The following is a 288,358-nucleotide window of genomic DNA, read 5'->3' as shown; positions in this document are numbered from 1 at the left end:
CCTGGGAACTTCCATATGTTGCAGGTGTGGCCATAAAAAAAGAAAAGAAAAAAGTAAGAGGAGAAAAATAAGGGAGGGGAATGAAAGGAGAAGTAAGGGCTTCTCTAAAATATGTTTATTGGTCTCAAAGTCCCCCTACCCAGGAAGTTAGAGGATGAGTTAAAAGGAGCCCCAGATCCTCATCAAAATGCCAGCAAGTTATTTAACATGTATCAACAAACTGATTCTAAAGTTTATATGGAGAGGGAAAGACGAAGAATCCAACCCAATGTTGAAGCTGAAAAACAACTATCTGACTTCAAGATTTACTCTAAAGTTACAGTAATCATGACAGTGTGGTACTGGCAAAAGACTAGACAAACAGAACAGGGGAGCAGGATAAAGAGCCCAGGAATAGACCCTCACAAATGCAGTTAACCAATCTTTGACAAAGAATATAAGGCAGTATAATGGCAATACATTATAAGAACATATAATAGAGCTGTGATAGTCTTTTCAGCAAGTGGAGCTGGAACAACTGGTCATCCACATGCAAAAAAATTAATCTAGACACAGACTTTACACACTCCATAAAAATTAACTCAAAATAGATCATTGACCTAAATATAAAATACAAAGCTATTAAACTCCTAGAAGATAACATAGGAAAAAACCTAGATGACATTGGGTTTGACAGTGAATTTTCAGATAAAATGCCAAAGACAAGATTCATAAATAACTGATAAGCTGGGCTTCATTAAAATTAAAAACTTCTGCTCTGCAAAGGATACCATTAAGATAATGGAAAGAAAAGCCACAGACTAGGAGGAAATATTTGCAAAAGAACCATCTGATAAAGAACTGTTATCTAAAATATACAAAGAACGCAAAACTCAAAAATAAGAAAACAACTCAATTTTAAAATAAGCCAAAAACTCCTCACCAAAGAAGTGGCATAGGAGTGCCCTTGTGGTACAACGGCCTAAGGAACCATATTGTCACTGCAGTGGCTCAGGTTGCTGCTATGACCCCTGGCCCAGGAACTTTCACATGCTGTGGGCTCAGCCAAAAAAAAAAAGTGTACAGATGGCAAATAAGGATATGAGAAGATACTCCACATAATATGCCAACAGGGAAATGCAAATTAAAACAATGAGATACCACTAAATACTTATTAGAATAGTCAAAATGCTGGTGAGAAACAGAAACTCTCATCTCTTGCTGGTGGGAATGCAAAATGCCACTTTGGAAGACAGTTTAGTGGTTTCTTACAAAATTAAACATAGTCATACCATATGACTAGCAATCACACTCTTTGGTATTTACCCAAAGGAGATGAAAATTTATGGCCGCACAAAAACTTGCACAAGGATGTTTTTAAGGAAGCTTTATTCACAATTGCCAAATCTTGGAAGCAACCAAGCTGTCCTTCAGCAAGTGAACAGATCAACAAACTGTGGTCCATCTATACAATGGAATATTTTTCAGCACTAAAAAGAAATGATCTATTAAGCTACAAAAAGACATGGAAAAACCCTAAATGCATATTATTAATTGAAAAAAAGCCCATCTGAAAAGGCTGCATACTTTTGGATTCCAACTATATGATATTCTGGAAAAGGCAAAGTTTTAGAGACAATAAAATCAGTGGTTGGCAGGGAGGAGGTGGGGTGTTGTTGGAAGAAATGCTGGGGAGAGATATAGGCAGGGCACAGAGGATTTTTAGGGCCGTGAAAATACTCTGTACAATATTCTAATGATGAATATATGTCGTTCTACAGTTGTCCAAAACCAAAGACATGCAATACCAAGAGTGAATCCCCATGTAAACAAGGGACTCTGAGTGCTTAAAATGTGTCAGGGTACATTCATCCTTGGTTAAAAATAATAATAATAATAATAATAATAATAAAAAGGACCACTCCGGGGTGTGATAGGGTACATTCTGATAATGCGGTATTATACCTCTGTGGGAACAGGGAGTATGTGGGAAATCTCTGTACCTCCTTCTCAATTTGGTTGTAAACTTAAAAATGTCCTAAAAAAATAAAGCCTTAAAAAAAAAAAAAAAAAAAAAAAAAAAAGGAGCCTCAGGCAGGATGGAAGGGAGGGGAGGCAGTTGTGATGGAATTCTATGAGAAACTCAAATCTGCCACTAATCCCTGAACTATACAAGGGGTGCTGTTCTAGGCACTAGAGAGGTTCAAATGGTTGTCTTCAGGGGGTTAAACTCTTGGTACTGAGGCAGGACAAAAATGTGAAAGTTGGGGTTCCCGTCATGGTGCAGTGGTTAATGAATCCGAATAGGAAGCATGAGGTTATGGGTTCGATCCCTGGCCTTGCTCAGTGGGTTAAGGATCCAGCGTTGCTGTGAGCTGTGGTGTAGGTTGCCGATGCGGCTCGGATCCTGCGTTGCTGTGGCTGTGGCGTAGGCCTGTGGCTACAGCTCCAATTCGACCCCTAGCCTGGGAACCTCCATATGCCGCGGGAGCGGCCCTAGAAAAGGCAAAAAGACCAAAAAAAAAAGTGAAAGTTTAAGTTAAAAAAAGAGTCTAAGTAAAAAAAAAAAAAAAAAAAAAGACATAACTTAGGCCAAAACTCTGAGATAAATAAATGGAATTAAATAAAACTACAAAGGAGTTTGAACACTGCCTCTTCTCAAGCCCAATAACTTTTTGAGCCTAATAATACTACACCAAAATATAAAAAGCATGTTCCCTGTCTCCCACCCAATTCCTAAGGAGGCGGTGAGTGCAGAGTGACAGTCAAAAACATGCGCTTATGGAGCAAGGCTGCTCAACGAAGTCCTGTCACACTCTTCTGCTGTCTGGCTGATCTTGAGCAAGTTTCTAAACTTCTCCTGGATAACTTCAGCTCTTAAATCGGTAATAATATACCGATCCATATAGCTGTGGTGAGGATTAAACAAAAGGCATTTTAACTGTGCCTGACGCATGGTCTGGTTGCAGTAAGTTTTAGTAATTATGTTTTCTCCACTTTTTTTTTTTTTTTTTTTTTCTGTCATAAGAATTCAGAACCAAAGAAGTACTTAAAGGGTTCTGGCATTCCTTCTGTGCTGCTCCCGCTGGCTGTCATTTTACTTTTAGTACAGCTAATGTTCTGACTTTTAGTCAGTGTTGCAGACCAAAGAGAAGGACAAATATCTCCCAAACGGGTAAAAACACTTCTAAGAAATCAACTGAGGACATAAATAAATTTGATCTTTGAAGACAATAGTCTGTGATTTTAGGGGAAAAAGGTAAGGTGGAGAGACTGCTACAGTCTTGGGGTGAGGTAAGAAACCCAAAGGCAGCCATTGAAAACACCAGACTGTGGGAATGTGTCTTGAAGGAAGTCAGGTCTGTCTGCAGACCCTGAGAGAAAGGTTAAATTTTTGTCTTCCCTCATGGACTTGGGCTGACAGAGCAGTCGCCATCTTGAACATACCAGACCTCTGTGCCAGAGAGAACAGAGTGCTCTGAGGACTCTCAAAACAGCAATTAAACGCTCTGATTTATTTCATTATGTTCAACTTGTTTGTCAGAACTAGTCATATGACCTGAGCCAACCAAAAAGGGCCAAGAAAATGCAATGTAACCACATGTCAGATTATAGAGAGTTGGAAATATCTGGTGAATAGTTCCTCTAGTAAAAGCTCATGAAAATATAAATATTTGTAGACTGGGGTAGATTAGAGAAAAAAACAAAAAAACAAAGAACAACTTCTAGACTTTCCAACAATCAGAGCTCTTTGCTACATCTTTAGAATACTGTCTTAGTGCCATTGACAATGGAAAATTACTTTATTTGGTCCAGTCTAATGAGTGCAGTTGATGGGCATTGAGTTTGAATTAGGCTGGAAGTGACAAGGTATTGATTCATAATTTACTGTTTATCACATTAATCTTTAGACCAAAGGACTTCCTTGTCTATGAGGGATGATTTTTTTCCTCTCAGGAAGCCCATAGAACTTTGCTGGCCCATTCTAGCCTATACCCTGGATTTTCTGTGACAATCTTGATTTTTAAATCTTCAACCCATTTTCCTCATAAATATATTTATATTTGCTAGACCATGGATCCTAAATTTTGGTCAGAAATAATGTCTCTCTTGCAGAGGTCCAGAAGATAGCCTGTTGTTTGGCGCTAGAAGCCAGGGAAGAGCCCACAGCCTCTGTGAATGAATAAACGAACTTCTGACCCCATTCTCCCACTTTACGCACTCTGGCACTTCACAAAAATTTATTTAAAATATCCAAATATCCGATTTTTGGTAACTTTGAGTCACCTAACAGCTGTTCTGAGGATGTTCTAACCACTCTTCTTGTCTTTCATCAATACTTAAATCTATGGATCCCCTTCAGTCAATGGGGCTCCATCTTCTATATGTTGATGAACTCTTGTCTATAGGGCAATTGTAATTTTCACATATCACACTGCAGTTCTTCTTTATGTAACTGTCTTTCTAGGCTATGAATGCCTTCAATGTAGAGGCTGAATAAACACATAAATAAATGAGAAAAGTCCAAAGACCAAGGCCCTTTTAAAAATATTTAAGGAGTTCCCATTGTAGCTCAGTGGGTTATGAACTTAACTATTATCCTTGAGGATGTGGGTCCTATCCCTGGCCTTGCTCAGTGGGTTAAGGATCTGGCACTGTTGTGAGTTGTGGTGGAGGCTGGCAGCTGCAGCTCCGATTCGACCCCTACTCTGGAAACTTCCATATGCTGTAGGTGTACCCTCCCCCCGAAAAAACTTAAAGAATAATTAAAATATCATTTAAAAATCTACATGGCAGAGTTCCCTGGTGGACTTGTCTTGCATTGTCACCACTGTGGCTTGGGTCACTGCTGTGGCACAGGTTTGATCCCTGGCCCAGGAACTTCCACATGCCGCCCCCCCTCCAAAAGTCTACATGGCAAATAACAGAAACTCAATAAATGCTTGAATGAATGAACATGTGTTTTACATATTCTTTCCTGAAGATGTCCTATTTTCTACCCTCATGTCAAAGCGATTGTTGAAAAGAATACAAACTGATAAAAAATGAATAACTCAGAAAGCAAAGCTGTCATTTATAGGAAGATTCAGCCCACATCCCACAACACTAAGTAAGCTGCTCGCTGGTAGTTCTTCCTAAGAGTGACAAGAGATTTGCCCAAATCCAGCCATCTCTAACCTACTCCCCCTGGTGGTCAGTGTGAGACATTTTTAAAGTCTGGGTTTCCTCTTCGTGGCTTTCATTCCTTTAGCCCCATATTCTGACTTAGAGAAACGATCATTCACAGACAAAAATCAAACTTAAACTCCAATTTTTTTTTTGGTCTTTTTATGGCCAAACGTGCAGCATATGGAGGGTCCCAGGCTAGGGGTCAAATTGGAACTGTAGCTGCCCGCCTACGCCACAGCCACAAGAATATGGGATCCGAGCCACGTCTGAGACCTACACCACAGCTCAGGACAAACACCAGATTCTTAACCCACTGATCAAGGCCAGGGATTGAACCTGTGTCCTCATGGATGCTAGTCAGGTTCATTAACTGCTGAGCCACTATGGGAACTCTCTTAAACGCCAAATATTTTAGTAGTAGATGTAGTCTAATATGAATGCAGAAAGACTCAGGAAGCCAGTCTCTCCTCTCAAGATCTCTCCCTTTCCTGATCAGCTCCCTGCTTCTTTAAGAAGCAGCCCAAGGTCCACCCCAACCAGAATGTTTTACCTGAATTTTTGCTTTCTCTGTCTTGGGGTTTTCGCCTTGTGGCTTACCTTGTGATCCCTGATGGACTGTGAACCACTTGGGCCAAGCGGGGAAGGTGGGGGCAGAAACTATGTCTTGCATCTTGTTATTCTAAAACATCTTCAGTGTCAGCTATAGAACAGATATTCAAAATGTTTGTTGACATAAACAAGTGGCTTTTGCCATTAAAACTTTAGGCAAATAGCATGATGCCTCAGTTCTCAACTTTTTCATTTATAAACTTAGGACTTTATAAACTATATAAACTTTGGAATTTAAGTCCCTGAAGAATCTACAAGTCTGGCATTATTTTTATCAATAGAATATTGTACAAGGATTGTTCCTGTTTTGACTTTGAGGTCCTTTTCTGTGGGAGGTTTTTGAATACCATTTTGGTTTTATAATGTTGAATGCTGCATGTCATGATATGTTAATATTGGAAGTAGGAATGGAAAATAGTCCTGTAATTGCTAGCAAAGATGGAATTAAAGAGATATCTTTATGGTATAAGTAACCGTATGAATAACTCTTTTTCAAAGATAAGCATCTATTTCACGAAGAGGTCAAAGGAGTTTGTATTTACATAATTTTCAATTCTACAAGTATTTCTTGGAGTTCTCATCGTGGCTCAGTGGAAACGAATCTGACTAGTATCCGTAAGGATGCAGGTTCAATCTCTGGTCTCGCTCAGTGGATCAGGGATCTGGCATTGCTGTAAGCTGTACTGTAGGTTGTAGATGAGGCTGGGATCCTGAGTTGCCATGGCTGTGGTGTGGACAGCGGCAGCTCTGATTCGACCCCCAGCCTGGGTACTTACATATGCCCTGGGTGTGGCCCTAAAAAAAAAAAACAAAAAACAGAAGTATTTCTTTCCTTTAGTTTGGAGCTTTCTTTAGTCAATTTTCTCAACATATCAAGTTTTAGCAACACTGACTCAAGGACTACAAAGCATTATTTAATAAACATTCAGTTTGTGTTCAAAACATTTGAGGGTAACAAAAATGTAAAATAAATAATAAATAATAACTGAGCTTCCCCCAACAAATTTTAAATTTCTAGATGAAATGAATGAAGATTAAAAAATTAGGTGATTGTGAATCTAAGAATTTTAGCAGTTGATACGGATTCTGCTGTAAAAGAAAACGGTGTCCAAACTGTCCAAGATCTAGAAGACATCAAAAATGTCTACTATGAGTTTGTCAGTGATACCTAATGAGAATTCATTGTCTCATCCTGTTTCTGCTTTGGTTTTGTGAGAGTCTAGGTCTGTCTGAGGCAGAGCATGAATCATGTGTTCTAGGAGTATCTGAAAGCTGAAACTGGGTTATCTCTGAGGTAGCAGGGCACATTCGGAGAAAGTGGGAGCATTTGGAGGAGACGGTTCTCTCAAAACTGCTGTAGGTAAAACTTTTCTCAAGCTAAAGTACATTTGCAAGCCAATGAATAAAAATGAATATTTTTTTACTGAACCAATTTAGGCCATGAGAAATCTTCAACTCCTCAGAAAGAAGAATATTGAGTAAAGGAAAGGAAAGAAGTAAATTTTATAGATAAGAGGATCTTTGTTAAGCAAGTTTGTTTGTTTGTTTTGAGTAAACCTCAATACTAGCTTGTAAATATAAACTGTTAGATTATAAAGAACCACAGCTTGAAATGTAAAGTGATCCCATTATGAGGCCTTTCTGCCATCTTTACCTTTCACTGCAGTCTTTCCAGGAATGTAGGTGTGTGTAAATCTGTATGGGCAAGATTGCATTTGTTTCTGGCAGGCTAGCTGGGGAAAGGTAGTCCCATTAGTTTCAGGAGGGCCTTGTCTTCTGATGTATTTGTTTTTGCGAGACCAAAAATCCACCAAAAACCTTACCAGATAGCTAAGGAGGACACAAGGAATATCCCATATCTTCTATTTCTTATCCTTGAGAATGTCTAACAAATTAAGTTCATGTTGGTTTTGAGTTCTAATAAATGATAAAAGCTTGTTGACTTTGTGGCCACAAAGATCTGTTTTCTTTAATGCTGTGCATCTATTTCCAATTGGTTTTTTTTGGAAAAGTATCCCTATGAAGATGACTGCATATTCATATACCAGAGCCATTGTTCTTTTTTTTTTTTTTTTTTTTTTTTTTTTTTTTTTTTTAAGGCTTTGTGATTTGACAGAACCAGGAACATAAGAGACATTCAATAAATATTTGCCCACTGACTACTGGTTAACAGATAGCCATTTCAGGGATGTAATGAAAATCCCATTTGGGTTAGAACAAGTTTATATAATTTATTTTAATCACAATAATTTTACCTAAAGTTTTCATTTTTCTGCCTTCATTTGGATTTCCAGACTTCCAAAAAATGAAGGAATGAAGTCATCAAGGAAAGTCATCTCTAAAAACCTGTGAAATAATGTGATATGTGAGATTTGCTTCAAAGCATCTGAGAAGGGGCAGGGAGTGGGAAGAATGGAGATGAACGAGAGCCGGCGGGAGCTGACAATTGTTGGAGATGAGTGATGGGTCCATGGGGGTGCTTTATACTATGCTTTCTACTTTTGTATGTATCTGAGATTTTTCAATTTATAAACTTAAAAAAAAAAAAGGCGGTGAGATGGAGATAGGGGCCTGCATAATTGTGTAATATAGTTTCTATGTCTTTCCCAATTTTTTTTTTTTTGCTTCTGGGTTGCTTTACTTCAAAGACAGATAAGGGTGGGAGAAGCAGCTCTAGGATCGGCAATGTGATAGTGCTGTTTACCTAACTCCCTAGCCTTAGGCCTCTTCTTGAGGTGTTTCTAGGTTGCAGTGAAGGCTTCTGGAAGCTTCCCAATACCTACGTTGGCGCACTCCCTACCTTAGTTCCCTTAGCCTTGTTTTCTAGATTGGAGGGAAATGACCTTTACTTTCAGCAATCGTGGGAATGTGGTGGGGGAGCTGGTTCTCCATCATGAGATAAGGCAACATTCCTGCCTGAGGAAAGGGCTGCAAGGATCTGTTTTTCTGTTGCCTCCAGGCATAGTCTGAACAACCCAAATCAGCTATTGCTGACTGATTTGGGTTTTCATTAATTATTTTGGTAATGATTTTGGCAACTTTTCCCTTTTTTGAGTCTTTGAAAAAAAGCAAACACATCAAATTGTTTACATAGCTACTAGAAGAAAGATAAGATTCTTAACTACTGAACCAGTGTACCTTGACCAAATTGTATTGTGCCCTGTGGGTGGGGACTGCCACTGTCCTGACCATCTAATTTGTGAGTCTTTTCTGGTCCTGCACGTTTTGCTGGCACTATGTCTCAACAAAAGAGAGAAGAAATTCAAAGCTTGTCTTCTTTGCGGCCTTGTGAGATTTTCTCACATTCCTCCAGTGTCTTGTTTTTGCTTATTTTCATAATTGAGCCAATGTTAGCTTTTGTCTTTTTCTCCCATAACAAATGCTCATACATGTAATGCAATGAAATCCAGTCTACTTGGTAACAAACAAGTATGGTATCTACTGTTACTCTATCCAGTAACACTACGGTAATAAAAAATTGGTTTGTCAACTAGATGATGAAATATGGATTAAGAGAATCAGAGCATTTTTAGAGCTAAAGGGATTTTTTTTTTTTAAAGTCCCTGGAAATTATTCTAGCTAACCTTCTTACTTTATACAGTGGAGGTTACCGAGGCCCCCAAAAGCAAAATGTCTTGTCTACCATCATGGGGTCCTTCACAGAAAACTTGAGTTGTTTTTGCTGTATCTGAAAAGCAGTTTCATGGGCCTGACAAGAAGATAAACTGAGCACATCCATAGTTCAAAAGGTAGTGGTGACCTCTAGTACTATAGCAGAGTAGAAAAATGAAGTTGATATCCTCAGCTTTAGTTCATGCAAGACACATATCAAAGAGTCTTAAGGTTTAGAATTCTCTGGGAGACCATGTCACGTTTCTATTACAGAAAAAATAGAGAGAAGTCAGCTGCAAAAGGATTCAGTTCAAGAATTCAGTTAACATGCATTTGAGAAATCAAAATATCCTTCTCATATTCAAAGAAAATAATTACTGTTAAAGTCCATTTTGCAGAAATCTGCTTTTAATAATACTTTCTTTAGAGAATAGACACTCTGGAAAAAAATTGGGAAAATAGGTTCAGCCTCAAGTCAAATATTCTCTATGCACCATACTTACAAGGTGGAAATGGGGTGGGGGGGTGGGAAGCTGTTTTGAAAAGGATTAGTAAATGGGGAATAGATTACCGAGTCAAGTGCATTCAACTTTTTAGTTCTGTTGAAAGAATAAAATATTTATAAGAATCAACTTCTTCTTATGAACTGTGTATTAGTCAAGCTACTGAAAAAAAATAGAAAAAGGCAATTTAAAACTGTCTACATTCACTTATCTTTTCAAAAACTTTGACTTCTTCCAACTACTGCTACCACACAGAGGATCTTTTCTATTCTAGAGAAGACAGAGACCACGTTAAACAACAGGAGTGGACTTAAACACTTCTCTGGGGCTTTTTGGAGACTAGGGGACGAGGAGGAGGGGAAAAAAAAAAGTCAGGAGGGTAGATGAAAGAGCTTCTTTTTAACAACCTTTTAAAAGTAAGGTTCTTAGAAATATTTAACTCTCGTAAACTTTGCCTCCCATATTTGCCAAGTGCCATAGAAAAAGAATAAGGGAGACTGTAATAGTGGGCTGTTAAGGAAAGAAGAAAGACAACAATGATAAATCCAGGAAAGGAAGGATGCCTGTGCATAGACACCAGAGAAGGAAGCAGGTCATAAATGTCGGGACCCTGGGAACCATGGAGCACTTGACCTTTAGTTCATCTGTGAATGGTGTAAAATAAATAACATGCTACACTTGTTTTAATTCCAGTTGGCTCAAGTGCATGAACTTTAAGAACCTGGGTCATCTGTTCTTCCTACCACTGATGAAAAATTTTGAACTGAGTGATTTTACCATATATAAGACTCCTGATAGTCTATCGAAAGAATCTTCTGGGAAAATTGGATAGTAAGTAGACCTTTTAAACCAGAGACACACTGCTGACATTATTTTAAGTACCCTGAGACAGCCTGTAAACCAATGATTTTCAAAACTATCTCTGTTCATGATCCACTAAAAAAAAATATTTTTTATATCACATACAAATCTAAATTACTAAAAGTTTCATGAAAAAAATGTTTTTCCTTATTAGGTATGATGAATTCTGATATTTGCCATTTCACTCTAATCTTTCTTTCTCCCCCAAAAAATGTCTGGTTCGTAACCCATTAAACTGATTTTACCACCAACTAAAGAAATGGGACTCAAAGTATGAAACACAGACATGAATAAATCAGTATCCCGAATGGACTCAAGATAATATGAGATTCCAGTATATTTTATGTGAAGCAAATAGACTTTGTAGAATTCAGAAGTCACCAAATTTGTGATTTATTTGCTACAATGTAAAATTTCAAGTTTTTGGAATCAAGCATTTTTTTTGCAACCAGTATGTGTTTCCCACTGGTCAAAGATAATTTGGCCATATTATACATTGTACGATGAGAAGAATGATTTCTTAGTTCCAAAAGGTCTAAGTATGAAGTTGGGGCCTGAAATAGTAAAGTAAGTAGTCTGAGTGAACAACAGCAAGAAAAAATGGACAACAGTCTCTGGGTAGCAGAGTTGTGAAAAGTTTCATAATACTCACTATGACATTGCACTTTTACTACTGAATTTAGTTTTCCAAGGGACAATGAACCCTTGCAAGAATTTCACAATTAAGGGATCTTAAACTTTCTCTATGTCCCTCTCAATAAATGCAATGTTCTTCTCTGTGTTATTTCTTCATTCATTAAAAATATATTTATTGAATATTGACAATGTGCCCAGAAATCCAGAAATAAACCAAAGGGGGACAGTTCATTAGAGGAGTTACAAGATTAGGGTAAGTACCCGACATGAAGTAGACCATCTTTCCCAACCAGCAGTGAGCTCCCCCTCCTGACTGTTTCTGCTCCCAGGGAACTAAGCTCAGTTCCTCCAGTGGTAGGCTATGTCTATGTTGGACAGTTCATGTTGTTCAGAAGTTCTTTAGTTAAATTGTTTTCTCAGTGACATCCATCACCAACCCTATTTCTGTCCTCACACTGTTTAATACGAAACAATTTTGGAATAAACTCAGCTTTACTGGAGTGACATCAAGAAAGAATACACATTCCTAAGATGCTATGAAAATTTGAGTGGGTCCCATTCAGTGGCCTCTCAGTTTGAGGGAGGGTACCTCCTGGACTGAATCCTAAAAGAGAATCAGAACCAGAAATTACTTTAGTTGACAGAGACCCTACAGAGATTGAGCAGGGTCTAGAATTCTCCAAGTAGGAAAATAAGTTTGTGACCTAGTCCACTGAAATATTTTCTAGGAGACAGGATTCTGATTTCATTAAGAACATCACTGGGAAAAAGGGAGTCACCTTTCAGAAATTAATTGTCAGCTCTGCTGCAATGGATTTTTCTCCCTGAGCTGATATTTGATATGGTTCAGCCCCTGAAATAATCTTTAACCTAAAGCTCTTTGCTTTATGGTGAAGACTATGTGTAGGTGATATCCTCAACTGAGCTGAATTTAGGAAGAACTGGTACAAACAACTAATTAATTTTAGTGCAGCCTTTTTAAAGCTATGTATTATCACTGTTACAATAAAAATATAATATAATGGGAGTTCCCGTCGTGGTGCAGTGGAAACGAATTCGACTAAGAACTATGAGGTTGCAGGTTTGATCCCTGGCCTCACTCAGTGGGTTAAGGATCTAGCGCTGCCATGAGCTGAGGTGTAGGTTGCAGACAAGGCTTGGATCTGGCGTTGCTGTGCTTTGGCTGTGGCGTAGGCTGGCAGCTGTAGCTCTGATTAGACCCCCTAGCCTGGGAACCTCCATTTGCTGCAGGTGCAGCCCTCAAAAGCAAAAATAAATATGTATATATATAAAATGAAGTTTGCCAAGTACATTTGCAATTCTGCTTGTTTAAAGCCTCACAATAATCTTTGAGGAAGATATTTTTAATCTCCTATTTTGCAAAAGGAAACTAAGGAAGAATACTCATCCTCACAGCAGACTAGAACTGGAAATAGGTATAACGATTTTCTAAACTAACTTCTTGATTGTGCAGAACCTGAGGCATGAAAGGGGAACCAGAACTAAAATTTAGGAATCAGACTCCTAGGAGGTTTTATTGCCTAGAGATTTGCATATGTTTTTTTGTTTTATTTTATTTTATTTTTTGCTTTTGGCCACACCTGTGGTGTGAGGAATTTCCCAGGCCAGGAATCCAGCCTGTACCACAGCAGTGACCGAGGCCACAGCATTGACAATGCTGGGTCAGTAACCTCTAGGTCACCAGGGAACTTGCCTGCACATGTTTGTCAGAATCCTATGGGTATATTTTTGTCAGTCTCTTTAGATTCATCTAAAAATTTATAAATGGAATCATGCTATACATAGTGTCAGGCAGCTTTTTTTTTTTTTTTTTCTCATTTGGATATAACTTAGACATCTTTCCATGTTGATACCTATGTTTCCATCTCATTGTTATTTACTATTATTGGCTGCACCTGTGGCATATCGAAGTTCTCAGGCCAGGGATCAAACCCAAACCTCAGCAGCCACCTGAGCCACTGCAGAGACAAAGATGGATCCTTAACCCAGTTTGCCACAGCAGGAACTCATCATTGTTATTTTTGAGGGGTGAAATAATTGGTATTCAGTATATATAGTCCAATGCTTATTTGTGGCCAGTGTAAGTCTGTAAGTCCTCACTTGTCCTTGCCTATGCCATACTGACTCTTAAAGCATTTTGAAGACTATTCCTAATCCTTTTGCTGAATTCAAGAAGTAGGGCAACTGAATCTTTCTTTTTTATTTTTTGCTTTTTAGGGCCACACCCATGGCATATGAAAATTTCTAGGCTAGGGGTAAAATTGGAACTGCAGCTGCTGACCTGTACCACAGCCACAGCAATGTGGGATCCGAGACGGGTCTGTGACCTACACCACAACTCATGGCAATGCCAGATCCTTAACCCACTGAGTAAGGCCAGGGATCAATCCCACGTCCCTATGGATAGTAGTTGGGTTCATTTCTGCTGTGCCACAACAGGAACTATGAATCTTTTATTTCTTAAATATAGCCAATCATATTCCTCAAAAAATGTAGTACCCAGCAAAGGCTAGAACTATGTGATAAACATGCAGATCTTCACAATGCAAGGTAGAAAATCTAGTGCTTTGAGAGCAAAATTAAGGTCTTTTTTTTTTAACTCAATGAATTTTATTACATTTATAGTTGTACAATGATCATCATAACACAATTTTATAGAATTTCCAGCTCAAACCCCAGCCCATCCCCCCCCAGTCTTCCAGCTGTCTCCTTTGATAACCAAAGTTTTCCAAAGTATGTGAGTCAATATCTGTTCTGCAAAGAAGTTCATTGTATCCTTTTTTAAGATTCCACATATAGTAATAGCATATGATGTTGGTGTCCTGCTGTCTGACTAACTTCACTTAGCATGATAATTTCTAGGTCCATCCATGTTGCTAAAAATGCTGTGATTTTGTTACTTTTTATGGCTGAGTAATATTCCATTGTGTATATGTACCCCTCTTCTTGATCCACTCCTCTGTCGATAGACATTTAGGTTGTTTCCATGTCTTGGCTATTGTATAGAGTGCTGCAATGAACATTGGAGTACATTGGTCTTTTTGAGTAATGGTTTTCTCTGGATAGATGCCCAGGAGTGGGATTTCTGGATCAAATGGTAATTCTATTTTTACTTTTTTGAGGAATCTCCATACTGTTTTCCACAGTGGCTGCACCAATTTACATTCCCACCTAGAGTGTAATAGGGTTCCCTTTTCTCTACACCCTCTCCAGCATTTATTGTTTGTAGACTTTTTGATGATAGCTATTCTGGCCAGTGTAAGGTGGTACTTCATAGTGGTTTGATTTGCATTTCTCTAAAGATGAGTGATGTTGAACACCTCTCATATGTTTTTTGGCCATCTGTATGTCTTCTTTGGAGAATTGTCTGTTTAGATCTTCTGTCCATTATTTGATTGGGTTGTTGGTTTTTTTTGGTATTGAGCTGTAGGAGGTGTTTATAAATTTTGGAGATTAATCCCTTGTCAGTTTCTTCATTTGCAAATATTTTCTCCCTTCTGTGGGTTGTCCTTTGTTTTGAGGTTTTCTTTGCTGTGCAGAAAATTTTGATTTTAATTAAGTCCCATTTATTTATTTTTGTTTTTATTGTCATTACCCTAGGAGGTGGATCTAAGAAGATATTACTGTGGTTTATGTCAGAGAGTGTTCAGCCTATGTTTTCCCCCAAGAATTTTGTAGTATCTGGTCTTATATTTAGGTCTTTGATCCATTTTGAGTCTATTTTTGTGTATGGTATTAGGAAGGGTTCTAATTTCATCCTTTTCCATGTAGCTGTCCAGTTTTCCCAGAACCACGTATTGAAAGTACTGTCTTTTCTCCATTGTATATTCTTGCCTCCTGTATCATAGATTAGTTGACTGTAGGTGCATGAATTTAATTCTGGGCCTTTATTCTGTTACACTGATCTATATTTCTTTGTGTGAGTACCATGTGATTTTGATGACTGTAGCTTTGTAGTATGGTCTGAAGCCAGGGAGCCTGATTCCTCCAGTTCCATTTTTCTTTCTCAGGATGGCTTTGGCTATTCTGGGTCTTTTGTGCTTCCAAACAAACTTTAAACTATGTTGTTCTAGTGATGTGAAAAATGTCCTTGGTAATTTGATAGGGATTGCATTGAATCTGTAAATTGCCTTGTGTAGTATATTCATTTTGGTGATGTTGATTCTTCCAATCCATGATCATGGTATGTCTTTCCATCTTTTTGTGTGCCATTTTTTATTTCTTTCATCAGCATCTTATAGTTTTCAGAGTACAGGTCTTTTGTCACTTGAGGTAGGTTTATTTCTAAGTATTTTATTCTTTTTGATGCAGTGGTAAATGGAATTGTTTCCCTAAATTCTCTTTCTGATCTTATGTTGTTAGTATATAGAAATGCAGCCAATTTCTGTGTATTAATTTTGTATCCTGAGACTTTGCCAAATTCATTGATGAGCTCTAACAGTTTTCTGGTAGTGTCTTTAGGATTTTCTATGTATAGTATCTCGCCATCTGCAAATAGTAATAGTTTTACTTCTTTCTTTCCAATTTGGATTCCTTTTATTTCTTTTTCTTCTCTGATTGCTGTGACTAGGACTTCCAAAACTTTGCTGAATAGTAGTGGCGAGAGGGGACATCCTTGCCTTGTTCCTGATCTAAGTGGGAATTCTTTCAGCTTTTCACCATTGAGAATGATGTTAGCTCTGGTTTTGTCATATATGGCCTTTATTATGTTCAGGTAGATTCTCTCTATGCCCACTTTCTGAAGGGTTTTTATCAGAAATGGTTGTTGGATTTTGTCAAAGGTTTTTTCCACATCTATTTAGAGGATCATACGGTTTTCATTCTTCAGTTTGTTAATGTGATGTATCATACTGATTGATTTGCAGATATTGAAAAATCCCTGCATCCCTGGGATAAATCCCACTTGAACATGGTGTACAATCTTTTTAATGTATTGCTGGATTTGGTTTGCTAGTACTTTGTTGAGGATTTTTGCATTGCTGTTCATCAGTGAAATTGGCCTCTAGTTTTCTTTTTTTGTGGTATCTTTGTCTGGTTTTGTTATCAGGGTGATGGTGGCCTCATAACATGAGTTTGGGAGTGTTCCTTCCTCTGCCAGTTTTTGGAATAGTTTCAGAAGGATAGATGTTAGCTCTTCTCTAAATATTTAGTAGAAATCCCCTGTGAAGCCATCTGGTCTTAGACTTTTGTTTGTTAGAAGTTTTTTAATCATAGGTTCAATTTCAGTACTTGTGATTGGTCCATTCATCTTTTCTATGTTATTTTGGTTTAGTCTTGGAAGATGGTACTTATCTAGGAATTTGTTCATTTCTTCTAGGTCGTCCATTTTATTGGCATATAGTTCCAAGTAGTAGTCTCTTAGGATCATTTGTATTTCTGTGATGTCCGTTGTAACTTCTCCTTTTCCATTTCTAATTTTATTGATTTGAGTACTCTCTCTTTTTTTCTTGATGAGTCTGCCTATGGGTTTATCAACTTTGCTGATCTTTTCAAAGAACGAGCTTTTCGTTTCACTGATCTTTTCTATGGTTTTCTTCGTTTCGATTTCATTGATTTCTGCTTTGATCTTTTTGATTTCTTTCTTTCTGCTAACTTTAGGTCTTGTCTATTCTTCTCTCTCTAGTTGCTTTAGGTGTAAAGTTAGGTTGTTTATTTGAGCTTTTTCTTATTTCCTGAGGTAGGCTTGTATTGCTATAAACTTTCCTCTTAGAATGGCTTTTGCTGCATCCCATAGCTTTTGAAGTGTTGTATCTTTGTTATCATTTGCTTCTAGGTATTTTTTAATTTCCTTGATTTCTTCAGTGATCCATTGTTTGTTTAGTAGCATGTTGTTTAGTCTCCACGTGTTTGTGTTTTTTTTGCAGTTTTTTCTCGTTGTTGATTTTCAGTCATATAGTGTTGTGGTCAGAAAAGATGCTTGATATGATTTCAATTTTCTTAAATTTACCGAGGCCTGATTTGTGGCCCAGAATGTGATCAATCCTAGAGAATGTTCCATGTGCACTTGAGAAGAATGTGTATTCTGCTGCTTTTGGATGGAATTTCTATAAATACCTATCAAATCCATCTGGTCTAATGCATCATTTAGGGCCTGTGTTTCCTTGTTGATTTTCTGTCCATTGCTGTAAGGGGGGTGGTGTTAAAGTCCCCTGTTATTATTGTGTTATTGTCAATTTCTCCTTGTAAGGTTGTTAGCAGTTGCTTTATATATATATTGAAGTGATCCTATGTTGGGTACATATATATTTACAACTGGTATATCTTCTTGGATTGATCCTTTGATCATTATGTAATGACCTTATTTGTCTCTTATAATATTCTTTAAGGTCTATTTTGTCTGATATGTATATTGCTATGCCAGCTTTCTTTTGATTTCCATTTGCATGGAATATTTCCTTCCTCCTCTCACTTTCAATTTGTGTGTTCCCTAGAACTGAGGTGGGTCTCTTGAAGACAGCATATATATGGGTCTTGTTTTTGTATCCATCTGCCAGCCCATGTGTTTTGGTTGGGGCATTTAGTCCATTTACATTTAAGGTAATTGTTGATGTGTATGTTTTTATTGCCATTTGATTAACTGTTTTGAATTTGTTTCTGTTGGTCTTTTTTCTTCCCTTTTTCTCTTGTTCTCTTTTCTTCTGGTTTGATGACTATCTTTAGTGTTGTAATTGGGTTGCTTTTTCTTATTTCTGTGTGTATCCATTGTATATTTTTGGTTTGCAGTTACTCTGAAGTTTATATAAGAATATGTATATATATGATTGTTGGTGTTTTAATTGCAAGTGTGTCCTGTGAGGACATTTGTACACTCCTCTTCTCACAGTTTCTGATTTTGGTAGCATATTTGTGTGTGGATGATTTTCTATCTTTACTATATGTCTGCCTCTACTGGTGACCCTTGCCATTTGTAATATTTTGTTTTGTTTTGTTTTAGTCTTTTTGCCTTTTCTAGGGCTGCTCCCGCAGCATATTGATGTTCCCAGGCTAGGGGTCAAATCGGAGCTGTAGCCGCCAGCCTATGCCAGAGCCATAGCAATGTGGGATCCGAGCCGTGTCTGCAACCTACACCACAGCTCATGGCAATGCTGGATCCTTAATCCACTGAGAAGGCCAGGGATTGAACTTGCAACCTCGTGGTTCCTAGTCGGATTCTTTAACCACTGAGCCACAATGGGAACTCCTCATTTGTAATATTTTTGTTTCTAGTAGTGGCCTTTTCTTTTCCACCTAGAGAGGTTCCTTTAGTATTTGTTGTAAAGCTCGTTTAGTGGTGCTGAATTCTCTTAGCTTTTGCTTGTCTGTAGAGATTTTGATTTCTCCTTCCAGTCTGAAAGAGAGCATTGCTTGATAGAGTAATCTTGGCTGGAGGTTTCTTCCTTTCATCACTTTAAGTATATCAGGCCACTCCTTCCTGCCCTGCAGAGTTTCTGCTGAAAAATCTTCCGATAACCTTATCGGGGTTCCCCTTTATGTTATTCATTTGTTTTCCTTAGCTGCTTTCAGTATTTTCTCTTTGACTTTAATTTTGGTCAGTTTGATTAAAATGTATCTTGGGAAGTTCTTGTCATTGAGCAGTGAAAACAAATCCTACTAGGAACCATGACGTTGTGGGTTTGATCCCTGGCCACACTCAATTGATTAAGGATCTGGCATTGCTAGTGAGCTGTGGTGCAGGTTGCAGATGCTGCTCAGATCTAATGTTGCTGTGGCTGTGGTGTAGGCCAGCACCTGTAGTTCAAATTCGACCCCTAGCCTGGGAACCTCCATATGCCACAGGTGTGGCCCTAAAAAGCAAAATATATATGTGTGTGTGTGGGTGGGTGTGTGTTTGTGTGTTGGGGTGTTCCTCCTTGGGTTTATTTTGTATGGTACTCATTGTACTTCCTGGATTTGAGTGACTGATTCCTTCCCCATGTTAGGGAAGTTTTTGGCTATTATCTCTTCAAATATTTTCTCTGGCTCTTTCTCTCTCTCTCTTCTCCTTCTGGGACTTCTATAATATGGATATTGGTGTGTTTTATGTTGTCCCAGAGTTCTCTTAGATGGTCTCCACCTTGCTTATTCGTTCTTCTGCCTCCAATATTCTTCTGGTGGCGCTTCTAATCAATTTTTTATTTCAGTTATTATATTTTTCATCTCTGCTTGCTTAATCTTTAAATCTTGCATTTCTTTGCTCAGTGTTTCTTGTAATTTATCAATCTTCTCCTCCAGTTTATTTCCAAGATTTTGAATCATCTTAAGCATCATCAGTCTAAAGTCTTTTTCATGGAGGTTGATAATCTCCAGATCACTTAGCTGTCTTTCTGTTTGTTCGTTTGTTTGTTTTTCTTGCTCCCTTATCTGGGTCATAATTCTCTGCCTTTTAATTTTGTATATATTTTTGGTGTGGTCTCCTTTTTTGCAGAAAATAGAGTTGTAGCCTATCTTGCTTCTGATGTCCACCCCCTCCTTGTGGCTGAAGTTGGTACGGGGGCTTACTGTAAGCTTTCTGATGGGAGGGACTAACCCTGAGGTCTTGATGTAGATGTCTTGGCCAAATCTGGAAGCTGATATTTGGCACCAAAAGATAACTTTTGTTCATTGATTTTCAACAAGAATTCTGATGGTTGGAGCAACTTCCATGGACATTAGAATCATTGTAAGAACAAGCTTTAATGATAGTCTCCAGTGGTTAACAAAATCCAACTGACCCTTGAACAAGGTGGGGGTTAGGGCAGCCATTGAAAAACCAGTATAATGTCACAGTTGGCCCTCTGTAGCCCCATATTTAACCAACCATGGATTGTGTTGTACTGTAGTATTTACTGTTGAAAAATCTGGTATCAGTGAACCCATGCACTTCAAGCCCATGTTGTTTAAGAATCCACTGTTTCCTACTATATATCACAGGGAACTATATCCAATCTCTTGCAATAGAACATGAAGGAAGATAGTATGAGAAAAAGAATGTATATAGATATGACTGGGTCACTATGCTGTACAGCAGAAATTGACACAATATTGTAAATCAACTATATTTTAATTTAAATATTTTAAAAAGTATCCACTATAGAATTTTTCCCTCCTTACCACTTTTAGTCACATGAATAAGCAGTTGAACAGAATATCCTTTTTATGGAGCCATCAAAATGGCTGAAAAGGACAATGATTTGATTAATAGCAAAAACTGACATTTGTCATTTGATGGTAGAATTGGATGAGGAAATATTTTGGCATTTCTTCTTAATTTTCTCCACAACTACAGTTTTGGCAGAACACAGAATATGAAGTGGATTTTTTTTTAATGTCTTAACTTCAAGATAGAAAACTTTCACCACCTTTGTGAATTCCTTATTCAGTTTCATGTGTTGCCGACACCTGTGCCTTGAAGAAAAATAAACAACTTTGAAGCATTTTAAATTAAATTTGCATGATTTTGACTCAAGTGTCTATCAAGATGATAGTCACACAGTGCTGGTGTTGAGTGTTGGGATTTACAACACATTGGAAAGTTGAATCTCTCTCTCTCTCTCTCTTTTTTTTTTTTTTTGCAATAAATGAGAAACCGTAATTGATGTGTGTCTTTTTTTCCCCTGTTATAATAAACAACCTTCCAAATAATAACAATGTAAAAATGAAGCACTTTAGAGAAAGTGTCTAGTCAGCCCGATTGAGTAATGAATGAGGCTGCTGGTGGTGATGGGTGGTGTATTTATTTTTTTCCAAAGACTCAATTTTCATAGATCTTCAAGAAATTGATTTTTTTTTTTTTTTACTTTCTATTGATGCATTTTCTCTCAGGATAATGCCTGTCATCATTTACTTTGATAGTCCCTACTTATTTCTTGCAACTCTCTCAATTTATGGACAGGAGGAAATAGAATAAGAGACAGAAATACATTTTTGAGGGTCTGAAAGCCTTATTTTTTACTAAATTACTGTGATATCATAGAGAAGTGTATATTGCACCACAGGGGTCATGGCATCACAAGTAGCTAACAAACGTGTCTTACCCTGAATTAATTTTAGGAACAACTCAGAATAATTTCCTCATCCTAAATTCAGCACATCAGACCAGTCAATATGATTTGGTTTAGGTTTTCTTATTTTATGTTCTTTTAAAAAAATAACTACTGCTTTTGATTTTCCCTCCTCCCCTGCCCCTGACCCAACACACACACATTTATATTATAAAATTTTACATGATTTTCAAATGATAACATAGCCCTCCTAGGTTGTGTTAGTCAACACTCAGTTTTCTCCTGTACCCACAAGCATATTGTGACATCTACATGTTTTCTCCTAGATATTCCTTTCTTTGATCTAAGGAACAGAATCCTGTTTAAATGAAAGTAAACACTGCTAAGAGGAGTAGTATGTAAAGACAGTGCCAGTCATGAACACCATAGTATAAATTGTTGAATTCAGATAATGAACCATTTATTGCAGGGTATTGAGGGCCTGTGTCAGGCTCAGTGGTAGTAAGAACATGCTCTGAGGAGCATTTGACTTTTGTCATTGTTTCATTGGGCAATGTTGGACAAGTTGGTTCCATTTGAGGCTCAAGATTGTCATCTGTGAAATGGAGGGACTGGATTCAATTGGTTGTTGTCTAAGTCTGGGGACTTTCGGTTTCACCCTGGGAAGGGAAATGGCTCTAACCAGAGCAGCTCTTGATTGTCTTATTTTTTTATTTTTTGCTTTTTAGGCCCCACCTGCAGAATATGGAAGTTCCCAGGTTAGAGGTCTAATCAGAGCTACAGCTGCTGGCATACGCCACAGCCACAGCAATACTAGATCCAAGCCATGTCTGTGAAATACATCACAGCTCATGGTGATGCTGGATCCTTAACTCACTGAATGAGACCAGAGACTGAACCCTTGTCCTCATGGATACTGTTGGATTCATTTATGCTGTGCCACAACTGGAACTCCTTGACTGTCTTATTTATATATTTATTTTCCTCTATATACGGCTTTTCTATAAATATATATATTTATAATCTATATTATATATTGCTTTTTCCTTTTCAAGGTTTCTTTGGAGAAAGAGTTTTGCAGCTAAAATATTAAAAATGAACAATTCTAAAAATAATTCTACTAGATGACTTTTAGCGTTTTTAAAACTATAATCTCCAATGACTTCCAATATTCTATAATTTGATCCTATTTTCTCTGTTTACAGTAGTTAAGCCTCCTGAGAGAGTGTTTTCACAGAAGCGAGAGAAGGGATGTGGAGGCTATCTGGACATTGGCCAGACTAGGGTTCATGGTGTTTGGTGTATACCGGGGCCAGTGTGGGTGTATAGAAGATTTTGACAAAGTCTAACTTTGCCAGTTATTCAGTTTTGCCAAAGGCTGTATATAGCCCTGGAGCTTGCCAGAGCATGGATCACCTACTCTGTGGTTAATCCTGAGTGAAAGAAAAATTCCTTCTGAGAGGCTAAGAAATTTCCACAAATAGCTCCATTTCAAAATGTCATCTTTCTCTAGGAAGTGCATTTTCTATCCCTTTAAAGAAAGAAGTTTGGGGCTCAATATTTCCATTGGGCTACTCAGCAAGCAAAATGTAGTTTGAAAAATAACTGTAAGAAGAAGGAATTTTCTATAAAATAATTTTATCTCATATGAAGAAACTCTAAATACAGAACATATTATGCCTATACCTCTTTTCTCCCACCCCTAACTTGGAATCTTTTCTAAAGTTGTTCCAAAACAACTCTTTTAAGAGGTCAAAAGAAATTTTAGGACTCTCTTTCAAAAGTCCCTTGAAATATCAGAAAAGACAAAATTACTAAATAACTGACTTGAACCTACTGAAACAGAGAAGGGCTATTGATACTACTCTGTGGTGCTCAGATAAAATCTCCTTGGAAAACAAACAAACAAACGAACAAGGAGTTCCCGTTGTGATGCAGTGGATCAAGAATCTGACTGCAGTGGCTTAGGTCACTGCGGAGGTGTGGTGTGTGTGTGTGTGTGTGTGTGTGTGTGTGTGTGTGTGTTAGAAGTATCAGATAGATTTTTTTTTTTAATGGGCAAATCTATAAGGGCCTTAGAGAAGCTATTATAAAGGAGGAGGAGATGAAGGTTGGTAGGCCTGGTATCCTCGCATCCTGGTGTTGGTCCTCACTGTGACAGTATATGTGGTTAGAGGTCTAAGACATGACATTCACCTTCTAGAGAACAGAGGGAAATCGGTAAAGTAGGAAGAGTTTCCCAGAGATTAGAAGGAAGTTGGAATATAAAGGTAAAGAAAACAGTGATGACTGGCTTAAGGACCAAGGTACAGGCAAAATGAAATTGTCCATAGATGTTCCTCAGTGATCTTAAAACTGCTCAGCCTTGGGAGTGACTTCTGGCCAGGAACAAGCCTGGATTTTAGGGGTGTGGTAAGTGTAACTTTCTTTTTTAATTTCTGTTGAGATTTCTTCTTTGACCCATGTGTTACTTAGAAGTGTGTTGTTTAATTTCCATGTATTTTGGGATTTTCCAGTTATCTTTCTGTTAATAGATTTCTTATTTAATTCTATTGTGGTCCAAGAACAGACACAGAATGATTCCTATTCTTTTAAATTTGTTAAGGTGTATTGGCCCAGAATGTGGTCTGTCTTGGTGAATGTTTCATGTGAACCTGAGAAGTGTGTATTTTGCTGTCATTGGATGAAGCCATCAATTATATCTAGTTGGTTGATGGTGGTGTTGAGTTCAGCTATAACCTTAATAATTTTCTCTCTGCTAGATCTGTCCATTTCTTCTGAAAGGGCATTGAATCTCTGACTCTGATAGTGGATTCATCTTTTTCTTCTTGTGGTTCTATCAGTTTTTGCCTCCTGAAGTTTGACTCTTTAGGTGCACACACATTAAGAATTGTTATGTCTTTTTGGAATCTCAGTTATCCCTGATAGCTTTCCTTACTTTGATGTCCGTTCTCTCTAAAGTTAATACAGCTACTCCTGCTTTCTATTGATTAATGTTAGCATGGTATATTTTTCTCTATCCCTTTACTTTTAAACTATATGTAGCTTTACATCTAAAGTGAGTTTCTTGTAGACAACATATAGCTGGGTCTTGTTTGGGGATCTACTCTAACTACCTCTTTCTTTTAATTGGCACATTTATGCCATTGACATTCAAAATGATTATTAGGACAGTTGGATCAATTACAATATTAGTTACTGTTTGTTTTTCTGCTGCAGCGTCCCACTATGCTGGGCCAAGGGATTGAACCTGTGTCACAGTGCTCCCAAAATGCTACCACTCCTGTTGTACCATAGCAGGAACTCCTTTTTTTTAATTTTTAAAAAAATTTTATTGAATTATAGTTGACTAACAATGTTGTGATAACTTCTGCTGTATAACAAAGTGATTCTGTTATACAGGTAGACATATCCACTCTCTTTCAGATTCTTTTCCCACACAGATTTCACAGAACATTGAGTAGAGTTCTTTGTGCTATGCAGCAGATTGTTTCTATAGTTGCCTTCCAGTTTTTTCCTGGCTTTTGTGGTTTTATTGAGAATTTAACACTATTCCATTTTCCCTCCTTTTTTAGCAAATAAGTAAAACTTCTTCTTTTCCCTTTTCTTAATGATTGTCTTAGAGTTGCAATATATATTTACAACTAATCCAAGTCTACTTTCAAATAAGTAGATTACTTCGTGGGTACTCTACTACTACCACTTCATGGGTAGTGAGAGTACTTTCTAATAACAAAATAATACTAATTACTCCCTCCCATCCCTTGTATTGTTGCTGTCATTCATTTCATTTGTATATAAGCATACATAATCAAATACATTGTTGCAATTATTGTGAACAAATTTTTAGCTGTTAGATCAATTACAAATAAGAAAAATAGAAGTTCCTTTGTGGCTCAGTGGGCTATGATCCAGCGTTGTCACTGCTGTGGCACAAGTCACTGGGGTTGCTGCTATGGCATGGGTTTGATCCCTGGCCCCCAAATTTCCACATGCTGTAGGTGCAGCCAAAAAAAAAGTTTTATTTTTACCTTCACTTATCCCTTTTTTGATGTTCTTCCTTTCTTTATGTAGATAGATGTAAGTTTCTGACCTATATTATTTTCCTTCTCTCTAAAAAATTCTTCCAGCATTTCTTGTAAGGTGGAACTACTAATAAATTTTCTCATTTTTGTTTGAGAAAGTCCTTATTGCTCCTTCACTTTTGAAGGATAATTTCATAGGGTACAGAATTCTAGGTTGATATCTACTGTCTTTTTGCTTACATGATTTCTGAGGGGGTTAGATGTAGTTCTTATCTTTGTTCCTCTGTAGCAAGGTTTCTTCCCTCTGGATTCTTTCAAGATATTTATCTTTTGTTTTCTGTAGTTTGAAAATGATATGCTTAGGTGTAGTTTTTTTTTTTTTATTGTTTTCGGTTTTTTGGGTGGCTTTTTTTTTTTTTTTTTTTTTTTTTTGGTCCTTCTTGGTGTTCTCTGAGCTTCTGGGATCTTGGTTTGCATGGACGTTAATTTGGGGAAATTATCAGTTTTTGAATTCTCAGTTTTGAATATTATTCATGATTTCAGTAATTTGAAATTTTTATTTCAAATATTTTATCTGTTCCTTTCTTTCTTCTCCTTCTTGGCATTCCTAAAATGCATGTGTTATATCCTTTTTAGTTATCCTGCAATCTTTGGATATTCTGTAACGTTTCTTCTCAGTTGTTTTTCTCTTTGCTTCTCAGTTTTGGAGATTTCTACTGAGATATCCTCAAGTTCAAAGAGTCTTTGCTCGGCTGTGACCAGTCTATCAAAGGCATTCTTCATTTCTGTCCTAATGTTCTTGATCTCCAGCATTTTTAAATTTAATTTATTTTATTTATTTTTATTTATTTATTTTGCAGTGCCTACTGCATGTGAAATTTCCGAGTCAGAGATTGAACACTTGCCATAGCAGCAATTCAGGCTGCTGCAGTAACAATGCTGGATTTTAACCCACTGTGTGACAAAGGAGTTTCTCTAGCATTTCTTTTTATGGGTTTTTGTTTGTTTGTTTGTTTGTTTAGGATTCACATCTCTCTGCTTACATTGTCCATCTGTTCTACTTTATCTATTAGATCTCTTAGCATATTAATCACTGTTGTTTTAAATTCTTGGGTTGATGATTCCAACATTCTTGTCACTTATGGTTCTGATGCTTGGTCTACCTTTTCAAATTGTGCTTTTTGCGTTTTAATATGCTTGGTATGTTTTTGTTGACAGCTAGGCATGATGTACTTGGATAAAGGAGACTGCTATAAATAGGACTTGAGTAGTGTGGGGAGGGGAAGTGTCCTATGCTCCTGTGACTAGGTCTCAGTCTTCTAGTGAGCCTTGTCTCTGGGCTGTAAACTTCACAAGTGTTTCATTGTATTTTTCTCCCCTCTTAGGTAGAGAAGTTGGCTTGAGTGGGGTGGAGTTGGGTATTTCCCTTCCCCATTTCAGTCAGGATCTGATAATACTGTAGCAGAGAGGATCTGGTTAAATAGTTCCACCTGAGGGCAGGCCTTGTTAAGAACAGAATGCTCTGGCATATTTCAAAATGGTTTCTTTTCCTTTCTCCTCCAAGGAAGCACAAGGGGATTTTTCTCCGATATTTACTATGGGAACCTGGTCAAGCTCCTGGAGGTAAATTTCACAATATTGTGGACGTCTCCATATGACTGGGTCCCACTGGGGTTTTTAACTCTCAGATGTGTTCTCACTCAGCCTCTGGCAACTCATCAGTTACAAATCCGGTTTTCCTACCCAGACGTTTGTGCTCCAGGGTGGTTTCCACTCCCATCTCTGCTCTGGAAAGTAGCAACTCCTTGTGTTTGCTTGTCTGTCTCTTCCATCTTGGGGACAGTAGTTTTCCCTGTGTGCTCCCATCTATTATGGATCCAAGAAGAGTTCTTGATTTTTCAGTCTTTCTGACTTTTTACTTGTTAGGACAGAGTGGCGATTTTCAAGCTCCTTATATGCAGAACTGGCTGTAGATCTTATTAAATGGCAGTGTCACTGAGAGAACTTTCTGTTCAAGAGGGAAGATTTAAATTATATGGAGAATATATACATATGTATATATATATATATATATATATATATACACATACATATACACACACACACACACACACACCCAGTGTATTCTAAGAATAGAATGGAATAGCTGAAGAAATAACACATTATTTTGTGTTGTGGATGATATCAGTTTTTTTGTTTTTTTTTTTTTTAATTTCTACTAAGGTCTGGTAAAGGATCTTCAAACCTGTGTCACAAGAACTGTCTTCTCATGGAGAACGGAAGAGATAGAGCCTGATAACATGGGCCTGTGCTTCTAAGTATAAATAGCGGTACCTTCTGATTCTGCAGTATCTCTAGTCAATGAAACCACAAGGTGAGATCATTCGGAATATTTTATATTAATTTAGGAGAGGCCAGATAAGGGAGAAAAGCAAAACTTTAAAATACAATCTGGTTTAATCAAAACCAGGGAACCAAGAACTGCTTGGGCCTCAGATAGGAAAGGGAGGACCTGAAAGCAACTATAATATACAGGCCCTAATGCTGATGCTCTGGGAGAGCTCCTACTTAATGGGAAAGCTGTGGTTTTCCAAGGTAAAGAGAGTAAGTCTGATTAGGGCTCTGCCTAGAACAAGAGTGTACTTTGACCTCTGCAAGAGGGTTTTGCCCTCTCAGGAAGCCTCACCATATCCTATGTGTACACTGGATGACTAATATTTATTATAGAACCATGTGATGAAACAGTGAACAAAGGTTGCTCCTGGTCACCTTGGGTCCATCGCCACAATCGCTTCTCTTGTGGAATGTGACATATTGCCGGCCTCCCTCCACAGTTTTTGTGACGCCAACAAATGCTATTTTATAAATACATCTCAGAACCCCCAGGAATGTGTTAGGACAGCTTATCAAACATGCTGCACACTCACCCTGACTCTCAGTTGCAAAAGGATTCTCCCAACACTTCCTTTGTCATTGTGACTGTGCTTTGATTGGCTGTGAATGATGTCATGACACTGTTTACTTTTCTTAGTTGAAGGCAAGGGTTGGAGTGTGATAAGTGTGTCCACATTGCATTAGGTAATAGGAGAAGCTATACACATAGGTCTCAAGCCATGTTGTACTCATTTACTACGAGCTTGTGATGTGGCAACTCAGTGAAACACACATCATCCATGTGTCTTTTGTTATTCACAACTTTTGGAAGCTTCTGTTTACCTTGGGTTCTTCCTCTGAGACTATCTTTCTAAATTTAGTATTTGAACCCTACTCTTAATAAGCTGTGTCTTTCCACAAACATAAAGCAATTTACTAGGCACAATTCGAAAAGAGATTTGTGGGTAGAGTTCTGCCTTGACAAAGTTTTAAGACAGGTAGGCTTTGTTTATCACTGAGAGTTGAATTGCCAGGTCTTTGCAGCTCATTTCCACAAAGCGGAAAATGCCTGGAAAGGGGCATTTGAGTAGGTGATTTTAGAAAAATTTTAATGTATCTAATGAGTTTAGAAGTATTTCTTGCATTTCTGTAGAGGTAGGAAAGTGCTCATTGTAGGGTCTACAAATAACTCTCTAAGTAATAGATAAAGTAGGATCTATGTAACACTGTTGAGGCTAGATGTCATGGATTAGACCAAAAGCTTTTCAACAGAGATAAATTCCATCAGAATGTCTTCAAAAATTTTTTTTGAAGATGATTTCATCATTTTCCATACAAAATATATTTCAGAAATTTTGGCTTCACAGTCAAAATAAGAACAATAATTTTCACAATTACTTTTATTATAATTTGAAGGTAGAATATCCAGTGAAAAGTTATGAAATCCAGTTAAATAAAAATTGCACTTAAGAATCCAAGGGGCATTGGAGGCAATGTTCAGCCTTTGGACATTTAATGCTTTCATATCCTTAGTATTCCATCTACATGATAAGCCTCACAAATTGTTGATGATGATGAGAGATATTTCACATGCTTTTAGCATACTCATTAGCAGCATCCGTATATTAAAACATTACTCAAGGTTAATTTTGTTTCATTAACAACTTTGGGTGGCTCCATGGGATTTCCAAAAGTTGCATTATTCTTTAAAGACATTCAGCACGACTCACTTGAAACTGCTTTCCTGGACAAAATTCAAAAGGTGTTGATAAACATAATTTTGGATTCTCATTAGAGCGTGTATTTGCCTGGAGATCATTAAACTTCCTTAAATAAATATTATTTATAGGTATTAACCAAAATAAAATATCTAAAATCTTGAACTTCAGAGATAGAATCACTATAAAATGTACTTCAAGCTAGGACGTTCTGTATGGGATTTTAAATCACTAACCTGTCTTTTGCTTTGCAGAATCCCAGCTTGGACAAGACCATGAGAATGTAAGAATAACCAATGACCCATGACATCCAACCTGTCTTCAGACACTTCTGTGACTGGGAACTCATCTTTTGTGATAAATCTTCCAACTTTCAGAGGAATAGTTTTCAGAGAAAATTTAGCTGGTTGACCTCAATCAACAGGCTTCAGCTTTCCGGGTCTCAGTTTTTTCACTCATTAAGGGTGTTCAGTACTTTCTGCATTCCTACTGTGGACAGGGATTTTTTTTTTTTTTTTTGGTGGGGGGAACCAAGGCAAGGCATAACAGGGTAAACAGATGGATAAAATTAAAAAATAAGGCACACAGAAATTTGAGGCTTTGGGAATATGAAGTTGAACAAGACAATAGTCTAAAGGGAAAGACAGGGACACTACAATTTAATAAGGTTCAGGAAGTTCTGGGAACATTGGGAGCACTGCCATTTGCTTTTTTCACAGCTCCCTCCCACCCAAGTTCAAAGTGCTGATTTCCTATAAAAACTGGCTAATGTGTCTATGTTCTGTGGGTCAAGACTTCCCTCCAGGCACCTCTAGGCCATGATCTCCAAAATCCCCTAGACTGTAAACTCCAGCAAAAGCAGAAACCCTATCTATTTTGTTTATCCTTTATTCATATCATTGGGCCCAGATTCTGACATATGGAGACTCCAAATAAGTATATGCTGAATAAATGAATCATATCCAGAAGATAATGGGGAGCCAATAAAGGAAGTTATTTAAAGTAGTGACATGATCTTATTACTCAATTTGGAAATGTATTTTTGGTAACAGTGGGGACATGGATCAAAGGAGGCCGTGTAGGAAGGTATTACAATAATTCAAGTAAGGAGTAATAAGGGGATGGAATAGGGTGATGCCAAGGACTTGATGAGTGACTGGATAATTGGGTGAAGAGGGAAGAGGAGTTGAAGAAGACTATTTTCTGAGTTCTGGTTTTGTATTTTTCCAAATAAGTCCCATGGGAGGAAGAGCAGTTTCTAGAGACAGACCAGAGCTCAACTTTGGGCATGTTGTACCAAATAAGATTGAAGACAGAAAGATGGGGAGAAGCTTACTGGGCACTTATCAGGCCTGGCCTGGAGCTGATAATGTGGGCATTACTGTTGACTCCCCAACACCTATTCCATTCCTCTCTCAAAGTGCTTTAGGAAATTGACCTCATCTCTCAAATGTAGCCCTGACTGATGTAAAAGTATTGATCCAAAAATAATCCTGCTCTCCAGAAATTAGTTCTGGAATAAGCGTGTGATCTAATTCCCATCAATGAGAGGCAAGATGACCTTTGCAAGAGACTTCTGGGAAAGACATGGAAAGCCAGGCTTTCTCTCCCAATGGACTTGGATGAGAAAGCCTATAGCCCTGGTGCTTCTGATAAGTTTCCTGAAGCCACAGTATGAGGCAGACACTGAAGACTACAGAGTGGAGAGAGAGAGAGAGCCAATTTCTTTGATAACATTGTTGAATCTGTATATCAGTCATCCTGGAATATTATTCTATCTCTGGATGACCTCTCATATGAGCATTTTCATATCTTTTATGATCATTGGGTAAGGATCTCGTAATGCCAGTTGAAAGTATCCTAACTGAAACACCTGAAGCTATATATTTGGTGATCACCAGCCACCAGGTAATAGCTAAAGCCAGACATGTTAAAAGATGTTACCTGGAAAATAGTCTGAGAATACAGTTCTGGGCATCTTACACTTAAGATTTTATCCAACTCTGATTCTAACATCTGACTCAAGATTTAGTTTGAGGAGTTCCCATCATGGCTCAGTGGTAACGAACCTGATTATTATCCATGGGACCCTGGTTCAATCCCTGGCCTCACTCAGTGGGTTAAGGATCCAGCATTGCAGTGAGCTGTGGTGTAGGTCACAGATGCAGCTCAGGTCAGGCATTGCTGTGGCTGTGGCATAGGCTGGCAGCTGTAGCTCCGATTCAACCCCTAGCCTGGGAACTTCCATATGCCAAGAATGTGGCCCTAAAAAAGACCAAAACCAAAACAAAAAATTTAGTTTGAGTCAAACTCAATCTCCCTAAGTCCATCCTTTAACAAGTAGTCCTGTGACTCTGAACAGTCTACAAATCACTTAGTCTCTCTGTGTTGCAGTGACCTGAACAGTGGATTGGGGGAATACAGTTGGTCAAAACACCTATATGACCAGGTTCAGATTTTCTAGGCTTGAAGAAATCTTGAGAAGCTCTCTTGAAAACTGAGTACAGGCCTTGGAAGGAAGCAGAGCAATCTTCAAGACACATCTTAACTGTAAGACATGTGAAATGAGTGAGATAAAGCATATGATGGGCCCAGCACATAACTTTCAATAAAGGTTAGTTGGTGTGATTGGGAATAATTTGACATGTAATTTAGATCTAGACTATGGTGAGGCACCAATATCTGTATTTATTTATTATATTTAATTATTTTTCCTTTTTAGGGCCACACCTGGAGCATATGGAAGTTTCAGGTCTAGGGGTCGAATCACAGCTGCAGCTGCCAGCTTACACCCCAGCCACAGCCATGCTGGATCCGAGCTAGATCTGTGATCTACACTGTAACTTCCAGCAACGTCTGATCCTTAACCCACTGGGCAAGGCCAGGGTTTGAACTCACACACTCATAAACATTACGTTGGGTTATTAACCCGATGAGCCACAATGAGAACTGTTGTATTTATTTACTTATCTTTATTTAGGCCACACTGATGGCATGCAGAAATTCTGGGCCAGGGACTGAACCCAAGCCACAGGAGTGACAACACCAAACCCTTAACAACTGGGCCACCAGGGGACTCCTCTGTGTTTATTTAATTTTTACGTTGCAAGTTTAAACCCTTCCCCTCACTTCTGAGCAGAGTTCTTGCTAACTCTTCTCCCCCACTTCATCTGTAGGGCCCCTCTCCATCAGGCAAAGAGGGAAGTTACCTTGGGCCCACAATAATTTAGAGGCACACAAAAATGTTTTTATCTCTTTTAAAATCAGAAGAAAAAAATCTTTCAGGTTAAAAACATTTAATACATAATATAAGTATATTCACCTTTATTCCAAGGCTGTAGTAAAATCAAATATTTAATGTTTTCTTTTTTTTTTTTTTTTTTTTTTTTTTTTGGTCTTTTTAGGGCTGTACCCGTGACTTACGGAGGTTCCCAGACCAGGGGTCGAATCAGAGCTGCAGCTGCCAGCCGTGCCACAACAACTCGGTATCCGAACTGCATCTGCGACCTACACCACAGCTCATGGCAACACCGTATCCTTATCCCACTGAGTGAGACTAGGGATCGAACTCAGGTCCTCGTGGTTGCTAGGTCCTTGTGGTTGCTAGTTGGGTTTGTGGAACTCCAAATATTTTCTTATGGAGAAAGACGCCCACAAGGCACTAGTTCCCAGGGCCCACAAAAGTCAGAATGCAGTCCTGCTATCAGCTGCTCCCCTTTGGTCAATTTTTTTCTCTTTTCCATTATTTTCTATACCTTCACATCTTCCTTGCCTCTCCCCACTTTTTACCATTTTAATTTGTATTATTCTCCTACCTTTAGCATTTTCTGGACTATATCCTTAGGGCCCGCTCATGTAAAATGAAAAAATAAAAATAAGCATTTTCCTGGCGTTAGCTTTCCTTTCCTGTCTCAGCCTTTTAATTCTTTAGGTTAGCAGCTTTCAGAGTGAAGATACATAATCCTTTTTAGAATGGAAGGCTCAGAATAGAGAGTTTGAGACACACCTTCTGAAACTGCAGCCCCTTAAGAGCCTAATTCCCAGCAAAGAGTGTTGCCATTCTGCTATGTCACCCTGGAACACAGCATAGACGATGAACATTAATTAGGATTACAGAGCCCAGGAGGCTCACCTCCCTATGACAGCTCACAAGAGAGAGAATGCCGCTTCTTTTTTTGGATGCAGTTCTGAGTGTCATGTATGTATTATTTCTTGGGCTCAAGCCAAGTTACTTTGGGGGTGAGATGCAATCTATTATTTTTAGATCCTATTGAGTAAGGGTAGAGGCTATTATTTTAGGTTAGTAAGAGGTAGGTTGGGTTAATTTTAAATGATCAAGTTTCCTATGACCCTTTCTTCAAAAACTAATTTGGGAATGTTATCATTTATAGTTCATGCTTATGGAGAATTTAATGTTGGAAGCATTCCTTAGTTCAGGGGATTTCACGCCTGGGTAATTTTTCAAGTTTTATTGTTTTCCAGCTTACTGGCCTAACCTAGAATCCTGACTGCTTCTTAAATTTCACAAATAAATGAGTTAAAAAAAGAGCATACACACCAAAAAGAAACTAGTACTTAACTCCCTCTTCCAACAACCCCACTGTCCCAAGAGAGATATACATAAAGTAAGAAATAAAGTGGCAAATTTCCTGTTTCACGAATGCCTTGAATTCTAATTATTTCTTAAAGACTTACTTAAAACAAAGGCTTTTATGAATAATGTACAGATCATTAAGATTGTAATCTCTAAACTCTGGCATGTAAGTCTCTGATTTACCGTACAAATTCACACTGATTATCCAGGATGATTTCCAGATGTTTACTCTCTGCATGTAATTAAATTTTGGTAAAAATTATAACTGACTCAGTTGCTTTAAAACAAGTATTCTCAACAGGAACATGAAAGAAGTTTTCACTGAGCAATTTTTCTCCTCACAGTAGTCACTCCACTCATGACAGAAATCTCCCTCAAAAATCTCTGGCTCACTTAAACCCACCCCTAATTTTAACTAGAGAAGAGAAGTTTGCTCTAAGGTATGTGATGGACTGATCACTTCAAATCCATCATTTGGGAGGAAACTGCCACAGAATTTTCATGACAGAATAGAAAATTGGCGCAAGTAAATTGCGTCTGTATTTATGGACATGAAAAGGAATAGAAAAAATATTACAATGGGCAGTAAAATTAAATCTTCAGAGAGAATCAAAGTATCATGTAAAAAACAGGATATGACCATTGTCTTTTTATGTGTTGGGAATTGAAATGATAAGTTTGGGGAAATCTGTGCATTGTATCAGTTAGAATGTGAGTCTAATGCACAACAGCAAATGAAGAGGACAGATGCCACATGATGGAAAAGGAACAAAAGTCAGGCAAGAAGATAGTTCAAAGATACATATCATGTAGAAATCATTTAAATATGTTAGGAAGAAGGAGATGGTGAAATAATCAAATATAAAGCAGAGAAGAAACACTGAGGAGGCAAAATAATTTGACAAGAGAGGAAGGATGAAGAGGAAGAATGAGAGCAAGCACCAGGCAATGGTTCTTAATGACCTATTTCTCATGAAAAATGCATTATCCTAGAAGGCAATGATTTTTCTCCTCCCTCACACTACTTTGATTTGTGTGTCTACAACACACTGAGCCCACTGGGAGGCAGCCGATGGATCCAGCGCCTCCAGAATGATCAACCAGAGACTGCCACTCCAGACACCAAATGCAGTGTAAATAATTAAATATCAGTGCAAGTCAACTAACACTGATGGAGTGTGTGCTCTCAGGATGAAGCAGGCATCGGCATTGTGACAGAAGTTTAGGGTCTTGACAGAAATACAAAAGCCCAAATGAACCCCAGCAGTGATTCAGGGCGAGGAAGGTTCAAAAGAGTAAATGTAACTTAACCCAGAAGTTCTTAGTCTTATTTGGAATAACATAATTTGCATGTTGGATGAAAGCCTTAGGCTTCTACCCAGGAAAATACTCATATGTGTGTACAAACAAAACTGTGTTTGTGTCAGGAGGTTTATAGATCGCCTGAAATTTGTGTTACTCTTGCTTTAGGTTCTTAGAGCTCTAAATTTAATATGAAATACAATTTTTAATAGGGCGCTATTTAAACTACTTACTTCAGTTTGCACTAAATGTTATACCTTAGGAATTACTGTAATTACTGAATATAACTAAAGAGTGAGGCACAAACGTTGTCCCTCTGTGAGATCTTTATTCACACAATGGCATCCTCAGTCTTCCTCAGTCTTCTAGCACAGTTAGGAGTTTTGGTTTATTTATGTATTATTTATACCTTGCTGTGTCCTAGAGAAAAAAAAAACTGACTTGTAAAATGCATATAATAAAAAATAGCAAAATAAGTACTTGAAGGAATCAAGGTAAAATAAAAACATTGGTTTAAAAAAAAGCCCACAAAATCCAGAGACAAAAATTAACAGAGCATATGATAGACATTATTTACAATTTTGTAGCTTTCTGGTGGCCCAAAGCTAAGACAGAGACGGACTTAATTACAAGACATAACAATCTATAAAACAAAAACACACCATGTATTAGGCTACAAGTAGCAAAGAACACAACTAATAATGCTTTACATGAATCAGTGGCTATTTTTCTCACTTAATAGGAAGTTCAGAGGTGGACAGTTGTTGTCATGTTATCAGAGACCCAGGCTTTTTCTGCCTTCTCTACTATCATTAGAGTGTTGATTTTTACTACTCTTATAGCCTCAGATCTTCAAGTGGGCTGCTGCTGCTCCAGACATCACATTCATGACTAAGGTACAGAGAAGAGGGAAAAACAGGCTAGAGAGCTCTCCTTCCACATGTATTTTTCATCAGGAAGTTAATGGATATCCAAGAGGCTTCCTCGCAGGCTTCCCTGTATAGTGCATGGCCACACTGGATCATACAAGCGAGGTTGGAAAAGTGAGTATCTGTCCGTTTGGCCTTTACAGAGAAAGGAGGGAAAGTGAGAACTTTGGGAATGGCTTTTTGTTCATGTTTTCTACATGGAATATACAGTTTTTCCTCATGTAGAAGCCACCTCACCTCTGGGTATCCTCAAAAAGGAGGATACAGTGTGAGTCTTCAGATGCCCTAAATACCAAGGCCTGCAGTAAATGCAGCAACAAGTACCGTCATGTTCCTTGGGACTTCACATTTCTCCCTACAGGCTGAGGGCTTAGGCTAAAGCATGAATTTGGAAAAGGGGGGTTTACAAGGAATCAAAACTCAAGTTCACAGCCCTGTTATGATCTCTTTTAACCCAGGGGTAACGTTTAGCCTATTTTGGGTAATGTATAGACAGCAATGTCCTTGAACCACTTCTTCATAAAGATTATTTCTCACAACTGGACTTTGAATAAGAATGAGACTGCAGGGAGTAAAAGGCTGTAATCACCAACACAAACCTACCTGGAACATAAAATCTTGCATTAATGATAAGAGCAGATATAGATGCTTTAACAACCTACGAGTGAAAGAGGAGGGTTAAGTGCTCCTTATACAAATTCAGAAGGATAACCAGGATGTATACCTGATGGATAAATGTGCTCTGACTGGTGGAGATGAGCCCCAAGAAGAGGTAATCATTCTTTCCACTATATTCCCCTAGCACTTCGTCTCCACCTCAACGATGGTATATATAGCTTGAATTTATGTAGCTCTATTGCTAGTTATAAGCCTCTCATTTTGCAGCCCCAGACCACATTATTTTTCATGTAATAGACTAAGGTATGTTCTTAGAAATATCTAGGAAAAGTCTGCATATGTTGAACAGTGGGAGGCAGTTGCTTAGGTAATATTTGGAGAGACAACTTTACACAAAGAAATCAATGACAACTTACTTCATGCTATTTTTAGTAGTAATGACTTAAAATAAGCATTATTTGAATTCTTACTGTTTAAAGACTGGAATATTAGGTACAATGGGTTAGACTCTAGAGGACAAAGTTCAAGGGAAGGAAGAAGTACTTTCTTTTGAAGAACCTGTGAACTAGTTGAGGGGAGGGACATATAAAACACCCATCTGAGAAAGGAAATCAGAGCATTTACAAACGCTATTGTTTTATTAAAAGAAAATTCTACACTGGGCAGAAAAAGGTACAATTAAATTATAATGCTTTTGTGTCTAATTCCATGTTAAAGGTTTTTTGCTTGAGAAAAAAAAGAGTAGGGTCTATGAATTGTTTTATAACTGGAGGTGTTCCATAAATAAAAAGAGTTGGTGAAGAGAGCTACCTGATAATCGAGTTTTCAAATATACCTGTGAAACATATTCTTCATCATATATATTCAAGCTACATCTTTTGCATTAATTGTGGGTTTAGATGAGAAGCAGAAAGACCATCTGCTAATTTTTTTCTGAATCGCTATAGACATTAGGGAGGTATTCCCTTCTTATTTGGGGTTTAGGAGCAAATGGAAAATGACATCATATAAGTTACATGGGAAGCTGCAAGAATAGCAGGAAAGGAAAGACAAGCAGGACATGTGGGGAGAATAACAAAACTTATTTATTGTCACTGAAAGTTAAAGAATCAAGAAATGGGATGCCAGGGATGTCAGTTAACTGAGGAGCATGTAATTCTGGGTAAAGAATTTCAGATATCATAGGCTAAAAAACAGAGTGAAGGTACTTCAAAAAAAAATTCTTAGTGTTGGATTACAAAATCTTTGAGAGTGATAGCTGTCTTCCAGGTTTACATTTATTCACTCAACAAATACTATGGCACTATGGGGGAATCAAAAATAAATAAGAAATAATCCCTGCTCCTCTATGGTCCATGATCTACTAGAGAAGAAATAATGTTTATACAAAAAGCTGTTAATACAGCTTTTTAAATTTCATGGCAGGAATATGGCTCAAGTCCCAGGGATTCTGATACGTGAAGGAGTGTCCCCAGCTGTACCACATCAAGAAAGTCTTCATAGAGGAGGTGACATCTGAGCTGGACACTAAGGGATCAGCCGTGCTTTGAGACAGGGAGACGGGAAGAAGAACTTTCTGGGGAGGAGAAACAGTGTAGCTAAAGCGTAGGTGGCGGAAAAGAGAGGCCTATGTATGGAGGGTAGAAAACAATCCAGTTTTTCTGGTTCTTAAGAGCTCATTAAGTGGAAAAATGAGAGATAAGGTTGAAACCAAGAGTTGAAGTCAGATTCTAGAGTCTGCTAGGTTTAAATGAAGACATTTGGACTTTGGTAGATAATGAGGAGCTATTGATGCTTCTTGAGTACCTGACAGACATTGAACATATGTTTTCTGAGTGGAAGAGGCATTAGATGATAAGAACCAAGTTACCACCCGTACACTTTGAGGTGTCTGACACAGCCTTAGTCTGTAATAAATCTATGACAATATTTTCTGTTTTTTAAAAAAAAACTTTTTCTTGGAGTTCCCTTTGTGGCTCAGTGGTTAAAGAATCTGACTAGGAACCATGAAGTTTCGAGTTCGATCCCTGGCCTCGCAAAGTATTCTCATGAATACTTTATTTCCACTGTGCCAGGAAGGGGAACACCCACTAGTCAGGTTTTTAACACGCTGAGCCACAATGGGAATTCCTAGGACAATGTTTTCCAGTGGGCTATTAGAGAAATATATGAACACGGAAGCCATCTAAGAAAGTCACTGACATTGTCTGAGGTCTCTAGGGGAACAAACAAGGGATGCAGCAGGTATGCTCTGTTGGCACCCAGTATTCCTAACCATCCCTTGCTACTACACACTTCTCGTATCACAGGGACTGGAAGGCTAACAACTACATTTCTCAGGCTCCCTTGATGCCAGAGTTTGAGATGCCTTCCACGTAATTTGGAAGGCAAAATGCAGATGGAGACCATTTTTATTCCTGTGGCAGTGGCAGGTTCTGGCAGAAAGGAGTTTTTGCCAAAGATAGACCCCACATCACACTGTCCTGTGACCAGTTTCACGGATGTGGGGCAACTGTGAAACTGGCAGCGATTTCTTGACCTCTGGTTGTTGACAGTGATTTCCTGACCTCTTGTTCAGAGCTACAGGGTTATGACCTCAAAACCTAGCCGCGGCCTGAGCTTTCCCACCTAAGAGGTCCTCCTCACTTAACATTTAGCTTTTCCCATGATTTTAGCACTCAATTCCCTGTATTAAATTCCTTTCTACTTGAGGTACTAAAATGGTTTGTTTCCTGGACTGAACCCTAACAGGAACAGGAGATGAAGAAATCTACGTAAAAGAAGGAAACAGTCACTCAAGGACAAGTCATTGTGGGAAAGAAGAAAAGAAATTGAAGTCGGAGGTCCTTTGGCACCACCAAGGGTACCAATGTTTTTATATTTTTTTATTTTATTTATTTATTTATTTATTGCTTTTTAGGGCAGCATATGGAGGTTCCCAGGCTAGGGGTCTAATCGGAGCTACAGCTGCCGACCCACACCACAGGCACAGCAACACCAGATCCGAGCCACATCTGCGACCTACACCACAGCTCAGGGCAATGCCGGATCCTTAACCCACTGAGTGAGGCCAGGGATTGAACCTGCAACCTCATGTTTCCTAGTCGGATTCATTTCCACTGCACCACGACAGGAACTCTGCCAGTTTTCTTTTGTTCCCAATGGTCACATCTATTTAAAGAGGAAAGTGAGCAAAGTCTTTTTCACTCTGCACAGCTAAAATTGGGGAGTCCCATCAAGGAGGGGTCAAGGAAGGATATGGGAGGACAGTTAGCTGTCACATCTCTGCAACCATCCAGTCTCCCCACATAGGGAGGCTGGCAGTTTCCCTTTTCTTGGCCTCTCAGATCCCACTACCACCCCATCCCAGGTGATAATCTCAATGCTACAGCTCATGTTATTTTTGTCACTTGACTCTCTGTTTCTACATGGAACATTTTGCTTGGAATACTTCTCCCAGCGTTTGTTATTTCACTTTTAAAATTCTTTCTCTGTCAGCCTACCTCTGATCACCTGAATTTCCTCTCTTATGTGTCTACCTGAAAATGGCACACTCCACTGGACCCCTCAGGCCACACTTCTCTAATGCCTTCTTGTAAAGTCACCTCAACCTAGCTTCTAGGCCCTTTTCCAAGAAGGGCTTCAGGTTGTACTGGCCTTCTTCTGACCCACCATTCTACATTTCCTTCTTAAAGTCCAGTAGTTCTTGAAAGCATCTTCTATGAAGCCTTTTTGGAATAAATACAGCCCTTTGTCCACCTCCTATGAAGCTCTAACCAGCATCCCTTTTTCTGTGCTTTACCAGGGCTGAAAACTATTTTCTGTAATGTAAACTGCCTCTCTTCCAATTTTCAGCCAGTATTCTTTAAGGGTTCTTTTCAGTCTTTGAGTCTTCTCCAACCGTATTTTCCCTTTTCCACTCTTACATTAAAAGCTGCTCAGGGATTGAAGCCCTCTGACTACAGAAATATATGAAAAGAGACACTTAATTCTATTGATAAAGTTTCTCTCTTGGTAATCTTTGGGCTAAGTGAGACTCAATGCACATCTTCCTATGTCTTCTGGGACCTATAATGACTCTTATCTACAACACTTGGGCTTCCCAGGCTTAAGGTCTAGAGATGCAACCACAGACCATGGATTTGCAATGTCACTTCCTAGAGATAATCCCTGGCTGTGAAAGTTCCTATTGCCTAAATAAAATGAGGATGCTTTCCCATGGAAATCTCCATGCAATAGGACAAGGAAAGGAGCGTCTTCTGTGCCTGCAGCAATCACAACAGTTCAGGTTATGTTGCTATAACAAACAACCCTCAAATATTAGTGGCTTTAAACCAAAAGGGTTGATTTCTTCCTCATGCTACTTGCCCCTTGTAGGTTGGCAGGAGGACTCCAACATTATAGTAATTTAAAGACTCAGGCTGGGAGTTCCCGTCATGGCTCTGTGGTTAACGAATCCAACTAGGAACCATGAGGTTGCGGGTTCCATCCCTGGCCTTGCTCGGTGGGTTAAGGATCCAGTGTTGCTGTGAGCTGTGGTGTAGGTCAAAGACAAGGCTCGGATCCCGTGTTGCTGTGGCTCTGGTGTAGGCCAGCATTTACAGCTCCGATTCGACCCCTAGCCTGGGAACCTCCATATGCCGCGGAAGCGGCCCTGGAAATGGCAAACTGACAAAAAAATAAAATAAAAAGTAAAAAAGACTCAGGCTGATGGAGATACTACCATCTCAAATACTGGTGGTCCTCATTCCAGCGAGGAAGGAGTGCTCCAGAGAGTCTTACATCAGTAATTCAATATTCCAGCCAGGAAGAGACCCATATCACTTTTACTCATTGGCTAGAACTAGTCACATGGTCCTATTCAATCACAAGGAGACCAGGAAGTACAATCCATTTTGTGCTTGAAAGGGCAGAGAACTGGATGTATTTAGAGAATAGCACTAATAGTATTCACAAAACCTAAGTCTAGCCAATTGGGAGTATTAAAATTTACAAGCCACTATTTGACCTAGAATAACTCCGGGCAATTGCAATCCGCATTTCTAAACCTCGTTGTGTTTCAAAGGAAACCACTTTCAACATTTTGCTCCTAATTACTCTATATTCCTCTCAAATTGTTCCTACTTCAAGGTAAAATATTTTGAGAGCTCCGGTACAAACTCCCAGTCCTGTCTCAGCTTCCTTGCTAACATCTTTGGCACTTGGGCTCTCCTGGAGCACTCTCCCCACACCTCCCGCCAGCACCAGCCTCCCCCCTGCACTTGCCCATCACCCTGGGAACTGCTTCCATGCATTGCTCTTTCAGTGGATGGCAGCAATACACAAGGGCACCTCATTGTTGGAAAGGAACTGCCTTCTGCCTGCCAAGGACAAATGCAGACACACAAAGCAATATCAAGCAAGACTTCACATCAAAGGGAACCCTGCCTGGGCTTGCCAAGAGCAGGGCTGCCTCTGAGCCTCTCCCTTCAGCCTTGTTAGTATCCTTCGGGCCCACGGGGCCCAGGTTGTTCTTACCAGGCTTCCTCATTCACCTAGCACTCCTGTTTCCTCTGACACCAGATTCTGACTCTCTGAATCTGGCCCTGACCACCCCCAGCCACTTGAATGGAGTAGAATGCCAAGTGTTTAAAAATGTTGGGTGATTAGGAAGGAAACACCATGAGAAATATTTACTCTGTGAACTCTGCTTGAGTAGGAGAGCAGAATACTTTACTCAACTTGTTCAGTGCAGCAACACAGAGAGAGTTAAGTACCTGCCTAGGACTTCAGGGGAAAAAGCCCAGCAGGGAAAACATACCTATTGAGGAAGGAAGACTGCTGTATGAGCAGAGGTTGGGGACAATTAGAACCAACACTGAAATGGAGACTGGCTGTCCTAAGCATTCAGATCTAGTGGGGAGAAGTGGTTTCTAGAGAAACTTCTAGTTCTGCTTTATTTAGTCTTTATTTATTTATTTATTTATTTATATCTTTTCTAGGGCTGCTCCTGAGGCATATGGAGGTTCCCAGGCTAGAGGTTGAATCGGAGCTGTAGCCACTGGCCAACGCCAGAGCCACAGCAACGTGAGATCCGAGCCGCATCTGCAACCTACACCACAGCTCACGGCAACATCAGATCCTTAACCCGCTGAGTGAGGCCAGGGATTGAACCTGCAACCTCATGGTTCCTAGTTGGATTCGTTAACCACTGCGCCACCAAGGGAACGCCTATTTATTTATTTACTTACTTAGTTATTTGCTTTTTTAGGGCCACACTCAGGCTAGGGGTCCAATTGGAGCTACAGCTGCCGGCCTCCAACACAACCACAGCAACGCAGGATCCGAGGGGCGTCTGCGACTCACACTACAGCTCAGTGGATCCTTAATCCACTGAGCAAGTCGAGGGATAGAACCTGCATCCTCATGGATACTAGACCATGTTTCCACTGAACCATGATGGGAACCCCTAGTTCTGCTTTAGAATCAACACAAGAATTCAGGTTCCATTGCTTTAAGGAAAAAGAAAAGTCTCTGTTTTAGAGGGAGGATGAGAAAAAAAATGGAAAAAGGGACTGACGGTGACAGATAAACAGGTAAGGCTTTCTGTTCTGGAAGCTAAAGGACTCTTTGGAAAGCTATATGAATCATCAAAATACAATGGAAGTTTTTGAAATTTTTAAAATCAAATATGATCAGAACTGGAAGGAGAACTTAGAGATTGTTTTTTCCAAATTATTTTTTTGGGGGGAGGTTAAGAAAATCTGAGGCTCCAGGATGTCATGGAGCTTCTTCACAGTCACACACTAGTTAGTGGTGGAGCTGTGGCTAGAACCCTAAGCTCCTAGCCCCCAGGCTTGGTGGAGCAGTCCTAGACATGGCATGTGATCAGAGTGCAGGACTGCAACTTCGTCAAGTACAGTATTTTTAACACATGGCTTCAACCCTTTGACTAAGATCTTCCATTGTGGCCAACCCTACTGCCCTGTTCCAACGGCTTCCCAGAACGGTAGTAATTAGAGCAAAAAAAATAATGGACAGGGCCCAGAGAAAATGTCACAGTTCTAGAAGTGGGAGGAGGTAGAGATAATGCCTTAACATAATTTCCTACTTTGAGAACACTTCATGTGACTGTGGGTGCATGGAGAGAACACAGGCATTCCACAATGGGAAAAAAATTACACCTTTTACTAGCCTCTCATTGAAGAGCAGCGTTTTCTTCATTATAAAAGTAGGCAACAGGGAGTTTCTGCCTTGGCTCAGCAGTAACAAACTCGAATAGTATTCATCAGGATGAGGGCTCCACCGCTGGCCTCACTCAGTAGTTTGAGGATCTGGTGTTGCTGTGAGCTGTGGTGTAGGTCACAGATGTGGCTCGGATCCAGAGTTGTTGTGGCTGTGGTGTAGGCTGGCAGCTGCAGCTCCAATTTGACCCCTAGCCTGGGAACTTCCAAATGCTACAGATGTGGCCCTAAAAAGACCAAAAAAAAAAAAAAAAAAAAAAGAGAGAGAGAGAGAGAAAGAAAAAAGTAGGCAACAAACCATGACAGTATTACAGTATTTACAGAACTTGGACTTTGTCACTAATAGAAATAATAAATATTCTTATATTAGCTTGGCAGATACCTTAGAATATCTTTACTCTCATTGCCACTTTGCAATTATGGTAGTTGTTAGATCTGCCACTTAATCTTGTCATTTAGTGACTAATAAATAAGCACATCTATGGCTATGTTACATATTTTTATAAATACTTTAAGATTTCAATATAATTAGATTCCTCCATAATTCTCTGTATTTTATTTTATGCAGTTAAAGGCACTGTTATGAGATGGGATCTGTAGGTTTCATCTGACTGTCAAAGGGTTCTTGGCATGAAGATTGGGAATCCCTGACATATGAGGGGTGAGTGTCAGGTTGCTGATGGACACTCATGTCACTCGATCCCATGTCCCTGTTCCATCACCCTGAGGGCTCAGAGTGACAGAGTTGCTCACTTGTCATTCTGGATTGGACAACTGCCAGTGTCTCTTGCTCTCGATGCCAGGATGTGCCAGCCTTTGAAAGCCGGTATGACTATATTACAAATGTGACGGGAAGGAATCCATTGTTTGGCATTATTATTAAAATGAAGGCTGAAGGGGATTTTATGACATTTATATTAAGAGGATTGTATTCACATGTCCCAAAGAAGTTTTTTTCCCAGGGAGTTGGCATCCCGAAGTCCACTCGAAAAGAAATCAGATATTTCAAAGACGGCAAAAGTTGGTTTGCCATGGCAGATAAACATTTAGAAAGAAAGTGAAAACTGAAAATACCAAGGCTCCATTTCCCACTTCTCAAACAGGCAAAGAGTTGTAAAGATGATAGTTCTTGAGAATGGTGGGGTGTAATGAAATGGATGTTTTCATAAGCTGCTCACAAGTCCAACAGATGTCATAACTTTTCTAGATGGCAATTTGGAAGTTTGGACTCTATGTTTTAAGGGCTTTTCACCCAGTAATTTCACTTCTAGGAATTTATCCCTACAGACAGCATTATAAGATATTCTTTCAAGGATAGTCATCAAAATATTATTTGTAACAGTAAAAACTAGAAACAACATACGTGCCAACAATATGAGGTTAGTTAAGTAAATTACGCTACCCTTGTAGGACAAACTACGATGTAGCTAATTTTAAAATGATATGGGAAAATGCATAAATATAATGTTAGATTTAAAATGAAAGACATAAAACTGCATGTGTAAAAGTATCTTGTTTTTTAGTTTCAAAAATATTTGTTGTATTTCTTTGCAAGCTTACTTATTTGCATATGCATGCAGAATATGTATGTGTTAAAAGAAAAAAACACACCTAGGAAGAAATATATCAAAGTGTTAGTATCGGCGGTCTTTGGGTAGCTGTGTTTTTAACACTTTTATTGACTTCTCTATACTTGGGTACATTTTGGCATTAGATAAAGCAGTAAGACACTTCAAATGATGAGTTAGTGCCACAGGGGCTGATCTCTGTCTGCAGTGCCTTCTTGTTGGTCCAGATAAAAGTTTGTTTTGCCGGTTGCTACCGAGTGTTATTTTTCTCCTAACCTTTGCTCTCTTTCCCCACCATGGGCTTCCAGATGTCCAATTTAACCAAGTTCAGGGCCTTCTCTTCATGTACATCTTCCCCCTCCAGCTTGGACAGAAAATTCAGAAACTACATCAAGGCTGCCAATCTGATAGAGTCAGCACCAGCATGAATGTCAACCAGAATCCTCTAGGCATAATGAGACATAGTTCAATGGGGGAATTTGAAGCTTTTGTAAACAAAACTGAGGGTTGAGCTTAAAATAGAGTGAGAATTTGAGGCAGCATCTGCCCCCTCTTCTCTTTTTGCCTCTGACTGTTTCTGCCTAGTTGTGTTTTGCGCAAGTTGAGGGCCAGGAAGGGCGATGAAAAAGAATTCTTCTAGAACCACTTAACCTTTTGCTGATATTTGCTTGAAAGTGATACATTTTCAACTTCAGTGATTATTTAGCAGGTAGTGTATAAATTGGCTGGAAAAAAAATGTTTGGTTGGATGAAGACATTATCTATTGATTTTACCTTGAAAGTGAGAATTATGAAAGCAGTTTTCTGTCTATGAATATTTGTTTTAAGCGTCTATTATTTTCAATGCCATTTAGAATTTTGAAAACTCTAGAGCCTATATTCCCTTCCTCCTCTCTTTCTTAAACTTGGATCGATTTTCTCCTGGGTGAAGTTTAAAATAATAAAAACTGAGAAACCATTTACTCAATGCCTCTTGTTGCATAGCAATCTAAACAAACAAACCCCTTTCCTCCATTAAGAACTTCCAATAAAACAAATCACAAAGGTTGTGTTTAAAAAAGATGATTTCCAAGTCTCCTTCCCCCCACCCCCGAAAAAAAGCTTCCTTTAAAAAAGGAGGCCAAAGATTGCAGGGAAAAAAAAAAAAAAAACTCAATTGACTTTTCAGTGAGTCACTCCTCATGCTACTGCAGAGACTTGAAAATTTTTTCGTTCGTGGTGAGGCCAGAGGGGCTGAGCTGGACACATGAATACTGAGCCAATCGAAGCAGGAAAAACAGTAAGAAATAATAACAACCATCAAGGGTTCAGTCTCCTCTGTGTGTCCAGCGCCGTGCCTGTAAATTACCTAAGCCCATAACAAACCGAACCTCTTTTGCTGGGTATTTTCTATCTGGATGTCCAGGTCTGCTGTCTACTCTTCTCCATCCTGTTCTCTGCTCAGAGCTCTTAGCTTTGGTCACCTGGTTTTATACCCCATCCCTCGAAAGATGGTGCAATTTTCTTCTTCCCTATGAGGGAGTAAAACGGGCCTTTGCTACCGACTTCCAAAGTTACATTCATCCTTCAATTTTCCTCCAGTCCCACCTTTTCCAGTTAGTCTTTCCTCCCTGATGTTCTCGTTGGAACATTTCTGTGCAAGTTACTGGGAAATCAATGAGCTATCACCTTGTCATACATCCTCTAGTATTTTGGGAACATTATTTACATTCAAAATCATGGGCTTTGGCACCAAGTCGTTTTGGCCTTGACTGTAAGCTCTGCCAACACTGGAAACTTGCAGAACCTCCCTTGACTCAAAAATGAAAGGGTAATAGTAATGCCCACCTTACATGGTACTGTGAGGATTAAGTTAACATATATAAAAATCTTATTATAGGGAAGATAAATATTATTTTACTTCTCAGGTTTTCTCTTTCCTCCAACTGGGGCTCAAAACTAGCTAATGTTTATTAAGTAGTGTACTATTCTAAGCATTTTGCACACATCAATTTAATTATAGCAATTCTATGTACTATTATTCTCCTTATTTTACGGATGAAGAAACTGAGTCACAGAGAGGTTAAGAAACTTGCTCAAGGTTTCTCAGGACTAAGATGGGAGCGGTAATTCACAAGTAGAGTGGAGACTTTTTGAGACAAAGACCCATTTTATTCCAGATTTCTTTCTATCTTTCAGGGGGCCAAGCATGATGTCTTACATCTAGTCGGTGTTCAATAAACGTTGACTTCATTCCAAGAGGGAACGGCAATTAAGCGAGTGTCGCAATAGGCAGGGGGCTAGAAAGGCGCACGGTCAAAGCAGCAGCTGCTTCCTGGAAGCAGGCAGTAAGTAACGTGTGCAGCTGAGAAAGAGCTAGAATTCGAGGCCCTGGCAACTGAGGAATGCGGCTGCTGCAGGAAGTCAGAGGGAAGCCAGCTGGAGGGAGGCAAGAAAGAAGAGAACCTGAGCTCAGCGATGGTGGAAAGCTGCACCAACGAAGCCGGAACTCCCCTCCCCGCAACCCTCCCGCCCCGGCCCAGAGGAGACAGTAAATCTCACTGCATCCTGTGGATATACCTCTGGAGCATCTTTAAAAACACTTAGCCCCAAACTGATGGGCCCTTTCCTGCTGCCTTTCTTACCTGAGCCAGCAACCTCAGCGCTTTTTGGGATTTCTGTTAAAAACACCCAGATCCCAGGAATCATTCTCCACCAACACAACTGTCGCTCTCGCCAAGCCTGGGACATATGGCCGAGCATCTGGGAGGGGGGCAGATCGGCCAGGAGTGCTGGCGGGCGGCACAGGCTTTCATTAGAATGGATGTGTCACAGTAAATCATTCTGTAAACGTCCCCTCCCCTTCTCCATGCATAGCGAAACATAAAGGAAGAGGAATTACCCGAAGCTTCATAATGCTGTTTGAATATGCCAAAGCTTGTGCCTGAGACACTTACTGACATTTCCTTAAATATCTTTTTAATATCTTGGCCAGGTCAGGCATACCAATGGCATTACAGAGCTTGCAAATCAATGCCCCAGCTGTTTTGGTTTTTTAATAAAACTGAATGTGATCTCTTTTAAATGATTGCCTTCCCCCCTAGTTTTCTGCAGGGCTTTCAGAGAGCAGGACTGTGGGCAGCCCTGAAGTCAGGATTTGGCTCTGAAAGGATAGTTGTTCCTTTGGGGTGGGGGTGGGGGTGAGGGTGGAAATCAAACATTTGCGGGATTACTGTCGTCATCTTTTCCTAGTCCCCGGCCTCGTAAATCTGGTGATGGGCATAATTCACAAAACCAATTTGTGGTCTGCTGCTGTTTTCCAAAAAATGAATTTACCAAAATGCTGCCAAAGAATCTAAAGAGTCGACTTCTCAAAATCACACTGGTTTCTCCATCTGGGATCTGTCCAAGTGATTTATTCATAATTTTATTACAGTACTTTTCCCAGGAAAATTCTTTGTATCAGATTATCAACATAATGTAAATTGAAAGAGCCCCTACCAAGAATTCAACCATATGCATGTGACTTTTGCCCCTTGAAAAAAATGGAATATGTAAAACTGTCATCAACAGGATCCATCTTGGCTGCTGGACATCCACGGTCCCCAATTACAACAGGAATTCCTCATGCAAATAGGGAGATGGTCCCATCAAATCTGAGGTCCCAGTAGGAGGAAAAATCCCATGTAAGTGCCTATAAATCAGAGTTTTATAATGATATTAGTTGACTGCTACTTATGTGGATCGTAAATGTGACATCACGATAAACAGTCTAGTTGCTTTGAGGATATTTGAAAGATTCTTTTACTGGCCCTGAGATATTACAGTACCTTCATCAGAAAGGTCTCAAATGCTTTGGCAGCTTGTTGCTTTTATTTGCTATATAGTTTGTACAAAATATCTAAGCTCCATTTCTGCCAATATTTTGCCTGGGCTACGTTAGTGGAAGTCTGTGTTTTCTTTGGGTCTTCAAGAACCACAAGCCAAATTAAGACAAACGGGGAGTTGGAGCCTCAGCTGGGCCCCGGGAGAGGCCTCGTCCCACTGCCTTCCCGCCCCTGTCTTTTCACAAACCAGCTTCGAAGCAACTGAACAGTCCCTTTTTTTTCTTTCTGACCACAGGCAAAGTCCTGTCTCCTCGGTTCTCTGAAAGTTACCCATTCCTGAATTTTACTCTTAACCACAGAGGAGCAAAGGGAATAACTGAGGTCAGGAAATATGGAAAGAATGTTAACAATTTACCACTAAAATATACATTAAGAATATTTTCAGCAAGTATAATCTCCACGTTGAACTTCTAAATCTAGAATTCTCCCGTCATGTGACCATCTTCAAATTTACGTGTGTTCTTTCCAACCTCAAGTTGGTCCTTCCTGAATGAACTCTCTGTAAAAGGTAGGGCCGATTTTTCTTTTTCTGTCTTTCTTTTTTTTTAGAGTATGGTTGCCTTATAATGTGTTTCATGCATACAGCAAAGTGATTCACTTATACATATATATGTATATATCCATTCTTTTTCAGATCCTTTTTCCTTATAGATTATTACAGAATATTGAGTAGAGTTTCCCGTGCTATCCAGTAGGTCCTTGTTATTTATCTATTTTTAGGTTATCTATTTTATATATGAGTATGTATATGTTAATCCCAAACTCCTGATTTATTCCTCCTCCCCGCTTTTCCCCTTTGGTAGCCATAAGTTTGTTTTCAAAACCTGTGAGTCTGTTTCTGTTTTGTAAATGAATTCATTGGTATCATTTTTTAAATTAGATTGGGTAGGGCTGATTACATATGGACAAAGAAGGTCCCCAACCTCCCTGTTCAACATTTGGCTGTACCAATTATAAATATTAAAGTGGTTAGGTTAAAATACTTGTCTATTGCATGAGCCACGGCTTGAATATCATTGGAGATTTGAATAGCCATAAAAATAGAATCAAAAACACACTCACAGGTGATGCCTTCAACTGAACAATTAATTCTGTTACTTAGAAATCCAAAGTCATAATACTTTTGCCTTAAGATTATCACGGAATGTTAGCATTAAAAAGGGACTTAGAGATCATTTTACTCAATCTCTCATTTTATACAGGATACCAGTGACAATAATTACCATCACCAGTATATATGTATTATTTCACTTAATCCTAACAACCCTAGGATGTGTCACACCCATTTGGCAAACGGGTCACCAAGGCAGAGAGAAGTAAAGTAACTTGCTCAAGTTGAAGTGGCAGCGGTAGGATTCAAACTTGGGCACTCGGGTTCCTAATTCAAACTTCGTTAGAGAACCTTCAAGGACTTGTACCCTCATCTCCAACAACTGGCTTCTTTGCCCTGCCCTGGGAGAGTGGATGTCTGCCACTCGCCTGGCTTTATCTGCTCCTTCCCAGTGACATGTCTCCCCCGCATGCTGGTCTCAGGTTGGTCTGGAGTGGCTGTCATGATCCAAGATGAATCTGCCTTGGTCCCAAGGGCTATAGCCAGGGCCTCCCCAGACACGCATGCTGGGCTGCATCTGTCGCTAATGGGATTTCCAGATTTCTGTGTCTTGATGAGCCCCCACTTGGCATCCTTGCATCTCCACGAATCTAATGTGTGTAGTCATGCTCCTCAGCTGTTCCAGTCTGGCAAAAAAGCGATGATGTCTGTGCTCAGGTTAACTCTGAGGGCAGACTCACTGTGGAAGAAATGGCCCTTTTAGCAGGCTTTAAGTTTCTGAGTCCATCTTAGCAGGGCTGATACTACCTTGAGAATGCAACATATAATATGATAATAATGCCTCTGGCCATAGCCGACACTCATCTTCCTTAGTTCCTGAGCACTTCCTGTATTTGTTCCGTGTATGTGAACTTTCCTTAGAGGTATTTTTTTCCCTTTCCTCTTTTTTTTCTTAAGTGACATATAGTAACTTTAAGGCCATCCTCTTGTTCAGCTTTGTTTTCTCTGGATATTATCTAGCATAGGACATTAAACTTTTAAAACCAACCAATGATTAGTAAATGCAAAAAAATAATAGTCTGTACCGAATCCCTCTTTTTTTTTTTTGGTCTTTTTTTAGGACCATATCTGTGGCATATGGAGGTTCCAAGGCTGGGGCTGAATCAGAGCTGTAGCTACTGGCCTACACCACAGCCACAGTAATGTGGGATCCAAGCCATGTCTGCGACCTACACACAGCTTATAGCAACGCTGGATCCTTAACCCACTGAGCGGGGCCAGGGATCGAACCTGTGTCCTCCTGGATACTAGTCAGATTCGTTTCTGCTGAGCCACGACAGGAATTCCCGAATCCCTCTTTTCTTATTGGCCTGTGTAGTAGGCTTTGGCATTTCTTGGCTACCCACACCCATTCTAAATCCTGACATACCCATTTTCCTTTTTTAGAATTTCCTCTCTCATGAGGTGAGAGCTTAGTGATCTTAGTCTAAGCATCCACTTCTCACTGTCAAAGCTGAAGGAGGAATTCCTTATCCCATAGGGTTGAGATGTGTATTTCATGAGTTAATTCAGAATAGTGTCTAAAACATGTAGTAACTGCTTAGTAAGTATTAGCTCTCCTACTTGCTGTTATTGTACTTCTTCATCTTGTTTTTGTCTGCTTCCTCATTTTTGTTATTATTATTAGATGACTATCCTCCTATGGCAGCCAGATCAAGGGCATTTAACCTGAACTTGGCCATTCAGACTCTTCCTCCATGTTGAATATTATATGGTTGCTATGGGACAGAAAACAAGGTTAAAAAATTGTGAAATATAATGACACTTAGGGAAGAGTGCATAAAACTAGGTGCAAGATTTACAAACAATTAGAAGTGTGCCCACATAGCACCACTGGCAAGATTATCAGCCTCCTAAAGCCTCCTGTGTGCCCCTCACCAATCAGGGCCCCCTCTCTCACTCAGGGACAGCTTCTTGGGTATGTGACCTGTGCAGTGGCACAGGACTCCAGGCTCAGAGGTGTCCCAGGCTTAGTTTAATGCTTTGCAGTTGCCCTCTTGAAATTCCTAATTCTCTTTGATCAAGTAGTCGTGCATTTTCATTTTGTACCAGGCCCCTCGAATTCTGTGGCTGATCCTCTCTTTACACCTTTTTTTTTTTTTTTTTTTTTTTTTTTTAGGGTTGCCCCTGCAGCATGTGGAAGTTCCCAGGCTATGGGTTGAATTGGAGCTGCAGCTGCTGCCCTACACCACAGTCACAGCAAGGACACAACTGCAACTTACCCGCAGCTCACAGCAATGCTGGAACCTTAACCTCCTCAGCAAGGCCAGGGATAGAATCCACATCCTCATGGATACTACTCAGTTTCTTAACTCACTGAGCCATAATGGGAACTCCCCATCTTTACTTCTTGGGTAACCATTATCCTAACTTTTATGAAGATGATTTTTCTGTTTTTCTTTATAACTTCACCACCTATGGGTGCCTCTTGAGCTTTTCATCCCAGTGATATTCTCTGACATACTGTTCCTGCTAGAAAGCCTATGTTTCCTGTTTCATAGCCTTCAGAGATGCCCTGTCTGTTTCCTTTCAATAGTTTGCCAGTGCATTTTATTTTGCTTAGGTTTGCCAGTGTCAGTTTCTGTTGCTTGCAATCAGAGAAACACAACTGGTACAGTCTGTTACTAAGAGACTCTTGATAGAGAAAAAGACAGTGCATAATAGTTTTGTCTCTGTTTTCTTTCTGCCTATACTTCAGAGTCTGATGGGAATTCTCTAGATTTGCAGTTTATTTAAAAAACCAAAAACAGATGCAAGAGGACAGACTTGTTGACCAGGGGGAGGTGGGGTGGGGAAAGAAAGAATGGGGGTTTGGGATTAGCAGAGGCAAACTGTTACATATAGGATGGATAAACAATAAGGTCCTACTGTATAGCACAGGGAACTATAGTCACTATCCTGTGACAAACCATAATGGAAAAGAATATGAATAAGAATATATATGTATACTTGAATCACTTCGCTGTACAGAAAAAATTAACACATTGTAAATCAACTGCACTTCAATAATTAAAAAAAAAAAACCCAGTTAACATCTAACCTGACAACTTCTTGTCCTCTAGCAGAATAAATGGAAACCTAAACTTGTGAAAGCTGTTACCTATATTTAGAAAAATACCTTCAGGTCAGGCGACCAAGTCCAAAGTACCTGCTAAATGATGCTTTTTCTTTTCAGAAGAGTTCCTTCAGGTTGCTAATGGATTAGAATTTTTTGGAGAACTCCCCATGACACATGGTTGTGGTAGGGCCCCCAATCCCCCACTGCACACGTATTCCCGTCCCCCTAACCTCAGTGATTGGTACAGGGATAGGCATGTGACCCCAAAAGAACCAATAATAATCCTCCTTATGAGTTTTATGCTCGAAGCATAAAGGAGGATGATCTCTGGTCTTTGGGGATCTTGGAATTATACTGGCTAGGGCTGCCGAGGTGTGGGGAAAACTTTCTTACAGCAGTGGAGACAGGCCAACACATGAAAGTCAGTAAGCAGAAGCCATGAAGCCCCTAGGAATTTGGATGTTGAGGGTGCCATGAAAGCAGAGGCAGAGAAATGCTGGCTCCCAAACCACTGTGAGGACTTGGAGGACCGTGGTGTGTTAAGGGACATTTTAGTGCTCCATGAGCTTGGGTTTACCACTGTCAGGATGGTTCCTTCTGGTTCCCCTGTGTGCCCCCAAACAAACTTCCAACGCCCGTCTACGCCTCTCTTATCAGAATTGGTGCCTGAAATGAAACATATTTACAAACCTTGCACTTGGTGATTTGAATTGAGACCCTAAAAAAAAAAAAAATATATATATATATATATCATCTACATCTGCTTAGTGGACCATGGCTCTTCCTAACTGTGATGTTTCCCTCGGCACTCAGTGCCTGTGCCTCCTGGGTGAGTGAAAACAGCTCAAAACCCAAATCTAAATGGTAACTCAGTGGGAAGGTAGGGTGGAACCACCAAGAACTGCCTGCAACCTTGGAATCCTGACCGGGTGAGTCTTTCAATTCTTTTTTCTTCATCTCCAAGAGCTCTAATCAGGCTACTAGAATCCTGAGCCTGAATTGAGGCTGGCCCCCCTGCTTGCAATTTTGTTTCCCTCAACTCCATTCTCCCCAAAGAAGCCAAAGCAAACACTATAAAATTAATATTAAAGTGGCTATCCATTGCTCTCAGATATGACTCCAAATTCTTAGGATGCACTTGAGATTGTTCCTGACCTTGGTCCTTGCTTACTTCTCCAGTTCGTTCTCACTACCTTTCCCCCACCTCCAGCCCATCGCTTACACACTCGGCTCCAGAGCCACCTCCTGTCCCCTGAACTCATTCTTTGCCTTCTCACCTTTTACATGAGTTTTCCTCACCTCCTCCTCATGCTGGTTCTTACTCTTCCATAAGGGTTTAGTTTAAATCTCTTCCCCTGAGAGATTTTTTTCTCCCCGAGCCCTAAAGACAGGTTCATAATCATACACTGTAGAGCTCTTTATTTTATTTTGCGTTATTTTAAAAAAATTTTGTAGGAGTTGCCTTTGGGGCTCAGTGGTTAATGAACCCGACTAGGATCCATGAGGATTTGGGTTCGATCCCTGGCCTCGCTCAGTGGGTTAAGGATCCGGTGTTGCCATGAGCTGCGGTGTAGGTCGCAGACGCTGCTCGGATCCTGTGTTGCTGTGGCAGTAGTGTAGGCCGGCAGCTCTAGCTCTGATTCAGCCCCTAGCCTCAGAACTTCCATATGCCAGGGGAGTGGCCCTAAAAAAAAAATCTGTAGGAAGATTTTTTAAAAATCTTTTTTTTTAAAAAATCTTTTCTATTTAAAAAAATGTAAACAATTTTATTAAAATATAGTTGATTTACAATGTTGTGCCAATTTCTGCTATACAGCAAAATGACTCAGTTGTACATATATACATTCTTTTTTTAATACTATTTTTCATCATGGTCTATCCCAGGAGATTGGATACAGTTCCCTGTGCTATACAGTAGGACCTTGTTGTTTATCCATTCTAAATGTAGTAGTTTGCATCTACCAACCCCAAACTCTCAGTCCATCCCACTCCCTCTCCCTTGGCAACCACAGTCTGTTCTCTATGTCTGTGAGTCTATTTCTATTTTATAGATAGGTTCATTTGTGCCATGTTTGATTCCAGATATAAGTGATATCATGTGGTATTTGTCTTTCTCCTTCTGACTTACTTCATTTAGCATGAGACTCTCTAATTGCATCCATGTTGCTGCAAATGGCATTATTTTTTTCTTTGTTATGGCCAAGTAGTATTCCATCGTATATGTGTACCACATCTTCTTAATCCATTTATCTGTCAGTGGGTACTTAGGTTGTTTCCATGCCTTGGCTATTGTGAATAGTGCTTCTATAAACATACGGGTGCATGTGTCTTTTTGGATTGTAGTTTTGTCCGGATATATGTCCTGGAGTGGGATTGATGGATCTTATGGTAGTTCTATATTCAGTTTTCTGAGGAACCTCCATACTATTCCTTAGTGGTTGTACCAATTTCATTCCCACCAACAGTGGAGGGTTCCCTTTTCTCCACACCCTTTCCAGCATTTGTTATTTGTAGACTTATTAATGATGGCCATTCTGACTGGAGTGAGGTGGTACCTCACTGTGGTTTTGACCTGCCTTTCTCTAATAATTAGTGATGTTGAGCATTTTTTCATGTGCCTCCTGGCCATTCATATGTCTTCTTTAGGGAATGTGTATTTAGGTCTTCTGCCCCATCTTTTGATTAGGTTTCTTTATGGTTTCCCTTGCTGTGCAAAAGGTTTCATGTTTGATTAGGTCCCATTGGTTTGTTTTTGTTTTTATTTCTATTGTCTTAGGAGACTGACCTAAGAAAACATTTGTACAGTTGATGTCAGAGAATGTTTTGCCTACATTCTCTTCTAGGAGTTTTATGGCGTCATGTCTTATGTTTAGCCTTTAAGCCATTTTGAGTTTATTTTTGTGTGTGTTGTGAGGGTATTTTATTTTTAATTTATTTTATTGATGTATAGTTGATTTACAATGTTGTGTTAATTTCTTCTGTATAGCAAAGTGATTCATATATATATATATATATATGTATGTATATACTCCTTTGCATATTCTTTTCTGTTATAGTTTATTACAGGATATTGAACATAGTTCCTTATTTTTTTTTTTTTTTTTTTGTCTTTTTGCCATTTCTTGGGCCGCTCCTGTGGCATATGGAGGTTCCCGGGCTAGGGGTCGAATCGGAGCTGTAGCTGCCAGCCTACGCCAGAGCCACAGCAACTCAGGATCCGAGCCGCGTCTGCGACCTACACCACAGCTCACGGCAACGCTGGAACCCCGACCCACCGAGCAAGGGCAGGGACCGAACCCGCAACCTCATGGTTCCCAGTCGGACTCGTTAACCACTGCACCACGACGGGAACTCCATAGTTCCTTATATTGTGCTATACAATAGGACCTTGTTGTTTATCCATTCTGTAGGTAATAGTTCACATCTGCTAGTCCCAAGTTCCCAATCCATCCCCCTTGTCAACCAGAAGTCTATTCTCTATGTCTGTGAATCTGTTTCACTGATAAGCTCATTTTTGTCATATTTTAGATTCTACATGCAATGATATCATATGGTATTTTCTCTCTTACTTACTTCACTTAGTATGATAATCTCTACTTCCATCCATGTTACTGTGAATGGTATTATTTCATTCTTTTTTATGGCTAAGTCTAAATATTCATTGTACAATATTCCATTGTGTATATGCATTACATCTTCTTTATCCATTTATCTGTCCATGGACTATTGATGGACATTTAAGTTGTTTCATGTCTTGGCTATTGAAAATAGTGCTGCTATGAATATAGTGATACATGTATCTTTTTTTTTTTTTTAGCTTTTTAGGGCTGCACCTGAGGTATATAGAGGTTCCCAGACTAGGGGTCCAATTGGAGCTACAGCTGCAGGCCTACACCACAGCCACAGCAATGAGGGATCTGAGGCGTTTCTGCGACCTACACTACAGCTCAAGGCAACATCGGATCCGGATCCTTAACCCACTGAGAGAGGCCAGGGATCAAACCCGTATCCTTATGGATCCTAGTCAGGTTGGTTAACCACTTGAGTCATGACGGGAACTCCAGGGGTACATGTGTCTTTTTGAATTATAGTTTTGTCTAGATATATACCCAGGCGTGGGATTGCTGGATCATATGATGACTTTATTTTTAGTCTTTTGAGGAACCTCCTTATTGTTCTCCATAGTAGTTCTACCAATTTACATTCCCACCAACAGTGTAGGAGGGCTCCCTTTATAGAGCTCTTTATTTTAACTGCAGAGTTTAAAGAACTGTAGAGTTCTTTAATTTAAATTGAATAGCTCTTTAATTTGTCTATTTCTAACTTTGCTGTAAGTTCCTTGAGGGTGACTGGCACAAGGTTGATGCACAAATTAAAGCATGAGATGAGAACAAACAATAGAACACTCCTATTTCTGTAGCCAGAGCCCAGGGTCGAGGTATGGGTAAAGGAGATTGGAAAATTGGACCCGAATCTGGGACAAAATGTGGGCCAGGGCTCCAACCACTAGTCTAACAAGACCACTAGGAGTCATGAACTGCTTAGTAAACTACCATCTTCATCAGGTTTGTTTAAAGTAATCTGGCAAATTCATCCATTTTCTTTTCTTGCCTTTTTTAACTAGAAGACATCAATAGGCCTTCCCAGCCTTCCATGTCAGACAAATTACCTATTTCATCATCATTTCTTAAACAAACAAAAACTAATCAAAATCACAGTCAAGCTAGGATGCCTAGCTTCACTTATTAATTGAGAGTTGTATTAGAATCTTCACTTATTAATTGAGAGTGGATTGATGGAAGGATAAAGTGCAAACAGCTAAGCAGGTTCCTTAAGTTTTGTTAAAAGAGAAGTAAAAATAAGAAAACCAAAGATGTCACCTCCATCCTGGCCAGTGTGGGAAGCGTGGATAGGTAGATGATAATATATTTTTGAATCTGTAAATGAATGCTGGTTTGTTGCCTTTTTCCTTTTGAAAAGGTTTTCATTATTTAGGAAACCCTCACCCTAACCATAATCAGAACCCTAACCCTATCAGGAGACTCTGATATAATCAAGCAGAATGCTTCAAGGCAACATCTGTGATTGAAAGAGCACTGAACTGACAATAAGATTCTGGGTAGGCCACCTGACTTCTTGAAGCCTGAGCTTCTTTGTCTGTGAAATGGGAATAATGGTAACAACTGAGTCGTGAGAGATGTCACAGGAGAGGGGGTTTTAGAAACAGCTTTGCAAAATCCAAAGCCCTCTGTAAATGCAAGGCAGCACTAACCCTGCCTAGCATGGCCTGTAGGAAACAAAGCTGGGGAAATCAAGTCCGTGAGCATCAGATTTGGGGGAAGTGTTTCTGAACAGAAGTCATGAGATCAAACTTTATGATACTAATAAGCAGTAGGGAAGCACAGGAACCACATTTTCCTCAATCGAATTAATTATTTTGAATAAATCCACCTCATCAATTGTGCTCTAATGTTTTGGGGTATCTTAGGCAGTTTTATACAATGTCATGTTGTGTTTAATGCCTATCATTACATCATTGATCAATTTCAATCAACAAGTTGGCAAAATAGGTGCAGGAACTAAGGTTTCCTTTTCTCTTCAGCACAGAGAGGGGACATGGGAGCAATATCCAGGAATGTATTTCTATCTGGGTCTCAGGTAAACGTGGCCATTGGTACCAGTAAGGACTGGACTCAGCATAATCCTGGGGCATGCGCATAGCTACATTCCTTTACCAGAGCGGGTATCAGCGATCAATCACAGCACCTTTCCCCTCAAGCCTGGAGGTGGCCTCAGAAACCTTCCCAATACAGTGGTAACGTGATCAGATCAGGGTGAAATCCATTTCATGCCTGGTCTAGGCACTGATCGGAGGCATGACTCTTCAAAATTAAGCTCTTTGGCAACTATTAGGTGATGCCCTGATGTGCTACTGAGAAAATAAACCAGCAACTTAAAGTTTGGGGACTTATTCTTTCATTTTCAGAACACTTCTTGGTTGCCCTTAACTCAAAACAAAAGCAAACAGGGTAGCGGAGTTAAATAAAAAAACCTGGGTTGTAATCCCCTAGAAGTTCCTCCCTCTTGTTCCAGCCACACAGGATATTTGATCCTTCTAATACCATTAGCTGTCGGCTTCAAACAACTGTGAAGAAGAGGAGGAAACCTGACACTTTAGTTGGATGGTGTTTATACAGATGTAGCTTCTTCCTTAGCATATTTGGTTAGGAGGCGCTCAATGAGCTGGGGGTTGAATCTCAGGAATGTGTAAATAAAGTGACATTGACACAGACCTTTAGGAACATTTGCGAGCCCCATTCTAACCCCATTTAGAGCAGAGGTTCTTAATCTTTATGGGACACGAACTCCTTTGGCAGTCTGCTGAAGTTTATGAACCCACTCAGAACATTGTCTCTAAAGAAGAAGTAAAAGCAAACGTATTGGGTTATAAAGGAAACTGTATTAAAATACAGTTCTCAGAATATTTTTTAAAAATCTGTAATATAGTAATATATGGGCTTCTTGATTAAGCATTAAATGACAAGATATAGCTGCAGGTCAAATACCTACCATAATTTTGAAGTTCCCACTGTGGCTCAGCAGGTTAAGAACCCAATTAGCATCCACGAGGATTCAGGTTCAATCCCTGGCCTCCCTCAGTGAGTTAAGGATCTGGCCTTGACGCAAGCTGTGGTGTAGTTCGAAGGTGTGGCTTGCATCCTGCAGTTGCTTCGGTGTAGGCTGGCAGCTGCAGCTCCAGTTTAACCCCTACCCTGGCCCGAAAAAAGAAAAGAAAAGAAAAGAAAAAAAAAAAAAACAAAAAACACCTACCATGATTTTGGAGTAAAGGCAAGCTCAAAGATCTAAGACAACTCTAATGTTCTGTAAAATTATCTGATTCCTAGTGGTGACTAAGCCCCCAGTACTGATCAAATAATACCACTGTGGTTGGTAAGCACATTTAAAATAGGAAAGTTGCTAAATTTCAAAAAGGGATGAGTAAAAATAAAGACGGAGTTTTTTCCTGCATCCAGGTAGTTCATGAACCCTCTGAATTATGTCCTGGCAACCCTGTTAGAAACCTTGGACTTGGGCAAACTTGGACATAGGGATCACTGACTCTCAGGGCAACACTCCTACCTCCAGTTCCTCATTCCAAGAATACCTTAGGCAGAAAACAAAACAAAACAAAATAAAACCAAAACCCACACACCATCCTCTATAGATCGCTTTGCTTTGGTGTGAGACGACCGTGAGCTTCTCTACTTTCAGAGTTTTTCCCTCGAGGGTGGCACACAGCTGAAACACATTCTCTGGCATAGAAACCACACTCATTGTAGACATGAGAAAACAGGAGCCCAAATAGGTTAAGGGACCTGATCTCTAGAAACAAACAGTGGGAAAGGCCATCCAACACTGCAGCCTCTGACTTCTAGAGCCAGGAGAAAGTTCTGTTACTTAGGGTCATTTTTCATCTCTGGCAAGTTGAATGGTTAGGACAGTTAGGATGGCTGGAAGCTCTCTCTAGATCTGACTTGAACCAAAGATCCAGAAAAGGAGTTTCAAGTATAATCAGGAACTCTTCATCGTTGGGGGGGTGGGGGGGTGATTTGACACAGCACCTAACCTAGAACTTTTCTGCATGGGAGACGCTAAAGAACTAGAAGACCCCCGAGCCCATCTAGTATTGGTAGGAGGTCTCTAACATGTTATCTGTGAAGCATTGTGAGTGCTAGATACTTCTGTTTTGTGGTTGGTTTTCACTGGATCGAATGAAATCATTGACGTTTTGGTGGAGGTGGGAGCTGAGTAAGAGAAACTATTATAGAAAATACTGCCTTTGGGTGTGATAGCCTCTGACACAACATTATAAGTTTTTTAAATTGAAGTGTAATTGATTTACATGTCTTCTTAATTTCAGGTGGACAGCACAGTGATTCAGTTATACATACACACACATACACACACCACATATATATTCTTTTTCAGATTTTTTTCCCTTACAGATTATCAAAATATTGACTATAGTTCTTCATGCTTTATAGTAGGTCCTTGTTGATTATCTATTTTATATGTGGTAATGTGTATCTTTTTTTTTTTTTTTTTTTGTCTTTTGTCTTTTTAGGGCCATACCCTCAGCATGTGGAGGTTCCCAGGCTAGGGGTTGAATCAGAGCTACAGTTGCCGACCTACACCACAGTCACAGCAAAGATGGATCTGAGCCGTGTCACAGCTCATGGCAATGCTGGATGCTTAACCCACTGAACAAGGCCAGGGATTGAACCTGCATCCTCATGGATACTAGTTGGGTTCGTTAACCACTGAGCCACAACAGGAACTCCAGTAATGTGTATCTGTTAATGCAGCATTATAATTTATTTTTTTCTATTTTTTTAAAATTTTTAAATTTATTTATTAATTTATTTTTTTTATTTTCCCACTGTACAGCAAGGGGGTCAGGTTATCCTTACATGTATATATTGCAATTACAGTTTTGCCCCCACCCTTTCTTCTGTTGCAACATGAGTATCTAGACATAGTTCTCAATGCTATTCAGCAGGATCTCCTTGTAAATCTATTCTAAGTTGTGTCTGATAAGCCCAAGCTCCCGATCCCTCCCACTCCCTCCCCCTCCCATCAGGCAGCCACAAGTCTCTTCTCCAAGTCCATGATTTTATTTTCTAAGGAGATGTTCATTTGTGCTGGATATTAGATTCCAGTTATAAGTGATATCATATGGTATTTGTCTTTGTCTTTCTGGCTCATTTCACTCAGTATGAGATTCTCTAGTTCCATCCATGTTGCTGCAAATGGCATTATGTCATTCTTTTTTATGGCTGAGTAGTATTCCATTGTGTATATATACCACATCTTCTGAATCCAATCATCTGTCGATGGACATTTGGGTTGTTTCCATGTCCTGGCTATTGTGAATAGTGCTGCAATGAACATGCGGGTGCAGCAGCATTATAATTTAAATTCACATTAGAATTTAGATTATACTCTATGATGACATTGAAGTCAATTAATGATTTATTTTCATGGCAGTTTTACTTCTGTATTTATTTGCAGGTGATCACAAAAGGGCTCCCCCGAATTACCCAATACTAGAAAAGTAACCCTGAGAGAAAATCAGATCAACCACCTTCTTCTAACAGTGTGGAAGCCTGCAAACAAATCCATGACCCCTAGTTTACTAACTCACTTTGCTTTTCTCATTTGGGCATCATTCTTGCTGACATTCACAGAGTTGAGTTTCTGGAGCATTTCGGTTTCCCCTGGATTTAGGTGAGTGTCTGGAATGCAGGGATGTAGGAACAAAAGGTAAGAACAAAGAAGACTTTATAGCACTCCTCTGAAGAACCTTGTCTTTCTGTTTCCATGTTGATCTCTGCACTTTGCTATGCCCTGCATTTTGGAGTAGGTACAAAGATATCCGCCACAGGTATCTGGGATGTTCTGTGTCTAGGGAAGGGATGGATGTGCTATGGCTGAGATGCCTCCCCCACTTGACTTGCCAATTCCCCATGTATGTCAGTTTTACTCTTTGACTTCATTTTTGGTTCTTCTATAAATGCAAATATCCTTGGAGAGGAAACATGATCTCAGTGGGAGCAACTTTATTAAATCTTTTCTGAAAAGCAGATTGAGCAAAGTTGTGGGCTAATAAGGGCTCAAGGAAGAGAGAGAGAGAGAGAGAGTGTGTGTTAAGGTTTCTAATCCTCAGGAGGGAATATGATGCCAAAAGGGAAGAGATGCCTCTAAGTTTACTTTTTGCCCAGAGACTGGGCTGACATCAGACTTTTCCCTTATGCATGTTCCTGGTCACTCCAGCCACAAAGTGAACTATGGAGTCACCATACTTCACATCCTGGGCTAGCTGGTCCTACAACCGTCAGCTCCCATTGACCCAGATTCTTCTTGGTAGCCCACAGGAAGATGAGTCCATGCTGATCAGCAGATTAGTTCTTTAAACTGGAAGACTGCCAGTAAGATGTGTCAGCAGTTCTCTTTGGTGGCAAGGTGTATCCTGGGTTGGTAAATTATTTCTGGGCTCTTCAAGTCACCTGTTTGTTGCCATGCATTACACAAGTAGCCTCTTTCCTCCCTCACAGGTGCATTGCCATGGTCATTGCCTAGCTCTGAAAGCGGGAGTGCCTCTAAGGCCTGACAACGGCCCCCCTTTCTGGTGGCTCTACTTTTGGTAGCTATTTTAGGTTCCTTCCAAACCTTGTCAAGGCTTCACATTACTTCTCAGTTGGAGGAGCCCAGGCTGAAAATTAAGGAACATGGTCCTGCAGCAGCTGAGCATGGATGGTTCAGAGCACTCTGGCCCCTTCTCTCTCTTCATGTCCCTTGTGAGGGTGAATAAAAGAAAGCAGCATCTCCAAAGCTCTCTGAGCTCCTTGGGGAGAGGGCTTATGAATGCCCAGATTCTGTGGTTTATACAGGGCATTTAATAATATTCCACGAACAGTTAGACTTTCCCCTCCCTGACAGAATTTGATTACATGAATCTCCCAAAGGTTTTCTCTGAAATAGAATTTTCTAAAAGTCAACAAAAGTGGAAAACGTTGCAGCCTTCCAATAATGACTGACCCCAGGCAAGGTTCTGCTAAACCTGGGGGAGGGGCTGCATTTCCTAGGGGACAAGCAGCATTCTTCATCTCTGGAAAGTCTCAAAGACAGAGGAGTAATGGGAAACACAAGAGCGAGTTTGACTATTGAGATTTAATAAGGCCTGACATTTCTGTGCTTAATCCTCATATATATTCCATTATGGTGATTTTTCAAGACAGACCAAGAAAACAAGCCCCTCTTCGGTACGTGAGAGGGGGGCAGAAAGCAAAGGGAGAGACCACAATCACTTTAAAAATAAGAGCAATCACAGATAATCCCAACAAAACTTCTGGAAAAACCAGCCCTGATTTCTATTTCTCAAGAAATCCTCCCTTTGAATTATCTGCCAGGCTCCAGTGAAATCCTAACCTAAGTTTTTTATTATGCTTAAAATACAAAGTCTGATGTAAAAGTAAACATTTTAGAAATAGATACATGAAATGACAGCGTGGAAAGCTGGAAGAAAGAAGGTTTGGTAAGTCAACTCTTTCTAAACTCTTTCAGCCTGCCTGGATCTAGACAAGGGAGGAATTTAAAACCCAGCTGCCCAGCTTCTCTCTGTGGCCGCTCAGATATTCTTCAGGGACTCTGATGGGTAAAAAAAAAAAAAAAAAAAAAAAAAACAAAACCTTACAACTTGCTTCAAAAACCAAGCAGCTCCCATTCATGACGATTAGAACTCACAGAAAATCAAGACTGATTTGACACCGATCCAATGAGTGCAAGATTGCACGTCTCATGCAGAGGCTGCAATACCATCCACCCTCCAATAGAATGAGTAATTTTGTGCTATTTTTGGATGGCATGGTTCTTTAAAACAAAGTGATAAATTAAAGTGGCCCCGGTAACGCAGCAAAAATGTTAAGCTGTTTAAAGGCAACGGAAAATGTGGTCTCGGTGTACAAAGAAGGAGTCGGCAGATAGAAAGGCTTGGAGTCGGCTCTCAACTGAGTTCAAAAGAATTTCAGCCAATCAGTCTGTCTGCTATTGAACTTTGGAAGCTACACTGTGCCCAGTCTTGTGCCTGGGCATGAAGAATTATTACAGAGAAGTGATTTTTTTTTTCTGAATCCCCAGTTAATGGAGAATTTCTTGAGGGCAGGCACATAGTTTATTATTCCATAATATGACCGCACCAGCCAAGTTCACATCCCACCTTCTCTGGTTCTCCCAGACTACTTAAAACAGCCTGCTTTGGGTCATTGGAGCCATCCATCACCTCTCTCCAATGCTCTCTGCATCCAGGCCCTATTTCTTCACATTTCACTTAATTAAATCCTACATCCCACACATCCTTCGAGGTCCAGCATAAACCTCCTGTTGTTCCTTAATAACTTCAGCCTGTGCTGATGATTCCTTTTTCTCCTCTCCTGTGCACTTAGGGTGGACCACACAGAGATGTTTAGGAGAGCAGCAGGGAGAAGAGGGACATCCCAGGAACACACAGGCAAAGGCAGATTGAGTGAGTGCACCCCAGGGATGCTTGGAGAGGGGAGGAGAGTGGAGGAAGCAGGGAGGAGGAAGAAGGTGGGTCCAGGTTCAAGTCCAGGCCCCTGTACTCCTGGGCTCAGTGATACTGGGCAAAGCATATTCTGTCTGGGAGCCTCCGTTCCTCCAGTCTCAAAGACCCCCGTGGAAAGATGTGGTGAGAGATTGCCCATAGTATCTGTAAAACAAATGATTGAATTTGTACTGAAGCCATCCAACCTACATCAAAGTGGTTGGCTGGTATGAGGATGGGAGGCCTTCTGAATGAGGTCTCCCAGCCAGCCCCCCCACAATTGCATTCTTGTTTCTTATTGTTGCCCTGGATCAGCTTAGACTTGGGGAGGTGTATGTATGGGAGGGTGCCTGGTTCCCTCACATACTGAATGCTCCTTTGACAGGGACATGGTATTTTCGGGTACTGGTGGGTCCCTGGTAGCTGAGCCCAGCACCTCAGTAAATATGTGTGGGATAAATGAATGAGTTCACCCTCAATGTGCTGGTAGCATTTTAAAAGGTGCTTTAGACAGGGTGTTCTGGCAAGAATGCACTTCATAGATTAGAGAGGGTGAGGCTCAGAGCCAGAGCGTCAAGAGCCTCTGAACTTGGGAAATTTCAGGAATTTGTTGCGGGCACATTTTATGGTCTGTCGGTGAGGACACCCTTCTTCTCAATCCTAGCAAATTTTCTGCACAAAGCATCACCGCCAAAGCCCTTCTAGGAGCCCTCCATGCAGCAGGGAGGAACTTAGTCATGTTCGATTCCACATGATGTATCTTAACACCAAGATTTATCGAGTGCTAAGTACGTGCTAGACACTGTCCTAAGAACTTGACATGTTGTATTAGTCAGGGCTGTCTGGAGAAACAGAAACAGTAGGAGATAGACATACATTTGTGTAAAGAGATTTATTATAAAGGGTTGGATCCTGTGATAACAGGAGGGTCAGAAATTCCAAGATCTGCAGTCAGCAAGCTGGAGAGCCAGTGGTGCCAAGGGTCTAGTTCTAGTTCACGTCCAAGTCTGAAAGCAGGAAATTACTGGATGTCCTCCTTTGACAACAGGCAGAGAGAGGAAGAGAGAGGATGCTCCCTTACTCAGCGTTTTTATTCTATTCAGGCCTGTCAGAGGATTGTATGAGGCCCACTCAGGCTGGGGAAGGCAATCTGCTATACTCAGATGACTGATTCAGATGCTAATCTCACCCAGAGACACCCTCACAGACACACCCAGAAGGAGGCTTAACCAAGTGTCTGGGCACCCCCTGGCTCTGTCAAGTTGACACATAAAATTAAACACCACACATTGGTTAATTCGGTTAATCCTCACAACAATTCTGTAGGTGGGTAGCACTATTATCCTCATTATTTGGGTGAGCCAGGATTTTGGCCAGTCTGACTTCAGTGCCCATAAGTCTAGCCAGTATCGTGCAATGTTCCACCCCACCTTGGAAAACCATCAGAGGGCTTCCCTTCACATTTGCAAGTGATTTTTTATTTTATTTTATTGAATGCACTTATACACATCAAGTAAAAATTTTAAAAATGTATTATTTTTATGACTTATTTTATTATTTTTACGTGTTACCTTCTGGTCCTTTTTCACTTTTACATATAACTTCACAAAGGGTCCTGGTTTCCATCAATTTTATATGCAAACTTAGAAGTGATGTTGGCATAAAGAGTGTCACCCTCACTTGGCCCTGCTTAGTTGTTCAGTAACCATAACAAAAGTAATTATCTTAACATGAAACTATAATTACCAATTAATTTTATTAATTTTTAATGAATTTTTAATGTATCCCATTGTCCTGGGATGTGGTTTACTTTCCTGAGCATTACCAAAAGAAGGTAAACCTAGGAGAGTTCCCATTGTGGTTCAGCAGAAACAATCTGACTAGCATCTATGAGGATGCAGATTCCATCCCTGGCCTTGCTCAGTGGGTTAAGAATCCAGCATTGCCCTGAGCTGTGGTGTAGTCACAGATGTGGCTTGGGTCTGGCATTGCTGTGGCTGTGGCATAGTCTGAAGCCTCAACTCCTATTTGACCCCTTGCCTGGGAACCTCCATATATCATGGGAGTGGTCCTAAAAAGACTAAAAAAAAAAAAAAAAAAAAAAAGGTTAATCTACTATTTATTAAAGAAGGCATTTACCTCAAATTCTCTTCATAACAAAGAAATACAACAAGATGTCAAATGTTGGATCCAAATGATAAAAAAAATACAGAAAATTTTCTTTTGGTCTGTCATTTCTTCCCTTTTAAATATATCACAATGGAAATATAGATAAATCACCTTATTAAAAAAAAAAAACCTGTACAACATTAATTAAAACAAGACAAACTAGGTCAAACTGCCCATAGGAAATATTTTTGTGGCTGCAGGACCATGAGAGATGATGCATAAGCCATGCTGACTTCCAAAGACCTTTCAATTAGCTTTGATGCTAGAACACAGTGTTACCAAGCTGATCATGGGTGCACTTGCCTGACTGGTAGCAAGGTTGTGGTGAAGGAAAGCTCAGAGTTTATTGCAGGGTGCCAAGCAAGGAGAGCAGGCAGATCAGCTTATGCTCAAAAAACCCAAACTCAGGGGAGTTCCCGTTGTGGCACGTCGGAAATGAATCTGACCAGGAACCATGAGTTTGAGGGTTCAATCCCCGGCCTTGCTCAGTGGGTTAAGGATCCAGCATTGCCATGAGCTGTGGTGTAAGTCGTAGACGGGACTCGGATCCTGTGTTGCTGTGGCTGTGGTGTGGGCTGGCAGCTGTAGCTCTGATTCAACCCCTAGCCTGGGAACCTTCATATGCCGGGGTGCGGCCCTAAAAAGCAAAAAACAAAGAACAACAACAACAAAAAAGACCCTAACTTCCCCCATGGCTTTCAGGGAAGGTTTTTTTAAGGCAACATTAGGAGTGGAGGTCACAGGGTGATCAGCTCATGGACATTTTTCTGATTGGTTGGTGGTGAGGTAACAGAGTGCTGTTTCCAGAATCTTAATCCTCCACCTTCTGGTTCTAACTAGGCTGGGGGACTATGTGCTTGTGGTCAGCACGGAGTCACCATGGGGGTCTTAGTTTCCGTGGAAGAACTCAAAGATATGCTTCAGCTTGTTAAGTATATACCTTCTGGAAGAAAGGGGTTCTGTAACTCCGTCGTTTTAATCATTAACTGCTTAGGTCTGCTCTTTGGAACTCAGGGAAGGTCAAACAATATGCGGAGGGAATCAGAGGGGATTGTACCTGGGAGGGCCCTGCAGGATCCTGTTTGGCTTCCATATCCCCTTTTCTTTGATACTCCTCAATCCTGAGGGAAATAGGGGTAGAACAAGAAAGGGAAAAAAGTTTTGGAAGGAGAGGTTAATCATAAACTTGGAGGGGAACTCAGTTTTAGGGGGACTCGGTTTCAATAGGGATCTCAACCTGTTAATGATTTCTGCCAAGATTATTAATTATTTAATGACAGACCAAAGAACAGAACCCAGCCTTCCTTATTCCTTGCTCTGTTATCCCAAATGAGCCAGCTTCCTGAAATTTTCTAAGATTTCATCCCATGCATTTTCCTGCTTTGCACTGGGTTTATGGGCTCACGGTTATAGGAACATCAATGTAGTAACTGGGTGCAGGAATAACAAAAACATGATGGGCCCTATCCCGTTCTATCCCCTCCTCACCTGTGGCAGACGTCATTAATGGATGAGAGAATATTCTTCTCTGAGCGCCACCTTAATTCTCATCCTTCCCAACACATTGCTCCAGGCAGCCACTACAAAGAGTTGGCTCTGGAGTTCTCTGGTGGAGCAGTGGGTTAAGGATTTGGTATTGTCACATCTGCGGTACAGGTTCAATTCCTGACCCAGGATTTCTGCATGCCATGGGCACAGCCAAAACAAACAAACAAACAAACAAAAAACAAAGAGTTGGCTCTGAGAATGAACTGACTTGCTCTCCCTGGACACAGATGGAATAATGATGGCTACTTTGTCCTTCCTGTCCTTTCCTTTGTGTCTGGCCTTGGTTCTATACAACTATGGCCCAACATTGTGTTTCTTTTTTCACTCTGTTTGAGAGGACCTATTCTGAAAGTGGGTCCTCAGGCTGGAAGCTACTTTCATTCCCAAACAGGTTCCCAAAACACAAGACCTGTTGATTTTGCATGCTTAGAGACTTCCAAGTGATTGGCTCAAGCTTATACAACTGCGTTCATGGTGTAACAGAATCCAGTTCCGAGCTGGCTGACTCTTCGTCCAGTGCTCTTTTCACCACTCTGCCCATCTGACTCTGGGCTTTATCAGGCAGAACAGGGAAAATGTTCCTGGGACCTGACACGTGTAAACACTCCTCCATCACCCTGGCCACGGCAGCTTGCCAAGACAGGAATGAGGCCAAATTTAGTGGGTCCTTCAGCCCAGTGACCCCGGTGGAAACAATCTCCTGATATAGAACAGAGAGAGCCAGAGAAAAATGTGCTGTCCTACAAAGAACAAAGCCTGGGATGATTCATTCTCCTGATCCTGGTGATTTATCGCTGGATGTGGTCACTCATATGTGGCTGTCAGCAACTTTGCAGGAATTCTAATCTGGATGCTCGTCCTGAACACATAATTCCCCAGTTACTTCCTCATGGTTCCCAAACGTTCAGAAGTTTCCTGGGCATGCTTTCCCGGCTGTGCTCTTGGTATGTAGCCAAACAGTCTGGGGGCTTTTGGGTTACTCTTTGAGATTCTCTGGACCCTAGCTTTCTCATCCTTAAAAATCAGGACTGAATGAGCTGGTCTCAAAGATCCCTCCTGGCCCTAAAATCCTATGACAAGACACATTTAGGAAATCTTTTTAAATAGGAAAAATGTGTGTGTTTGAGTTTCTGCATCTTACAGCTTGGCTGGTTCCCTTTGCACTGATGGGACCTGGAGGGGAGCGTGGGGCAGCGCCTGGCGTGAGGCATAACCTCTGAGGAGGACCTACCAGGCTCCCAGTCCATGATGGTCCATCTCCCATTGCACCATGGAAACTGCGCCTGCTCAGATCATTCACGCTGTATTTGTTGCCAAATTCAATGTTCAAATACCTTATAAAGTGAAAGAAAATTACACAAGCACTGTGGATGTACTCTTACAAAAAATCAACGAAGCAGAATATGTGTGTGTGTGTGTGTATATCTATATCTATATCTCTATATATAGATATATAGAGATATAGATATATATATACCAAGTCATACATACATGTGTGAATGTTTACAAATATACCATTTTTAGGGGGACTTGTTCTAGGTATTTTAGTTTTATTTTTACAGAAGTGAGATCAAATGGAACACAGTCCTTTGTAAGATGATTTTTTCACTTAACAATATGTCCTAGAGCTCTTAACCACATCAGCCCACAGGGTCTTTCTTTTTAACTGCTGTGGGAGGGCCCCTATATCATGTTTTAACTACTTTTTGTTAACCACTTCTCCATTGATGGATATTTGTTTTGCTTCTAGGGTGCTGCCATTTCAAAAAAAATACTTCAATAGACTGATATTCTTGTCCACCCATTTGACCATTTCTCTAAGATAGGTATACCTCAAGCGAAACTGTTGAGTTTACAGAAATGCACATTTCAAATTTTGAAGAATTCTACCAAATGATCCTTCAATATGGTCATACCGGTGGGAATACCTCTTTCCCCCTATTCTTATTGATCTTTCATTGCTTTTTCATATTTGCCACTTCTTCGTTACTGGCAAGGTTAAGCACTTTGCATATGTTTTTTGGCCATGTATATTTCTTTCATGAATTGCCCATTTACACCCTTTGTTTATTTTTCATTTAGGTTGCCTTTTTTCCCTATCAATTTGTAGGAGTGTTAAAAATTTTTTCCAAAGCCAACTCAGGTACTCATCACCTAGTTTCAATATTATCAACCCATGGACAATATATTCTTCCATCCCCCAAGCAAGGATTATTTTGAGGCAAATCCCCAACATCATACCATTTCATTTGTTAATATTTTAGTTAGTAAATCTAAAATTATCAAAGCTCTTAAAAATATCCACGTTATCATTATATCTAAAAAGAAAAATAATTGTCTAGTACCATCATATACCCATATATACTGCATTAGCTCTTATGTTTAAAAAAAATAATAATTAGCTCAATGTCATTGAACATCCAGTAAATTTCCTCCATTGTCTCATATTTTTTTAAAAATAATTTGTTTGTATCCAGATCTAAAGAATGCCTATGAATTTTAGTTGGTGAATAACCTTTTTAAGTCTCTTTTAACTTGTAGGTTCTTTCTCTCATTTGTGGAAGAATTCCGATTATTTTTCCTGTGGGGTTTGCCACAGCCTGGATTTTGCTGATGGCCTCTGATAGTATCCTTTTACATGTTCTTGTGTCCTGTATATTTCTTGAGTGCTTGTAGTTAAATCTAAGGCTTGATCAGAGTGAGGTTTTAACAACAAAACTTTATAGGTGTGTTGTACATTTCCAACAAGACCACATAATCCTGGCTGTCTCTTGGGATGTTAGCAGCCATTCAAGATTGTGCTGGTCTGAGTACACTCAGGAAACAGCAACCACACAGTCATTCAAATAGGAGACATTTAATATAAAGAATTATTCATTTTGATAGGAAAGTAATGACAATGTAAAGAGACCTATGGGGACTCCGTATCTAAGGGAGGGTTCTCAAGATTAATAAATAAATAAGATTATTGGGGCTTCGACTCAGTTGGAGAAGGCATGGCTGAGTACGCCAGTGATGGCGGTTTCTTCACTGGACTGCTGGGTCAGAGTCACAGTCACCAAGTAAGCAAGAAAGAATCCATGGGTGCGGGCGACCTGAGGCTGGTGGGTACCACTAAGGGTGGAAGGCCTGGTGTGTGGCATTCACGTTGGGAGGGTGAGGGGAACAGCATCTTGGGTGGCAGGCCAGCTGACACTGGAGAACAGTGCCAGGAGGTGTTGGGGCTCCACGGAAGGTGTGAGGCCTGGAGTGCACAGTGTCCACGTCACCAGGGCTGAGGCAAGGTGTCCCTGAGCCCAGCTAGGACTCCGAGGTCTCTGACAGACTGAACATTCTGAGCACGTGGCCCGGGCGGGGTACGCACTGCTGGAAGGCAGTGCAGCCGATCCGAGAGGGGAAAACCAGACTACAAAAAAGAGCTTGCTATACTGAGAGCAAGAAAAGCCCTCTTTGTCCTGCAATGTCCCGCTCGCGCCCTCTACTGATAAATCTTAACATTGCACCCACCGTAAAAGAATCTAATCTATTATCACAGAGCAGGTACTGAAGGGTGGATTCAGGGCTGAGAAGCAGTAAATTGATAAGGACGCAATATTAGCTCCAAACGTCATTAGAGGTTGTGATTCTACTACCTCTATATAGTAGCTGGAATGATCTCAGAGGAAAAATATTCCCACATCTCTCTGGCTACCCTGAGACACAGGGTGTACCAGTTGGCTCTTTCCCCACCATTTTTCCTCTTTCACACTGTCTAGGTCCTTAAGGTCACAGCACTTTTTTGTTCATTCACCAGGTCTAACCTGAATTCTCTCTACTTTTGGCCTCCTGGCCTCTCCTTTTCCTTCTGATCCAATGCCTGATTTCAGGTTAAAGCTACTTTCTAATCACTTCCTGAATCTTTTTTTTTTTTTTTTAAAGGGCTGTGCCTGAGGCACATAGAAGCTCCTGGGCTTGGGGTTAAATCAGATCCACAGCTGGGGTCTACATCAGAGCCACAGCAACCCTGGATCTGAGCCGCATCTGTGAACTACGAGGCAGCTTGCAGCAACGACAGATCCCCAACCCACTGAGTGAGGTCAGGGATCGAACCCACATCCTCATGGACAATATGCTGGGTTCTTAACCTGCTGGGCCACAATGGGAATTCCACCTCCTGAATCTTGAATTTGCCCATAAATCCCTTGAACAGAATGTTTGGGAAGTAGAACTTTTCATTCACACCTTGTGTAATCTTCACCTTATGAAATGCATGTCATCATCCTGGTTTTGCAAATGAGGAACTCCAGGCTTAGGTCAAGCAAGGACTTCCAGGTACTCCCAGGAGCAAGTACCAGCTGGTAATGGGCAAGCTGAGAATAGAACCTGAGTCTGTCTAGCTCTGACTCATGAGCTCTTGCCAGCCCAGGAGCCTCTGCTTAGTTCACTTTGGATAATTTCGGACTCATTTGTCTCCTGGCTTCTTACAAGTTTTGTTTTTTCTTCGGAATTTCTAGATCATTAAAAATGTTCTTCCAGGGAATTCTTGTATGGTTCTGGGGGTTAAGGATCCAGCATTGTTACTCCAGAGGCTCAGGTTGCTAGTGTGGTACAGGTTTGATCCCTGGCCCAGGAACAGCAGGTATATGGCAGATACAGAAAAAAAAAAAAAAAAAAAAAAAAGAGTCCTCCTGGAATCATCATGGAAAAACTCTCCTCCAGGATCACCTCCTCCAATATCCAATCCAGGTCTTTATTATTTTTTTTAATTTTTTAAAATTTATTTATTTATTTTTCTGCTGTACAGCATGGGGGCCAAGATATACTTACACGTATACATTTTTTTTCCCACACTTCGTTCTGTTACAATATAAATATCTAGACATAGTTCTCAATGCTACTCAGCAGGATCTCATTGTAAATTGATTCCAAGTTGTTTTTTTTTTTTTTCCATTATAGCTGCTTTACAGTGTTCTGTCAATTTTCTACTGTACAGCAAGGTGACCCAGTCACACATACACATATACATTCTTTTTCCTTACATTATCATGCTCCATAATAAGTGACTAGATAAAGTTCCCAGCACTATACAGCAGGATCTCATTGCTTATCCATTCCAAAGGAGGTCTTTATTTTTTAACCGGGGTTTCTGGGGTTTCTTCTCTAACAGTTGCCTGATACCATCGCATTGCATTTAGCTCCATGCAATTTAATTGCAGTTTATTTTCTCTGGTCTCAGGTTGATGAGATGGACAGCTAAATCCTCTCTAGTTGTGAAGATGCTGGGTTTTGTTTTTGTTTTTGTTTTTTGGCTGCACTTGCCTCTTAGGAAATTTCCTGGGTTAGGGATCAAATCCGAGTCATGGCTGCAACCTACGCCACAGCTGCGGCAGTGCAGGATCCTTACTTGACCCCCTGTGCCACAGCAGGAACTCCATGAAGATGCTGTTTTTACCCCTTCTATTAATCCCCACCTAACACACACAGACAGAAGGGAATGAAGACAGAGGTGAGAATTTCTCTTCCCAGAGGCAGTTATGCTACTCAGGGGATTGTAAAGCAGGAAATAAACAATCCCAAGCCTGGCACAGACATGAAATCTGGCCCCCTTCATCCTCTGCTCTCAGGAAACCAGGAGCCAGCTGTGAAGTCCTGACCGTTCCAGCTGTGTAGAGACTGCTGCAAAGCATATTGAAATCTTTCTGTTCCTCTCTTCCTCCTCCAGTTCATCCCTCCTCCTGCAGCAAGTCACCTGCCACTTTTCCTTTTCCCTTGAGTCATCTCCTCCATCCCATGGTTGTCACCCCCACCTCCTGGTCTTCCTTAAACCCCCTCCCTTCTGTTCCTTCCTTTTGGTCCATGGACCCCTCTCTTCCTCTCTTTCCTTCCTCCTGCCCAAACTTTACTAGCAAAATCAAACAAAATAACAAAAGAATGGAGGATAAGTAAACAGCTGCCTGCCCTCACATAGAAATCTCTGGAAGCGGCTTCCTTCGCCTCCATTGATAGAGTGTCTCTGCCTTTCAAAGCATTTGGCCCTTGTTCAAGGCCAGTCCCAGTGGCCATGGAGTCATTGTGTCGAGATGAAGGTGAATCTAGGCAGTTTCTATATTTGGATGCAATTGTGTTTCTGGAAAAGGCTGCACCTCACATAATAGGAAATCCTGAGAGTGTGAAGAGTGTTTCCTGCCAGTTGAAGCATTGTTGTCTTTGGCTGTTCTGACAATAGCAGAAACCTTCGAGGAAGTGGGCAAAAGTGGAGGGGGGTGGGGAGAAGGAACCAGGCTGCCCTGGGTGGGTGAGAAGCAGTGAAGTGTGGATTTGGGGAAAGTGGGGATTTCTGGGGAAGGTGATTTAAAGCTATAAGTGAAAGCAATAAGTTACAGAACCCTGTCAGAGGATGGAAAAAACACCCTGATTACTTTGTAAAATTATCTGTGGAAAGGAAGTCAGCTAGGGCAAGGCATTGACTGCTCAGTATGTGTGTCTATAAAAATGGTCCGTGATTAAGTGGACATGTAAGGGACACACAGCTCGATGATGATGATGATGATGATGATGATGATGACAGGTGATGGTGATGACATCCACCGGGACAGTGATGATGGTGTTGGAGAAAGACAGCTATTTTATTCAGGCTTAAAGAACTAAAGGCTCTGCTGGGAGTCTGGATAGTTCAGCAGCAGCATCTCTCATCCTTCAATGTGCATGTGAATCACCTGGAGGATCCCATCAGATTCTGATTCAATAAAGTCGAGAAGGAGCCTGAGATTCTGTATTTCTAACTCCCAGATGAGTTCTGCCAGCCCATTAATATATCCATCCTGTTTACACATGCATATGGGAATGGACTGTGAGAGTGTTGAGTGTTGGATCAGAGGAGAGAAAAGAAGGCAGAGGTTTGGGGTTTTTTTGCAGGAGAGGTTAATTGAAGTATAGTTAGTTTACAATGTAGTGTTATATTCCAATGTACAACAAAGCAATTCAGTTATATATATATACATATATATTCTTTTTCAGATTCTTTTCCATAAGAGGTTATTATAAGATTTTGAATACAGTTCCCTGTGCTATACAGTAGGTCCTTGTTGTTGATCTATTTTACATATAGTAGTGTGTATCTGTTAATCCCAAACTCCTAATTTATCCCTCTTCCCCAGAGTTTATTGATATGGGGCGCTCTCTCATGGTTCAGGATCCATATCCTGGCGAGGGCACAGAAGACACTCTCATTACTAAAGTAACAGAGAACCCATTAGTTAGGGATGGGGGGAGGGGCATCAGTGTCCCGGAGAAGCACAGCAGTGGCTGTCTTCTGCAGGCTGAGAGTGACTATAGAAGGTGCTGCATTACTCTTGGGCTCCATGGTCAATTGGGTTGGTACTTTTCTGGAATACCAAAGGCCACTTTAGCATCAGAGGCAAGCTGGAAGTAATTGCCTTAATGAGAAACAAGGCAGAAGTACAACCCTGGGGCCTTGACCTGCAAGAGCCTCTGGTGATGACTGACAGACCACAGTGTGCCTAGAGATGAGGTCACAGGCAGCCCATGTGGGTGCTGCTTGACCTATGTAACCAAAACAGTCAAGATCAAATGAGCAGAGGGAGGCTGTCAGAAGCCACAGTAAAAATTCACCATCCCTCTTCCAGTCTTTAGATGTGAGTCACTTCTCAGACTCAGAGCATATTAATGAAGGGGAGGCCAGGTCCTTTTGAGGAAGGCCCCTCAATGCACCACATCAAATATATTTGGTAGCTCTTCCCCTAATCCTTCAGATCCCAGAGTCATTTACCCCAGTCATTCTATGTTGGAAAAAGGAGAATGCCTAGATCTTTCAAGGATCTGAGCTGGTACTGATAATAGGGGACCCAAAACAGCAGTCCAACCTTTTTCAGAGTGAAGCACATGGAAGTGTGTGATAAATGGCCCAAGTCTGTCTCAAAATGGGTCCAAAATGGTTCCATGAACCACACTGTGTCTTCTTTTTTTGGTCTCTTTTAGAGCCGACATGTGGAAGCTCCCAGGCTAAGGGTCAAATCAGAGCTATAGCTGCAGGCCTACACCACAGCCACAGTAACATGGGATCCAAGCCCCATCTCAAGCTACATCACAGGTTTCAGCAACACTGGGTTCCTTAACTCACTAAGCCCGGCCAGGGATCAAACCCATGTCCTCATAAATGCTAGTCGGGTTCACTACCAGAGCCACAATACAAACTCTGACAGACCATGGTCTTTTTCCCATTCCAATGGAAATGTGGAAAACTGGCTTCCACAAAGAAGAAGGAAGGGTGAGGGAGGAGCAGGAGGAGGAGAAAAGAAGCCCTCATCTGGACCTGTGGCACTTGCTGATTTTTATGTTGTACGTGCTCCCACCACGCCAGTTTCCAGCCACCAACATGAAGTCATTGAACAGGAACTGGGGAAACGATGCCTGGGTCCCTCCGTGTAGAAAGAAGATGGGTGGAAGCAGCAGCTGGCAAGAACTCAGTGGAATCTGTTGAATACTTGGGCTGGGACCTGAGGCTGTTTGGGTGAGCGATCCCTTTTCCTCCCACAGGAGGGACACTGCCTGCCACCCAGGCCTTACTGACACTTTACTGTAATTGTTGATCTAGCGGCAATGAGGAAACATGGGAGCAAGCTCTTCAGGACAGTGAACACAGTCTAGCAAGGCGTCTGGCTGGGGGAGACCTTGGTCCAGTCTCCAGGTGTGGGGAGGCTGCTCTCCTCTAGCAGGTGGGCAGAGCGGGTCCTGCCAGCTGGAGCATCTAGGGAATCGGAGGGTTCAAAGGTCTCAGGTGGCCCTGCCCCCACTCTGGGTCTCCCACCTCAGGTTCCGGTCCCGCTCCTTTCTTCTCAGGGTCCTCACTTCCTCAGGCTATGATCCAACCTCCTCTGTTACTGTAGCACTCTGACAATCAGGAATCAGGCCCTAGACCTGGTTTTCTTCCTGAGCAACCCTCCAGCTGTAGGAGATGAAGGTTATAAAAATGCTGCCATAGGAGCCTCCTGGCTTCCACACTGTGTTCTAAGTTCATGGTTGCCTGAACTGGGCCTGTTGTTTTCTTCTTCCAGGGTTTCACTTGTATTTACCAACAATTCCAGTCTTCACTGACGTTGCTCTGCAGGGTGGGAGCTATTGCCTGATGGGATGCAGTCCCTTCCAGCAGGTTCCATCTCTGTTCACTGCGGCTGAGAATCTTGGAGAACTCAGCCACAGCTGAGTGAGATGGGAGTTTTACAGAACCTTTCAGAACTCCACTTAGCACTGACAATGGGGCCTCATGGCCCTTGGGCTGGCAAGTGATTTGATTCCAGGATTCCATCCTGAGGCTCTGAGTCCAGGACAACTCCCAGCACCAACTGTCTTAGGCTGAGTTCTCCCAGATCAGATCCTGACACAAGGATTTGAGTGTCAGTAATTTGTTTTTTTCTGGAGGCTCCCAGGAAGCCCTGGTAGATACAGAGAAGGGCAGGTAGCTAATAAAGAGTACGATATCCAGCATCTGCCCTCTGGGGAACACTGGGGCTTAATGGCACTGGGAAATACTCTGAAACATTCATCCGAGTTACTGACTGCCCTGAGGGATGAGGAAGTTGATGTGTTGGTCTACCTGCTGTCATTGCTTGAGGGCTGTGTTTGGGGCATTAATTCCCTGGAAGCACCAAAACAGCCTTCAGCAGAGAAAACTCGGGTGTTCTACAAAAAAATGGCGATTGGTAATTAGAGGTGAAGACCCAGGAGATGTGGGCTGGGCATGTCAGCCTCTGCCCGTAACCTTGTATGTTTGAACAGAGTTAAGCATCACCTCCTCCCCAGCTCACACCACTACCTTGGCAGCATGGGCGGCAGCAGCAGCAATGCCAAAACAAAATCCGGAGTGGACTAACCCAAATGGGGGTAGTGCTGGGAAAATCTTGGGGAAAGGGAGACAGAATGATATTGATGCTGGAGCCACTGTCAATACGATGTTCCGAATCACAGTTCCAGCTGAAAACCAGAATGCTGCCCTGCTGCGGGGGTGAGTCCCCAGGCCATTTCCCAAGAGACTCTCCACTCCCCATGGGAAGCCAGGAGGTGTGGTCCACCGATGGGTGAACCTGACGAATTAACCTCGTGCCCTCAGGTAACAACACATGATCCCAGTGAAAAAGACCCCTGGAAGAGTGACTCCTTGGATAACAATTTCAGGCACAGCTTTATAGGGAAGTGATGCTGAGATACAGTTTTTTGTTTGTTTGTTTTTTTAGCAGGGCTCCTCACTTTATATTGAAAATACTAATGACATCTACTTGCATTGGTAAAGGGTTCTCAGAGCACTTTCACCTATTAATTAGTTCAGCTGACCCTCCTAAGAACCCAAGGAAGACAAATGAGGGAGATACTTGTCCTCATTTTTGAGACAAGAACATTGAGAGGAAGTGAGGTTGTGACTCCTTGGAAGATCCTCATGTAATGGAGAAGAGGCTCAACCTCAGATCTTGATTCCCCGTCATTCAGCACTTGTTCCTAGACCAGCATTTCCTGTAAGCTGTCTCTCCCATTACCTGAAAAGAGGACTTTGGTAGCAGGTATTCGTTTTGGCATCCTCAGTGCTGGCATTTTCTGAGTGCTTAATATCTGTATGTTCAGCAAATGAATTTTAAAATCCTGCCAGAAGACTTGTAAAGTGATGCAGCAGCTTTTGTCAACCTCCTTTCTACGTCTTTCCTCCCAGCTACACCTACACTTACACAAACACACACACACACTTTAACCCTGCAGGCTATAGTTTTCCTTCAATCTTTCTTTTTTCCTTTGTCTTTTTTAGGGCTACACCCTCAGCATGTGGAAGTTGCCAGGCTAGGGGGTCAAATCCAAGCTGTAGCCGCCAACCTACGCCACAGCCACAGCAATGCCAGATCCAAGTCGTGCCTGTGACCCACAGCGCAGCTCACGGCCACACTGGACCCTTAACCCACTGAGCAAGGCCAGGGATTGAACCCGCGTCTTCATGGATCCTAGTCAGATGCATTACCTTTGAGCCAAACGGGGAACTCCCCAAGCTATGCTTTTTTTGATACTTCTTGGAAAACCTCGGAGAACCAGAGAAATCTAAGGATCAAGAGGGAATCAGAGGTGACCTCACATGTATTGGGAGGCCCCAAATGGTCTCTGGACATGTCTTTAGATTTAGAAGGTAGAATCTTAGCTGAATCCTGACAGTGCTTAGAATTGTTCAGCTTGCGCTCCGGGATCTGCTCTCCCAAGGTCAGGCCTGCCTTCAGTGGTATGCAGTGCCCTGCAGGAGCCACAAGAGGGAGCCAGTGGCGTGGAGAGCCGGCCTTAAAGGATCCTCTTGCAGCAGAATTGATCCCCCAGAGGCTGGACTGAACCCACAAAAGGAATCTGGATGGAGCGCCAAAGTTGGAGAAGGAGGAGGCTTTGGGGTTGGGGAAAGTAATAGAGCGAACTCTAGAAAAACTAGAACTGTAGAGGAAAGCAGAGAAGGAGGGTGTCAAAATTGTAATTAATCATATTTTATATAAAAAATAAATCGAAGGGGACTTTGTACTATTCTGATTTTTTTGGCACAAGTGCATATTATTTTCATAATTACCAAAGAATAAATAAACATATATTTAAAACAAATGGGAAAAAATAGAACAAACAGTGAGCACAATGATGGAAAAATCCCATAGCTGCTCTGGAGTTCTGGAAAAAATCAATGTCATTCCTAGTTTTTTTTTTTTCTTTTGGCTTTGCTGCCAGGCTTTGCCCCCACGCCTCCACATCTGCACTCGCATCCACTGTCTCCTTTTCCTCCACTCTTTCTCTTAATGATCTCTCTGTAATTGTCTTCTGAACAAACTGCCTTTAGTATGAAATTAATATAAATAAATTAAAAGCAGGTAGAATCAATGTTTTGCAATAATTCTTAATTGAAGCTGTTATCATTTCTACTTCTTTATGAAAATAAACTCCCACATGACTGGTGCCATTAATGTGCTATAAATACAATTGTCAAAACTTCATTAGAAACTATAGTGAAACTATTTTTATTGCCTCTTGGAAGTCTCTATTTAGAGGATATGTTTTATGTATCCTGATAGGCAGGGCTATCAAGCAATGAGAATGATTTTAATTAAACATCTTAGACTTCATGTATCTAATTGACACCTTCCCTGCAAACCACGGGAACCAATATGATTATTAAGGGCATCAAAGCATTTGGCTTAAGAAATTGCCCTCTGAGTCCATTTAAAACATACAAAGAAAAAAATCAATTTATGTCTTGCCTCTTTGGGACTCCCAATGTTATTAGCCATTTTAAAATGTGTTTTATGCATTCAAATTTAGCCACTGGTGACTCAAAGCTTTTCTGGAAATTAATCCACCCTCAGAGGATGAAGACACACCACATCCATTAGGGGCTTTAGTATCAGGAGCAGGAGGGAAGGATGAGAGGAATCTGGTCTTGCCATTGAGGCTGGAGCTCTCTGATGGATGGGAGAGGAATATGAAGGTTCTAGTCGTTTGCAGATGCCCTCTAAGTTTCTCCCTGGTACCCACACAGTGGAGAGGAGCCTCGGGTGGAGCCTCTGCTCACTGCCCCACCTCCAAAAGTGGTTTTAACTGGTGTGGGCCCTGGGGCAGTGGTGCTTATATTGTTCCAGAACTTCCCAATCATTTGCCTGTCACAGATACATAAAAAGGGCTGATGCCAGAACTAAAAGCTAGAACTGGAAAGGGTATCTGGAGGCATCTATATGGGAGTTGGTGAAAAAATTTATGACATTTTTCTCATATTATGCAAGTATTGAATTTATGTGAAACATCCAGATAAAGTCCTCTAGCATTTTTAATAAGAAGATTGAGTTTGCTTCCACTAACAGTTTTCTAAAATGAGGTTTATTCTTAAAAATGGCTCCTTGCGACAATTTCTCAAAACTTTTAAAATAATAACCTCTTCAGGAGATCCCATCATGGCTCAGCAGTAACAAACCCAACTAGTATCCATGAGGACAAGAGTTCAATCCCTGGCCTTGCTCAGTGGGTTAAGGATTTGCTGTTGCCAGCTCCAATTCGACCCCTAGCCTGGGAACTTCCACATGCCACGGGTGAGGCTCTTAAAAGCAAAATAATAATAATAATAACCTCTTCAGAATTTTGACAGTCACCATCAATGACTTTGCTTGCAAGAGAAAGTGATAAAAATTTTAAGGCCGATTTTATAGCCATTCAAACGTTTACAACATTTGAAATGATACCAAAAGAGAACCCAATTGTTCTTCCTCTCCTTTCAAGACAGAGGGCATGTTGGCATTTCCTGTGGTAAGGGGAATAGATTTTGCTTCAATGAAATGTTTTCCGATCATATGCTTCAAAATAAGGGGCTCCAATGCACAGAGGGCAGGTGCACACATGGTTACAGTGTTTACGTTGCAGCAAGGAGACAGAAGAGTCCCATGGATACAAAGACAGAGATTAGGGAGCTGTGAAGGCCTTTTGCTTCTTGGGTCCCTGGAACCAGACTCTTCTGGCAATTGTGCAGGCCCCTCATCCAGAAGCACTACCACCCTCTACTGGGGGTGGAGCTGCCCAAGTGAGAGGTTGCCTCCTTCACTGCCCTCAACCGGCCCCAAGACAACAGCCAATAAGATAGCCAGATCATGCCCTGAGCTGTCCAACCTGGAGGTCTCTGGGAAACCAGGGTAACCCCATTGGAGCACCTCACTACAACCATGCTGGGAAAGCTCCTTTCTACTTTGGACCAGGGGAATCTCCTCCACTCATGTCCTGCTCAGCCACCTCCTCAGAGAGAGAAACGGAAGGGGATCGCGGACAAAGCTCCACAGGTGTCTGAAAGCCCTCAGCTGACTTTGCACCTGGAGCCAAGCTGTCCTGGAGTTCACCAGGGTTAGCACAGCCATGGGAAGGTATTTTAGGGTTCCCGTCTGAGAGTACCTGTTACTATTGAGATGTGACCAACAACCTCTGCTGTTCACCATGGAATATCTAAGAGCTGTTCTAGATGTGGTTGGAACAATGGTGTTACTGGAGTAAGAGTACACTCACCTCAGGTGACTGCTTTCAAAGAAACAGCACTCATTTGGATATTAAGTTTCTGCTGTTGTAATAATCTGCCTCTTCCTATCCTCACACAGTCTTCTTTCATCTATAGATGAAGAATTCTGCTGCATGTCAGAAGCACTAGTTTGATGCTCAGTTGAGTCGGCCTGTAATTAGCATCTAATTTTAATCAGTTGCGACTTCGTACCTCTCATGTGTTTGTAGCCTCTAAGTAACAAATTACCCCCTCCCCCCCAAAACTTAGTGGCTTCAAATAACACACACTTATTATCTCATAGTTTCTGTGGTCCAGGAATCAAGTGGGGCTCACCTGGTGCCTCTGGCTGAAGCACCCTCATGAGGTTGCAGTCAAGCTGTCAGCTGGGGGCTGTGGTCTCATTTGAAGACTTTTGGGGGAGAATAACTTTCTAAATTCACATGTCACTTGGAAGGATTTAGTTCTTTGTGGGCTGTTGGACTGAGGAGCTCAGGTCTTGGCTGGCTTTTGACTGGGGCTGCCTCTCACAGTTCCTTGCCCTGTGAGTCTTTCCAGAGGGCAGCTTATCCAACACAGCAGCTGGCTTCCATCAGGGTGAGCAAGCAAGAGAGATAAAGGCCCCCGAGATAGAAGCCACTACAGTTGAAACTGAGCAGGACCCTGTGGGGCCTTTCTGATGACAGACTCCTCTGTATTCCCATTTACTGTTGATGGGGAAAAGCAGCTATGGAAATATACGGTGACCTACCTAGGCCCTCCATGTAGAACAAAAACAGGCCCTAGCAGTTCGTGTTTGGGGAAATAAAGAATGCAGAAACAAAGATAGGATAGTCAGACAGGAGAGAACCCATGACTTCTTAACAAATCGGTCACAAGGACTCCCAGTTCTCTTTCAAAGGTAAAGTCTTATGCACATGCTTACGTTGTTTTGCAGATATTAAAACCCCCATGAGGTGGAAGAAGTTAACTGAATGCTGACCAGCAGCATGTAGCCACTGGACTGGTTAAAGCCAGAAGACTAATCATTGCGTTTCCCCCAAACATCACCTTGTTACCTCATTAACCAGTCAGAGAATTGAGCACAAGCTGATCACGCACCCCGGTGATGCTCTCCCCCTCACTCTGTCTTTAAACACCCTTCCCTGAAAGCCATCCGTCTAGTCTTTTAAACAGAAGCCTATACTTGCTGGTGCCTGCAATAAACATTATACTTTCCTTTATCGCAACTCTGTGTCAGTTAGTTGGCATTGCTGCACATTGGGTAAGCAGACCCAAGTTCTATTCAGCAACAGATTTATAACCTAATCTTGGGAGAGCTATCCCATGACTTCAACCATAAACTGTTTCTTAGAAACAGATCAATAAACCCAGCCCTCTCTCAAGGGGAGAAGATTACACAAGCTTGAATAGCAGGGAGCAGAGGTCAGTGCTGGTCATCACAGAAGCCACCTGCCACCCTCTGCCAAACATCCACGCTGATTGCATTTCTTTGAAGCTGTCTCTGAAAGATGTGCTGGTATCCCCACGCTTTGAGAATAGAAGCATGGCTTGATTCTTTTTAACGCCCCCTTCATACCCACTCACTTACCCCTTCATTCAGCAAGCACATATCGAGGCTTGCTGTATGCCAGATTCCATGCTATGCACTTGGAGGATGGTAGGAAAAAGGCACCATCTGTATGCACAGAGTCTTTTTCCTTCTGACTTCCTACCTGTGGCATGCTGCAGTCCTCTCAGAAACCAACTAGTGTCCTGATAACCCACGTGGGTGGCTTGGGTCAGAGTCACTATGCCACCAACCACCTCCCTCTGGAGCACCATACTCCACCTCCAGCCTGGTCAGCAGCCAGATTTTGTTTCTCCATCCTGAGACTTCCCAGGTCAGCCCACCCTGCTGCTTTCTGAATGATGGAACCTCTCCAAGCCTCAAGTTCCTCTTGGGGTAATGACATTGAATAGTAAACTCAGATAACATAGGAAAGAACCTAGAACAGTGACTGACTGGCAACAGTAAATATTTAAACTTAGCCTTCCCAGTGTTGTTGTTATTCCTCACACCTGTTCAGGCAGCCACAAAATTAGTCACATTGCCACAGAGTCATACCCACACCAGTGTGTGAGTGGGAAAGTGGATGAAAAGGTTATACTCATTTTCTCCAATTCATTTATCACTTTGAAACTCTTTTTTTGTTTGTTTGTTTTTGTTTTTGGTCTTTTTTCTTTTAGTGTAGCACCTGTGGCATATGGAGGTTCCTAGGCTAGGGATCCAACCTGAACTGTAGCTGCTGGCCTACACCTCAGCCACAGCAACGCTGGATTTGAATCGTGTCTGTGGCCTACACCACAGCTCACAGCAACACCGGATTCTTAACCCACTGAGGGAGCCCAGGGATCCATGCTAACCACTGAGCCACAAAGGGAACTTCTGAAACTCTTTTCTTAAAGGCACATCTACTCTCATCATGGAAACCTGAACTCTTTCTCACCAGCACTGCTTCTTTTTTCAGAGGTTCCTGCTTGCCTCCATCCTCCCCCACCTACACCCCTCACCCCCCATCCCCAGTGCAAAGGCTTGTTAGACCAGCTCTCACATTGCAGGCAGGAGGATGTGGGCCAAGATTCCAGTTGCCAGCTCACCAGGGCAGCCTGTCTATGTGCTGCCACATGGTAAGCTGTACACCAGCTGTTTGGAAAACATCACCCAGGAGCCAGCAACTGTGTTGGAGTTGTGGGGTCTCCTCCTGAAGGAAGAGTTGAGCACTGCCACACCCCACCTCCCCCCGCCCCAACTCCACCACTGGGTTCCTGGAGTCCCAGCATAGATCATCCATGCAGCTAAACTTAGATCCTTCCTAGCTCCCTGACACAAGGTGGGTGTAGCTGGGATATGGCAAAACTTGTCCTCATTCTGCTCTGCAGTCCCAGCCGTATGCTTGGCTGCCCAGAACCAGGGGCTGGTAGCCTGGCTCACTTCTTGTGGTGGAAGTACGTGTTAGCATTGGCATCTTAGCCCCGCCGGCCCCAGCCCCACTCCCACCCCCATCTGTGGCTTGAGGAGCAATTAAGGAAGTTGGAATGCTTATGGCTCACCACAAACTAAGATTACCATGAGCCAGAGAGCAGGGGAGTATGAGATGGCCTAGGGTTCATTTAGGAGTGTTGTCCTTAAAACAGAGTTATGCAGCCCTCCCATGCCAGTGGGCTTTGGCAGCGAGGGTTGGGTGGGGTCCTTCCTCTCCTGATCTGGCTACAACCTCCTGCTCCTTTCTGAAATCTGCCCCTCTTCCCTTCATGAGTTCCCTTCCTATCCCTTTACCCCCTCATCCCCACCCCCCACCCCCTGCTGTCATTTCTCTCATAAATTCATCTCCCCCTCCCAGGTTTCACTTCCTCAGCCTTGGATCTTTCCTCTGAGGTGGGGTACCTACCACATGGCAGGTGCTCTGGTCTTCCATCTCACACCCACACACCTCTCCTACCTCCAGTCCCTCCCCCTCTGCTGGAGCTGTGGTTGTTGGGGATGGAGGCAGTGAAAGCGGGATTAGAGGGTCCCCTACCCTTGAGCCAAGCAGGTTGACAGGCCTTCTGTGGATGAGAGGAACAAGCATTATGAAGAATGCATGGATTTTTCCTAATGGTAGTGGGTGGCTGGCTTTTGAGCCAGGTAGGTGGTTATGGAGCAGTAGATGACGTTTCAGGTCCCTCCTCATCGCCCACATTCTTCTGCATCCAGCTTCATGACTCCTATTAAAGGTATATGTGTCTCCACCCAGACCCCTAAGACTTTCTGACGGGTTGAGGATTAGCAATTATCAGTCAAGCAGCAGCCAGAATATGTAAAATACTACATCTCGGCAGCACAAAGGCAAACAACCTAAATGAAAGATGGGAAAAGAACTTGAATAGACATTTCCTTCAAAAATACATACAAATGACCAATAAGTATGGAAAAGACGCTTAACATCCTTAGTCATTAAAGAAATGCAAACCCAAAGTACAGTGAGATACCACTTCATGTACACTAAGATGGCTTTAAGTTTTTAAAAAGGAAAAATAACAAGTGTCAGCAAGGATATGGAGAAATCAGAGCCCTGGTGCATCACTAGTGGGGAAATAAAATTGTACAGATGTTGTAGAAAACTGGCCACTTACCAAATCTAAGCAGACAATTACCATATGGTCTAGCAATTCCACTCCTAAGTGTATATACCCCAAGGAATTGAAAACAGGCACTCAGATCCTTGGATGCCATGTTCATAGCAGCATTACTAGACAAAAGATGGTAACAGTTCAAGTGTCCATCAACAAATGAATGGATAAAAAAAAAACCTGGCATACCCATACAATGGAATACTATAGAACCATATAAAGGAATGAAGTTCTTTTTTTTGGTTTTTTTTTTTTTTTTTTTTTCGCTTTTTAGGGCTATACCAGAGGCATATGGAGGTTCCCAGGCTAGGGTTCTAATCAGAGCTGTTGCTGCCAGCATACACCACAGCCACAGCGACACCAGATCTGAGCCACGTCTGCGACCTACACCACAGCTCACGGCAATGCCAGAGCCTTAATAACCCACTGAGCAAGGCCAGGGATGGAATCCGAAACCCCATGGTTCCTAGTCGGATTCATTTCCGCTGCGCCACAATGGGAACTCCAAAGAATAAAGTTCTGGTATATGTTACAACGTGGATGAGCCTTGAAAACAAGCTATGTGAAACATATGTCACAAAAGGATACATTTTATATTTTGTATTTGTATTATATCTATCATACTTCTTTGATTCCATTTATGTGAAATATCTAGAATAGGCAAATTCATAGAGACAGAAAGTAGATTAGAATTGACCAGGGGCTGAGGGAGGTAAGGAGTCATTGCTTAACGTGTACAAAGTTTCTGCTTGGACTGGTGGGAAAAAAAAGTTTTGGAAATGGACAGTGGTAACAGTTGCACAACATTTTGAATGTGATTAATGTCACTAAATTATATACTTAAAAATGGTTAGGGAGTTCCCACTGTGACTTGGCAGGTTAAGAACCCGACTAGTATCCATGAGGATGCAGGTTTAATCCCTGGCCTCTTTTAGTGGGTTAAGGATTTGGCGTTGCCTTGAGCTGTGGTGTAAGTCGCAGACACGACTGGGATCTGCTGTTGCTGCGGCTGTGGCGTAGGCCAGCGACTATGGCTCCAATTCGACCCTCAGCCTGGGAACTTCCATATGCCACAGGTGTGGCCCTAAAAAGACAAAAAAAAAAAAAAAGTTTAAAATGGCATACTTTATATTGCATATATTTTACAATAAAAAATTCAAAACAAAAAGGAAAGAAAGAGAGCTCCAAAGGGCAGGGATGTGAACACAGGCTCTGGAGGTGGAAGGGCTGGAGGTTGAAGTTTATGGGCCATGTACTGAGAATGACTGTGGACAACATGACATCTTGAACAAATCCTCCTGGCATCTTGGTTTTCTCACCAGAAGGCTGCAGAGTGAAGCACAGAAGAGCACAGGTTTTGACCACAACTGCTTGGGTCCAACTCCCATTTAAAAAAATTGGAGTAGGGGAGTACCTGCTGTGGCTCAGCAGTAATGAATCTGACTAGTACCCATGAGGATATGGGTTCCATTCCTGGCTTCACTCAGTGGGTTAAGGATCCTGCATTGAGGTGAGCTGCAGCTTTCAATTTGACTCCTAGCCTGGGAACTTCCAAAGGCCTTGGGTTTGGCCCTAAAAAAGACAATTTTTTTTTGCCTGCATCCATAGCATGTAAAAGTCTTTGGGCCAGGAACTGAGCCCGCACTGCAGCAGTGACAAAGCCGGATCCTTAACCCATGGAGCCACCAGGGAACTCCCCAACTGTGGACGTTGAATGAATTACTGAGCCCTCTTGCTCTCTTTTCCCCACCTGTAAAATGGAGACAACTAACCTCACTGGGTTTTTGTTAGGATTGGATATGTTAATTCATGCAAAGTCTTTGAAAAATAGTATCTGATACATATTAAGTGCTTACTAAAGATTAGCAGTAAGATGGAAGGAGGGCCTTGAAATTATTTAGAGTTTGTAAGCAACAAGCTGCATTGTTAAAATGTAAAAATGTTTAAATTGTAAAATACTAAAACAAAAACTTTCATGCATGCTCTCGTTATGATAGCTTTATTCCCTCCAAATGTTCAGATTTTGCAAATTCCAGATAAGTTTATTGAAGCTTAAATATTTCTTCTCTTTCTTTTTTGATCCTGCTCTGCTGGAGTCCTAAGCATTTTTTAGGCAAACTGAGTGGTATTTCACACTGGTTGTGGGAAGAGCCACCAGAAAAATAATATCTACCTCAAGAGGTAATTTTGAGGCTAAGATAAATGCATGTGGAAAAAATTGCCTTTCATGGCATGTAATGTTCCTCAGTCCTTTGAGATCCAGTGCCTTCTTTCTATAACAGATATTTGTTTAATCTGTAGCAAGCAGAATTATAAGATTCATGCCCCCAAGGTATACACCTTGTATAATCACCTACCCTGGAGTATGGGCCTGACCAGTGAACATAATTGGATGTCACTCCCATGATAAGGTTACTAATCAATTGACTGTGAGTTAGTAAAAAAAAAGGAGATTGTCTTGAGAGGGCCTGAACATTAGAAGGTAAAATATTAGATGCTCCCCAACTGCCATATTGTTAGGGGGTCTGCAGAAGGAATCACCTGGCAAGGATCTGAGGGTAGCTTCTAGATGCTAAGAGCAACCCTACTGGATGCCCAGCAAAGAAACAGAGTCCTCAGTCCTAGAACCATAGGGAACTTAATTCTGCCAAACACTCAAGTGGGTTAGAACAGATCTTGTCCTAGTCTTGACTTTCTAGATGAGAACACAGCCAGAAAACAATTTCCTTTATTTCAGCCTTGTGAGGGCATGAACAGAAGACCCTGCTGAAGCTATGCTGGACCACTGCTCATGGAAACTGGAAAGAATAAATTTGTGTGGTTTTAAGCCACTTAATTTCTCTTAATTTGTTTTACTGCAATAGAAAATGAACACTTACCCCTTAATCTAACTTAAGTTAAATTAATAGCTAATATAGTCTACTTATACACATAATTTTAAAATTTCAATGTAAAGTCTGAACTACATACTACATTATTAGAAGTAAAAGGAAGGTAGCTTCTTTTCTTTTCTTTTCTTTTTTCTTTTCTTTTCTTTTCTTTTGCTTTTTAGAGTCACACTCATGGTATATGAAGGTTCCCAGGCTAGGGGTCGAATCAGAGCTACAGCTGCCAGTCTATAGCACAACCACAGCAACACAGGATCTGAGCCTCATTTGCGACATACACCACAGCTCACAGCAACACCAGATCCTTAACCCACTGAGCAAGACTAGGGATCAAACCCGCATCCTCATGGATACTAGCCAGATTCGTTTCTGCTGAGACACAACAGGAACTCTCAGGAAGGTAATTTCTAAGAGGAGAATAATATATATATATTTAAACAAGTAAGAGCCCAGCCACAATCACACCAGAAGTCATGAAAGAGCCAGATGTTTGCACTTGTACATAAACCCATCAAAAATGTCGCAGGTACAAATGCAAACTGACCCAGTGTTCAAACAGTGCATGTGATTTTTCCAAAAGTGTGAACAATCATGGTGAAATTCTATGCAAAGTACATCCTTCTGTCCATCTGCATGCTAGTCACATCCCCCATAATCTCAGTGTATATTAAAACCTTGCAAAAAATGCTGTGTGATCAAGTTAGGTTTTACACACATAAGACTATGAATAGATCTCTAATTTCCATTACTGTCCACTGGGACATTTACAAGTTATCCAGGATGCAGAAAAAATTCTTCTTTGGAATGAGATCCCATCCACTAAAAAAGCCAGGAACCTCTTCTAAATAAAAACCTTCCTTGCAAATTTCCGACCCCGCCCCCGCCTGCCAGGGAAGTACTGCTGCAGACATTCAAGTGCTCAAGTGCTATTATTATTTTGTGGTGCCCCCACACCAGGCTCTCCCAGATTTGTCTTTGGGGTTGTCAGACAGAGAAAAGGTACATTGTTAAACATTTCAAAGAAGTTTTTGACTTCTTTGGCAAAATGACAGTGTTAAAATTAAAAATCCAAAACCCCCAGTGGAGTGGCCAAGAAACAAGCCACTGCAGGGGCCCCTTGACTGGCACGTGGGCAACTTATGGGGCAGAGGTAGAGAAGCTTGTGGCTGCAAAGCTGGGAGCCCTGGTGCGGTAGCATGAGGAAGCAAATGAAGCATCGCGAGCTCATGGATTTGCCAGCATCGTTGGTGACAAGGTCGCTCTAGCTGGTTCACAAGATAAGGGGGTTGGCATGCAGGGGTCACCGGTGCTCATTTCTGCTGCTCTTACGTGTGAAATTGTGAAGTGTACGGTGTTTCTCAGCCTAAAAGCAAAAGGCACTGGGAGAGAGCGCTGACACTCCCACTGGGAGAAGAGCGAGTGTTCCCCACCCCACCCCACCCCCGCGCCCCCTCGACCTCCCACCACTGAAGGAGCTGCAGGCGGGGACCTGCCTCACCCCAACCCAGGGACAGGGGCCGGAGCATGGAGGAATGAAGGCCCTTGGCCCTTTCGCAGCATCATAAAACAGCACCAACTGGGATCCTCTTGTGAGAGACTCTGGAAGGAGAGATCCTCCAAGGTCACCTGCTTCCGAGCCTCCCAGCCCAGCGACCACAGCGCAGCCACAGAGGGTTTCCTCCTGGGAACCCCAGCTGCCTGCAGTCTCTGTGGGGATACTGACAAGACAGAATAGAACAGCTCTCCAGCAAACCTAGAGGCTCCCTGGGGGCCTCAGGGCCTCAGAATCCTGAGTTTTTAACAAGCTGTTAGAGGAAAACAGCTCAGCAACCCTCCAATCTTCCCTGGTACCAGCAGAATGAAGCCACCTGCCCTGGACCCAGAGCCCCTGATGGGTGCCAGGCTTTAGTGTTAGTGCCTGGCTAAGAAAATCTGGAGGATAAGGCTGCTTCAGAACTCAGTTCTGATGTGGACTTGTTCCTGAAAGTGTGCAATATATTGGAGTCCTGTGTGGGTTCCTATTTACCATGAACCTCCCTCATTTCCAGACCTGTTCTTCTGTAGTTTACCTACAAGGGAACACCTGTGCTTCAAGCCAGGCATGGGAAAGGCCCATATCAACTTTATGGCATTGGGCAGTTTCTCTTTTTCTCCTAGTACACAAATAAGGAGACGTCTTATAATTAATGGTATCATGGATTCTATGAAATACAACCAAAGGACAAGGCAGCCATGGACAGAACCTTTCCTGAAATTCATATCGGTGGGAAATGCACTGTGAAGGAATCTCAGGTTGCACCTTTTGATGGGGTTGTTAGATTACAAACGACATATAAAGAGTAAAATATTTTCAGTGTGAAAGGATACTATCTTAGTAGGCTCAGGCTGCTATAGCAGAACACTATAGACTGGGTGGCTTAAGTAACAGACAATTACTTCTTTCAGTTCTGAAGGCAGTGAAGTCCAAGATCAAAGTGCTGGCAGGTTTAATTCTTAGTAAGGGTTCTTTTCCTGGCTTGCAGACGGCCCCCTTCTCCGGGCATCCTCACATGGTAGTGGCAAGGGGTGGGGAGGAGAAAGAGACAGACAGAGACAGAGAGAGCTCTCTGGTTTCTTCTTATAAGGGCAGCAATCTCATCATGAGGACCCCAACCTCATGACCTCATCTAAGTCTAATTACTTCCTATATTAGTCTGTTTCAGATGCTACCATCAAATGGGTGGCCTCTAAATGGTGACAGTTTACTAGTCACATTTCTGAAGGCTAGAAGGACAATATCAGGGTGCCAGCACAGTCAGGTTTTGGTGAGAGCTATTTTCTAGGTTACAGACTGCTGACTTACTATTTTACCCCTTCTAGGTGGCAATCTCCAGCATCTTTTATAAGGGCATGAATCCTATTCACGAAATCTCTGCCTTCATGACCAAATCACCTCTCCAAAGCCTCGCCTTCTAATACTATCACATTGGGTATTAGGGTTTCAACATACTAATACGTGGGGAGGTGGAGACAAACATTTACCTCTCAGGGGCTCCATCTCCAAATATCATCAGATTAGGGCTTCAACATATGAATTGTGGCAGGATACAATTTAGTCCCTAGCAGATGCCATTGTCAGTGAGATGGTGTGTCCATTTGGAGGGCCATTTCCCAAGTCACCGCTGGTTGAACATACAATGGAAAGATTTGTATCTGTGTCCAGCTGAGGGTTATTTTTGGCATGCCACAAAATATACCACCTTAGCCCTTTTCTGGTCAATGATTTTCTGGCAATAGTATTTAACAAGGGTATATTTGTAAAGTTGCTTATTCAAAGGAAGGAGGAACAATTTATATCCGGAGTGGAAGATTCCCGCTGAATTCCCGCTGAATGGAATCAGCAATGTGGAATTTAACAAAGCAAAGGAAGTTTTCATTTAGATTCACAGAATCAATAGCATATATATCAGCTGAGAGATGAGATGAGATCATTCCTTGTTGAGGAAGGTTTTATTCATCATCGGGTTTGATGGAAAGCGAGAGTGTGATAGCATTACAAAAATGGGTAGCAAAATAAATTGCATTTTAGAAAGTGTCCTGACCTTAAAATGCAATGGTACTATGGGACTCTGGATACACATTAATATAAAGCAGAGTTTCTCAACTTTAGTACTATTGACACATTGGGCAGATAATTCTTTGTGGTGGGGCTGTCCTGCACATGGGAGGAGGATAAGCAGCATCCCTGGCCCCTGCCCACCAGATGCCTATGGAAGCCACATACCCTTCTGGACCCTCCCCAGGTCCTGACCATCAGAAATGTCTCCAGACATGTCCAAAAGTCCTCTGAGGGGCAAGATCACCATCTGTTGAGGACCACTGGTAAAAAGTGTTCAATTCAATTTTTGGAATCATAATTTAAGATGGTAACAACCAAGCCGGAAAAATATTCCCTGAGAAAGGCAATGATTACATTAAAGCATTTATCCAAAGTGCACAACCCACAGAGCATGTGTTATAAAGAGCTTTTATAAGTAAAGTCCTTGGGGCTCAAGTGTCCATTAAATGCTCCTCATTCAATAAGGGGTCCTCAATCATCTTAATTATTTGAAGAGCTCTTGGCTGAAAGTGGAATAGACCAAGGGCGTGGGGGTAACACGGAGGGAGATTTTAGGATACGATAAAAGCTTTTTTTTTTTTCAGTTGCTTTTTAAAAAAATTCAGATATTACATTAGTGTACAAAGTAAAAAGTCAGAGCTTCTCCCCTTTGCCCCAATTCAATGCCTAGTGGTAACCACAGGTAATGGTTTAGGGAGATTTTCCAGACCCTCCTCAGGTGGAATGGACAATGTCGGAATGGTCACAAAAGTCCTCTGCTCACCCCTGGCTTCTTAGGGTACATGAAACGGCCAAGTCGAATGCTCCCTCCTGCTTCTTCCCCTTCTCCCTCCCACTTTGTGGAGTCTTTCTGCCGCAGTGGTCCAAGACTTAATTTATTTTTTTAATTGTGAAAATTTTCTAATCTCCACAAGAAAAGAGAGAATAATTCAGAACAAAACCCCACCCATGTTCCCATCATCCAGATTTCACAATTGTCAAGATTTTGCCACCTTTATTTCCTTTATCCTTTTTTTCCTTTTCTGAAGAATTTTAAAACAGATCTCAAACATCATGTTATTGCACTCCCACATACTTCAGTGTGTTTCTGAAAAAATATATATAATTTTAAAACTTTTGTGCTGTAAAATCAGAGGATGGGCAGGGAAGGATGGAGCTGGGGGAAAAAAAAAACTGGAGGAGGAGGGAAAGAAGAGGGGAGGAGGGGAGAGGAGGACTTGGAAAGGATTTTTCAATCTCCATGTCATCAAGAGCTGCTGGGGTGAGGATGAGGAGGAGGGTTTGGGGGTGAGCTAGCTGGGAGGCTGGGAGACTCTGAGTTTCATTGAAAACAGGAAGAAGAGACAAGGGGCTGCTAGAAGGATTATGATGATCACCCTTTCCTTCAAGATTTGAATACAGACTGAATTTTAAAAACCTATTTTTTTTTCATATTTAAACGTTAAAAATATGACTCTATTCTCAGTTTGAACCATGTGGGACTTGGCTCCACTAAAGTACAGACATTAAATATGTTAGTTTATCTTATAAAGAAAATGGAATACATGCTTTTTACTCAGTATAGTAGACATTTTAGAAAGAATGTTTTTCCTAAGATTCCCTCACAATGAGCCAGGCTCTCTGTCCTTCATGTGAACCACCTTGTTTAAATTGACAGTAACTTTATGCTGTAAGGGCTATAATTATCCCTGTGTTACAGATGGAGATTTAACGCCTTGTCCAAGATCACTGCTATGGGGGGCAGAGGCAGGTCTCAAACCCAAGTGTATTTCATTCCAAAGTGTGGCTCTCAGCTGCTCCTCCACACTAACAGTGCGGGAGGATGCCAGTCCAATAGGCATGGAGAGCTCCATGGCTCTGTGCCATCAGAAATGCCATCCCTACAAGTGTGCATTCCTTTCTCAGAATCCCACAGGGGTTTCCGTCTTTATACATTCCTGTAAAAATGCAAACCCTTCCTGGGAAATCAGAACTAGTAAGATAAATTCACTGCTCACAAGACATGATGAGCTGGAGGGGAATTGTCTTAGTCTGTTCAGGTTGCCATAACAAATTACCATACACCAGGTGGCTTATAAAGAGCAGGAATTTATTTCTCAGGATTCTGGGGGCTGAAAGTCCAAGATCAGGGCACCAACACAGTGGATTTCTGGCTTACTTTTTGTCGTGTCCTCACATGGTGGAGAGAGAGCAAGCTAGCTCTCTGGGGCCTCTTTTATATGGACACTAATTCCATTCACGAAGACTCCACCCTCACAACCTAAGCACCTTCCAAAGTCTATGCCTTCTAATACCATCAGAGTAGGGGTTAAGATTTCAATATATGAACTTGGGGAGGGAGCTGGGATATTGACGGTAGACACAAGCATTCAGTCTTTAGCAGGAATGAAGTGATTAGGAGCAGGAACTTTGAGCTCTGAAAAACCTTGTCTCAAATCCTCTTCCTCCCTTACAAGCTCTGGGACCTTGGGCAAAGGGCTTAACTCCTCCAGGTCCCAGTTTTCTCCTTGGTAAAGTAGCAAGGAGATTACAAGGGACAAGGGCAGGCAGAAGATGAGGGAAGAGTACTGAGAGGGGAAATAATAAGCAAAGACAATAGTGTCAAAATAAGTTTCACCTGTTGGGCTGGTGGTGGTGGTCTTTTATTCTATATTGGAGGATTTCAGTCTATGCTTAACTCTGGGGCATAGTTTCTGAACAGTGTCCTAGCTGTGATGCCACCCTTTCAAGCTAGACTTTGTGGGTGGAAGGCCCTTGTTGTCATGGAGAGGTGAGGCCCAGTGGGATGGCTCATGGAGCCAGAACTATCTATTGACAGAACAACATGTTCATGCAGGCTTGTAAAGAGTCAGATATGTCCCCTGCCCACCTCATCTTTGTTCAATATTGTAAAACATAGCCATGCCTCCTGTGTTGCATGTAGAGTAACCAACCACAGAGGTGTCAGTTTTGATGCTAAAAATGGGAACACCTAAGGCAAACTGGGGTGGGCAAACTGGGGTGAACCTGGCCATCTTTCTTGCCTATCTCTGGGTGATCTTCACAAAGTCGCTTGTGTGAATGGTGCTCCCTTGTGCAAGGCACAGTTTGTGTATCTACATAGCAATCCTGAAAAAGGTTATTTTTAAAAAATCATTCTGCTTAAAGTTAAAATTACTGTGGGACATTTGTATTCTCAATGATTAACAGTAAATGCCTCCACAAATGAGAAAAGGCTAGAGAAATAAAGTTATTTGGGCTCTATTTAGAGAAAAGGTCAATCTTTTTTGGCTCTAAAAATAAAAAAAAATTACTTGGTCTCCATTTGAAGAATGAGGCCAATTCACTCCCACTCCAACCATTTATTCTCTCAACAGTTTTATTCCTCCAACATTTTCACACATATGGAAAAGGTGAACTAGTGAAAAAACAACCACAGACACTCCATCTAGTTTTTAACAATTGTTAACATATTGCCCTATATATACACTCACTCTCTCCTCTCTCTGTCTCTCTCTACAGGTGTGTACATGCACCATATTTGAGTTCTTTCTATGTGTGTATGTATGAAAAATATATATATTTTATTCTTGCTGAAGACAAGTTGCATGTATCATATTTTGCCCCTAAACGCTTTATTTCACATCTCCAAATGCCGTTATTGTACTTAAGAAACTTAACAATTCCATAACATCATTATTATCAATGTTTCCCAGTTGTACCCAAGTTGATTCTTTTTTAGAAAATTATGTTATTGTCGTCCATTAATAGGTTTAATTTTTGCCTATTCCCTTCAAATCTTTATCTTGTTGAATGCTATTTCTCATATCATCACCAGAATTAAGCGTTGATAAGACAAAGCTGAATTAACTGCTTGCTATGATCAGAGAGAATGATACCTGATAGAGGCCAGTAAGTGTCTCTGAGGAGGAAGGGCAGTTGGGATGTTCATTGAGAATGTGAAGTCTGGTTTAAGGTAGGTCTTTCCATGGGAGGTGGGGAATTAGAGGATGGAGAGCTTGGATAGGATTGGGTAAGGATCAAGATAAGGATAAGGATAATAGTTTTATCCTTATCCTTAAGGATAATAGCCAAGACATGGAAGCAACAGAAGAATGGATTAAGAAGATGTGGTAGTATACACAATGGAATACTATCAACCATAAAACAGAATGAAATAATGCCATTTGCAGCAACATTGATGGACCTAGAGATTATCATACTAAGTGAGGTAAGCCAAAAACAAATATCATATGATATCGCTTATATGTGGAATCTTTAAAAATGATGTAAATGAACTTCTTTACAAAACAGAAACAGATTCACAGACATAGAAAACAAATTTATGGTTACCAAAGGGTGAGGGGAGAGGGATAAATTAGGAATTTGGGATTAACCTATGTACACCACTATATATAACATAGATAACCAGGAAGGATTTATTTGATAGCTTAGGGAACTATATTCGATATCTTATAATAACCTATAATGAAAAAGAATCTGAAAAATAAATACATATATAAAACTGAACCACTTTGCTTCACACCAGAAATATTTGTCAATTATACCTCAATTTTAAAATAAATTAAAAATTAATTTTTAAAAAAGATATAGGAGTTCCCATTGTGGCTCAGCAGTAACAAACCTGACTAGTATCCATGAGGACACAGGTTTGATCCTTGGCCTTACTCAGTGGGTTAAGGATCCAGCATTGCTGTGAGCTGTGGTGTAGGTCACAGATGCAGTTCAGATCTGGCCTTGCTGTGGCTGTGTGTAGACTGGCGCCCTCGATATGCTGGGTGTGGCCCTAAAAAAAAAAAAAAAAGAAAATAAATAAGTAAGATACAAAAGTTTGAGTCATGGCCCCAGAAGATCTCCTAACATGCTGTGTGTCATTATGTCATATTTTCTCATTCAAAAGCACAAAGCAAAGTCTGGGCCAGCCCTGGATCTAAGGATGCTAAAAAACTTACCAATCCCCTGATCCTACCTCCAAATCTGCAGAGTCTCAGGAATTTTCACTGGGGGGTTACCTCTGAACACCTGAATTCTAAGATGCCATGACATTAGCTGGGGACATTAAATATCTTCGGGTTCTTTTTTCACCCATAAATCTTAAATTTCAACTTGGGAGGGATCAAGGCGGCAGCCAGTGATTGAAGAAATGCCCTTCCGGAACTGTACAGAAAAAGGAGGGAAAAGATGACTATGTAAGCCCCACACTCAAGATCAGAAGTTCAATGTTTAAAATAGAATTTGTAAGAGTACCCTTTTGGCACAGCAGGTTAAGGGCCTGGTGTTGTCACTGCAGTGGTTTGGGATGCTGCTATGGTGTAGGTTTGATCCCTGGCCCAGGAACTTCCACCTGCCACAGCTGTGGCCAAATCAAGTAGAATTTGTAACAAAATCAATATAAAATTAGTTATATTTCTATATACCAGCAATGAAAAATATAAAAATGAAATTAATATTATATTAACAGTAGGTATAAAATTATAAAAGAACATGGTACAGCTGTTCTTTAAAATATTTAAACATAGAATTACCATATGATCCAGCAATTCCACTTCTGGGATACTCAAAGAATTGAAGGAAGAGACTCTAAGAGATATTCTTTCACCCATGTTCATAGCTGCATTATTCCCTGTAGTTGAAAGGTGGAAGCAACTTAGGTGTCCACTGATGGATGGAGGCATAAATAAAATGTGGTATATATTTGCAATGGAATATTATTTAGCAAATGAAATACTGATGCATGCAACAACATAGATGAACCTTGAAAACATTATAATAAGTGAAAGAATCAAGACATAAAAGACCATATATTATATAACTCCATTTATATGAAATGTGGAGAATTGACAAATTCAGAGACTGAAAATGGATTCAGGGTGGCCAAAGTCTCAGAGCAGGAACAGTAAGACGTAATGGTGTGGGGTTTCTTTTTCAGGTGATGAACTGTTCTAGAAATAGAGAATGGTGATGGTTCCACAGTTCTGTGTATATGTTAAAATCCACTGAATTGTACACTTTTGGGGGGGGGTGTCTTTTTTTTGCCATTTCTTGGGCTGCTCCCGTGGCATATGGAGGTTCCCGGGCTACGGGTCGAATTGGAGCTGTAGCTGCCAGACTACACCACAGCCACAGCAATGTGGGATCCAAGCCATGTCTGCAACCTACACCACAGCTCATGGCAACGCTGGATCCTTAGCCCACTGAGCAAGGCCAGGGATTGAACCCGCAACCTCATGGTTCCTAGTCGGATTCGTTAACCACTGAGCCACGACGAGAACTCTGAATTGTACACTTTAAAATGGTGATTTTTATATGTGAATCATACCTCAATTTTTAGAAAAAAATAAACTTGGAAAATCATGTGGTTTCTGTTGTCCAAATGATTAGTGGATTGAAGGGAAGTGAAGTAATCTCTCTGGATTTATCCTACTTGAACACAGCCTTCATATCTGCAGGGTACACGCCCAAAGTGTCATCCTTAAAATCATATTCTCTGGATTGGGATTGGCCATAGAAAAAAGCCATCACACCGAAGTTGTGGTTTCTTAGTATAAACTTAAAATTGCTGAAAAAGGGACTTGATTGGGGTGGCTTAGGTTAGGTAACCAACCCTTGAGTTAAATAATCCTGAGGGGCTGGGGTAGGGTAAGGGGTAGAAGGAGGAACTGCTACGGCCCCACCCCTGGGCCAGTCAGCTGTGGCCAAGGCAGAGGTCACCAGGTAGAACTATAGTTGTTCTGACTGCCTGCATGTAGACAAGGGGGGGGGGGTCAGGCCCAAGGTGGGGGTGCTGGGCAAATAAATTATTTCCTGTGCACCACAAATGTAAAGGTAGTTTGTATCTCTAAGACCTGTGTAGATGTTAGTATCAGAAATTTTATGAGGAACGTTTCGCTTTCTAGATGTTGGAGATAAGCCCTTAAGGAGTTAACTTAGGCCTGGCTTACCACCAAGCCATATGGACCTGCCCTGCTTCCTTCCAGAGAGAAAGAAAAGACTTTCTTTCTTGACTCTGCCCAGGACAGAAAAGAGAAGAGGAGGAGGACTAAAACCCCTTCATGAGCCCCCTGGATCCCATCCACCAGCACTGAACTAAGAGGAATTGTGGTCTTTTTAGTTGCTCTGAATAAAACTGGTTTCAGTTAGTGAGGAAGAAGGGAAGAATGAAGTTTGGAGAAGCCTCTGCCAAACCATTCAAACCAGCTTAGGTCATAATGGAAGGATCCAGGGGAGCCCCACAGAGACCAAGGGCAGGAAGTGCGGTCAGGCCTGGGTGGGTGGGGGCAGTAATCAGGAACTACAGGCTACTGGGAACCCAGGTGGCCACTCTTGGGGGTCTCTTTCTGGGGCGATGTGGTTTTTAGTCTGCTCTTCACCCTGAATAATTACCTCTTACTTTTTCTTTCCATCTGGCTTTTTGTGTCTCTGCACAAAGCAGAAGATGGTCACTCCCAGGATCCCAAATTCCCACGTCCTCTGTTCAAGGAGACGGATGGAGACGACAGGGCTTTCTCTTAATACTCACCTCCAACTTCCCAGGGAAGGGAATCTTATTATTGCCCTTTGGTCAGGGGTTACTCCTGGTTCAATTATCTGTGGTCAAAGAGCCACTCAGTTCAATTCAAACATGTCTGCTAGACCTGCGTGTGTGTGTGTGTGTGTGTGTGTGTGTGTGTATTGGAGTTAGGAGAGTAATTCTCAAAGGAACACTTCTCAGCCAGAAAGAGAACTCTCTCTTGTAAATAACCATAATGTAATAAAATGAACTTCTATTAATAAAAATCCAGATAATCAGAAATTTCAAATTAAAAAAAAAAATCTCTCTAATCGAATGAAAGCACTGAGGCCCTTCCAGACCCTGAAATGCCATCTGAATCACCACATCAAGAGAAGGGTAGGCTAGATTCTATATCATTCTTAAGTTAAGGGCTTTCTGCATAATCCTGGAATCTTTACAAAAATCTGTCATTTATTTCTGAACTGGATGGGGATGCCCAGCTAACCAGAATATCCCATTCTCTAGCCGGCCCAATAACTAGGGGTTTACTGTCTTCCCTGGAGTCTGGAATGGTTTCAGTCAAAATAGGCTCCACATTTCCATGAGTTTTAAGATGCTGAATATCAGCCAGCTCCACCCCACCAAGAGTAATTGTTGACAGCTGTGTCTTGAAAAGGGTTTCTTTTGTTGCTCATCCAGCTGACTGAGCCAAATTGCTTCATTAACATTTAGGCCATGTTACATGTTCAAGTGCTTGTGAGGTATTTGGATTTCAGATGAGGTTGTTCTTTCAAAAAATATTCTTGTTCCAAACATGACAAGCCTCCATTTTTGTAATGAGTTTTTGTGTACATGGGTGCTATTGAAAGTGGATTTGCATCTCTGTTCATTTGTCATGCAAAGATGTGCAGAAATGATTGTTACGGGTTGACCTAGTTATTAGGGCCTTTTATACTTGGGAAGAGAAAATTTCAAATCATTCTTTAGAGCAGTGATGGCTGATGTTTCACCTCCCAAGAAGATAATGTCAGTTCCAAAGGGTGCTTGGCAGGGGGAGGGGAGGCGCTCCCCTACAAAATTCATATGGTTACCCTAAGCCATCCCAAATGAATGTACAGATGAATTTAACTAAAAAAAAGTGAACTTGCTATGAAAGTTTGGTTTCAAAGTAAGTCCTTTCACCTACACTTCTAAGGAAATTTGTGCTGTAAACCATTTCTCTGTAGGAATTCAGGAGCTGTAGCAGCAAGCAGCCCCTTCTCAGTTTGAGGCTCCAGGACCAGAAGAATTCCCTTTGGCATACACTAATTGCTTATCCAATATCTAATATCCAATATCAATATCAACATCAATATCACTATCCAGTATCAATATCCAATATCTTTTTTTTTTTTCTTTTTAGGGCCGCACCCACGGCATATGGAGGTTCCTAGGCTAGGGGTCAGATAGGAGCTACAGCTGCCAGCCTAAGCCACAGCCACAGCAATGTGGGATCTGAGCTGCATCTGAGAACTACACCACAGCTCATGGCAATGCCAGATACTTAACCCACTGAGCAAGGCCAGGGATCAAACCCACAACCTCGTGGTTATTAGCCAGATTCATTTCTGCTGAGCCACAATGGGAACTCCCGCAATATCCAATGTCAATATCAATATCCAATATCAATATCAATATCCAATATCTAATACACGAATTGCTTATCCAATATTTATTCTTCCTTGCTAACTTAAGTCATTATGTCATTGTGCTGTGCTAAAAGTACTTGCCTCTTTAGATGCCCTTGCAGCTAGAGGTGGCTCATGTGATGCAAATCTTGCCAACGAAATGTAAAGGAAAGTCATTGAATGAAAGAAACCTCCAGAAAAACTTCTCTAAAGAAGCAGATTTACCTTGCAATCTCCTAGGTCTTTGCCCCCTCACCTTGGGTTACTGTCCTGAACACTGCTGCATGACTGGGGAGGCAGTGGTCATTCTGTGTGGAGCAGGAAGACAGAAGGAGTCTGGGTCCCTGATGGTGGCCTAGGGGAGCTGTGCCATTACAGAAGGCCCAGCTCTGGACTTCTGTTACCTATTTAATCCACTAAATACTAAATAAGACTTTATGTTATTTAGAGCCAACTTTTTTTTTTTTTTTTTTTGCTTTTTAGGGCTGCACCCATAGCACATGGAAGTTCCCAGGCTAGAGGTCGAATTGGAGCTATAGACCTGGGCTACACCATAGCCAGAGCAATGCCAGATCCAAGCCACAACATCAACCTATAGCGCAGCTCACAGTAATGCCAGATCCTTAACGCACTGAGTAGGGCCAGGGATGGAATCCACGTCCTCATGGATCCTAGTTGGGGTCGTTACCCCTGAGCCACAACAGGAACTCCAAGCCAACATATTCTTAATTAAACCCTCCATAAGGGTACAGAGAGAGTTCTGGGTTTTTTGGATGGGGACTTCCTTTTCTGGTTATCTATTATTGTATAACAAATGACTCTAAAACATATGGCTTAAAGCAACAACTAATTTATTATCTCTCTTACTCAGGCAGTGTTAGCTGGGCAATGTTTCTGCTCCATGCAGCACTGACTGAGGTCACTGGGTGGTACTCAGCTGGTAGTTGGGCTTGTCTGGAGGGTCAAGACAGCTTCACCCACATGTCTGGTATCTTGTCAAGAAAGCAGGATTAAGTGGGGTCCTCATCTGAAACACTTACACATGGTTTCTCCATCATGAGGGTCTCAGCCAGGTCAGATATTCTCTGCTGGTTCATGGTACCCAGAGAGAAAGTGCTAAATGGAAGTTTCCAGTTTCTGAAACCTGGGCCTGGAAATAGGCACTGCATCAGTTCCAATGCATATATACTGGTCAAAGTAGTTACAGAGCTCAACTAGATTCTGTAGCAAGGGGACCTCCTGACTGGAATATTGTCAAAGAATGTGTAACCCTTTTTAATCTGACAAAGGGCAAAGAGCTGCAAGATTACTCTGAAAAAGTTTGATTCACAGGCCTAGAATGGGTCACTCTCTGTGACATCCATCAGGAATACAGATTGCCTCCTGGGTGCAGGAACTAGTCTAGGCATTGGATGTAATGATAAACACAACCAAAAAGAACCTCTTTGTTAAGTTTGAAGTTCTTATTGGACGTACAAGAGGAAATACAAGACATATTTTAAAACATATGGTAACTGTGATGATTAATGTTATGTGTCAACCTGACTGAGCTAAGGGAAGACCAGATAACTGATAAACCACACTTCTGGTTGTGTTTGTGAGGCTTTTTTTGGAAGACATGAGCATTCAAATCGGTAGACTGAGTAAGGAAGATTGCCTTTGGAAGTTCCTGTTGTGGTTCAGTGGTAACGAACCTGACTAGTATCCATGAGGATGCAGACTTGATCTGCTTAGTGGGTTAAGCATCTGGCATTGCCATGAGCTGTGGTGTAGGTTACAGACATGGCTCAGATCCCACATTGCTATGGCTATGGTACAGGTTGGCAGCTGTAGCTCCGATTCAACCCCTAGCCTGGGAACCTCCATATGCCTCGAGTATGGCTGTAAGAAAAAAAAAAAGAAGATTGCTCTCATCAGTAGGTATCAGCCAATCCATGGAGAGAGGATTGAGGAAAGGATGGAGGAAGGATGAATTTGATTTGTCTGCTTGAGCATATGCCCTTGGATGCACTCCTTGTTCTAGGGTTTTTAGACTCAGACTAAGACTTACACCCCTGCTCCCCTGGTTCTTAAGCCTTCCAATTTGCACTGGAACTATATGACCAGCCTTCCTGGGCCTCCAGCAGTACACAGCAGACTGTGGGACTGCCAGTCTCCAATTGTGTGAGCCAATCCCTCATAATAAGTTTCTTGCTGTATAGCTGTATATCTCCTACTGATGCAGTTCTTCCGGAGAATCTTGACTAATACAGTGTCCTAAGTGACTGCTCATTATCTAAAGATCCTGGCCCATGGAGGAGGAGCTCTAGGTTTTCATCTTCAGCTTGGTGCTAAGGATCTTCATGACCATGAGAAAGTCCAGTCACACCTTCAGATTGCAGTTTCTCATCAGTAAAACTGGATTTTGTAATCTCTGAGGTCTCTCCCACTGTACATTTTATGGGTCTAGGCAATCAGTATTTATGATTATGAAAAGAGCTGGAGTCATGAATTCTTTCCTTAATTGTTAAAAATAACATGGCTTTTCTGTCATCAAATTCCACTGCACTTTTCTTCCACAGACTTGGTTCATTTCTAGAGCAGACCTCAGAGAGAGCTCAGGGTAAAGGCAATATTTTTGTGAAAATTAAATCTTACCAGCTAATTTGATTTCCCTGACTTTCCCTGAGAACTTGTTCTTTCCAAACTTTCCCTGCTGTTCTCTTTTTAAAATTATAATATAAACTGTTTCCATTGTCATTGGAACATGACAGCAGGCTCGGTATGGCCAAATGTTCCAGGGTTCATTGGGTTCCTGAACCACAAGGGAACCTGAGAAGTCTTAATAACAGAGTGAATGAACAAGAGCCTGAGAGGGAGTAATTTGGGGTTCAGTTAAGAAAAGGGGGCCATTCATGACTGAAAGATGAACACCTAGAAGGGTAACATTGAACTTGGTGGTGGGAGAACAACCTTAGTTACTTCTTTCAGGGAATTTATTCCTTTTTTTTCCTACCTCAACCATTTCCAGTAATAATATGTAATTTAATCCAACAAAAATTGGAGGATAGCTAGTAAATTCATGGAACACCTACGTGACTCAGAGCACTATGGTGAGTCTTGGGGATTTGAGAGTGTCAAAGTAAGGCTAGGGCTGGACGGTAGTTAAAGCAGTACTGTTGGTTCTATTCAGGGCTGTCACAATGGGAGGAAGAGACCTCAGTACTGAACTGGGCTCAACAATCCTGTTAGGTCAGTTTAGCCAGAACTTCCTTTCTCCCTGATATTTCTTCTAACTTTTCATCCACTGATTCCTACTCTGCTCCTCGGCTATGAATTCCCTCTTTCCTGTGCTTCCTACTTGCATCTCCGACTATTCTAAGTATCTGATCAGGCTCCTCATCCTCCACCATCCCCCAGACAATGTCTGATCACCCTGGCTTGTCTTCAGCAACAATCCTGTTAGGTCAGTTTAGCCAGAACTTCCTTTCTCTGTGATGTTTCATCGTGGGCTCAGTGGAAACAAATCTGACTAGTATCCATCAGGATGCAGGTTCGATCCCTGGCCTCGCTCAGTGAGTTAAGGATCTGGCATTGCTGTGAGCTGCGGTGTAGTTCTCAGACATGGCTCAGATCCTGTGTTGCTGTGGCTGTGGTGTAGGCCAGCAGCTACAGTTTTGATTCAACCCTTAGCCTGGGAACTGCCATATGCTGCAGGAGTGGCTCTAAAAAGACAAAAAAAAAAAAAAAAAAAAAAGAAGAAGAAGCTTTATCAAGAAGCAAAACCACCTGAGGGACAAAAATATGTATGACTTTTGCCTTAACTTCCAGCAGTATTCTGGGTAAATATATTAACTATTTTATGATTATGTTATGGATATGCTATTTGGGTTTCTAGAAGAAAACAAAGTGATCTCTAGGATATGCTTTCTACTATTACATTAATACAATGTACTGGAGTTCCTGTCATGGCTCAGTGGTTAATGAATCTGACTAGGAACCATGAGGTTGTGGGTTCGATCCCTGGCCTTGCTCAGTGGGTGAAGGAGCCAGCGTTGCCGTGAGGTGTGGTATAGGTCGCAGACGTGGCTCGGATCCTGAGTTGCTGTGGCTCTGGTGTAGGCCAGTGGCTACAGCTCCAATTGGATACTTAGCCTGGGAACTTCCATATGCCGAGGGTGCAGCCCTGAAAAGACAAAAAAATTAAAAATTAAAAAATAAAAAATAAAATGTACTAGTATGTAAGCTTTGCAATTGTTATGGGAAATAAATGCTGTTAAGACCTCCTTGTAACTCCATCCTTGGGATCCATTCCAGGAAACAGCATTACAAAATAAGACTGTTATGGTTGGAGGTCTTTGTGATTCATCAGTAACGTCTCCCTCAGATTAGCCCAAGAAAGATACAATGCACACTTCCTAGTGAAGGTGTTAAGTGAAGACTCACTCACTAATAATAATAATGTAATAATCAGGAGATTTATCATTGACTACATCCCAATAGTATGCCAGATGCTTCTCCATACATTGCTTGTCATACTCACACTAGTCCCTGAAGGTCATCATCTGAAAAGACTGAGGTTCAGGGAGGTTGGGTCTTTAGGCTGGTGAATTCTAAGGCTGGAATTCTAACCCAGTCATCTCTGTTGCCAAAGCCCATGCTTTTTCCACTTTTGTCTTTATCCTATTATCCCTTTGAGGGTAATGCAAATATTTTTAGACCACCATAGAACAATCGCAAACAATTTGTATTTTGTTCACTTGGTAACAAAGGACAAGACAATCAGGCAGCAATTACATTGTTTGAAACAGGATATTTTCCCTTTAAGGTTTATATGGTAAATACACGTTGTCAAATATTTCTGGATTCCATGGAGCTCTTTTTCACCTCAACAAAAAGGTTATTACAGAGGTTCCTGGAAACCGAAACATAGACTCACTATGTCTGTCTGGTGAGTGAGAAGTTAAACTGTCCCATAATTTTATCAAGTCCTGCCCCTTTGGATCATTTTTAGTTATTAGTTTTGATGTTATTGCCTCCCCTACCCATCTTGTCTTGTGAGTGAATTCTTCTCCTCTAAATATCTCCTTGTTACCCTCACTCCTCTTTATTGCCCCCAGGGGCTCCCCTCCTACCTTCTCACTTGCAAACACCCTCTTCCTAAGACTGCCTGCCTTGCCCTGATTCCACAGTCCCCCACCCCCGTTTACCCAAGATCATTAAAAAACACCTTGAGAAGAAACATCCCTTTCCGGAATGACTGCACATACTGCTTCCCTGTCCTAGTCCATATTCTTGATTTTTTTCTCCCTTCCTCTGCCAGGTGGCTTTGCAGATATTTCATTTCAATTCAGGGTTCCTGTCATCAAGTCGTGAAGAATAGACATTTCAAACATAAATCACCCCAATTGGCCTCTTGTTGGCATTCTCCGTAAAGATTTTGAAGAAAGGAGAGTAAAGCCAGTACAAAAATGTAGTTTTAAAAAAATCACTTTTCATTCTGGAATCATTATAGATTTGCAGGAAGTTGCAAAAGTAATGCAGAGGTCCTGTGTACCTCCCACATAATTTTCCAAATCTTAACAGCTAACATAACTACAGCACAATACCAAAACTAGGACATAGACATTGGTAAAATCCACAGACCTATCCAGATTTCACCAGTTGCACATGCATCATTTATGTGTGTGTGTGCGCACACACATGCATTCTATGAATTTTATCACATGTGTAGATTCACATACCCCCTATCACAATAAAGGTACAGAACGATTTCATGACCACAAAGTTTCCTTGAGCTATGCTCACACCCACCCTCCTCTCCCATCATCTTCTAATTCTTGGTAATCTGTTCTCTCTCTTTACAATTTTCACATTTTGAGACTGTTGTATAAATGAAGTTATAGGTAGCTTTTAAGATAGACTTTTTTTTTACTCAGATTCTTTTTGGTGAAATGTCTGCTCATATCTTTTGTCAATTTTCTAATTGCATTTTTTTTTTTACTGTTGAGTTAAATACATATTTTATATACACACATATATACTCTAGATATAAAGCTTTTGTCAGATATGTGGTTTGCAAATATTTCTCCCAATCTGATCTAGTACATTTATTTTCTTAGCAGAGACCTTTACAAAGCAAAGTTCTTAATTTTCATGAACTCAATTGACCAAATTTTTTTTGGGATGGATCGTGCTTTGGTATCCATGTCTGAGAACACTTCATCTAGCCCTAGATCCTAAAGATTTTCTCTTTTATTTACTTTTAAAAGTTTTACGGTTTTATATTTTAAAATATGATATATTTTGAGATAATTTTTGTGCAAAGTCTGAGGTTTAGGATAAGGTTCATTATTTTTGCCTATACCTATTCAATTGTTTCCACATCATTTATTGAAAAGAATATCTTTCCTCTTTTGAATTGCTTTTGCACCTTCGTTGAAAATCAGCCAGTTATACTGTGCACAAGGTCTACTTATGAATTATCTATTTTGTTCCATTGATCTTTGTGTGTATTACCAGTTCCACACTGTCTTGATAACTGTAGTTATATACTAAGTCTAAAAATCAGGTTGGAGGATTCAGTCCACTTTATTTTTCTTTTTTCAAAATTGTTTTAGCTATTCTTTTCTTTGCCTCACCATATACATTTTAAGATAAGTTTACCCATACCTACAAAAATTCTTGTTGAGATTTTGGTGAGAATTGGACTAAAACTATAGTTTGATTTGGGGAGAACTGACATTTTCACTATGTTGAAGATAAACATGGCACATTTCTCCAGTTTTCTAAGATATCTAATTTCTTTCACCAGCATTTTGCATATTTAGTATACAAGTTCAGTATATTGCTTATTAGATTTACCTAAGTATTTCATTTTTTTAGTGACTATAAATGGCATTGTTTTAAATTTTGATTTATATATGTTTATTGGAGTATATATAAACAATTGATTTTTGCATGTTCCTCTTGAAACATCTATGATATAATCATCTATGCAGAAAATCAGACTGACAAAAAAAAACTTCTGGAAAAATAAGTAATTTTAGGAAGGTTGCAGGATGCAAGGTTAATATACAAAAGCCAATTGCTTTCCTATATACCAGCAGTGAACAAGTGGAATTTAAAATTTTGAATGCAAAACCATTTACATTAGTACCCCCCAAAATAAAATACTTCAGTCTAAATCTAACAAAATATGTACAAGATCTATAGGAGGAAAACTACAACATTCTCATGAGTAAAATCAAAGAAAAAATAAATAAATGGAAAGATAATCCATGTTGTGGATAGGAAGACTCAATACAGTCAAGATGTCAATTTTTTAAACTTGATCTATAGAGTCAATGCAATCTAAATCAAAATCTCAGTTATTTTGTGGATATTGAAAAACTTACTCTAAAGTTTACATGGAGAGGTAAAATACCCAGAATAGCCATCACAATATTGAAGGAGAACAAAGTTGGAGGACTGATGCTACCTAACTTCCAGACTCACTACCAAGACAGTTGGTATTCAGAATATAACAAATAGATCAATGGAACAGAATACACAGTCCAGAAATATACCCACATAAATACAGCCAAGTGGTCTTCGACAAAAAAGCAAAGGCAATATGATAGAGCAAAGGTAGTCTCTTCAACAAATGTCTGGAATAAAGGACATCCACCTGTAAAAAATGAAAAAAATAAATCTAGACACATATTTTATGCCCTTCACAAAAAATTAACTCAAAATGGATCATAGGCCTGAATGGTAAATACAAAACTATAAAACCCTAGAAGATAACAGAGGAGGAAATTTAGATGACCTTAGGTTGGTTGATGACTTTTTAGATCACAACACCAAAGGCATAATCCATGAAAAAAATAATTGATAACCTGGGCTTCATTAAAATTAAAATATTTTACTCTGCTAAAGACACTGTCCAAGTTCCCGTCATGGCTCAGTGGAAACGAATTTGACTAGCATCCATGAGAACGCAAGTTCCATTCCTGGCCTAGCTCAGTGGATTAAGGATCTGGCATTGCCATGAGCTGTGGTGTAGGCTGAAGATGCAGCTTAGATATGGCATTGCTGTGGCTGGGATGTAGGCTGGCAGCTACAGCTCTGATTTGACCCCTAGCCTGGGAACTTCCATCTGCCTCGAGAGGGCCCTAAAATACAAAAAAAAAAAAAAAAAAAAAAAAGAAGACACTGTCAAGAAAATGGAAGCTAAGTCAGAAGACTAGGAGGACATATTTGCAAAAGACACATCTGATAAAGGGCTGGTATTTAAACTGTACAAAGAATGCTTAAAACTCAAAAATAAGCTGATTAAAAAGTGACTACAAGATCTAAACAGACACTGCACCAAAGATACACAAATGGCACATAAGCACATGAAAACTTGCTCAATAACATATATCGTAGGGAATTGCAAGTTAAAACAACAATAAGCTATCACTATATACTATTAGAATGGCCAAACTCTGGAACACTGACAACACCAAATGCTGTTAAAGATATGGAGCAACTGGAATTCTCATTCATTGCTGGTGTGAATGAAAAATAGTATGCATTTGAAGTTCACAAATGCAATTTAGCAGTTTCTTACAAAACTAAACATATTCTTACCAAGGGATTCAGCAGTCACACTCCTTGTTATTTACCCAAAGGAGTTGAAAACTTATGCCTACATAAAAACCTGTGCATGAATGTTTATAGCAGCTTTATTCAAAATTGCCAAAACCTGAAAGCAACCAAAATGTTCTTCAGTAGATGAGTAGATAATCTGTGGTATATCTGGACAATGAAATAATATTCAAAGCTAAAAGGAAATAAGGTATCAAGTCACAAAAAGATATAGGGGAACTTCAAATGCATGTTATTAAGTGCAAGAAGCTGATCTGAAAAGGCTACCTATGGTACAATTCCCACTGTATGACGTTCTGGAAAAGGCAAAACTATGGAGACAGCAAATGGATCAGTGGTTGTCAGGGGTTAGAGTAGAGGGAGGGAGGATTAGGTGGCACATGAGGATTTTTAGGGCAGTTAAACTACTTTGTGCGATATTGTAACAGTACACATCTGTCAAAACCAAAGGACTATACCATACTAAGAGTGAACCCTAATGTAAATTATGGACTTTAGTTAATAATTATGTATCAAAATTGGTTGGTAAATTGTTACTAAATGTACCACACTAATGCAAGATGTTTACAAAAGGGGAAGAAACTAGGAATGGAGGGGTGGGAAATGGGTATATGGGAATTCTCTGTACTTTCAGATCAATTTCGCTATGAGGCTAACAAATAAACTCTAACAAATAAAATACATTTTAAAAAGAACATTTACAGAAGCATTAAAAAAAACCCAAATACCTAGAAATAAATCTAATGAAAAATATCAAAGACTTCTATGTGGAAAATTATAAAGTATTATTGAGAGAAACTTTAAAAGACCTATATGGGAGTTCCCATAATGGTTCAGTGGAAGCAAATCTGACTAGCATCCGTGAGGACACAGGTTCAATCCCTGGCCTCACTCAGTGGGTTAAGGATCCGGTGTTGCCGTGAGCTGTGGTGTAGGTCACAGACAAGGCTGGGACATCCTGCGTTGCTGTGACTGTGCTGTAGGCCAGTGGCTACAGCTTAGATTTGACCCCTAGCCTGGGAACCTCCATATGCTGTGGGTGTGGCCCTAAAAAGACAAAGGACAAAAAATAAATAAAATAAAATAAGGTAAAAAGATCTATATGAATAGCCATACTTATTGATGGCATATTTCATTTTATAAAAATGTCAGTTCTCCAATAGCCTACAGATGTCATACAATCCTGCGATTCTAAATTTTATGTGGAAATACAAAGTTTTAATAATGGCCAAGACAGTTGAAGATTCAGTCAGAGGACTAGCTCTTCGGGATATTATAAAATTCCAGGAACTAGGACAGTTTGCTATTGGGGCAATGTAGAACAATGGGACAGAATAGACCATTCCAAAACATAATCACAAACGAACACTTGATTTATGACAAGTGTGGTACTGCAGAAGAGTGGGATGAAGATGGTCTTTCCAGGAGATAGACCTAAGACCTAAGGTAAAACTGGAAATCCACAGGGGAAGAAAAAAACGAGTGCTGCCTCCTACCAACAAAATTTCAGTTTCAGGAGATTGTAGGCTTAAATGCAAAAGGCAAAACAATAAAGCTTTTGAAAGATAACATAAGGCAGTATCTTCTTGTCATCAGGGTAAGGCAATATTTTAAAAAGAGGACACACGCACAAAAAAAAAACCATAAAAGAAAAGATTTATAAACTGGGTTCTGTAAAAATTAAGAAACTTTGTTTATCCAGAGACTCCACTAAGAATGAAAAGGCATGCCATGAGAGGGGACTATATCTCAACATATGTAACTAATAAATGCCTCAGTCAGAATATATAAAAAACTAGTACAAATAATTAAGAAAAAGATCATGGAAAAATGGCCAACATACTTGAATAGGTAACTCACAAAGAAGGATATCCAAATAGAAAAATATATATATGGGAAGTGCTTAACTTTCCTACTAATTAGAAAAATGCAAATTAAAACATCAAGAGGTGTCATGACCACACCCATCAGAATGACAAAAATGAAAATGACTAAGAAAACTAAGTTTCGGAGATAGTAAAGCACTAAGGTAATCCTCACATAGTGTCAGTGAGACCATACACCGTTATGTTCCACTTTGGAAAACAGTTTGTCATTATTGACTGAAGTTGAAAATATTCAAGCCCTATGACCCATCGATTCCAAATAGGTGTACAAAGGCTCAAAAGACAAATACGTACAAGACCCAGTTTATGTGTCTCCCCAGATTGCTATGAATGCTGTCGAATCCCCAGATCTTCATTTCATAACAACAGATGAGCTTTCGTGTAGCAGCAGTCAGCCTTGCGAGGAGGAAAGTACTGATAAGCAAGAGCTTAAGACAATTTAGTCTTCTTCCTGTCCCAGGTCCACCCCCAGCCAATGGTAAAGTCCAGCTTCTACTTTGCGCTAAACAACTTGGCAGTTCTGGCTTTTTTTTTTCTTTTCTTCCTTTGCGGGCGTCGGGGTGGGGGAGCAATATTTTTTTTTTGCCAGAAGATAGGGTGTGTTTGCTCACCTGATAAACCAGTCAGAATGCCTTTAGTCTTGTTTTGTAGCAACGCTAGATGGAGCTCCTTCTTTTCTTTGCCCTTGACTCGGGCAGGCAGCTCAGCAGCCAGTGGGGCCCCCCTGCAGTTTCTCAGAACCAGAGCTGGTGCCCTTGCGCTGCCTGCTTTGCAAGGACATCATCTTTCACCAACCGGGAAGTCTTCCCTCTGGGGGAGGGCGCGGTGCATCTTTCCCTAGGAACAGCTAAGGAATTTAAGGGGTCTTCTGGTTAACTTTAGTCTTCTGCCTCTAGGCAAGCGTGAGATCAAAGCATTTCAAACAGGCAGTTCACCTCCTTTTACTTAGGGACCCCAGGGAAGCAGCAATGCGTGAACCCCTCCTTCAGCGACAACAGTGATTTATCCTCTGAGAAGCAAATATCTCTCCATAGCATACAAAGAAGGGCTCAAGACACGTTATTATTCATTGAACAAGAGTATCACCTCAGTGAGAAGAGGGAGAGAGTTAGCAGAAGAAATGAGTAAGGGATTGATTGGTCTGTAACCCACAGGTACTGGTACCCCACTCTGGGGAGACCCGGATCCCACCCCCTAAGATGTTTACAAATCCCAATGGAACAGTCTCAGCTTCCACACCACCTCGGCCAAGGTGATGGTCCCTTCTCAAGTAGGGCCTCTGTTCACCATCACACCCCCCTTTGCTTTCTCATTTTCATTTGTCTAGTTATCTATTTTCTCTCACACCACTAGATCATGGGTTCTCAGAAGATTTATCTCTTTTGCTCAAGGCATTGTTCTCCTGTCCTAGAATAGTTCCTGGGAGATATTAGGTGCTCAGGAAATGTAGAGTGGAAGGCCACCTATGATTCCAAGCTCCTCTGGATCAGTTTAGTTGGTGGGTTTGTTTTTGTTTTGTTTTGGCTGTGCCTGTGGCATGTGGAAGTTCCCAGGCCACAGACTGAACCCACACCATAGCAGTGACCCAAGCTTCTGTAGTGACAACTGCCAGATCCTTAACCTGCTGCAAAACAGGGGATCTTCCTGGATCAGCTTTGTTTACAGGTGATCTCCCACCCTGCATGGTTGTTATCCCTGTCCCATGGTTTGCCAGCTCATTTGTGGAACTCTAGCCCTTTTCTGAGCACCTCCCACAGTAAGTGTCTCTGCAGTGAAAGTCTTCACTAAAAATATGGGAAGAGAGAGGGACTTACATTGAAGTGATCAGCTCATTTAATACTGAATGGTAGTGTTTCATGGATGTAGCCTTTCCTTCTCTCTCCCATATAACAGTACATCCCTAATGCTTCTACCTCACTAATCCTTTTGACATTTCAGGAATTTGCTGTCACTCCTCTCTTTTTCACCTCTCTTGCTTTTTTCTTTTCTTTTCTTTTTTTCTTTCTTTCTTTCTTTCTTTCTTTCTTTCTTTCTTTCTTTCTTTCTTTCTTTCTTTATTTTTTGTCTTTTTGCCATTTCTTGGGCCGCTCGCACGGCATATGGAGATTCCCGGGCTAGGGGTCGAATCGGAGCTGCAGCCACTGGCCTATGCCAGAGCCACAGCAACACGGGATCCGAGCCACGTCTGCAACATACACCACAGCTCAGGGCAACGCCGGATTGTTAACCCACTGAGCAAGGGCAGGGACCGAACCCGCAACCTCATGGTTCCTAGTCGGATTCATTAACCACTGCGCCACGACGGGAACTCCCTCTCTTGCTTTTTTCAACTCTCTTTCTTACACATTCATGCAGGGTAACTCAACTCAGATCTTCTCTAGCAATTCATCCCAAACTGAACCCTAAGCCCTGCTTTGCCCACCTAAGATCCATTGTCATACTAGCCAAACTAAAGAGCTATTTCCTGGAGTTCCCATCGTGGCTCATTTGTTAACAAATCCGACTAGGAACCACAAGGTTTTAGGTTTGGTCCCTGGCCTTGCTCAGTGGGTTAACAATCCGGCATTGAGGTGAGCTGTGGCATAGGTCACAGACGCGGCTCGGCTCGGATCCCACGTTGCTGTGGCTCTGGTGTAGGCTGGCGGCTACAGCTCCAATTCGATCCCTAGCCTGGGAATCTCCATATGCCGTGGGAGCGGCCCTAGAAAAGGCAAAAAAAGACAAAAATAAGGGGAGCTATTTCCTTTAGCAAACCCAAAGTCCTGAGATATGACAATGTCTTCTTATGCCCTTTCCTTTACAACTATGATTTTTACCTACTTATCTGTCTGTTACTTTATCCCTTCCTTCCCCCTAAAAGTTAGCCTAAAACACTCAGTGGCCTTCCTATCCTCCAACATTTTTGCCTAGAATAAAAATGGTTTGGGGTTCCCTGGTAGCTTGGTGAGTTAAGGATCCAATGTTGTCACCGCAGTGCCTCTGATTATTGCTGTGGCGCAGGTTCTATCCCTGGCCCAGGAACTTCTGCTTGCCACAGGCATGGCCAAAACATAACAAAACAAAACAAAACAAAAAATGTGTTACAAGACAACAGATGGAGACCTTAAAGAAGATAAATAAACCTCCCAAAAGTCTGAGCCTGGAGCCTGGAAAGGAAGGGAACATTCCCTTTACCTGGAGTTGGTGATTACCTAAAGAGACATGGGGTGGGGGAGCAGCTGTATTATCAGCCTTCTGTCTTCTACTTATAGGGGAGAAGAGTTCAAAAGAGTCATCACGTTGATTCTCGAATTGCCTCTGCTCCCCATAGGCCTCCTCTGACCTTTGATACGTATTAAGTAAAACTAGCTGCTGAGACAGATCAACTCTGATACCTCAGAGACTTCAAACAACCGTTTATTTTCCCATTCCTATTGCAGTTCAGTGCAGGTCGCATGGCTTCCAGGTTATCATCCTTTCACCTGTGGCTCCTTCTTCCTCTTCATCCTCTTAGCCACTGGAAAATGGAAAAACAGACAAAATGGAGATACATGTGCTTATGGCCCTTTGGCTCATTTGACATTTTACTGAAATCTTCTGCTCACAATCCTTTGGTGAGCACCAATCACACAGCCCATCTATGTGTAAGTGGTGGGGAGGCCCTGAAACACAGCCTCTGGCTAGTCAGGAGGGGCACGAATCTTTGGTGGTCAGCTAGATATGCTTGTCACACTAGATGGAAAACCCAATTTCCATCTGGAGATTACATGTACTTGGCCTTCCTACCTTCTAGCCTAACTCCTCATCTTTTCAGCCAGGGATTCTACTCTCAATCCCTTATGATATCCCCAAGTGCTTTCCCTCACCTCTTCTCTCAAGCCGGTACCCTAGCTAAACACTTTTCTTCTCCCTGAAAAAGCTCATTCATTTGGGACATCTATACGTTAACTTGTTCCTTGACTTTAGTCCTTTTCACATTTTCAGGAGTCCTCAGGACTCAAAGTGTCTTGAGTCCTCCTACCCCACCATGGGCCGCATTCCTCATCCTATTCTACCCACTAACCCACTTATGTCGAGGTAGGCCAAGTGGCTAATTCTCACCAGAGTTCTGTAAAGACCCAAACGTTTAAGAAACAGAGGAATCTTCTCCATAGTCTCTCTCTCCCCATCTGCCAGCGGCTGAGAAGAAGAGGTGCAGTTAGGTGGAGGACGGCTGGGTTCTGAATGATCACAGACATAGGCCATAGCACCTGCCGTGGAACACAGACCCACTTTCAGGAGGGCAGCTTCTAACAGTAATGATGTTGGATAGATGATAATTGGTCTCTGACACTACCTCCACCCCTTTTTTGACTTTTGTCCTCTCATGTGGATACTGTGCACTGTTTTTTCTTCTTCTTGCTAGACTACTAAATGCTTAAGGCATGCACCTTTCAAAACAGTTTTTTCAAAGCAGTTTTGTCTTTTCCAATTAAGACTTCAAAACTCAGTAAAAGAATTATGGGCATTGTTACGGGCAGAGAGGGAGAGATATTTTTGGGAAAAAAAAAGGAACTCGCCCACAGCCCTCAAAATCTCCTACAATTATTCATATCTACTATTTATTAATGATTATCATATACTGTGCTAAGAACTATATATGTGCTCTCATTGAATTTTTTCCATAAGCTTATGAGGTTAATACTAATATTTGTCTTCTCCAAGACATCTTGGACATTGGAACCAGGGACCATTCCTGGGAAATCTGCCAAGCTGTCTCCCTCTTCTTTCCTAACTTGGCTTGAAACATCTGCTTATTTTCCCCTGGCATCATAGTTCCATTCTACTCTCCATTCCACTGGAATATAAACTGATGTCTGGGAACATTTCTGTCTGTTACCTACCTGCCTACCTTTCTAGTCTTCTGCTCATGTTCAAAGGGATTTGAGGCAGCCTATGTCATACATATTTATAAATCCCACAGAACTTAACCAAGCAACTTTTTCACAGAAGATGCTTAATAACCATATATTTGAATAATGGATGAATTCCAGTGATTTAAGTGTTACATACTAACTACTCTTGTAGTTCCCAAACCTAACTGCATGTCAGAATCAAACAGGAGAAATTGTTACTGTATCAACATTTCTGAAGTTTCTGGGTTTCAGAAATCTCTATTTATTTTATTTTATTTTTTATTTTTTTGTCTTTTTGCCTTTTCTAGAGCCGCTCCCACGGTGTATGGAGATTCCCAGGCTAGGGGTCTAATTGGAGCTGTAGCCACCAGCCTACGCCAGAGCCACAGCAATGCGGGATCTGAGCCGAGTCTGTGACCTACACCACAGCTCACAGCAACGCCAGATCCCCAACCCACTGAGCAAAGCCAGGGATCGAACCCGCATCCTCATGGTTCCCAGTCAGATTCATTAACCACTGCACCATGACGGGAACTCCAGAAATCTCTATTTTTAAACAAGTTCCCCAAGTGACTCTGAAGCAGCCAAGTTGATCCCAGTCTGCAAACTGACATTTGAAATCCCACAGCACCTTCTATCTTTCTTTACCCCAGACTCCTATAATATCTCCCCTTCCCTCCACCATCCGTGTTGCCCGAACCATTTTTTCTTAGCAAACACCAGCAACCAAGTCGGTCCATCCTGAGATTCTCACCATGTGATAAAGGTATGACCCAAAGTCTAGAAAATGGTAAACTTTATTTGACATCAAAACTTTCCCCTGCCAATCGGCTCCTATCTACACATGGGTGACCATTTCTACAACCCAAATAAAAAACCAGAGACACAGTTCCTGCATATGCTTTACCATGTTTCCTGTTTTACGCAGCAATGGACCCTTGAAATTCTCCACTCTGAGTTTTACCTTTAAACTGTTTTCACTATCTACTTGGTATTTGGGATCTGTGTTCTCAGATGACCTGAAACCACTGTCTTCTCATGCTGACCCTACCTGCAGCCTACTCTTTGGAGGAGATTTTTGCAAAGAGGCTGTTAAAGTAGAACAGGCAGATTCAAGAAAACTGCCATCTGGTTTCCATGCTGCAGATGCCCACACGAGTCTTGAAAAATCTAGCTGGGGAGGAGGTGGAAGATCCTGTGGGCTGGCTGATAAAGGAAGAAACGAGAAGGGTACTTTTCTTCCCCTTTATGTTCCTACAATTGAGCCTAATCACCATAATATGAGAGAGAGGGAGAGAGAGGGAGAGAGAAAACTGTAATCACCTTGAGGTAGAGCGTCTGGAACATCTGAAGGCTTAGGAAACAACCAGAATGTTGTATTTTATATTCTAGAGACGTATTATTTGGCCACCTTGGTATCTTTACAGCATGGCTGAGAATGGAATTCTTATCTAATCAATTCCACTTTTTCTCTTGCTTGTACTTTCTGGTCAAACCCCTCCTGTGACAAAAGGAACAAGAAGATTTTTCCTCCTATCTGTATGCATGTGTATATCTTTTCATTACCTATATATCTAACATAATGTTATTTTCTACATTTGCTAAAGGCAAGGTAGAAGTCAGGCTAGGAAAATTTATTTTGATTTTGAAAATTTAGAGGGAGTTCCTGTTGTAGCTCCTCAGCTGGTTAAGAACCTGGCCAGTATCCATGAGGATGTGGATTTGACCCCTGGCCTCGCTCAGTGGATTAAGGATCTGGCATTGCCATCAGCTGTGGTGTAGGGCACAGATGTGGCTCGGCTGTGGCTGTGGTATAGGCTGGAGGCTGTAGCTCTGATTCAACCCCTACCATGGGAACATCCATGAGTCGTAGGTGCGGCCCTGAAAAAGCAAAATAATAATAATAATAATAATAATTTAGAGTTTTAGATCTGAAAGAAACCCAATCATTCCTTTTGTAGGAGATCAAGTTGAAGCCCAGAGAGACAAAGTAACCTGTCCAAGTACACAGTCAGTTAGAAACTGATCAGCGGTGATCCCAGTGATGGGCTCCCTCCCAGACCTCTCTTAAAGAAAGGATTTGTTGCCTCTGCTGTTGGGAGGGCAGTTGGCAAGCATCCTTTAGTTGTCAGACTCTTTAGGAATCTCCTCAGCTGCAGAGCAGCCTCTCCCAGGGACAGACCCTTCCTGAGGCTGTGCATATCCAGTGACTGATTCCGGTGGATGTAGCAAAGCCCAGTCTTTTGACCTAACATGGGACACCTTGAAGGGCTGGAGTTGGCTGAGGCTCTCAAGCCAACTAGTGCTAGTCTCTCCCTATGCTATCCTTCTCCTTTTCCACAAATGTTGATCCTAAAAACACTACTGAATAAATCTCCTGTACACTAACCTTCCTCTCAGATGGTGCTTCCAAGAGAACCCAACCTGGAATAAGACCTAAAATAAAAATTGTGTCTAGGAGTTCCTGTTGTGGCTCAACAGTAACAAACCCGACTGCTTGTTACATGAAGATGCCAGTCTGATCTCTGGCCTCACTCAGTGGGTTAAGTATCTGGTGTTGCCATGAGCTGTGGTATAGGTTGCAGATGTGGCTCGGCTCGGATCTGGCATTGCTGTGGCTGTGGTGTAGGCCAGTGGCTACAGCTCCGATTTAACCCCCAGCCTGGGAACTTCCATATGCCATGAGTACAGCCCTAAAAATACAAAAAAAAAAAAAAGTGTCTAAGAGTTTGTCCCTGTTAAAATGTCCTTGCTGAAAGTGCATGTATGAGCATGTGTGTCTGGCCATAGGTATTAACATGCATATATACCCATATGGATGCCTGCCTATATGCATCCCATGTCTCCCCATATACTAAGAACTTCCCCATGGTGGGGGGAGAAGTCTAATTGTTTTTCATCATGCACTATAAGGCTTTTGCCTCTCTAGATAGATGGTGACCATCTTGTCTAAATGCATAATGGATCTTGCTTTGGCAAGGCTTAACTCTACGTGTGCAAGATTGTCTCATACTGACCTCATACCCCAGCAGCAAATGAGTGACTGGTTGAGAAAGCAAAGATCACAAGAACTTCCAGGACCCTGCAGTCTTCCACTTCATCCACTGACAGTGACCCCAGAGAACCAACCTGCAGTCACCCTTGTTAAAGCCATAGCAATCTATCATGCATCAGAATACAACCAGAATGTTGTATTTTATATTCTAGAGAGGTATTATTTGGCCACCTTGGTATCTTTACAGCATGGTTGAGAATGGAATTCTTATCTAATCAATTCCACTTTTTTTTTGTACTTTCTGGTCAAACCCCTCCTGTGACAAAAGGAACAAGAAGATTTTTCCTCCTATCTGTATGCATGTGTATATCTTTCATTTTTCCCCATCTCCACTCCCTTCATTGTTTTGACATTGCACTTCTAGATGCAATGTCTCTTCATTTTTCCCCATCTCCACTCCCTTCATTGTTTTGACATTGCACTTCTAGATGCTGTTGGACACTGTTTTCTGAGGCAGCAGTAGGAAAGCAGCAGCTGCTTTGTGACATTTTAGCTGCCAGACTCTTTCCTGGTTCCATAGCTTGCCCCTGCCTCAGCCCTTAACCATCTTATCCATGAGTCAGGGACAGTTGCACTCCCTACCCTCCACCAACTCTGAAAATACTTCCCCATTTTGCTGGGTATCATCTTCTAGCTGAATGATCTTAGATAACTCTCAGTGTCCTCATGTGGAAATGGGGTTTTGGTTCCTAGCTCACAGGGTGTTGTGAGAACTGAATGAGCTCATATTTGTGAGGGCTTTAGCCATAGTGCATGTCCAACCCCAGGAGCTCTTCCTAAGTGTCAGTCAGTCTCCCAGTCCAGACCCTCCATGCTGATTTACCTTTCCTTCAACCACTGTCCTAGCCCTATACACCTCCTCTCAGCAAAGGAGGGTTTCATTCATAAGGCTTTCTCCATTTTTTTTTGTTTTTGTTTTCAGAAAAAGTAATGAGGTTATATGATCAACAGGAAAATAAAGGCACACATACAGGGCAGGATTTCAGTTAGGCCCAAACTTACCCCAGAATTAATCTACTGTTGCTAAGGATATCTTCATCAATGATTATGCATATGTAAAATAGCCATACGTACATTAAAAATATTCTCACAAACTTAACATTTGGAAAGGAATTCTATGTATACCACATTTCAACCACTTTGCAAATAACAGTATTTTTCAGGTCTTTCCTGTTCCTTCTATTTATATCTCATGAACATTATACTGTAAAAGTATTGACACACTGACATTTTAAAGCCTTTTCATTTTAAGCCATCTCTCTTTGAAGATTTCTCACCACCATTCCCTGTCTACTCCATCTTAAGAATGAAAAATCAGAGGGATAAGGGAGCAAATAATATAACTAAAAGCAGTGTTAGGTGCATGTTTGATGAACAGGTAGCATTGTTGGGTTATGGAAAGGACAAAGTGCTACTGTTATAAAATGCATGGCTACTTTATAATTTAAGAAGACCCTAAATTTTGTTTCAGTGGGGAATAATCAGGATGGAAAAGAAGAAAAGGAAAATAATATGAGGAATGAAAGTAGAGGAGGATTTTATGTTCAAAAATATAGTATATATATTTTTGGAGAAAATCATCATAAAACCAAAAGTTGATAGATATGGTAAAAAACAAGACAAGACAAAACCAAAAAAAAATTATCAAGGATTATGCCCTTGGTAATGCCATCCACCTTGCAAAACATATTTTACTGCTGTGACACTTTTAATTTTAAAATTATTAGTATTATATTTATGTAAATGTATCAGTATCATCATTTTGATATATTTCTCTCCTTCAGATTTCTAATAGAAACTCCATAGAATAAAGAAATATCAAGGTTTTGAGAAAATCCACACAGTGACAATTTAGGGCATCTTTTTCCTACAATATGGGCATTCGGTATTTCTGTTAATAATAACAGTCCTTTTGTGGACTGTTACTCTGTGCCAGGCACTATTTTAAATATTTACCATTTTAACTCATTTCATTCTTAATCTTCTTGTGAGCCAGATACTTCATCTTATGGTTGTGTAACACTTTGCACTTGACAATTGAAGAAACCAGGGAATGGATGACTTTGGTCTGGGGTGCACCTGTCTTTGCTTCCCATTTTAACTCTGCCTTGAGCCTCATAGTTTCAGACTGTCAGTTACTCCTCTATAAAATAGGAACACCCCATCACATCATCTTAAAGGACTCTGCTTCTTCTAAAATACCCTAGTTTTATGCTTTTATGCTTTGTTCCTGGAAAGCTGGATTTTGGAATTCCTAAAACATCTTTTTTAAAAAAACAGAAAACACATCAGACTATTTTAATGAAAACCTTAGGAGTCATCTGAAGGTGTAAAACTATATTGTTTGCAGAGTTTGTCTTGGGAGTGACCAGCTTATATTTCAAGCAAGAAAGAATGTGAAATTGCGGTTAAAGGGATCACCACTTCAAAAGAAAAATATCTCTCTGTATAAGTTTAGAAGAGGGCAGGATGTGAAAAAGACTTCAAGGGGAGGTAAGTGAGGGATGTAAGAGAAAGGAATTGAACACCATGACATATTTTTCCTTTTAGAAGACCATCTGCTAAAGTTCTGCACATGAGAACAAAGTGGGATTTGAAGAATCTGGAATAAATGAAGTGAAAGAAATGCTGAGAAATCTTTTGACGGAGCAATTGCCAGACAAGCAAGGGAAGTCATGTGACTTGGCCTTCTGGTCCCAGAAAAGCATGCAGGTTCTTGGAGGGCAAACTGTGTGGCGGGTTCTCTGGCTGAAAAAATGTGATTCAAGGGCCACAGTAACAGAGCCCGCAGCAGTGGGGGGAGGCAGATGTGGGGAGTGTGGGCATTCAGGGACTGGGAGAGGAGAAAGAATATGGGTTCTATTAGACAGAATGAAAGAGTGTGAAAGTGAGGAAACAGCAGAACTTTAAAATTTTGAGACCTTATACATCATTCACTCCTCCTGCTTCCTCTCAGGATACAACCCTGAGGCCCAGGGAAGTGAAGGGATTTTACAAAGATCACTGCTCTTGGAATCAGTGCATTGAGAATTAAAAAATGGCATGAATTTTAGAAACAAGATTGATACTCAGAAAACATTCTCTTTACTCTCTTAAAACAGGTGAATAACACTATGCTTAAAAAAAAAAAAAACGAAAAAAAACAAAAAAACAAAAAACAGACTTCCCCTGTGGCTCACAGCATAACTACTTGGTCTTGCTTCTACAGTGGCTGTGGCTCGATCCCTAGCTTAGGAACTTCCATATGCGCACAGCCACTTGTTTTTAAAAAAAACAAAAAACAACAAAACCTTCCCTACAAAAGCTCAAAGTGGTAATCCTTGGGCTCTTCAGCAATCTGTTTTGAAGGTTATGATATTAATTTACCATGTCTTCTAAAACTGCCGATACGCTTTTTTAGGTAAGAAATTATGAATAAGCTGAATGAACAAGCTTATCTACTGTTTTTACAAGGTCAAATTTAGGGTATCGTTAACAACAGAAGATGCTCAAAATGAAAGAACGAAAGCAACAGAAAATACATATTTTAAAAACCTACCAAACAAACCCAAACAATCCTCCTTAGAGGAAAGCAGCTCTGATACAAGGGCCTGAGAAGCAGAAGAAAAGGAATAGAAAATCTACCCATGGCTATTTTTAGCAGTTGTAATTTTAAAATTTTATGTGTTAAAAGTAAAAAAGAATTCCTCAGAATGGAAATTAAAATTCCTCACTGAGAGGGAAAAATAATGGTATGAGTTTTCAGTATCGTAAAGGGTGTGTTAATCTAGCTGCTACATCCATGACCAACTATAGTTCTCCATGCCTCACGCTTTTAAAAATGGCAAAATGTGCCCCCAAGAAAGTGCTTTGGAAATATTTTTTACGATTACAATCTGAGGTTCTAAGCAGGGAGGCCAGACTCAGGTCTTTCTTTTGGAAGCCATATCTAGTCCATTGCCTAGATCTAAGGAAAGGAGCTGTGGCATCTTTTGTTTCCTCTTCTATCTTAAATCCGATTGTTGTTAACATTTGGTCCCTGCTTTTCTGAGAGGAACCAGTTCCGATTCCTGTTCTTTGGCTCCTGATTCTTCTTGCATGCTCTGGAAATTATGAACTCCGTGCACTTTAACCAGAAATGAAGAGCATCAGAACAGAAGGGGCCTTTGCCTTCTTATTCTTTAATTAAGAAAGAAGAAGAAGAAGAAGATGAACAGCCTGTGAGCCTCTAACCTTCAGGGCTTGGTGAGCAGCGTCCACACCTAGGTAGCAGGCAGAAGGGGAAGGAGCTGCCAGTGACACATGGCTCTTCTGAGAGGCTGCCCTCCACTGCCCTGAGATTTCCCCCAGTCGGGTCATAAGCGCCCAAGTGCTGACTGCCACCAGCTGAATAGCCTGCCTTCAGAAATGAAGGCTCCTTCGGAAAGAACATTTCTCAGGGTGGCTTTGAAGACCTAGCTGGCATAAGGATCATAGGTAAATGCTTGAGTTGGGGTTGGAGCCATTTCAGCAAGTCTCGTACCTCTTGGTAAATGTCCTTTCTGAGGGAAGCCTGACATGTCACCTGTGGCTGCCACGTGGCTCTCGGGCCCATTTTGGCATTAGCTACCCCTGTGCGATCAGGCTCCTTCCTAGCTGAGAAAGGTCCAGACACAGTGAAGAGTAGTTTTGAGCTCCTCCTTTGTACAGCTTGTTCTGAACTTCAAAATTATTTGGGAACTGCTTTGGAAGGTTTAGAGCTAGCATTTTAGCGACAGTTTCTCCCTCAGCTTAATTTCTTTATCTCCCCAGTCGTTTTGTTCGGCCACCATAATTTCTCCTCAGGATTACTATGACTACTCTTAATGAATCTCCCTGCCTCTAATCTCCCCTCTTCCCTACCATCTAAAGAAACTTCTCAAATCATGAATCACAAATCTGACCATGACCTTCCCACACTCACATCCCTTCACTGCTGCCCCTCATCCTCTGATGGGTGTCAAGTACCACTAGAATCTGGCTCTCTCTGTCCAGTCTCTCCCTTCATCACCTTCCTTTCCCATCATACAAGGCTCCATACATTTTCCACTTGAGCCAGCCATTCCCCATTCTGATTTGCTGGTGCCCAGTGCAGACTCATTTTTATACATTAGGTTCCACGTCATCTCCTGTAGGAAGACATCTCTGACTCCCCCCGTCTGGGATGAGCATCCCTCTGCCAATTCCTCCAGTCCTTCACTTCAGTAGACTTGGCTGTGCACACATCCATCAACCCCACCCGAGTGTGAGTTCCTAGAGACCAAGAGCTGGATCCCATTCTCGAGTCCTCAGAGTCTGGTCCAGGGCTTGAGGCTTGCAAGAGCTCAACACATTTTAGGGACATAAATGGTGGGTTTCATCGACCCCCTAAGACCAGGAGGAGGAGCTGCCTGCCACTAGGAGTGGAGCTGGCTGCTTCTTCCATTTTCCTTTCCTCACCAAGTCTAAGAGGGTACCAAGCGCAACGCCTCCCCAACTCCAGACTCCCTTCGGCAGGCAGGGGGAGGAGAGGGGGCCTTTGTTCCTCCTCCAGATGGCTGGAGCTGGGATGGAGCCCAGCAGCTGTGTTTGGGTGGAAGGCGAGAGGACAGATGGCCTGGTGTCTGTTTGCAGACAGCCTGAGAAGCCGCAGCCCTGGCGCAAGGCGCTCTCTGAGGTGGACTCCACAGGACAGTGGTGGAGTGGGGCAAATGCCAGGGTGGACTGCTGTGCTAGCATTCACTGCCCAAACACTGGCCGGAGTGACTGCTGGGCAGCAAAAAGAGAATCCTTTATGCATAAGACCTTTGTTTTTCTGGTGGTGGCTTTTAACGGTTCAATCCAAACAAAGCCTTTCCTATATGAAAACTCTCTTAATTACTATCATTTAAAAATTGGTTTAACACAAGCAAGCCTCATTAGACTTCAATTTCGCTTTCTGCAAATTTTGGCAGCCTTTGAATTATTCACCCAACCGGTCCTGGTGGGAGGGGGGAGTGAGCAGGGGAGGGGGGGCTTCTTCTGCTCAAAATATTTAGAATCGAAACATGATGCAAGATATAGTCATTTGTACCAAGGAAGCAGTCATATGAGTACATACTTAGATCAAAATGGGTTCACTGATATCCTTATATCATTAGGAAATTCTTTTATTTGAAAAAAATGAGCAGGATCCTCAGAGGATGAGGAGGAGAGGGCAGCACTGTCAGCACCTGGCTGACTGCTCCTACCACCCCCAAATCCAAGGTCAGTCAGTCTAAAAAGCAAGGCACAGTGTCACACCTGTGTCCTGGGAATGTATGTGTGGCTTCCCTGAAATGCCAGTTTGTAATGGACATGCTTCCGAGACAGTCCCACCTCCAAGTCTATGATTCTTTAATTATCCATTTTGATCACCTTTTTCCTAGTTAAGCATTTAAGCCATGACTTGAAATCACCTTTTAGTTTCTACATGCAGTAAAACAGAGCATTTGAAAGATGGAATGTCATGGTGCTGCAACGACTGTAGATAAAAACTATCCACTCCCCCTACCAAATAATTTTTAATAGCAGTTAGGAACCCAGTCCTACCCAGAGTCAATGTGGGAGCATCCCAGTGAGGAAAGTCTTCTTTCCTTCTACCACCTTGCCCTTTATCCTTAAAATACTCATTTCCATTTACTAGATGAAAGGAGCCCTCTAAAGCCCAAGCATTCTAATATCCATGATTGTTTAAGGCACCTGTAACAAAGCGGAATTGTAGCCAGAGGGGCTTTTGACTTCCTTGTGCCTGGCACTTTTGAGTTCTCTCACCAAAGGTTCTTGGCCACCAGATGGGCCTTTGCCTGAGCTGTCCAATATGGTAGCCAATAGCCACATGTGGCTATTAAGTCAAAAATTTAATATAAATAAAATGAAATAGTCAGTCCCTCAGTCACACTAGTCCCATTTCCAGTGCTTGATGGGCACATGCCACTGGTGGCTACCCTACTGGACAGCACACATATAGAGCATGTCCATCATCACAGAAATCTCAGTCGGATGGCACTGCTTAAGACTGTTCAACTGGGCAATTCACTTTGGCCTCAGTTCACACTTGCTTGATTTTACAACTGAATTGACCCATTGTTTGTATTTACTAATAAGTTCAGTTGGGTTAACCGTGCACTCAGGCAGCTGTTGAGATGACAGAAGTGATGTGTTCCGTTAAAAGGCAACAGTAATAGTAAAAGTGATAGCTGACATTTACTGAGCACTTATGATATAGGCATTATGCTAAGCACTTGATCTGTGTTATCGCCTAATCTCCACAACTCTATTATTTTGTCAGTTTAACAAGAGAGAAAATTAATAGCAGAGGTGGGACAAGTCTTTAACATTCATCTAATCTGACCTTCTTCATTGATAAAGGATAGACTCTAGGATCAGACTGCCTGGGTTCAATTGAGTGAGTTTAAGCAAGTAACCCCCTTTGTGCCTCAGTTTCCTCATCTGTAAAATGGAAGAAATGGGAGGTTCTACCTCATAGATTCTTGTGAAAATTCAACGTGGATAGTTCACAGAAACTAATAAGAACCCAGTATCAACTGCTTTGATTATTTATTACAGGCTAAGCAAAATCCAGGGAGATTAAAGGTGTGCCCAAAGGTCATATGGCAAATACCAGCGTAGCACTCTTTCCATTATACTTGCATATAAATCACCTTGGCCCTCCCTCCACCTTTCCACATTCTTTCAACTAACCTGCTTCCTTTCATCATAACCACTTGGCAGCCAACTGCTAGTATCAGTGTGACATCAGCACTTTTCCATTGGCAAAGTGTGCAATGACTCTCCCATGGAAGCAGCCAATTTCCAGGGCTTTCTGGCTTGGTGACAATTGGAGAATAACCTAGACAATCTCCAAGGTCTCTGTCACTTCCAATGTCACTCCCGAGAGGATGTGAGCCAAGAAAGCAAAGGTCATTTTCCCTGTTAGGTAAAAGAGAATAAATCTTTTGACACAATTATCTTGATCCAAGATAAGACTCCTTAAATTTTTCTATAGTAGGATAATAGTTGAAAAAAAAAGAGATAAAAAAGATGAATACACTGGCCTGATCTATTTGGTCACCCATCTATGTCATAAACATTTCAGGCTTTAGTTAACAGCTTATGGGTGTGTTAGTGTGATTCCCAGTCCCAGGCCTGGCCTGAGATATTCTTTTTGGTTTACTCCTGTGCTGATCCAGGATGCTCATATTTGAGGACATCAGCTCACTGAGGGTTCATGTGTTTGTGTCTGTCTGCTCTTACCTGGAAATTTGAAGAATAAAGAAGAAAATTCTCTCATGCATCAATATAAATGCATGTAGATTACAGAACTCTTCTTGAAATGATTCAGTAAGGTGTTAGATTTTCTATTTTTAATAAGATCCCAGGTGATGTAGATGCTTCTGCTTCAAGGTCCACACTTTGAGTAGCAAAGATCTATAGGACTTTTATGACAGCCAGTGGTGATTGGAGATATCTGGACTCGGAATCTTCCTGGTCAATGTCATCTCTCCAGTCTTACTGGTGCAGATATCTGAGGCTTAAACTCAGTTCCCTTCCAAGCATTTGCACAGACCCCAGAATGTTTGTTGAAAACAACCTTATCCCAGCGTGCCCTCATGTATGTGGGCCACCTCCAGACCTTACAAGGCAAGGTAATCCTTCAGTGGGCTAGCATTCATATCTTCTTGCTCTTTCTTGTAATTGCTATGTTAGTGGTAAGGGCTACCCTCTGGAGGGAAGGGAAGGGAAAACCTTGTATCTAAAATATATAAAGAGGAGTTCCCATCGTGGTTCAGTGGTTAACAAATCCGACTAGGAACCATGAGGTTGCGGGTTCGATCCCTGCCCTTGCTCAGTGGGTTAAGGATCCAGTGTTGCCGTGAGCTGTGGTGTAGGTTGCAGACGTGGCTCAGATCCTGCATTGCTGTGGCTCTGGTGTAGTCTGGCAGGTACAGCTCTGATTAGACCCCTAGCCTGGGAACTCCATATGCCGTGGGAGTGGCCCAAGAAATGGCAAAAAGACAAAAAAAAAAAAAACCAAACCAAACCAAAATAAAATATAAAAAGAACTCTTAAAATTCAACAATAAAGTTGAAGCACACTCAAAACCATTGGTTTTTAGGGAAATATGAATCAAAACCACAGTGAGACTCTACTTCATACCCACTAGGATGACTATAATAATAATAAAAAAAAATACCAAGGGTTTTCAAGGATGTAGAGAAATTGTAACCTGCATACATTGCATAATGTAAAATCATGCAGCCACTTTGGAAAACAGTCTGGCAGTGCCAGAGAATGTTAAATGTAGAGTTACCACTTAATCTAGCAATTCTACTCCTAGATATTAATCCAAGAGAAATGAAAACATATGTCCACAGATAAGCCTGTACACAAATGCCTGTAGCTGCTTTATTCACAATAGTCAAAAAGTAAAACAATCCAAATGTCCACAAACCAATGAATAGATAAAAAGTGTGAAATATTCATCTAAGGGAATTGTTTAAGTCCATTCAACTTGCTATATGGCAAAATACCATAGATTGGGTGGCTTAAATGACAAACATTTATTTCCCACAATTCTGTAGGCTGGGAAGTCCAAGATCAAAGCACTGGCCAGTGCAATGTCTGCTGAGAACCCACTTTCTGGTTCATAGATGGCTATCTTCTTGCTGTATTCTCACATGGCAGAAGGGTTGAGGAGGTTTTCTGGGATCTCTTTTATAAGGGCCCTAATTCCATTCATGAAGGGTTCTTCCTCATGACCCAATTACCTCCCAAAGGTGTTACCTCTTACTATCTGATACTGAGGGTTAGGATTTCAACATATGAATTTGGGGGGGGGACATAAATATTCAGTCCATGGCAGGAATATTATTTGGTAATAAAAAGGAATGAAAAATGGATACAGGCCACAACATGAAATTTGAAAGTATTATACTAACTGAAGGGAGGCAGTCACAAAAAGCTACACATTGTACGATTCCATTTATATTAAATACCTCCAACAGGCAAATACATAAAGACAAAACAGATGAACAAGTTGCCAGGTGCTGCAGAGAAGGAGAATGGAGAGTGACTGCTACTGGGTACAGGAGTTCTTTGGGGCATGATGACAATGTTCTAAAATTAGGTGGAGAGTTTTTTGTCTCTTTTTTTTTTTTAGGGCCACACCCACAGCATATGGAGGTCCCCAGGCTAAGGGTCGAATCGCATCTGCAGCCACTGGCCTATGCCACAGCCACAGCAATACCAGATCCAAGCCACATCTGCTACCTACACCACAGCCCATGGCAACGCCAGATCCTTAACCCACTGAGCGAGGCCAGGGACCAAAGCTATGTTCTCATGGATACTAGTCAGATTTGTTTCTGCTGAACCACGATGGGAACTCCTAAAATTCGGTTTAGCGATGGTTGTACAATTCTGTGAAAATACTAAAAATTACTGATTTGTATACCTTAAATGGGTGAAATTTATCATCTGTGAATTATATCTCAATAAAGTTGATAAAAATCTTGCAGGGGTAGAGAGGTGGGAAGCACATCTTGAGGAAGCCCTCCATTCACTTCTTCCATCCAATGCCCCCATAAGGGCATTATGCTTCCCCTTCTTTCTGCTGGGAAAACCTACCCTTCATTTTGTGCTCTCTCAGGACTTCGTAGTATGACTATATTTAAAGCCACCTCACTTCAGATTTTTTTTTTCTTTTTTGGCCACACCTGTGGCATATGTAATTTCCCAGGCCAAGGATCGAATCCAGGCGCAGCTGCGACCTCAGCCACAGCTGTGGCAACGCAGGATTCATAACCCACTGACCCGGCTGGGGATCATACTGCCACTGCCACAGAGATAAGCCAGATCATTAACCCACTATGCCACAGTGGGAAATTCTTATCTCAGATTCTTTGAGGGTGCCAACAGATTGGCTTTTCTCATAGATTGCGAAAGCTTGGAAAAATTTCCAACCAAATTTGATTAAATGAGCATTCCATCTGATGCTGTGAGAGAGAGCACTGTGTGTCAGCAGTGTGACAAGCCTGCTAGATTTGGGTTAAAGAAGTTAAGGGATTTCAGGTCAATTGACATTTCCTGTTTTGCTTCTGAACAACTCAATTCGCATTTACAGCCTGTGGACATCTGTGAAGCCAAACCAGCAATAGGACTACACAAACTTGGCTTTTAGAAAAATGCTGGCTTTCTTTCATTTAGCAGAGAGGGGCACCTACTTTTCTCTATCTGTTCACAAAGAGCTGAGGGTTCTCCTTTGCGGCTAAATAAGATGTGGAAATCTAGGTCAAGTCTAGATGGATAGCTTTAACTAAAAGATTAATTTTCTGTCACGAATATAAATTTTTAAATGTAAAAAGAATTAACAATGTGTGCCTGCCATTTAATTGCTCTACCACAATATGAAAAATCCTAGCTAATGGATTTGTTTCATCAAAGCTGGCTTTCTGTGCGGATGGAGAAGCTGATTACTTATAGGGTGTCATTTGCTACTGGCCAGCTGCGCCCTCTCAAGTCTACTCCCAGCCCTTCCTTACCTCAGTTCCATCAACTGTGACTGAGTTACACAATTAAACGTTAGTCACTGCTCTATTTGTCTTTCTTTAAAATGCAAACACCCTTGGGAGGGGAAGCATATTTGGTACTTCAGGATCACCAACGCTTAGCCAACCAGATTCCCTGAATTTATTTATCAGATCCCTTTTGTCTCCCTGATAGAGCAGCACCCAGAAAAAAAAGGTGGGGTGGGAATTCTGACTGGGAGTAAAAAGGCGGAGAATAAAGAGAGAAGGACTGGGTGTCAGAAGGTCTGGCTAAGCTCCCAGGATCAACGGTTATTTAGTTCTAAGCCTTAGTTTCCTTATTTATAAAAAGAGACTAAAGTGCTAAGGACATCTGCCCTTCCAGCCTCACAGCTCAGCCCTGGGGTCAATGCAGCTGTGAAAAGGAAAGGATTTTGTAACCTCGAAACCAGGCTTTGCAAAAGCACAACCCAGGCATCATGCAGTAAAGACCAAGGATGTGCTGGACAGTGTTGAGGAGCCCAAACAGATCCGTGCTTTGCACACAGATCTGGAAGGTTCTATTTTCTACATACTCCCCATAGGAAACACTAAATGGGTCTTAAAATTTCCCCCAATATCTTGTTATGAAAAATTTCAATCATATGTAAAAAGAAATTTACAGTGAGCCCATATATACTCACCACCTACATTCTATAATTAACATTGTACTATATTTGCTTTATCCCACATTTCTCTATTTATTCAGGATTATCTTTAAAATTGGGTTTGGGTTTGCCTTGCATGTCACTTACTAAGATAATTTACCCGGCAGCCAACGTGTACAAAAAGGGAAACAAATAGGCTTTTTTTTTATGTCATCCTACTTGGAGCTATTATGTCTAAGCGCCTCAACTGCCAAATCCCCTTTTCCCTTTCCAAAAAAACCCCCAGTAATATCTTAATGGTCCCATTTGCCTATCCTAGGTAAACCATGCAGGCAAGAACACAAAGGAAGGAAACATAAGGATTTTGTTTTGTCTTAAGCATCACTGACGTGAATGCAGGAGGATGTATTTTTTTCAAAAAATGAAAGGAAAAGAGAAAGACTTGTCTATTATTAAAAGACCTGAAATAAAATAAAACCAAAAACCATACAAAAAATTTTAAACAGCCCTGAATATTGGTTTAACCTGTGTGCTCTGCTTCCGAAGAAATGTGTAATTAAAAGGATTACCTTAAAACTAAGAGTTGTTTCCCTGACACTGGTTTCTACATCAAAGAAAGAGAAAGTTCTGAAACATGTTAAACTGGAATAGAAGCTATTTGTTAGATAACAGCACCTCACAATAATATTAAGCTGTGTTACCAAAACTTAGTCTTTTAAGTATCCTTCCACTATGCTTGCCACAGGTGATTTCCTCCTGTCCTCTTATTAATATATTTTTTTAAACTGACTTTATTTTTACCTAAATATATATATTTTCAAAAGAAACCTATTTATATCATTTCCATACATGGAAAACCAGTATTATTTTCTCTAAGCTGACAGTAACTTCAAAAATAAGAGCCATGAAAACCAAACAATGTTATTACTTTCTAGCTCGATCCTGTTTCTTGGCAAAAGCTCTGAACTCAGGCCTGTTCTTTCATTTTTTTATTTTTAATTTTTATACAATTTTTAATGGTTACTTTCCATTTAGAGTTATTACAAAATTTTGGCTATTTTCCCCGGTTGTACATCCTTGACCCTATCTTACACCCAATAGTGATGATGATGGGGACAATATAAGGGTGGGATGGTGGAAGGGGTCTGTTCTTATTAGAGAGTTGTTAAGTGGAAATTTTCTTCTTGATTTAATTAGAAGGATTAAGAGATAATCAAAAAGAGAATTTCTCAGCATGTGATTCAATATTCTATAATATTGAGTCCTTGTACTATTTTGCATAATATCATGGTACACACCGCACACTGGAGATAGGGTTTAGCAGTATATAATATAATACATTGTCTTGGCAATATCTTCTGTGATTCTCCAAATTCTTCTCTTCTTTGGAATGGAGTTGAGGATCCTTTTGCTTCCGGTTTTCCCAGTTAACCCCAGTGCCTTTCCTTACAAATGTCCATTGTGTAACAACCCTAGCATTTCAGGGCAGAGTTACATCATAGCTTCACCCTCATCCTTTACCCTCTTGTTATTCTCCAGTCATTTCCCCTGTATTCACATTTTCTACCCTCCTTTGACCCCTTCTCTGTCCTGGAGCTCACCACCTAATTACTGGTTTGTATTCAGCCATAAAGAAGCAATAGCAGAAGATGGAAGCACAGGAGGAGGGGAGCCAGGAGATTTCTCATCCCACTCCCCATTTGCTTGGTGAAATAGTTCTGCCAGTATCCTCACCCTTCTATAACTGTGGGACTTGCAAAGGGCCCTACCTCTACGGTTCTAGCTTTTTCCTGCTTCTGTTGACATTGTTTCCTCACTTTGTTTCTTCAGGCCTAAAGGTGATAATGACATCCTGGTGATGATGAATCAGTAATGATTTAATATTCCTTGTTTGATCCCTCAGTCCTATTGACACTTTTGTAACAATTTCTTATTAAATTATCTTCAGATAACGACCAAAATTGGGGAAATTTTTATTTCTTACTAGATTCTAAGTGATACAGATGGAAACTTACTTTTCACTGCATATACTTTTGTACATGTGTTTCCATGTGCTTGTATTACCTATTTGAAAAAAAATTTTTAAAGCAAAGAAATAACAATTTGAAACATCAAAATTTGTGAGATCCAGCTAAAGCAGTGCCTAGAGGGAAATTTTTTAGCTTTAAAAGAAGATTGGGGAGTTCTTTTGTGGCACAGCAGGTTAAGGATCCAGCGTTGTCACTGCAGTGGCCCAAGTTAGATCCCTGGCCCAGGAACTGTCCACATGCCACATGTGCAGACAAAAAAAAAAAAATTGACACTTAATGATCTATGCTTCCATCCCAAGCAACTAGAAATATAAAAACAAAGGGGAAAAAAAAAAGACAGAAGTGGTAATTAAAGAAATAAAAATAGAGGTAGAAATAAAACAGAAATAAAAGCAAAAAGATTTTTTGAAAGGATCAATAAAATTAATAAATCCCAAGAATAGATCAAGAAGGGAAAAAAGAAAAATTATCAATGCCATGAATAAAAAAGGGGACATAACTATAGATCCTAAATATTTAAAAAATTAAGATGGTTCAATCAATGGAAAAATGGGCAAAAGACCTGAATAGACATTTCTCCAAGGAAGATATACAGATGGCCAACAAGCACATGAAAAAATGCTCAACATCGCTGGTTATAAGAGAAATGCAAATCAAAACTACCATGAGATACCACCTCACACCAGTCAGAATGGCCATCATTAATAAATCCACAAATAACAAGCGCTGGAGGGGCTGTGGAGAAAAGGGAACCCTCCTGCACTGTTGGTGGGAATGTCAACTGGTACAGCCACTATGGAGAACAGTTTGGAGATACCTTAGAAATCTATACATAGAACTTCCATATGACCCCGCAATCCCACTCTTGGGCATCTATCCGGACAAAACTCTACTTAAAAGAGACACGTGCACCCGCATGTTCATTGCAGCACTATTCACAATAGCCAGGACATGGAAACAACCCAGATGTCCATCGACAGATGATTGGATTAGGAAGAGGTGGTATATATACACAATGGAATACTACTCAGCCATAAAAAAGGATGACATAATGCCATTTGCAGCAACATGGATGGAGCTAGAGAATCTCATCCTGAGTGAAATGAGCCAGAAAGACAAAGACAAATATCATATGCTATCACTTAGAACTGGAATCTAATATCCAGCACAAATGAACATCTCAGAAAAGAAAATCATGGACTTGGAGAAGAGACTTGTGGCTGCCTGATGGGAGGGGGAGGGAGTGGGAGGGATCGGGAGCTTGGGCTTATCAGACACAACTTAGAATAGATTTACAAGGAGATCCTGCTGAGTAGCATTGAGAACTTTGTCTAGATACTCATATTGCAACAGAAGAAAGGGTAGGGGAAAAAATCTAACTGTAATGTATACATGTAAGGATAACCTGACCCCCTTGCTGCGCAGTGGGAAAAAAAAAAATTAAGATGGTAATATAACAACTTTATGCCAAAAAATTTGACAATATAGTTGAAATGGACACATTTCTTGAGAACCACAAATTACTTAAACTGACACAAAAATAAATAGTCCTATATTGATTAAAGATGTTGAATCTGGAGTTAAAATCCTCCCTTTCCTCCAATTGCCTCAGAAAACATCACATATGAATTTATTAGTAAATTTTTTTCTGAACATTCAAAAAAGAGTATATATATATATATATATACACACACATACTTCCTTATATTACATAAGGAAGAAGAAACAGTTCTAAACCAGTTTTATTAAGCCAGTATGATCCTGATACCAAAAACTGCCAGGGACACTATAAGAAAGGAAAGTTATAGGCCACTATGTCTTACTTAAGAGTATAAATACTAAAATCCTAAACAAAATAATATTAGTAAATTGAATCCATTGATAGGAAGGGCTATACATTATAACCATTGTTTTACAATGTTGCAAAATTGATTTAATACTCAGATATCAATGTAATTCACCAAATAAACAATAGAGGAGAAGAATCACAGGATCACCTCAATACATGCAGAAATAGCATTTGACAGAATTCAACAGTCATTCATGATAAAATCTTTAGCAAACTGGAATTAGAAGGGAACATTCTTAAGCTTATAAAGAGTACCTATAAAACACCTATAGCTAATATTAAGTAAATGGTAAAGTGCCAGACTCCTTACACCGAAGGGCAGAAATAAGACAAGAATGCCTTCTATCACCACTTCTATTAAGCATTATATAGGTGGATCTAGATAGTGCCTTAGGCAAGAAAAAGAATTAAAACATATAAAGGTTGGAAATGTATATGTGATATTTTTTATTCACAGATGATATGAATAAATCGTCATAAGAATTATCTAGCAATCTTGCTAAATTGGATTAGGCCATTCAACATCATTAAGACGTCAATTCTTCCCAAATTGATGTACAAATTTAATGCAATCTCTATCAAAATTTCAGCTGATTTTCTTGGGTACAGATGTATAATACTTATATGGAAATGCAAATGATCTAGTAAAGCCAAGACAATCTTAAAATAAAAGCCCCCTCACCAAAAAAAAAGGGAGTTCCTGTTGTGGCTCAGCAATAATGAACCCAACTAGTATCTGTGAGGATGCAGGTTCAATCCCTGGCTTGCTCATTCGGTTAAGGATCTGGCATTGCTGTGAGCTGTGATGTAGGTCACAGATGTGGCTCAGATCTGGCATTGCTGTGGCTATGGGATAGGCCAGCAGTTGTGGCTCTGATTGGACCCCCCCTGAAACTTCCATATGGCTCTGGTGGACCCTAAGAAAAGAAAAAAAAGAAAAAAAGAAAAAGCCCAAAGGTGAAGAGTTTATAGTGTCAAATTTCAATGTTTGCTATAGAGCTACAGTGTGATTTGCCTGAGGATAGGCAAATAAGCTGAAAAATAAACTATGAGTTCAGAACTATACCCACATATATACAGTTACTTCATGTGCAATAACAAGACAATAGCCAAAGGATAATATTTTTAATAATGGTCTTATAGAAATTGTATATCCATGAGGAAAAAAATGAACATTGCCTCTCATCTCACATCAAACACAAATTATTGAGATGGCTAGTAGATTTCTATGTGAAGAAGAAACATAGAATATTTTCATAGATTTGGATTAAGGAAAGATTTACTGAACAGAATGCAAAAATTATTAACCATAATAAATCAATAAATTGGGCATTATTAAAATAAAAAAACTTTTGTTCATCAAAAGTAAGACGCTCATAAGGGAGTGAAAAGGCAAGCCACAGCTCAGGAGAAAGTATCTGCAATGAACATACCCAACAAAAGATTTGTATCCAAAAACTTCCCATTATGGCTCAGTGGAAACAAAACAAATCTGACTAGTATCCATGAGGAGGTAGGTTCGCTCCCTGGCCTCCCTCAGTGGGTTAAGGATCCGGTGTTGCTGTAAGCTTTGGTGTAGGTCACAGATGGGGCTCGGATCTGGTGTTGCTGTGACTGTGGTGTAGGCCAAAGGCTACAGTTCCAATTTGACCTCTAGCCTGGGAATCTGCATATGCCGTGGATCCCACCCTAAAAAGACAAAAAAAAAAAAAAAAAAAAGATTTTTATCCAAATGTATAAAAAGTTCCCAGAAGTCAATATGAAAAAGACAAGCAGTTAAATAAAAAATTGACAAAGGACTTGAACAGACACCTCACTAAGGAGGATATTCAAGTAGTGAACAAACATGTAAAAAGGTAATTAGCATCATTACTCCTCAAGGAAACACAAATTTAAACCAGTGATAAAACCTGTCAGAATGAGTTTTACTTCCATCAAAATGGCTAACCTCAAGGTCTGACGATATAAATTATTGATTAGGATATCAAGCACCTGGATTTCTCATACATTGCTGGTGAGAGTCTAGATACATAACACTCCTAGAAAGCTATTTGGCATTATATACTAAAGCAAAGTATGTAGTTATTCTATGACCCGGTAACCCCACTCTAGGCATATATATATATACCCAACAGGAATGAGGCCTGTCTACTGGAAGACACGCTTTTGTTGTTGTAACCAAAAATTGAGAATAATCCAAATACCTATCAACAAGAGAATAGGTAAATATATTACAGCCTTTTCCTGCAACGGAATATTATACAGTCATTTAAAAAATACAAAACACCATGAGTGAATCTCACAAATATTAAGCTGAGCAAAAGAATCCAGGCATAAGAATCCACATAGTACATGCTATGTGATTTTATTTATGTGAAATTTAAGTGTGAAATGGTATAGTTCAGTGAATAGCAATTAATCTCAAATGTGCTCAAAAGTTGCACTTGTAGAGTACATAAAGTTGAAATAACCTCAGCTCTTAATTAACTGACATGATCAAAGGAATTAATTGTACTGTCCATCTGAATTCAGTCCCTATAATCTAATCACCAGCTAATGAGGGAGACTGAATAGGGAGTGTGATGTTCTTAGCAACTCAAAAAAGCTTTTTGAAAAAAGCCCTCAGTAAACATTACATATCAGACCCCTGTGGCAGAATAATATTTTAAGATATTAACCACTGGGCCCCCACCTCAGCCCCAGGATTTTCCCATGGCCCTTCCTCCCATGCAAGTTCAATGCACTTTGCCTTGGGGTAAGAATGACCAGCAGAGAGGGAAAGAATCCTTTGTAGTTCTAAAAGACTAATCCACAGCAGGGACCAAGCATAGCGCATAAACGATCCCTAAGAATACATTATGACTCAGAGCTAGTTCTTCCCACCCTTTAAACATATTCCCTGGGGTGGTTAGGAGAAGAGGACTGGAGGGAAAGTAGAAAAAGCCAGGTCCCAGAAGAGATACCCTGTGCCTCCCCTTCCTTGGGTTGAATTCCATTCCTACTTCTAGCTCTAGGGCACTGTGAGGTGGCAGAAGATTGGGTGAAATGGGCTCCCCCACTTTTAGGAACTATGGTCACAAAAAAATCATAAGCATATAAAAATTCTCAGATTTCCTCTCCAAAGCTCAATAAAGTGGATGCTGCCTTTTCCTGTTCAGCATTCATCATTCCAGAGCCCTCTGCAAGAGACCTGCCTTTGCCACAGAGGTTCTGCAGAGGCTTTTCTACAGCAAACTTTTGACAGGGAAGATAGAAGAAAGACAGAATCTCATTAGAGAAGGAATTTGTTGGGGCTTGGAGCCAGGAGGGTTGCAGATGTGCAAGGTGTGAAGCAAGTGGATGGAGAGGCAAAGGTAGCTTTACCAGTTCTTGCTATATATAGACTAGGTACAGCCTTTACTATTGAGTAGGAAAAACCTCAGATGCTTTGAAATTACTATTTAGATGGCTAAGGCTATGCCTCTGTGGCCTATGGTTTCTATAGAAACAAAATGACATGAAAGCCAGAGTTCTTAATAGTAAGCGTCAAAAACCATGCCCTCCAGTGGATTTAGGCTTAAAAGTCACAAATTAAAAGGAGCTGGGTGGAATTCCCATCGTGGCGCAGTGGCAATGAATCCAACCAGGAACCATGAGGTGGCAGGTTCGATCCCTGGACTCGCTCAGTGGGTTAAGGATCCGGCCTTGCAGTGAGCTGTGCTGTAGGTCACAGACAAAACTCGGATCCCAAGTTGCTGTGGCTCTGGTGTAGGCCAGCGGCTACAGCTCTGATTAGACCCCTAGCCTGGGAACCTCCACGTGCCGCGGGAACGGCCCTAGAAAAGGCAAAAAGACAAAAAAAGAAAAGAAAAAAAAGGAGCTGCGTAGCTCATGGGAATGTAGAGAAGCAGGAAAACTGGGTATGGGGCTATGTATCTAGACCAATCCTAAAACCTCACCACAGTTCTTCTCACAAGCTTTCTCCTGGTTCCTCCCAGTGCTCTCCTTCACTAACTTCACTTCCAAGTCCAAGGTGGATGTGTCTGAGGTGTCGAATCCAGGTCATGTGCCCTAGATCTGGGAAAGGGTGTAATTGTCATTTTCAGATTCATGGTGGGTGGTGCACTCTCTCTGACACCTAGACCCAAAAGGAGGAGGAATTTCTCCAGACATTAAAGGAAGTCACAAGCTGGAGAGCCGGAAGGATGGCATTTGTCTACCACTGACATCAACCACCTCAAAAGCACTGACTGGGGCTCTAATCTTTAGTACCTGTTAAAAATGCAGATTACATAGCCCTTCCTCTGAGTTACTGAATCAGAATCTATGAGAATGGAGTTCTTAGAACCAACAATTTTTCTTAAATGGCATCCAAAGTGATTTTTACATATCTTAAGCTTTAATATAACCCTACATCAGTTCATGGGTTCACCTGACAGTCACTCTAAAAATCAGCATATGCTGGAAGCATTGTTGGCTTCCCACTCAGGTAGCTGAGGAAAAAAGTGTAACTCTCTATAAGGAATATAACTCTCTATAAAATATAATTCTCTAGTCTAGGGCTTTAGATGCAGCAAGCATCTGTTTGAATCTCAGTTCTACCCTCTATAGCTCTTCCATTTTAGAGAAGTTACTTCATCTCTCTTAACCTTAGTTGCTTTGTCTGTAAAATGGGAAAACAATGGTGTGACCTGTAACTAGTAGTACAGGCTATCCTGCTGTATCAAACAGTGCAAAATCTCAGTGATTTAAGAAAGTAAAATTTATGTCTTGTTCCACAAGTGGTTGCAGATGGATGGCTTTCCTGGGCCACTCTCTCTGAACATCTGGGCTCCTTTCATCAGGCATAACTTGGAGTCCTTTTCTTGTGAGTGTATAGAAGAAGATGAAAGAGCAAAAAGATGGTGGGATATTACATGGCCAGGCTGGAAAATGGCACAGGACTTCTACCCATATTCCTTCTCCTAGAAGTCTGTTGTATGACCAGTCTGACTTCAAGGGGACTAGGAAAGGCCTTGAAACACACAGATTGACAGAACACTAATGGTTTCAGCCACAACCATCTCATAGAATTGTTGTGAGCAACATGTAGGAAACCCCTACAAATATTATTTTCATTCCATTTTGTCTAGATTTTCTTGGTTTTTGCTTTAAGGGAGGAGAATGTCATATGGCAGAGATTTCATGGTTTTATTTACCACAAATAAACGTGCACATGAGCTGTCTATTCATTCTCCTGACTGTGTGGTCTGGTGCTGGGATTGGTGACTCTGACAGCCAGCTGGGCTGCTCTTTCTCTGAAGGATTCGTGGTTCTTGGAGGAGATGTTTTTGAGCAATCCCAGCATAGTAAGATTGTTTGCACATCAGCAGCACATCAATCTCCATGACAAGGAAATTTTGGAAGCTACTGGGCAGCCTGGCTTCATTTTCTTGTTGTCCCCATAACCAGTATTGAGCATCATGATTTGGCCCTTGAATCTTTGGGGCCCCATTATCAATTCCTCTGAGTTTCTTTCAGCTACACTTGATATTGTCATATTGGTCTGACTGGTGCTAGATTAACTTGGTCCATTTTTGGTGATCTTGGACTTCATGAGATTTCTGAGGGCAACCATGATTCCAAATAGGAGAAGGATGCCAACTCTGTAGGTAGGACCTAGGAAGAGAGAGGAAGAGGATTTTGTTTGTTTGTTTTTTTAAGAAATAACTTTGGATACAAAGTTAATGGATATTCATTATAGAAAACTTATACAGTACAGACAAGGAAAAAAGTAAAACAAATATCACCTATAATCTCACCATCTAGAGATAATAGCTATTAAAATATGAACCTTTTATTTTCTTTTACAAAAGTAAGATTTTATTGTGCACATCAGTTCAGAAGCTTGTATTGTTTTGTTTTGTTTTAACAATGATATCATACAACGTGCTTGGGTTGCCACTACCTGTTCTTCTTCATCATTATTTTCAATAACTGTGGTTAATATTAATATTTTTTAAGCATTTTATCAATTGTTGGTCACTCTTATGACAATAATTAACACTGCAATGAACATATTATTGCTAAATCCTTGTGTACGTCCTTGACTATTTTGTTGTTAACCTGGGTTTTTCCACTTCCTTTGGCTCCATGTGCTGGAGCCGGGCACACATAGCAGAGAAAACCTGGCTGGTCATGCTGGTCACTTAATCAGCCACGCAGACTGAAACTGGTGAAACAGGTCAGGAGTGTGGCTGTGAAAAGCAGCCAACCCTAATTTTGACTCAAAATTATTCCTGTTCCCTGGAGATTATGTTCCCAGCTCAAGCACTCTCTGGCATACCTAGTGAGGGAACTGCCTCATGCATTATCTCATATTCTTAAGAGAATACACTGTCATCCTTGCCTGGCAAGAAGAGGCCCTGGCAGCCTGGGCTATGTTACTATTTATACAGCATGCTTTATACATGCTACTGGGTGCCAAATGTATTAAGTCAATGAGAGTCACTTGCACGATGCATATGGGATCAGGTTATAAAATGATTTGAAGTCCTTTTTTGTGCAATGAATCTTCTTATATAAAATCTACTGATTAACTTCCAAAATGAATTTTTAAAATATCTAGCAGGGAAGGTTCATAAGAATTATTCCTCTCCTGCTGGATTTTTTCTTATGCTCATCACTGGTTAAATGGGGGCCAGACAGAGATTAGTAAAGCTGTTAATTGATTGTGCCATCCCCTGTTTTTAAGACACCCCAGCTTCTTCGTTGCCTCCATGGGATGAATTCCCAAAGCCTCAGCACAGATGATTTCCTGGCCCTGCTGAATCTGGCTCCAAACTCTCCTCTGCACCTTTATCTCCTGCATGTCACTCCTTTCTCAGTGAACCACCATGGATGATAACACTTTATATCATAACTGGTTTAAATATCTGTCTCCTTGTTCCTCTAACTTATCTCTTTAACCACAGAATCCTGTCCTTCCCCTCTGCTTACATCTAAGAACCCAGTACCTGGCATACAGTAGGTAACCCATAAATATGTCAGTATATTAGTCTGCCATAAAATAAATAGCTACATGTGATAAGAAGGACTAGTACATAAAGTTCTAAGAGCTTTGCCTGTTATCTCACTTGATCCTTACAACAACCCATCAACTTGGTATTCCTATTATCTCCATTTCATAGTTGAAGAAACTAAAGCAGAGATTAAGAAATTTGTTCAACATTACAACAATCAATAGATGGCAGAACGGGATTTGAATTCAGGCAGTAAGTCTCCAAAGTCCTAGTTTTCCACTTACAATGAATGAAATTTATTGTAGAATAAATGGTGTTAGCCATGTCACTGGGACAGAGATCACATGTGGGAAAGTAGTTCAGTTTTCTTGATAGATACACAGGCTCTGTAGACTGACTACTTCTATTTAAATTCTGTTTTCACCACCTAGTAGATTTATGAGTTTGGAAATGTTGTTTAATTTTCTAAGTCTCTATTTCCCATCCATAAAATGTGAGTAAAAGTGGCCTCCTTCTGATGAGATTATAGTGAATACCAAGTGATATAATCCTTATTAAGTGCCTGGTACATCATAGGAGCTCAGTAAATACTGTACATGCATAGCTGTTATTACCAGATCATAATCTTTGTATATACTGCTCTCTGTTGTCCTGGAGGGAATGTTCCAAATGCTTTGGCAAACAGGCCATCCATTTTCCAGTTACCTGCTTTGCACACGAGTGTGGGCATGTGTGTGTATTGATTATACAACATGAATATGAAATGACAAAGTCCCTCCCACAGTGCATGAGCCTTAGGTGTTAGAGCTTTCCAGGGCAGCACCAGAGCTTCAATGTCACATTGCCCAATAGCAATCAGAGACTCTCTCGTTCCAATATTCTATCAGTAAAAGATTAAGGCCTCCAGACCTCAAGTGGTCTTGAGAACTTGGAAATAGAGCCAGGGTAGGAGGCAGCTCCACCCAGCACTCAGAAAAGAGCTCTCCTTTCAACTATCACTAATAAAACTCCAGCACACAGCGTGCACCCACAAAACTCTTTGGGTCCAATCTTCCAGAGACTAAATTCTCACTGGGCTTCTCTCCCATCAGGAGGCATCTGTGTAGGGTTTGCCCATGACCTCATATCTCCTTCCTTTTGTTTTATTTCTAGTGGGTCTAGGCAGCTGTGCCCTGAAAATATAGCTCTGAGTAGAAGAAATATGATCTCCTTTTCCTTATTACAAAAACTCTAAGTTAAAGCCAAAAGGAAAATGAACTTCTGAAAAGTAAATGGGGAAATCAGCCAGCACAATTCAGAAGGATGCTGGGAGAAAGAACGAGGGAGAGTAAGCAGCATGAAGGGTTCTCAAAGATGAGGCAACGACAGCCCAGGGCATCAACGGTGGCCAGCAAATGCAGCGCCCCCAGCCTGTACAAGCAGGAGCTCGGGTCTTCTACCCCCAACTGCAGCCAAAATTCAGCCTTGAGTATTACTCAGAGTAACTGACAAAGAAAGGGTTTGGGAGATGTTATACTCTGCCTGGAATAATGGAGTCAATGGAGGGCTATCAGGACCCAGAGTGTTTCCCCTGTTTTTTCAGAAGAACTGGTTGCTGGGAGGGGTGCAAAGACTCAGAATGTTAGTGTTAAAAGAAATATACCCAGGTGTGTGCCCTTATTTTATCCAGAGGGGAGCTAAGATTCAGGGTGAATCCATCTCTCTGAGGTTGCGAGGTTGCAAGGCATGGCGGCTCATCCATCTTTTTTTTTTTTTTTTTTTTTTTTTGTCTTTTTTTGTCTTTCTAGGGCCGCACCCATGGCATATGCAAGTTCCCAGGTTAGGGGCTGAATCAGAGCTACAGCTGCCAGCCTACACCACAGCCACAGCAATGCATCTGTGACTTACACTACAGCTCAGGGCAACACCAGATCCTTAACCCACTGAGCGAGGCCAGGGATCAAACCCACACCCTGATGGATCCTAGTCAGGTTTGTTAACCGTTGAGCCACAAAGGGTACTCCTCATCCATCATTCTATTCTGTCCCTCTGACATTTTCTGCCTCCTGAAGCTGACTCACCCATAGCCCTTCCATCCCCCTCTATTCACGTTTCACATGATATGGGCTGCATGTCTGAGCTGTAACACCCCAGGTATACTGCAGGGTGGGAAAGATCATATGACAGAGTCTCATAGGAAATATCATGCATCTGTTTTTCTTGCCCACTTGTAGAAATCAACTTCATTTAGACTCTATATGTGGAGTTAATTTTCCACCCAAAGAGGAGACCACAGAGCTCCCAGACCAGAGAGAGAAACTTCCCAGGTTATGCCATCCAGGTAATCAAACAGATTGAGAGGCTAGTCAGGTTGCCAAACACTTGATACTGACATGCTTTTGCTGCACATGGCTAATGATTTTCAATGTTTTCTTAGCAAGAAAAGAGAGAGAATCATTATTAGAATGCTTCTAGTAACTTACACTGAGTACTTACCATATGCAGTCAGTCTTATTTAATCCTTAACAAAACCAGGCAGTAACTGTTATCCGCATTTTAAAGAAGAGAAAATTAAGGCACAGAAAAGTTAAGTAACCTATCCAAGACCTAACAAATAGTAAATAACCTGACTCCGAAACCTGGCTCCTTATCATGGTTTGGTCAACTCTCTTGTATTTCTTGCTTCATAGCATGGTTCAGTCATTCTCATCAAGTTCTGTTTTCTTTATCAAGTCCTAAATGAAAGTACCCCTCCAGGTATTACTACTGATCAACACCTGAACCAAATCTGTTTGTAACAGTAGAGATGCTGCTGTTCAGTTAATTTGCTGTCCATACAAAATGCTGCTTTGACAAGACTTTTTTTCTGTTTAAATGTGCTACATGTTACATAACCAATGTTAGCATGCTGGTAGATTTCCTTTCTGCCATTTTCCTTTTTATTTAACATGTGCAGAGGAGGAAAAAACTTTCCCCCACCCTCGTATGTTTAGTGTCTGGGGCTCTGAAAATTAAATAAAGGCAGATCAACAGGAGAATAAAACAGAGTTTACTTATGTGTGCAATGCACATACACACTGGAGAATCCAGTAATGAGTAACTCAGGGGTGAGGGGAGTGCTTAGAATTTGGAGCTTATACTGTTTTAACAAAGGATGATAAATTTGCAGAGAAGTGCAAGACAGAGGAAAAGGAGTTGGGCTCCTGGAGGTGGTAAGTTGTGAGAAGGTAAATATATGGGGAAACTAATGGAAAAGTTATTTTAGCAAGATTTATTTATGCAGATCCATCTCAGGGCCGACTTACTGTCTCCAATAATAATGGTTGTTCTCCTCCTGGTCCAGGAGAGAGGAGGGGCAACACCTTACAAAGGAAAATTTATGACCTGCTTTTAGGCAAATAGTGGGGAGGCCAGAAAGCTCTCTCTGTGTTTGCTGCTTCTTAATTGCCTTCAGCTCATAACAATTCTTATGCCAAAGTGTCATATTTTGGGGTGGCACATCCTGATCCCCTTCACATGATTAAAAACTACAGGGCACGTTCAATTCCGTAACTGCTTATTCCCCCCTCATTATATAATATATTGTTTTGTGTGGCTACATAGTCTTTAAAACTACCATTTTCCAATGAATAAATAACATTTCGTTGAGTAGATCTATCATTATTTGCTCATGATGATAAATAAACCGAGCACATAAAGCACTATGAGATATTTGGGCTGTTCCCCAATTCCTCATGTTATCAGTAACAGCAGAATACTTCATCTTTTCTTTACTTATTATATATATTTTATTCTAGGCTAGCAGAGTTTTAATTCTCTTAAGGAAGCTCAAAGCATGGTTTATGCTTTTGTGAGTTTAGATAGATAAGAGTTTAAGATAACATAAATGGGCCATGAGCCAACCCAGAAGTCACAGCCAGTTCAGTGAACAACATGAAAGGCCTGCATAAATCAGCAGCAATGAGAGGAGAGAGTTGCCACGCCAACCAGGAGGATATGTACAAGTGATTTAGGAAGGTTAGAAACAGCACCAGGGCTCAGTGTTCCAGTAGCAGAGACAGCTCTCATATCATAGGGAACACTGGCTACCCATCTGCACAGGAGCACTTTTTCTAAACATGACAAGTTATTTGTGATTCCCAGATCACTTGGGGCATTCTCAATTCTTAGCAAGATACACAGCACACATATGCACACTAGCGCACATGCACGCACGTGTATACACACACACAAAATTCAGAAATGTTCATTCATGTAGGAGGGGTGGGAGAACTTGGCATTAGAAGGAAGGAAGACCTTGACCTCAACACTTCCCAGCAAGCTGACTGTTACTCCACATGACTATTTCCCAGCCTTCTCAAATGCGAAATGGGAATGGCATTAAAAAGAATGATTAAGCGGGATTTTTAAAGTACTTTAAAAACCCACAACACAGTACATAAATGTTAGCTTTTATGTATTGTTAGGGCATTTAGAAGTGCTGGCTTTATTATATATAATTATTATGCATCTTAGGGGCTGAGGGTAGAAGTGAGTACATACCCACTGTCTGGTATTTTATACCTTCTTAACCTACTAGACAGGACGGTGTGAGATTTTTTTTAAATGGGAGATATTGATAAATGGTTTCTATCTCCTGCTATAGGAGATTCAAAAGGTGGTATTTCCTCCTCAGCCTGCCCAGTGGTGTTCAGAGTCTGGCTACATGCCTCTAGAGCCTGACCAGCTTTCCTACTGCTGGGACAATCCCCACCCTCTTCCTTGCCTTCTTGTTGGAGAAATGGGAGCTGATTTTCCTCAATTATTTATTTACTAACCCCTGTGATCCCTGTAGACATTTGAGCTTGTGAACTCCCATTCTAAGAGGTCCTGATCAAACCTTGGCTATCTCTCTTACCTCCTAGCCCATATGCACAATAAATTCAGTTGCCAAATTCTTTGGTTCCATTCTTTCAACTGAGTGTCTCTGCTCTGGTCCTCCTGCTGCTGTTCTAATCTATCCACGTTACATTACCTCTTGCTTTGTTTAACATGATCGCCTATTTGGCCTCCCTGCTTCTAGTTTTTCATCATTCAATCCATCCTACACATCACTGACAGAGATTGATTATAATGTCACCTTTTGCCTCAAAATAATCTACTGTATCCAGATTGCTTGATGAATTAAATACAAACTATTCTAACATGATATTCAAGGCCCTCTACAAATGTCCTTGTAGAGACTGCCAATGAGATATTCTTTTCCTACTGAATGTTAGCCAGACATATGGCTGCTCCAAATAAGGACTACATTTCCCAGCCTCCCTTTCCATTAGGGAGCCATGTGATTTAATTCCACCAATGAGATGTAAGATGTGACATGTGTAACCTGGGAGGTACCTTAGGGAAAAGATCTTTATGTTTTTGCCCTCCCCTTCCTCCTTCCTACTGATTGGGTTGCAGATGGGGTGGTTGAAACTCAAGTAGCCATCCTGACCCATAGGTGGAAGACACATGCTGAGGATTACAGAGCCTGGTGCCCTGATCCCATGGAGCACCACATCAGTCCTTAATTGACTATTTTGGGACTTGTTTTAGATAGGAAAGAAAAAAATTTCTATCTTCATTGTTTTATTTTATTACACTTTCCCAAATATGCATTTTTAACAGCTTTATTTTGGTATAATTGATATATAAAAGCTGTACATATTTCATGTATACAATTTGATGAGTCTGGACATATGCACACACTTGTGAAATCCTCACTGCAATCAAAGTATTACACATGTCCATCATCTCCAAAAGTTTCCTCGTACCAATTTGTTGTTGTTTATGTTGTTAAGAACACTTAATATGAGATCTATCTTCAACATATTTTTAAGTGCATAATACAGTATTCTAAACTGTAGGCACAATGTTTTTTCAGTACATTGCTACAATGTGTTCAACTTGCGTAACAATCTTTATATTAATTGAACAACTCCCCATTTTTCCCTCCCCCCAACCCTTGGCAACTGTCATTCTATTCTCCACTTCCATGAGTTTGATTATTTAAGATACTTTATGTAGTGGAATCATGTAGTGTTTGTCCTTCTGGCTTTTATCACTTAGCATAATATCCTCCAGGTTCATCTATATTGTCACATATGATAGAATTTCCTTCTCTTTTTTTTAAAGGCTGAATAATATTCTAAATAATATTCCATTGAGTGAATATGCCTTATTTTCTTTATGCACCTATTTGTTGTGGACATTTGGGTTATTTCTGTATCTTGGCTATTGTGAGTAGTGCTTCAGTGAACATAGAAGTGCAGATATTTCTTTGAGATCCTGATTCCTTTTCTTTTTTTTTTTTTTGCATTTTAAACTAAAGTATAGTTGATGTATAATGTTGTGCCAATTTCTGCTGTATAGAAAAGTGACCCATATATATATATACATATTCCTTTTCTTATGTTATCTTTCATCATGGTCTTTCCCAAGAGATTGGATATAGTTCCCTGTGCTTTACAGTAGGACCAAGATCCTGATTTCAATTCTTTTGGATATATACCCAGAAGTGGGACTTGGGTTCAAATATGCATTTTAATAAGAGATTTGCTGAGACATAATTCACACACCACAATTTTCACTTTTTAAAAGTACCATTTTCTCATGTATCTGTTCCCTCTCCTTCGGACTCACAACTTTTTTGTATGTTATGATTGGCCTTATTTTATCATTATTATACACCTGTCGTATTTCCTCTACTCATATCCTATAATACCTGGCATTTCTAGAAGCTCAGTTGTGTGTTAACTTAAGAACGTGTGTGCTGATTATATTTGTGAACATATGAAAACATTGGTTAAGTTCAAATTCCAAGATGAGCAAAAAGCAAGTATATTCAAGAAATCTATGCATACTTTGAGTTATTCCTAGAGAATAATAGGTATTCTATTCAAGGCAACACATTGGACTTAAAGAAGTTTAGCGATGTTAACATGACATAATTCAAAACAGGATCTCAATTAATAAATTTGTCAACTGTTCTTTCATTATGCAAATTTTAGTAAGGGTCCTGACGCAGGAAAAATGGGGCACCTCTCATAGTTAATCCTATTTTCCAAATGAGGAAACTAAAGCCCAGAATTTAAAAAGTATTATTTCTTAAATGGTACCTCGTTATTTGATATTATCCAAAGATTTTAATCATAACCAGTTTCCTGCAACAGTGAGAATCTTACTTCCCCTACATCAATTAGCACTTCTTAAAACGTGGTCTGTAGAAGACCACAGCTGCTTGATCAACATATGGATTCTGGGGATCCACTCTATTCCTATGAATTAGAATCTCTGGGCATGGGGCTCTGAAATCTGCATTTTAAATAAGCTCTTCAGAAGATTTTTATGTACACTGGAGTTTGAGAACCTCAACTCTGCATAATTAATAATACATTAAACCAAAGCATCTCAGTTCTGGTTGAGTATCAGAAGCCCCATGGAACTTGAATTACCCTATTTCTGGGCCCCAGTCCCAGATATTCTGAGTCAGCCAGCTTTGAAGACTTCTCCATTCCATTCTCACTTCACCAAGACTCAACTACCCAGAGGTTTACAATAAATGTTTAGTGGACTATGCATTTAGATGAAAAAAACAGTCATCTATAAGATCACCTAAGGCACTGAATAGTATCTGGAAATAGATAAATTCCTTTAAAATTTTTTTTTATTTATTTAGGGCCAAACCCACAGCATATGGAAGTTCTCAGGCTAGGGGTTGAACTGGAGCTGCAGCTGCTGGCCTACGCCACTGCCACAGCAATGCCAGATCTGAGCTAAGTCTTCAACCTACACTGTAGCTCATGGCAATGCCGGATCCTACACTGCTGTGCAGGGCCAGAGATCAACCTGTTTCCTCATAGATACTAGTCAGGTTTGTCACTGCTGAACCACAACAGAAACTTTAATAAGATTCTTTTATGTTCTTCATGCTAAGCCATTCCTGCTACGAAAGAAAATTGGAATACTCCATATATATATAAATACACACACACACACACACACACACACACACACACTACATGTATATATACACACAGTATATATGTGTATATATACACCCACACATATATATACCTATACTATATATATATATATGGAAAGATTTTTCAGCAGGATTGTGTCAACTTCCCAAAAGATCACAAGAAAAACCTGTTAATCAAGAAAAATTAAGCTTCTCAGCCTTACTGTAATGATAGAACATCACCTTGACAGTCCAGATTATGCCTCAGATTATGTCTCAACAGAGGAACATCAAGGGAGGATATTTCAAAGATTTTAAAGCAAGCCTTGGAAGGCAGGAAACTGGGATTGGGCAGATTTGACAACACAATAGTTTTGGATTGTTGCAGCCAGGGAGGGCAGGGTCTTAAAGAATCTTGATGGGCAAGTTATTACACTTAGTAAATCATTCTAATTGCTTCTCAATCTTATTTTCCAGGAGAAACCACTTTTTTTTTTTTTTTTTTTTGTCTTTTGTCTTTGTTGTTGTTGTTGTTGTTGTTATTGTTGCTATTTCTTGGGCCGCTCCCGCGGCATATGGAGGTTCCCAGGCTAGGGGTTGAATCGGAGCTGTAGCCACCAGCCTACGCCAGAGCCACAGCAACTCGGGATCCGAGCCGCGTCTGCAACCTACACCACAGCTCACTGCAACGCCGGATCGTTAACCCACTGAGCAAGGGCAGGGATCGAACCCGCAACCTCATGGTTCCTAGTCGGATTCGTTAACCACTGCGCCACGACGGGAACTCCAGAAACCACTTTTGGAGCAAGTAGGTAAATTATTTGGTCTGGCCCAGGATTGTTGAACATAGGAGGAAAAGATATTTTTTTCACTAACTGAACTGAAAATATTTACACCGAAGCTTCAATTATTCCTAAAAACCCACTTTCCATAATATTACATTCTATAAGCACTGTGGTAGACATCCACCAATTAACATTATCTTTTATTTAACAGTTTACCAAAAGCAATGCCACCAATGCTGTCTTTTGATACAATAACTTGTGAAGTAGTTACACCAGATGATTTAATATTCCCATTTTACAGATAAGGAAATGAGAACTCAAGGAAGTTACGTAATTCATCCTAAAAGTAAAGTGCTTTAGCTAGGAACTGAATACTAGTGCTTGGACTCTAAAATCCATTCTCTCAAACAGCAACATGAACAGGTTTTATGATATTACACTGGAGGCTTTAAAAAAAAAAAAAAGTGCTGAGGAATCTGGAGCTAGCCCTTGAAGCTTGTTTAATGTAATTTGGTTACAGGAATACTGGAAGGACCTCATTATAACTTGGACCCAGCTCTAAACGTCCAGAACCAGGGACCCTAGAGGGGGAGCTATAACTGGGCAACAGCAGAACAGTAATTAGGCAAGTAGAAATCAACTGAGAAGTAGGAAATAAATGATGGCTTCCTGAGTGCAAAAAGCACTGCATAGCACTTTTGTCCAAGTTGCCATTAGCCCCTTAATGCAAGCAACCTAGAAGCAAGTTCTGTGGGTTCCAAATTACAAACTTGCAGAGTAAAATGTGTTTTTCAAGGTCACAATCTGCTCCCCCTACCCCCAAGCCTGACCAGGAAGTTACACAGCTTTTCAAGTGGAAACTTACTGGTGGGACTTAACGAGCCGTGTCACTCCCATTAGTGAAATGAAATATACCACATTTCCAAATGTTCCTTTAAATTGCAAATTTGTCTAAACAATTCTTTTCAGATAAACAAATGCCATAATCCCCTCTGCACTAGAAAAGCACACTATGATGATCTGGAAAAAAACATCAAAGTCAAATAAGAGAATAAATCACAGACATGGTAGGTATAACATGCATAATGAAGTCTCTCGCAAACTCTGTCCAAATATATTAAGTATCTACTGCTCCTTGAAGGGTAGAAGAAATCAATTGTCCCATATGCTTTTCTCAAGTGATAATCTAAATCAGGGGCTATCAGCCCTCATTGTACCCTGCAATCACCTGCGGAGCTTTGAAAATTCCTGATTTTCAAGCCTCTCTCCAGACCACATGTTTTTTATCTTATTTTATTTTATCTTATTTTATCTTATTTTATTTTTTTTTAATTGTTTCCAAAGTGCAGCCAGAATTTAGAAACAGTGCTTAAGGAGTTCCCGTTGTGGCTCAACGGAAATGAACCTGACTAGTATCCATGAGGATACAGGTTCAATCCCTGGCCTCACTCAGTGGGTTAAGGTGTTGCAGTGAGCTGTGGGATCCTGCGTTGCTGTGGCTGTGGCATAGGCCAGTGGCTACAGCTCCAATTATATTCCTAGCCTGGGAACCTCCATATGCCGAGGGTACAGCCCCCAAAAGACAATCAATCAATCAATAAAGGTTTACCATGAAAGAAAGAGAGAAAGAAGGAAAGAAAAGAAACAGTGCACAAAACCACTGGTTTTCAAAATAGGGTCCCTGGACAGCAGCAGCAGCTGGGAACCTGTTAGGCATGCCCATTCTCCAACCACACTCCAGCCCCTCTGGAACAGAAACTCTTGGGTGGGACCTAGCAATCTGTGTTGTCGCAAGCCTCCAGCTGTTTCTGGTATAAGCCACAGGGGCTGCATCCCTCCATCTGCAGCTTAAGGGAACACAAGCCTGACCTACCCCAAACACTGCTTTGAGACTTGCAGCTTTTGTCTGAAGACATTAGTCACTATTGACACAACACTCAAACCTCTGGCTTTAGGTATATTGTGAAGTACCATGTAAGTATAAACTGTGGGACTTTAAACTAGAAGAGAACATTGAAAATCCCAGGCCCCAGTTCCAGGGCTGGTCCCATGAGGCGGGCTGGTCTCACACAGACCATCTATCAGGGACCACTGTCAATAACCCATGGCCCACCTTTGGGGTTTTCCTCCCAGCACACATTACAACTTCTTTTGACTGTCAGAATTTCTGTTCAGGGATTCACTTCTCCCCAATTAGTCCCTGAGTGGAGTCTCAGTTCTCAGGAACCAGGCCAACCACCTAAATACTTTGGCAATGAGGCCTCAGCCCCACCTTTCTCTCCACTCAACCTCCTCCTGTTCTCCTGGCAACACAAACATCGCTCTGGAGGACCATCCAGTTCCTCAGCCATGCATCTCCTAAACTTCTTAATTTCCAATGACTTTTTCCCTACACTCAAGCTCACCCATCCTTGCCCACAAATCAACCTTCCTTCCTTTTCTCTCTCTCTTTCTTTTTCTCTTTTCTTTCTTTTTGGGCCACACTAGCAGCATATGGAAGTTCCCAGGCTAGGGATCAAATTGGAACTGCAGCTGCCAGCCTAAGTCACAGCCACAGCAACAGATCTGAGCTGCATCTGCGACCTACACTGCAGCTTGCAGCAATGCCAGCTCCTTAACCCACGGAGCAAGGCCAGGGATCCAACCTGCATCCTCAGGGACATTATGTCAGGTTCTTAACCTGCTGAGCCACAAGGGGAACTCAAGTCTTTTAAATTCACTAACTCAGAACTCCATATGCAGCGGGAGCGGCCCAAGAAATGGCAAAAAGACAAAAATAAATAAATAAATAAATAAATTCACTAACTCAAGTGCCCTGTATCTGGCCGTCAGCCTCTTCTCCTTTCAGTGCCTTTGCTTGAATGCTCCTAGTTGACCTCACCTGCCTATCTTATCTATTAACCAACCACTCACTCTTTTCTTATTCCTCCTTGAGATAGTGAAGCCCCTTCATTCAAGGACAGGGAATTTAAAAATGCATGTTTCATATCTCCAAACACTTCCTGTCACCACTATTTGAATTTCACCATTCTTCTCAAATCTCTGCCACCCTAATATTAGGGAGGAAGTCCCTTCTGCTTTCAAAGGCAAATCTCCCTAAGTGCATTCTGATCCTTCCCTCTACCCTTTTTCTAAGAAACCTCATGCTACTCAGTATCTGCCCCTTATTCACTTCTACTTTTTCAATCTTATTCTTATTAGTAGATCCTTCCAATCATCTGTTAAACATGTACTGATTATTCCTGACTGAATTTTTCTCCGTATGAAGATATACACAAGTTCTATTCCCACCCTTCCTACTCATTCTTCCCACAAAAGTTGTCTACATTTCCTCTCCTGCTGGATTCATCATTTGTTCCTTAGCCCTTTCTGGTCTGGTTTCTATATCCCACTTCCCCTGCACACTAATGTCTCCAATGAACTAAGGTCCATGCAATCAAACCAGTGGCTGCTCTTCGTCATCACTGTCTTCGACTGTCCAAAGCATTTGACACCCTTGACCACTTCTTTTCTCTCCTCCCTTCTTATTATCCCTGCCTGTTAATTCTCCCAGAAGATAAACTTCATGAAAACACAGGACTTGTCTGTCTTGTACCTCGTTTATCTATATCCTAGAACAGTAGGTGCTTATTAAATATTTACGGGCCAACAGGCACATGAATAGATGATCAAAATGGCTAATTATTACATAAATGCAAATCAAAACTAAAATGAGGTATCACCTCACACTAATCCAAATGGCCATCATCAAAAATTATACAAATAATAAATACTGGAGAGGGTGTGGAGAAAAGGGAACCCTCCCACGCTGTTAGTGGGAATGTAAATTGGTGTAGCCACTATGGAGAACAGTATGGAGGTTCCTTAAAAAACTAAAAATAGAGTTACCATATGACCCAACAATCTCACTCCTGGGCATATATCCAGAAAAGACTTTAATTTAAATTAATTCAAAAACTTTAATTCGAAAAAATACACGTACCCCAATGTTCATAGCAGCACAATTTATAATAGCCAACACATGGAAGAAACCTAGGTGTCCAATGACAGATGAATGGATAAGGAAGATATATATTTATCTTTATATCTTTATATATACACATATATATATAAAATGGACTATCACTCAGCTATTTGAAATAGTGAAATAATGCCATTTGCATCAACATGGGTGAACCTAGAGATTATCATACCAAGTAAAGTAAATCAGACAAAGACAAATATATGACAGCACTTAAATGTGGAATCTAAAAAAAAAAAATGATACAAATGAACTTATTTATAAAACAGAAGCAGATTCACAGACATAGAAAACAAATTTATTATAGATACCAAAGGAGAAAGGGACTGGGGAGAGATAAATTAGAAGTTTGGGATTAACACATACACACTACTCAATATAAAATAGAGAGTCAATAAGGACCTTCTATATAGCACAGAGAACTATATTCAATATCTTATAATAACCTATAGTGGAAAAGAATATACATATTATATAGTTATACATATTCAGTTATATATATCCCTTTGCTGTATGTCAGAAACTAACACAATATTGTAAATCAACTATCCTTCAGATAAGACATTTTTTAATATTTATTCAATGAGTAAATGAATCAACTGCATAAAGTCTCATCTCTCATCTCATTATAGTATATGAAGGAAAGTACAACCAGAAAGAACATATGATGGGGGCGGGGGTCCACCCTCATATTAGGGAGTGGCACAGGGATAGGAAAGTCTTCTGGTTTCCATGAGGCCATGAGGCCACACTCTCACACTCTCCAACTTTTCTTCCCACCTTTCCAACTTCGCTTTCCCAATCTCCTTTGCCAGACGCATTCCCCTTCTCTTACCCTCGTGTTGTGTCATTCCTCAGGCATTGTTCCTAGACCCTATTTTCTTCTCACCTTACATACATACCCTTCCCAGGTAACTTCAGCAATGTCATCTACCACCTTCACACCTATACCACCTTCAGTTAGAAGTCCTCAGCCTACTCCTACATTCTGAGCTCCAGACCCATGTATCCAGTATATCCCTGCCTACTCAACATCTCCACCTGCATGCCCCATAAGCACCACAAATGCAACAGGTCCAAAATTAACCAAACTAGTGCTTCCTCATTCTCCATATTTGCTCATTTTTCATTGTTCTCTGTCTTGGCAAGTGATGCCACCTTCTGTCTGGTTTCTTATGCTTCTTTGTCCCTTTATACTCCACCCCAGAATCAATGTCAATGATTTTAGATAATGTCTATTATAATAAATGAGATTCTGTCTCTCTTAAGCCCCTCATTCTTTTGTTTCCCTACCTACTAGATGTAGATAAATCCCAATTACAATACACATACACAAAGTTACTTTTAAGCTTGCCTTATCTGGAGTTATTAATTGCCTCTTTTTTGTTTGTTTCATTTTGTTTACTGACCAAGTCTTCCCATACCTTGAATAGCTCTTTAAAACACTTGTCAGTACAGTGTTCCACTTTTGTTAAATTTGTTATATAGTCCATCCAACCCATTTTCGTCCTAGAGATATTTCTTTTAGAGTCTTCTCTTCTCTCTTTATCTTCTCCTCCTTTTCCCCTGTTCCCTGGACCCCATGTCTTCCTCTTTTCTTGGTTTACTCTCTTATTTTAATGATGTGTTTCCTCTAGGAGCTTCTGAGAAGCATCTAAAGTACATTTTTGAGACAACATGTCTGAAAGGTCTTTATCCTCACATAAGATATGAAATTGTCTGAATATAGAATTCCAGGTTGAAAATAAATTTCCATCAAAATTTTAAACTTGTTTTATTGTCTTCTTTTTTTTTTTTAGCTGTGGTTGAGAAGTCTGATGCCATTCTGATCTCTAATTCTTATATGTGACATGTTTTCTCTCTGGAAGATTTTGAGTTCCTCTATTTAACATTGGAGAGCTTAAATTTTGTGATAGACCTGGATACATATCTTTTTTATCATTCATTCCTTAGAGTTTTATAATCTGAAAAGCCATGTCTTTCAGTTCTGATAAGTTTTCTTATATTATTATTAGTTTTTAATATATGATTTCCTTTCCAGTATTTTCTTTTTCTATTCTCTCTGGATTTAAAGTCTTACTCGTTTGGGTTTTTGTTTTGTTTTGTTTTGTTCTGTTTGTTTGTTTTTTAAGTCATCCCTTTGTTCTCTAAGTTTTGGCTTCATATTTAATTTTTATTTTTCCCTTTCATACCAAAAGCTTTCCTTAAAAGGCTACACTCCTTGGGTATTTTCATTCAGCTTAAGCTACACTGTGTATTAGAATGGATGGTTGGTGAGTTTCACTGTGGGGGAACTGTATGGCCTTCTGGCTTTTTCATAGGGACCCTCAGATGTTGATTAATAGACATCTTTATTCTGTGGTGGTTCCGTTTCTCCAGAGAAGATCCTTTAATCTCCTGCTTAGTGGCATTTATGAGCTTCCCTTGACTTTCTTGAGCAGGGGGCTGGGAAATTCTGAGGTCTTAACTTTCAGTTAGCAGATTTTCACCTCACTTTCTACTGAATATAGGACCCCCCAGTTTAATTTTTTCAAGTGCTCATCTCTCCTATCTCCCTGGGCTTGATGGAATGACAAGATGTAAAGAGCGTAAAAATGAAATTTATCCTGGCAGAAATTTTGGAATTTCACCTTTTTTGGAAGCTGACTCTTCTCAGAGAGAGATGGCTGTGAATGGCTGGACACTGGCAGGATTTCATGGATTTCATGTCTTTCCATTGCCTCCTGGCTTAAGTCTCTTTATTAATGCCTGTCTTCCTTTTGCTCACAGTATTTTATGTTTGGTAGGAATCCAGACCCTCTGGTATGTAAAATTTAGGTTACCTAACTCCTAGACAATGATTTATTTGTGTCAGGCCTATGCAGCACAGCTCAAACTTCATTTTTTGCATGGCTAGGTTGATTGGAGGTGAAGAAATGGGAAGAGGTTGGTAAAGAAAATGTAATGTTTGACTGAATACATCTTTGTGGTACTGCCACTTTGACCAATGCTTCTTGCTTTGTTTCTGTGGAGCAAAGCTACTGAATAGTTAATTGCCCATTTTCAAAATCACTGTAGTTTCAAAATTGTCCCTAATTCTGACAACAAAAAAACCCTTGGTATCTCACTAAAAGGACTTCAGAATTAGACCAAAAGATTTTTGAAAGGCTGTGTGAAAGGGAGTTGTGACTCTTTTCACATTTCAGTTAAAACAATCAACACTGTGCTGTTATAATGCACATAAGCGACTTTAAATTTTTTAGCAGCCTCATTAAAAAGGACTAAAAGAAACAAGTGAAACTCATTTTAATAATATGCTTTAATTCACTCTTTCCAAAGAATTACCGCTTTGACTGTAATCAATAAAAAGTTGTTGAGTTACCTGGTGGCTCAGTGGTAACGAACCCGACTAGGATCCATGAGGATGCGGGTTCTGTTCAATTCCTGGCCTCACTCAGTGGGTTAAGAATCCGGCATTGCCCTGAGCTGTGGTGTAGGTCACAGATGCAGCTTGGATCCTGCGTTGCTGTGGCATAGGCCAGCAGCTATAGCTACAATCGACCCCTAAGTCTGGGAACTTCCATATGCCACACCTGTGGCCCTAAAAAGCAAAATAAAAAATAAAAAAATTAAAGTTGTTTAGTTAAAGTTGTCATATGAATTCTGAGCCATTGAAACACGGTGTATATATATTGTATTCTTCTGCCACATGTCAGTTGGGACTTCATCACCTATCAAGTGCTTAACATGGCCAGAGGCTCCTGTTTTGGACAGCACAGCTCTGAAATCATTCATTACCAATGGGAGGCAATGGGTTGTAAATATAATCCGTAAGCTTCTGTTGAAAAATCAGTTATCTGAATCATTCTAATGCAAAGCAAGCGTGTTTATCAACAAGGTGTTGCACGGTTGAGCTGAGAAAACTCTGGGCCTGCTGGAGAAAGGCCTTAGGAGCCATTGAATGGGAACAGGCTTCCTGCCTGAAGGACTAGCTCCCATCAGCCAGGAAGTCCTGAGTGTTTTCCTTTACTGAGGTGGCCAGTATTTTTCCTCACTTTACAAATTAAGACTGTTGGAGTTCCCATTGTAGCGCAGCACAAAAGAATCCGACTAGGAACCATGAAGTTGTGGGTTCAATCCCTGGCATCACTCAGTGGGTTAAGGATCCAGCGTTGCCCATGACCTGTGGTGTAGGTCACAGAGGGGACTCAGATCTGGTGTTGATGCAGCTATGGTAACTCTAGCTCCGATTTGACCCCTGGCCTGGGAACCTCCATATGCTGAATGTGTGGCCTAAAAAGCAAAAAAAAAAAAAAAAAAAGAAAGAAAGAAAAAAAAAATTAAGACTTGTTTTCCCAATTTCCAGTGTGTCCTGGGTAGCAACTAAGATGCATTTCATGAGCCTCTTGAGAGATTCTGGAATTCAGATGGAATTCCATTGATGGTATGCTGATGAGCAAAACAGAACAGACTCCATCTCATCTCTGGGGTGGATGAGCCTGAACCCAATTACAACTAATTTCTGCATTAATTGAACAAGGATGAATTCAAATAATGTGCTCCTTTGCCTCAAAAATATTAGGCTTCTTGGGATCCCAAATGTATTATCAAGATAACCTAATTCATTCTCTGCAGACTGGTTGTTTGGGTTGTTAACAATCCCACTTTATCTGAGCCAGCTTCGTACCACGTGTTTTTGTTTATTACTCCTAAGAGAGACATGGCTGTGGTGGGAAGGAGGTTGCCCTTCCTGTTCCAGGTTCCAAGACTAGCTATGTGTCCTCTCCTGTTCCTCCATGCTCCTTACACACAGGTCTGAGAAGCATTTACAAAGACAGAAGTGCACACAGAAACCCCTGTCTGACTTTCAGAGGATCAGCAATGTTGGTTTTCTTATCTGTGTGAAAGATGGCACAGTCCTGACCTGTGAAATTTTCCAGTCCTGACCAAGACTTCAGACAACGACCTGCTTGTTGTCAAATCACCTATTCAGCCCAAGGCATCTCCCACCCCTGGTCTCCCTGACTCCCAGCAGTCCCCCTCCAACAAGCTGCTCACACTTCTAAAAAGGTGACATTTTAGCAGTCTGTTTATAAAACTGCCAGAGGAACATTTATCATGAGGCGCAAACAAAAGAGGCACTGGAGAGAAATGTTTTTCACCAGGTTTTCCAGAACCCTGAAACCTGCCTCCCAGGCCTCTCAAACACCTTTTGTTTCCCTGAGCAGCCCCCACAAATATCAGAAGAACACGATTCAGCAGAACGGGGGCCCTGGAAGGCAGATCCATGCTGCGTGAATGTTCAGACCAAGCAGTCTAAAATGGTTAGATGTGTCAGAATAAACCACAACTGTGTCCAAGGGATTATTAAAAGAATATGCTGAGCGGAAATTTTTCTGGTTACAGCAAGAGTCCAAGAGGTTAAGGAATTGCTGAGTTAAAATGCCCCTGACTGACTGGAGTTGACCCAGGCATTATATTACATTTTGACAGGCTGCCCATGCTGAAAAACAAATAGATACTTCCTTCAATAAGATGGTGATAAATCAAGTTTTCTCCAGAAGCAGCAGCCCCTGAAGCATAGATTTAGGAGTATTACACAGTTTTCTCTAGTGACTTATCCAGCTTGCTGTCTGCCAACTTGTTTGAACTTCTTTGGGGAAATACCAGAATCAGAAGTTCATGTCCTGAAGAGAAGCTACCATCAGAACATTATTCATTAACTGAGAAAACCTGAAGATAATCAGAAAGATCTGGCTGCAGCCATTGATGTCAAACCAGTTATGGAGCTGGCTGTCTCGTTCCTCCAGAGGTCACCATCCATGACACACTTGGAAAACCAGGGAAATAAACTCTGACCAACGACCTAGCCTATGTTATACGGTTCAAGCTCAAAAGGGTTATAAGGTGCTCTGAGCACCATAGGACCCTAACACTAACCTCAGTCAGATGTTTATGGCCAAGGTACAGACCTGATTCACCTCAGATCCACGCAGCTCTGGCTTCAGCTGGACAAGATGCCTCTCTCTCCCTCTTCTCTCTATTTTTTCTCTCTCTCTCTCTCTCTCTCAACCAGCAAATGGAAATGGAAATTTAAGGAGAGGAGGCAGAGATGGGAGTCAGACAAATTTCATCATGTCCTGGGAAAGGAGAGAGACGAACACTTTAGCCCCTAATAATTAAAAGTGACTCAGAGGAGTCACTTTCTGCCTGGGGTAGGAGAAGGCTACAATAAGTCCCACACTGACATATTAGTTCTATCCTAGGCTATGGACACCCTGAAGGCAAGATCTGTGTCTTAAGGTCTTCCTTTAAAACAATGTGTATTTTTTTCTGACTATAAAAGCAATCCATGCTACTTATAGAAAAATTGAAAAATATAAAAAGCTTTTTTAAATACAGCTTTTAGAATGGTATTTGGAACATAACGGGCACTCCAAAAAATTGTGCTGGAAATAAGGAAGGAAAGGATAATTGTGACACCAATCTCATTAAAATGCACATAATTCAGCAGTGGCCACATGGGGGTCAGGAGTCAGGAGGTGCTAATGCCCAGAGCTATTCAGGGTGGGGCTCAGGCTCACTGGCTGCCTGTGGTTCTGGCTTCCACCCCTGCCCTTGGTCTCAGGAGTTTATCAGAAGGTGTAAAGTGAATTTACCAGATTGCAAGGAACTAGAATTACTTAGATTGGAGAGGAGAAGCCTTGGGAACAACTTAAAAATCTACATGGCAATATCATTTCTATTATAAAAAGTAATACATGTTTATTAGACAAATTAGAAAATATAAATAAATCCACTGGAATTTTAGCCCTGTTGGCCCATTCCCCCAAGCACATTTTCTAGGCATACATTTTTGTCATTGTTCTCTTTCCATCACTGGGATCATGCTCAGTCCGTGAAGGGTCATGATCCATTGGCGGTGATGAAACTGATGTGGTGGGCCTAACTAGCATTGAAAAAGACCCAGAGGACATGCAGATAAAATCCAAAACACAGCACCCAGTGTTGGCAAGCATTGTTTCTTATAACCTTTTGTGTCCGAAATAAAAATATGTATGAGTATCCTGGGTCAAGATGCAAAGTGAACTGTGTGGACAAAGACTGATGCCTGCCATTTCTGTAAATAATAAATCTTGGCTGCCATCAAGCCATGAGCCACAGCAGCCCTGCCCACCCCCACCCCCCAACCATGGGGCAACCTGAGGGGGATTCAGGATGGAGTAAAATAGGATAATTGTCCTAGATCGTTAATATGCATAACAAAGGAATAATTTCAATAAGCCCAGACTCTTGCTTTTTTTCATACATAGAAAAGCCCTAAAATTATTAACTTGAGATGTCTGTTTGTGATTAACAGTAAACTTTTGATATTCCACTAAGTTTTTTGTTGTTGTTTTTGTTTTTCAGCAAAAACCCCTATGTATCCTGGCTCCTCCCTTACTGTCTTTGGAACAGTTTCTCAGCTATGTGAGAGGCTATATTCTAGGCTCTGGTCCCAGTAAGGTCCCTGAATAAAACATAAATTGCAAACTTTTAGATTGTGCACTTTTTTCAGTCAGCAACTGTTTACTCTGGATTGTGGTTAAAAGGATAAAAAATACCTAACAGCATTTCTTTTTGCTTGTTCCAGACTAATTTAAAAGAAAAATGGTTATATGTCATTGCATGTTAGTGGAAGCATCATTGCAATGAATAGTCTAATATGCCATCAAGTGGTTGTACTATAGTTTACCTATTCTCCTACTGCTGGGCATTTAGGTCACTTCATTATTACAATAATATAGAAATAAAAATATTTCTGCATAGTTTTTTTTCCTACTTTTAGGATTAGATGACCAAAAGTAAAATGGTTATATTAAAGGATATGAAAATTTTCATGTGTGGCAGAGATTAAATTTAATAGACTACATGACTTAGAAATGCAGTTTGTAAATTTCTTTACTTTGTGTAACTGAACTTAATTTAACTAGCCTCCAGTTCTTTGTTTCTCCTCATAAGTAGGAAACGTAATCACACCATTTCAAGGTGAGCTAATTCCTATAGTTTAAAATTTTGTTTGTCCTTGGTAATTACTCCATCAATTTAGGATTCTTGTTCATTCCTGTGGCTCTCCCTGAGTGGCATCTAAGCCCAGGTAAAGCCCCCCTGGAGGTACAAATCTGGTCCGCAGTTATCTGCTGGCCTTGCCAGCCTACCTTGAGGTATAACAGCTCCCACCAGCTCTTGGGCTGCTCCACCCACTGCCTGAGACCTCAGTCAATGGTTTCACACTTGCTGCCCTTTCCTAGCCCAACCACGAAGTCTATTCCAGTCTTCCCACCTTATCTGCACTGCTGTCTCCCTTCCAGGAGCTCAGAAATACTCGCCTCTTTCCCCTGAACTAGCCAGGGTGTGCAGGATTCTGTGAAACTCCCCATGGGTTCCTCTGCCTCCTTACCTCCCCCACCAACATTCCAGTCCCCTATTGCAGGCCTGGCCCCTCCTGGGAAGCCAGGCAATGGTGTCCTCTGCTCTGGGATCCTTCTACATTTATCTAGGGGTTGGGGTGAGTTTCCATTATCCTAGCCTGTCTTCCCACAGAGTGCGCAGCTTGGATTTCCCTTCAAGAATAAAACCTGCCATTCAGACGCAAGAATGTCATGAGGCTGCAGTTATTTGCCCTTTCAGGCTCTTTCTCAGCTTTTGAGCTGAGGCCACACTGTTTCTAGGTGGGGCACAGCCAAATAACAGAGCACAGTGGGAGACCCAGGCCTGACCATTTCTGCCTAACATAGGACTCCCCTAAAGGGCGACATTTGCTCCAGAGATCCCCTTGGTCTGACAGAAAATGTCACATTTGCATTGCAGTCTGAGGCCCTCTGGGTCCAGTCCTGCCCCTTTTGTCTTTCACAGGTGCTGCCTCTCCCCAGTCCCCTCCCCCTATATACTCTTAACTACATCCTAAGGGCTCAACTGGCACAAAATCTCTTCCTCCATCCCAGAAACATCAGTACCTAATTCCTAGTCACTTCACTCCAATTCTCCTTTCTTTTTCTTTTTTTTCTTTATATCTTTTTTTAACCACACTTGTGACATGTGGAAGTTCCAGGGTCAGGGATCAAACCCATGCCACAGCAGCAACCTGAGCTACAGCAATGACAACGCCAGATCCTTAACCTGCTGAGCCATCAGGGAACTCCCAGTTCTCCCTTTCTTACCACTAGTCAAACTTATATTTCCCTTGGGTGAGCAAGTGGACTTGGCATCTTCATCCCTTTCTATGGCATAAATTCTCTGCTTCTGTTACCCAGGGCCCTCACCTTAGATAGCATCACTGTCTGCCGGGCATGTGCTGGGTACCTTCATCATCCCACGTGGAATCCTCAGAACTACCATCCCTACTTCAAAGATGCAGAAAATTAGTTTTAAGGGTGGCAAGGGACTTCACAGATGATTCCTGAAGAGAAAGTGCAAAATGAGATGACTCAGCTAGAAGGAAGGAGCTATTTTTTCTTTTTCTTTTTCTTTTTTTTTTTAATTTTTAAAAATTTTGCCTTTCTTCACTTAAACTTTACCAGCAATTGGTAACTTACATGACTATTGGTTCTCATAGTAAGAAAAAAATTAAATTAATTTATAAAACTCCATAGAGTAAGGAGAGCACTTGATTAAATATTCCTTTAGGACAGTTCAGAATTTACTGATTATGAAAAGCTTCAGGGAATTGCTAATCATCATGATTACTGTGATAAAAAATCTGGGAGATGTGGATTATAAATGACATAAAGGAGTTTAATCTGTGAGTTAACGAATGAATTATGGGATATAGAAAATTTAATAGCACAAGGGGAAAAAATATCCTAAGGTATTCATTTGGCTCAGTATCTATGGCTTCTACTACTAGAAGTGTGAGTGCCAGGGATGGGCTGAGTATTAAGTGAAACCTCCAGGCATCGATAGAATCAGATTCTTTTATGGAGATGAGTCATCAGTCATAGAGGAAACTGGAGGAAACTTTTCCAGCAGACAGTCATGGGCTGGAGGAGCTGACGTTTTACAGGTGGAAGCAGAATTCCAGGCTTTGCACACATGAGCTGTTTACCTCCAAGCAGCACTAAGCTGGTGATGTGCTTTTTGGGACAGTGCTCCTAAAAATTCAATGTGCATATAAATCAAAAGGTGTTTTGTTAAAATGGAGATGCTGATTCAAGAGTTCTGGGAATCTGAGACTCTACATTTTTAACAAGCTCCCAGGTGATGGCATGGATGCAGTGGGTTCGAGGGCCACACTTTGAGACCCAGTGACGTAGGAAATGCTCACAGAGCTCCATGTTTAATGCCAGAGGCACAGAGACTTTCAATAACTTATTCTCACCCCATCCCCAGCCCGGGATTTCAGAGATTCCTGCAGGAGTTGAAGTGCAGCTAGCAATGTGCACTTTGGATTTTCTTATTGAGAAGTTATCAAGAAGTAAACATAAGCCAGTCATAGCCTACTACAGCTTTGTTTCTATTAAGCCATCAGCTCTCCCAACCTATGACAAATACTTTGCACGTAAGGGTTTTGTGCTGCTAAGATGACTTTATTAGATGACCTGAATCAATAGGGGTATTATTCCCTTTCCAGTTCTCTTTCAATCCTTCTGACTGTATCCAAGATGTATCTTTAAATTCTTGCGTCTTTCTCTGTATTAGGATGTGATTGGTTGCTAAGAGCAAAAAATTTAACTCAGGACATTCTAAGCGACTGAAATAGCCTAGAGGGCAGGAGGGAGGAGTCCTGGGTGGTCAGCTCAGCTGGCTCTGGGTCCTCTAGTATGCTGGCCTCACTCTTGGGCTGGCAGCAGCTCTTCCTATGGCTGAGATGCTCCAACTTTGGCCCCAGTCAAAAGAGGAAAAGACCTATTCTTTCTCAGGCACTCTCAAAAAAGAGAAAATCTTTTCCCCAAAAGCCTCCAGGAAATTTCCTCCTCGTTTCATCAGCACAAATTGGCTCACGTGGCCTTTTCTGAACCATCCCAGTGGCCAAAAGGAGCCCTAGCCTTAGACCTAGGTCTGTGTCAAGGGGACTGTGTGGTTATCTTAAAAAAGACTCTCCATTCCCTTAACAAAAAGAGAGCAGGTGTTTATTTGGATGCCTTTAAGCAAAGAAGAGAGGCTGGCTTGGTTTGAACAATGTAAGAGTGGTTGTTTTACTTTTCTTCCTCAACCCCCCCACCCCTTGCCTTCTCTTGATGGCAAATGGTACTGATTTCCTATTTACAGTTGTAATGAAAAATTTTGTTTTTAATTATCTTTCAGTTTTAAAATGCAATTTAGGACATATGGCTGCCTATCTGGAGGGGGTAGTCAAAAGTGTCCCTCAGAGCTTCCCTTGTGGCTCAGCAGTAATGAACCCCTGACCAGTATCCATGAGGAGGTGGGTTCAATCCCTTTTCCCCACTCAGTGGGTTAAGGACCCTGCATTGCTGTGGCTGTGACATAGGCCAGCAGCTACAGCTCCAATTCGATCCCTAGCCTGGGAACTCCCATACACCTGGATGTGGCCCTAAAAAGAACTAAATAGAAATCTCTGAGCCATGAACATCTGTGGCACAATCATTGTGAGAGATTGGACCCAGGTGGCTGGGGCCATACTGACATCTTGCGCTGTTTGGACAGCACCGGACTGAAACTAGGGGCAGCTTCTCGCGAGAGCTGGTACTGAGGTGTGCGTGAGATCTGGTTTGTTTGTGTGGGAACCTGTGTTGAATACCCAAACGCCATTTCAGAGGCTATCGCTCAGGCTGTGTCTCTTTTAATACCGTCGTTTCTTTTAGATTTGCTCAGGCCTGGCTGCTTTCGGAGCCGAAATTCGGGCCGGGCGGTACAGAGTTCTGTGCCTAGCCAACTAACAATAGCAACAGAAGCAGCAGCAGCAGCCCCTTTCTTTAGGGCCGGAAAGCCTGCGCAGGCTTTTAGAGAAAATGGCGGACGATATTGATATGGAAGCAGTGCTTGGGACTCATTAGAAGAGTCGCCTAACTTCACCTCTGCTCTCCTGAATTCACCTTTGACTGCAGTGTAAATTGTCAGTCCTAAGGATGAGAACAAGTTGAGCAGTTCTCATGGTCATGAAGGTAGGAAAAAAAATACTTTGCATTTAAAACTTAGATGTTCTTATGTGGATGAGGTCAAATCCAGCTGTAGCAAAACACCTCTAAAACAGAGGCCATATAACCCAAAAGTCCAAAGGCCCAGCCCAGTGGGCCGTTTACTTCAGTGATGTTCAGTGCAAAATTCCACTGCCAGTAAAGACATTGGAAAGGTGCTACTAAGTTGTAACAGGATTTGACTATTAGTATGATTTTGATAACCCTTCTTTAGTTAACTTAATATGTTCTTTGAAGCTTCAAAGGAAATATAATTTAATTTAGAGAAAAAAATTTAAAGACTAAAACATATGATACATTCATGAATGTGGTAAAAATTATGAAGGTGATAATTTTGAGAAATATCACCAAACTATTGCTTCCTGGTTATCAGATGTTTGGGCCCTTTAAATAAAGAAGGTTAGAGCTAAGAGACCTCATCAAATCAGCTGTCCAGTTCCTATGGTTGTAGCCTAATGGGTTCTTAACCTCAGCTGGATGTCTTTGTCTTTTCAAGAGGTTGTAATGAAACACTGAAGACCAAGTGGCTTATAAACACCAGAAATTTATTGATTACAGTTCTGGAAGCTGGAAGTCTAAAATGAAGGTGCTAACATGGTTGGGTGAGGACTCTCTTCCAGAAGTTGTTTGTTTCTCTTTGTATACTTAGTGGAAGGGACAAGGGAGCTCTCTCAGGCCTCAGTTTTAAGGGCATTAATCTCATTCATGAGAACCCTGCACTTAGGACCTATTTACCATCCAAAGGCCCCACCTCTTAATACCATCACATTGGGCATTAGGATTTCAACATGTGTATTTGGGGGGGATACAAACATTTAGACCATAGCACTGGATTGGAATCATATAGGAGTTTTGATAAAGCAAATTTCTGAGCTCCACCCTCCAAAAATTACAATTGGTCTCCTTTAGGGTTCAAGTGTTCCTACTTTTAAAAAGCTTTACAGGAGTTCTCATCGTGGCTCAGTGGTTAACAAACCCAAGTAGCATCCATGAGGACGAGGGTTCAATCCCTGGCCTTATTCACTGGGTTAAGGATCCAGTGTTGCCGTGAGCTCTGGTGTAGGTTGCAAACGTGGTTAACATTCTCCATTGCTGTGGCTCTGGCATAGGCCAGTGGCTTCAGCTCTGAGTCAGCCCCTAGCTGGGACCTACATATGCCGCGGGTACAGCCCTAAAAAGAAAAAAAGACAAAGAAATAAATAAAAACTTTACAGACTATTTTAGTGTACAGCCAAAGTAAGAACAACTGCTGAGAACTTTGTAGAATCCTTTTGAAACTGGAAGTTTAGGGGCCTCATGAGTTTGGTTTGGCTCCATTGATCTGCTTGCTCCTTCTCCAAAACATCATGTTTGTACCCACTCTCCAGTCAAAAAGAACATAAAGATGTGCTGTCTTGGCCAGAGAGTAAGGGGACAAAAGCTTTACCAGAGGTGATAAGACTCATTTTGAAAATACTACTCCTCAATTAGTGTTCTCACAATAAATTTGCAAGGATAGTTGTAAAGGCAAGAAAATCTTAATGTTAGCTTGTGATGTCTTTAACATGTGCTTTGAAAAAAAGTGTACATCGAGGCTTGGAGTATTTGAAAACATCTCTAAAAAGTCGATGTCCTTTTTGTTATTATTTTCTTGGTGATATATTAACCTGAGGGTGTTCAGCTTAAAAATTCAGATGTTCGTCTCTTCCACATTTTAGCTAGGTGTTTAAAGATGGGTATAGTCCCTGAGAGGCCAGAGCTTTTATGGTTTCGAAATGTAATCATTGTCAAATTCACTTGAAAAGTCATATATTTATACATGGGTGCCTTTCTACTGCTTTTGGCATTTACGAAATTAGGTATCTTACTCTCCACTAGTCAACAGTAAAATCAATATAATTTAGGGGGTTGCTAATCTTCTTATTCCATATTTTCTCCCCATGAAATTATGCTTGTACCTTTGGTCTTCTTTCTGTGTTCTCAGAGTGTTGACATTTTTAATCTAACTACCTTGTATATAAATGAAGGTTAACCAAGGTGCTTTGAGTTCCTGTGTAGGAGCTGTTTAAAAATGATTAAAGAAGACAATTTAGGTGATAGAAACTTTATTTAATACTTCATGAAGTGGACAGTCCTCTTTTTAGAACTGCAAAATGGGGTGGAAGGCAGGAGGCTTTTATAGGACAAAGAATAAAGGGTAAGGAGTTCTCGTTGTAGCTCTTAGGTTATGAACTGGACTAGTATCAATGAGGATATGGGTTCAATCCCTGGCCTCACTTAGTGGGTTAAGGATCTGGCCATGAGCTGTGGTGTAGGTCACAGACTCGGTTCACATCCTGTGTTGCTGTGGGTGTGGTGTAGGCCTGCAGGTGCAGCTCCAATTCATCGCCCAGCCTGGGAACTTATATATGCTGCAGGTGGGGCCCTAAAAAGAAAGAAAAAGAATAAAGAGTAAAAATAGAAAAATAGAAAATATACGATTGGCTGGGGCCACGTGGTCAACCCCGTTTGGAATGAAAAGGCTCAGAGTTCGCTTTGTGTTTGAGGATTGGCTGACTGGATATATTTTGTATCTGGTCAAGTAGAGCATTTATAGGGACGTAAAAGTTATCTGAGTTTCCATTTGCTGACATGGCACTCCAGGCAGGAGTGGCTCCAAAGTCTTGAAAGTTATTTCAATAGAACTAAAGTTGAAATGCCAAGAAAGGAAGAAACCTAGACAAAGGATTGAATGAAACTTTTGAAAGTCTGAAAGGTGTCTGGTGGGCTAGGGAGGTTCACATAAAGGCTCTGGTGTTAGACTGGGAATGGATGGTTTATTGAAGATGAACCACCACCTTTTGTTCCACTTCCCAACCTGCTCATGTTTTTTATTCAAAATTTTATTCAAGTCAGGCCAGAAGGCAAGACCTTTGTCCCCAGCTAGAAAGTCCTTATGAGAATAAGGCTGATACTCAGTCTCAGAAGGACTAAACTTCTATTGGGGATTGTAAAAAACAAGACATTTTGGAAGGATAGACGTCCTTCAGAGGGTGTCAAGAAATTTTTCTCCTGGTGTACTCTCGTATAACCTGGAATACCTCTAACACAGCAAATAAGACCCTGTTTCACATTTTTTCCCCCTCTCCTTGTCCTCCTGACCACCACTGCTCCTCATGCCATCCCCTGGCCCAAACTTGGCCTGACCTGACTAAAGTACCATCAATACCTGACTGCTCTACCTGGACCTCTTTTCCAGGAGCCCACACCCTTTGTGTGGTCCTCAAAATTTAGATCTTTATTACAAACCATTAACACTGAAACATTTTTGATAGTCCAGAATCATATCTGTCACTTTTCACTCTTACAGTCCACATTGAAGAAAAGTTTTACCTGAAAGTTTTGCTTTAAGACTTAAAAATATAGGAAGATAACTCATAACCCAGATCAAATGTATTCCCTGATGCAAGCTTAAGTCTATGTATGGTTTTTTACCATGGACATTGAAACTAACAAATAGTATAACTATAGAACATCAAACAGTATTCCTACTACAGAAGTACCAGAAGGGTATATTATATGTATTAACTTTTTTCAAGTTGTAAAGAAAGTGTTTGAACTTGGCCTCATTTGAAGTGTGCTGGCACGTAAACAGGAGACTTCATTCCAGAGAAAAACCATTCATTGAACCTGCTAACTAGCCAAATTGTGCTGTGTGTGTGTGTTTCTAATAGACTGTTACTTATATTCTGGTTTTGCTTTTTGACAGTGTCCATTTAAATGCAGGTCTTAACCAGATGTTTTTAGATAAAATATTTATTTGCTACTCACCAAAGACAGTATTGCTGGAAATTCAGCATGGAAAGTGATAGCATAGAGGGGCTGAAGAGTAAGGCCTGACACATTTCTCTTTAACCTATCAGTTCTGATGGCTTTATGGTTAGGTTTGTGTGCATATTTAAAAAAAAAAAATGAGAAAATCATACAAACAATTACCTGTCAAATTATTTTTTTTAATTTAACATTAGAGGTGATAGCCCTAACAAAATGAATTTTTTCCTTTCAATTTATTTATTTATTTATTTTTGCCACCCCCCCCCTCACCCCCCCGGGGAGGGAGGGGAGGGCATATAGAAGTTCCCAGGCTAAGGGTCAAATCAGAGCTACAACTGCCGACCTACACCACAGCCACGCTAGATCCAAGCTACGTCTGCAACCTATGGCACAGTTTGCAGCAATACAGGATCCTTAATCCACTGAGTGAGGCCAGGGATTGAACCCACGTCCTCTTGTATACTAGCTGAGTTTGTTACTGCTGACCCACAACGCGAACTCCCTTTTCCTTTCTATTTAAAAGCACTTTCTCCTAGTTGAAGTTTAATGCTTACAGTGACCACAAGGGATGCCTTTGTTTGCATCCATGTAACCTGCCTTCATTTAAGTTCAATGTTATAGTCCTGGAAGGCGTTTCATTTATTTAGTTGCCTTTGGTCAAAATGGTTCCTGGGCACTTTAGAGGAATATTGATCACTCAGCCACTAAACTATTTGCAGAAATCAGATGAAACCAATTATTCCTTTCATAAAAATCCTTTCAGTGATGGTTAAAAGGGTTTTATTTACACCTGCCAATACTGCCTTTTATATCTATGTTTTACTCTCAGCAGAGTGTATCTTCACTCTATCATATATTTAAATAGCATAGGTCACAGTGATTACAGAAAAGCGCATGAGGGAATGTGTAACTCCCATGGGGGACAATTTCAGTTGCTTTTTGAAGTAGTCATTAGAGCTGTTCTCAAATATTCCAGCTTTCCCTTCTTATAGACTCACTGTAGGATTGTACTTCCCTGCCACTTGAAGTTGGGAGTGGTCAGGAGACTTGTTCATGGATGGGTGTGGAAGCTATGTATGTCACTTCCACATTGAAGCTTTAAGAGTCAGCATGTGCCTTTCCATATTCTCTCTCCCCATGAGCAGTCTCAGTTCAGAGACTGGCTTTCCCTTCAGCCTGAGTCCCAGACAGAGGACAATGAAGAGGTAGAACAAAGTTGCTGTTGACATTTGATAGACATGTGGCATAATTATAAACCTTAGCTGTTTTAAACTACCAAGATTGAGGGGCTGTTATGGGAGCATAACTTACACTCTCCTATTTCACCTTTTTTTTTAAGTCTCAAGGAGAAACTATAAGTGCCAATTAAAAGGGAATTTTGTTTTGGAGCCACAAGAATCAGATGAGAACATTAGTTCTTATCTAAATGGAGCTATTAATTAAAGTTCTGTATTTATGTAATGATTGACCCAGTTGTTTCTTCCCCTTAGTAAGATTTTCATTTTTTTTCTTTTTCTTTTTCTTTTTTTGGTCTTTTTAGGGCCACACCTGAGGCATATGGAGGTTCCCAGCTAGGAGTTGAATCAGAGCTGTAACCTCCGGCCTAAGCCACAGCCACAGCAATGCCAGATCTGAGCCTCATCTTCGAACTACATACACCACAGCTCACAGCAATGCTGGATCCTTAACCCACTGGGTGAGGCCAAGGATTGAACCTTTGACCTCATGGGTACTAGTCAGATTCGTTTCCACTGAGCCACTACTCTGTATTTTCATTCTTAAGTGAAGGTGAAATCATGGGATTTGGGGACACACACTGTCATAGCTAATTTCATTTCAATTTTTTTATGCCAATTTTATTACTAAAGAATAAGTGTCCCTAAGTAAGTAACGTCATTTTTCTTGGCTTCAGTTTCCCTACTATGGAGAAGGAGGATTTTGGTGGAGACTCACTAGATGATCACCAAGGTGTCTTGTAGCAATAACATTCTGTGCTTAATGCACAGTTCATAGCAATCAATAAGAAAATTAAGTGGGGAAACGAACTCAAATCTTTTAGCTTTTCTAATTTCTGAAAAGTGTTATTAAAGCTTAAAGTAATTTTTCTGTGAGACTGTATCTTATGAGAGAGAGGCCTAAAGTGAAAGAAAGAGGATTTTCAAAGAAATGAAAATGTTGGAAATTTTTGTGTTTTGTACTTTTTTTTTTTTTTTTTTGTCTTTTGTGGAGCCACACCTGTGGTTCCCAGGCTAGGGGTTGAATTGGAGCTGTGGCCACCGGCCTATGCCAGAGCCACAGCAATGCTGGATCCGAGCCTCATCTGTGACCTACACCATAGCTCACAGCAACACCAGATCCTTAACCCACTGAGTGTGGCCAGGGATCAAACCCGCCATCTCGTGGTTTCTAGTCGGATTTGTTAACCACTGAGCCATGATGGGAACTCCTGTACTTTTTATATTTTTGGTTTTTGTTTGCATTTTTAGTGAGTGTTTGATTGAAGTATAATCTACAGCTAGGAAAATGCACAAGTCATAAGTGAAGAGCTTGGTGAATTTTCACAAAATGAACACGCTTTTTTTGGAAGTATAGTTAATTTACAATGTTGTGTTAGTGATTTAGTTTTTTATATATATAAATTCTTTTTTCAGATTCTTTTCTATTAATTGCTATTATAAGATATTAAATATAGTTCCCTGTGCTATACAATAGGTTCTTATTGGTTATCTATTTCATATAGTAATGTGCATATGTTAATCCCAAACTTCTACTTTATCCTCCCATGTTCCCCTTTGATAATCTTTTTTTTTTTTTTTTGGTCTTTTTGCCTTTTCTAGGGCCTCTTCCCCGGCATATGGAGGTTCCCAGGCTAGGGGTCTAATTGGAGCTGTAGCTGCCAGCCTAAGCCACAGCCACAGCAACTCAGGATCCGAGCCCAGGTCTGTGACCTACACCACAGCTCAGGCAATGCCAGATCCTTAATCCACTGAGCAAGGCCAGGGATCGAACCCACAACCTCATGGTTCCTAGTCAGGTTCGTTAACCACTGCGCCACAACGGGAACTCCCCCTTTGATAATCTTAAATTTTCTGTGTCTGTGTGTCTGTTTCTGTTTGGCAAATAAGTTAATATGTATCATTTTTTTAGATTTCACATATAAGTCTTTTGCTTTATTTAATATGATAATCTCTAGGTCCATCCATGTTGCTGAAAATGGCATTATTTCATTTTACTCAGCCATAAAATATATATAATATATATATACACACACAATAAAGTAGTAAAATACGTATACCACATCTTCTTTATCCATTCATACGTTGATGGACATTAAGATTGCTTCCATGTTTTGGCTATTGTAAATAATGCTGCTGTGAACACTGGAGTGCATGTGTCTTTTCAAATTGTGGCTTTGTCCATATATGTGCCCAGGAGTGGGATTGCAGGATCATATATAACTCTTTTAGTTTTTTAAGGAACCTCCATACTGTTCTCCACAAAATAAATATACCCTTGTAATCACCCCCCAGAAACCCTCCCTTGTCACAGGGCAACCACCCTCCCAACTTCCATTAGGCTGACTTCTAATGGCAGAGATTAGTTTTGCTGCTTTTTAATGTCATTGAAAAGCATCACATGTACTCTTCTGTACCTTTCCTCTTTGGTTAAATGGTGGATTCATCCGTGTGTGTCTTTGCATGAAGTTTCAGTCTGTTCATTCTGATTGCTCTGTAGTGTTCTATCTACTGTGTAGATTTACCACAGTCCATCTACTACACTGCTATGGGCACTGGGATGTTTCCAGGTTTGGGCTAATATTAATAGTGGACTTTTTTTAAAACTTATCAAAGTATAGTTGATTTACAAGGCTGTGATAATTTCTGCTGTACAACGAAGTGATTCAGTCATACATATACACATATTCATTCTCTTTCAGATTCTTTTTCCACATAGATTATCACAGAATATTGGTTAAAGTTCTCTGTGCTGTACAGCATGTCCCCATTCCTTATACCTCAGTGTGTGTAGGCCAATCCTAAACCCCTAGTCCATCCCCCACATGCCAGCCTGTCCCCTTTGGTAACCATAAGTTTTTCAAAGTCTGTGAATCAGTTTCTGTTCTGCAAATAGTGGACATTCTAATGCATAACTTTGGGTTGATACTATTCCCTTCTATTTTCAAGTTTAGGGTTCAAGAGGTAGACATCCTTAGACTTAAATAGGAGTATCTAGCTCTGTTGTAGAAGATTATATTTTGGTGCATCACACTAGGGATGGAGGGGAGTAAGCAATTCTGGAGTCCCAGGTAGGAGTAGGGAGAGGAGTGAGGAGGGAGCTGAAGTTCTGTGGAACTAAAAGACTGAGTGCAACTGAGTTCTACTCTTCCCAGAAGGAATGCCATGTCCCTTTAGTTTAATCGTTTAAACCATCAGGCAGTGATACCATGTGGAATTCCCTAAAAAGCATTTTCTGAAGCAGCATTGTTGTGTCAAAGTAGGAAGTCAGCAAAAATGGTAGATGCTTAGAAGGAAAATATTTTTTCTAGGCTTGCTGTTCAAAATTGAAGGAATCTTGTAAACAAACACAGTATGTCACATACTAAATAAAAATTCATTAAAATTCATAAGGGAGAGGGAGAATGTAAGCAGTTGCTAATTCACCTGATCCATTTTTGATCTCGAAACTTGTAGCCTTCCCTACCCCCCCCACCCCAATCCAGTTTGGAGTATAATCATATTAAAAAACGGTAGTTGTTCCTTAAGTATGACTTCTTATTTTCTCCATAAAACCATGGAGTTATGAGAGAATAAATAAAAGGCAGCATTTCTATAAGCTTGTCAGTTCAAATGTCATACTTGTTTTCATTCCTGAAACTTGGGGCTTTTTTTTGGGGGGGGGGGTCATCCCAGAATGCCAAAGCCTTCTGCTTTGCAACCCATCCCATTTCAGAGTGTATTTACAGCTCCTTTTTTAGTCCTGTTTTCTTTATGCATGCTTTGATGAGTTGATCCACTAGCTATTGGCCAAAAGAAAGCAATGGTTTAATTAAATTAATGTAGCTTATCAAGTACTTTATGTACAGTTTCTCTAATCCTCTCTACTTTGAGCACTATGATCTCTGTTTTTCACAGGGGAAACTGAGGCTTACTAAGGTTAAGACCTATGGCTTAAAAGATGCAAGGTCCAGATTTGTATTCTCAACCCAAGGCTGTAGAGATTTAACAAATTGTGTGTGGTATCCCTTAGAACATTGATTTCTATCTGCAGGCTATTTTGCCCCCCTCCCAGGGACATTTGGCAATGTTTGGAGACAACTAGGCAACTGGAGGGAGGGGGATACTATTAGCATCTAGTGGGTGTGTAGGCCAGGGATACTGCTAAACATCTTCCAGTGTATAGGACAGCCTCACCACAAACAGTTATCTGGCCTCATATGTCAGTAATGCTGAAGTTGAGAAACCGGTCTTACAGGGGTTTTGTGCATCATAATGGTGTGCTTATTACCCTTAAAAAAGTGATAAATTGCATTTGGAGGGGGCAACAGGGGATAGTTGAAAATACGTAAGAATCAGAAGATCTGTGTTCTGGTTCCAGGTCCACTGTTAACTAGCCTCATAGCTTTATGAAAATAGACTCTCTAAACCTTAGTTACCCCATGAGTAAATGGTGAAAATAGTATCTATCTCATCTATTTATTTATTAATCCATCAAATTTTTATTTATTACCCTATGTGCCAGGCACTGAATCAGACACTGTGTTAGACACTGTGTTAGGCAGCAGAGAAAAAATGGGCACCATCCCATAACTTAGTGGGAAACAGGGATAATAACAATGAGGTGCTCTGGTAACCTAGAGAAGGGATACATTATCTTGTCCTGGGTAGTCAGAGAAGCGGTGTGTGAGCGGACCACTGGTAAATAAGATGTTAGGCAAAAAGGAACGGAAGAAAGCACAGTGTTTGCAAAAGCCCAGAAGTAAGAAAATGCATGAGACAATCAAGAATTTGAGAAATGTACACTATGACTAAAGTATAGGATTCAGAGGAAAGGAGTTCCCTGTTGGCCTAGCAGTTAGGGATTGGGCATTGTTACTGCTGTGGCTTAGGTTCAGTCCCTGGCCCAGGAACTTCCACATGGCATGGTTGTGGGGGAAAAAAAAATTTTTTTTTAAAGGAAGAAGGATAAATGCCAAGGGTGGAAGTCTGAGGTTACCTCTTAGAGGATTTTGTGGGCCAGGCTAAGGAACAAAATGATCAGGCTAGGGTGGGGGTGGGGAGTGAAAGGTTGTTTTTTTTTTAATTAATTAATTAATTTTGTCTTTTTTAGGGCTGTACCTAGGACATATGAAGGTTCCCAGGCTTAGGGGTCAGATCAGAGCTATAGCTCCTAGCCTGTGCCTCAGCCACAGCAATGTGGAATCTGAGCTGCCTCTGTGACGTACACCACAGCTCATGGCAATGCCAGATCCCTGACCCACTGAGCGAGGCCAGGGATCAAACCCACACCCTCATGGATACTAGTTGGATGTGTTTTCTCTGAGCCACAGTGGGAACTCCTGAAAGGTTTTAAAAGCAAAGAGATGATATCAGACTTGAGTTTTAGGAAGATCATTCAGGCGGCAGGGTGAAAAATGGATTCTGCTGCTAGGGACTGGGAGACCAGGTGAAGTGTGCAGCTGCTGTCCCAGTAAGTGTATGTGGTTGCCTCAGCTGGGGTAGATGCAGTGGGATTGACTGAATGTGTTTAAGAGAAGATCAACCAATTCCTGCCACTGAGGGGTTGACAAGATATCCCTGTCTTAGTGCAGCAAAGCTTTCAGAGCAAGGCATGACTGCCCCTGCTATGCTTAGAAGTTGGAACCATCCGCCAGATTCCATGAGGACCTGTGTCTTTGTCTCTTTAATGTGAAGTCTTCGTGGTATCTGATTGGCAGGGCCTAGGTCGCACGTCTGCACTCAAACTACAAAGGATGTTAGGAAAGTGAGTATTTGGCTTCTCCCTGGGGAGAAAGCCCTAATCTTAGGAAGGATGTTTAAGAAAGAAAGATAAATGTGCCCTCTAATAACAGTGAAAAGTGATTTGTTAGAGTCTGTTTAAAAGCAAACTTGAAAATACCTTTCAAATTAAAAAGATTTTTCCTCTTTCAAATTCTACTTCTCAGAATCTATTCCATAGAAGTAAAATAACTCATACAGAGCATATCCACAGAGAAAATAAAAGCAACAATTTTTGCTTTTCTTTGTGGCAAAAACTTTGTAACAAAATGAATGTCTTTTAACTAAGAAAGAAGTACTACACTTAGGCCATTAAATTTAAAAATGCCATTACATATATAGTAAATAAAAAGAACTGAGAGCTAAACCAGCTGGAACTGGGACTTTGCGAAAGACTGAGAGGGACATGCTAGGGCTACCTCAAGTAGTAACCTCTTCATATATCACATAAATCTTGATTCCTACTGTCTTCCAAGGAACGAGAGAAGAGTTTTTCCTTAGTTCCACTGACTTGTTCTTCCTCCTCCTTCTTCAACACCTCCAGATTCCAATCACTGAATATTGTGCTCATAATAGTAGCTTGACTCAGGAATGAAGTGACTACTGATAACCTCAGAGGATACTGAGCTTCACGTTACAGAGCTTCCCATAAATGTCTGACTCCTGATCTTAGATTGACCTTACATCACCTTTGAGCCAGGTGATTCTCTGTGACCTGTCTGTGAGGAAGTGAGTTCCTCACAATTAAGCCCCTGAAACAAATCCCTGAGTCTGAGCTGAAACTCCTGCCTACAATTCCTTGACTTCCTATGTAACAACATGGTTATAACAGTTTTGTGTTCTTAATATTCTTGGGCTGCTGTAACAAAATACCAAAGAATGTCTGGCTTAAACAATGGAAATACATTTTTTCACAGTTACAAGTCCAAGACCAAGGAGCCAGCAAACTTGGTTCCTGGTGAGGACACTCTTCCAGGCTTGCAGATAGCTGCTTCTCACTGTGTCCTCACATGGTAGAGAGAGGGAGCTCTGGTGTTTCTTTCTCTAGTGATAAGAGAAGTAGATCCATCCTCATGACTTCATCTAAATCTCCCAAAGTCCCACCTTTAAATACCATCATGAGAGGAGTTAGGACTTTCACATGTGAATTTTAGGGGGACACAAAATTCAGGTCCTAGCATGGCCTCTGAATATCATCAAGAAGGCAGCCTTTGGGGTCAGACTGAATCCTAGTTTTGCCACTTACCAGCCATGTGACCTTGAGCAAGTTAGTCTTTCTGTGCCCCAGTCTCCTCATCTCTAAAATGGGTTAGGAACAGTATTAATTTCATGAGGATAAATTAGTTAATACATATAATATGGCTATAGAGCAGTGCCTTATATGTACAAAGAACTCAAAAATGTGATTATGATCATGTCCTTCGCAATCCAGGTGTATTAAATTAGTATCTTTCCCAAGTACTCAACCCCAGCAGCTAAGTACCCCAGCAGCTTTCTTTCTATCCCAGAAAGATACTTTGGTTTAAAAACAAAACAAAGCTGTTTTTATTACAAATGCCATATTACAGTAATGGGGATTCATAAAGGACATGGATAAACTTTTTGGGAGTGGGAGAGGGAAGGAGGGATTTCACCAGCTCTCTAAATCCCCAGTTTGGGAATAGCATGGAGGGTGCTCTATCTCAGTACTGTTCTGTACTTGCAATGTTGCTATTTTCAATTTTCTAAAGCTCTATTTAACCATTGTAATTTGTGGCTTTCTTCAAAGCTAAGTATAGAGCAAAACATAATGATGCAAACCAGCTCATGCTGAGCTGAAATGAGTAGTGTTCACTCACCAGATTCTCTTGCGAGCTTTAATAACTTCTTAATTTCTCTGTTATTTTCCAATATTGTATACCTGTTCCAGAAGTACTTATTTTGTCTTTCCTAAACTGGCTTTCCTCCCTGGGAAAAAGACCAAATTATTCTGCTTCTGTCCTCCTGCCACACCTCTGTTTTTTGGTTTTCAACTCCCATTCTGGGTTTATAACCAATTTAGCAGTTGTTGATCACGGTAAGAGGCTATAATTGAGTCAGCACTAGAGATGGAATGTCCTGTCAGAACATTTTATTAGAGGGAAACCATTTCTAGGGCCAAGGGAAAGAAAATGAGCAGGACAGTCCATATGCATTGTGCTTGGTTGCGAAGTAATAGAGTGGGTTTCACATAGAGTTGCTTGGGTCATTTTCTTTGACTCCATAACATGCTCTTCCCTTTTTTGTTTGTTGTTTTAAAGTTTCAGATTAGCCTCTAACAGAAGGCAAAAAAGTTCCCTGTCTGGTTTGAGTTATGAACACTGTGTTTAGGTTGTAAGTACTCAGAAAGAGCTCAGCATGTCGCAGAAACTCAGAAAACATGATTTCAAGTCTGTTGCAGAAAGAAAGTGCCGTACTTGAAAAAGACACTGGGTTGGTCAGTGGTTACCATATAGCTGCTTTTACACATTATATGTTTCTATGTCTGTTTCTATATTTGGATTCCTGCCAAAAGAAGAAGTCTGGACATTTCACAGTAGTGTAAGAAAGGTGAGGAACTGGAGCTGAAGTTTAGGATGGAAGGGGCAGGAGAGAACTGTCTCCTTGCTGGAATGTGAGGGGCCCTGAGGTGCTTTCAAGAAAAGTCTTGAGTTGGCCTTTTATCCTAATTCCCACTGGATTCAGTTGCCTACAATTCTTTGAGTGCTCTGTGTTCTTCGACACCACCAAGCCTTTGTTTTCTCTGCCTGAAGCATCTCTTCCCACAGATGCACTCACTGCCCCCACCCAGACCCCATTCAAATGATGCCAAATCTTCTCCCATCTAGAATTAATCTCCTCCTCTTCATTCCCATAGCTCTGTGTTCATGCCTATCTTATTTATCACACTCCAGTGTCTATGCTTCTAAAATCAGACCCAGAGTAACGGATTTGAGTAGAAGAATTTATTTGGGAAGAGATCTCAGGAAGCACTAAGAGGGAGTAAGAAGTGAGACCAAGAAGGGAGAAAACCCAATAAAGGGTGTTTTAATGAGCAGGTTACTACTGTGAGCATCTGAGCTAAACCCTATGGGGACCCCCCTGAGAGTCTGAGTGGCACATGCTCAAAAGTGTCCTACTGAAGGGCAAGGAACTGCCACCCTCACTGGATGTGAGTTGTTTTGGAGATGTTATTTCTCTGACAGTTCCAGTCTGCCTCCAAAGTCCTGAGTTACTCCAAGGCTAAAGAATGCCTTTATGTAGAGAGATGGTGGGAGCCATAACTCCTGCTGTCCATAGTGAAAGACAGGAGGCTGGGGGAGGATAAGGACCTGACAAGGACAGCCTGCTCCATGATTGACAGTTGTGTAAGATTTACTCATCTTTATATATCCAAAATATCCAATATGCACCCTTCCTCCTAAAAGGTGCTTAATCACTGTTATATCAATAAGGTTAATTAAAATTTCATGTACCTGATTAACCAATGATACATTTAACTAATATGTCTTAAAATACTGTGTGCCAGAGAGTAATCAGTCAGGCCTTGTCCCTGCCCTTGGGGAGTTAACAATTCCACAGAAAAGACAGGCAACAAATAGTTACAGTGAGGGTGATGAGTATATTGACTGGCATCATTAGTGTAATTATCACTCACTGGTACCACCTCTATTACCCATTGGTTAAAAAAAAAAAAAATAACCTATCATGTGAGTCTCAGCAGGTTAGTTTTGTTTTTTAAGGCCTCACCTGGAGCATATGGAAGTTCCCTGGCTAGGGGTCAAATTGGAGTTGTGGCCACCAGCCTAAGCCACAGCCACATCAATGCCAGATAGGAGCAGAGTCTTCAGCCTACACTGCAGCTCACGGCAATGCCAGATCCTTTAACCCACTGGGTGAGGCCAGGGATTAAACCCAAGTTCTCATGGATACTAGTTGGGTTTGTTACCACTGAGCCACAGTGGGAACTCCAGATTTTTATCTTCTAAGAAAGGAGAGTTTATTTTTCAGATGCGGGGGAAGGAACAGAGGATAACTCTGATGAAGTTTTTCAGTGTGATTTCATATTCTTAGTTGATGAACTTGTATTTGAAATAGACATGAAAAGACATGATAAATGGAAATATAGAAATACAATTTCCTGATTCCTTCCCATTTCTTTTTTTACTTAAAAAATGATCTGTTAAAATAACTAAGTAGATTCTCAATTCAAGAAACCAGAGGAAAATAGTATTTTCTTGCCTTACCTGATAAATAATACTCAATGAATGCTAAAAAGAATCTCAGAAATGAATTGAAAACTATGTCCACACAAAAACCTGTGTTTTATAGCAGCTTTGTTCATAACTGCCCAAACTTGGAAGCAGCCAAGATGTCTTTCAGTAGGTCGATGAGTATAAAACTGTGGTATATCCAGATAATGAAATACTATTCAGCACTAAAATGAAATGAACTTATCAAGTCATGAAATAACAAGGTGGAAACTTAAACAGATATTGCTAAGTGAAAGAAGTTCATGTGATAAGCCTACACACTGTGTGATTCCAACTATATGATTTTCTGGAAAAGGTAAAACTATGGACAGTAAACAAACAAAAAAAACAGTGTTTGCCAGGGGTTGTGAGGAGGGAGAGATGAATAGGAGGAGCACAGAGGACTTTTAGGACAGTAAAATATTTCTGTATGGTACAGCAATGATAGAATTAGATATATGTTATTATATATTTGTCAAAACCCATAGAATGTACAACCTCAAGAGTGAACCCTAATGTAAACCATGGTTGTTAAGTGACAACAGTGTGTCAGTGTAGGTTCACTGATTGCAACAAATGTAACACTACGGTTTGGAATGTTGAGGATGGGGCAGAGGGTTATGTATTCGTGGGGACAGGGGGTTTATGGGAACTCTCTGTACCTTCTGCTCAATTTTGCTGTGAACCTAAAACTGCTCTAAAAAACAAATTTTATTAATTAAAAATGATTGAATTGTTAGAAGTACAAACCTGTGTTTTGCCAAATTAAAAAAAAAACAACCTTTTTTTTGACTCATGGTACAACTAATTAACTTTTGGGTGACATAATTTGACATGAAAATTCATGGTGCCTTTTTACATTTATATTTAAACTAAATATAATTCAATAAAGTACTTATTATGGATTCTACTGCCACTCACTTTGACAAGTACTATTGAGAAATATTAATCTTAAAATACATAGATCAGAGATGCTAGATCATCTTTATTCATGAAATTATGTTCCCGAAACAGTCTGGATTTCATTTATACAGTTTGTGCTTCCCTGCATCTCATTCCCGCATTTGTATTCTCTGCCTCCCTTCATAACCATACTGAGCGCTCCACATAATGGGACCTGATTTTCAGTATACATTTAGAGAACAGTCGTAAGTTGCTTTGGATTTTCAGCTTAGAGTATATATTGGTGAATAATTGTTAAACTATTTATATATTATTCTAAATACAGATGATAACTGTTTTACCAGTCTTTATGTACCAACAAAAGAAATTTTATCCACAGGGAGATTAGGCAACTGAATGATCATCTTATGTCAGACTCCATAAGAATAAAAGTAGGTAACAAATTTGGGGCTGGTTCTTCCCTGACTTCTCCTTAGATTCAGAGAACACATCATTAGTGCTAAGGCCTTCTTCTGTAACTTACCCTAAATAAGACACACATGTTTTTAAGTGGGGTCACCAAGACTTTTGTTTTTGTTTATCTTTTCTCTCATTACTTTGTCTTTTATGAGCATGCATTAAGGATGTAATGAAAATCTTTTTAAGGGGCAGGATTTTTATTTGTTTACTAGAAAAGCTTCTGAATGAGAGATTTCACTTAGGAATTCTTAACCACTTTTGTTCAGTGCTTCCCTTTGGCAGTCTGTGTAAGGCCATGGACATCTTCTCAGTTAGATCTGGGAGAAGAAATGTTTACTAATTTGAATAGAATGTAAGCCTGAGGTCACACTCTAAAGTGAGGGCAATGAATGAATGAATGAACGACTGAATGAATGAACAACTGAATGAATGAGTGCACAAACGAAGGAAAGGAAACTGGTAAAGGATTTTCCTGATGCTCTTAAAAAGCTTCCAGTGGACTCCTTCCGGCTTTGTTACAGATGCTTTTGTGGCTAGCCAAGCTTATCTTTTTCATCATAGGAGCATTCCAGTCAAGACATTTTAAATATGTAAGGTCTCCATTTTCCATAAGTCTGCTGTAATTTGCAGACATTCACAGAAAAGAGGTTAGACCCTGACAGATGACATTGCTCCAAATGCCTTACTCCCCCTAGGAGCATCATCAAAGACCCTGCCAGGGCCTTGTGTCTTAAGTACATTAGAATGACCTGGCCCTGGAATTCGGTGGGCCCCCAGGGCATCTGGGGGCAAGACAGGAATTCACAATGAGAAAGGTACTTGTGGTGTGTGTTGGAGATCCTTTCAATTAAAGCTTTTAACATTTTTCACAAGCAACCCCCTAGGGATTCAGTCTTTCGCATCACCAACTTTGATGAATGGCAGGTTAATGTAGCAAATGATTCACCCGTCTCACTTTGCAAATACCATCAAACTCAGATACTCTGCCTTCTTCAGAAAGCTCCCTCCTATGTCCCTGACAGGGACATGGATCAAAAAGCTTTAAGAAGTGTTGGTTTTACTTAAATAAGTGCAAGAATGCTGTTTTCAGCAGAAATTATTCCTGTTGCTTGTTTTTGTCAGAAAATCTTCATTCATCTTGTGGTCTCTTCATAAACTGGGCAGCAACCTCATATCAGGAGAAGAACAGCCCTGTTCACATCCTAGCTCAGCAACTTATTGCATGATTTTAGGCAAATCGCTTAACTTCTGAAAGCCCCTTTTCCCTCATCTCTGCAATGGGGTGAAATAGCCAGCTCATAGTGTTCATTTTGATTCAAAGAAGGGTCCTAGTCACTATTATTCATAAGTCTAACTAACTATAAGGAGCTGTATGTATGTATGGAGTTAGCTATGTATGTATGTATGTACATATTTATCTATATATACATATACATAAACTAATATTTAAGAACTGAAAAAAAGTTGCATACAGAAATTGCAGATTTCCAGTTTCTCTTGAAAGTAAAGTCAGCAGATCTGGCAACATTAGGCTGTGTGGCAACTGCTCCCTGAGCAGTGGCAAGTACTCATTTGCGCCATTTTCTATCTGGGCCTCCACTCCTACCACATCCTCTACCACAGGTCTTAGGGCAAGAATTCTTCAGAAAGGCAAAAGCAAACTCCAGTTTAAATAGATTGGGGCTAGGTATTTACTTTCAGTGATGGACTTCCTTTGTCTCTCAGTTTGTGGGGTAAACTTAGAAGAGAGGGATTCAGAGGAGATGAGTCAGTTCTTTAAGAATTATTTCTGGCCTAACCCTGTTCAAGAAGGCCCTCTGCCTTTCTCCATAGTTGCCCAGCTGAGCAGATGATATTGCTGGAGGTGAGGATGAAGCACTGGGGCCAAGGGCATATTTCAGCTATCATTGCTTCTCCACCAGGGCAGCTCCATTTTTAGGGAGTGTGTTGATAACTTATGAAACTTTTTGTTTTGTTTGTCACATGATTGGAGGGTACCTCTTGCATTGTGTGAACAGGTCCAAGATAGTGGATGGCCCACAATGTGCAATAAGGAATTTTCTATAATTCCCCCCCCCCCATTTTTTAGTGTTCTGCCAGATACTCTTATATGTGAAAAACTTATCTGAAGCTAGAACCCAGCTCCATTATACACACAAATGCTCAGTGTTCTCTAACACCTTTCATCAACAAGCACCTAATTTTCTAGGAGTTAAGGTACTGTGTAAATTGAGGGAAGAGTATCCCTTTTCTTTTTTGTTATTCAGAAATTTACCAAGAATTGGTCTCCATTTCAGGAAGTACCTGAAAGCATCACTGTTCAGTGTGTTTGGGGTGACAGTTCAACCAAGTCAGTCTACCAGTGTAGATGCCTAATTCAGGGTGTTTTTACCTATAGTGGAAAATGTCTGATTACTTCATTAAGTGTAGTGTAGGGAAAAATTTGTACTTCAGTGGAAAACTGTGTGCTATCTATAGCACACCCCTCTGGGTTATCTGATTCTGATTCCATGGGAACAATTCTTTAACTCTGTAAAATGTGGATTAGTGGTAACAATGCAAGATAATTTTTGTCTGTACATATCCAAGTTCTGTCCTGTCTGGTAAAGGTTCAAATAATTTCTCTTCCCCACTACTGAAGAAACTAGTTTGCCTCCATTTGTGTATCATTTTGATATTCCTAATTTATAAATGTATCCATTCTTTGGTTTTTCTCTTGAACAGATTATAACATTTGCCTGATTCCTAATTATGAGTTTATTTCCAGTGATACATTTTGTATCTGGATGAGTCATGATTTTACCTGTCTGTTTAGTTTTTTTTAATTACCTCTAACAGTTGTCTGAGTATTTGCAAATTGAGACACATCTCTTATTGAAAGGTACTTTCCTTTTAGTTCTTTTATAATAGGGTGTTACATTTATATTTTAATTTGTAATGTCTATATTTAATTTCAGAATAGTAAAAAGGACATTCAGATGTTTGTTAGAAAAAGGCGCATAGGGTCTAAAAGTGTTGCAATCACAGATTCCACAGAAATTCTCTGAACAAACCCACATGTGTAACTGATCAACTGGGTTATTATTTTTTCCAGTCAGACAGAAAGTTCTAGAGCTCCAAGCTATTTAGAGCAACTACTAAGCCATGAATTGTTTTGGAAACTACTCTCCTTCCCCCCCAACTCCAGCTTGGTTTAGATAGGACATTTATAAAGTAGCCATTTTTGGGTACCACTGACCCGACATTTTTCCCCTGTCATCAAATGCCAAGAGTATTCCAGACAAATTGCATTGTATTAAATGAAGTCACTTTCCCTTATTCCCCCTTCCTTGACTCATATTTTTTATTTCAAGATGAGAACATCCCATAAGCGCTCATTGTCCACATCACCTCCAGGGAATCCTGATCCTGACTTGAAGCCCTGCAATAATTATTAGGTCCAACTATTGTAATACGTTTATCTGATGTCATATTTTAAATCCAGAAAGGGTGGAACTTCAGCTAAAATTTCTTTAAGGTCAGGAAGAAACAATGAAATAGCTCACTCATCTTGAACGCCATAAATTTCACCCCTAGCTGCTCACTGAGAGTGTCATCAGCTGACAGTGATGAATGAAAGAGAAAAAAGATCCACTCCTGGTTGTTTACTACTAAGATATCCTTATTTCAAGATATCACTTTTCTTTTTATTAAATAAACATTTATCTCAAAAAAAGTACAGAAGGGCTTGGCAAATAAAAATAAACTTTAGAAAATTTATAAGCCTGGTTTATATATTGCTTTATTTAGAGGATAATTCTCACATATTTTTTTTCTTCCACCTACTGAAAGGAACATGCATAATAAATGAAACTAAGCTTGGCAGGAAATCCATCAATAAGGTTGATTTAAAGTGTAGGCAGGATAGCAAATCTCCATATGGATATCAAGGGGTTTGTTCTTGTTTCAGAACCAACTGACTTCCAAATATCTGCATGTACCTCTCTGAAGAACAAACAGATAGAAGGAAATCCCAGCAAATTAAACATCCAGTCCACATCCTGGTGCTGTGTTCCCTGAGAATTCATTTTTAGGATCACTTAAAATATAGAAGCAAGGCTTAGGCTGGGCACCATCACTCATAAACTCCATGACTTTGAGTGAGATACAAAAATTTCCTGTGCCAGATATGGCTCGTTTCTAGTGTTGCCGTGGTGTAGGCTGGCAGCTGTAATTCCAATTCGACCCCTAGCCTGGTCCTAGGAACCTACATATGCCACAGGTGAGACCCTAAAAAGATGACGAAAACAACAAAATATTTCCCGAGCCTCAGTGTCCTCATCTGTAAAATAATGGCAGCGTACAGTGCTATAGAATATCACGTATCATACATATGTTTGATATGACTATATTGGAATCCATGAAAAATTCTTAATATTGTGCTGGGCATTATTATTATTATGAAATATCTAAGAAAAAGTTTAACTGTTTAGGGGTGTGTGCAGAAATATGGGAGAGTAATTTTAGAGGTTAATTATTTTTAAAGAGCAGCTCCTCCAAACAAGAGATACATAAGACAAGGCCTCAGGAAATGGTAGAAATATTTGTTTTTCAGCTTGAACAAATTTGATTCTTCTCAGAGCTTTACTGTTTTCTGACCTAAGTCCTCTTCCAAAGACTGTACTCAGGAGAACTCTGACCTATACAGGGTAAAAGACAGCTTTCTTACTGATTCTGTTGAGATTAAGTGTGTGCATAAAACATGAAAAACAAGAATATTGGGAACTGAAGGTTTCAAATGTTTTCAGTAGTAAAATATTTCCTAATCCCTTAATTTTTTAATCCACAAAATGAAGAACATTAAAGCCAGAGCACTAAGGAAAGGAAAAGAAATAAAGGGTATCTAAGTTGGAAAGAAAGAAATGAAATGATCTCTTCACAGGTGATCTTAAATGTACAAAGCCCTAAAGATTACACACACACATACACATACACACACACAAACCCTGTTAGAACTAATGAACAGATCTGTCAAAGGATACAAAATCAAGACACAAAAATTCATTGTGTGTTTGTACACTAACAATGAAAAACCTAATAAGGATTCTATTTATAATTGCATCAGAAAGAATAAAGTTCTTAAGAATAAACCTAACCAAGGAGATGGAAGACTTGTACACTGAAAATTACAAAAAAATTTATGAAAAAAGTTAGATATAAACAAATGGAAATATATCCCATGTTTATTGATTGGAAAACAATATTTTAAGATGGGTACACTACCCAAAGCAATCTAGATTCAACATAATCCCTGTTAAAATCCCAACAAAATATTTTGCAGAAATGGGTAAATCCAACCTAAAGTTCATATTAATCTCAAGGGACCCCAAATCATCAAAACAATTTGGAGAAAGAAGAACAACTCACACTTAGTGATTTCAAAAATAAAATAATACTGATAAAAATATTTTGAAGCTATAGTAATTGAACAGTTTGGTATTGGCATAAAGACAAATAGACTAATGGAAGAGAATAGGGAGCTCAGAAATAACCCACTGCATATACAATCAAATGACTTTTGACAAGGATGCCAAGAGGTATTCTCTTCCCAATGAGGAAAGGACAGTCTCTTCAGCAAATGGTATTGGGAAAATTGGATACCCACATGCAAAATAATGAAGTTATATCCTTATCTTACACTATACACTAAAATTAACTTGAAGTTCACCTTGTGCCTCAGTGCATGTTAAACCCAACTAGTATCCATGAAGATGCAGGTTCGATCCATGGTCTCATTCAGTGGGTTAAGGATCTGGCATTGCCATGAGCTATGGTAGGTCATATACACAGCTTGTATCACACATTGCTGTGACTGTGGGGTAGGCCAGCAGCTGCAGCTCTGATTCGACCCCTACCCTGGGAACTTCTATATACTGCAGGTGTGGTATATAGTATACATATATTTTTTTTAAATTAACTCTCTGTAATACCTAATATAAGACCTTAAACTGTAAAACTCTGAGGGAAAACCATAAGGGAAAATTTTTGTGACCATTAGCAGTGGTTTCTTGGATAAGACAAAAAGCACAGTCAACAAAAGCAAATATAGATAATGGGACTACTTCAAGTTTATAACTTTTATGTATCAAAGGACACAACACGGTGAAATAGCAACCTGAAGAATAGAAAAAAATATCTGCAAGTCATACCTTGGATAAGGAGTTAACATCTAGAATATATGAAGAACTTCTACAACTCAACAACAAAACATCAGATGACCTGCTTTTAAAATGTGCAAAGAACTTGAGTAGATGTTTCTTCAAAGATGAAATGTAAATGATCAGCCAGTACATAGAAAGATGCTCAACATTACTAAGAATCAAAGTAATGCAAGTTAAAGCCATAATGTGTCAGTTCACACCTATTAGGATGGATACTATAAAGAGAGAAAGAAAAAAAGTGGAAGGAGAAAGGAAGGAGGAAGAAAAGAAGTGTTGATGTGGATGTGGACAAATTAGAACCCTTGTGCACTGTTGGTGGGGTTGTAAAATGATGCAACCACTATGGAAAACAGTATGGAGGCTTCAGAAAAATTAAAAATAGAACTATCATATGGTCTACCAGTCCTATTTTGGGATATACAAAAAAAAATCAAAAAAGGGGTGTTGACATAGAGAACAGACTTGTGAATGCTGGGGGGGAGGGGTGCGGGATGGACTGGTAGTTTGGGGTTAGTAGATGCAAACTATTACGTTTAAAGTGGATAAGCAAGTAGGTTCTACTGAATAGCACTGAGAACTATATCCAATCTCTTGGGAGTAGACCATGTTGGAAGATAATATAAGAAAGGGACTGTGTGTGTCTGAGTCACGTTGCTGTATGGCAGAAATTGACCCAACATTATAAATCAACTATAATTTTTTAAAAATGTTGTCTTGAGGTATTTTCACACCCATGTTCATAGTATTCACAATAGCCAAGAGGTGCAAGCAAACCAAAGGTCCATCAACAGATAAATGTATGAACAAAAAAATGGTATGTACATACAGTGACATATAATTCAAACTTAAAAATGAAATCCTGTCACATGCCACAAAATGGATGAACCTTGAGGATATTATGCTAAGTGAAATAAGCCAGTGAAAAATATGCAAATGTTGTACAATTCCACTTACATGAGGTATCTAAAATGTGAAATTTATAGAAACAAAGTAAAATGGTAATTACTAAGGCCTGGAGGAAGTGGGAAAAGAAGAGTTGTTATTGGATATAATTTCAGATTTGCAAGATGAGAAATTTCTGGAGATCTGTTTCACAGCAATGAAAATATACTTAACACTGTTGAACTGTACACCTAAAAGTGGTTAAGATGGTACATCTTCTTTTTTTAACACAGTTTTAAAAATGAAGAGAGTTAAATGAGATGCATGTGAAGGATTTGGGAGGGTGCTTGGCATGTAACAAATGCGCATTAAATACTAACTATTAGTAATTAATGAGGCTATCAAATGTAAGTCTTCTAACTTTGTTCTTCCTTACTATCCCCTCCCCAGGCTTTCTCCCATAGGCACAGTGTGTTCTTTCTCAATTTGTACTTGTATTTTGTCCTATTTAATAGCTATGTTTGTACTTTCGTATAGTTAAAGGCAGGAGCAATGAATTGCACTGAACATTGAATTGCTGAACTCCTGGTTGAGTTCTACCCATTGCCAGGCATATATAGGAACACATTTTTTTTTCTTTTCCATTATGGGGCTAGCACATCATTGATAGAAAATATGAACAATAGTAAAGTAAGAGATGGGTGGAAATGTCCAAAGTCCCACCACTTAAAAGCAATCACAGTCAGTAGTTTTTTACAGAAACTATTTCCTGAATTAAACAGAGTGAAAATAAAATGCTTACTTAAAATGAAGGTAAGAATTTAACATTAAATTCAGGAATTGTTTCCCTTGAGAATTATTCAGGGTAGGTTGAGTCATCTGGTAGCCAAGAGCTTGATAGAGAAGTTGGAATAAAAGAGAAAATATAGCTATAATACAAATACAGCTCTTCTAGTTAATATTATTTTGGTTGTAGTCTAAAGAACCCAGCTCTGTCAACTAAAGCAAAAAGATGAATTAATTGATGTTAAAGTATAATTTTAAGAAAGGTAAAACCTGACTTACCTGCTCAATGATATAGTATATGTGTGTCATAGATTTATTTCATTAATGAGGGAATCAGCAGGATGATAAAGCTAGGTTCAAAGGAGGATACATGAGATTGATGAATACATGGTCCATAAGAGATAGGATGCTGTAATCAGTTGTCCAATATGACATTGAAAAGCACACAGTAACCTATCCTCTTACCTTATTTCCAAATGTTTATTTTTTAAAAACTGGGAACTTCAAGTTGCTGAATAATCATTATTGGCAAATAGTGAACATGTGCCATGAATCAGGCTTGAGCTAAATGCTTCACATGCAGTGAAAGAAAGTAAACTGGAAATAAGGAAACAAAGTGACTGAGTAGGACTCAAGTTCATCTCCTCTCTGACAAAAACACCAAAATCACAACTAACTGCTGAACAACTGTTGACAAAAAAGAGTGAAAACTACCCAAAAATGTAGAATACACACAAAGACAAAGAAGAAGCCACAATGAGATGCTAGGAGGGATAATTTTGTGATATGAACAAATGCCATACCTTCAGGGTGGGTAACCCATCAATGGAAAATAACTACATTGCAGAGGTTCTCCTATAGGAGTGGAAGTTCTGAACCCCATGTTGGCTTTGATGCTAGTTGGACTTAAGCACAGGAGATCCACAGGGCTGGGAGAAATAGAGACTTCACTCTTGGAGGGTGCACACAAGCTTTCACATGCACTGGGTCCTAGGGGAAATCAGTAACTCTGTAGGAATCTGGCCAGATCTACCTGTGGGTCTTGGAGGGCCTCCTGGGAAGGCAGGGGTTGGCTGTTGCTCACAGTGGAGGCAGGGAACAGGAAGTGGAGGCCCCAGAGAATAGTCATTGTTGTGAGCTTCCCTGGAGGTCATCATATTAGAAATGAGATCTGGCCCCATCCAACTGCCTTCAGACTCCAGTGCTGGAAAGCCTCAGGCCAAACAATCAACAGGGTAGAAACAGAACCCCACCTATCAGCAGACAGACAGCCTAAAGTTGTCCTTGGCACATAGCTGCCTCTAAACACACCCATCAATGTGGCCCCATCCACCAGAGGGACAAAACCCAGCTCCAACCACCAGTGGGCAATAACCATTTCTTCCCACCAGGAAGCCTGTGAGCAAGACCCTGGATCAACTTCTCCCACTGGGGGACAGACACCAGAAGAAAGAGAGGCTACAACTCTGCAGCCTGAGGAAAGGAGATCATTAAACACGTAAAGTTAGACAAAAGAGATGGCAGAGAAATATGTTTCAGACAAAGGAATGAGACAAAACCCCAGAAGAACAAAGAATTGAGGTAGAGATAGGTAAACTACCTGAAAAAAGAATTCAGAGTAATGATAGTAAAGATGATCTAAGACCTCAGGGGAAAAAAATGGCACAGAATAAGAAATTACAAAAAATGTTTAATAAACAGAAGATTTAAAGAACAAACAGCCAGACTGAATAACAAAACCAAATAACTGAAATTAGAAATACCTTAAAAGGAATCAATATCAGAATACATGAGGCAGAAGAAAGAATGAGTGAGCTGGAAGACAGATTGGTGGACTTTGCTGCTATGGAACAGAATAAAAATGAAAAGAAATGAGAACAGTCTAAGAGACGTATGGGACAACATTCACTGCACCAACATTTGCATTATAAGGGTCCCAGAAGGAGAAGAGAAGGGCCAAAGGAAATATTTGAAGACATAATAGCTGAAAACTTCCATAACATGGGAAAGAAAACAAGTCTAGGAAGTGCAGAGTCTCATACAAGATAAACCCAAGGAGGAACACACTGAGACATATTAATCAAATTGACCCAAATTAAAGACAGATAAAATATTAAAAGCAACTAGGGAAAAGCAACAAATAATATACAAGAACATCCCCATAAAGTTATCAGCTGACTTTTCAGGAGAATCTCTGCAGGCCAGAAGGGAGTGGCTTGATACATTTAAAGTTATGAAAGGGGGGAAACCTATAACCAAGAATACTGTACTCAGCAAAGCTTTTGTTCAGATTTGACAGAGAAATCAAAAAAAAAAAAAAATCAAAAGCTAAGGGACCATAACAAATGCTAAAGGAACTTCTCTAGCAAAAAGAAAAGGCCACAAAAAGAAACAAGAAAATTATAAAATGGAAAGCTTACCATAAAGACAAACATATAATAAAGATAGGAAGTTATTCACACACGAAGATATTAAAAACAGCAATTGTGATCCACCTCAGCACAGTAGGCAGCATATCAGTCTCATAAAAACAGCAGTTGTGAGGAGAGTAAAAATGCAGGATATTGGAAAAGTATTTGAAATTAATAGACCAGCAACTTAAAACAATTTTGTATATCTATATCAAAACTTCATGGTAACCACAAACCAAAAATCTGCAATATGTGTACACACTACAAAGAAAAATCAATCCAAACACAATATTAAATGTAGTCATCAAACCACAAGAGAACAAAAGGAAGGGAAGAAAAAAGGCCTACAAAAACAAACCCAAAACAATTAACAACATGGAAATAAGAATAGATATATTGATAATTACCTTGAATGTAAATGAATTACATGCTCCAACCAAAAGACATAGGGTGGCTGAATGGATACAAAAACAAGACCCATGTATATGCTATCTATAAGAGACCCATTTCAGATCTAGAGACACATATAGACTGAAAATGAGGGGATGGAAGAAGGTATTCCATGCAAACGGAAATCAAAAGAAGGCTGGATTAGCAACACATATCAGACAAAATAGACTTTAAGATAGCTACAAGAGACAGAGAAGAAACTACATAATCATCAAAGGATCAATCCAAGAAGATATAACAATTGTAAACCCATATGCACCCAACATAGAAGCTCCTCAATGTGTAAGGCAAATGCTAATAGCTATAAAAGGAGAAATTAACAGTAGTGCAATAATGGTCGGGGACTTGAAAACCCCACTTATGTCAATGAGCAGATCATCAGATGGAAAATCAACAAGGAAACACAAGCCTTAAATGACACATTAGACCAGATGCACTGAACTGATATTTATAGAACATTACATGTGAAAGCAGCAGAATTCATTCTTCTCAAGTGCACATGTAACATTCTTCAGGATAGGTCACATGCTGGGCCACAAATCAAGCCTCAGTAAATTTAAGAAAATTGAAATCATATCAAGCAACTTTCCTTTTTTTTTTTTTTTTTTGTCTTTTTAGGGCTGCACCTGTGGCATATGGAAGTTCCCAGGCTAGGGGTCTAATTAGAGCTGTAGCTGCCAGCCTATGCCACAGCCACAGCAATGCCAGATCCGAGCCATGTCTGCAGCCTACACCACAGCCCATGGCAACACTGGATCCTCAACCCACTGAGCAAGGCCAGGGATCGAACCCACAACCTCATGGTTCCTAGTCGGATTTGTTTCTCTGGCACCATGACAGGACCTCCTCAAGCAACTTTTCTGACTACATCACCAAGACTAGAAATAAACTATAAAACTACAAAAAAAAATAAAAATAAAAAATCCCACAAACACATGGAGACTAAACAATATGCTGCTAAATAACCAATGGATCACTGAAGAAATCAAAGAGGAAATCAAAAAAATACCTAGAAACAAGTGAACATGAAAACACAACAATCCAAGAAATATGAGGCACAGCAAAAGCCGTTCTAAGAGGGAATTTTATAGCAAAATAGCCTTATCTTAGGAAACAAGAAATATCTCAAACAATCTAACCTTATACTTAAAGCAACTGGAGAAAGAAAAACAAACAAAACCAAAGTGAGTAGAAGGAAAGAAAGATCAGAGCATAAATAAATGAAATACAGATGAAGAAAACAATTAAAAAGATCAATGAAACTAAAAGCTTGTTCTGTGGAAAGATCAACAAAATTGATAAACTATTAGCCAGACTCATCAAGAAAAAAAAGGGGAGGGCTCAAAATCAATAAAATTAGAAATGAAAAAGTTACAATTGACACCACAGAAATCCAAAGATCATGAGATGACTACAAGCAACTCTATGCTAATAAAATGAATAGCCTAGAAAAAAATGGAAAAATTCTTAGAAAGGTATGATCTTCTAAGAATGAATCAGGAAGAAATAGAAAATATGAACAGACCAGTCACAGATACTGAAATTGAAACTGTGATTTTAAAACTTCCAACAAACAAAGTCCAGGACCGCATAATTCATAGGTTAATTTTATCAAATATTCAGAAAAGAGTTAATGCATATTTTTCTGAAACTTTTCTAGAAAAATGGCAGAGGAAGGAATACTCCCAAGTCATTCTCTGAGGCCACAATCACTCTGATACCAAAACCAGACACAGATATCATCAAAAAAGAAAATTACAGGCCAGTATCACTGACGAACATAGATGCAAAAAACCTCAACCAAATAATAATAGCAAGCACGATCCAACTATATATTAGAAGATCATACACCATGATCAAGTGGGATTAATCCCAGGGATGGAAGGATTGTTCAATATCTGCAAATCAATCAGTGTGATATACCACATTAACAAATTGAAGAATAAAAACCATTTGATCATCTCAATAGGTGCAGGAAAAGCTTCTGTCAAAATGCAACATCCATTTCTGATAAAAATGCTCCAGAAAGTGGGCATAGAAGGAAGCTACCTGAACATAATGAAGGTCATATATGACAAACCAATAGCTAATGTCGTACTCAATAGTGAAAAGCTGAAAGCATTTTCTCAAAGATTAGGAACAAGACAAGGATGTCCACTCTTGCCACTTTTATTCAACGTAGTTTTGGAAGTCCTAGCCACAGCAATGGAGAACAAAAAGAAATGAAATTAATCTAAATTGGAAAAGAAGAGATAAAGCTATCACTGTTTGCAGATGACATGATACTATGCATAGAAAATCCTAAAGCTGCTTTAAGAAAAACACTAGAGATCATCAATGAATTTGGTAAAGTTGCAGGATACAAAATTCTACAGAAATACACATAAATTTCTTACATTTCTATACATCTAACATCAAAAGATCAGAAAGAGAAATTAAGGAAATGATTCCATTTACTGTTACATCAAAAAGAATAAAATACCTTGGAATAAACTTACCTAATTAGGAGGCAAAAGACCTGTACTCTGAAAACTATAAGATGGTAATGAAAGAAGTCAAAGATGGAAAGATATACAGTTTTGGATTGGAAGAATCAATATTGTCAAATTGACTATACTATCCAAGGCAATCTACAGATTGCCTTATAGTGCAACCCCTATAAATTTTTCAGTGGTATTTTTCACAGAACTAGAACAAAAACATTTTTAATTTCTATGGAAACACAAAAGACCCAAAATAAACAAGGCAGTCCTGAGAAAGAAAAACAGAGTCAGAAATCAGGCTCCCTGACCTCAAAGCTACAGTAATCAAAACAATATGGTACTGGCACAAAAACAGAAATATAGATCAATGGAACAGAATAGAAAGCCCAGAAATCAACCCACACACCTGTGGTCAATTAATCTATGACACAGGAAGCAAGAATATACACTGAGGAAAGACAGTCTCTTCAATAAGTGGTGCTGGGAAAACTGGGCAGCTACATGTAAAAGAATGACATTAGGACATTCTGTAATACCCTACATAAAAATAAACTCAAAATGGATTAAAGACCTAAATGTAAGACTAGATACTATAAAACTCTTAGGAGAAAACATAGGCAAAACATACTTTGACATAAATCACAGCAGTGTCTTTTTGGATCTACCACCCAGGGTAACAAAAATAAAAATAAACAAATGGGGGCTGTTTAAACTTAAAAGTTTTTGAACAGCAAAGGAAACCCTAAATAAGATGAAAAGACAACCCACAGAATGGGAGAAAATATTTGTAAACAAACCAGCCAACAAGGGGTTAATCTCCAAAGTACACAAACAATTCATGTAGCTCAATATCAAAAAAACAACTCAATCAAAAAATAGAAGATCTAAATAGACATTTCTCTAAAGAAGACATACAGATGTCTAAAAAGCACATGAAAAGATACTCAACATCGCTAATTATTAGCGAAATGCAAATCAAAAACTATGGTGAGGTACTACTTCACACTGGTCAGAATGGCCATCATCAAAAAGTCAACAAACAAGAATTCCCTGGTGGCTTAGCAGGGACCTGGCATTGTCACTGCTATGGCTTACTTAGGTCACTGCTGTGGTGCATGTTTGATCTCTGGCCAGGGAACTTCTGCATGCTGTGGACATGGCCAAAAAAAAAGTCTACAGACAATAAATGCTGGAGAGGGTACAGAGAAAAGGGAATCCTCCAAACTATTGGTGGGAATATAAATTGGTACCACCACTATGGAGAACAGTATGAAGTATCTTTAAAAAGCTAAAGATAGTCCAAAAATCCCTCTCCTGTGCCTCTACAGAAGACCATAATTTGAAAAGGTACATACACCCCAGTGTTCATTGCAGCAATATTTACAATAGCCAAGACGTGGAAGTAACTTAAATGTCCATCGTCCAAGGAATGGCTAAAGAAGATGTGGTATATATGTGTACAGTGGAATATTACTCAGCCATAAAAATGAAAAAGTATCATTTGCAGCAACATGGATGGACCTAGAGATTATCATATGACATGAAGAAAGTCATACAAAGACATATAAAATCATATTACTTATATGGAATATAAAATAATGGCATAAAAGAACTTAATTCAAAAACAGAAACAGACTCACATATTTCAAAGTCAAACTTATGGTTACCAAAGAGGAAATGTGAATGGGGAGAGGGATAAATTAGGAGTTTGGGATTAACATACACACACCATTATATATAAGATAAATAACTAACAAGAACTTACTGTATCTACTCAATATTCTGTAATAACCTATATGGGAAAGAATCTTGAAAGAATGGATGTATGTGTAACTGATTCGCTTAGCTGTATACCTGAAACTAACATAATATTGTAAGTCAATGATACTCCAATAAAATTTTTTTGATTTTTTGATTAAAAAAATTTTAATGATTTTTATTTTTTCCATTATGGTTGGTTTACACTGTTCTGTCAATTTCTACTGTACAGCAAAGTGACTTAGTCACACATGTATATACATTTTCTCATATTATCCTCTCTCATGTTCCATCACAAGTGACTAGATATAGTTCCTTGTGCTTTTATAGCAGGATCTCATTGCTTATCCATTCCAAAGACAATCGTTTGCATCTATTAACCCCAGACTCCCAGTCCATCCCACTCCCTTCCCCTCCCCCTTGGCACCCACAAGTATGTTCTCCAAGTACATGAGTTTCTTTTCTATGGACAGGTTCATTTGTGCCATATATTAGATTCCAGATATAAGTGATATCATACGGTATTTGTCTTTCTCTTTCTGACTTATTTCACTTAGTATGAGAGCCTCTAGTCCCATCCATGTTGGTGTAGATGACATTATTTTGTTCTTTTTTATGGATGAATAGTATTCCATTGTGTATATATACCACATCTTCTTAATCTATTCATCTATTGATGGACATTTAGGTTGTTTCCATGTCTTAGCTATTGTGAATAGAGCTGCAATGAACATATGGGTGCATGTATCTTTTTCAAGGAAAGTTTTGTCCGGATATATGCCCAAGAGTGGGATTGCTGGGTCATATTTAGTTTTCTGAGATACTTCCATACTGTCTTCCATAGTGGCTGTACCAATTTCCATTCCTACCAACAGTGTATGAGGGTACTTTTTTCTCCACTCTCTCCAGCATTTGTTATTTGTTGACTTGTTAATGATGGTCATTCTGACAGGTGTGAGGTGGTACCTCATAGTAGTTTTGATTTGCATTTCTCTAATAACTAGTGATGTTGAGCATTTTTGCATGTGCTGTGGTCATCTATATATCTTCTTTCAAGAAATGTCTATTCAGGTCTTTTGCCCATTTTTCAATTGTGTTGTTGGGTTTTTTGTTGTTGTATAAATTATTTGCATATTTTAAAGATTAAGCCCTTGTCAGTTGCATCATTTGAAACTATTTTCTCCCTCCAATAAAGTTTTTTTAAAGGGAGATATGTAGAGGGAGATTCAACACCAGACACACACAGGGAGAAGTCAATGTGAAGACAAAGGCAGAGATTGGAATGACCTGGACATAAACCAAGGAATACTGCCAGGTACCAGAAGTTGAAAGAGGGCATTCCCATCACGGCGCAGCAGAAACGAATCTGACTAGGAACCATAAGGTTGCAGGTTCCATCCCTGGCCTCACTCAGTGGGTTAAGGATCCAGCATTGCTCTGAGCTGTGGTTGCAGACATGGTTTGGATCTGGCGTTGCTGTGGCTCTGGTGTAGGCTGGCGGCTATAGCTCAGATTAGACCCCTAACCTGGGAACCTCCATATGCCACAGGTGTGGTGCTAAAAGGACAAAAGACAACATAAAAACAAAAAATAAACAAACAAAAACAAAGTCGAAAGAGACAAGGAATGAATTATCTCCCAGAGCCTCCAAAGGGAGTACAGCTATGCATCTCAATTTCAGTCTCCTGACATCCAGAATTCTGAGAGAATAAATTTCTGTTGTTTTAAGCCATCCATGTTATGGTAATTTGTTAACATTAGCTCTAGGAAACCAATGCATGTGCTTTGTAATTTTCTGAGTCTCATTTCTTTCACATGGCTTGATTTTATTATTCCTCATGATATTTGTTTTCATAGTTCATTTTTCTTATTCCTGAAATAGTATTTCACTGTATGGATATACCACAATTTATTTATTTTACCTATTGATGAATATTTGAATTGTTTCCAGAATCAGTGTTATGAATAAAGCAGTTATGAAAAAGTTAAAAAAATAGAAAGTAAACCACCAGGTCCTACCCTTAGAAAACCAAAGAGCAATGAAGGAAAGACACAGAGTCCATAAGAATTGAGGAGATTTTTTTCTGGATCCCAAGTGCCCAGCATCAGCCCCAAAGCCAAACTGAAGAAATACTTGGAAATTTTGGAGCGAAGCACTCCAAGTATGCTCTAACATTTGTATTATTGGGCACTTTGTGAAATTACTAGTTACACTCAATTGAATAAATTCTCTTTTGCAATTAAGAATATATTATATGTTAACCTCCTGGATGAGCTAAGAAAAATATTCATTATCTTGTCTCTCTGGGAGATACTATACATACTTAGAGGCTTGGTCTTGCTGCAGTTGTAGGGAACAAACAAGGAGGGGAGAACAAGAGCTCCCAACTCATCTATAGGGTGCTACTTCAGGCACAACACCCTCACACAGGCCTTTTGACTGACTCACTTCCCCAACTTGGAAGCCTTCACTGAGAAAGGTGAGTGTGGTGAGGTAGGGAAATGTGGCTTCCTGCCTGGTTCCAGAAGCACTCCACAAAGCAGATGGCCTTCAGAGACTTCCAGGAAATGGCCCAGTGGGAGCGTGTGTGGCCCCAGAAAGGGCAAGGTTGGGAATCATGGCCTGCCTGTGGAGCCCCTCAAACCAGTCCTTACCCTTTTCCCAGGTGAGTTGGCTAAGCCACCATCTGATTTCACAGTTGTAAGGTGCTTCCACAGGGAGCAGTGGGTAGTGGGTTTCAGCTCCTCCCTATAGAGAAGTTTTGCCTTTAGTTTGACAATTAGTTGTACCAAGTACTGTGCTGCTTGGAAGTCCTTGCCCTGTGTATAGTCATTCGGAGGTGCTTTTGTAGCCTCTTTATCAAACTGAGGTCCCTGAGGGCTTGTCAATAGGCAGAACCCCAGCCCTGCTCAAAGCCTACTGAAACCATCTCTAATCTTTAGCTGGACCTGTGGAGGTGATTCGAATGTCTTAGTTTCAGAAGCACTGATCTGAAGTTCAACCGATCCAAGATCAAATCCTAATTCCACTATTTACAGGGAAGTCACTTCACTTTTCTGAGCTGCTATATCTATAAAACAGAAATAAAAATAGGACCCACCTCACAAGCAAGGAGACAGTGTAATCCTATATGTAAACCATAATACATAGCACAAAGTAAGTGCTCAGAAAATGTCTAAGAGTCATGTGCCATCCCGCCCACACAGGTAGTCTTCACTGCTACATTTGTGCTTTAAAGGGTGTTCTAACCTGCCTGGTATCTCCTTTTCTCAGCCTATATTCACAAAAGCCTGATAGTAATACTTTACCTAGGGGTGAGAGTAAGAGGTAGCTCTGATACCTCTCAGAGATCACCAATGGAATTTTTGATACCTCTCAGAGATCACCAACTATTTTCTTGTTAGAAGTAAACAAAACAATATTCATTCTTCAGTCAGTGACCCACTCTGGTAGCCAGCCTCTAAAATGACCTTAATTATCCCCACCTCCCAGTCCTCATGCACCTGTATGGGCCCCTCACACTTGAAAAGAGCTAACTATATAACTAAAAATATGCAGAAATGACAATGCAGCTTCCAAAGGTAGGTAATAAAATACCTTGCAGCTTCTGCTTTGATTTCTCCTAGATCAACTTGTTCTGGGGGAAGCCAACTGCCATGTCATGAGGACACTTAAGCAACTCTAAGGAGAGAGAGATCCATGTGGCAAGGACGTAAAGCCTCCTACCTACAGCCCTGCAAGTGAATCATCTTAGAAATGGATCTTCCTGCCCTAGAAATGCTTCAAAGGACTACAGCCCTGCAAGTTCCACATAGCATTTTAACTACAACCTCATGAGAGATCCCGAGCCAGAACCACCTAGCTAAGCCTCTTCTCAATTCTTGGCCTGCAGAAACAATGTGAAATAGTATTTGTTGTTACTTTAAGTCACTAAGTTTGGAGTAATTTGTTATGTAACAGTAAGTAAGTCATACATCCATTATAGTAGTCAAGAATATATATACTCTATCTTCTATCTATATAACTTTCTTTGTGTATAGTCTTTCCCAACAAAATTCTCATACCTAAGACCAAGAGAAAGGAATGAAAAGCAGAGAATAAAATTATCTTTCATTCTCATTTGATAAAGCATTCCAGCAGTTCCAGGTAAGCATAAAGCATGTAGATCCAAGATAAATGTTAGCTTGGGGGATACTTCCTGCTTACCTCCCCTTAGGTTTCCATAGAAGGAATGGATCAAATACCCCATTTCCCAGGAGGAGAAAGAAGAAAAGTGTTTGACAATTTCCCTTACAGGGGCTTCTTTTTGTCTCTCACTCTCTCCTACCTGGGCTAATGGTACATTTGGGAAAAGGAACTGAACATAGTCAGCTCAGCTCAATGCTCCCAGCTTCAGGGGAAGGCTGACTCTGCAGTTCCACATGTAAGCTTAGAGAAGTGGGTCCTTGTGGGGATGGCCTGTGGTGGTGCAGCCCTTTTGAGGAAACCGTGCAAAGTCTTAAAATTAGGTGGTGTGTTAATATCCATGTGCCACATGTTTAAGCTCTGTCCTCTAAGCCAGTTTTATGAGTAGCGAATTCTTAACTTTGAACTCCATCTGTGTGACTTTGTGTCTACCTCTCAACTGGTTCCAAACTTGGAAGAGAAAGGAAGGATGTTATTAGCCTCCTAAAAATCATCAAGAAGCATATATTCAATATAGATATGTTATTCTAAATTATTTTTTCAGCATCAGTCGTTCTCAACATTTTCCCACCTATAACTTCCCCACACTACTACTGACATAAGAAGCCTCTGGTACATCCTGACTCCAGTCTTGCTTTCTCAGTATAATTATTTATCTTCAAAATCCAAATAGTGCACGGTGGAGGGAGTGTCTAGGTGGCTGAGGAAGTTTGACTATCTCATTAATCATAGTAATAATAATGATATCTACTATGCTCTTCTATACTATTTATATTTATAGTTTCTCCTTTAATATTCACAGTAACTCTCTGATGTAACTATCACTTATTACAATTTTATTGAGGAGGAATCTGAACCTTAAAAGGATGGTTATTAGCCTCCTAAAAATCATCAAGAAACATATATTCAATATAGATATGTTATTCTAAATTGAACCCAGGGGATTGAACCCACATCCTCATGGAAAGTGGCAGAACATCCTAGGGTTTGTATGCATGTCTGACTGGCTCTGAAGTCTCTGCTGTTTCTAATACACAGTATTACATTTTAAGCCCTACCTTGGAGCCCAGTCTTAGTTTAAGAAACATTACTTTAGTTGGTTTGCAGGTTTTTCTTAAGTTTTATACCTCATTAATGGTAATGTCATATACATTTTTAGGATTGTTATCAAATTTGGGAAATTTTCTCCTAAATTTCTTTCTTAGGGAAGCTATAAAATTTCAGAGTATTGGAGTTCCCATCATGGCTCAGTGGGTTAAGAACCCGACTAGTATCCATAACGATGCAGATTCGATCCCTGGCATCGCTCAGTTACTTAAGGATCCTGTGTTGCCATGAGCTGCGGTATAGGTCACAGAGGTGGCTCAGATCCTGCATTGCTGTGGTTATGGTGTAGGCCAGCCACTGCAGTTAAGAAAGAAAAAAAAAACATTCAGAGTATTTCAGGTTTTCTTAGCATATTTAAGATTACACTTAGGTATTTAAGCGTAATCTTAAATATGTTTAAAATAATGATCGCTCTTAACTAGTTTGTTACTGAGGTCCAGGTTGTGGTGTCATATTATTTTTGTTTTCTTATTTGATGTCAGTACTTTGTGTCAAATTGGCAAGACATTTAAATCTTTTTTAATGCGGTCAGATATTTAACTTTTCTTTTTTTTTTTTTTTTTTTTTCTTTTAGGGCCACACCCATAGCATATGGAGGTTCCCAGGCTAGGGGTCCAGTCGAAGCTGTAACCGCTGGCCTATGCCAGAGCCACAACAATGCCAGATCCAAGCTGCATCTGCAACCTACACCACAGCTCACGACAACATGGGATCCTTAACCCACTGAGCAAAGCCAGGGATTGAACCCACATCCTCATGGATGCTAGTCAGCTTTGCTAACCACTGAGCCACGACAGGAACTTCAGATATTTTACTTCTTATTAAATTTCATTTTCAAGCTGTCCAAGAATCCATTTCTTACTTTTATCTGAAATTTGTCTTTCTCTTGATCATTTACTGCTCTTGGTATAATCTAAAATATTTTTGCTGCTATTTGCTTCTTTTCTTAAAAAATTTCTATCACCCATGCTAGAGTGGAGACTAAATCATCTTTATATTGCCTATATAGAAAGTTATATTACAAAATCAATTGTCCTATAAAGAGGCTATCAAAGTAGCCCCCCAAAATAGGGGGAAATGGTTCTATTGTACCAGGCTTTTGGTGAATAAAAATAACTTATTTTCTGAAAAAAAAAACAAAAACAAAACATTATTTAAAATTTTAACTTAAAGAGTCAGTTCTATCAGAGTTTCAGAGAGGCATGGAATTTCTGGCCTGGAAAGGTCTCTGAATATTATGAAGTCCCACCCCCATCCCCTTTTATTTACATAAGAGGAAACTCTTGGAGAGATTAGGTCACTTCCTAATAATTTAATGGTAATTTGTAAAAATTCTAGGTAGTCCAAACTGCTTATATGATTACTAAGTTGTCTGTGAAGAGATTTTATTCCCTAAGGTCACGATATTTGACTATCCAATTATTGAAATATTCCCTGGCCAACCAACTCAGATGTATGGTTTGGGCTCAGGAGAACCAAATGAACTTGAATTTATAAGTAAAAAAAAGACAAAAGAAAAAAAGAAAATGCTGTTTCCATGCTTCCCCCTGCCCCTACATTGCTTTTGAAGGTAGTTTTAAGGGGGGAAATAGAATTCTTTCATAGATAAAATACTGGGTTTGCCTCCATTCAAGTTTTTGGGTTTCACATTTTATAGTTAGTTATGGGATAGTGGCATTCACAGTGAAAATTCAATCTCTAGACTGAAAGAGAATTGAGTCCATGTCACAATTACAGATATGCAAGAATGCTAGTTTGTCTTGGATGCAAGCTCTGAAATTTTGTAAGCATTTTGGATTTGGTTCACTTCAGAAGCTGTCAATTACTGCATAGAACCAATCTTTCTTAGCTAGAAATACATTTAGAAACTTCATTAATGACACTTAGGAATTTTCTTGCCATATTACCAAGAAATACCACTTATTTGGAAAGGAAAACTACCCCCATATTTTCTGCTATAAATGACCCGTTGCCATGTGAGGAAGTACAGGCATATACCATCCAACCCTGCTGAGTTCTATCTGTACAGGGGCCAGTGACCCTGCTGCAAGCCCAGCCTCAGCTCAGTGGGGGGACCAGTTGGAAATAATATGGGGCACTCTGGACTTTACCTCCCCATTCTAGCAACATTGCTATGCCTTGTCCCAATGACCAAACTTCAGCTGGTCCCTGAGGCCTTCCCTTGTCTCCTTCCCCCTGGCCTAATGCTCTTTTCTGATGCCCTTCTTACCAGGAACATTCCAGGTATAGTAAGTACAAAGCAGTGAAAAGAGCACTGGCCTCAAAGTCAGATGGTCCCAGGTTAGGTTTCCATGCTAGGATCCATCATACTGGTTTGAGACCTTGGAGATGTTTCTTTAACCTTTGATCCTTGTGAAATGGGGATAAAGTAAACAATATGTAGAGTTGTTGTGAGGACTAAAGGAGATAGTGTTTGCCCAACATCTAACATAACACTTGGTGTGTAGTAGGTACCCATTAATCAGAGTTCTGTCTCTTGGTTATGCATTAGAATCATCGGGGGCAGTTTTAAAAACTACCCATGTTTAAGACCCATGACCAGGGGATTTGACTTAATTGTCAATTTTTAGAAGCTCCCAATGTGACTCTCATATATAGCCAGGATCATGCACCCACTCATGTTTCTCTGTTCCTTGCTTTTGCAGTTCCTTATGGAAGTGAAAATTCAATCTGGAATCATCTAGAACAGTTCTATTTCTGGAGTCTGACTCAGGACATGCTACCCCAGGTTCAGAATCTTTGTGATGTGTTCAAATAATTCTCTGGGACATAGTTACTATAATTGCACCTATTGAATTCCTTCCATTGTATCAGACTTTTTAAAACATTTGTTAAAATATTTAAATCCCAATTAATCTTAATATATCCCTGAGATAAATTATATTATTGTCCCTATTATATAAAGTGAGAAGCTAGGAGTCATAAATATATATTCATCCTTTCCACAAATATGTATTACATGCCATAAGTATTATGTGACTGGCACAAGTCACAAAATTTTGAGAAAGGAAGGTAGCCTGGACTTAACCTCAGACTGCCTGACTGAAAGTGCACTTTCTGCCACAGTTCATTGCCACACAGTGGAACTTCTCAGCCTAGTTGTAGGCACCAGGAGAAGGGATCCTTATTTAATCATTCATTCATCCCCCACCCTCCAGGGTGGGTACTACTCACACCATATTCTGCCTGAGTGGTGCTTCAGGGAGTTGTGCAAGCCAGCAGCCCTGTCATTTATATCACTACCACTCTACAGATAGGGAACCAAGGCACATAGAGGGTTTTAGGGTCACAACCCAATAAGTACCTCCCAAGACCCAGGCTGGTTTGCAAACTTCTAAAGGACAAGGTGCCTATCTTCTGTGTGAGCCATTACCTTATATACTGTAAGTGTTTGACCCACATTAAACAGCAGCTGAGCAATGCTTAGCTGAGCCCTCTTGAGGGAGTGCCCTAAGGGACTAGGGTGGGTAGTGATTCTCATAGTTGTGGATTCCAAGCAGATGCCAACCCTAAGCATGTGGTGATGGTCTGTCTCCATGACTATATTTAGCTTGTATTGCATCAACCAAACATATTAAAACACAGTGCCTATGTCCAAAGAACCAAAAATACAAAAAGATGGAAAAGGATGTGTCAGGAGGAAGAGAGTGAGCCTCTTCTTTCCATGCTGTTTTGGGGTTCTGGTTTGTATTAAGAGCTGATATCAGATACTGAATCAATACTTAATGCCTTTTGTTTTTCTCACTGATAGGTACAGTGGAGAAACATGGCCTTGAGAGCCTGATAACGTGGTTTTCTGTTCACGGATTCCTCAGGTACATTGACATGTAAGCAGCCTTGATCAGATAAGACCAGCCTCATTCAGAAAGTCTGGAACTCTGGTTCTCAAACTGTAGTGTGCATCAGAATGATCCATAGAGGTTGTCAAGCCTCATTGCCAGAGTTTCTAACCAATTTGTATTTCTAGCAAGTTCCAGGTCATGCTGTTGCTGCATGTCTGGAGACCGCACTTTTAGAACTTCCAGTCTCCAAGTACAAGGTAGTTCCATAGATGTTCAAAGGTCCCAATATAAGACTAAATGGCAAGGGGAAGCAAGGGAAAGCAAGGGAAGGATTCAGTGCCATTTATGTAGAAAATGAACTGGCATATGCATTTATAGCTTATATATGTAAAGACTATTTCTGGATGATTCTTAAAAATATAATAGTTGTATAATAGTTGTCCCTTTGTATAATATAACAAAAGAACAGCTGTTGCCTTTTGGAGGCTGAGGGTTAGGGGTGTTATATTGATTGTTCTCTGGGTCTATCCCCAATCCCAACAATACCTCAGCTCATTTCCTTTCTCTACTCTGTTCTTTTCAGGAAGTCTGTGTCCCACAGCCTCCATCACCCACTTACCCTTCATGGTTGACTTCCCTTTGGATTTGGTCAGTGGCACCAGCAGGAGACCTCAGGGTGGGGAGAAAGACTAAGAGATTTCTTCCATGCTCTCTCCCCACTTTGTTGCAGTATCTGGAACACAACTAGCTCCAGCTCTCACTGGGTTCTACTAACACCATTTCCTTCTTCAGTTGTTGCTAGTCTCTGGGGCCTCCATTTCCCCATTTTTTTAAATCCCCTAAATCCTACATATACCTCTGTGAGTGTTCCTTTTATTAACATCTCTGAATTTGAACCTTCTGGAGGTGAATTTTGTTTTCTGACTGAAAAAGATAAGAATTTTACTAGTCACTGTGCATAGTTTTGTATCCTTTAAATATTTAGTCATATGCCTATAATACCTGTTCAAAAAATGCAAATGTTAAAAAATAAATCATAGAAATGAAAATTCAGTCTTTAATAATCTAGATCAGTAAATTCCAAACAGAATTACTGGAGAATTAGTTTACTTTAGCACCTAATGTCCTCTCATCTTGTTTGGCTTTAATCAGACACTAGCAAGACATAATTTATATTCTTATATATTCCATCCCTGTTAGGACAGCTGAAGTGAAAGCTCATGGAGGACAAGTATTATAGCTGATGTTTCTTTGCAGTGCACATGGTATCTGGGCAGCCAGGATGGAAATATGGTGGAAAGAAACTTTTAGTTCGGGAATCACATATACTAAACTCAGATTACATCTATGGCTTTTGGTTGCTTTGATTCCATGAGTCTCTTGTCCCTTCTGGGTTCCTAAAGGGGATTCATCATATCACACAAAGGATCTGTACTGTTTGGACATGGCCTCTTGGATGCCATGTACACTAAGACTTTTTTTACGTTCTTTCATGAGCCTAAAAAGCTTGAAGTTCTTAGCTGTTTTCATTCCAATATATGAACACAACATACCCTCACCCCATGCCCAAGTCATACCACTCCTGGCTGGAGGAGGGGTGGCCCAGGGGTCAAGCATGGGAAAAGGTTTGGCCCTAAGGTGCTGAGATTTAGAGGACACAAAAATTTGTTAAGTAATGATTTTGAAAGCTTAACATCTATTTAGCAAGAGTAATGGTTTAAAGTGGGAAGCCGCCAGATGGTGTGCACTGTTAATAATGCCCATCTGTGAGCCATATCATGAATTATAAAATTGATTTGGAGGAGAACATCTCCTGCTGTTTGTCCCAGGTGCCAAAATGTGTCCTTTTAGCTCTGGGGGTCAGGTATGAGGTGAGGCAGCCTGAGGTGCATATTGCTTAAAAATAATACAATATTTTTACATAACAATATAAAAAACCTTGGATGCTAATTTTTTTAGGTTACAGAATATTTGTGGCATCCAGAGGGCTATGTCAGAACTTTCTGCTTCATACACAAGCCTGCCTCCAGGAGCACAGAAATGCCTAGCTGTAGGAAGGGCCACCTGTCTCCAGTGCTGCACCGGGTCAACTCCTGACCTTCTGCCCTGATTCTGGTGACACTGGTCACCTTGACCTGGGTTCCTAACAAGTGCCTCAGATTCTCTTGCATTAAATGGCAATTTGTTCCCGCTCTCCACCTTGACCCTGCAAACTCTCTCTGCCTGGTATCACAGCTATGGATAACAGGTGTTCCCTCCTTCCTCCTCTGTCCCTTTGGATCAGGTCACCTGGATACTCTGGCGGAAGAGGGAAGTAGATATTGAGCAGGTTTCTTATATCTCTGAGGCCCAGTTTATTTATCTGAAAGGATTCTTCACTGAGGATTTATGGTAAAGACAGATGTAAAGTGCCCAGTGGAGGGTGGTGATGGGGACAGAGCCGGGCAACCCACAGGCACAACCATGGGATAATCTGCTCAGTATTTTCATACCCTAAGCATGCTCCTTCCCTTGCTTTCTGTCTCATTGCAGTGAATGCCCTCCTCTGGCTCACCACAAAGCCTTAACTCAGTGCTTTTTCTGAGAAGCCTCTTCCTTATCCACACACACAAGTGTATTCCTTCCCAGAATCCCTGTATGCATAGTACCCTCCTCACTATACTTTGCCTTATGCGCTCAATTATCTTCATTTGTGCTTGTGTCTCAGATAGGATAGAAAACCTCCAGAAAGCCATGCCTTCTGTCTTTGTACCTTCTCCCATGGTGTGTCTGACCCAGAGCTGGGAAAACAGAGGGAGCTTAATTATTCCTATTCACTGTGTAATGCATCTTGTCCTCAATCCTCATAATGTACCAGAATCACCTGGGAAACTTTAAAATATGCAGATTCCAAGGCCTGTTTCACTAGATCTGGAATGGAGCCCACTTTGGGGTATTTGTTTAAAAGCTCCCTCGGTGAGTCTAAGGTGGAGCTCAGAGCACTACATGAACCAGGATGACTTTGTCCACAGCTGTACTTAATTCCCCTGCCATTTCAATTTGTCTGTTGGCTGCACTTTTTCCATTTTAATATTTCAGATTATATCTTACAAGTTAAATTGCAACCCTCAGCTCCTTTCTGATATAATATACAAGGAATCATCTTTAAAGTAAATGAAAACTTTCTGCCATTACCTCACTGGGCAGAGAGTCAAGCTGTAAAAAAACCAGCCAAGTAATTCCCTTCAAAATGAGGCTCTCATTAATCATGAACCATTCTCTAAGCACCTGTGTGAAGTCAGGCAGTCACCATTTGTAAGATTCTGCTTCCTTCTCTCGAATAAATCAGACAGGAGAGCTAGCAAACAACAAAGACCGACGGTAGTTTCACCTCTTGGGGTCACCAATAAGTAATGATAATATATAAAGAGCGGGAAAAAAGAATGATGAATTAGGAGTTCCTGTTATGGCTTAGTGGTTAATGAACCCATCTAGTATTCATGAGGATGTGGGCTCAGTCCCTGGCACTCCTAGGTAGGTTAAGGTGTAGGTGTAGGTCTCAGATACTGCTTGGATCCCATGTTTTTGGGGCTGTGGCATAGGCCAACAGCTGTAGCTCTGATTTGATCCCTATTGTGGGAACCTCCATATACTGGGGGTGCAGCCCTAAAAAGACAAAAAAAAATGATGAATTAATGAGGGTATTATAATAAAATGATTTAATGGCAAATACATGAAAGTGAATTTATGAAGCTTTGTTGACATTAACAAATTTCACTTCCTTTGAGTATCTCAGTGAATTCAATATATACTGGAAAACTTAAGAATTCTGTTTTGAAGACTTTCTGCTAGTAAGACATGAAAAACAGCTTTTTTTTTTGCCTTTTCTAGGGCCACTTCCGTGGCATATGGAGGTTCCCAGGCTAGGGGTCTAATCAGAGCTGTAGCCGCCGGCCTATGCCAGAGCCACAGCAACACAGGATCTGAGCCGCATCTGCAACCTACACCACAGCTCATGGCAATGCTGGATCTTTAACCCACTGAGCAAGGCCAGCGACCGAACCCACAACCTCATGGTTCCCAGTCGGATCCGTCAACCACTGAGCCACGACGGGAACTCCTGAAAACTCAGGCTAGGGGTTGAATTGGAGCTGTAGCCACTGGCCTACGCCAGAGCCACAGCAATGCTGGATCCAAGCCTCATCTGTGATCTACACCACAGCTCATGGCAACGCCAGATCCTTAACCCACTGAGCAAGGCCAGCGACCGAACCCGCAACCTCATGGTTCCTGCGCCATGAACTTCGAAAAACAGCTTTGAGGAATATTTTTATCATCTACTTCTTTTGGTTTATTCCAGTTTTAGTTACTGGTGAAATGAAACCATTTCAAAAAGAAAAAAACCAATAACCCATAGAACTCATAAGGAGCTAGGGTGCTTTTAAATGGACATTTTTGAAAGATGGTTAAAAATAAAGGAAATGGGGAGTTCCCGTCGTGGTGCAGTGGTTAACGAATCCGACTAGGAACCATGAGGTTGTGGGTTCGGTCCCTGCCCTTGCTCAGTGGGTTAACGATCCAGCGTTGCCATGAGCTGTGGTGTAGGTTGCAGACGCGGCTTGGATCCTGTGTTGCTGTGGCTCTGGCATAGGCCAGTCGACTACTCTGGGAACCTCCATGTGCCGCGAGAGCGGCCCGAGAAATGGCAAAAAGACAAAAAAAAATAAAATAAAATAAAGGAAATGGAAAGAAAACTGTGAGGAAGTATATACTGTATTAATAGAACTGTCTCTAAATTGTGTTTTTCAAAAATTTCCATCAGACATCAATAAATTTTTAAATATTCTGTCAGATTCATTTTCTTAACAGTTTCTTTACAAGGAGCTCTGTTTGTCTGTTCAGAACCAAGAGCTCTTGTGCTTTGTTATAAACTATGGACCCACTTTACTGAGGATCTATTACTTTTTCTCTGCAATTACAGTTAAACTAGTTTTAAAATTAAATAATTTCCTTCTGCATTTGCCCAGTTATTTTTTTCATGAGCAAAATTTTCATATCTTTTGGTATTGAATGGGTTACTTTTTCCTTGGAAATCGTTTCAGGACATAGTTTTTTTTAATTAAAATTTGCCATTTTTCTTCTACGAAGAAGCCCACTAGGTGATACACACTGCTCATAGACCCAGAACGTTTGCATGTTTTAATTCCTCACTCTAAAATATGAACAGAAGCCAAGAATCACTAGCATTGAGAAAATCTTCCAACATGAAGGAAAGTGACCCCAAAACAAATATACAGGCTAAAAGGATGTAGATAATATAGAGAACAGAAGAAAATGTTGAAACAATTAGAATTAATATCTTGTGGGAGAAAAGAAAGGCTATTGTATCCATTTAAAAAAAAAATCAAACCCATAGTTAACCTGATAGCTCAGCACGTTAAGGATCTAGCATTGTCACTGCTGTGGCTCAGGTCACTCATGTGGCGTAGGTTAAATCCCTGACCCAGGAACTCCTGTATGCCACAGGCAGGGGAAAAAAAAATCAAACCTGGGGAAAAGGATATAATTAAATAACAAGGAAGAGCTTGTGGAAATTAAAAATATAATAGCCAAAAATGAAATTTTCAGTAAAGTCAAGGCAATCAACAAGTAAAACAAAAAGAAGTAAATGAAAAGTGAAAAAGGAAAAAATATCTCAGGATGTCTTATACCCACATCTAATTCAAAGGATGCATGATAGGAAAAGGAGGATATTGTACAGAAATATTCCAGAATTGAAGGCTGTGAGTTTTAGATGGAAAGAGATGGACCCCAGGAAGTCCATCATAGTGGGAATGGGGGAGGGAGGAGGCAAACTCTAAGGTAAATCATTTTAAAATTCTAGTATACCATAATTCTTGCTGTGGTGTAATGGGATTGGTGGCATCTCTGGAGTACTGGGATGTAGGTTCGATCCCTGGCCTGGCACAGTGGTTTAAGGATCCAGTGTTGCCATAATTACAGCTTGGATCTAATTCCTGGCCTGGAAACTCCATATGCTGTGGGGCGGTCAAAAAGGGGGAAAAAAGATATAGATAATTATGATGTTAAAAATTCTAGAACACCAGGGATAAGAAAAAATATTAAAGCTTCTGCTGATTATTTCTTTCAAGTTCCATTTAATGGAACAAAAATCAAAATGGCTGCAGTTTTATCAACACGATGCTAGATACTAGAAGACAATAGAAAGATGCTATCACAATTCTAAGAGGTCTCAAAAATTTAACTCTTGTCTATGTTTTCTTAGGAAAGTATTGAAGAATATATATACCAACAACAAAAAAGGGAATGAACTAAGAAATAGGAAGTCATTGAATCAAATAAACGAGGAATCCATCATGAGGAAATGGTGATGTGAAGTCCCAGAAAGAGGGGGAAGGAAAGTACAAGACCAACATCTTTTGAGTAGGTCAAAGATCTCTGGAAGTTCTTCAGAAAAGTAAGTAAATGGGAGTTCCCTTTGTGGCACAGCAGAAACAAATCTGCTTAGTTCCATGAGGATGAGGGTTCTATCACTGGCCTAGCTCAGTAGGTCAGGGATCCAGCATTGTCATGAGCTGTGGTGTAGGTCACAGACATGGCTTGGATTTCACATTGCTGTGGCTGTGGTATAGGCTGGCAGCTACAGCTCTGATCAGACCCCTGGGAACTACCATATACCCCAGGTGCAGCCCTTAAAAGCAAAAAAAAAGAAAGAAAAGTAAGTAGATAAAAAGGCATTTATGATGGACTGGAGTGTGGCTGATGGAATGGGATGATAGTTGCAATTTGCATTCACTGTAGTAACATTTAAGAGTACCATTTGCAAAAAAAAAAAAAAAAAAAAAAAAAAGGAGTTCCTGTCATGGCAAAGTAGTTAACGAATCCAATTAGGAACCGTGAGGTTGCAGGTTTGATCCCTGGCCTTGCTCAGTGGGTTAAGGATCCAGCATTGCCATAAGCTGTGGTGTAGGTTGCAGACGTGGCTCAGATCCCAAGTTGCTGTGGCTATGGCATAGGCCGACGCCTACAGTTCTGATTAGATCTTTAGCCTGGGAACCTCCATATGCCACATGTGCAGCCCTAGAAAAGATAAAAAAGACCAAAAAAAAAAAAAAAGTACCATTTGCTTCATATCCTTACCAAAGCTTGGTATTATCAATTTTTTTTTTTTTAATTTGAGCCATTCAGTGGGTATGTACTGGTATCTCATTATGGTTTTTATTTGCTTTCGCTGATTACAAATGATGTTGGGCACTTTTTCAACATCAATGTTGAAACTGACATTTGGTTATCTTCTCTTTGCCTGTTCAAGCCTTTTGCTTACCATTTAAATGGTGTTGTCTTCTCTTTTGTAGGAATTCTTTCATATATTTTGGATTGAGTCTTCTGTCAGGCTTGCTTTTATTATCTGTTAAAGGTGTCTTTCCATGAATGGAAGCTATTTGTAAAGTCCGGTTTATTAGTCTTTTCTTTTATGGTTAGTACTTTTTAATATCCTGTTGATGTCAGGGTTTTCGTTCCTAAATTTGGATTATTCCATACATTCTTTTTACATTTTTTTAACTTACCAATATATTGTGAAACATTTAACATCATGGTATTTTTTCAAGAAGTATTTTAGGAGTTCCCATCATGGCTCAGTGGTTAACGAATCTGACTAGGAACCATGAGGTCATGGGTTTGATCCCTGGCCTCATTCAGCAGGTTAAAGATCCTGTGTTGCCGTGAGCTGTGGTGTAGGTCACAGATGCAGCTCAGATCCTGAGTTGCTGTGGCTGTGGCTGTGGTGTAGGCCGGGAGCTACAGCTCCAGTTAGACCTCTAGCCTGGGACCTTCCATATGCCACAGGTGCGGCCCTAGAAAAGACAAAAAAAGAAAAAGAAAAAAAAATATTTTAAATGGCTGCATAGTATTCCATTATGTGGCTGTATCATTCCTTATGTAACTTGATACTTCCTCTTGTACATTCAGATTGTTTTAGACATTATTTAAATAAAGTTATAAAGTTAATGCCTTTTAAATTAGAAACCCAAGATTTTAAAATCTAAGTTAATTAATTCCAGTTTTCATTACTCAGTAAGTATATATGGAATGCCTAATGTTTTCTCAGCATTGTGTTGAATATTCTAGAGGATACAAGAGAAAACGTAAAGTGAGACCTGTCCCTAAGGAGACAGTTTGATAGCCCCAAACTTTACCTGTTGGCAAATAAGAAATAATTGATAGCTCAAATGTTAATAACTCTACATAGACTAGAAAAAAGATCAGGGGAAAACAACATGGGCTAGAATAGTTGGTTTCAAAGAAGAAATAGGTCTTAAAGCTTTATCACATGTTAGGGGTAAATATTTCATAGTGCACAAACTGCATAATCAAAGGTGTGGAGTCAGGAATAAGCAGTGTCTAAAGGACAGAGGAGTCTTTCTAGATTGAGAATAAGGATAGATATTGACCTCTTGTGGGAAATAAGAATGGATAAGTACGACAAAGCCCATTTTTGAGGGCTTTGAAATGAGGATTTTGGATTTGGTTCCATAGGCAATAGGTACACAGTTGCTGGAAGTAAGGAGATGGGGTGGATGTGCAGCTAGGAGCTGAGCCATTGAATTACGGTTTCTGTAGGCTTCTTCAGATTAGGAGTTGGGGGGAGAGGGAGGGGTCAGACAGATCAAAGTTTGTAGAAATAATCCAAAGACTAGGTGATGTTATCCTAAAATAAAAATTTACATCTAATACAGTTTTTTTAAAGGAACAGAAAATTTTCTATTTACCTCCATACTTTCTTATTTGATTCTAACCAATACCCTGAGTTATTTTTTTAAATAGCATTTTTTAAAAAAAGCATCATGACAATAATCGTTGAGAGATAACTGATGAGTGTTATATCTAAAAAACTTTACATGGAAATGGTTATGATCCTGCCACTACTTGGGAAAAAAAAAATCAAACAGCACTTTTATGCTTTACTTCTATGGAGAATCATTAGAACATAGTAGTGGTCTCAGTTAGATTCTACCAATGCAACAATAGAGAAATCACTTAACCTTCCTAAAGCTCAGTTTCCTCATCTGTAAAATGAGGATAGTGATAATTAGAAAACTACCTGTCACATAGGAAATGTTAACTATTGTTATCCCATGAGGTAAATGGTATTACATTAATTAGAATATTGGCTGCAAAGAGATGATTTATATTACAATATTATCATTTAGTATAGTGGTAAATGAGGAGTTAAAGGATGTTCTAAGTAATAAGTAATGAGCAATGGGAAATTTAATCCATTTCAAAGTCACCATCTAAGGACAAAGCACAATTCCTTGGTTTTGCATCTATTATAACTGTAATATTATTAATAGTAATAAAGTGCTTGATTTCTATAGATCCCAAGACTTGGAAGTTGGAAACAAAGCCAAGTGACATATGTATATATTTATTTAATGGTGGGAGACTCAGCACATTTGGCGATAGGCACAGTGTTCCACTCAGTGGGATGAAATACATGCCTCATGCCAGCTTCTTTAGAGAGACTGTTATTCATCACAGCTGTAATGTTCCCTTCAGAGAGCTCCCACCAGAATGGAAAAGGCGCACTGGCAATTTATATACAAAAGCCAACCCACGTTTGGCTTTGAAAATTCACTGGAAAACTGTATGCAGTCTGTTAGTTATTCATGGAGATGCTCTGGTTTCTTGTGGAAGTGCTGTGGTTTTGTTTGTTATCATCACAGTAAAATAAGAAAGCAGCAGAGAAAAATTAAAGGACTGGCATGTCGACATCATCTGGCCAACAAATTGTTATGTCTAAAGTTTTCATGGTTCAGTTGCCATGTAAAAATAGTCATAATTCACACAGCCCTCTGTTTGGAGTGTGCAAACTTTGCCCCGACTCTCCAGCCCTGCCTCCACCTTCCTTTGGTAAAATTATATAGTCGTCTTCTGCCCTAGGAACCCTCAATATTCCCTACAGAGCTACTAAGGATTTGGGATGCACTAACACCCTGCCTTCCACGGCAGGGATTTATGTAAACTATATTGGAACATCTCTTAACATATAATGAAATGGTATAACTGAAAATACAAAAATGCAAATTGCTTCACAGTTGAATCTTGATTCAAAAGGAATATTATCTCTGGTTAACCTTTCAACCAGAATAGCTTTCCACCACCCTGTTAGATAGGTGGCTAAATCTAGATGCCAAGATTTCAGCAAAAATAACATACTATCCCACATCTGCAGAGGGATGATATGCTGTTCTAAAAACACATATCTACTGTCATCACTGGTCTTCACAATAAATCTGAGCAGGAGACAAAGCAAGCATCACAATGCCAGTTTTACAGATACGAATAGCAAAGTTCCGGAAAGTTAATACTCTGCCCCAAATTTCACAGCTAGAAGGGGCAGAGGTGGGTTTTGAATCCAGGGCCCAATAAAGGGTCCAACACTTACACCACTTTCCCAAAATGTGTTTTGCAAGGAAAATAAGACTTTGTCTCCTGTTACGATGAGTTAACTCTTAATATATTTAAATGATAAATAATACAAATACATAGTTTATTTTAGTCCCAACCAGAAAAGCAAGAATACTTAAGGATGGAACATCCAAGAAATGTGATGCTGTCACTTTGTTGGTTGATTTTTTTCCCCCATGGGATCAGTTCTGTACTCATTCTAGTTCAGCCAACCTTGAACTGAGCAACCACTATTTAGCAAGCAATGTGCTACATATTGAAGACACAAAGGGTCAAGTTCCAGCCTTGTTTCAACAATCCTTTGTGGAGACAGAGAAGAAAACAGAGTTAACACATCACAACATTCTAAATGGTGTTATAGTGAGGGGTACACTGGCTACTCCAGAAGCCCAGGGGAGGAGTTGGCTGTGTCAATTAAGAAAGATTTACTGCAGAAGGAAACACCTCAGTTTAGTTTTGGAGGATTAATAGGAGTTCTCCAAGCAAAGAAGGGGGGAAAGGAATTTCACTAACGTTCAGAGACATAGCAGACAATAGGAATAGATGTAGTTTCTGCTGGGGGACATAGGAAAGGGGGGGACACTTTGAAGGGGACTAGAATGTAATCATAAAGTTCACAGAATGCTTGCCATGTACCAGGCTCTGTTCTAAGCACTTTATATTACAAACACATTTAATCCTCACACTTAGCCTGGGAAGTAGGTGAATTTATCATCACCAATTTTGCAAACAGATAACTGAGTCACAAAAATATTAAGCAACCTGACCAATAGTCCATGACCCATGCTTTCAACACTATGCTATTCTGCCTTTCGAAAATGTTTGTGTAGCAGAGAGAGGGGGAAAGGGGGAGAGAAAAGGAGAATATGGAAAGTTTCCAGAGAAAAAGAGATGAGCAAAATTTTTGAAAATCTGTTAATTTTAGAAAAAAGTTAAACCAGTGGAGGGGCTTTATTCTGGAAAAGTGAGCCCAGAAAGCAGATGAAGAAAATGAACCTCAGAATTATTAATTAAACTCTATTTAATTAAGCTCAAGAAAGAATTTTCTACTGGTTAAAAATAAGCCATGTCAGATCTGCATCACCTAGGGGGCTTGTCAATGATCTTTCCTGCAGGTTCTCCTCCCCATAAATGTTTTGAGTGGTCAGAATCCTACCAGGTTATTAGGGCAGCACATGAGGAAGGCACATGAGTTGGTTGGAATGCATGAACCCTTTGAGTACAGATGTTCAATAAATATTGATTGCAACAAATCATAGTGCTATAACTAAGGTTAGCAAAATTAATTTGAAGCACATTTAGTGTAGGCATAGTTGTTCTGACTCATGGCTAAGAGGTAAAAATTCGGTAAATAAAGTTTTACACTTTTTTTCTTTTTTAAAAGGACATTAGTGTAGATGTCGCTACATTAACTAATAAGTTCAAAGTCAACTTTGTAGTCCTGGCAAGGAAGAAAGAAATTTGTGATATGTATTCTAATTGCTAATCTTGCCATCATATTATCTTACTTTTTCAATGCTTATTTCTTCTCCATATTCACTATTTCCTTTAAAAAAAAAATAGCGTATTCTGTGTATCTTTGAAAAGGCCCACAAATTCCTTTGCAATGAGGTAAGGTATAATTTAGTACATACACAAACCAGATGTTACTTGAAGACCCCTTGGAGGGCTAGTTAAAATTAGTTTATTCCTGATCAGAGGACCTCAAAGAAGTCCCATGATTTCCACACTCCCGTGGGCCATGTCAATTCAGGACCATTTTTCTCCTCATACTTTCAGTAAGTATTTATTGATCACCTACTACATCCCAGGCCGTATTATAAGCAATAGCATCCTAGCCACAGACAAGTCCCTGTCCCAGAGGAACCTTCATCCTAGTAAGAGGGAGGCAGGCAAAGAAGCAACAAAATGAAAGAACAATGTACTTGAAAAAGAGTTTCAGGGAATGAAAAGTTTGATGAAGAAAGTGAAACAGGGCGGTATGAGGTCCTGTGATGCAGAGGTGAGTGGGGCAGGCAGTGAATTTCCCCGCCGGGGTCAGAGAAGTCCTTCCCAAATGATAACCTCTGATTGGGACCTGATTGGCCAGCTTGATGGCCTGCAGATCTGGGGGAAGGATTGTAGGCAGAGGCAAACACCTGGGCTAAGGCTTTGAGTTTGGGGATGTTGATGAAGGTGTGGGAAAGCTGTGTGGCTGTTAGCTGTGCTTGTAAGAGGGGGCTAGTGAGGAAGATGAGTGGCCGAAGGGGGGCAGATTACAAAAGGCTTTATGAAAGGCAAAGGGACATAGAGTTTATTCTCAGTAGGGATCTTCTTTATGGCTTTTTAAAGATCATTGTTTCTAGAGTTCCTATCGTGGCTCAGTGCTTAATGAATCCGACTAAGCCTTGCTTAGTCGGACTAAGCCAGGCCTAAGCCTGGCCTTGCTTAGTGAGTTAAGGATCTGGCATTGCCATGAGCTGTGGTGTAGGTTGCAGACTCAGCTCGGATTCTGCATTGCTGTGGCTCTGCCGTAGGCTTGGCAGTTACAGCTCCAATTAGACCCCTAGCCTGGGAACCTCCATATGCTGAAGGTGCGGCCCTAGAAAAGGCAAAAAGACAAAAAAAATTAAAAAATTGAAAAAAAAAATCATTGTTTCTCTTTTATGGAGAGAAGATTACACAGAAACAGGAAACCCATTAGGAGGCTCTGGCAGTTGTCCAAAGGACAGATAGTGGCCCTGGGACTATGAGGTGTTAGACATGCAGGTAGAAGTACAGTGGACCCTTGAACAACTTGAGTTTGAACTATGTGGGTCCACTTACACATGGCTTATTTTCAATAGGCAATATTACAGTACTACGTGATCCACAGTTGGTTGAGTACATGGATGCAGAACAACGGACGTGGAGGAACCTCATGTACAAAGGGCTGACTGCAAATTATACTCAGATTTTCTACCATGTGGATGGAGGGTGGGTGCCCCTAACTCCAGTGCTGTCAATTGTGGATGGAGGTGGGTTCAGTTTTAGAAATGCTGAGAGAGAAGCAAACCTCCCTTCTCAATCCCCCACCTACTTCCTTTGCTGACTTCTGCAAGAAATTCACTTGCACCCAACTGTAATTTTTGGAATTTCATTTAAGATTTGAGGAGCTCATTTTGAGGAATGTGTGGGTATTTTTGACAGGGCCCACTTGTTTCACTCTGCCCTCTTTTAAGGGCCTGTGGTGCCCACTTGTTACCCCCTCCTCTCTGTGTAAATCTTCTAGCACTTGTAATTCTGTCTCTAGGCCCCTTTGCTTCGGTGCTGGTTGAAGACCATTGTGGACATATTAAATCAGGTGAAAATCCACCTATGTTCCACTTTAAATATTAGTAACATGTGAGTTGACTTGTGGCTGACTAGGTGATATACTATTATGGTTTAACATTTTTTTTGATGGTACTTATTTTTTTTATTTAATGATTTTAATTTTTTTCCATTATAGCTGATTTACAATGTTCTGTCAGTTTTCTACTGCACAGCAAGGTGACCCAGTCACACATGCATATATACATTCTTTTTGCTCCATCGTAAGTTCCCAGTTCTATAGAGTAGGATCTCATTGCTTATCCATTCCAGAGACAATCATTTGCATCTATTAATCCCAGATTCCCAATCCATCCCCCCCTCCCGCCCCGGCAACCACAAGTCTGTTCTCCATGTCCATGATTTTCTTTTCTGTGGAAAGGTTCATTTGTGCCATATATTAGATTCCAGATATAAGTGATATCATATGATATTTATCTTTCTCTTTCTGACTTACTTCACTTAGTATGAGAGTCTCTAGTTCCATCCATGTAACATTTTAATTAGATATCTATTTTTACTTTATGGTTTATTTTTCTCTTGCTAATATCAGTTTGTTTGTTTTTTTTTCTCCAGACCTCAAGCATTTTGCAGGCCATTACAAAGCTCTTGTCCTCTCTGCCCATGGAGCTTTATGATTTAGATGGCCATGACTAGGCTTGTTTGGGTGGCCAGACTTGCTGACACTGTGGTGAGTGACATCATTTCCATGTCACTGCACATGCACTCAGAAGTACTAACTGCAGTGTCAGCAGGTTTCCAGGACACCACTCATGATGTCAGTACCCATCTCCCCACACTCCTCTGTTACACTAGGGCTTCCTGGGCTGTTTGACTTCCTCTTATTCACAGATTCCTCTCCACTCCACACTCCTCCACTCTCTGAACCTTGGCTCCAGTTGGGTCAACCCAAAGCTTGAGGTAGTAGAAATTCTGGGCCCCAAGTCTTCTATAACTGACCAGGGGTGACTGCATGGCCTCCACTGAGGAGCCTGGAGCCAGAGACAGAAGTTGCAGGCCGGGCAAAGAGAAGATTCTGAATGCCACTAGGAGAAAGAACCCCCACGTACAGGAGTCTTGGGGCAAAGAGATGGACAAAGCCAAGAGGAGAGGGGGGAAAGTGGAGGGGGCAGGAGAATAGGGCAGGGCCCAGGCCAGGAAGCTGCTGGGAAGACAGGCTTGTACCTTGCAGATTCCACAAAGGCAGCCTCATCTTGTCTCCAGCAGGCACTACAGTTTATGTTTCAGCAACCATACAGCTCACTGGGGTCCACCCTTCCTGACATTGTTCCCAGGCCTGTCCTCCTCACCTTCTTTTTTCCAGCACTCTTGGAGATATAAGGGGTCCTTCCCATGTATAGAAACTTTCAGACATGAAAGTCACAGCAGATTTGGGGTTTGAATATGTTAGCTCTGGAGCCAGACTGCCTGGACTCTAATCCCAGCTCTTTGCTCAAACACTTGTGGACCCTGGGCATAGTTCTTGTCATGCCTCTGCCTCAGTTTCCTCAGTTGCAAAATGGAATGGTAATAGTTCTCACTGTATCAGCTTGTGTCGTGTCTCCTGTGAAATACCTAGCGTATGTTAAGGACTACATAAATGCTTCACTATTGTTATTTTAAATAATTGTTAAAACAGGATCACAAAATTGTGGCATATTTTAATATTTACATTAACAAGTTATAATTTTAACTCAAAAACCACAATGGTATATAACTGTGCTATTCTCAGGTAATTACAAGAGTTCATTTTTCTTTAATTAATTTGCAGCGCAATAGGTGGTAAGGTTCAATTATAGGACATGAGTTCAGAGTTGAATGAGATGCATCTGTATTTGTCACTACATATAAAACCTTCTTTGGAAATAGTGTCAAAAATCTAAATTTGAGATCTTCCAGGCCAAACACTTTTACTGGTCCCTCTCCGACCCCCATTCATATATCCCACCCCCATTAATATCTTAAAATGACTATAGCAGGTAAGTGTTAGAGTTGGAACAGACTCCTATTTCCTATCTCTCTGATTTTACAATTATATTACCAAGATACTAGGTAGGGTTTTAGTTCTATAACTAGAAAATAAAGGGGTGTGTGTGTGTGGGTGGGTGTGTAATCTTAAGATGCAAACGTGGAGGGAAATATAATGCAAGGCTAAAACTCACATGACCTGTAAACAACTGAAGTCAGACCAGACTTGAGATGAAGGCCTACAGGTCCTGGCCAAAAAGAAAATTGTAAGAAAGGCAAGCTTTCTCTACTACACTTGTTTTAACTCATCTTGTTTGTATGCCCAGTAAATCTGTGTTAAGACCATCAAGGAGTGGATGATTTTCAACCAAATGGCACTTCATGGCTACAAACATGACTGTAAATTACAGCAGGCTGTAATTAAAGTAGGAACCTGAGAAGGCTGCAAAGTTAACCCTGCCCCATGGTTTCCTTGAGAAACACCAATGCCATGCATGAAGGGTTTTATGGCTGCTACCCAGGGAGTGTTGCTTGCAGATCTTTAAAAACAGGAGACCTGGTAGCTCTCTGGGAAGCTAAGATGAAAGTCTACCAAGACTGGAGCAGACTGGCTGACCTTTCAAAGGCCCTTTTATCCTTGAGCGGTATGGTTTTGATGTAGTGTTGAGTATTTTTCAACTTCCTATCAGGAACAGTCATGGCACATAACAAAAAATAAAGTGACTTCTGTACTCATTCCCTATGCATTTTTAAAAGTTTTTTAAAAATAGGTAAACATTGCAGTTGCTCAATAATAATTCCAAGATGAGAAATTTAAATTTGTCTATTTTGCAAATCTAAGAGTTCAAAATTCTTATGAAGGAATACTTGAGGGAAGAAATACTATTTTTGCTTTGTTTTGTTTTTCCCTCATTGGGGTTATTTATTTATTTTTCCTGGGGATTCTGATTTATACATTTATTTATTTATTTATTACTACTTAATGAATTTTATTATATTTATAATTGTACAACCATCATCACAACCAGATTATATAGCATTTCTATCCCAAACCCCCAGTACATCCCCCCACCCCCCAACCCGTCTCATTTGGAAACCATAAATTTTTCAGAGTCTGTGAGTGAGTAGCTGTTCTGCAAAGAAGTTCAGTCTGTCCTTTTCTTAGATTCCACATGTAAGTGATAGCAAATGATGTTGGTGTCTCACTGTCTGACTAACTTCACTTAGCATGATAATTTCTAGGTCCAATCCATGTTGCTAAAAATGCTGTTATTTCTTTCCTTTTAATGGCTAATATTCCATTGTATATATGTACCACATCGTCTTTATCCACTCCTCTGTTGATGGGCATTTAGGTTGTTTCCATGTCTTGGCTATTGTACATAGTGCTGCAGTGAACACTGGAGTACATGTATCTTTTCGAGTCATGGTTTTCTGTAGATAGATGCCCAGGAGTGGGATTGCTAGATCAAATGGTAGTTCTATTTTTAGTTTTCTGAGGCATCTCCATACTGTTTTCTACAGTGGTTGCACCAATTTACATTCCCACCAACAGTGTAATAGGATTGCTTTTTTTCCACACCCACTCTAGCACTTATTGTTTGTAGACTTTTTGATGATGGCCATTCTGGCCAGTGTAAGGTGATACCTCATAGTAGTTTTGATTTGCATTTCTCTAATAACGAGTGATGTTGAACATCTTTTCATGTGTTTTTTGGCCATCCATATGTCTTCTTTGGAGAATTGTCTGTTCAGATCTTCTGCCCGTTTTTTGATGGGGGGGTTTGTGTTTTTGGTATTGACCTGTAGGAGGTGTTTATAAATTTTGGAGATTAATCACTTGTCAGTCACTTCATTTGAAAGATTTTCTCCCATTCTGTGGGTTGTCTTTTTGTTTTGTTTATGGTTTCCTTTGCTGTGCAGAAACTTTTAATTTTAGTTAGGTCCCATTTGTTTATTTTTGTTTTTATTGTCATTACCCTAGGAGGTGGGTCAGAGAAGATATTGCTGTTGTTTATGTTGGAGAGTGTTTGGCCTGTTTTCCTCTAAGAGTTTTATAGTATCCGGTCTTATATCTGGGTCTTTAATCCATTTTGAGTTTATTTTTTTGTGTATGGTGTTAAGAAGTGTTCTGATTTCATTCTTTTACATGTGGCCATCCAGTTTTCCCAGCACCACTTATTGAAGGGGCTGTCTTTCCTCCATTGTATATTCTTGCCTCCGTTGTCATAGATGAATTGACCATAGGTGCATGGGTTTCATTCTGGGCTTTCTATCCTATTCCAACTGATCTATATTTCTGTCTTTGTGCTAGTACCACATAGTTTTGTTGATTGTTGCTTTGTAGTATAGTCTGAAGTCAGGGAGCCTGATGCCTCCAGCTCCATTTTTCTTTCTAAGGATGGCTTTGGCTATTCTGGGTCTTTTTTGCTTCCAAACAAACTTTTAGCTATGTTGTTCTAGTGATGTGAAAACTGTCCTTGGTAATTTAATAGGGATTGCATTGAATCTGTAGATTGCCTTGGGTAGTATAGTCATTTTGATAATATTGATTCTTGCAGTCCAAGAACATGGTATGCCTTTCCATTTGTTTTTGTCATCTTTGATTTCTTTCGTCAGCATCTTATAGTTTTCAGAGTAAAGGTCTTTTGTCTCTTGAGGTAGGTTTATTCCTAAGTGTTTTATTCTTTTTTATGTGATGGTAAATGGGGTCGTTTCTCCAATTTATCTTTTTGATCTTTCATTGTTAGTATACAGAAATGCGATCAATTTGTATCCTGTGACATTGCCAAATTCAGTGATGAGCTCTAACAGTTTTCTGGTAGAGTCTTTAGGATTCTCTAGGTGTGGTATCATGTTGTCTGCAAATAGTGATAGTTTTACTTCTTCCTTTCCAATTTGGATTCCTTTTATTTCTTTTTCCTCTCTGATTGCCATAGCTAGGACTTCCAAAACTATGTCAAATAGTGGTGGTGAGAGCAGACATCCTTGTCTTGGTCCTGATCTCAGCAGGAATTCTTGCAGCTTTTCAACATGGAGAATGATGTTACCTCTGGGTTTGTCACGTATGGCCTTTATTATGTTGAGGTAGGTTCCCTCTATGCCCACTTTCTGAAGGGTTTTTATCAGAAATGGGTGTTGGATTTTGTCAGAGGCTTTTTCTGCACCTACTGAGAGGATCATATGGTTTTTGTTTTTCAGTTTGTTAATGTGGTGTATCTCATTGATTGATTTGTGAATATTGAAGAACCCTTGCATCCCTGGGATAAATCCCACTTGATCATGATGTACAATCCTTTTGATGTATTGTTGAATTCAGTTTGTTAGTATTTTGTTGAGGATTTTTGCATCTATGTTCATCAGTGATATTGGCCTGTAATTTTTGTGTGTGTGTGTGGTATCTTTGTCTGGTTTTGGTATCCAGGTGATGGTGGCCTCATAACATGAGTTTGGGAGTGTTCCTTCCTCTGCCAGTTTTTGGAATAGTTTCAAAAGGATAGTTGTTATCTCTTCTCTAAATGTTTGATAGAAATCCCCTGTGAAGCCATCTGGTCTTGGACTTTTGTTTGTTGGAAATTTTTTAATCATAGTTTCAATTTCAGTACTTGTGACTGGTCTGTTCATCTTTTCTATTTCATTTTGGTTTAGTCTTGGAAGATTGTAGAAAACTAAGAATTTGTCCATTTCTTCTAGGTTTTCCATTTTATTGGCATATAGTTGCATGTAGTAGTCTCTTATGATCCTTTGTTTTTCTGTGATGTTTGTTGTATCTTCTTTTTCATTTCTACTTTTATTGATTTGATTCCTTTATCTTTTTTTCTTAATGAGTCTGGCTAAGGGTTTATCAATTTTGTTAATCTTTTCAAAGAACCAACTTTTTGTTTCATTGATCTTTTCTATGGTTTTCTTTGTTTCTATTTCATTGATTTCTGCTCTGATCTTTTTTATTTCTTTTCTTCTGCTAAGTTTAGATCTTGTCTGTTCTCTCTTTAGATGCTTTGGATGTAAATTTAGGTTGTTTGTTTGAGCTGTTTCTTGTTTCTCGAGATATGCTTGTATTGCTACAAGCTCCTCTTAGAACTGCTTTTGCTGCATCCCATAGGTTTTGGAGTGTCATATCTTTGTTATCATTTGCTTCTAGGTATTTTTTAACTTCTTCTTTGATTTCTTCAGTGATCCATTGGTTGTTTAGTAGCATGTTGTTTAGTCTCCATGTGTTTGTGTTTTTTTGCAGTTTTTTTCTTGTTGTTGATTTCCAGTCGTATAGCGTTGTGGTTGGAAAAGATGCTTGATATGATTTCAGTTTTCTTAAAGTTACTGAGGTTGGATTTGTAGCCCAGAATATGATCAATCTTAGAGACTGTTCCATGTGCACTTGAGAAGAATGTGTATTCTGTTACTTTTGGATGGAATGTCCTATAAAAGTTTCTGCACAACAAAGGAAACCATAAACCAAATGAAAAGACAACCCACAGAATGGGAGAAAATCTTTGCAAATGAGTCAACTAACAAAATTTATAAACACCTTCTGCAGCTCAATACCAAAAAAACAAACAACCCCGTCAAAAAATGGGCAGAAGATCTAAACAGACAGTTCTCAAAAGACATACAAATGGCTAAAAAATACATGAAAAGATGTTCAACATCACTAATTATTAGAGAAATGCAAATCAAAACTACTATGAGGTATCACCTTACACCAGCCAGAATGGCCATTTTCAAAACGTCTACAAACAATAAGTGCTAGAGAGGGTGTGGCCTAGTACACTGTTGGTGGGATTGTAAATTGGTGCAACCACTGTGGAAAACAGTATGGAGATGCCTCAGAAAACTAAAAATAGAACTACCATTTGATCTAGCAATCCCACTCCTGGGCATCTATCCACAGAAAACCATGACTCGCAAAGACACATGTACTCCAGTGTTCATTGCAGCACTATGTACAACAGCCAAGACATGGAAACAACCTAAATGCCCATCAACAGAGGAGTGGATAAAGATGATGTGGTACATATATACAATGGAATATTACTCAGCCATTAAAAGGAAAGAAATAACAGCATTTTTAGCAACATGGATTGGACCTAGAAATTATCATGCTAAGTGAAGTTAGTCAGACAGTGAGACACCAACATCATTTGCTATCACTTACATGTGGAATCTAAGAAAAGGACAGACTGAACTTCTTTGCAGAACAGCTACTCACTCACAGACTTTGAAAAACTTATGATCTCCAAAGGAGAGAGAAACAGTTTAGGGGGTGGGGGGATGTGCTGGGGTTGTGGGTTGGAAATCCTATAAAACTAGATTGTGATGATTATTGTACAACTGTAAATGTAATAAACTCATTGAGTAATAAAAAATAGATAAATGGAGTTCCGTCGTGGCGCAGTGGTTAATGAATCCGACTAGGAACCATGAGGTTGCGGGTTCGGTCCCTGCCCTTGCTCAGTGAGTTAACGATCCGGCGTTGCCGTGAGCTGTGGTGTAGGTTGCAGACGCGGCTCGGATCCCGCGTTGCTGTGGCTCTGGCGTAGGCCGGTGGCTACAGCTCCGATTGGACCCCTAGCCTGGGAACCTCCATATGCCGCAGGAGTGGCCCAAGAAATAGCAAAAAAAGACAAAAAAAAAAAAAAAGATAAATATTTTCTCTTTGTCTTTAAATTTGGTCAGTTTGATCAATATGTGTCTAGGGGTGTTCCTCCTTGGGTTTATTTTATATGGTACTCATTGTGCTTCCTGGATTTGAGTGAGTGGTTCCTTTCCCATGTTAGGGAAGTTTTCAGCTATTATCTCTTAGAATATTTTTTTCTGTCCCACTCTCTCTCTCTCTCTCTTCTCCTTCTGGCACCCTTATAATACGGATGTTGGTGCACTTAACATTGTCCCAGAGTTCTCTGAGATGCTCTTCATTTCTTTTCAATCTTTTTTCTCTTTTCTGTTTCCGTTTTCTAGTGATTTCCACTAGTCTGTCCTCCACTTCACATATTCATTCTTCTGTCTCCTGTATTCTGCTGTTGGTTGCTTCTAATGAATTTTTTATTTCAGTTATTGTATTTTGCATCTCTGCTTGCTTAGGTTTTAAGTCTTGTATTTCTTTGCTCAGTGTTTACAGTAAATTATCAATCTTTGCCTTCAGTTTATTTGTAATGTCTTGCATCATCTTCATCATGATCAGTCTAAAGTCTTTTCCTGGATGCTGAGAATCTCCAGATCACTTAGCTGGCTTTCTGGGGTTTTTTCTCATTCCCTTATCTGAGTTATAGTTCTCTGCCTTTTCATTTTCATAGGTTTTTGATGTGTATCCTTTTTTCAGACAATAGAGTTGTAGCCTCTCTTACTTCTGATGTCTGCCCCCCTTGTGGCTGAAGTTGGTAGGGAGGCTTGCTGTAGGCTTCCTGATGGTAGGGACTGGTGCCTGACCACTGGTAGGTGGAGCTAATTCCTGTCCCTCTGGTGGGTGGAGCTTTGTCTCTGGGTGAGATTAGAAGCAGCTGTTTGCCTGGGGGGGGGGGGGGCTTTAGGCAGTCTGTTTATTGATGGATAGGGCTGTGATCCTACCTGGATTATTGTTTTTCCTGGGCTACTGAGCACTGATGGGTGGGGTCACATTTTCCCAAAATGGCCACCTCTAGAGGAACACATGCTGATGAATATTCCCAAGAGCTTTGCCTCCAATGACCTTCCTCCACAATGAGCCACAGTCACCCCCTGTTTTCCCTGGATATCCACCAAGAACTGCAGTGACCCAAATTCCTGTGGAGCCTCTGCTTTGCCCTGGGACCCAGTGCACATGAAATCCTCTGTGCACCTTTAAAGAATGGGCTGTCCTTTTCCCCCAGTCCTGTGGAGCTCCTGCACACAAGGTCCACTGGTCTTCAGTGCCAGATGCTCTTGGGGCTCTTTCTCCCAATGCGAGATCCCCAGGCAGGGGGACCTGACGTAGGGCTCAGAACTCTCACTCCTATAGGTGAATCTCTGTGATAACAGTTATTTTCCAGTCTGTGGGCTTCCCACCCAGCGTGTATGTGGTTGCTTATATTGTGTAATCGCCTCTCCTACCATCTTGATGTGGCCTCCTCTTTGTCTTCTGGAGTAGGATATCTTTTTGAAAGTTTCCAGTCCATTTGGTTGAAGGTTGTTCAGCATTTGGTTGTAACTTTGTTGTTTTTATGAGAGAAGGTGAGCTCCAGTCCTTCTGTTGCACCATCTTCATCCTGTCTCCTATCCATGTCTTAATGTTTATGATAGAGTCAATGGGTAATAGTAGTTTTAAGCTAAAATTAATAGCTGACATTTATTGAATGCACTTTATCTCAGTAACTTGTTGCTGTTTGAACAAACCATTACAAAATGTTGTGACTTAAAAGAAAATTTTATTATTTCTTATGATTCTATGGGTTTATTTGGCTCAGCTGGGTAGTACTTCTGCTCCACATGGTGTCTTCTGGGTCTAGAATGTCCAAGATGGCTGTTTGGAGCCTTGGCTGGGATGGCTGGAACAGAACAGTGAAGGTTTGAGCAGGCATTTATCTTTCTCTCCAGGGTGTGTCTCCAACAGGATTGCCTGACTTCTTTATATGGTGGCTCAGGACTCCAAGAGCAAGTGTCCCAAGAGGACAAACCCCTGCATGCAAGCACTTATTAAAACTCTTCTTCCATACCCCTTGCTAGTTTCCTGTTGGCCAAGGTAAGTTATCCATCCAAGTCCAGGTTCAGTGTGGGTAGGTATTACACAAGGACTTAGAATTGGGAGACATGGCTCTTTTGGGACCACCAGTGTAAGTCAACCACACAACCCACTTCCACACCTGTTTTGAACACTTTCATTAATTTATCCTCTTTAAAAATTAGAATATCCTATAAAGTGTATACCACTTAGAATCATCACTCTAAGATGAGAAAACCAAGGCACAGAGAGGTTATTGACTTTATTACCCAAAGTCACACTGGTAAGAAGAGACAAAGCTGGTATTGAATTCAAGCCATCTAACCCTAGGACCTGAATTCACAAGTCTAAAGCACAAACTTAGGAATAGGAACTTACTAACTTCCAAAAGTAAGTAATATCTCAGAAATATTTAGGAAATATTTTACTTCAAAGTTTATACATTCAGTACCATTAATGAGAACTTTGTCCTCTTTCTAACACATCATATGTATCTTAATGTCTAAAAGAATTGTGAATTGGGAGAGGCAGGAGCACTGGTTTGATGATATCCATTGACCTGGGTTAGAATTTTTCTTCTCTTCATTCATTCAGTCACTTGATGGCTCAGTTTCTTCAACTATAAAATAAGAATGATGATCTCTAACTTGCAGAGTCATGATGAGGATTAAATGAGATCATATAGTGAGCACAAAGTATCTAGAATGTTCTTGATGCATAGAAGGTGCTCATACCCATGTAGGAGTAAGCATGCTAGACAGAACTGACTGTGGTAGAACATATGGGGAGCAGATTTTTGGGGGTTCATTACCTTTTACATGAGCTCACTGGAGAATGATTAGGGCAATGAGTTTTCGCCATAGCATTGGCTGTTGTGCTTAACTACAGCTGAGAAGCATGGACCAGACTGGAAGAAATTACTGGTCTGGAACATCCCACCCTAGAAAAGAAAAGTAGACACCATGGTCCCTGGAAGATTCGCAGCTGATATCATCACAGAAATAGTCTAACTGACCCAACCCAACTTGAGCAGGCTCTACTGTCTGCAGATTTAATCCAGTTCTAAGAATCTTTTAGGGCATTCCCCAAATTTGGAGTCATATACTAGCCAAGTACAGATCAATGACCTGGTCTTGGTCACTTTCCAGTAGAGAAAACTATTTTGACTCTAGTGAATGTGTACAAAAAGAGAGAAAAGAGAAAAACAATTCATCAGGGGTAACTTTCCAAATCTTAGTTTCCATTGTCTGGTTATGCCCACAGCTGTCTGATGGTTTTGAGGCAATTTACAGCTGGAAGAAACAGAACTCCACATTTCTCCCTTTATGGTTTGAATGATGGCTTTTTCCGTGGTATTATGGTCACAGTTCTATACATGAGTTATGGCAGCTTTAAATTACAACCACAATATTATGGGAAAAAAGATAAATCCCCTCACTGCCTTCTTTTATCTCCAAAGCAGTTGGGAAACGAGGAGGCCACTTACCCAAAAAGGATAAAATGATGTTAGGGAATGTTTCTCTGTCAGAAAAGGCGGCCAGCAGCAGGCTTTGCTGAATACTCTCAAATGCTAACTCATTATTATACTAACGTCTCTCCCTCAGATGCAAGGGGAAGGACAAAGGAAAGGAGATGAATGAGGTGAATGAGAATAGGGTAAATCCTCTTAAAATCTTATTCCATTTAGGTCACTGGTGGTAACTTCCCAAACACTGCTCTCTGGCACTCAAGGATACTCTCTTCACAAAGCAAGTTTTTGGTTTTTTAAATTAATTTCCAATAATCCCTTAAATGTGGTTATCACTATCTCACATGCCTGAGTAATCCCTGAGTGCAGTGCTTCAGTACCGTTGTATTATTTCCATCCTATTAGCTGCATAAACTCATGTAAGTTAATTTAACCTCATTAAGCTCAGTTTTGTCATCTGTGAAATGGATGCAGTGACTTATATTGCAGTGTTACTGGTTAAAACTAAAGCTGTTTGCCCTTTCCTTTCTCTTACCCTTTTCCCAAACTTTGTTAATTCTGCATCACATGTGTCTCTGAGATGGATTCTCTCCTCTCCATTGTCTTGCTGATGCACTCTTTCTCTCCTGAACCTTGGCAGGATCTTCCAACATCTTTCCCTACCTTGGCTAGCAGAGGGATCTCCAGAGTGCACACTGACCCTCCTCTGTCTAAAGCCCATTGCTCATTCCCATTGGCTATAGTGTAAGGTCCAAACTCCAGAGCAGAACACTCAAGTCTCTGAGATCTGGCTCTGTGGACCCCCCATCCCATCTCCTTTACCACCTCATTCTTCACACACCCATTCTCTGACTTAGTGAGATGGTTGGTCAGCAAATAGTGTGCCTTTGAGAGAGGAACAAAAGCTGTTTGTCAGATAGCAGGGTTGAGAATGCAAAAGATTCTTGCAACTGTGTGGTCAAATGAGCAGTGGCCAAAGCTGAAGTTTTTGGTTGCAGTTTTTGTATGGATTTGTGTTTGGGCCACATATCTTATTCTTGGAAGCCCTTTTGCAGCCAAAATTTCTCTCTGAATAAGTACATTCCCTTTTATTCTTTCCCCAGTTTAAGAATTTGTCTGCTGATTATAATTTAAAGAAAAACCAGTAGTATTTCATTGCTTTGATTAAAAAATTCCAAGGAATTCTAGTCCTAGGGGAGAATTAGAGGTACATTGGGGTAAAGAGAGCTAGCTCAGTGAGTGACAGCTCTGATGTAGCTGTTTGGCACAATGATCGACAGACACTTCTGAGGTCAAACAGCCTCAGTCCGCATGTGCTCCCTCAGTGGTGTTACCAGGGTTTCGATCTCAGTATTTTAATGAAGAAAGAAAATTATTTGAATGGGAGGCTTTGTATTCTATGCAGAAAAGAATCTGAAGCTGAAGTACAACTTTGCAAACCACACAGGAACAATAGACTTCTACTCGGCAATAAAAAGGAACAAATTACTAATATGTGCAAAACCATGGATGACTCTCAAAAGCATTAGGCTGAGTGGGCGAAGCCAGACACAAAAGGTTACATGCTGCCTGACTCCATTTCTATGATGTTCTGGAAAAGCAAAACAGGGACAGAAATCAGACCAGTGGTTACAGGGAATGGGGTAGGAGGAAAGGATTGATCACAAAGGGGAGTGAGGGAATCTGGGGAGTGATGAAGCTATTCTTTGTCTAGATAGTGGTCTTATTACAAGACTGTCAAAACTCATCTAACTGCATATTTACTGTATGCAAATTCTTCAATAAACTCATATCCCCACACACTCGGGAAAATCCCACTCAACTGACTGGAATCAGGACTGTGTGGGTATCTAGAAAATGGCCATGGGATGTTGCCTGTGTTATACATTTAAGATTCTGTGGCGGATTTTGTTTGTAAAAAGTCACGCAGCTAAAAACATTTGGAAACCACTGGATAAAATTAATGTCAATGGGGGACAACTGAGGCTTTCTAAGAGAGCAGTGCCCTTTTTGTTTTGTTTTGTTTTGCTTTGTTTCCCGATGTTATCTAACTACGGGACAGAAACCAGAAGAGGGAGGGGAAACACTATACATATTTACTTTCTCCAAGTAATCCCCAAAGTGTTTTTTTCCCTAGAATTGGGTCTCACTAAGAACTCTGTGTTTCTCTGCTCTTGGGAGCAGAGGGTTGGAAGCCATGGATCTTTGCCAGCTTGGACCAGCCAGCTAACAAATACCCCTCAGTGGGAATAGGTGCAAGGCAGTATGGCCTTTGTTCAGCCCGAACAAGCCCCTGATGGGCTTTCCTGTCTGCCACACAGCCTTGAGAGCACATTAATAAATGGACTTTGAAAAGTTTGGCAAGCCTGGGAAGCTGACTGAATAAATCATCCTTAAAGCTGTGGTTTGGTTCCAGGTACCAGATAACTCTTCTGCATTCAGGCCATGTAACACCTCAATGGGAAGGCCCTTCCACGGGCTGGCATCTCTCCTTATCTCAGTCTCCACATCTTGTTCTTGCCTTCCTTGGAACCTTCCAGTTCCCTGACCAAGCCCTGAAGGTGATAACATTTATGAAAACTGTTAGGATTTGCTGACACATATTGGGACTAAGGTTAATCATTGGCAAATGAAATCCCTTCTTCCCAGCCTCTCCATTACATGTTCTCAGGTGTCTTGAAAGCCCAGACCTCTTGTGTCATCCACTCCCCCTACTTAGGACCTAGCTCCCATAGCTCAGGATGTACTCTAATCCAATTCCATCTCCACCCTTCAAACCTTCCTAATAGCCTCTGAAGGTCACCAGCTGGTACAGCTCCTTCCAGTGGCCCCTCTTTCATGGATCCTTCTCTTCCCAGATGCCAGTGATGACTCTCCTTGTCCCCTCCAGATGTAAGGCTGCTAGTATCTTCCCTCTATTTCTAGTTCTTGAAAGCTTCACCCTTTTAGTAGTTCCTAACCCTACCCATACTTATGTTAATAGTTCTTTCATAACATTCTCTTCAGCTGATCCCTTTCATGGTTTAATTTGATTTCTGTTAGAGCAGTGGCCATTACAACTCCTGCCTCAAATTCTGTAATGTCTTCTCAGTGCCCTTAGGATGAAACCCCAACTTTCTTATGCCCTTCTTTCCTGACCTCATCTCCTATTACTCTCCTAGTTCTCTAGGTTCCATTCTATTCAAACTCTTTTCCATTTGGGGCTGTTTGCATCTGCTGCTCTGGAATGTTTTTTGTTTATATGCTGGTGCAGCTGCCTCATTCTCATCATTATGGTGTTTGTCAGATGTCACCTCTTCAAAAAGGCCTTTCCAGGCCACTCTCGGATATGGCCTTTCTCTCCTAGATGTCAGTCAGGTGGTCCTCCCTTTTTTTTAAATAAAATTGTTTATTTTAAAATCAGAGAATTGACGTGGAACTAGCAATATGAATACATGATTTATTTTTAAAAAGACAGGAGGAAGGAGGTCCCCTGCTGAATTAGGCTGTTAGTGGCAGGGAAGTGGCAGAGTCAGGTGGTGCCTCCATTGCATTACCCTATCTTTTTTTTTAGCTTTATCACTCTCTAAAATTATGTAAATTCTATTTGCAAACATGTTCGTTAATGTCTCTTCCAAGCTAGTGTAAGTTCCGTCTTATTTCCCACTCTATGGGTCAGGATTACAGTGAGAAATCAGTGATGGCACACTTGAACTGAGTCACATTACAAGAGTTTCATAGAGAAACCATTTAGAAAGATGAGGGCAACAAGGGAGAGCAAGCTACCCTGGGGCTAGTGACAGCAGGGTAATCAGAGTGCTACCAGAACTCTGAGAAGAGAGCTGAATGGAGAGGGCTGGGCTGCCTAACAGGAGCTGCTGTCCTTAGTTGCATACCCACAGCAACCTGGCAGGGGGGGCAGGTTTGCTGATACTCCCCTCTTTCCAGTTTCCTGCCAGTGGGAAGTTGGAGGGCAAAGGCCTCAATGCCATGTGTACAAGTTTGCTTCCTGGGACGCAGAGCAGGGTGAAGATCAGAGAGGCTTCTGAAGGAACAAAGACATGCAGCACAGCCAGTGTGGCCTTGCTATGTCCAAGACAGTGCTTGGCACTAGGCCTACCACATTTCACAACCCCAGGGAGCACCATTTACCTAAAATTATGCAACATGGCAGCCCTGCCTGGCAGGAGGATCTCAGAAAAGCAGACATGAGGTGAATCCATGAATTCCCACAGGTTTGGCTTCTGGTTCTGGGCACTGATTAGGCAATATTTACTCCCTCCTTCATGCAGGGGCATCAGGACAGGTTGAAGGGTCACTCAGCCACAGGCTTCCTGAACACAGTTACCAAGATCTCAGCCATGGCCTTGTAAGATGGAGGGAGAAAATTTCTGTGATGGTAGGCTCCTATGTTCTATGCCAAGGACATTTCTGAAGTTGAAGAACAATCTATTTATGTGCAGCATGGAAACAAGAGCTTGTTTTGCCTTGTGTTTGAAGGCAGAGAAGAATCAGGTATCATAGCAAGCTGGCAACATTTCTGATTTTTCAAAGAGTGCAGAGCCCTCTAGGCTTGGTGGGGGAAGAAACAAAATCATCCATCTACAGGATTAGTGGCTGAATGGGGACAAAACCAAGTCATTACACACTGCTGCCACCAACTTTTAGTAAGGTAGGAAGCTACTATTGTGATGTGTAGGGACTGGGTATATCTAAGTGGGTTTTTAATCAGAAATCCCCCTTGAGTGCCTGCTAGGTATGGAACGTGGCAAGAATTTACAACAAAGTGAAAACAGAGGGTTTGCCTTTAACAACAAACAGTGAGGGGAGCTGTAGGTGCAAGATTGAGAACCAGTTGTGAGAGGACATGTTCCATTACCAAGGATGGAATGAGAAATGCTTGTCAAAAGAGTTTGAACATTAAGCTAGAGGAATATGATGGGATGAAAATTGCTGTCAAAAAAATTTCCACATTTCCTCGGTGTAGGACAGATTGAAAGTGGAGGCGACCTGGCAAGGCTGTGAGAATGGAGAAGCAGGGGCAGACAGGACAGACTGCCAGGGTCTGCAACTCCATGATCCTGCTTATGGATGATGGCTGCACTGTGTCATTTCCGTAAGCACAACAGAGTTGCAAACAGCTGTGAGCTCTGTGCTGCTGCCTTTACCTGATATGCTTAATTTCCCAACATACCTTTCTGTTTGATCCATCCTGTACCATATTTATGAAATAATGTTTTCATTGCTCTCAGTTGTTTTGTGTTAGCTTTGTTGCAAAAGGGAAATGAATGGCAGGCACGTGTTAATTTGGGGTAGGAATTCTGCCTCCCCCCAGGGGAAGCTACTGCACGCTTGTTGACTAATGACATACTGATCCACCAAAAAAAGAATAAGACAAGGAAGTACATGTTCGCTGGGGATAAGTAACTTAGAACTTAACATGCTGAAAATTGTTCTTTCTTGCCATAAACCACCCTGAGGTGCCAGCTGATAATAGATTAAGAAATTTACTTTCCTATGAAATTGGCATTTAATAGGGTAGATCCTTATTATATTCAATATTTATGGAGCTCTTACAATGTGCCAGGCTCTGTGCTAGGCATGGAAGAAACTAAGATGGATAAGACCTGGCAGATTATTTGCCAGGGAGCTTACAGTCTAGTGTGTTTGGGGATTTGGGGGCATAAGCAGTGCTGTGATGGTGAGAATCACAGGGTGTCATAGGACCTAACGGGAGAGTCTGCTGACAGAGCCTGGGGCTGGGGACTGGCGGGGAAAGTATTATGGGTATTTTCCAGGTCCACTCTCCACCCTGCTCTCTGTCCTGGGGTTGGCTCATATGGGCTGCATCAGTGTGCCCACATGCCTACTGCATCCAGTTGGATTTGGCCAGTGGGGAGCTGAAGCAAAAGGTGAGCAGAAAGGATGAGGATAAGGCTGGGGTGCTAATTCCCTCTGAGAGGAGGGATTCCTCCTCTCAGTTTCTTTGCACACTGACTATATCTGTTCCTGAAGGATGCGGCTCCTGACAGCAAGCCCTTGCCACACAATTCTTTCCTTGGGGTTCTAGAAACCTTCTCTTCCCTGGCCCTTTCTAGCCTGTGGGATGGTAATAGTACTTCTAGTGATAGAGTACTGCACCATCACTTTTTGGTTTCCCTAAACCTTGATGACACTAGGGAGGTGTGTCACTCCTCCCTGACACTAGTACCTTTTCTAATTCTCCCTAAGTGCTCAATGGTATCTTGAGCATTTAGGGAAAATAAGTGCTCAGAAAAGCAGACAGGTACCTTTTCTAATTCTCCCTAAGTGCTCAATGGTAATAAACCATCTCCCTCATGCTGGATCCTGACAGTTATGGAATCTGTCCAGGGAGAGGTGATGCCTGAACTGTGTGATAGTGGCGACCAGAATTATTTGGGTGGAAAGAGGGAAAAGGCCCAGTCAAAAGCAGTAAGTGGCCAGTTCAAAGACATGGAGGGAAGAGAGATCATTGTGTTCCCAAAGGCAGACCAGGTGTGCATCTGTGGAAGCACTGGTGATTCAGACAATCATGGAAGGCTAAGATGGCAATGATGAGGCATCCTGGTCTTTGTTGAGGCAGGGCAGGGCGAGTGGAGAAAGGGGGAAAGCACCTTTGGGTGGAAAAGCCTTTGAGCCCACAGGGATGAGTAATGGTGGCTTAATTTCCGATGCAGATGCAGAGAGTCAGGTGAAATTCTGGCCAGGATTTTGACTGTCCGTCCACATGATGTAGAGTTTCTCACCACTTATAAAACCACAGTCCACAGAATAGAGAAGCCTGCAAACTTGACCTGAGGCATAGGAGTTAAGCACATAGGCTTTGGAATCAGACTGAGGATGAAGCTTCATAAGGGCAGGGACTTTGGTTTGCATACTGCTGTTCCCCAGTGTCTGGAATGGTGCCGGGAACACAGCATATGCTCAAGAAACATTTGTGCAATGAATGAAATTCCAGTCCCACCATTTATTAACTATGAGTTTGGCTTTAATTTTTTCCTGTTATACCTTGCATACTTTTTCTGTAAAATGAGAAATAATTGTTGTAATTAACCAGAGGACTGGTGTGGTGGTTACATAAGGGTAAACACATAGCACACTCCTTGGACTGTAGCAAATGCTCTACAAATAGCATGAGAGTAAAAACCTGGCCAATCCCAAAGGGAGAATTTCCCAGTACAGCCACATCGCTTTGCCCTTAACTTTCAAAACTGACTGGGGCAGCTTATCCATCAGGCACAGTGCCTACAAAAAGGTTCTGTTTCTCTTACAATTAGAAGAAGGAATAAAATAATAGTTAATATGTAATAATAAACCCAGCCAGCCTGGATTAAGTTAGTTTTTATACCAATGCAATTGTAAGATATAATTTTAAATCTTTTTTAAGTGGAGGAAAGGTCCCAAGAAGGCAAAAGTACCTAAAGGCCCAGGAAAATCTGTCCCTCTTTCTCTCATCCTACTCTTACTATTCTGGAGGATAATTTGACTTAACACTTGATTATTTCAGTAACTACTATAACCCAGATACTGTGCTGTGCAGAGTGAAATCTAAAGAAGAGGAAGAGGGGTATTTTAAACTCAGGGTTCTCATCAGGCACACAGTCCTGGGTGATGAAGAGGCATTGAAGGAGAACAAAGACATGGAATAATCCAGAGAGAAGTGTTGTTCCCTCAAAAGGCCAATGATGTGGGCAGATGGGAAGTTCCTAATACATGATCCCAGCATGCTGAATTCTGTATGTCTAGAGGAAGGTGCCACAGCATTGTGGTATTATATCCAGTTCCCAAGGCAGGAGCCTGAAGCTAAAAAAAATATTATTTTTAAATATATAGGTGATAAGACGGAGAGCAGTAGATGTATGGCTTTCCTCTCTTGATACATTTGTAATGTATTATGTCAGAATTGATCTTGATTTTGCTGAGACTCCTAATATATAAGCTCGAAAGAAAAATAGTAATAAGGTGTAAAATATAAAGACATCCATAAGTATCAGATATAATTTCAACCACTTGGGCAAATAGGAAAATAGAAGGAAATGATCAGAATACTCTAATAAGTGTTCTGTCAACTCCAGGATGGACTGCTATGGAAACCTAGCTATAGTTTATCTCAGGGGGCTGGGATCGTGAGTTATTGTATCATTTTGCTTATCTCTCTATTTTCTTCTGTTTTCACAATGAACACCTGACATTTTTGTCTCTAAAAATCAATACAGTTTTCCAAACCCAGCTGTGTCACACACCGAGGAATGTTTTTATTTTTTATTATAGTTGATTTACAATGTTCTGTCAATTTCTGCTGTACAGCAAAGTGACCCACTTATATGTCCAATCTTTTTCTCATAATATCCTCTATCATGTTCTATCACAAGTGATTGGATATAGTTGCCTGTGCTGTACAGCAGGACCTCATTCCTTAACCATTCTAAATGTAATAGTTTGCATCTACCAACCTCAAACTCCCAGTCCATCCCACTCCTTCTCTTCTTCTTCGGCAGCCACAAGTCCATTCTCTATGTCCGTGAGTCTGTTTCTGTTCTGTAGATAGGTTCATTTGTGCCATGTACTAGATTCTGGAGATAATGATATCATATGGTATTTGTCTTTCTCTTTCTTACTTCACTTAGTATGAGAGTCTCTAGTTCCATCCAAGTTGCTGCAAATGGCATTATTTTGTTCTTTTTTATGTTTGAGTAGTATTCCATTGTGTATATGCACCACATCTGCTTAATCCAGTCATCTGTCAATGGACATTTAGGTTGTTTCATGCCTTGGCTATTGTGAATAGTGCTGCAGTAAACATAATGGGTACATGTATCTTTTTCAGTGAAACTTTTGTCCATATATAAGCCCAGGAGTAGGATTGCTGGTTCATATGATAGTTCTATATTTAGTCTTCTGAGGAACCTCCATACTGTTTTCCATAGTGGTTGTACCTGAGGAAACCACTTCTGGCCGCACCTACAGCATTCAGAAGTTCCTGGGCCAGGGGTCAAACCCGCACCACAGCAGCAACCCAAGCCACAGCAGTGACAACACTGGGTCCTTTTTTTTTTTAATTTATTTTTTATTGTTGTTTCCCCTAACACACTTTGTTTTTCCACTGTACAGCATGGGGACCCAGTTACACATATATGTATACATAATTTTTTCTCCCATTGTCGTGCTGTGTTGTAAGTATCGAGACATAGTTCTCAGTGCTACATAGCAGGATCTCATTGTTAATCCATTCCAAAAGCAATAATTAGCATCTGTTAACCCCAAGCTCCCACTCCCTCCCCCTCTCCCCAGGCAACCACAAGTCTATTCTCCAAGTCCATGACTTTCTTTTCTGTGGAAAGGTTCATTTGTGCTGTATATTAGATACCAGATATGAGTAATATCATATGGTATTTGTCTTTCTCTTTCTGACTTACTTCATTCAGTGTGAGAGTCTCTAATTCCATCCATGTTGCTGCAGATGGCATTATTTTGTTCTTTTTTATGGCTGAGTAGTATTCCATTGTGTGTATATACCACATCTTAATCCAGTCGTCTGTTAATGGACATTTGGGTTGTTTCCAGCTCTTGGCTATTGTGAATAGAGCTGCAATGAATATACAGGTGCATGTGTCTTTTTGAAGGAAAGTTTTGTCTGGATATATGCCCAAGAGTGGGATTGCTGGATCATATGGTAATTCTGTGTATAGATTTCTAAGGTACCTCCATACTTTTCTCAATAGTGGCTGTACCAGCTTACATTCCCACCAACAGTGCAGAAAAGGAGGGTTCCCTTTTCTTCACAACCCCTCCAGCACTTGTTATTTGTGGACTTATTAATGATGGCCATTCTGACTGGTGTGAGGTGGTATCTCATGGTAGTTTTGATTTGCATTTCTCTAATAATCAGGGATCTTGAGCATTTCTTCATGTGCTTGTTGGCCATCTGTATATCTTCCTTGGAGAAATGTCTATTCAGGTCTCTTGCCCATTTTTCCATTGGGTTATTGGCTTTTTTGCTGTTGTGTTGTCTAAGTTGCTTGTATATTCTAGAGACTAAGCCCTTGTCATTTGCATCATTTGAAACTATTTTCTCCCATTCTGTAAGTTGTCTTTTTGTTTTCTTTTTGGTTTCCTTTGCTGTGCCAAAAGCTTGTCAGTTTGATTAGGTCCCATGATTTAATTTTTCTGTTATTTCTATTGCTTTGGGAGACTGACCTGAGAAAATATTCATAAGGTTGATGTCAGAGAATGTTTTGCCTATGTTCTTTTCCAGGAGTTTGATGGTTTCTTGTCTTATATTTAAGTCTTTCAGCCATTTTGAGTTTATGTTTGTGCATGGTTTGAAGGTGTGTTCTAGTTTCATTGCTTTACATGCAGCTGTCTAGTTTTCCCAGCAATTCTTGCTGAATAGACTTTCTTTTTCCCATTTTATGCTCTTGCCTCCTTTGTCAAAGATTAATTGACCATAGGTGTCAGGGTTTATTTCTGGGTTCTCTATTCTATTCCATTGGTCTGTATGTCTCTTTTGGTGCCAGTACCACACTTTCTTAATGACCATGGCTTTGTAATATTGCTTGAGGTCTGGGAGGGTTATGTCTCCTGCTTGGTTTTTGTTTCTCAGGATTGCTTTGGCAATTCTGGGTCTTTTGTTGTTCCACATAAATTTTTGGATTGTTTGTTCTAATTCTGTGAAAAATGTCATGGGTAATTTGATAGGGATTGCACTGAAGATTGCTTTGGATAGTATGGCCTTTTTTACAATATTAATTTTCCAATCCAGGAACATGGAATATCTTTGCATTTCTTAACATCTTCTTTAATTTCCTTGATTAATGTTTATAGTTCTCAGTGTATAGGTCTTTTGCACCCTCGGTCAGGTTTATTCCCAGGTATTTGATTTTTTGGGGGTGCAATTTTAAAAGGTATTGTGTTTTTGTATTCCTTTTCTAAAGTTTCATTATTAGTATACAGAAATGCGACTGATTTCCAAATGTTAATCTTATATCCTGCTACTTTGCTGAATTTGTTGATCAGTTCAAGTAGTTTTGGGGTTGAGTCCTTAGGGTTTTCTATGTATAGTATCATGTCATCTACATACAGTGACAGTTTTAGCTCTTCTCTTCCTATATGGATGCCTTTTATTTCTTTTGTTTGTCTGGTTGCTGTGGCTAGGACTTCCAAAACTATGTTGAATAGCAGTGGTAAGAGTGGGCATCCCTGTCTTATTCCAGATTTTAGTGGAAAGGTTTTCAACTTTTCTCCATTGAGTATTATATTTGCTGTAGGTTTGTCATAAATTGCTTTATGTTAAGGAATGTTCCCTCTATACCCACTTTGGTGAGAGTTTTTATCATAAATGGATGTTGGACTTTGTCAAATGCTTTTTCTGAGTCTATTGAGATGATCATATGATTTTTGACTTTTCTTTTGTTAATGTGATGTATGACGTTGATTGATTTGAGTATGTTGAACCATCCTTGTGAACCTGGGATGAACCCTACCTGGTCATGGTGTATGATCTTTTTGATATGTTGTTGGATTCAGTTGGCTAAAATTTTGTTGAGAATTTTTATGTCTATATTCATCACAGATATTGGCCTATAGTTTGCTTTTTTGGTGGTATCTTTGTCTGGTTTTGGAATTAGGGTGATGGTGGCATGATAGAATGTTTTTGGGAGTGTTCTTTTTTCTTCAACCTTTTGAAAAAATTTAAGGAGCGTGGGTACCAGTTCCTCTTTGTATGTTTGGTAGAATTCACCTATGAAGCCATCTGGTCCTGGACTTTTATTTGTTGGGAGTGTTTTTATGATGTATTCAATTTCATTTCTAGTGACGGGTCTGTTCAGTTGGTCTATTTCTTCTTGATTCAGTTTTGGCAGGCTGTAAGACTCTAGAAAGTTGTCCATTTCTTCCAGATTGTCAAATTCGTTGGCGTATAATTGTTATAGTATTCTCGCATGGTTTTTTGTATTTCTGCAGTATCCGTTGTGATTTCTGCTTTTCATTTCTTATTTTGTTTATTTGAGTTCTTTCTCTCCTCTTCTTGGTGAGTCTAGCCAGAAGTTTGTCAATTTTGCTTACCTTTTCAAAGAACCAGCTCTTGGTTTTATTGATTTTTTTCTATTGTTTTTTTGAATCTGTATTTTATTGATTTCCTCTTTGATCTTTATGATTTCCTTCCTCCTGCTGACTTTAGGGTTTTTTTTATTCTTCTTTTTCTAATTCATTTAGGTGGTGGGTTAAGTCGTCGATTTGAGGTCTTTCTTCTTTTTTGAGGAAAGCCTGTATTGCCATGAACTTCCCTCTGAGCACTGCTTTTGTGGTGTTCCATAGATTTTGATTATCATTTGTCTCGAGGTATTTTTTAATTTCTTTCTTGATTTCCTCATTGACCCATTGGTTTTTTAGTAGCATGTTATTTAGTCTCCATGTAATAGGTTTTTTCTCATTTCTTCTCCTGTGGTTGATTTCTAGTTTCATGCCATTGTGGTCAAAGAAGATACTCGAAATAATTTCTATATGCTTAAATTTGTTGAGGTTAGCTTTGTGCCCCAATATGTGATCAATTCTTGAGAATGTTCCATGTGCACTTGAGAAGAATGTGTATTCTGATTTTTTGGATGTAATGTCCTGAAAATGTCAACTAAATCTAAATTTTCTATTGTTTCCTTTAGGATCTCTGTTATTTGATTGGTTTTCTGTCTAGAGGATCTGACCATTGATGTGAGTGGGGTGTTAGTCTCCTGCTATGATTGTATTCCTATCAATTTCTCCTTTTATGTCTGTTAGTATTTGTTGTATGTATCTGGGTGCTCCTATATTGGGGGCATATATGTTGACGATTGTAATATCCTCTTCTTGAATGGATCCTTTAACCATTAAATAGTGTCCTTCTTTGTCTTTCTTTATGGCCTTCATTTTAAAGTCTATTTTGTCTGATATAAGTAACTCCTGCTTTCCTGTCTTGTCCATTGGCATGAAATATCTTTTCCCACCCCCTCACTTTCAGTCTATATGTGTCCTTTGTCCTAAGGTGAGTTTCTTGTAGGCAGCAGATTGAAGTTTTTCTTTTTTATCCAATCAGCCACTCTGTGTCTTTTGATTGGAGCATTCAGTCCATTGACATTTAAGGCGATAATTGATAGATGTTTATTTATTGCCATTTTACTCCTTGTTTTCCAGTTAATTCTATGATTCTCCATTCTTTCTTTCTTTTTTTTTTTCTTTTTTTTTCTTTTTTTTTTTTTTTTTTTTTTGGTTGGATAACCTCCATTTATTTTCAGCTTGAGTACTTTTCATTTTTTGTGAATATAATGTTCAGTTTTGATTCATGGTTTCCCTGTTTTTTAAGTATGTTAATCCCTTCCTATAATTGTGTGTTGTAGCCTGATAGTCCTATAGGTCCAAACACTTCATTACTATACTAAAATTAAGAAAAAAAAAGAATTTATTTCCTTACTTCCCTTGCCCACATTTTATGATTTTGATGTCTTTTTTTTTTTTTATTTTAAACATCTTCATGATTAGATCTGTATGCTGGCTTATTTAAGTGACTGCTCTCTGATTATGGTTTCTTCCATCCTAGTTCTTCCTCTAATTTTTTTTTTTTAATTTAGAGAAGCCCTTTCAGTATTTCTTTTAGAATGGGTTTTGTATTGCTGTATTCTTTTAGCTTTCATTTGTTGGAGAAATTTTTTATTTCCCCTTCTATTTTAAATGATATTCTTACTGGATAGAGCATTCTAGTTTGCATATTTTTTCCTTTCAGAGCTTTAAATATCTTTTGCCATTCCCTCCTGGCCTGTAGAGTTTCTGTAGAGAAATCAGCTAATAGCCTTATGGGGGTTCCCTTATAAGTGACACTTTGCTTTTCTCTTGCTGCCTTCAGGATCCTCTCTTTATCATTAACTTTTGCCATTTTTATTATAATATGTCTTGGTGTGGGTCTATTTGAGTTCAACTTGTTTGGGATCCTCTGTGATTCCTGCATCTTGAAATCAGTATCCATTAGATTTGGAAAATTTCCAGTGATAATTTCTTCAAATATATTTTCAATCCCCTTTCTTTTTCTTCTTCTTCTGGAATTCTTATTATGTGCAGATTGGCCCATTTTATATTATCCCATAGGTCTCTTTTATTGCTTTCATGTTTTTTCATTTGGTTTTGTGTTTGCTGTCCTGATTGGGAGATTTCCATTATTCTATCTTCCACATCACTAATTTGTTCCTCTGCATTATTCATTCTGGTTTTTACTGCCCTTAACTCAGTTTGTATCTCTGCAAATTAATTTTCTAGTTTTTCTTGGCTCCTTCTTATGTTTTCTAGTTCCTTTCTGAGGGATTCTACATTACTGTTTATATCTTCTCTTAATTCCTTCAGTATTTTCACTATGTCCCTTTGAACTCCAAGTCTGTCAGACTGCAGAGGTCTGTTTCATTGTCTACTGCTTCAGGTGAGTTCTCCTGTTGCTTTAACTGGGAGTGTTTTCTGAGCTTCTTCATCTTGCTTGTTTTCTTTTTTGTGGTGAAGGTACACTCCCCATGGCCAGGAAGGGTTTGCCCTGGTGTTGTTGCAGAGTGCTTCCCAAGGGTGGGCAGTGTTGGCTGGCCTGCTTTGAGGCAGTGGGGCATTTCCTGAGGGCGGGTGGGACTGGCAGATGCACACTTTGGTGGAGGTGCTCTTCCCGTGGCCAGGCAGGGCTTGACCTGGCACTCCTGGGCCAGGAGCTCTTCCCAAGGGTGGGTGGTGCTGGCCGGCTTGCTCCAAGGGAGTGGGGTGCTTCCAGAGGATGGGTGGGGCTAGCAGGGTCACTCTGTGGTGGAGGGCTCTTCCCGAAGCTGGGCAGGACTGACAAGTGTGCACTATGGTGGAGGTGCACTTTCTGTGGCCGGGCAAGGAGGCAGGTGGTGCTGGTCAGCTTGCTCCATGACGGAGGGCACTTCCTGAGGATGGGCGGGTTGGTGTGCACCATGGTGGAGGTGTGTTCCCTGGAGCTGGGCAGGGCTTGCCCTGGGCTCCCCAAGGGCGGTGATGCTGGGCAGCCTGCTCTGCAGCAGTGGGGCACTTCCCTAGAGCTGGCAGGGCTAGCCGGGTCACTCAGAGGCAAAGGAGCACTTCCCCAGGGTGGGTGATGCTGACCAGCCTGCTCTATGGCAGTGGGGCACTTCCCCAGGGCAGGCAGGCCTAGCTGGGTCACTCAGAGGCAAAGGAGCACTTACCTAGGGTGGGCGGTGCTGGCTGGCTTGCTCAGCAGGAGTGGGATGCTTCCTGTGTGCAGTCAGGCCAGGCAGGGAAAGCTGCTGTGGTGGTTGGCTTCCCATGGGTGGTGGGGCCAGTCTGCTGGGATGGCAGGTTGCTTCTGGCCAGGCATGCACGGGGTGGGGGGGAGGGGGGATGAGCTGAAGCTCTGCTCTCTGCTAGCTGGCAGGTAAGCACACACACTGGAGAGCAAGGAGTATTCTATGGCGGCCCACCCCTCCTCCTCACCCCAACACTGGCACCTTGTCTCTCCTGTGGGTCCAGACCTTCTCCCAGGTTCCCTCTGTTGTGGCTTTCCACTCCCCAGCCCTTAGCATATTGCTCCCTCCGCCTGCAACACACTGCTTCCTAGTCCCTTAGGCTGTCTCCATACCGCCAACCCCAGCCCACTCCCAGGGACTAACCTCTGGAGCCTAGGTCTTGGTTCCCAGCCCCCACCCGAGCATCTCAGTCTTTGGTGTCTGTGCCAGTGGTTCAAATGATCTGATAGACTCTCACTGCTTTTCAGATCTCAGACCTGCTGCTGCACTTTTCCCGGTATCTAAAGATCCCTCCAACTTGGTTGATCTTTCCATCGGTTAGGTGACTTTCCAGGGTGTGAGCTCCCTTTCTCCTTCACACTTCCCTCTCAGGAGTGCCTGTCCAGTCCTGATTCCCCTTCTCTCTCTCTCCTCTTTTCTCTTGTTTTACCATATTATGTCAAGAGATTCTTGCCATTTTTGGAGGTTTAAGTTCTTCTGCAAGCATTCAGTGGCTGTTCTGTATGAGTTGTTTTACGTGTAGATGTGTTTTTCTGTTGTGTTAGTGGGAGAGGGCGAGCATGTCCCCCTACTCTTCTGCCATCTTGCCTCCTCCCCTCAACACTGGATCCTTAATCCACTGCACCACAGTAAAGCTCCCTGAGGTATTTCTTTTAAGAGAATAATTAGAGGTATACTATGGGGTTGTTTACAGAACTGTAAAATTGAAGTAAGCTAAATGTCATCAAAACATGATTAATTAAATACATTTTAGTCTACCTTCAAATGGTCATTAGAGATTATTATTTAGACTTATATTTTTTATTTGGAAGCCATTCATAATATATTGTTGAGTATAATGTATAAAAAGTATACATAAGGAGTGTCCTGTTGTGGCTCAGTGGTTAATCCAACTAGGAGCCATGAGGTTGCGGGTTCCATCCCTGGCCTTGCTCAGTGGGTTAAGGATCCGACGTTGCCGTGAGCTGCAGTGTAGGTTGCAGACATGGCTCGGATCCCGCATTGCTGTGGCTCTGGCGTAGGCCATCGGCTACAGCTCTGATTCAACCCCTAGCCTGGGAACCTCCATATGCTGCGGGAGCGGCCCAAGAAATGGCAAAAAGACAAAAAAAAAAAAAAAAAAAAAAAAAAAAAAAAAAAGTATACATAAATAATTCCCTTTTTAAAAAAAATTAAAATGCCCTTTTAAAGTCCAGGAGACATATACATTAAAATATCAGCAGTAATTTTGGAGTATTAGAAATAGAGGTAACTGTTATTTCTTTACATCTTTTTCTAGTCTTTTAAAATTTTACCTTTTATTCTTTTTATACTTAATCTTTCTAACTGGAAAAAAAACTATTTCTACTTTTAAAATTAGAGTATAAGAAGATTGTCAGGTGTCCATCAGACAAAAAGCTTTAAGAAATATTTCCCCTGAACATTTCTCTCATTGATCCTATATAATTTTGAAAGGAGAATGCCCCCAAATGCCATTGCCACAAATTTGACATCTCCAAGATTTACCAAATCATTTCCCTGTCAAATCTGCTTCTCCTCCCTGCTTCACTTCTTATAACCATTCTTAAGCTCAGAAAATCAGGCATGTGTTTTCCAGACCAAGTTGCCATGGGATACAACTGCTATAACAACCTTGTGGCAAAAAGAGGGTATGTTTATGATGGGCTGAAGGGAAAGGCATGTTGGGCCAAAGTAAAGGCATGGACCAAGGCTGGGCGTTGAGAATATGCACATTGACTTTGGAAATTAGTGATGAGACTTTAGCAGATGAGTGGAGAATTTGTGAGGGGAAAGGTTGGAAGTAAGATAAAGTGGGCCAGAGAGGAGGGCCTTGTATATCAGACCAAGGAGTCTTCAGTTTATCTAGGTGATAGGGCCATTGAGTTTCTGAGTAGCAAAAGGTAAGTGGTATTTTAGAAAGAGGGCTGAAAGCAAAAAGATCAGTTTTTTTGCTGTTTATATTCTGGGATGAGAGGCCTCTGGATTAAGACAGAAGCAGTGAGAGAGGAAAAAGTAACAAAAGACTTTCTGTGTCAGGGTTCTCCAGAGAACCAGACCAGAAGGATAGATGGATGGATGGATGGATGGATGGATGGATGGATGGATGGATGGATGGATGGGTGGGTGGATGGATAGATAGATAGATAGGTGTAGGCAGATGATAGACTTATTATAAAGAATTGGCTCATGTGGTTATGGAGGCTGAGAAGTCCCAAGATTTGCAAGCTGGAGACTCAGAAGAGCACATGGAGTGAATTCCAGTCTGAAAGCAGTAGGAATCACAAGACCCAGGAAGAACCGATGTTCCAGCTCAAGTCCAAAGGCAGAAAAAGACCAAAGTCCCAGCTCAGAGGCAGTCAGGCAGGAGGAATTACCTCTTACTCCCATGAGGGCTGGCCTTTTTGTTCTGTTCAGGCCTTCCACTGATGGAATGTGGCCCATCACAATTAGGCAGGGTGATCTGTTTTACTCATTTCACCCATTCAAATGTTAATCTCATCCAGAAACACCTTCTCTGACACCTTAGAATAATGTCTGGGTATCCTGTGGCCCAGCCAAGTTGACATAAAAATTAACCACACTTCCCAAAGGAAAAGCAATTTACTATTTGCCTTTAGAATGCCTGCCTGCAAGGAGTATGCCTGCAGGCTTGTCCCACCTCTAGGAAGACACACACCCTGACCTCTCAAACATAACCCAGACACACTTCAATCCCACAAGGGTAATGGCTATGAAGTCAATTCCTGAGCCATTGGTCAGGTCTCACATGGTGGTCATCACCTTTAGCCACAGTCACCTGTGTCTAGACACCTCAGAAAATTCCAGTTAGCAAGTATTAGTATTGCGTTCTCCTCCTACCCAATTTAATAATAAGGAAGACTGAGGCCAAAAACATTTAAATGACTTGCTAAAAGTTTCCTAGCTATTAGTGGCAAAGCCAAGACCGGGAAGGAAAATAATCTCTTGAGCACCTATAATGGATTAGGCAGTGGGCCAGCTACTCATTATAGTTTATTGTGGTTCACCTTCACTGTAACCCTGTATGTGATCATGTCCCCATTTTATAGAAGAAATTGAGGCTTACAGACAGAGATTCGGAATCTTGCCCAAAGTAAGCAGGAAAACTCCTGATTGGAACTCATGTTTATTTGATTCTAAAGCCCTATGCTGTGGTTCACTGTTACACGACAGGTCATATAAGGACAAAGGAAGAGTTAAACATGACCAAGGGCAATGAGCCAACCCAGCCCGAATGATTAGAATAAATGAGCCAAGAAATTCTGATTCACTCCTCAGTGTCTATAAGGGTAAAGCCCATTTTCCCACTACTCAGCCCTGCAGTTTAGCCCAGACTTGTTGCCTAGGAAGTTTCCTCTTCCATCCCACACACAGTGGTGCTTGGAACCACAGAAGGGCTGAACTTTTTTGATCACACCAGAGAGGAACTCAGTGTCAGCAAACTGAAGCAGAAATCCCAACTGTCAAAGATGCTTACACTTTGTACGATGCATATTCCCTTAAAAACCAAGCAGCCCTAACTCACCGGCTGTCTGACTAATTAGCAGAATGTTCTTTGGACAGAGCTCAGAAGCCTCCAACAAAAAAGTGAGATCAGCTCTTTGGAATGGCTTTTTTTTCTCTCTTACAGGACAAAAGGTTTGAGCAGAATGCTTTGTGGCCGAGTTTCACTAGGGTCTTAAATATAATTTTTTCAAGGTGGAAAGATGAGTGGATGAAGAAAAAGAAAAGATGAGTTCCCATCATGGCGCAGCAGAAACGAATCCAACTAGGAACCATGAGGTTGCGGGTTCAATCCCTGGCCTCGCTCAGTGGGTTAAGGATCCAGCATTGCCGTGAGCTGTGGTATAGGTTGCAGACACCACTCAAATCCTGCGTTGCTGTGGCTGTGGTGTAGGCTGGCAGCAATAGCCCTGATTAGACCGCTAGCCTGGGGACCTCCATATGCCACGGGTGTGGCCCTAAAAGGACAGAAGACAAAAAAAAAAAGAAAAAGAAAAAGAAAAAAAACAAAAGAACTAGAAGCTCCCTTGGGAGTTCTGTTCATCTTTTTAGCTAGTTTCTCTCTTGTGTTACCTTGCAGGGGAGGGACAGGAAAATAAAAATCAATAGGATTTATTTGGACCATGTTTTTCCAGTTTACACTGAAATTAGACATCTTTTCCATCCCTCACCAGCATTTACCTAGTTAACTGGAGGTTCAATTTATGGTCTTAAAATCTAGCCACCCCAAAATTTAAAAACTCAAAAAAGCCAAGGCTGACATTTGCATGACATAAAAATGAATCTCACTAACCATAGTAAAAAGTATTCTCCCAGTATATGGTCTACATTTTTCCCAAAAATGTAAACAGAAGTCTCTGACCCCCAAGAAACAACATTTTATTTTTTCCCACATCATATCTTTGAATTGGCCCTTATACCCACACAGGCACCAGGAGAGGCCTTTCTGTGAGACTAGAGGACAAAGAATTATGTGCCTTAAGAGGGATTGTTAGGAGTTCCCATTGTAATTCAACAGGTTAAGAACCTGACTTGTATCCATGAAGATGATGGTTGGATCCCTAGCCTCGCTCAGGCACTGTCACAAGCTATGGTGTAGGTCACAGATGTGGCTAAGATCCAGTGTTGCCATGGCTGTGGCTGTGGCATAGGCTGGTGGCTGCAGTTCCAGTTTCAATTCAACCCCTAACCTGAGAACTTCCATGTGCTGCGAGTGCAGCCCTAAAAAGACAGAAAAAGATAGGTTGTTAAATGTATATTTCTCCCTCTCCAGCTGATTTGTCTAGTCCTTCAGGGTAGGGATGAGGCCCTTCACATCTTAGAGTCCCCACAGACGGTCCAGTTTATGCTAGGCATACAATGCCTAGATTAGAAGTCAAAGCCTGAGAGCAGGTCAGGAAGATCTCTAGGAAGAAGGCAGAGAAAGAAAAGCCAAATGCGGAGGAACATCTAAAATCCAAGAACAGGCTGCTTCTGCAGTCTCTAATAACATTGACTTGGATCTGATTTTGCCACCAAGTCCAAGTGCTTCAGGAACAAAGCCCAAAGCAGTATTGGGTGACTGCAATGGGGAAACGAGGCTGCAGCCTGCTGGCAGCTAATGAACTAGCCAGAGCAAGAGAAGAGAGGGTTCAAAGAAAGCAGAGTGGCGCCAGCCATGGCCTGCCAAGGCCTGATATGCCTGGGAGAAAATGGGTGAAGTTTCAACAATTACCAGAAGTCCCTGGCCCCTAGGTGCTGGATGGCACTAACCTATGACACAGGCTCTTATGTCCTGGCAGGCTTTAAGAGGGCAAAAAGACATTTGCCTTTCGACAGGAATTTCCATCGTTAAGACCATTGTCTCAGCTGCTATTTTGGAAACAGTCTGTCACAACTAAGGTAGGAATGCTTTTTTTTTTTTGATGTTCCTTTGTAAATGACACTCTACCTTGTAAAAGATAATTTTTTTGTTCTTTGCTTCAAGAAGTAACCCATCTAGATATTACTCCATGTTTGAGGTGATGTTTATAAAGCAGAAGGATTATTTAATGTATAGGTTAGCAAGAAACCAGTGTCATTTTCAAGAGTACCATGTTTCCTGCAAAAACCATGCATCAGTTTCTAGAATGCTAAGGCAGCTCCAGAATTTCCATACAGAAAGAGCCCAGAGAGCCAGTATGTTTGGAGATGGAGGGGGAGACTGGAAGCTGCATTTGCTCACAGTATTGAGAAAACCTCAGTTATCCATATCAAAGAGTGGGTACTTTTGTCCTATGATCCCCATTCCCCCTAGCTGATGCTGCTTAGCTTAATCCTGCATTTCATTATGATCTGTAATCTTTTCCCACTCCTTCCAAGGAATGTCTTGTTTGGTTTTAACATTTAACTCTCAAATCAACTTTGCTGATTTTCAATATATTTATTTCAACCTACAATTTAAATAGCAATACGAGTCAGCTTTGGCTTCTCTCTTTTGAACCTACTCCCTCTTCCCCATCTCCTGCAGTCACAGCCTAAAATCAAATCCCCATCATTTTTCTCCTAGACTATTGTAAAATCCTCCCACCTTCCTCCCATTCATCTTGACACCAGAAAGGACTCTCTTAATGTATATTTGAGGGAGTCACTCCCCTCCTAGAACAGTTCTCTGCAGTATCCAATCTGACTCCCTTAGCATGACATCTCCAGGCTTTTATGATGTGACCCCTGCCTGCCATTCTTAGAAAAATGAAAATAGTTCTTTCCATTGTTAAGGAGGTTAACTATGTAATGAAGGCCTTTGTAAAGGGCCTCCATGATTAGGGCCTGCTGAACACTGTTCAGCATTTTTCAGCTCTCCCAGATGACTTCCTTTTTCAGGGAGCAATCTCTGCCCAAGAAATAATGACCATCATTTGAGCCTGTCCCAAAATGAACCCCCTTGGTCTCTTCCCGAGGTTGGTCCTACAAGGGGTTGTGGCTTTAAATGGGGCAGTTCCTTTCTCAGGTGAATACCTTTACCTTGGCAGCAGGCAAAAACTATGAATACTTTTTAGCATCCTGAAAGCTTTGAAGAACTAAAACAGAAATAGCCAATCTCATTACTGGTACTATTCAGAAGCTCTTCACTCAAGGACAAGAAAGAATTTGTCCACATGGGTCCATTGAGGTCAAGACTGCCAAGGTGTTGATTTGTCCTATAGGGTTATTTGTATACTTTGCTTTGTACTTGGCAGCTGAGGCCTGTGGGGGATATTTTCTCTTTGGGCTTTGAGATCCCTACTGATTGCTTATTAAGGATGTGTGGAGGTGGCAGAAGGCAAACTGTATCACTGAGGGAGAGACCTCATTGGCCTTTGAACCAACTAAACTGGAAAGGGTGAGTTCCTGTCGTGGCACAGCAGAAATGAATCCAATTAGGAACAGTGAGGTTGCAGGTTCGATCCCTGGCCTCGCTCAGGGGGTTAAGAATCTGGTGTTGCCCTGAGCTGTGGTGTAGGTTGCAGATGCAGCTCGGATCTAGGGTTGCAGTGGCTCTGGGGTAGGCTGGCAGCTATAGCTCGGGTTGGACCCCCTAGCCTGGGAACTTCCATATGCCGCTAATGCAACCCTAAAAAGCAAAAAATAAAAATAAATAAACTAGAAAGGGCTAGCCCTTGGCAAAATGCTCCAGGAGATGAGGTTTGTATCCTATGCCTCGCCTTCCATTTAGGATCCCCATGATACCTCATCAGAGTGATATGGGGCAGGATTGACATAGAAAAATCATCAGACCTGGCTTAAAATCACTTTAGATACATAGCCTAGAGCAAGGGTTGTCACACTATATGTGGCCTATGGGCCAAATCCAGCCTACCACCCGACTTTATAAATAGAGGATTATTGGAACCTACACCTGGCTCATTCATTGATGAATTGTCTGTGGCTGATTTTGCAGCTGCAACAGCCACATTGAGCAGCCACAACAGAGACCATAGGGCTCTAAAAATAAAACCTTTACTACCAGACTCTTCACAGAAAGAGTTTTAGACCACTGGCCTAAAGCAAGTGACTTAACCCCAATTTCTTTATCTTAGAATGCCAATAATAACACTCTTCCAAAAGTTTTTATGGTAATGCTAACAGGTATTAAATAAAGATAAATAATTACATTTTGAAAACTGTTAAACAAGGATGTGTTTCTTTACTGCAGGCCTTCTCAGAGCCTTTAAGAATCAGTAAGGGAATCTGACATGCCTTTCCCAAATTAACTTAACCTTGGAACCCTATTTTCACGGAACAGTATACAAGAGTTGCCTTGATGCTGGAGTATATGTGTACCTCAGGGCACATGAAGTATTTCCAAGAAACACAGATACAGATAGTTTAAAAGGAATCTATTTCAATTTGATTCCATATGCATTCTTTTATAAAAACGATCCACCTAAGAATAAGACTACAGTCCCAATATTGTGGCTTTGTCCCCTTTGTGAGAGAGGCTTTGCGCCTCACCCCAAATCTTACCATGGTGCCTTGCCCTGGAGTGCAAGAACCCTGTATTGCCTGTTCCTTTAATGTTAAATCATGAAACCTGTAGGGTCCCTGTCTTATCTGGATTGTTTTTAATCCTGAAGCTTTGCGCCTCACCCCAAATCTTACCATAGTGCCTTGTCCTGGAGTGCAAGAACCTTGTATTGCCTGTTCCTTTAATGTTAAATCATGAAACCTGTAGGGTCCCTGTCTTATCTGGATTGTTTTTAATCCTGAAGCTTTGAATTAAATGTGGTGTTTGGTACATGTTGTGATGCTCTGAATTTAGAATAGCTGAAATGATACAGATTTATGATATATATATTTTTTTTTCGTCTTTTTGTCTTTTTGCCATTTCTTGGGCCGCTCCCGCAGAACCCCAGGCTAGGGGTCGAATCGGAGCTGTAGCCACCGGCCTACGCCAGAACCACAGCAATGCGGGATCCGAGCCGCGTCTGCAACCTACACCACAGCTCACAGCAATGCCGGATCCTTAACCCACTGAGCAAGGGCAGGGATCGAACCCGCAACCTCATGGTCCTAGTCGGATTTGTTAACCACTGCGCCACGACGGGAACTCCTATGATATATATTTTTCAGCTTGTGACTGGAATATTTTCTGAGACCATCAAATGTCTTGAGATATATCAAATAAAACTCATAGGTAAAAATTTCACATCACTTCCTTCAGATATGACACTCTTCATGCAATAAAGTAGTTAAAATGTATTTTATCAAGTCAAATTATGAAAAATGTATACCAATTATAATCAATCCTCAACTGCTTTCATGTTATAAAATATTTAATATTTTCTACTAGTAATAAAAATATCTTTGAACTTATAATGAAGAATTTTAGATAACTTAAAAGTGTATAAAAGGATACATGATTTTTTTCAAAATTCACTTGAGAAAAAGCTGAAGAAAAAAGTTTAGAGATTTTCTTTGTAGGACTAGCTTTCTCAGCACTCTCTTTTTGAAACACTAGATGTACATGAAGGGTCCATCAAAAAGCCCAGCTCATAGAAGCTTCTCAAAAACTAGTTTATTCTCTCCTCCTGGTCTCTTTCCACAGCCAGTTTGATGAGCACATTCATGCTCTCTCCCCTCTTCAAAAGCTCAGACTTGCTCTCAGGAAAGAGTTTGGGGAATTACTTCCTCTTAAGAGATAACCAATATAATTTAGGACATATGCTCACATGTCATTCAGCATTTGCATTTTAACATTGGAGAAAATAAAAGCAACAGGAAGGGAATAGCAGTACTGGGGAGCTTCCCTCTGTTGGTGACATCAGGCCACTGAAAGTGACTGCCTACCTGTGCAGCTTTCCTGTGCAGGTGATTTTTTTTTTCTTGAGATGAGTGAATGTCTTTTTGAGCCCCAACCAAAGAGTGCTTTGGAGGATCAGCCTCAGGGAATGGTTCTAGCCCCTATGGACTGGCTGAGGCTGTAGGATAGATCCTTGTCCCAGGAGCACATTTCTTCTGGAAAGTTTACTTACACTGGGGGGCCTTCTATCAGAATGCTTCTGTGCCTTCTTCTGGCACCACCCACACTCAGCCAGCTTGTGGTATTTGGAGCTGTTTTACTTTCTCATGAGTTAGAGAACAATCTGGAAGGGCCAATTTTGTGAGTTTTCTCCAACCTCACAGATGAATTCAATGAAATGTTTATTAAAGTACAGGACATTTGACCCACCTCCCACCCTTTTAGGAAAGTTCAAAAAGCAAATCAAATACAAAGTGATGGCATTCTCATCATTCACCCTCTGGACACCATTACTGGCCTTGCAGAGCTTGTGTTCAGTTTTTGGTATGGGCTCTACTGCTTCCAAAGAGAAGCCCTCACCTGGCAGACAATATTCAGAAACATCAAGTAATATTCAAAAACATCATCCCTAGAGAAACCAGGAGGATTTATTTTCTGAAAGTCTTGATTCCTAAAAAGAGAAGCCTTTGTAGCCCATCATAAGCCTTCCTGTAGACTTTGCTATCTTCACCCCTCCCTAATGCTTCAGTTAAGATTGTTGAGGAGTCCCTCATGGTGCAGCAGCTTAAGGATCTGGCATTGGCACTGCTGGGGCTTGAGTTCAGTCCCTGGTCTGGGACTTGTGCATGCCACAGGTGCAACCAAAAAAAAAAAAAAAAAAAAAAAAAAAAAAAAAAAAAGATTGTTGATAAATATGTTGATGAATAAAAACAAAATGCCACTCAAATTGGCTTAATAGTAATAGTGATAGTAGTAATAATAATAATGGAATTATTCAGGTGTCTGAAATCCAGGGGCAGTTGGTGTATCAGGTCAGGTTTGACCCAGTAGTTCAGACAGTACACCAAGTCCTCATTCTTGCCTTGCCATAACATGGGTGTCATCTTTAGGCTACATATAACATGAGCTGCAGCCCACCTGGCCCCATACCTTCTGCACCATGGCTACAGCAACTGTAGAACTCTGTCCAGGAATAAAATTACCAAAGAGGAAAGGAAATGTTTCTTTCCCAGAAGCCCTAGCAAGCATCTTATTTCCTTTTTTTTTTTTTTTTTTGTCTTTTTGCCATCTCTTGGGCCACTCCTGTGGCATATGGAGGTTCTCAGGCTAGGGATCGAATTGGAGCTGTAGACGCCGGCCTACACCAGAGCCTCAGCAACGCAGGATCCAAGCCGCATCTGCAACCTACACCACAGCTCACAGCAATGCCGGATCCTTAACCCACTGGGCAAGGCCAGGGATGGAACCCGCAACCTCAAGGTTCCTAGTAGGATTTGTTAACCACTGAGCCACGATAGGAACTTCCAAGCATCTTATTTCTTATTGTCTCAAATTGGGTTATGTGCCCAGGAACCAGTCACTGGATTAAGTCAGTCAGGGCCAACCCCATCCAAACCGTAGGTAGACCCAGTTCTTTTCCCACCGTGGGACCACCTTGCTAAATATGACAAGCCTGGTCATAAGTGTTATTCTGACTGATCTTCTGAAGTCTTGTCCTTTGCCTTGCCATAACTTTCAAGGTGGAGCTCCTCCTTTATGCCTCCTGACACTCAGGCTTCTGAACCCAGTGTAGGTCACTGATCCCAAACCAGTGCCTCAACTGCTTGCCCATTTAAACTAGAACTTAGGGGTTTGGGCTTTGTGTTTGTTCATTTTTTAGGCCGTGCCATACAGTGTGCAGAAGTTCCCAGACCAAGAAACCAGAGCTACAGCAGTGATAATGCTGGATCCTTAACCCACTGAGCCTCCAGAGAACTCCACTGGAACTTAGCTTTGAGGTAAACATCTGTCTGGTTCCTTCTTCTTACTTCTCCTAAAGAGCTTTTTCCTATAAAACAGCTTCAGAGCCAGCCACAGTGAGAGGCAATGGCAAGGCAAGGGATGGTTCCACAGCTTCAGTTACTCTAACAACTTAGCATAGACATAAACCGTCCCAGTCTGTTCCAAACCATCCCCCTTTTGGTCCTTTCCAGTTAGCTGCCTACTTCCAGCTCCAGCCCTTGATAAAGGAAAACACTGGTGATGAACAAGATCTCTGTTTTTCCACTAAAGGCTTCTCCAGGAGGTCAGCTGTTTGCGTTTTTTTCTTGGATGCCCATGCGAAGATGAACTCTAACCAGGAGAGGATGGGATTGAGCCCCTAAATGTGGGCAAAAAGTAGTTTTCCTGTTTTAAGTTCCCCAGAGGCTCACATGGACTCCCTTCCTTCTTTGCAGGCATCTGGATTCATGAGCCTCTATATCCCCCTTGCGGCCCACTGCCCATCCCTGTGTGCTGTGCCCTAATCTGGGCTTCATCTCACCCACTTTATTGCTAGGCCACATCAGATTTCAGCCTGACATGCCCACAGCTAAGCCTTCCTCTGACCCTTAATAACAGCTCAGGCAATCCTGGGAATAGCTCATTATGTTTATGCTATTTCTGCAAGCTGCATGACTGATCCATCACCTGAGGTGCAGATGCTCTGTGTACCTGCTTGAAAAATCTGCCATCCTTCCCAGTTCTGTCACTGGAAAATCTGGTAGCATAAATAAGTCCTTTGCTACCAGAGCCCTGTGTCTACCCATTGACTTTGAAACACATACAGCCTCTCCAGGCTCAGTGGAACCCCAGAATTCTGGCAGATGAAATTATCTAATCCAGCCTCCTGTCTGTTTAAACTTAAAACTACTCCTCTTTGATGAATCTCCAGTCCCATTCAGCATATCCTTCTTTCCTTCCAGGCAGATTTCTTCATTTGTTTTTCCTCCTAAAAGCTACAACATTCCATTAAAATTTCACACTCTACTCTCTTCTCCCATAATCCCATTGTAAAACTGCTGAGGAAAAATATTTTGCCTTTCCCTTTTAATGTTTAATGTACAAGTCGTATTCTTTCCTCTTATCAATGTCATATTTTAAAATCCAGCTTTATATTTTTTACTGCATCGCATTGCTCTGTAGTGCCCCAGCAGTCTGCAGAGCATAAGGCTAGCTCATGATCAGCTCCCCACAGAAACAATTTCTCCTTTCCTGTCCTGAGTCCTGACAGACACAACAAACGAATCAAAACCTAAACAAATGAGAATGTCAAAGCTTACTTGAACACTCAAAGATCAATGCAATTATAAACATCTCTGTACTTTCAACTGACTGCTTCATTTTTAATGTGAAATTAAAACCCATTCTGAGCTCTCACAATCTGGTAAGTGTTCCGTAATCCTATTTACTGATATGGCCCTGATATTGAACACTTGAGAACAGATATTATAAATAAAGCATGTTACAAGTATGCTTACTTTACATGTGATTACTTTCAAGTCAGACAAGCACGGGTTTGAATTCTGCTTTGCCACTTGTTTGAGCCACTTAAATCCTCTGAGCCTCAGCTTTTGCATCAGTAAAACAAAAGTAATTACACCTACTACCTAGGGTTGTTGCAAAGACTAAATGAAATAAGATTTGAAAAAGGCATAACATAACATTTGAAAATATAACACATCCTCAGTAAGTAGTAGCTATGATTTATGGTATATAAAGTAAAAGTTGCAGCATAATGTTATCAGTAGAGCCAGATGAACAGAGTGACTCTTAAAAAGTTTTTTCTTCCTTTTTACAGTCAACAGTGTTCATTGGGCATCTACGCTATACCAGACACCATCCTTGAAGTAGGAAATGCAGCAATGAACAAGACAGGTAAGGCTCCAACTCTCCTGAAGGTTACCTGGGAAAAAGAAATAATAAAGAAGATAATTTCAGATATCAAACAGGGGGATACAATAAGTAGACAGTGACTGGTGGGTTATCAGGGAATAATTAGGGAATAAACGTCAAAATTGAAGTGACACTTGATAGAAGGAAGAACCACCAGAAGGTATGGGGAAGAGATAGAGGAAGTGGCAAGTACTAAGGCCTGCAGTGGGGCCAAGCCCAGCCTGGTAGAAGAGAATGGAGGTAACTTTTCTTGGAGTGTAATGAGGGAGAGGGACAGCAGTATGAAATGAATTTGGAGGGCTAGGTAGGGCCTCTGTGTTCCTATCTCGGTTCTGCCACCAGCAAGGTGTTACACCTTGGATAAACTCTTATGCTCTTGGAGCCTTAGTTTTGCCATCTGTAAAATGGGGGGGAAAGGTTGGACCTTGAGATTGTTAAGGTCCTTTCAACTCTATGATTTGCATTGAATATAGTCTGAATGCTGTATTACTATTTTTATGATGACAACACTGGGGTCAAATATAACTCTTGCAGACTGCCTGATTTTGTTTGTTTGTCAATATGTTGATCTTTCGGGAAGAGTCACCCATAAAACCACCCAGACCCCAAGATGCAGAACACTTTACTCCCCTTGCCTCAAGGTATCCTTTGATTTAGTTGTGGCCAAAAGATTAACTGACCACAGATTGTTGATGGTTCCTGGTTTTGTTTTTGGCAAACCAGTAGCAGCTCACAGTCCCAGGAACCTAGTTTTAAATTTTTTATTTTAATTGTTCTGTACTCTGTCTTCTTGACTTTTTTTTTTCAAACAACTGGGGAGCATGTATAAAGACACACAACTAGGTTTAGGAAAACTTTAAGACACTTTCTATTTTGTTCTTTAGCATTAACTCATATGGAAAATCTTCCTGAATGGTCACAATGCATGTTGAAATGCTCTTTGTAAATCTTCATCATCTGCAATATGAAGACAACTTTAACAATCTCCTGGTAACAGTCTCTTCTCTACGTATTTACTATGCAGTTGGTCCACCACCAGGGCAAGTGTACCTTCAGAAAACAATGAACAATTCCCCATCATTACCAGTGGCATCGCTAATGTAAAGGCAGAAGAGCTCATGACAGGTAAATAAAATTCTAGTCCATCTAGATCATGACAATTGGCAGTCATTTGAGATGCTTCTAGGATAACAAAGTTACACCAAAATGATCATGATCAAATGAGTAACTAACTACCCTCCTTTTAGAGGCATCTATTTTTAAGCCCTTGTGACTTCTTTGTATACTCTTCCAGAACTTAAAAAACAACAACAAAAACTTTCCAACTTCTTCTTTATGCCTAATCTGAATGTCTTATATTGATTTCCAGATTGTTTCCTCCAGTTCTGCCTACATAGTGAAGAGTAAACTGGTGGTCACACCCAATATTTCAATCTTTTAAAATAAATACCAGTAACAAACAACATACATAGTGCTTACTAATTTAGGTTCTTTATAGATAACTCATTTAATCCTTACAGCAATCCTGTAAGGTAAGTACTGTCATTAAACCCCACTTTATAATGCAGAACTCTGAGGTTCAGAGGCCAAACTGAGGCAGAGCTGGGTGGGATTTGAACCCATGCCATCTGACTCTAGGGTGGTTGTTTTCAGATGCTCCACTATTTCACCTCTCTCATAATGAGAATCTCTAACTGGGTTCCTGTTCACAAATTTACCTCTTTTTTGGTTTAAGTGATTCATGAAGAGAAACCAGAAACATTTTTCTCTTTTTTTTCCCCTCATTAGTTAATAAATAAATGTAGTCATTTCCTTCTTCCTGAAAATGGAAGCCCAAGATCTGTGCTTTGTCTTAAAACTTTCAGTAAGGGTGTTTGATTTATTCATGCCTTGTCGTTAATGGAGAGAAAGCCTTGCTGGGCCAAACTAAGACATGCATCTCGCACAACCTAATTGTTTCAGAAAACCCAATTCAGCACTAGAGTTACAGCCAGAATTTTGCCCATCCGCTGGGAAGGCACAAGAGGCCACAAGATTAAATGCATAGTTGAGGCTGGCAAAGTGGATTGGAGAACCCAGGAGACATGTTGTTCAGGTTTATATAAAAGCTTTAGAGGCAATCTAGCTCTTCCTCTTCATTAAAATAACTGCTCTAGGTAGAGAGGTAGTAGCTCAATATTCCTGTCTATCTTAGAATATTCCTATCTATCTATCTATCTATCTATCTATCTATCTATCTATCTGTCTGTCTATCTACCATCTATCTTATACCACAAACACAATTCTTTTTCGTTTACTTTTTGTAACCACTGCAATAATTGCTATTTAGTCTCTCGAGCTTCCATCATAAATAGAATAGAAAAGTCCACACCCCTAATTGTCTACAACCTCAGCAAATTTCCAAACTAGAAACCTAAAATAGAAAAAAACACATAGTTTAAATGTATAAAATATTATATTCTACATCTATCTATCTATTATCAATTTATTATTGACATATATTTCAGGCCACAAACTCAGTGGCGTAAAATATATGACTTTGTCTACTCTCCTAGTAATAAACTTAGTATGTCTTATGTTGAAACCGTCTCAATTAAGGGGGTTTCCTCCTCCCTTCTGTCTAAGTGGTTGAGGAAGAGCCCAGGCACTGGGGGAGAGGGGGCAGGTGGTCTGGGTCATTATCCATCCAGTGATGGATAACCACCCAATAAATGAGGTGTCCTCATTCTTGTCTGGTGCTCCATTGTTCCCACAGGGAGGCTGCCAGGCTCTCCAGGTTCAACTCTCAAAAGCCATTCTGGGGTCCCCATGCTGCCCAGGTCACAGGCTCCCTTGGGCCATGAACCTAGCACTCTCTCCAGCACATCCAGGGATACCAAGGGACCTTGGTTCTTGCTGACTCCCCAGCCTTTGAATGGGGTTGGAGGGGCAAAGGAGTACAGATGCTCTCTACTCTCAGAGCCTATGGTCTCATCTGGTAATTTGTCACCCTTCTCTTCACCTTTTGCCCAGGGCTCCATCCTAGAGCAAAGAACAGCCCTTGGTAACTCCCTCTCATGTAGCACTAGGGTTTAGTTTATCTCCCTTCACGTCTTCTCCAGTTCTCTTCTTTTTGCTCTCTCCCTAGCCTGTGTATCTTTAGAGAAATGATAAGTTGAAGGGAAGACTCACTCTCTAGGTCTTTCCCATGCCTGAGTCCTTGCAGTTTTGAGAACCAAAAACGTTTCTCTGCTATAGGAACTTGAAGCCAAGGTCTGTGTCTCAAGGATGAAAACAGGCAAAGGGAGATGAAACAAAAGAGACATTGGTTTTTTCATCCATTTATGTGTATTCATTTGAGATAGATGCCTACTATATGTGTTCCAACATGATAAATATGATAAATATAAATTTAATACATAAGTATATTCACTCGTATAGGCATGACTCACCCATATGTTTTTAGTCTATGGATTATTGCTTTGGGGAAAAATTAATCCATGGATGAATAATTCTATCCAGTTCATAAATGTTCAGCACTAGAGTTACAGCCAGAATTTTGCCCATCCGCTGGGAAGGCACAAGAGGCCACAAGATTAAATGCATAGTTGAGGCTGGCAAAGTGGATTGGAGAACCCAGGAGACATGTTGTTCAGGTTTATATAAAAGCTTTAGAGGCAATCTGGCTCTTCCTCTTCATTAAAATAACTGCTCTAGGTAGAGAGGTAGTAGCTCAATATTCCTGTCTATCTTGGAATATTCCTATCTATCACAAGCATTTTTATTTATATTTTTAATTTAGAGTTTGTAGGATATTGGGAGAAATGGAGAATCAGAAGAGGAGAGAGAGGTAGATTTCTTAGATTTCTAGCCCGAACTTGGAAGGGGCAATATTCCTCTTCCAGATTGTTGGACAGGAGACTTTTTTTTGTTCCTGAATGTGTAAACACATTGTTACTGAAAACCCTAAGTGGTAAGATTCATGGAAAACATATTCTCAGAGGATTACCTGGGATGGACAGTAGGCAGAATCCTAGGGGAAGTGGCCTGAGGTAAGGGTTGCCATATTTAGCAAGTAAAAATACAGGATGCCCAGTTAAATTTGAAGTTTATATAAATAGTGTAAGTCCCAAACATTGCGTGGGACATCCCTACCAAGGTGGAATCATGTGAAGATAGGAAATGGCCACTGGGCAAGGGCTCAGTGGGAATACGGACTCACCAACCAAAATAGAGTAAACAAGAGATTACTATGTCCTTCCAGCCTCACAGGTTCCCCCTCAGGGGGCCCTAAGATGCAACTGGCAAACTGAAACAGTAATGCCAAACATGAGCCTACCTTGGAATTAGCCAAAGCAGCTTGGTACAGCATCCAAACAAGACCACAGTACAGCATCCAAGCAAGGCTACTACTATCAAGATTATGGTGCATTTCCATCACACTGAAAAGTTCTCTTATGCTCTTTTGCAGACAATCTCCTTCTCCCACACCTGGACCCTGACAACCACTAATATGCTTTCCATCTCTACAATTTTGCCTTTTAGTTGCCATTTCATATAAATGGCATCATACTATACATACTCTTTTGTGTCCATCTTTTTTCACTTAACATAATGCTGAGATTCACCTGTGTTGTGTATATCAGTTATTATTTTCTTTATATAGATCTTCCATTTTTGTAGATTTATGCCTGTTTCCTGATTTTCATGCTAATGCAAATATTATTGTTATTTCAATTTCTAATTATTGGTAACAGAAATATAATTTTATATTAACATCCTTTCTTGCAAAGTTGCTAACTCGCTTTTTAGAGTAACTTTGTTGTAGATACTTTGATGTTTCTTATGTAGACAATCTTGATACCTATGAATAAAGACAACTTTATTTTCTCTTTCCAATCTGTATGCATGTTATTTTTTTCTTGCCTTATACTAGCTAGAATCTCTAGTACAATGTCAAATTTAAAAAGTATTGTGGACTTACTGGCCTTGTTACTTATCTTAGGAGGAAAGCATCTAGTCTTTCACAATTAAGTATGATGGTATCTGTAGATATATAATAGTTGTAGTGAATGTTACATGTACACTCGACAAGAATGTGTATTCTGCTATTGGGTGGAATGTTCTGGAAATATCAATTTAGTCAAAAGGGCAAAGATGTTTTCATCAAGGTAAGGACTTCACCTTCTATTCTAATTTGCTGAGAGTTCGTATTATGAATCTATGTTGATTTTTTGTCAAATGTTTTTCTGTATCTGTTGAAATAATCTTGTGCTTTTTCTCTTCTAGTCTTTTGAAATGGTGAAATATATTGATTGATTTTGAAATGTTGAGCCAGCCCTGCAATTATATGATAAACCTCACTTTGTCATGATGTATTATCTTTTTATATCATTGGATTCCATTTGCTGGTGTTTCATTAAAAATGTTCATGTCTAGGAAAATTGGTCTATAGGAATATTGATCTATAGTTTCCTTTTTTTTTGTCTTTTGTCTTTTTAGGGCCACACCTGCAGCATATGGAGGTTCCCAGGCTAGGGGTCTAATTGGAGCTGTGGCCACCAGCCTATGCCAGAGCCACAGCAATGCCAGATCCGAGCTGCAGGTGCAAACTACACCACAACTCACAGAAACACTAGATCCTTAACCCATTGATTGAGGCCAGGGATAGAACCCTCAACCTCATGGTTCCTAGTCAGATTCGTTTCCGTTGTGCCACGACAGGAACTCCTGTAGTTTTCTTTTTTAATAATGTCTCTGTCTGCTTTTGGTATCAGGGTGATACTGGTCTTATGAAATGAATAAATGTTCTTCTTCTGTTTTCTGGAACACATTGTGTAGAATTGGTCTTATTTCTTTAAGGTTTGGTAGAATTCACCAGGGTAGCCATTCAGATCTGGAGAATTCTTTGTTGAATGGTTTGTAACCATGAATTCAATTTCTTTAATAGCTATAAGGCTATTCAAATTATTTCCTATTGGATGAGCTGTGGTAACTTGTGCTTTTCAAGGAATTGGTCCATTTCATCTAATTTGTAGAATTTATGTATGTAGAATTCTTCATGGTATTCCCTTATTGTCCTTTTGATGTCAAGGTCTATAGTGATATTTCCTATTTCATTCTGGCTATCAGTGATTTGTTTCCTCTCCTTTTTTTTTTTTTTTTTTTTTTGGCAATCTTGCTGGATGTTTGTCAATATTGATTTTTTTCAGAGAACTGATTTTTTTGTTTCAGCAATTTTCTCTATTTTTCCATTTTAAATCATTAATTTCTTCTCTTTTCATAAATATTTTCTTCTTTCTGCTTGCTTTGGGTTTAATTTTCTCTACTTTTTCTAGTTTCTTAAGCTAAAAGCTTAGAGACATTTCTTTTCTAACATGTCTCTAATTCTATAAATTTCTCTTAAAGCACTATTTTAGCTGATATGCTATGTTTCATTTTCACTCCATTAAAACTATTTTGTAATTTACCCTGTGATTTCTACTTTGACTGGTGGAGGTGTTTTTTTTTTTTTTCAGGGGGGAGGTAGCACTGTGCTGTATAATTTTCAAATATTTAAGGATTTTCCAGAAATCTTTCTGTTACTGAATTTTTAACTCAGTTATGGACAGAGAATATAATTTGTATGATTTCAATGCTTTTTAATTTGTTAAGGGTGGTTTTATGGCCCAGAATATTAGCTACTAATGAGTAGCTAATGAGTGTTTTATGTATACTTGAAAAGTATGTATATTCTGCTGTTATATCAAATGCCCTATAAATACTAGTTAGGTAAAATTTGTTGACAGTGTTTTTAGGCCTTCTATATTCTTTTTATTTTAACACTTCATTTATTCATTTTTTAATTGAAATTCAATTTAATACCATAAAATTCACCCTCTTACTGTACACAATTCAGCAGTTACTAGTATATTCACAGAGTTTTTACAGCAATCATCACTATCTAATTCTGGAACCTCACCAATTGGAATTCTAATTCTAGAATCACACCAAGAGATATCCCATACCTTTAATAGTGTCATTCCCCAATTGCCTTACTGGCAATCACTAATCTACTTTCTGCCTCTATCACTCTGCCTATTTACTATATTTCATATAAACAGAATCATACAACAAGTGGTCTTTTGTGTTTAGCTTCTCTCACTTAGCATAATGTTTTCAAGGTTCGTTCATATTGTAGCAAGTATTAGAACTTCATTCTTTTCATGGTAAACAGTATTCCACTGTATGATATACAGTCAGTCCTCATTATTCCCAGATTCCATAGTTGCTAATTCTATGGATTATATTAATACTTGCTAAAATTTATTGGTAACCCCAAAATCAATATTCACAGTGCTTTTATGCTCATTTGTGTATATGCACAGAGTAATGTAAATCTGGAGTCACCCTATGCTTCAGCTCTCATACTAAAAAGAAATGTCTTTTTCACAGTCTACTATTTACTGCCATGTTTTTGTTTTTGTTTTGTTTTTTGCTTTTTGTTTTTTCTTTTTATTGATGATTTTGCTGTTTAAAATGGCCCCCAATAATAGTACTGAAATCCTGTCTAATGTCCCTAAGCACAAGAAGGCTGCAGTGTGCCTTACAGAGAAAACGCGTGTTAGGTGAGTTTATTCAGACTTAAGACATAGTGCTATTGGTCTCGAGTTCAGTATTAATGAATGAAGTGTCTTTAAATTTCTCTTTAGGTAGGTTTATTCCAAGGTATTTTATTCTTTTTGATGCACTGGTAAATGGGATGGTTTCCCTAATTTCTCTTTCTGATCTTTCATTATTAGTATATAGAAGTGCAATAGGGGAGTTCCTATTGTGGCTCAGCAGAAACAAATCCAGCTAGTATCCATGAGGATGCAGGTTTGATCCCTGGCCTCGCTCAGGGGGTTGGGGATCCAGCATTGCCATGAGCTGTGGTGTAGGTTGCAGATGCAGCTCAGATCCCATGTTGCCGTGGCTGTGGCTGTGGCAGGCAGCTGTAGCTCTGAATCGACCCCTACCCTGGGAATTTCCATATGCCATGGGTGTGGCTATAAAAAGAAAAAAAAGAAAAAAAACATATGTAGTTGATTTCTGTGTATTTTTTTAATGTTTAAATTTTTTTTTTACTTTTTACTTTCACTTTTTATTTATCTTTTTTTTTTTTTTTCTTTTTAGGGCTGTGCCCATGGCATGTGGAAGTTCCCAGGCTAGGGGTTGAATTGAAGCTACAGCTGCCAACCTACACCCCAGCCACAGCAACACACAAGATCCCAACCACATCTGCAACTTACCATAGCTCATGGCAACACCAGATCCTTAACCCACTTAGTGAGGCCAGGGATTGAACCCACAACCTCATGGTTACTAGTCAGATTTGTTTCTGCTGAGCCACTATGGGAACTCCCAATTTCTGTGTATTAGTTTTGTTTCCTGCAACTTTACCAAATTCATTGATGAGCTCCAACAGTTTTCTAGTAGCATCTTTAGTATTTTCTGTACTCTGAAAACTCTTAAGATGCTGATGAAAGAAAGCAAAGATGATACAAACAGATGGAAAGATATACCATGTTCTTGGATTGGAAGAATCAATATTTTCAGAATAAGTATACTGCCCAAGGCAATCTACAGATTCAACACAATGCCTATCAAATTACTAATGGCATTTTTCACAGAACTAGGTCAAAAAATTTTTTAATTTGTATGGAAATACAAAAGACCCAAATAACCAAGGCAGTCCTGAGAAGGAAAACTGGACCTGGAGGAATCAGGCTCCCTGACTTCAGGCTAAACTACAAAGCTATTGTCATAAAAACAGTATGGTACTGGTACAAAAACAGAAATATCAATCAATGGAACAGGATAGAAAGCCCAGAAATAAACCCAAGCACCTATGGTCATTTAATCTATGACGAAGGAGGCAAGAATATACAATGGAGAAAAGACAGTCTCTTCAATAAGTGATGCTTGGAAAACAGGGAAGCTACATGCAAAAGAATGAAAGAACATTCTCTAATACCATATACAAACTCAAAATGGGTTAAAGACCTAAATGTGAGATCAAATACTATAAAAATCTTAGAGGAAGACATAGGTCAAACACTCCTAACGTAAACTGCAGCAATGTCTTCTCAGATCCACCTCCTAGAGTAACGACAATAAAAATAAACAAATAGGACCTAGTTAAACTTAAAAGTTTTTGCAAAGCAAAGGACCACCTAAAAAAAAAAAAAAAGACAACCCACAGAATGGGAGAAATATTTGCAAATGAAACAACTGACAAGGGATTAATCTCCAAAATATACAAATACATCCTGTAGCTCAATATCAAAAAAACAACCCAATTTAAAAAAAGGGGGGGGCAGAAGATCTAAATAGGCATTTCTTCAAAGAAGACATACAGATGGTCAAAAAACACATGAAAAGATGATCAACATCACTAATTATTAGAGAAATGCAAATCAAAACTACTGTCACCTCACACTAGTCCAAATGGCCATCATCAGAAAGTCTACAAATAATAAATGCTGGAGAGGGTGTGGGAAAAAAGGGAACCCTCTTACCCTGTTATTGGGAATGTAAATTGATCAATCACCATGGAAAGCAGTATGGTGGTTCTTCAAAAAACTAAAAATTGAACTACCACATGATCCAGCAATCCTACTCCTGGACATCTATCCAAAGGATAATTCCAAAAGATATATGCACCCCACTGTTCATTGCAGCAATGTTTACAATAGCCAAGACATGGAAGAAACCTGAATGTCCATCAACAGAGGAATGGATTACGAAGATATATATTTATATATATATATATATATATATATATCCCTTATATTTTCCTTTTTTTTTTTTTTTTTGTCTTTGGTCTTTTTAGGGCCACACCCATGGCACATGGAGGTTCCCAGGCTAGGGGGTTGAATCAGAGCTACAGCTGCCAGCCTACACCACAGCCACAGCAACACCAGATCCAAGCCTCATCTGCAACCTACACCACAGCTCACAGCAACGCTGGATCCTCAACCCACTTGAGTGAGGCCAGGGATTGAACCCACAACCTCATGGTTCCTAGTCGGATTTGTTTCTGCTGCTCCATGGTGGGAACTCCTATATGTCCTTTTTCAAATGCTTTTCCATTACAGGTTATTATAAGATATTGAAATAGTTCCCTGTTCTATACAATTGATCCCTGTTTAGCTATTTTTTATATGTAGTAGTGTGCATCTCTTAATCCCAAACTCCTAATTTATCAGCAGAAATTCTAACACCTTGTAAATTAACTATATTTCAATAAAACAATAAATAAATAGTCTTTAACTGAAAACAAACATTAAAAAAAGATTATGTTTTGCTCAGTTGACAATGTGAACAGAGGCTCACAGGAACAGAAAATACAGAAAAACTCTATTTTCTCTAGATGTAATTGTTCAGTATTAGTCAAATCAGTATTTGTAGTGACTTCATCAACTGTATTATATTTTGTTTACTCATTTTTTAGCTGATAGATTTTGGTTGTTTCCACTTTTTGGCATCTTGAATAATGCTACTGTGAATATTTATGAACAGGTTTTTGTGCCTCTGTACTCTCTGATTTTCTATCTACTTGTTCTGTTGATTACTGAGAGAGAAATGTTGAAGATTCCAACAGTAACTGTGGATTTGTCTGTCTCATTTCGGTTCTATAAATTTTAACTTCATGTATTTTGAAGCTCTGTGTTAAGTGCATACACATTTAGGATCATTATAGCTTCTTGGTTAATTAATCCTTTTAATATTATGTAATGTCCCTCTTAATGTCCAGTTATATTCCTTTTCTTAATTGGATGAAATACACTGTGAGGTTTACATGCTGTATTTTGTTATATTCCTTTAAATCGTGTTGGATCCTTTGTTGCTGTGGCTATGGCGTAAGCCAGCAGCTACAGCTCGGATTCCATCATTAGCCTGGGAACTTTCATATGCCGCAGGTGTGGTCCCAAAAAAGACAATAAAATAAAATAAATAATGTTGGATTTTATTCTGGTGAAAGACAGGTTAGAAGTCCAACCCCTATGTATGACAATGATGTGTGTGAAATATCCTGTGCATGTCATAGTAAATTATAAACAGAATTATTTCCTTTGGAAAATTTACCATACTGTCACAATATAATTTCTAAAAAGTTAAAAACATGACTCTTGTGCAAATATAAGATGAACATATGTCAAAGATTTTATTCAAATCATTCATGAAAAAACTAATAAGACAATAAAGCTGGTGCAAAGAGCATTGGAAGAACTGAGTATTTACAGGCAATGGAAAAAAAATGAGAGATTGCTAGATAACAAAGCTGGTTATAAAAAAAAAAAAATCTGGTTATAAAACCATAATCTGAGACTATCTTTTCTACCAGACAGAAATCATTTGCATCTCTAGTAGACCAAAAACAAACAAACAAACAAAAAACTACATGTTAACATGTAATTTCACAAAGTCTGGGACCTTTAAACATTAATAAAAAAGGGGTCAAATCAAGACAGATTTCCCCTAGATAATTAAATACTCATTGGTGTGTTTGTTAAGAAATACCTCAGTGTGGTAATGAAAGGCTGTATGTATTCTCTTGGTCTTATTTCCAAATTTGGTTGGTTATTTTTCTGAATAATGCCCTAGGAAACCTCTTGTAATAGGCCTTTGACAGAGGGTCCAGGTTTCATGAGGCCTGTAGCTTATGTAATATTGGAGTGTCTCTTTTTAGAAAAGAATGCAAACATACTTTACTTTTGCAAATCTTACAAAAATATGTGAACATGAGAACATATGGTTTATACCTTTCTAGCACCTTGGAAGGGGCCATGCATGAAATAAAAAGGTTTAACCTGCCTTAGCTACATGGGTGATTGCCCCTACTTTTTTTTTTTTCCCCCAGAAAAACTAACAACTTTTTATTGGGGTATAGTTGATTTACAATTTGTCTTAGTTTCAGGTGTACAGCAAAGTGATTCAGTTATATATATTATATATATATATAAATAACTGGACATTAAGAGGGACATTACATAATATTAAAAGGATTAATTAACCAAGAAGCTATAATGATCCTAAATGTGTATGCACTTAACACAGAGCTTCAAAATACATGAAGTTAAAATTTATAGAACCGAAATGAGACAGACAAATCCACAGTTACTGTTGGAATCTTCAACATTTTCCTGGTGTATGCCCAGGAATAGGATTGCTAGGTCATACGGTAACTCTATTTTTTGTTTTTTAAGGAACCTCCATACTGTTCTCCACAGTTGATTGCATTATTTTAATATAAAAATAAAAAGCTAGTGGTAAAGAATTCCCTCTTACTTTAAATATCAAATATTCTATACTCATGTGCCTTTAAGTGGCGCATAAGTTATATATCACCAATCTAAATACCTACAATATTTTGGAGTTACCTAATATTGTGTATCATGTAGGATCATTCAGTTCACTGTTCCAAGTTATTAACATGAACAATTCTGTTGAATGAATTCACTACCGTTTTGCAAACTGCCTTTAAAATCTTAAACCAGGAAACATAGGCATTGAATTGTCACTGGCATAGAAGACGTTAAGGGCTGGCATGAATAAAAGGATTCACTTGTGTTTAGTCTGTGTATGATGGACTTAACTTTTTTAATGAACATGTGTTCTTGCCAGACTCTTTTACCCCATTCACTATAGAGACTTCTGACTTCACCAAACTCAGTTACTTCCCAGCTCCAGCTCCAAGTTCTGCCTTTACCAGACTGATTCTTCAACATTTGATGCAGATTTGGGGTGGGAGAGGTAGGGTAAAGAAAAGGGAAATGCAAGGAGAGTATGAAAGTATAAGTAAATGTACTGAAATCTTACCATGTGTCAGGCACCATTCTAAGAGTTCTGCACAGATTGACCTACCTGAGGCAAACATTACTACTATTCTTATCACAAAAGAGGAAACAAAATGATTAAATAACTTTCCCAGGTAAAACCAAAACCTGCATGTTTTCATCTCAGCAAAGTTGCATTCAAAGAAACACAAAAGATTCTGTGCTTTTCTTTTTTTTTTTTATTTATTTATTTTTTTGTGTGTGTTTTTGCTATTTCTTCGGCCGCTCTCGTGGCATATGGAGGTTCCCAGGCTAGGGGTCTAATTGGAGCCATAGCCACCGGCCTACACCAGAGCCACAGCAACACGGGATCCGAGCCGCGTCTGCAACCTACACCACAGCTCACGGCAACGCCGGATCCTTAACCCACTGAGCAAGGGCAGGGACTGAACCCGCAACCTTATGGTTCCTAGTCGGATTTGTTAACCACTGCGCCACGACAGGAACTCCTCTGTGCTTTTCTTTTTAGGTCCTTTGAAAAACTTAGAGTCTAAACATCGAGTTTGCATCCCTCCTACTAATTACCTGTGCATTTGGTTTTAAATGATGGAAATCCAGTTCAGACTTTGTCAAGCCGAAGGAGTTCTGTTGAGGCTCTTGTAATTTTAAGTGTTACCCCTTCAGGCATAGCTGGATATGGTGACTTTAGTGATGCCATCAGATTTGTGTGTTTCTCTCTTCACCTCTTGGCATTGCTTTTCTCTGTATGATAGCTTTGTTCTATAGGCATTTTCCCCCACAATGCTGTGGAAATTGCCTCTAGCAGCTTTAGGCTTGCATAATCCCTACTGCTAGAAATCCTAGAATAAAACAAGAGACCTTCTCTCTCCCAGTGTTCATACATCATGTCATAGGGAAAACCAGTGCTCTGAAGGATGGAAACCTCTGATTGATCAGATAGGATCATAGGGAGGTGGGGAAGGTCTTAGGAGAACTTAGTCCTTCTAGGACCACACAGAGTGTTAGAGACATAGTATCCCAAAGGGAAACAAAAATGAATAACAATCACATAAAAACAAGCAACATCCATTACATCCTGAAATGCTCTGCTCTCTCTCTGGCTGTTGACTCAGAAATCCCTTTCATTCATGCCATTCAGAAACTACTATCTTACACCCCAACAGCCCTGTCTCAGTCTACCCAGAGCTCTCCACGGATTACATGTCAACTTTGCTATTCCCCTCTTCCATAGCCTCCTTCTGATTTTAAAAGTCTATGCTAATCATTTACCTTTTAATGTAATTTTTCACTAAGGCACTATCTCCCAATAATATTTGGATTTAAAGCCTAAGCAAACCATTCAAGCCTTTATTCCCAACTTAAATTAATTTTAGCATAGGCGAACAGGAAAGGAGGCCCTTCCTTGTAACACATGAAAGTCCAGCAAGTGTCCATTTTCCTCTATGCAAGCCATTGTCACACTGAGCCACTGATGTCAAGTCCTTCCACTCATCACACATCAGATCGTCACGGTAGGAAAACAGAATCTGACTGCAGCTTATGCACAAAGAATTCCTTCCACAAACAGTCATAGAGTTTCTTTTAGGCTTGGGACACATGGGCAGCCACTCTCCTAAAGGGGATTTACTAGGATTCAGCATTATCTTACCTTCTCTGTTTACCCAAACCAAATAGTTGGCCTGATTACATTTCATCCCATGTCACCATGTCTAAGCAGCCCTCTTAAATATCCTCGCACAATTCTTTTTTAATACTTCCTTTCCCAGTCTTAGTAAAAACATTATAACCCCTCACCTTGGTCATTTATGGCCACTTAATGCCTCTTTTTTTATCTGCAAAGTAAATCTTTCGGATGAGAGCTACCTACAGCAATGAAGGAGGGGAGAATTATATTGATGGGATGATGGAGCAGCATCCCAGATGCTACAAACAGCAGGAGTAAATGGAACACGGTATTTCTTTCCCAGCACTGGGTGGAGGAGGCTATTATTAAATCAACTTAAGACTTCATGCCTAGAACAGCAGCCATGAGATCTCCACTGCTGGGCCAACCTTTGGTTTTTAAATAGAGTCTGCCCACAGGTGGCCCACTATTTCCTCTAAATTGTTTCTTGTCAACAAATGAGCTCACTCCTCACCCCCTCACTTTCCACCCCAAAATGTGGCAAGTCCTCCCTCAACCCAGCAAGCAAGACAAAAGTGTGTTTTTCTAGCAAAGGGAAATCCATTATGTATTCCTTTACTTCCTGCACATTCTTCTGGTTGGACTGGCATTGATTCATGTAGCAAACTAATTCCTCAGGGAAAAGGCTTTGCTAATATAGGAGTGCTACACAATACACACATCACCAAAGTTTATTATCTTCACTTTTTGGTGACATTGGCCCCTAAGCATGCATGATCAATAGGAGCTATTTTCTTGCTGTAAAACATTTTGTTATAAAATATTGCCTTCCCTTCCTGTCTTCCTTAGGGTAGTGTTTCTCTATCAACAAATTCCATTGTAGCTGGGATCCCAAGGATAGCTTAGGCTGTGTTTCTAGGGAAATTAAGACCTGTCCAGGGAACTCTGAAACACTTTGGACCAATAAAAGGAGACCGTTTGTAGGTCCTTTTGCCAAGAAACTAATGGGGGGTAAAATCCTAAAAGTAGAGAATTGGTGTGTGCACAAATGTGAGTGGGTGGTGATTTTGAGTACAGTGGAGGGTGCAGGGCTCACATTGCCCTCTGGATTGGTCTTCCTGATGCCCAGCACTCTTAGCTTCCCCTGTACCCCCTTTCCTCAGGTCTCTGGCTAGAATTGGGGAGGTTGAAATACAAAAATAAAGAGGTTGTATGGTTAAGCCACTCAAGATGGCTATTCTCTTGCTCTCTGTATACCCTCTGCTCGACCAGGCCCTGCTCAACTCACATGACTATCCAATCCTCTTAATCATAAGGCTTAATTAGCCTTTGGTAACTGATGAACCCCCTTAGCATCAATCCCCACTATAAATGGTAGCCTCCCTCTCCCCTAAGCAGCGAAGATTGCTGCCGTGTCCTGCTCACTTTCTGCCACACATGATGGGGTGTCACTCCAGGATCCTTTGTGTAAGTCCCCTGTCCAATAAACTCTTGTGGTCTCTATCACTGTCTCTAAGCTCTTAATTGGTCTCAGGGCTCAGCAACTACCAGATTTGCAGGCCTGGGGTTTCAGTGTAATAAATGGCCAGCCATCCAAGAGACCAAGGAGACTCTCGTGAGCACTGAGATGCTAGGAAATGAGGACGAGAATGGAAAGTTGTGGAGGCCGTCCACTAACATGTGTGGCCCAGAGGATATGGGGTAATCCCAAGGTGCTGTCCACTAGCCCACTAGCACAAGCAGCCCTGTGGCAACTGTCTACCATGAGACATGTCTTTCTCTTTCATTATGCTAAAGATATCCTGCTAATTTTGGAGTCTCTTTCCAGTTCAGAAGTAGCCCCATGCTTGTAGCTTAACTGACTGCACAGGGATGGCTGGTGAATACAGACAGAATGCAAGGACTTGGGTTATTTATCAAATACTTGAGTAAGTATTTGGTTGAGTAAGATAAGCATATCTCCAATGCACCATTCCTAAACAATTAAGAGACACAAACTTCAGGGATATACACTCAGGGACAGGCTTATGAATTGGACGTGGCCAGTTACCCAGAGAGGTTTGGTTTGGGCTATGGCAACAGCAAAATAATAAGAGTGCTCTTAGGCCTCTGGTCCCTGCTGTGGAAGGGGGCAGAGTAACAGGAAAGTGTGATGGAACAACAGCCATCTGCAGTCTACAATGCATTACAGCAGGTGAAAGACTTTACAAAGGTCTATCTGAGTCATGGAACCACACAAACCCACTATTTGGGGTCTAGAACAGCAATGTGACATACTGTTACACAGACATTGACAGTGACCAAGGAATCTGCTTTATCAGCCATGAACTCTAAGGATAGGCCAATAAGAATGACATTTACTAGTATTTCTACCTGCCTCATAACCCCACGGCTGCTCTACCTGAAAGGATGAATGGACTCCCTAAGTAACTGAGAGATGGAAACCAGCTCTCAATGTGTGGACAAGGAGACTAACTCAAGCCCTACAAACTATAACTAAACATCCCAGGAGCAATTATCCCAGTCACCAACAGACTGTTGCCAGCCATCTGTCAGGATGATAACTTGCTTTTGCTCTTGCCAGGGATCTACTGCTAGAGAAATACATTATAAAATGGCCCTAGGACTGGCAAGTCAGTCCCCAGTGGTTTGAGTTTGCCACCCCATGGGTATAGGATTAGAAATGGACTTACAGATTTCACCTGTCCTCTACCCGGCCTCACCTAGGACTACTAAGGTAATTAATCCAGGCCCTCTACTGGATAAAGTCTCCATTACCTGCAGACTGTTGTTACTCTTCTAGGTACTGTCTGTATTGCATTTGTGGTACCTGGTTGCAGTGCTTCTCTACATACCTGACCCCAGGGATATCGTGGAAGAGGAGTGGACCAAGATTGTAAGGTAAGGGTCCTGTGGGGCATGTAGGGGTGGAGTGTGTGGTCAGACTACTCAAGATTTGTCTTTTCTCTTGTTCTTGGTACATCCCATCCCCTGCTCGACCAGTCCCTGCTTCACTCACATGACTATCCAATCCTCTTAATTATAGGGCTTAGTTAGCCCTGGTAACGGATGAGTCCACCTGGTGTCAGTTCCCCTATAAATGGCAGCCTCCCTCTCCCTGAATAGCGAAGACTGCTGCCATGTTCTGCCCACCTCTGTCACACACAACGGGGTGTCACTCCAGGACTCTTCATGTAAGTCCCCCCGTCCAATAAACCCTTGCTGTCTCTGTCACTGGGCTCTTTCTTGGGTCTCAGGACTGGGAAACTACCAGACTTGCAGGTCTTCAAGGTACAGTGCAACTGAGGTGTTTCACTAAAGCCTCTGGATGGCTTTGAGGGCAGAAAGATGTACTCCCTTCTGACCTGTTACAGAGTGAAACACAAATGGACAACAGTGTATTTTACCCACTTCAAAGGGGGCAATCTGGGAGCACCATATTGCCTTTCAGAGCTGTAGAGAGCCAAGGCAACCAGGCCTGGCCCAGTGCTACCTGGATGGAGAAGGCTAAGAGGTTGTTGCAGAGCACATGTCATAGGGAGCAAAGCCATGGAGACAAATTAATGATTATGCTTCACCAAGGCTGCCATGATCATGCACTATTTGGGAACAATTTGGTGGGGAGTGGGGGTGGGAAGGATGTGTATCTAGAATTCCTGTAATTCTGTAATTAGAAGCTGAATTGATTTAAAAAAAAAAAGTATTCTGTGACCCTCTTTCCCCCCACATTTGGTATGGGAGAATGAGGTTCACAGTTACCCAAAATGCATTTTTTCAGTCATTTGTACTTTTCCCCCAAAGATAATTGTGACTTTAAGTAATTTCATTTTCTAGTTCCTAAATGAGCCAACATTTGGGATCAGTCCCATTTTTCACTGATCCTGTAAAGTGCACCATTTCCAAGAAGCCCTAGAGATGTGGAAAGATAAGGTAGGTTCAGCGATTACAATACTGGTTTCAAATAACAAATACACTTCCAGTGGGTAAAAAGAGAATGGCAAATCTTTAGCCAAGCTTCTGCTGGGTATCTCTTTTTTAAAACTGCAATTTGGATGCCTGCAATTATTTGCATTTTTGTTACTAATTGCTCCAACCATTGGTGCAACCAACCACTTTGGGGTACAATTACCCCCCTCGTGGGAGCAATTACAGATGAAAACAGTTCTGCACGTGCAGCTAATTGTGACAAACAAAAGGCGGCTGGGGAGGACAATTTGGCTTATCAAGTCATAACTTTAACTTCAAATAATGTGCCAGCTACAAAAAGGCAGAACAGTGGGACAGGGTCTGAACACCTACTCTGGGTGTTATGAGCTGGAGCATTCCTTCCACTGTTTACTAATGCATTTTTGGGAGGGTGAGATTTGTGGACTTATTTAATTAGAGAAGAACAGCTCAGCTTGGCTACTCATTGACCTTTTGCTAAAGTGGGTTCTAGATACCAAATCGAGCCAGAGATCTCTCTAATTAGGAAACCAGACTCTCAGATAATGTCAGATTCTAATAAAAAAAATTTTTTTACAAAGAAATTGACATATCCCTCTCACTGAATTATAGTACACACTGAGGTCTCCCTCCCCTTGTGTCTATGACACACACCAACATAACTGCTTTAGTCCTAGGACTGGGAGTGATGGGTTTAATATACTGCCACATGAGGTCTGATTACCGGCAGCAGTGGCTCTGGTTGGTAAAAATGTATTGAGCTTCCTACCCAAACCATCCTGGGGTTTCCAGGCAGCCCACATAACAGGCAATTGTCATTTCTCATTGCCTGATTCAAATTTCAAATTAGAAATGAAAAAAATGGGAGTGTATCTAAGTCTACCATCAGCCTATATCCCTACTTCTGTCAAATTTAAAAATACACACCCACACAAGTACCCTACTGTACCCTCAGCTGTTTGTCCAGGGGAGGCAGTTAAGCACACAGGCTCTGGAGCTAAACTGGCTCAATTCCCTCCCCTGTAAGATGAGGGCAGTAATAGCTCCTGCCTCATAGGGTTAGGACAGTGACTAAAAGAGCCAATACAGGAAAAACACAAGAGACCAGTGACTGGCACCCTATGTGTTAGCTATTTTTTCATTACCTGTGATATTTTATTGCAAATAATGATTTCTAGATCCATCTCCTGTCTGAATTTTTAAGAAAAATTATCCAAAAACTTAGCCATCTAGCCTTCAAGTGATACTTAAGCATTATCTAATAGGCAGACCCAAGTTCCCCTAATTACTTTCTATTGATTAGAGGCTAGCTTCAAGAAAGTTAGACATAAATTTATAGAAGATTGGTAAATTGCAAATGATTTGTATCCCAATAAAAGAGGCAAATAATTTCTTTCTGAACAAAAACAAAATCCATGGGGGTGTGGGATTAAGAAATACAAACTACTATGTATAAAATAGATAAGCAGCAAAGATATATTGTACAAAAAGGGAAAATATAGCTATTATTTTGTGATAACTTTAAGTGGAGTATAAGCTATGAGTATACTATGCTGTACACCAAAACTAATATATTTAAATAAACTATACTTCAATATAAATAAGCCCAAAGCTTAAGGTTTTTAGGTTTCTGTAGGACAATAACCAGTTTTGTAGTGAACTTTGCAATCCTTCTAGCATTCTATTTTTCTATTGATTAAATTTAGCAGTTTTTCCTATCCTCTTTGGACCAATTTTGCCATATTATCAGTCCCTTCACTAATGACTTAAGTCTTTGACACATGCTCACTGTATATATTTTTCTAAAATGGTATTTTACTTTTTTTCAATTGAATGATTTTTTAAAGTCTGTAGTGCTTTACAATTTTCACAAGTTTAACACACTTGCTTTCATATAATCCCATAATAACTCATTTATTCCCTGCCGCTATATTGTCCCTCCCCTCTTCCCTCTTGACTCTCCCCACTGGTAACCACTAATTTTCTATACCTGTCAATCCACTTTTTTGTTCACTAGTTTTATCTTTTAGAATTCACATATAAGTGACAGCATACGGTATTTTTCTTTTTTTCTCTTATTTCACTTAGCAAAATACTCTCCAAGTCCATCCATGTTGTTACTAATGGAAACATTTCATTCTTTTCATGGCTGAGTGAGTAGTAGTCCATATACACATCCCACATCTTCTTTATCCATTCATCTGTTGATGGGTGCTTAGGTTGCTTCCATACCTTGGCAATTGTTAATAATGCTGCTATGAACAGTATCTTTTCCAGTTAGATCATGTATCTTTTCCAGTTAGATCATGTTTTTACCCTTTTTGAAGAAGGCTTCTTTGCCAGAAGCCAGGATTTTCTTACAGACACCCATCTTTGCTTCTTCATTCTGAGTTTCTCAAACTTTAATGTACATCCAAAGCAACTAAGGATCCTGTAGGGCTGGGGTTGCGGGGGAGCCAAAAATTTAGAAATTCTAGCAGATGCCCCTGACCTTAGCCCTGAGCACGATGCCTGGACTTGTAAAACACAGGTGCTTAAAATGTTAGTATAAACATCCACCTGTATAAGTATAAACATCCACCTGTATAAGCAAGTGACGTGTCTTCCTCCTTCTGCCACCTCCCTTCAACACCTATCCCTTATCTTCACAACTTGTATGTGATAATACAGAGAATCTAATTTGGGTAGAGATACAATTAGTAAACCTTGCTTATCACAATGACACAGTTAAATGAGAAGTTAATGAGAAGGTAAGGGAAGATAGAAGAGGGTTCACCAATAACTAGAAAATGCAGTCAATTTGATGTCAAAACCAAGGCACCTAGGATGGTTATGGTGCTCCCATCCATACAGAGGACCCTGCCACAGGACTCTCAGCAAGAAAGTAATGCAGCAGCGTTGCCCAACCTCATTCCCCACAGGCCAACTGGGTCTGTGCTTAGGCAATCTTGGGCTTCAGAGAAATGAATCATGGCAGCCACACCAACACTGGGGACTTCTGACCTAGACAGTGGACTTAGTATCCAGCTCCTGTTGTCTTGTGTCCTCCCATCTTCACATGCCTTCATGTTTGTATTGTTATGGGCAGTAAACTCTCCACTATTAGAAAAATGAAAATAAAGTGCCTCTACGGATTTAGGAAGGATTATGAATGTCTTCCTGCAATGGTTCTCAACCCTGGAGGGATCATCAGAATTGGGAGTTTGAGTGAAAACACACCTTTGCCTGGGTCTCACCTCTAGAACGTCTGCTACAATCAGGCTGGGGTGGGGGTGAACAAGAGTATTTTTAAGATCACACTGTGTCTTTAGGGGAGAAAACAGCCACATCAGCTGTGCTGTCATTGAGTTAATTGAGAAGTTGTTGGCTACCAACTCCTTCAACCATCCCAGCAACGCTAAGGCCAAATGTCTCTAGTCCTCTTAAGAGCATTGCAAGATCTCAAAATAGTTTCACTTCTCTGTGCTTTAGAATGTGAATGTGTTAAAACTTCTTTTGAGAAAAAAGAATGAGATGCTACAAAAGGTCTGATGTTGGTGACGCATGAAGCCTGGCCATAAGCTGTGACTTCCCCAGGCACCTGGAAGTAAAAGGAAGGACGTTTCATCTGAGGGTGAATCTAATAAAAATCCACACCTAATGGATACAATTAAGCAACCAAGAAATTGTCAATGTGCGATTATGAAAAATAATCACGTTATTTTCTTTTGTAAAATACTTTTATTATTAAAAGAAAGTATTTCTAAAAATAAATTACTTTGGAAAAGTTATTTGAAGTAAGAATGTAAAGTCTCACACTTCTGCACCCTTGTTCGCTCCCCATTATTCCTTCTCATCCTTTGCCTGAATCTGACTCCTGGCTTAGACAGGAATGAAGGAGAATTCAGCCTAAAAGCTGACCTACATCACTTCCTCCATTCATGAGGAGGATGCCTTTGGACTGCACCCACCCTTATCCAGAAGGCTTCTTCCAGAGGCCAAAACAATTGGAAGGCATGGATGAAGTGAGGGACTTTTTGGGAAATAAGATCTAACACTATGGAAAATGTCATTAAATACCAACAAAAATAATGTCAAATACAGGTACCTATTTGTAAAGACTAGAAGAGGAGGAAAAGGGGCAGAAGAACAGCTGAAATCCAGAAGGCAAATGTAAACAAGCCTTGATAAATTAATAGTGTCTGCTGTGTTGGTACTGTGGGCCAGGTACTTTAGAAGTCTTATTTTATGCAATTCTTATTTTAGGTAGTTCTCAAAAGAACCCAATGAGGTGGGGTCATTATCTACATCTTTCAGATAAGGTCTCAGCAGTGGCTCAATCAGGATCTTTCTCCTCTTGGCCAATTTATTTTTTCAGAGCTGGAACTGACAGCTCCACACTACCTTTTATTTATTTATTTTTTTAGTTCATTGTAGGAGCCAATGATACTTTTTTTTCCCAGTTTTATTGAAGCATAGTTGATTTACAAGGTTGTGATAATTTCTGCTATACAGCAAAGTGATTCAGTTATACATGTACACACATCCATTCTCTTTCAGATTCTTTCCCTACAGAATATTGAGTAGAGTTACTCTGGGCTATACAGCAGGTCCTCATTGGGCAAACTTTTATATACCACAGTGTGCATTTGCTAATCCCAAACCCCTAGTCCATCCTTCCTCCCCTCTACCGCCTGTCCCCTTTGGTAACCATAAATTTGTTTTCAAGGTCTGCAAGTCTGTTTCTGTTCTGCAAATAAGCTCATTTGTATCCTTTTATTTAGATTCCACATATCAGTGATATCATATGATGTTTATCTTTGTCTGATTTCATTTAGTTTGCTAATCTCTAGATCCATCCGTGTTGCTGCAAATGGCATTATTTCATTCTTTCTCATAATCTGAAGGTCCCGAGTTGGCCAGTTTTAAATAACTTCTAATCTTTTTTTTTTCATTCCCAGTCTTGATGTCAGAGAGGGGAGGGTGCACCAGGGCCTATGGCTGGTTGCTACAGTATGTGTGTTGGGGAGGAGGGGGAATGATGAAGAAGACCCTGAGCATCTCAAGGAAAGTGAAGCCCCCAAAAGGAAGGAGACTGGGACCCTGAATGAGCCCAGGGAAAACTGACAGATCAGCAGCACCCACCCTGGACTGTGATTAAGCAAGAGAGAGAGAGCAATGTATTTATTCAGTCACCACTTACCTAGGTACAATGTGCTGGACACTGTACCCAAGGTTTTATAAATATCAGCTCACTTAATACTCAGACATCATGAGGTACATGCTAATTGTATTCCCATTTAACAGATAAAGAAATTGAGACACGAGCTAAATAACTCCCCAATGGCATAAACTTTGTATTAAGTTACTGATTAAGAGTTTATTTGTCACAGCAGTGAGGTTACCTTGACAAATACAGCGTTATTATGTAGATACTTTCTATTCATACTTAAAGGGCTAATTTTGCCAAGAAGTTTACAAAGCCCAGAATAGTGACTTCAAAGACATTGGGAATGAAGTTCAAAAGACATTTTGATGTGGCTTAGTTCAAAACATTGATGACACGGATGGGTTTATTTGGATGGTGGGGGGGGAATAATACATTGACTACTAATGATCTTTTTAAAAGTATTTATACAACTTTATCTACAAAATCTCTTGTGAAATGCACTGTCTTTTAAATAAGATGAGTAAGTTCATCTCTCAGCTCCTAGTCCCTCTGTGTTCTCATTTGCTAAATGAAGGATAAGGACAGATAAACTTGGAAGTGATTCCAGCAACAAAATTAAACATCCACATTAAATTTCCCATGTTGAAGCCATCTCAATATGGGAAATTTTAACTTAAATGAGGAGTAATTGGTTTTTATAAACAGTTCACAGACTCCAAGCTGAATCCAAGCCTCTGATCCCAGTCTTAACTGAGCCAGGAGCAGAAAGCATGAAGAGTCTGGATAAGGATGTGAGCATTTACAGACAACAGCTAATATAAAAGGACTGTAACTACACTTTAATTAGGCTGTTTGTTTTTTTTTTTTTCAAAAATCACAGTGTATGATTCTATGATAAATAAAGTGATAAGTGAAGTATCTTATTTGGATGCATTGATACAGGGCTGCCACATCCTGAACAGGTTTCTACAAGAAAATATCAGATCAACAGAGACTATTCGACCTCCTCTCCCTTCCATCATTCTCTGCTCCCTTTGTTCTCTGTCCTTTTAGTTCCTCC

The 288,358-nt window shown here is 40.4% G+C and overlaps 2 long non-coding RNA genes and 1 pseudogene across 6 annotated transcripts; 2 read left to right on the top strand and 1 right to left on the bottom strand.

The window, feature by feature from the left end:
- Positions 1–143,074: 143,074 nt before the first annotated feature.
- LOC110256533 (large ribosomal subunit protein eL32 pseudogene) lies at positions 143,075–143,467 on the bottom strand (annotated as a pseudogene).
- A 25,819-nt stretch (positions 143,468–169,286) lies between these two features.
- Positions 169,287–268,656, top strand: LOC102163150 (uncharacterized). 5 transcript variants are annotated; one of them, XR_014824186.1, is made up of 10 exons: positions 169,296–169,700; positions 204,730–205,062; positions 209,062–209,144; positions 210,168–210,231; positions 216,464–216,655; positions 233,515–233,659; positions 261,748–261,865; positions 263,686–263,762; positions 264,805–264,905; positions 268,024–268,656. It is a non-coding gene; the product is annotated as an uncharacterized LOC102163150 (long non-coding RNA). The 5 variants fall into 5 exon arrangements; XR_014824188.1 differs by having other exon boundaries at positions 169,307–169,700; positions 210,168–210,243; XR_014824187.1 differs by lacking the exon at positions 204,730–205,062 and having other exon boundaries at positions 169,287–169,700.
- A 12,625-nt stretch (positions 268,657–281,281) lies between these two features.
- LOC110256536 (uncharacterized) lies at positions 281,282–285,911 on the top strand. Its single transcript, XR_002338150.2, has 3 exons — positions 281,282–281,398; positions 282,039–282,134; positions 285,621–285,911. It is a non-coding gene; the product is annotated as an uncharacterized LOC110256536 (long non-coding RNA).
- Positions 285,912–288,358: the final 2,447 nt, after the last annotated feature.

This window comes from Sus scrofa, chromosome 13, assembly GCF_054392235.1.
Source record: "Sus scrofa isolate SSC_HxYL_T2T_F1_AM1 chromosome 13, Sscrofa_HxYL_maternal_Yorkshire_Landrace_v2.0, whole genome shotgun sequence".
NCBI lineage: Eukaryota > Metazoa > Chordata > Mammalia > Artiodactyla > Suidae > Sus > Sus scrofa.
This window is presented reverse-complemented; position numbering and strand designations above follow the sequence as displayed.